Source organism: Acinonyx jubatus, chromosome E4 (genome assembly GCF_027475565.1).
Source record: "Acinonyx jubatus isolate Ajub_Pintada_27869175 chromosome E4, VMU_Ajub_asm_v1.0, whole genome shotgun sequence".
Taxonomy (NCBI): domain Eukaryota; kingdom Metazoa; phylum Chordata; class Mammalia; order Carnivora; family Felidae; genus Acinonyx; species Acinonyx jubatus.
Window position 1 is genome coordinate 27,465,557 of NC_069395.1, and position 231,671 is coordinate 27,697,227.

Consider the following 231,671-nt stretch of genomic DNA (forward strand, 5'->3'; position numbering starts at 1 on the left):
ACCAGCTTCGGATTCCGTGTCTCCCTTTCTCTCTGTCCCTCCACAACTTGCACTCTGTCTCTCTCAAAAATAAACATTTTTTTAAAAAATCCTATCTCCAAATACAGTACCACTGGGAGGTATTTCAGCACATGAATTTTGTGGGGGCACAATTCAGCCTCTAACAGATGTTGAGCTGAAGTTGCCTGGGGGCTGGCCAGATGCTCTGAAACCCAGGAAGTCAGGATTTGAGGGTCAGGGCGTGAGGTCACCAGTGGAGAGTACAGAAGGACAGAGAGTACAGAAAGACACCTCAATGCTGCAGCCCACGGGGGCAGAGACTCCCCAGCCGAGGGGAGAGGACAGTCGCAGAAGGCAAGGGTGCAGGATGTGTTTTAGTCCTCAGCCATAGTGTCAGCAGCAACCGGGCAGATGGCCACTTGTGCGGCTACACCTGTAGCTGGGAGGTCAGAATGCCTGGCTTCTCTTTTTTTACTTAAAGTACAAGAATTCACCTTTGATTCATTCACATGAATGGCAGGAAAGGAGGTAGACACTATTCAAGGCTTTCGATCTTCTGGGGGAGCGGGAAGAGGCATCTAAATCCACCAGGCGTCCTTGAGGGCCCTGGGAATCTGCAAATGGCCAGTTCGTCCAGCCGCAGACATTGCCCCACCCCCTCTGAACCCTCAGGGCCCTAGACCCCTCAACACGGCCACTACCAAGGGGTCCTGGCACACAGGGCCCGGAACCTACTGCCACCTGAGTCTAAGCTTAGAAGGAAAGAAACAGGAAGAAGATATGTGCACAAATCACAGCATAATGTGGCAAAGATGAGTAGAAATGGGCATGGAGCCTGGAAACTAGGTAGAGAGTCTCAGTGGGGTGGCCAGGCAGACCTGGAAGGAACGAGGCAGAGGGCACAGCATGATATCAGAACTACTACAGCTAGCTTTCTTTTTCTAATGCCAGGGCTGACAGTTCAGGGCAGAGTGGCGGGAAACAGGTGAAAATTCAACGGGAGCAGGCAGGCCCTGTCTTCACAGAACAGCTACCTCCTGACCCCAACAAGAGGTCCCTGTAAAGAGTGACAAGAAAGGACTCTTGTGCCTGAGCCTTTGAGGGCAAGGTCTGCGCTTTAGTCACACTTCACATAGTGCTAGCCCCTGATGTGTATTTGGGTACTGAGTGAGGTTGAAGGACTCCCGTGTCAGGAAAATGGGAGCCAGAGGGTGGGGCAGAGAAAGACGATGATCGCCTAAGACCTCGGAAGTCTGGGAATTAGGGTTCACAGAGCACCTGGATGGCTCAGCTGGTTAAGCGTCCGACTCTCGATTGCAACTGGGTCATGATCTCACAGTTCGTGAGATTGAGCCCCATGTCCGGTTCTGCACTGGCAGCGCGGAGCCTGCTTGGGATTCTCTCTCTCCTTTCTCTCTCTGCCCCTCCCCTGCTCTCACTTTCAAAAATAATAATTTGGTTTTTTTTTTTTAAAGTCCGGGAGTTAAGGTTCAAGGGATGGTTATAAATGCTGCTAATTGACCATACGCCTGACTGCTTATTTCCCACTTCACAATAAGGCTGGCTCGTTCTTACTGGAGAGAAGGAACAAAGTTGGAAACGAAACTGGTGACGGAGCTCTGGGCCCACGCCTCAATAGAGACTGCTTTTGCCACCTCCTGGGGCATTCTGACCCCGCCCCGAGGAGCAGCCTGGGCGCTCTGGATGCTTGCTCCGCCACGGACTCAAACACCTGCTCAGAAAGACCTGGCAGGACTCAGCTGAGGTAGCAGCATCGGATTCCCTCATTGACAGGAAGGAAGGGGGAGCCTGCAGAGAGTACGTGCTTCCTCTCCCCTCCTCACCGCAGCCCTCGAGAAGAAAGTGGAGCAGGCTGGGAAGAGAGATCGCCCACCTCTCGGAGAAGGGGTGGAGACCTTGTCAAGTAATTCTCCCCTCTGGACACTCCTTGTCTGTAAGTGGAGGGACGCGGACCAGATGTCCAGTTAAGGATACTTCCGTGTCTCTATGCACAAGGACACAGAACTTAGGCGGCGAGGAAGAAATCCAGGGATGGGGTTGTCCAAGGTGTAGGCACCCCCCATGCACAGTCTTTCTTGCTGATCTAGAGTCTGCTTCTTCCCATCAAGTCTGAGCAGGCTCCCTGCCCCGGGCAGGCTCCTCGGAAGGTTGTGGCTTGCCTGCCCTGGGAGGGGCTGCTTTTAGACTATCGCATCAGAAAGTCAGCAGGCAAGGCCCACACAGGATTTCATGCAGCAGCAACTAGGGGAGAAGCACTGGGCCCATTTGGTCACCTTATCCTAGCGAGCAGCTTACCGGGGAATAGTCCCCCCCATCCCCAATGGGGACGGGCCGCTTGGAGCGGGTCTCACAAGCCCAAAACCCAAGTGATCTCTAATTGCTATATTTAAGACTCTGCAGAGGCATAAGAAGGAGTGTGCAAATCCACTCAGCTGCCTTTAAAAAGCACAGAGCAGCTCCACTCATGGTGAAGAACACAGATCCTCAAGCCAGAAGGCCTAGATTTGAATCCCAGCTTTGCTACTTAATCACTGTGTGGCCTTCCTCATGCTCCCGGGCCTCGGTTTCCTCATCCAGGGAATGAGACTAAGACGACAGAACCTGCCTCCTAGGGTTGCCGTGAGGATTGAATACACGCTGCTTACAATGGTGCCTGGGACACGGCAAGTGTGCTTTGCTGTTCACTACTGTCAGTGTGCTGGCGAGCACAACCCACCGTAGGGGGAAGTCGGGAACTTTCTGTATTGGTCTGAGCACCTTGCCTTCCATCACTGTTCTCCATATAATACTCCTCTGTTCCTATTCTAAGTAATCACTTCTTTGTCTTCCCTGATGCCCTTCCTTCCCCCCAAATGAAGCTCTTTTGAAGATACTTGTTCTCAGTGGTTAATTATTCCAATTTTCCCTTCAGCCAAGGCCTCTCACTACTTGCGTTTTTCCTCTCCCCAAGTCCCAGTGTTTTGGAGGCCACACAATTGGCTCTGTGCGTCCAAGCTCTGGCTGTAGGCCCACCCACACAAAGCACCCCTCAGTACCTCTCCGCCCCCTCCCCTGCTCCCGCCTGCTCGCAGCCAGGGCCTCAGCGTCTCACTCGTGCTCTCAGAAGCTTCTAGGTAGGTCAGAGGGTGCCATTCATTATATACAAGCAGAACTTTGTCCTAATTCCCAGCCACTCAGCCAGCAGTGAGACCCAAATATTTTATCTGAGTGATACGCAGGCACTGGCTCTGGCAGAAGGCCTTCCAACAGGAAGAATTGAGTATTAATTATGAAGGCCATGTGGTATTGGAGCCTCATGGCAGTTATCTCTTTCCATCTAAAATAAGCCACCCCAGGGGTGCCTGGGTGGGTCAGTCAGTTGAGCGTCTGACTTCGGCTCAGGTCAAGATCTCACAGCTCGTGGGTTCGAGCCCCGCGTCAGGCTCTGTGCTGACGGCTCGGAGCCTGGAGCCTGCTTCGGATTCTGTGTCTCCCTCCCTGACCCACTCGCATCCTGTCTCTGTCTCTCTCAAAAATAAATAAACATTAACAAAAATTTTAAATAAGCCACCCCAGGGGCGCCTGGGTGGCTCATTCGGTTAGGCATCCTACTTCGGCTCAGGTCATGATCTCGCGGTCCGTGGGTTCGAGCCCCGCGTCGGGGCTCTGTGCTGACAGTGCAGAGCCTGGAACCTGTTTCAGATTCTGTGTCCCCCTCTCTCTCTGCCCCTCCCCTGCTCACACTCTGTCTCTCTCAAAAATAAACATTAAAAAAAATTTTTTTAAATAAGCCACCCCAAAATTTAGTGGCTTAAAACAACCACCATTTATTCGTTGACTATTCTGTAATTTGGACAGAGCTTGGTGCTGGTGGCTCACCCTTGCTATGGGAGGTTTGCTCAGGCTACCCAAGATCCTCAAACGGCCTCACTCACACAGCCGATGCCTTAGCCGAGGTGACTGGGATGGCAGGGTTGGCCTGGGCCTCCCTTTCTCTCTTCTAAGTCTCATCCAGCAGTGAAGTCAGATTTCTCTACATAGTAGCCAGCTTCCAGACCATGAGAACTCGATGCTTCAGAGTGTGAAGACAGAAGCTCCGAGGACTCCCTCAGGTCCAGGTTCAGTGGGAGGTGTTCTGGGTTGAAATGTGGCCCGACCCACTCAGAATCATATGGTGAAGTTCTAATCTTCGTTTGCTAAGAACGTGCCCTCAACTGGAAGGTCCTACTTGAAGTAGGGTGGACTCCTGATCCGATATGATTGGTGTCCTTAAAAAGGGAGAGATTTAGGGGCGCCAGGGTGGCTCAGTCGGTTGAGCGTCCGACTTCGGCTCAGGTCATGATCTCACAGTCTGTGAGTTCGAGCCCTGCATCGGGCTCTGTGCTGATGTCTCAGAGCCTGGAGCCTGCTTCCGATTCTGTGTCTCCCTCTCTCTCTGCCCCTTCCCTGCTCATGCTCTGTCTCTCTCTGTCTCAAAAATAAATAAAAACATTAAATAAATAAATAAATAAATAAATAAATAAGGGAGAGATTTAGGGGCGCCGGGGTGGCTCAGCCGGTTGAGCATCTGACTTCGGCTCAGGTCATGATCTTACGGTTCGTGAGTTCGAGCCCCGCATCGGACTCTGTGCTGACAGCTCGGAGCCTGGCGCCTGCTTCTGATTCTGTGTCTCCCTCTCTCTCTGCACCTCCTCTGCTCACACTCTCTCTCAAAAATAAACATTTAAAAAAAGCGGGGGGGGGGGAGGGAGAGATTTAGGCATATACACGGAGAATGCCGCGTGGAGACTGTGGCGTTAATGCTGTCACAACTATCAGACTAGGAGAGAGGCCTGGAATAGAGACTGCCCCAGTGGTCTCAGGAAATATGGCCCTTACAACGCCTTCGTCTCAGACTTGTCACCTCCAGAACCTGACTGCCTCCAGAGACCATAAATTTCTGTTGTCTTAAGCACCCAGTTTGTGGTATTTTGTTACAACAGCCCGGCAAACAAATACCAAAGGGAAATGAAGTCTCCCTTTTGGTGGGAAGACTGACCTACATGTACAGGGATGGGAGGGTTGCGGCTGTCTTTGGTCTTTGCAGACCTTCTACTCCAAGGCGGCCCAAGAGAGGACAGACTAGAGACGAAAAGACAAAGCCCAGCTTCTAGACCGGACTCTGCCCGGAACTTGAGGGCTGAGGTTAGGGAAGCTGTGTGGCTCTGCTTCCCTTTCCCCGGATACCAAGGGCAAGCTCAGATAAGATGGACTTTCTGATTGTTGTCAGCTTGAAAATGCTGTGCCTTCCAGGGGCGCCCGAGGGGCTCCGTCGGTTAAGCATCCCGACTGACTCGATTTCGGCCCAGGTCAGGATCTTGCAGTTTGCGGGTTTGAGCCCTGAGGAGCCTGCTCGGGGATTCCCTCTCCATCCTTGCCCCTCCCCTGCTCATGCCTCTCTCTCCCTCTCTTTCTCTCTCTCTCACTCTCTCCCTCTCAAAATAAATAATCATTAAAAAAATTTTTTTAAACAAAACAAAACAAAACCTTTGTGCCTTCATCAGAGTCCTTTAGCCTGGATCAGTGTTCCCTGGAAGGCTTGTCAACAGGATTTGCTGGTCACTGACCACCACTCTCAAGTTTCTGATTCAGTAGGTCCAGGGTGGGGCCCGAGAATTTGCAATTCTAAGAAGTTCCCAGGTGTTGCTGCTTCAAGGCCAGGCTGTCAGAGGAACTGTTCCCAGGACAGGGGGCACAGTAGAATCACCTTGGGGGAACTTTAACAAACACTGATGCCAGGGCTCTACCCTGGCACTTCTGACTAATTGGTCTCGGGTCCAAGCTCTGGTATTTTTCTGGAAATGTCCCTAGGTGACCCAAATGTGCAGCCAGAGTTGAGAGCCACTGCTCAAGGGGTCCTGGACTTTTGCAGAAATAGTACAATAGAGCCATCGGTGGGCACTTTTAAGAAAAATCGTTCCTCAATGTGACCTGCACGGGCCTAAATGGAATATAGCTTTAAACAAATGGAAAACATGTTGCGAACTTCCTGAGGTTAAGGAATTTGACTTTTAAGTTCCTGTCACCCCCCCTTTGAACACTTTGTAACTGCTTCTTATCCCCATCCTCCCTCTTACTACCAACATAGTGACACCGGCCAAGAGGTGGGGGTTCTTTCCTCAAGGGAGGGAGAAAAAGAATACCTTTTTTCTATGTCCCTGCCTCAAACATTAGCACAGATTTGCAGAAGCTCTCAGCCTTAGCAGATAAACCACCCCAGGTGCCTTCAATAACCTGTGGAACTTGAATTGAAATGACCTAAACTGGGGCATCTGGGTGGCTCAGTCGGTTCAGCACCTGACTCTTGATTGCAGCTCAGGACTTGGTCTCAGCGTTCATGAGTTCAAGCCCCGCACTGGGCTCCATGCTGGCACAGAGCCTACTTCAAAACAAAACAAAACTCTAAAACCTACTGAGCACCTGCTCTGCCCCCTGACCTTAACAGAGCACACAGTCAGGAGAGCTCTGGGTTCTGGAGGGATCTCACGAACTTAGTGAACAAGCCATGCACTTAACTTCTCTAGGCTTCAGTGACCTCAAACCCAAGATAAGGTCAATGGATTCTATCACACTGAGCTGTACGGAAGAAGGCAGGTGAAGTGCTTGGCCAGCACAGTGTCAGACACATAGATCGTAATTTACGCACCTCATAATTCCAACCATTTTGTGAAGTAGCATCCCTGTTTTGCAGATGAGGACACTAGTTACCAAAATGGATTTGTCCCAGGTCTAACCACTAGGACAGGGCACAGCTGGGGCCCAAGCCCGTTTGCTGGGAGAGGCCCCGCTCCTCCGTTGGAAAAGAGGGAGGGGGGCAGTCAGGAGGCTTGCTGATGGGTGAACCTAATACTCCACGGAACAGGCCCAAACCTGGAACTGAGGTGACAGAGCGAACAGGGCAAGTTCTGCTGGGGTCAGGAAAGGGAGCGAAGAGGGAAGATGGAAGTGACCGGAATTTCACGTTTTTGATGAGGAGGAGTGAGGAGGGAAAGTCCGACAAGCCCTCCCATCCTGCTGGTAGACAGAGCAGGTGCGGGGCGGCTGTCTGGGGAGGTGGGGCGGCTGTGGGGATCATGCGACTGCTGCAGACTTCAGGCTAAGGGAGAGCTGACACTGGACACAAAGCTGCCTCAGATTCTAGAATTTTTCTTTTGGGGGCGCCTGGGTGGCTCAGTCAGTTAAGCGTCCGCCTTCGGCTCGGGTCACGATCTCACAGCTCGTGGGTTCGAGCCCCGCGTCGGGCTCTGTGCGGACAGCTCAGAGCCTGGAGCCTGTTTCGGATTCTGTGTCTCCCTCTCTCTCTGCCCCTCCCCCACTCATGCTCTGTCTCTCAAAAATAAATAAAACATTAAAAAGAAAACTCTTTAGAAACTTTCAACGGAAAATAAAATGCCTACCGTGTACCATGAAGCCTTAGGACACAGTGGTCATCAAACAGCGAGCAGGGCTATGAGGCACCACATACTCTCGGAGGGGGCAACCGTTACACAGCTCCAGCTAGAGGTGTGCAAAGAGAGCACATGGCAGGAGGCCTGGCCTTTTGTGGGTGGGCAAGGGAGGCTCCCCTGAGGACGCCTCACCAAAGCTGAGGACAAGCAGAGTTCGCCAGATGGAGGAGGTCCAGGCCAGGAAACAGTCCACGGGGAAGCCCCCGGGTCTAGCACGGACCATGGAAAGAACCGCAGGAACCGCGTTGGCTGAGTGGGGTGGAGGGAGATGAGATCAGTGAGGCAGTTGTAGGCAGCGTGTGACCCCAAGAGCTGCAGGGAAGCCCCTGGAGGACTGCAAAGGTATTGCCGTGACCCAACACGATGCACTCCTTGCCTGAAAATTCTGAGCCCTCGCGCACAACTCCCACTTGCAACCCTGTGAGGGCAACACCTTCGTCTACAGATAAGAACACTCGGGATCGCAGAGGTCAAGTGTCTGAGTTCACAGATCTGCCCCACGCCTTTCTCCTCCCGGGACCAGGTAGATACCACCAGTGCCCAAGTGGACCAGTGGGGAGGTGATGATGCCTCTGGGAGGGGCAGGGAACCTGGGCGGCGTCAGTCTTGTCTGGTAGCCCCCATGGTGATAACATCTAAAATTGCTCCCTGGATGTCCAGGACTTCTAAAGTAGCCCAACCAGAAGGGGAAGAATCATGCCCTGAGGTGTCCCGGTGGGAAAATCTGCCCCTCCCCACCCACCTGGGGCTGGGCTGGCAACACAATGGAAATGCCCTACCTGCCCGGGCCTGTCTGAGTCTCCCCAGGGAAGGGGAGGAGCTCAGACTCTGGTAGGGCTGATTGCGCCCTGGGGGATGTGTCAGTGGGGAGCAACTTCACAGTTTCAAAGGAGCTGGCCCTTGGGAGTGAGTCACAGCCAGTGGTCCTTTATGGAGGATGAGGGGGTAGGGAAGAGGGACCTTGGCTAAGGGTGAGTGTTAGGCACCCCCCGGCTCCTCTGGCGAAGGGAGAGGTAAGCTGATGGGCTCTTGAATGTCCATTATCTGCTCAGAGTGGCCAATAGCATTTAAGATCTCTCCGCTGGGCGGAGGCCCCCCGAAGCCCACGTTTGGGTGACCTCAAGCCTTTCCACTGAACCGCAGTAACCTGGTAAACAGTTGACTTCTTCCCAGGGAGAGCCTCAAAGACTTCATGGAGAATGTGAGACTTGCAGCCCCCCTCATCTCAGGTGCTTAGCACTCAGTGGGAGCTTAATAAAGGTTCGGATGAATGAGAATCCTGGCGGAAGAAGGGTTGCTGCTGAGTCCTGGAGCTGGGGGTGGGGTGGGGAGGCAGGGGTCTCATCGCGGGCTCGCGGGCTCCTCCCCAACCCTCCCGGAGTGATGGGTGTCCAGGCTCCCCAGTCTCACCATCTGCTGTCGCGCCTGGCCGGTGGGGCTTGGTGATAGGAATCCGGCTACCAAGAGACCAACGCCATTCCCCTAAAAGGCAATTCAGGAGGACGCGGCAGGCGTAAAGGGAGGAAAAGAGGTCAGCGAGGGAGACAGCGTGGACTGACCCGAGGGGAGTCCGGGAGAGGCTGGGGGACGGGGCTCGTGCCCCCTCCGCACCCGCAGCCCCGCAGCGTGCCCCAGGTCCGGAGAAGGGAGGACCCCGCCTTGCTCGGTGTTCCCGATCCCGGGGAGGGCGGGGCCGGCACCTGCTGGGGTCGCCGGTGGGGGGCTTAAGTGCCACGGACGCTGTGGGCTGAGAGGGCCGGGACCGACGGGAATCGCCATCAGGGGAAGGGCCGGTCGCTGCAGGCAGTGCGGTGGTGACCTCCGGGAAGTTTCTGGGCAGCTTTCTCCTTCCGGCGGAGGGGAGACGGGTGGGAACCCTCTCCCCTAACCCCTACCCCAACACCCCCACCTTTAGCTGCACTCCTATCGCAGGGGCCCCAACCGGGGTCTAGGTTGTGGCAATCCCGTGGGACCCCTGCAGACTCCAGGTGATCTGTCTCATTTATATTTAATATATTTTAATCTGGAAAACGGAGATCGCCCCTGCTCCTGCCTCTGAAGGTTAAGTCAGATAACGTATTCCTTCCTATGAGCTTTACCAACTAAATAAAGGGGCTTTGAAAAGCAAGGGATTATTCACTCATTCAACAAACACCCACAGAGTCTGGGCAATGGATTTGGAGGTTAAGCAGGAACTCACTGTCCAGACAAATCCAACTCAAGTTGCCCTGGGAGCTCTTTGAAAGGGCCGCTGAGCTGGATCTTGCCGAAGAGGCTGGGGTTAGCCAGGCTGAAAAGGAGGGAGGGATTCCAGACTGGGTGGGGAGTCTGCGGGCACCCGGGAGCCAAGGCACACTTGATGGGAACTGTAGCATCTTCTCTCCTTTTTCTTTGGGTAATTCTAGCGATGCCTAACATGTATCCAGTGCTTACCAACTACCGGCAGTATTCTGAGTGTTTCACGTACTTCTCTTAATTCTCACAGCGCTGCTCTTTATTACCCCTCTTTTACCTGATGAGAAGACTGAGGTCTGGAAGTCAAAGTGACTTCCCAAAGTTGTTCCGCCAGTAAGACGGCTGAGCTCTGGACCCTGTTAAGGCTGACTTCGAAAAGGAAAAGCCGTACTTGTAACCACTCACCGTAAGACCTCCTTTTTTAAAAGCCCCCTTACTGTTTTCAACACTCCAAAACATCCTCTGAAAGCAGTATTTCCTTTCCTTAAGAATGTCACCCCTCAGGGCGCCTGGCTGGCTCAGTCAGTAGAGGATGGGACTCTTGATCACCGGGTTGTGAGTTTCAGCCCCACGTTGGGTGTAGACATACTTTAAAAAACAATTTTTAAAGGAAAAAAAAAAAAGAATGTCACTTGTCATCTTTCTCTCAAGCAAAATTCCAATTCCTTTAGCTTTTTGTGAAAGGGTGTCTGGCTTGTGAGGGGCCAGAGTAAGGTTAGCAGGACATGGAAAGAAGATTTGGAGGGAAGGTCTTAGGAAGGCATTGGGCCCTCCTTGGGTGAACCAGAAATCTGACCTAATGCTCTGCATCTCACTGATCCCAAAAAGCCCTAGCGAGGAGTTGGAGAGGGCAAGAGCAGAATTTGGGCTCAGAGAAGCAGCTTGCTTTCTCATAGCCAAGGCCAGTCTCCTTATAGAGTTCACTTCCCCCAAAAAATTAAGGCAACTTTGATCAAACAGTGACTTTCTGGGCTTCCCCTGCCTTAGCCCTCACTCCAGACAGGGAGGAGAGCATCCACTTTAAGAGACGAAGAATGTTCCAGAGAAGGAGGTCATGGGGAAGGTAGGTCAACAAGGCTCAGTGAGACACATGGCAGGCACGAGCCCCACCCCGCTCCAACCCTTGGCCTGAGAAAGCCTGTCATTCTCAGTACTCATCACCAGAGCCCCTGTGATCACTCTCCAGTGATCTGAGTTTCTTTCTTTCCTGTGTTTCATCTGCCAACCCCATAATGACTCATCATCTACCTTCACCACTCAGCCAGTTCATGGTAAGACCCCATAACCCAACACTAGGAAAGAGGCCAGTCTTGGCGACATGGCAAGCCCACTTTGCTATCCGCGACCAGGGCTCACCTTGCCCTCCTCGGCTAGTTCAGGCACATCCCCCCAGGACCTGGCTTGAGTTACACCCCGAATCCTAAACCTTAGCGATCTCTTTGGGCTCCTCAACCTTTGGGTACCCTAATCCATAGTGACAGGGCTTCCTTTTGAATTCTAGCACCCACTGTAAATTATTTGATGGCTTATCCTAAATGATGCGGTTCTTTAAGAGGACATTAAGCCCCAAATAGGATGGCCTAGTCACTATCAGGAAGGTGTCAGCCTCTGAGAGTGGAGGTAAGAAATGGAACAATAGATCCCTTTGGCCATCCACAGACTAATCCATGCTCAAAGATGCTTTGCGCTACTGGTGGAGATGAGGGTGTGTCCTCAGACTCTATCTGGGTGACTATTGCTCTTGAAAGGAAGCCATAACCTCATCAAGGGTGCTGGAACCTGAGCTAACACTGGTCACCTGGGAAAGCCTCCCCAGAACAGAGTAGTTGCCGTTGTGTTCCAAAATTGTGTTTTTATATATTTTAAATTCCCAGCATTAAGAAAATTGAGAGGTCAAGGGGTGTCTGGCTGGCTTAGTCAGCAGAGCGTGCAACTCGTGATCTGAGGGTCAGGAGTTCGAGCCCCTTGTTGTGTATACTTTGGAAAACTGTAAAAATGTAAAACTAAACTTGAGAGGTCTAACACGAAAAAATTGGGGTTTCCAGCTTCTTCTGAAAAATCTCCAGATCTGACAACACGGGGTCCACATTCCTACAAGGCACCCATCCGGTAGAGCTAAGTGGCCCTTAACATGGGGACGCAGGCCCACAGGCCACAGGACTTCCTGCTTTCCACCGTCTCCCAGATACAGAGGCTGAGGGTCCATTGACAGTTATGACAACACTTTTGCTACCGGGTTCCTACACCAGGACTGCTTTCCCCATCGGTGTTACCTCAGGGCCCCAGTGACCAGCCACTGTCCGGGGAGAGGGTACCCTGATGAGATCTCAGTCCCCTTGCTTGAATGATTAACTTACACCTTTCTGCTTGGCATACCCTTCCCTCCATTCCTTGCCTGAGAAATAGCTCATCTATTTGTCACCTCCTCTGTGAAACTGTCCCTAATGGCTCCAGACACAGTCATTCCCTCCCTCCTCCGTGTCCCCTTAATTCGGTGTTTTAGTTGTCTCGCACACTAGACCGAGAGCCAGAGCATACAGACTCTTACCTCTTATCCCTGGTGCTAGGGCCTGACCTATAATGCTCCTTGGTTTGTGGAGTTCACTGTAGAGAAATTTGAACACGAGCCTAAATGATAGGTAGGCAATGGGATGGATATGAAAATAGAAAATCATAGAGGTTGAAACAGTTTATTTTTAAAATTTTTTTAATGTTTATTTTTGAGAGACAGCGAGAGGGGGCGGGGAGGGGCAGAGAGAGAGAGGGAGACATGGAATCCAAAGCAGGCTCCACTCTCTGAGCTGTCAGCACAGAGCCTGACACGGGGCTCAAACTCACGAACTGTGAGATCATGACCTGAGCTGAAGTCAGACACTTAACCGGCTGAGCCACCCCGGCCCCCGAGGTTGAAGCACTTTAATACCTATCACTCATTTATCCCATCTCCCACCCACCTCCCTCCATCAACTCTGTTCTCAAAGAGTCTTTCTTATGGTTTGTTTCCTCTTTTTTTTTTCTCCCTTCCCGTATGTTCATCTGTTTTGTTTCCTAAATTCCACATGTGAATGAAACCATAGGGTATTTGTCTTTCTCTTGACTTACTTATTTCACTTAGCATAATACATTCTAGCTCCATCCATGTCGCTGCAAATGGCAAGATTTCATTCTTTTTGATGGCTGAGTAATACTCCATTGTTAACAGGTACCACATCTTCTTTTTTAAAATTTTTTAATGTTTATTTATTTTTCAGAGAGAGAGAGAGAGAGAGCATGAGTGGGGAGGGTCAGAGAGAGGGAGACACAGAATCCAAAGCGGGCTCTAGGCTCTGAGCCATCAGCACAGACCCTGACACGGGGCTTGAACTCACGAACTGGGAGATCATGACCTGAGCTGAAGTTGGACGCTTAAGCAACTGAGCCACCCAGGCACCCCTGTACCACATCTTCTTTTTCCATTCATCAGTCGATGGACACTTGGGCTCTTTCCATAGTTTGGCTATTGTCGATAGTGCTGCTATAAACATCGGGGTGCATGTACCCTTTCAAATCTGTATTTTTGTGTCCTTTGGGTAAATACCCAGTAGTGCAATTGCTGCATCATAGGGTAGTTCTATTTTGAACCTTTTGAAGAGCTTCCATAGTGTTTTCCGGAATGGCTGCCCCAGTTCGCATTCCCGTGAACAGTACAAGAGGCTTCCCCTTTCTCCACATCCTCACCAAACCTGTCGTCTCTTGTGTTGTTAATTTTAGCCATTCTGATGGGTGTGAGGTGGTATCTCATCTTGGTTTTGATTTGCATTTCCCTGATGATCCAGGTGATTCTGATACAAGTGGCTTATAGACCACTGTTTTAAAGCACTGTTTTAAGATTTTGAGTTTATGTGTGTAAGGTAACTATGGCCAGAAATAGACATGTCTGGAGGGGTGTACAAGCTCAAGAATTTGGTTTTAGACACATTGAACTTGAGATGACCATGGAAGAGCTACGTAGAGGGTGTCCATCATCAGCTGGAGAGAAGACACTGAGGCTCAGATTGGAGACCTCAGAGGATGCTGCTGACTTAGGTAGTACCTGAAAGTTCATTCAGGTGACTCTGAGTGATGGACCAATTGAAGGAAGAAGGCATAGATGCATAAGAGTAAAGCGCCTTGGGGTGCCTGGGTGGCTCGGTCGGTTAAGTATCCAACTCTTAATTTCGGCTCAGGTCATGATCTCACAGTTCATGAGATCCAGCCCTATGTTGGGCTCTGTGCTGACAGCGTGGAACCTGCTTGGGATTCTCTCTTTCCCTCTCTCTCTGCCTCTCCTCTGCTCACACTCTCTGTCCCTCTCTTTCTTTCTCTCTCAAAAAATAAACATAAAAAAAAAAGAGTAAAGGGCCTTGGAATAGTCCCATGTTTAGGGATGGATGGAGGAAACAGTGTCAATGACAGAGATCATTAGTCAGAGAGGCATGTGGAAATATAGATTTGGTGTAGAATTTATGGAAGAAAGGTGGGAAAGAGAAGGGAAGAAGGGAGAAAGATAAGGGAAGTGGGAAGTGTCATTTTATTCTATTTTATTTTATTTTATTTTATTTTATTTATGTTTATTTATGTTTATTTATTTTGAGCGAGCTAGCAAGAGAAAGAGAGAGAGAGAGAAAGTATGCACAAGAGCAGGGAAGGGACAGAGGGAGAGGGAGAGAGAGAATCCCAAGCAGGCTCCGCACTGTCAGCACAGAGCCCAACACAGCGCTCAATCCCATGACCCTGGGATCATGATCCACGTCAAAACCAAGAGCTGGACACTCAACAAACTGAGCCACCCAGGGGCCCCAGGAAGTGTCATTTATTATCTATTATACTCCAGGTACTGAGATAGACACTTTGTATATATTCTCTTGTTTAATTCTAATTGGATACCTCATCCTGACTCCCTTCAAACTAGTCTGCTCAAGATATCCATAGTGATCTTTCCAAAGCACAACACAGGTCATTTCGCTGTCCTGGCTAAAACTGTTCAATGATTCCCTAGTCTAAAGCCCTTGATTTGCTTCTACAGCTTTTTTTTTTTTTAATAACTGCTTTATTAGGTTATAATTTACATACCATAACATTCATTTTTAAAGTACACAATTCAACAGTTTTTATATTCACCAAGTTGTGCAACCATTACCACCATTTTAGAACATTTTTTTTCCTTAAGGTTTTATTTTCAAGTAATCTCTACACCCAGTGTGGGGTTTGAACTCACGACCTCGAGATCAAGAGTCGCTCGCTCCACCAAATGAGCCAGCCAGGCGCCCCTAATTTTAGGACATTTTCATCGCCCACAAAAAGACACCCCATGCCCATTAGAAGTCATTTTCCATTTCCCTTTTCCCCAGCCCCCAGCTGCTAATCCACTTTTACTTCTATGGATTTGCTTAGTCCGGTCATTTCCTATAAATGGAATCATATAATATGTGGCCTCTTGTGACCGATTTCTTTCCTGCAGCATAATGGTTCATGTGTGCTACAGAGTAGGCCCATACTCCCCATTCCTTTTTATGGCCAACTAATATTCCTTTGTATGGTTACACCACATTCTGCTTCATTCATCTGTTGGGCATGTAGATTATTCTCACTTTTTGGTTATTATAAGACTGCTATGAACATTCATGTGTAAGTGTTGGTGTGGATGTATGTTTCATTTTCTTGAGTATAGACCTAGGAGTGGAATTGCTGGATCACGTGGTAATCTGTTAAACATTTTGAGGAACTTTCTCAAAGTGGCTGCACCATTTCACATCCCCACCAGCAATGTATGTGGGTCCGAATTTCTCACCAACACTTATTTTCCTTTTTTTTTTTTTTTTTAATTAGAGCCTTAATAGTGGGTGTGAAGTGGTATTTCATTGTGGTTTTGATTTTCATTTCCCTAGTGACTAATGATGAGCATCTTTTCTTTCTTTCTTTTTTTAATGTTTATTTATTTTTGAGAGGGAGAGGGAGAGAGAGAGAGAGAGAGAGAGAATGTAGGTGAGGGGAAGAGAGATGAGACAGAGGACCTGAAGCGGGCTTTGCACTGACAGCAGAGAGCCCCATGCGGGGCTCAAATTCACAAACCATGAGATCACGCCCAGAGCTGAAGTCAGACACTCAACTGACTGAGCCACCCTGGTGCCCCGATGAGCATCTTTTCATGTATTTATTGGCCATTTGTACATCCTCTTTGGAGAAATCTCTATTCATACCCTTTGCCCATCTTTAATGGGTTATTTATTATTATTGAGTATAAGACTTTATAATATTCTGACTTTATAAGACTTTATAATAGTCTCTTATTGGGTATATGATTTGCAAATATTCCATTTTGTGTGTTGTCTTGTCACTGTCTTGATAGTGTCCTGTGAAGCACAAAAGTTTTTAATTTTGGTGAAGTCCAATTGATCTATTCTTTGATTTCTGATGCTTTCAGTGTCATATCTTAATATACTGTTGCCTAATCCAAGGTGACAATGATTTACACCTTCTATTTTCTTCTATGAATTTGGATTCAATTTTGTATATGGTGTGAGGTAGGAGTCCAAATTCATTCCTTTGCATGGGGATATTCAGTTGTTCCAACACTATTTATTGAAAAGACTGTTCTTTCCCCCCATTGAACTGTGGCCCTTCTTAAGCTGGTCCTCTCTCAATCCTGTGGCTTTATCTTCTGCCCCATCCCTCCTCCAGCTTGCCCTCCATCTCCTGTCCCACTAAATGATTTGCGTTTTCCCAGATGAACCATGTTCTTTCTCACCTCTTGCCTACTTCTCAGCATGCTGTTTCTTTTACTGGAAAATCTCCCTGACCTTCTCCCCACATTACCTGGCTATCTTCTCTAATTATCTGGCAGGTCTAGGCTTAGATATTGTATTTTCCAAGAAGCTTTTCCTAAGCCCCCAAGAATGTTTTAGGAAGAGCAGATCTGTGCTTCCAAAAGACCATGTACTTAACCCCACAGGGGCTTTTTTTGTGTGCCTCGCACTCAGCAAATATCCAATAAATGGATGAATCCCAGAAGGAAGAAGGCTGTTTCTAGAAGAAACACTAGTGAGTATTGTATATTGCTACAGAGAGTTAAGGGGAATGAGCTCTGAAAAAATGCAGCTGGGTTTTGACTATTTTTGTCATTGCAACTAGGGAAGAGTTTCAGTAGCTTGGTGGGTGTAGACACCAGTGGGGGAGTTAAGGAGTGACTTGCTGATGACAAAGTGAAGTTTTAGTTACAAACTATTTATGTCCAAGTTTGTGAGGAAAGGAAGAAACTCATGGACACTATGAAACAGCTTAAAGGATAGAGTTAAGGGTTTAGTTTTATTGCTATCAGTCCATCTACCGCTTTTCTGAATTTCAGAGAATTTGACTTCTTTTTTTAAATGTTTATTTTTGTATTCTGAGAGAGAGAGAGCATGAGGAGGGGAGTGGCAGAGAGAGAGAGGGAAAGACAGAATCCCAAGCAATCTCCACACCATCAACGCAGAGCCTGACACAGGGCTCGAACTCACGAATCGTGAGATCATGACCTGAGCCAACATCAAGAGTCCAACACTTAACTGACTGAGTCACCCAGGAGCCCATAGAGAATTTGACTTCTAACGAGGGTCACTTTCTTGGCTACTTATGCTGTCAGTTTTAGGGACACCCCATGATTTCCCCACTTACCCTCCTACTACCACATTACATCTCCCCACCTCTGACTGTGTGTCAATATATGTGTTTATACGCACACACACAAACACTCTGTGCTCATCTCAGCATCCCCCAAATCTAAACATTCTGGGAGTGACCAAGGCCATTCTCCAAGTTGGGCTAAGCTATATTTGCTCCCAGAAAACGATAACCTATAAGAATCACCTTGTAGGGCATCCAGCCAGCTCAGTCCATAGAGCATGCAACTCTTGATCTCAGGCTCATGAGTTCAAGCCCCATGTTGGGTGTGGAGCCTACTTAAAATAATAAATAAATAAACATAAAAAGTTTTACACATATATAAAAATTCATATATATACATATATATGTATGTATATGTATGTATGTATATATGTATATACATATATGTATATATGTATATAAGTATGTATATGTATGTATGTATATATATGTATATACATATATGTATATATGTATATATGTATATATGTATGTATGTATATATATGTATATATATATATATATATATATATATATATATATGAATTACTTGTTTGGGGAGAAAAAGGAACAGGTCTCTTAATATCATGGTGGCACCAAAAGCATCATAGAGTCTTCTCTCCCTGCCCCTCATTCCCTGACATCTATCTCCCCATGTCACTCAGGCTGGAATGGAACAGCTTCACAACTTTAATTTTTCACATCCTTAGTGATTTATCTCCAACTCTGAGCTGCTTCCATATCTTTGGGATTTTCCTCCCAGAGGTAAATATGCCTGATTATGAGACCGCCAACCTGATTAGCTTTCACCACCAGCCTTACACAGCTCACATCGTACCCCATACTTTTGAATATCTCCTGATTCACCTGCCCTTCCAAGAGATGGACCAGCAAGGCAAAGCTGGTACAGTATTGAGGCATTCCCTCGGGGTCATAGCCCAGCTCCACTTGCCCCTTCTCTAGGGCATGCTTTCCATCCACAATGGTGCCTGTCAACACTTGCACTCTGCTCAAGTTCGCTGGATGCTTCAAAATGACTGTCAGGTGGTTCCCTGCACTAACATTTTGGGTCCAGAAGAATGACTCATCCAGAGTGTAGGCCTTCCAGGGGAAATGAACATCAAAAACCTTCATATCTGTGAAAATGGCTGCGGGTGGGTTGTCAGGACCATAGGGGTTCTTTTTCTGGACTGGCGTGGCCTTCTGACTGTCATTGGAGGTATAGTAGGAGAACCTGTGGTAGAAAAGGAATGGTCTGCAGAGGATTGGGTTTTTCTGAGCTAGGAGGGTACGGAAGTGGGGGATCAGTCTGTCAAGGGGCTTTTCCTTGTAGAAGAGGAGGAGGAAATGAGCCAGGAGTGGGAGGTCCCTGCTGTGGAAGAGTTTGCCGAGGAAGCCCATATTAGAGAACTCCAGTAGCACCCATGGGTTGGACCTCATTGTGTCCACCTTCCAATGAATGTGGGTGATAAAGTTGGGGGCACAAAGGACATTGTCCTCCAGTAACAGGAAGTATTCAGAGAGCTTTGCGGCAAAGCTCATGAGGAAGGCATGATCTCTATTCCGCTTGGAGTAGAATTCCCCACGGTGGGCCTCCTTCCTCGTGTCATCCGTGGTGCGGTAGGCATCAGATGGAGCATGAATCAGTAGCAGCTTCCCTGACAAGATCTGTGGGCTGAAGAGGGTTGAAATATGGGCAATGGTTTCTCTGAGCCCGGTGAGGTCAGAATGTGCCAGATGAACCAGTACTGTGAGACGTTTCTGCTCGATCTTAGAGGAAGCACAGAACAGAGAGACCAGGGTGTACAAGAGGCCGCTTTGATCTGGTCGTGGCACTGAGGAGATCCCCACTGTCAGCCACGCTAAGGAGAGGCAAAATAGGGACAATTGTCAGAGTACGTCGGGTTTGGTAGTGAAGGTAGTCAAAGGGTTAAGGGTTGGGATGCTCTCTGGGACCTTTTCTGTTCCTTTCTTCCCTCTTCTAGTTCCCATCTGTGCTCTCTTTTGGTAGAGGGGGTGTTTAGATCATTGCTGCTCAGAATATGGTCCTTAGTCCAACAACATCAATCTTATCTGGAAGCTTATTGGAAAAGCAGAATCTGGGTTCCTAGATAAACTGCCTTTTAACAGTATCACCAAGTACCTTCAATGCACATTAAAGTCTGAGAAGCACTAAACTAGGTGATGCTGAGTCCCTGTGGGTCCCTTTGAGTCGTCTTTGAGCCAGAATTTTGTAGCACATGGTTTAAGTGCTCAGGAGTATTAGCTAACATTATAGTTACTATAATTCTTTTTGTTTTACAGTTCATCTTCCCAAAGCTCAGCTTTAGGTGAAAGGAAAAGCTCTTCCCCAAAAGTCAAGAGCCCTACGTTCTTGTCCCAGTTCCACCACTGACTGTGTGACCTCGAGCAAGTCCCTTCACTCCTGAGCTTAGGTCCTGATTCACAAAACTGAGGGATTTGGACTATGGCTCTAAGGCCCCTTCTAATCCAAATGTTCTCTAATCCGGTGATTCTGCCTTCCTGTAACAATGATCTTTTCCCTCCTTCTTCCTCATTCCTGAACTGTCTGCCAGATTCCAATATTCCTGGGAGCAGTCCTGCCTTTTTTCCTCTCCCTTCTTCTTTCCTTCCTAGCTACCTTCTCTTGATGTCCCTACTTCCCTCAGGGTACCCCACTCCCCTCCTTGGAACTCACTCTTTCTTCTCTGCTGAATTGTCTTAATATACTGGAAGGTATGATTCTGCCAGCCTTCCAGCAGTCTCACATCTTTTCTTTTGCCATAACTGTCCTCCTAGATCATTGGCAAAAAGCAAAACATGTACCTCCTTTCATAAAAAGAAGAGTGTTTAGCCCCCTAGAGGATTCTCATAAGCTTTTCCAGGAAAGAGGAACTCTCCCTAGAGTGAGCCCAGCACATTCTCGGGATGCCTGACCACTGGCCAAAGCAATGAGGGCTCGAGCACTATTTGCTCTCTTCCTTACCTTAACAAATATTGGGGTTGGGGGAGCAGCTTCTTTATGGACCGATGGGTCCAGGTTCATATCCCAACTCCCTTTGGAGCTTCCTGCTCGCAGGTGCAAGGGAGCAGGTGCTTTGAGAATCTACCTGTCCACACCATTCCCTCCCTACATCCTCAATTCCCACACTGAGAGCAAGGGTTGCTACTTGGCCTTTGAAAGCCATCACGTTTTGAACATCTTCAGTTTCCCTGGGGGTTTTCAAAGTGATGAGGAGCCACAGGAATCCAATGCCCACTGAGGTTATGATGCCGCGCCTGATGGAACACCGCATGGTGTCTGATGGGATACGGTTCCTATAGCAAAAAGTCAACATGTAAAGCAGCTGGGGACTCTCCCCATCCATCCATCCATCCATCCATCCATCCATGCCTAGAACTTCTCCTTTGTCTCCTGGAAGTTTTCCCCTTCACAATCCCCCATATTCTATCCTTCCTCTTCATCATTGTTAACTTATTTCCAAAGCCTGCCTTCTTATCTGAGTTGGGGACCTGATGGAATATAGCCTTATTCCCTGACCTAAAGAAGGAAGGTCACCTGTCCTGTGGCCTTTGTTGCTTTCTCTTTATAGGTTTTTTTGGAGATTCAACTTTCCCAAAGTTTTCCCTTTTCGAAATGATGAAGGTCAGCTGGGGCTTCAGTGATGAGGCTCCTTTATCTTAGGAAACAGATGGCCACCACCTACCCTTGCTTTTTTAAACAAAAGTCAGTTTATTAAAATAGCTGAACTTGGGGTGTCTGGGTGCCTCAGTCGGTTAAGCATCCAACTCTTGATTTCGGCTCAGATCATGATCGAGCCCTGCACTGGGCTCTGCACTGACATTGTGGAGCCTGCTTGGGTTTCTCTCTTTCCTTCTCTCTCTGCCCCTCCCCTGCTCGTTCGCTCTCTCAAAACAAATAAAATAACTGAACTTAAGGTATTGCTAAATACTAAGCAATGTGGTGCCTTTATTACTCTTTAATAAAGGATATCCTTAATTTATTCCAACCTTTAATCTCATTCACATACCTTGATCAGAACATGAATCTGTTAACTTAGAATGAAAAAAAATCCTTTCATGAATGTTGAGCTTTGACTTCAGGCTTATTCAGCCTCAAAAGCACTTGTCTACTGCTCTCTTCCTCTGTTAGTGCCTTTTCTCCGGTGAGAATGTATTTCCCTGGTTGTTTCTAAATGATCAAAGGAAAGGTTTTAATATGCCTCGTCACCTGCTCTTGATTCTGTCCCCTTATACAGTCAGTACACAAAAGAAAAGAAATTGCAGTTGATAATTTCTGTGCTCCTGAGGCTATAATATTCTCCAATCTCCCTGTTTTCTGGATCCTGCCAGTGCAGCATTTTGATAAAGGTTAATACCCTTCTCTCCCTTAGCCATTTAGCTTCTTGATAAGAATTATAAACATAAAACTTATACATGGTAGGAAAGCTTCACAGAGTAAACTTTTCTTACCTGGTTTCCTTAAGTCAGGACTTTGAGTCACTTAGGTGATTCAGATACAAAGCACTTGATGTCATGGAGATGGGCTTTTTTTCTCTAGGACAAAAATACAAGGATACATACCTTGATTAAAAAGGCTCTACAATGACAGCTGAAGGAGTTCACTGCCACAGCCATAGCTCAGTTCTCCTCTGCACCTCCTGTGTCATTTACCAGTCACAGCCAGAGTACTGCCCTCGTTTAGCCCCGTGAGTCCCACAGACTTCTGGGAGAGGCAGGAGAGAGAGAAAAAGAGGAGCTGGGGTGCGGAGCGCCAGTCACTCAGGTGTAATGACAGAGAAGGTGAGGCCAGGCAGAGCAACCTGAGGCCTCTCTAGTGTTCTGGCTTGGAGCTAAGCTCCCTCTGTGATGTTACCCTTGTGTCCTCTCCACCTACTCCCCTACCATTGCAGGGATGCGTGTGCCGGCCTTACAGGGGAGCAGCGTGTGCTTAATTATTGCCAGCTATTATTATTCATTCCAAAGACCACCATCAGCATCTTTTTTTTTTAATTAAAAACAATTGTTCTAATGCTTATTTATTTTTGAGAGAGACAGAGACAGAGCTTGAGCGGGGGAGGGGCAGAGAGAGAGAGGGAGACACAGAATCGGAAGCAGGCTCCAGGCTCCGAGCTGTCAGCACAGAGCCCGACGAGGGGCTCGAACCCACAAACCGTGAGATCATGACCTGAGCCATAGGCGGACGCCCAACCGACTGAACCACCCAGGTGCCCCACCATCAGCATCTTTTAACAGAGAAAAGAGATACGGGGAACTATCAAACCTCCCCTCCACCATGCCCTCCACTTCCCTGAACCTCAACTCCACACTCTCCTCCTCAGGGAGTTGTGCCCTGACTCCCACTCCCCCTCACCGGCTCAGGGTGCTGCACCCCTGCAATGACCCTCTTTCTCTTCTGCGTTACCCTCTACTCCCTCTCTGCTGGACCATTCCCATCATCTTGACCAGGAGCTCTACTATCTCCCAATGGGAAAAAAAAAAAAAAAGCAAAATTCCTCTCTAAATTCATGTTCTGTCCAAATTCTGCCCACTCCTCTGGAACCCCAACACAGCACAACTCCTTGAGAGCATTGCCTTTATTATTTAGCCCCACTTCATTTCACGTTTTCTCTCATCTTACTCAACCTCTCTGCAACTTTTGACATGGTTGACTACTTCCTCCTTGAAATGCTTTCTTCCCTAACATCATTCTTGCCCACACTGACCATTCTGTTTCTTTCCTGGCTCATCCTCTTCCCAACCTGTAAATGGAGGAGGATCCTAGGACTCAGTCCTTGGCTCTCTTCCTATATGCTCTCCTTGGGTGATCTTACCCAGTCCCATGGTTTTAAGTACTATATATTATACATGCATGTGTGTGTATAACTATCTTCATATATACAATATATGTGTGCGTGTGAGTGTGTGTGTGTGTATACATTATTCCATATCTGTAGGCTTTTACATATATAAGCTTGTGGGCATATACATAGATATACACACACGCTGATGACCCAGGGCAGATCTTGTCTGCAGCCCTGACTCCTGTCCTGAGCTCCAGGTTACTCGACTATTGAACATCTCCATTTGGATGAATAAAAGGTATTTCAGCTTTAACAGAGTCAAAACAGAAACATAGATCTTCATATATCCCCAATCTTTCTTTTAAATAAGTCTTTAAAGTTTGCTTATTTATTATTGAGAGAGAGCACAAGTTGGGGAGAGGCAGAGAGAGAGGAAGACCCAGAATCCCAAGCAGGCTCCAGGCTCTGAGCTGTCAGCACAGAGCCTGACGCGGGGCTTGAACCCACAGACCGCAAGAACATGACCTGAGCTGAAGTCAGACACTTAACAGCCTGAACCACCCAGGCGCCCCCCTATATCCCCAATCTTTTCCTCCACAAGCTTTCCCATCTCCCTAAATAGCACCACCATTTGCCCATTTACTCAGGGGAAAAATCTAGAAGCCATCCTCGGTGCCTCTCTCCCTTGAACACTCTACGTTCAATCTAATCAGTCCTGTTACCGTTTCCTCCAAAATGCATCCACAGCATGACCTTTTCGCACAACCTCTACCACTACCACATGAGTCGGGGCCACAGTCGTCTCCTGCCTGGATTATTGCAAACACCTTCTAATTGGTTCCTCACCTCCGCCCTCATTCTCCTGTCATCTATTCTCCACATGGCAGTGAGAGAGACCTTTTAAAATTGCAAATCAAATGCTATCCCTCCCTGGCCTACAATTCTCCAATGACTTGTGGCTGAAAGATGAAACCCAAACTCCTGACCATGGCCTACAAGATCCTGTCTGATCTAGCCCTTTGCCTGCCTCTTTGACTTCATCTCCCCCGACCCATTGGCTTTCTTGTGGGGAGGAGCATCATCCCTTGGACATTTCAAGCTCTTTGCAGACTCAGGTCTCCATATATGGTACTCCTCTTCTTGGAACTATCCTCTGTAGAGGTCCCAAGAGCCATCTTCTTCCCAACATTCAAATGTGAGCCCAGATGCTCTCCCTGCCTGCAGTCACTGTGCCTAAAGTAGCCACTCACCACGCCTCCCACCCAGCCTCCCATCACTCCATCACATATCCTGTTTTCCTTAGCATTGATTTCTACCAGAAACCATCTTACCTGTATGTGTTTATTGTCTGTCTCTATCCACTAGACTAGAATATAAGTCCTTGAAAGGCGGGCACTTCGTTTTATTCAATGCTATGTCTACAGCATTTTGCATAGTAATTGGCCCAGAGAACATGCTCAACGAGTATTTATAAACTCACTAATTGTCAGGCATTATGTGACAACGGTGAGTGACCATGTATTTCTTCAACAAACACTGTGCTAGGTGTCAGGGACACCACAGTGCCAGGACTGTGCGGTGTAACAGGGGAGGGCGATATGTGGGTGATGGTTAAGAGCACAGATTCTGGACTCAGACAGCCTGGGCAGAACCTGGTTCTGCTAAACTTCTTGGCTATGTGACCTTGGCTAAGTGACTCAGCCTCTCTGAATCCCAGTCATTCATCTAGAAAATGAAGATAAAAATGATGCCTATTCTCAAGGGTTCTTAAGAAGATTTTAAGAGATCATTCACACAAAAATGCGTAGCACATGGCAAACATTCAATAAATGTTAGATTTTTTATTATAAGGAACAAGTATCGTTTTCAACCATGATGGCACTGTCTTCTTTTCCCTCGTATCTGGGAGGTCCGCCTTTAATTCCTAAGCCTTCACCCCAATTTTACTTTTAGATTCTTACACTGATGCACAGCACTTTGAGAACCTTTCCATAGCTTGTCATTTGATTTCCGCCTCTCTGAGGGCTTTAGAGGAGGCAAAAAGTTGAGGGAGGGAGGAAATATTAAAAAGCAAGGACACCCCCCAGGTCCCTCATCAACATTGCAGTTATGGGTTGGCCATCTATGACACTGTGCTTGTTGCTATCGTATGTCCTGGGTGTGGGCTCCAGACTTTGCTGGAAGTCAGAGTTCTCCTTTAAGCCCAGGAGGCTGAACCTGACCCACAGGGTAGGGATGGAGCAGGAGCCCACCTCCATTCCAGCATTTCTCTCTGGGTGCCTCAGCTAGTGCTCCCTTGGCAACCATTGTTCTTTCTGAAGGTCTGAAGTGCATCATCCCCCTAGCCTCTCCAGAGCAGGTGGCTCCACACAGAACATGGTCTGATCACAAGCTTATTTGATTGGCTCACACACTTTTTTAAAAAAAAATTTGTTTGAAGATTGAATATGTAGAAACTAGGGGAATTTGGGGTGCCTGGGTGGCTTAGTTGGTTAAGCATCCAACTTTGGCTCAGGTCGTGATCTCACGGTTTGCGGTTCGAGCCCTCCGTCGGGCTCTGTGCTGACAGCTCAGAGCCTGGAGCCTGGAGCTTCAGATTCTGTGTGTGTGTGTCTCTCTCTCTGTCCCTCTCCTGCTTGTGCTCTGTCTCTGTCTCTCAAAAAAGTGAATAAACATTATATGCTAACTAATGTGGATGTAAATTAAAAAAAATAAAATTTAAAAAATGAATAAACGTTAAAAAAATTAAAAATTAAGGGAGCTTGTATAAAAACCTAGACTTTTGGCCTCTCTTGAAAAATTGCAACTTGCTGCCACCCTGGCCTGACTAGTGACGGCCCTGGTAGCCGGACGTGTATTCTCAGTTTCCTACTCTACCTGGCTGACTTTCCTCATTTACCTTGCCCCCTGTAGGCATTTGAGTCTTTGGCCACTGCTCCAAGTCAGGTCTTGGGAAACTGAAAGACCATGCTAGATCCTGGTTTTATACCAGGCACCTGTCTGGGATAAGGTGCTAAAAATATAAGGCACAAAGTGATCCCTGGGGTTCAAGTGCTGTGGTCAGGGGTAGGAGGAAAATGAATCGATTGCAATGAAAAACGGACGGAAGAGAAACGAGCTGATGACTGATTTTGTATATGATGTGGTCCATATCCTGGAGGACTTACAGAAGACATGAGGGGGGAGGGGCAGTGGCCAAAATGTAAGATTATACGGGTACCAGTAGAGAAAACTCACTGCTTGGTCTAGATCATCTTGAAAGCTGCCCACTCAGCAGGAAAAACTAGCTACAGAGCAGCATTTTTCAAACTGAGGCCGCAATCCGTTCATGGGTTATAAAACCAGCTTCATGGGTCTCGATCAGCATGTTTGTATATCAGTGTGTAAGGGCCAGTACTGTTTTGTGAAACTTTTGTGAAACTCTTGGTATATAAACAAAAGTACTGGAGCTCACAGTCAAGAAGTGTGAAGCCACTGAGGCTTAGGGGAGAGAATGGATACATGTTGGCAGGTTAAGGGGCAGCGGGTGTGAGATTCTGAGCTTTAGAGAAATCACCTTGATGTTTGGGGACGATCAAAGGCTTTAGGATCATCATTCTAGTCCTAACGCTGTTATTATTTGTGTGGCTTTGGCTAATTAACCTTTCCGAGTCTCAATTTCTCCATCTGAAAAGCGATGACACTGAAACCCCCCTACCTCACAGTGTTGATACGTCTGAGACTACGTACCCCCAGCCACTGGCCCTGTCTTATTCATGTTAGAACAGTATTTCAGGTTGTTCATATATCACCCCTTCCTTCCAGAGGAGAGAAGAAAGAATTACCATTTAGCGTTTAGTGTGTCTGACCCTGTGTTGGCCACTCAACCGGATTTGGTCAACACTGAATTTCAAATGAGCGTAGGAGATTCGGTAGTGCTTCCAGAAGTTCTGACATAATTAGTGTAGAAGCCATTTTCTTTGTGTTGGAAGACTTTCATCGTGGACACAGAGAATTCCAAACATTCCAACTATCCAAGGCCATAGGGCATGCTGCGAGGGGTGCCCCAGTCCAGAGACCTTAGTTGGGGTGGTGGCGCCCCAGGATGAACAGGGAACGTGAATTTCCCTCTGCCTCTCAGCTTCTCTGCACAAGGTTGCTCTGAGAAAGAGTCTAGGGCCTCTAAAGTGGTCCAACCAGAAGGGGAGGAAACACCCTGAAGCCCTGTGTGGGTAACTCTGCCCATCCCCACCCCATGGGCAGGGAGGGCCACACACCGTGGGAACTGCCCCACTTGCCAGTGTCTGTTGGAGGCTCCCTGGGGACGGGGCCCAGGCAAGGGCCTAGCTCCTGGGCCCCACACCCTTCACACCCAGGTCAACCAAAGCGCTGAACCCTGGATCCCCTTGGTATGAGTCAGCAGAGAAGGGATCCCAGAACTGGGGAGGAAGAAAACATGGGAAGGAGGAGAAGATGGGGATTTAGTTATCAGGTGTCTCCCCAGGATCCAGACCCAACTTCCCAGGGACAGAAGCCCAGAGATGAGACCCTTGTCGTGGGATGAGCTGATCTGAAAAGACAGTCCCCACAGCTGGGGGTAGGGCAGAATAGGGAACACAGAAGTCCCACACAAGAGACAAGTCTAGCAGAGGAGGAGGGTTTGCTGGTTCCTGGGAAACGAGCATGGCAGGGAATGGGGGAAGATGGGTTTATCCCACTATGTGGGCTCCCCCATCCCCCACATACTGATCTATTGTGAGATCTCTTCCTGCTTCACCTGAGCAACCAGATGCTTCTCCTGTCCTGTCCAAAGCTCCATCCTCAGCCAGTAGGAGCTACAGACACTCAAGGCCACTTCCCTTCCCCTTGAACAAATATTTGTGAAGTTTCTACCACGTGCCTGGTGCCAGGGCTAGAGACCATTACTGCTTCCCTCCAGCGGCTCCAATCCGGAGGAGAGGCGGGTGTAAGGGAAGAGGGCAGTGTTAAAAAGACAAATCCCAAGTTATGATTGCAGTAACAGAGAGTAGTAACGAGACGCTGTGGGAGTACACGAAATAAATAAAACAGGGAGGCCAAACAGGCTGCAGCTCATCTCGAGATCTCATGGATTGTGGGTTTCCACAGGGGACATCTGACACCAAACATTCCAGGACACCAAAAGTGGTGGGGGAGAGAGAAGATGGCATTGAATCGGGGGAGCTGAGACAAACTGTGAAGAGTCTGAGGAAAGGCCCGTGCACTGGGGAAACTGGGGGGAAGAGAGAAAGAGAGGAGAGGATCAGCAGGGCTGGGAAGGGAAGGGTGGTGTGAGAAGGGGTGCAGTGTTTGGAGGGCGCAGACACTGGGGGTTCGGGGCGGAAGGCAGGCGCACCGCAGACACCGAGAGCCCGGGAGAGTGGTCGGAGGCCGCGGGCTACGGAGGGGGTGGAGAGCGGCCCCTACACGTGCGCTACGTGCTGCGCGGGCCACCGCCCCCTCCCAGGCTGCTGGGGAGCCGGGCCGGCCCTCCGTCCCGGAGCCCCGTCCCCCGGGAGAGCGCGGGGGACTGGCGGCTGGAGGTGGGAGGGGAAGGGAGAAAGTCGCTCCCCTAGTTCGCAGCCCTGGAGCGTGGTCGTCCCGTCGCCGAGACCGGAAGAAACGCGGGGAGCGCCTCATCACCAGGCTGGCGGATCTAGGGGCGAAGGCTGCAGATCTGGGGCGCAGGCCGGGGGCGGGGCGGGCTCGCGGAATGAGGCCTGCGGACGGAGGGGGCGGATGAGGAGGGAGCCCCCTGAGGACGTGTCCAAAGGATCTGGGGCAGCACAAATAGGGGTAGTTTGGGGGACGGCGGCCCGGGTGGGGCGGAGTGTTGTCCAAGAGTAAGGAGGGGGTTCCTGGAGACGTGGCACTCGGAGCGGGGCTTGGTTCCGCTCCGGCTGCCTGGGCTCCAACCCCGCTCTCCCCGAGCAAGCCAAACCGGACCCCGCCCAGGCCTCGCTCCCAAGGCCTCCGGGAGACCCAGCCCCGGGACCTCCGAGCCGGGGTTGCCCAGGTCCGGCCTCTGGGGCGTCCGGCCAGCCCCAGACGAGACAATGCGGCCCCGGCCCCGCCCCCGGAGGCTGATGCGGCCCTGGCCTTGGCCAATCACTGCCTGTGGCTAGGCTCTTTAAAAAAAGAAGAGCCGGCCGCGGTGTGGCTGTCAGCTGGGGAGGGATCCCTCCGCCCATGTAAACACACATCATAAAGGGCAAGGGAAGCGTCTTCTGCGGGGCGGGGGGAGTTGTCGCCTTCCCGGAGAGCCCTCTGGGTCCCTAGGTTCCCCTGACTACCCTGGCAACCGCCCCCTCCCTCAACGTCACATCGGGTCCTCGGGGAGCCAAACAGCTGCTGCCAGATCTGGGAGCAACAAAATCTCATCACTTAGGGTCAATACCGGAAATGGAGAGAGCTTGGGAGTTGGGAGCGTGAGGGAGTTCTAGTACACGGCTGAGGATTGGGAAAGATTATCCCAGGCTCATTCTTCCTGTGCACCTCAGTTAATAGTCATTACTGATACAAGTCTAGAATTTTTCTCAAAGTTATACTTATCCGGCTTGAAGGATGCCAATGTTAAGTGTGAAAATAGTCTTAACGTTCTCCCAGGAAAGAGCACATGACAGGAAATCAACTGCAGCAAAACCCTCAAAAGCAAATACACCCATGGCAAAGAGCAGCAATGATTCTTCTCCCCAACATTTTATTATGGAAGAATTTAAAATATTCAGCAAAGTTAAAAAAATTTTGCAGCAAATTCCTCTACACCCACCACTTAGGTTCTACCATTGACATTTTATTATAATTTTATCTCATCTCTATCTTACATTGATGACTTTTTCTCTAGTAGGATGCCAGCTGCCCCTTGGCTTAAGTCTCCGTTGCAGTGGGGAGCAAAAAAGGTTTATGTAGGTCCGAAGCCCTAGAGAGCCAAGAAAAGGAGTACCTTCTGCAAGGCCCTTTTTAAACAAACAGTTTAAACATGGGGCCCCAAAACATGGGGCCAAGTATCTCTGGGAAGAGTTTGTTGAAGAGGAGGCTTCTCTCCTCCCCACTTTTTAACTTGAAGAACCCTTAAGGATAAGAGAGACTTCTTTCATCTGGGTGAATCTGAAAACAGAGCTAGGACGCTGTTGGTCCAAATGATACTTCCATGGGTTTGGCTGCTTTCTGGATGAAAGAGATCTTTTTAGTGTTGAGGTCCTACTTGTTAAATTTCCTCTCTCCCCTTTCCTGGGCAGGACACTAGGCACTCACCCTACATACACACACCCCACTCATGCCTCAAAAATGTTCTTAACTTTTAAAATTACTTAACCTCTCTGTGCCTCCATTGCTTGCTCTGCAAAATAGGGGTAATAGTAGTACCTACCCAACGGGATGGTTGTGTAGATTCAATGAGCTAATACACAAATACACGCAAAGCATTTACAACAATGCTTTCACACAGTATTAGATTAGCATTAGATAATTAATAGCTATCAGTCATATGCTAATAACTCTAGATTTACATCTCTATTTCTGATCTCTCCCCTTCGGATTTATACTATTCAGCCTGTTGGATATTTCCAACTGTACCGAAGAAGACACGTCAAACTCAACATATCCAGAAGTGAACACATGATCTCCCTCCTCATACCTCCTCATTTATATAATCTAGGGAAATCCATTGGCAATGCCCGTGCACCAGCAACCATTCAGGCATGTACCTAGACACCTGAATCAACCTGGATACCTTAGTGTCCTTCCCCAATTTATCACTATGTCCTAATTTTATCTCCTAAATTTGCATGCATTCTTCCGAATGAATAGCACTGCTGCCTTAATTTAGGCACCATAGTTTCTCAACTGGATTGTTTTTAAAGTCTTTGGCTTCTCTCACGCTCAACCTTGCCATTATTTTGCTCCCGGACCACTCTTTTCTCTGTAACACCTCTCATTCCAAAAGATAGAGTCTCTATCACTTGTTAGCTGTGTGAATTTGGGCAAATTGCTTAAACAACCTGTGCCTCACTGTCCTTATTTGTAAAATGGAAGTAAGAGTACCTGCCTCAAAGGGTTGTTGTGTAGATTAAATGATTAATTATGCAAAGCACTTAGAACAGTGCCCAGGATATGCAAGTGCTCAAGAGTGTTAGCTTATTATTAACATTATAACTAGTGTTTTCTCACCTCCATTTTGTTCTTACTTTCAAGCCGGTTCCCCTACTAGAAAATCCTTCCCCATTATGCCAAATACCTTCGGCCCCTCCTCAGGTTTTACTAAGTGTATATACTTCTGTCATGGCACCTACCACAGTGTACTGACATGACTGATATAATCCATTTATGTGTCCGATCTTCTCCACCAGAGTATTAACTTCTTGAGGGAAGGGACTCTGGCACGTAGTAAATGGTCAATAAATGTTAGCTCCACTGGACCCTAAGGATCAACTTCATCCCGAGGCCGAAGGCCCGGGCCCCGCCCGATTCGGGGGCGGGGCCGGGAGCTCGGCGCGGGGTGGGGGTGGGTGGGGGTGGGGGTGGGACTCTTTTTCCTCGCCGTGGCGGCGGAGGCGCACGGCGTGGGTTAGCGGCAAGACGTCGTCGGAGGAAGGCTGAAAAAGCCCAAGGTGCTGCCGTTGCTAGTACAAGTCGGACTTGCCGTTGCCGGAGTCGCGTCTGCACCCGTCTCGGACCCAGCGCAGCCCGCCGCCGCGGTTCCAGAGCCCACCCTGCCCTCGCCCGTGCCCGACCCGCGGTGATGGAGCCGGCCACCGCGCTGCCCCCGGGCCCGCGCCCGGCGCTGCCCCTCGGGGGCCCGGGCCCGCTGGGCGAGTTCCTGCCTCCCCCCGAGTGCCCAGTCTTCGAGCCCAGCTGGGAAGAGTTCGCGGACCCCTTCGCTTTCATCCACAAGATCCGGCCCATAGCCGAGCAGACTGGGATCTGTAAGGTGCGGCCGCCGCCGGTGAGTCACGCCGGCACCCCGGATCCTGCTCGCGGCTGGGGGAGGGAGGTAGGACGCGCGGGCCGGGGAGGCCCGAGGCGCGGGGGGCGGGGAGCGGGGGTCGCCCCGGAGGCCGCGTCAAGTTTGGGGCTGCCCCGGGGTCGGAGTTGAGGCCGGGGGAGGAGGACTGGGCTTGTTCAGGGTGGGAGATGGGGAGCGTGGGAGAGCGGGCGGGCGCTTCGGCGGTGCCACCCCGAGGGCCCCGGGCGACGCGCGGCCCGAGCGGACGGGTGTGCGGCCCGGCCGGGGGTTCGGGTTCGGTTCCGGATGGAGTGGCGGCCGGGGTGGGTGAGGGGGTGCTTCCTGCCGGAGGCTGGCGGCGGCGCGGGCGAGGAGGGCGGGCGCCGGGCCCGGCGCTGCTCGGCGGGCCGGGGCTCGCCTCCTCCCCCGGGGTGCGGGGGTGTGTGCTGGGTGGGGGTGGGGGACTTGCGAGTTGTCGTGCGCGGAGGAAAGTTTTCAATATGGCGGCGGGAGCCCCTGGTCCTTTGTGTGGTGGCGGCGTCGGCCCGGAGCGGCCCTCACCTGGGCGCCCCACCCCGCGGGCCGGGGCACCCCCTTGCCCCCCGGGCTCCGGGCTTCCTGCTGTTCCCCGGGCCGGGCTCGAGGAGGGGGCGTCCAGCGCTGCCGGGGGGCGGGGAGGAGCCGCGGGGCCGGCCCCGGAGCCGAGGTGTTGTGGGGGGCGTAAGTGTGTGGGGGGCACTTGGGGGTGGTGGGGGAGCGGGACCGGCGGCGGAGGGTCCGGGGCCCGCCCGGCCGCGCACACACCCGACTTCTGGCCCGGCCGCCCGGCTCCCCGGGGAAGTCTCGGCTGCGCTGGTGGGGTGGGGGGCGAGGCCGTGCGGTAGGGGGACATGTCAGACCAGGAGACCTGCGAAGCCGTAACGCGCACTTCCCGCGCCCCCCCACCCCCACCCCAACCCCCGGAGGCTGAAATGCAGCCCCGCTTCAGCCCTGCGAGCCGTGCCTAAAGCGCCTCGGGCCTGGGGGCTGTGTGTGTGAGGGGTGGGGTGCTGCTGAAGTCATCCCTAACGGCTCCAACGTTGGCTCCAACGTTCGCTGAGGAGAGAGCCTGGCCGGCCCTCCGCTGGCCCCCACGCCCGCCCCCCACCCCCGGCTGGAGCTGGGTGCGCGTCGACACCCCTGTTTTTTTGCCCACCTTGCGGATGGTCGGAGTCCGAGTTGGCCTAAAGGACGGTTGGACGGGCCGGGACCGTTGGGAAGGATGTTTAACTGCCTTTCCTACAGTTTAAGAATCTTCTCTCCACTCTTCCCCGCCCCCCACTCCACCCCCACTTCCACCCCCATTGGAGGAAGATTCCCCCCTCCCATCCCTTTCTTTCTTAAGCTCGCTCTTTGTAATGACATTTGGAGTTGCAGGGGTTCTATATGTAGTCATTAGGGTTTGGAAATCAGTTTTGAGGGAGATCTCTTAATACGTCGTTTCGCCCGTCTCCCTTCCCCCTCCCCCCCCCAAATTAAAACACGGACACCGTACTTTGGTTTTTCTTGGACAAGTTTGAAAATGAAGATGAAATCTATGCGGCAGAAAATAACTGGTCAGCTCGTATGGGGGAAATGTTTGAAAATAGAACCATTTCTCTCAAGTGGACAAGGTTGATTCTTGTTGCTTAAGGGACGTGCATTTCTTCTAGAGTGCAAAGGGGCCTGCAGAAGTTACAGCCGGAGCTGATTAGAGCCAAGGTTTTAATTCTTGAAGAATAGGTCATGTTTCAGACATTTAGCAGTTTAGTTTTATGTCATATGCTAGGAAGGGTGAGTGTGGATGTTGTACATTTGCATTAGTGGGATTTTAGTCAGAAATGAGGCAACTTGGTTAAGTTCTTGGTAACCAAAATGTGTGAAGTCTGGTTCCTGGGAGTGAGAGTTGTCCTCCATGTTGGTATTGTGGTGTACAAGGGCTGGGGTAAACCCTTTATCTTACTTTATTACCCTGTGCCTTTTCTAGGGCCCTTTCCCAAAAAGATAGTGTGGGCTCTGCTTAGGTTTGGCTACCCATTTCCTCATCTTGGCTAGGACAGGAATAGTAAGCTTTACAAAATGTGTGCTCATGTTGCCTTTTCCCATTCTGAATGTCAGACAGACATGATGGCCACCATTTTGTATTGAGAGGAGTACATTCTACTGCCTGAGGAAGGGTGTTAAAGAGGCACAAATAATCTACAAACACAACCAGTGCTCTGTTTTGGAGACCTCCTTTGTGTGAGGGGGGCTTTCTTCGTCCTTTGTTTAACAAAACTCCTGTGCCAAATGGAAAGAGTTTGTTGTTGATATAACCACAAAAAGGGAAATCTTTCCAGAAGTTGTAGCTCTTGAAGAAGGGTCTTGTTGGAACAAAGGTTTCTTAAGAGATGTAAACAGTCTTTGTTTCAGAAACTGTTTTGTTTTAGGAAGCTGTGAACAAGTGGTTTCATATAGTTGAAATAAAGCAACGACAAAAAAATAAGAGGTACGAAATACTGTCCAAGGCCATGGCTGTATAATGCCTGTGTTCTAGATGATTTTTGTTTGCTAATTTTTTGGAATACAAGTGGCTGTGTTAAAATGGAGATTGGGTCTGTTGGTATTTGTCCGTTGGGAGGTTAGGGGAAGAACTGTAAAGCACTTGCATTTCCTTTTGTTCTTATCTTTGTATCTTTAATTAATGGTACTTACATAGTTTCAGTTTATAGCTGCTTTCTGTGAGGGTCCTAAACTGCTTTGCTTTTGAAAACTTGGGGTTCACAGAAATTTGTGAAAATATGGTAAGGTAAATGTGATAAAGGATAATAAATCATGAAGACTGCTAAATACGGAGTTAAAAGTTTAAAGAGGGAAATAAATGTTTTTCAAATTACATTGAGCATGTAGGATAACCAGGCTTGTTTCCTGGGCTTAAAAAAATTTTTTTTAAGTTTACAATTAATCTGACCTCTGGTTTTGCTACCTTTAAAATGCGCATTTTCATTTCCTCTTGATGTACTTAGATGTCTTTTTAAGGACAGATTTTCCGTGCCGCTATGTGGTATTTGGAAATGATTAATTTTAGGAGTGTAACTATTAGGCAAAAAATAGTTGGCTGCTCAGTAAATACTTTTTTGAGTCTCCCAAGTTTGATTGGAATATATTTGATGGCTTTAATAACTTTCTTTGTTGCCCTCAAATGTCTAACATTTGGCCACAGATAGACAGATTCCACAAATTTCTTCTGTGGCAGTGTCCAAAAATCAGGGATTTAAATCAAACCCCAGATGGCACAGTAGACACATTTTTTTCAACTTTAACTTCCTGTGGGTCGTTAGTTTGATCCTTCATTTTATAGCTAAAGTGTAATACTCTCAAATGTTTTAATATAGTCAGCGTCTTTGAGTAGGCCTGCTGGTTCTACCATTAGGAACAGGGTGGAACTTAAATACACATTTCTTTGTATGGTTAGAGGTGTTAATGATACGGAGCTCATTTACTCTCATTCCAGCCTATCAATCTCCTTAATTTTAGGTTTGATTGACTTTGGCCTAACCCTCTCTGTTTTCCCATTTCCTTTGGTGTCACAGTATTTTTCTCTGGTTGGGATTCTTTGGCCACCTTAGACCCGCTTAACATTTGGAGAAAAGGCTTATCAATGGAAACATCCTTGAATGAAGGAAGAACTTATAATGACTACTGAAAAATAACAGCTTTATTTAGATATAATTCATATACCATACAATTCATCAATTTAAAATGTTTTTAGTTGTAGTTTTAAGTAGTTACAGAGTTGTAAAACCATCACCACAATCAATGTTAGGACATTTTCATCACCCCCAAAAGAAACCCTGTACCCACTTGTATCTGCCTTTTAGGACAAACGTAGGACTATACTGCTCATAAGAAAAACTTTTTTCCTCACTTAGTAGGAGGTTGGATTAAGTCCTACAGATGTAGTTCGAAAGTTCCTTAAACAAAGCAAAAACAAACTTCATTAGTTATAGTTTTTGAATGGGCGTTTAGTTAAATTTGATCTTACCAGTGGTAAATTGTAAATTGGTCACACTAGGAGCCACAGACCTATTCACCTAGCTGTAATTTTGTTGACCTAATCAACAAAATTAATAGGCTTTTAGAATAGAATGTGAGCGATATTACAAATACATGAGGCAGCTTAAGATTCACACCTCCACGGGAAAAATTTCCCTACCAGTGATTACAGGACTTGTTTTTAAACATGCAGCCTAAACCTCTTTAAAGAGCAAAATAAATAGAGAATTGCCTTTGAAAAGTGTTAACTAAATGTGTTAAAGCTAGGTTTTGAATTCTTCTGTTATTGAGATACAATAATAAGAAAAATTAGGGAAAATTTGTTAGCCCTCAGTTTCATTCTTTGTCTCTCTCAGGTACTTGAATTTTCTTTATGGTATGTTGGCTTAAATTTAAAAGTATTTCTGGTTGATACAGGAGCAGAACTCATTTATTTGTTTACTTTGGGGCACAAAAACAGTTCAAGATGCTTAGGATACTTTAATAGGCAGACAGAAATCTTCCAGGGAGAGAATTTTCTTTTAGAAAGGAAAAAAAAATACTGTAAACTATTTGATAAAAAATTTGACTCTGGTTTATGTGCTGTAAATGGGATCTTTTTCTAGACTTTTGTAACCTCTTGTTGTCTTAATTGGACCCCATTAAAAGTTGGCTATAGAAGAGGATAAAGGGAAAACTCGTGCCCCCACTCCCACCCCCCCCCATGAAAGTGCTAATTAGGATCCTAGATTTTAAGGTTCCAGGAAGCCTACTTGTGTACCTCTTTCCAAAGGCCATATATAGGTTTTAAAAAACCAGGAACCCAGAAGATCTTTGCTTTCTTCCTTGTACAGACCTTTCCGTTTGATTTGTGTTGATCTGGTGGTGTGATGTTTTTTCTTCCTTGCTAAGATATTCTCTGGAGATTATGCTCATATACCTTTTTTAAGTGCAGAAGATCATTGCCAACCTCAAAAAAAGTTAAGTGGAATAAATACTGGGAATTGAAGGGCTGTCTATACTTTTGTTTCTGAAATTTTTGTTAAGTTTGGGTCACTTGAAGAGGAATCACTAGAGGCAGTGTTGAGTCCCTTTGGGGTAAGTGGGTGGGTAGAGTGGTACTTTGGGAAAGCCATGTCGCTGGGCTTCTCCCATTTTGCTTTATATTATTTAAAGTTTGAGAAACTTGTAACTGGGTTTTAAAGTCTGATTTGTGAGAAACTTGTTCGAGATGTGAGAATTGTATGCTGCGTACAAGGATTTTTTTTGTTAACAGCTGTGTCTTAGCATGGAATTAAAGACAAAAATTAGATGAGATGTTACCTTTGTACATCTCCACAAATTCTTCCAAAAATGCTTTTTCTGTCATTAACTATTAGATGATTTCTATAATGAAGGTGCTTTTTACAACTCCCAAGTTTATGAACCAGACTAATGAGGAAAAGCTGCCTCCAGGGCAGCGAGACCTTTCTATTCCATAATTGTGTGATGTTTGGAACAAAAATGTGGAATTTGACTAAATGCATTCTTAGGAGTCCTTTTTTTTTTTTTTTTTTTTTAACATTCAAATCTTTCCTTGTAGACCATTGCTCTTAAAGCATCATTACCTTACACCTTTAGACGTGGCCTAGAGTCATCTCATCTGTTTATCTTTTTTTTTTTTCACGTGAACTTTCTTTCTGGATATAAAGATTACTTTGCTGTATCAAAGCCATCACTTCAAGAGTTCAAATGAAAATTCTTCTATTAAAATATTCAAGCATTCACAAAAACATAGAGAATATAATCCCTTTAGCTATTTTCCTGGATATAGGAGAGCAGAAAACAGAGTAGCAGCAGTGGGGTTGAGAGTAAGGTAGTGACCTTTAGTTGTAAAGAACAACTTGGCTTAGCTTTTGTTTTATTCAGGGAACGAGTGAGATTTGGGCAGTTAGGAACGAGGTTTCTAGCCTTTAGTGAAGGTGGTCACCTTGCCCAATTAGGATAGGGATCGTATTTCTCAGTTTTTAAAAAATTTAAGTTTTTTATTTATTTAATCTCTACACCCAGCATGGGGCTTGAACTCATGACCCTGAGATCAAGAGTTGTGTGCTCTTCTGACTGAGCCAGCCAGGTGATCCTGTATTTCTCAGTTTTAAACAGTGGCTTCGTTCCTTTATTACACATTTGTTGGAACCTGTGCAGAAACTTGACCGCCTTCAGGCCAACTCTTGGCATCCAGAAATTTGATGGCAGTAGGTGGAGTAGGTGGTGGTTGGAGGGCATTCTCCACAAGCATCTTTCCGTTCTCTATTTGCCCACTTTCTTTATCTGTCTGCTAGACGATCTCAATAGAGCTGGGAGTCAGGAGTAACCAAAAAAGTAGAGTTAAGTCCCTTTCTGGAAAAGGAGTTTTAAGGAAAGGAGAATCAAAAGGGTCTAATGAGTTGTTGGTTAGGCTGTTAGGTTCACTTTTCTGTTAAGAATGGTAGTGTTTGACTTTCAACCTTGATGGTGCAGTGTCTGTTGTAGCAGAATTGCTGATTAACATTTCTGTGGCATCAAAAGTTTAAAAGGAACAATTTAACAATCAGGTCATTGAAAAATATTTTCTGTCAATAACCCCTTGAAATCTAATTGCTTTTCCCACCGAAATAGTAACTTAATTTCTCAGATGGGAAACTAGTTAAACAACACCAGGCAGAAGATCACATAATGAATGGCTTTTTAGTACTTGTCGATTCTATTTCACTTGGTAATGTGTTATTTTACAGTAGATGTGAAATTTAAGGAATATTTTGCATGGGTGAAAATAAGCTTTATCAAGGGGCGTGTATGTGGATTATTACTTTTTAGAAGTCTGTACTTTTATTATGTAAAGGAAGGGATATGGTGTTTCTAGATTTTAAAAAATAAATGAGTAGAGTCTTGATTCTAATTCCATCATGACCTTGGACAATGTCATTTTTCTCCCAACGTATGCCTTCTCATCTGCTGTAAGGGGATCTGACACTGACCTAGGGCTGCTGTCCAGATTAATTAATTGATGGATTGCAAGGAGCTTAAATCCCAAAGCTTTATTTGCTCACTGCTAAGAAGAGTATGGGGACAGATTTAGTGAGACAAGGGCTAGTGCCAAATACATATCCCTCCTTTTCCCCTACAGTGAAGGGATTTTTAAAAAGTGAAACTTGAAAAGTGAAAAACTAGCCTCAAAACTACAGTATATAGAATGTAATTCTTCTCCTGGCCTAGGTAGAAGCTTGTCTTTACTTATTTATTTATTTATTTTCCTAGATATTTCAAAAATTGGTGAGATTTTAAAAAATTAGTGAGGGGGCACCTGGGTGGCTCAGTTGGTTGAGCCTTTGACTCTTGATTTCAGCTCAGGTCATGGATCCCTGCCTCGCATCAGGTTCCGTGTTGAGGGTAGAGCTTGCTTGGAATTCTCTCTATGCCTCTGTCCCTCTCCCCCGGCTTGTGCATGCTTGCTCTTCCCCTTCTCTCTAAAAAAAATAAAAATAAAAAAATTAGTGGTATCAAAATCTTTTTTAAGTAGAGCTGTTATTTCAGAAAATTTGCAGGTTCACGTGTTATGTGTGTGTTGTGTACTGTGTGTATATAGGCAGGAGTTTGTATTTGGTGAGCTTTGTGTTAAGAGATGTTTAAAATTATTTTAATTTCTCTTAGTATGAGATGGCTGTGATGCTGTTGAAGCCCTGCAAATGGAGGGCGTTATATCTTACCTAACAATTTAAATAATGCCAATGCTAGCTAGATAGGAAATTGAGTTAGTACATCGAGTCTTTAATATTCCACAGTGATTTTACTTATCAAGTGGTGAGAGAAGTAAAAGAGGTGGCAGGGAAAATGTTTATTTTGATCCTCAAGACAGAGCCAGATTATATTTTATTCTTTACTAAAAATTAGGCAAACTTAAAAGAAAATAATAAAGTGAATGAAAACTCCCATACAAACCTGGGTCCCCTGTTTTTTTTTGTCCAAATATGTCTTGTTATTGGACCCCATAACATTGCCTCTTAGGTGGACCTATATATACTGTGTTTCTGCTAGTGTGGTTTTTTTGTTTTTATCCTGAATCAAGCAGTTTACTCAGTATTGTTTTGTAAATAGACTTTATTTGGGGTGCATGGGTGGCTCAGTCGGTTAAGCGCCTGACTTCGGCTCAGGTCATGATCTCACAGTTCGTAGGTTCGAGCCCCGTGTCAGGCTCTGGGCTGACAGCTCAGAACCTAGAGCCTGCTTTGGATTCTGTGTCTCCCTCTCTCTCTGCCTCTCCCCTACTCGCGCTCTGTCTCTCAAAAATAAACAAACATAAAAAAATTTAAAAAAATAGATTGTTTTTTTATTTATTTTGAGAGAGAGAGAGAGAGAGTGACAGAGAATCCCATACAGGCTCCATGCCATCAGCACCGAGCTGATGTAGGGCTCGATCCCAGGAACTACGAGATCATGATCTAAGCCGAAATCAAGAGTTGGATGCTTAACTGATTGAGCCACCCAGGCGCCCCTCAGTACTGCTTTCTGTATGTATTAAAAAGACTCTCTGATTGCATACATAACAAGTGTTAAGCCTTTGAATGTTGAGTATTTTAGTTGGGAGCATGCACCTAGTCTAAGATTTCTTTTCTGAGCTATGCTCCTTACTTAGCCCTAGGCAGATTTTTGTGCATTCCTGTGCTAATTCTTGCCATCTTACTGACTTGACCAGATTGTAATGTTCAGAGAACTAAAGTCTAAAACTTAGTGTGTTTTGAGCACTTGGTTGGAGCTTTTATTGAGCACATATTTCTGTGTGGCGTACATACTCCATTTTTCTCTAATCTCATAACTCCAGAAACGAAGAACAAATCCCTATCAAAACCACATAATTACAAGTTCTTTAAGGCAAGATCCTCTCAATTTTCTGTGTGGTTGTACCAACTCATCATTTGATGATATTTAAACCAGATGGTAACGTCTCATCTTTGCCAGTCTTTAAAACTTGAGAGAAGAGATGTGGAGAGCAGGATCTCATAGGATTTGTATTCTGGTATCTTTAAAAAAAAATTTTTTTTTTTTCATTTTTAGAGAAAGAGAGCAGGAACAGGGGAGAGAGGCAGAAAGAGAGAGAGGAGAGAGAGAGAGAGAGAGGGAGATAAGCAGGTTCCACGATAGTGTGGAGCCCGATGCAGGGCTTGATCCCATGACCCTGGGATCATGACCTGAGCTGAAATCAAGACTCAGATGTTCAGCCAACTGAGCCACCCAGGCTCACCTGTATTCTGGTATCTATTTGTGGGACAGGGGTGAGGGGTGGAGATTAGAGAGGTCTACAAAGAGAATCTTTGGAGTATAACTTACATTTTGTAAAATTTCAAGTATTCCAAGCTTTGTCTTCTCCCAGAGAGGCTCTTATCCAGTATTATGATGTATTTTGGACAAATTGAGAATAGCCACCAGATTTTCCTGTGGGAGGCTGGCTTCAGGGATTTGTGTAGGGTGTGGGTTTAGGGTTTTTAAAAATTGTACTTGATGGCAGCCCATTCTTCTGGGTTCCTCTCTCACACCATTTTTTTTTTTTCCATTGCTAATCTTGTGGCTTTTCTCATCTTCCATGTGTAAAATATATCTTTGACTTATATAACTGCTTATCAAGATTTTTTTTGAGAGGAACAGAGTTTAGAATTTGACTTAGGATCCAAGGTAATTTGTTTTTGGAGGTTGGTATTAGCTAGCTAGGAAATGAAAACAGATTTCATGGAAATACTAGAGTAGGAATGAAAACATTTGTTTTGTGGTGTATGTTCCATTGTTTACGTGTTATCTTTGAGCTGCTAGCCTTAAGAGGGTCATGACTATTTTCAGTTTATTCCATTAAACTGCTTATAAAGTGGGGATAATGCTAGCCCTGCTTTACATAGTGAGGCCTAAACTTCTCAGGGTCACCTGACTATTTTAAGTGGTGGAGTCAATATTTGAACCTAGACTTTGTGCACTTAACCACTATATTGAATCCTACTTCCATAGTAATGATACAGTTATGATTACATGAGATAGTTGATGGATAATTATGAGTCTTATTTTATTAATATTTATTATTATTACATATCTGTATAATCCTGCTTATACATTTTCTGCCCTGGTGTAGGCTACCCCTTTTTTCTGATAGGCTCAGCAAAAAACATTTTTATAACCTAGTTCTTGCTGCTAAGAACTGTTTTATAGATAAGGAAACTGCTGAGAGAAGTTTAGTGACTTATCTAAGGTGACACAGCTTTTAAAGGACAAATTAGGAGATTTCAAACCTTGCTTTTTACTTCCAAGTTCACTGCTCTTCCTTTTAAAAATTATTGATTGATTGATTGATTGATTGATTGGGGGGGGGAGGGAGGAAGGGAGAGGATGTCCGTGTAAGCACATAAGTAGGGGAAGGGCAGAGAGGGGGAGAGAGCGAATCCCAAGCAGTCTCCACCTGTCAGTGCAGAGCCCAGTGCAGGGCTAAGATCTCACAAACTGTAAGATCATGACCTGAGCCGAAGTCAAGAGTTGTATGCTTAGCTGAATGAGCCACCCAGGTGCCCCTATTTATGAAATTTTCTTTATTTTTTTAATGTTTATTTTTTTAAATTTTATTTATTTTGAGAGAGACAGAGTGAGTGGGGGAGGGGCAGGGAGAGCAAGAATCCTAAGCAGGCTCCACATTGTCAGTCCAGAGCCTGATGTGGGGCTTGAACTCACGAACTTTGAGATCATGGCCTAAGCCGTAATTAAGAGTCAGATGCCTAGCCGACTGAACCACCCAGGTGGCCCTGAGGTTTTTTTTTTTTTTTTTTTTTGAGAGTAAAAGAGACAGAGCATGAGCAGGGGAGGGGCAGAGAGAGAGGGAGACACACAATCTGAAGCAGGCTCCAGGCTCTTGAGCTGTCAGCACAGAGCCCGACGCAGGGCTCGAACCCATGAACCACAAGATCCTGACCTGAGCTAAAGTCGGACGCTCAACTGACTGAGCCACCCCTGAAATTTTAAATCATATACTCTTCTTTGTTTTAGTATAGCATGTATGAGCTTCGCATTTCATGTACTGTTGGTTGCTTGGCTCATTTGTATGGAAACTCCTGGCTCATCAGTCATCATCCTGGTGACCACCCAGGTTCAACTAGAAGAGTATTTAGGACCCCAGATTGTAGCCTTCTTCCCATCAAAATCATCCTGGGCTCCATACCAGAATTAGAATCTCATGGGATGCCCAAGTATTTGAATTTTAAGAAGCTCCTCTGGTCATTCTAAAACCCAGCTAGGTTTAAGAACTATTGGTTTAGATAGTTCTTGATGAGGTTTAGGCAGCTGTTCATATAAGGAATTCTCTTATCTGTTGACTTTGAATTAATAGAATTTCTCACCTCCACTACCAGAAACAAGGGAGTCCTTTTTGTCAGCTCTGATGAATGAAGAAATGAATTAGGTCCTTGGGTTTAGTTGTGGGTTCAGTTCAGTACATTTATTAATATGTCAGTAAGTGCCAGGCATTGTGTTATGAGTATTAGAAATGAATTAAGCAGCTTTCATTTACAGGAATTCATATAGTCTACTGGTGAGAAAGATCTGCAAGTAGATTATATGGTGTGATGTACACAAATAATGGAAATTGTGTATCAAATGGTCGAAGATTAGGGCTGAGGGGATGTGGAGGTAGATGGAGTAAGGGGGGAGTGGAGCTGCTTCAGATGTTTGGGAGACTTTGGATTGGGACAGGGTTAGGGAGGAAATAGGGGTGTAGAATGAGATTAGAATCTGACGGACCCTCCAGAAATACCAACATTTACACAAGGAAGAGGACCTAGTTGTAGGCTGCAGGAAAAGTGCCAGGGGAAAAAGCAGGTTTGTTGAGGGCCAGTATTTGAGACTTCTATGACTTTGTGGTGATGATTTCCTTAAGTCTCAACTCTAGACACAGCTGCAAAATCCTTTATTTATAACCTGGAAAAGTAGATAATAGAAGAGTTTTTATAGTGTGTGTCCCTTTGATACCAGGCAGCCATTCAAACGAGGACCACTTTTATCAGGCTGGAACTTTGGCATATTTTAGGTTAAAATGGGTTATCTTTTAAATCAAATTATTATTAAATGTGGCAATAAATATGAAGTAAGTAAGGCAGTGAATAGTGCTAACTCTATAATAGTAATACCCAGTGTGGTTTGAGATATATCATAGGATAAATTTATTTTAAGACCTGTGGAGATAAGACCTATTTATCTACCATCGTAAGTTGAGCATGCCTGTGCATCAGTAGATCCTTTTCTCTTTCAAAAAGATCTATCTAGCCTTGAAGCATGTTCAGAATTACAGTATATTGAATAGACTTGCAGGTTGCCCTTACATAAATATTAAACAATCTGACAGTGGGATGAATGGAGCCACTTGCTAGCAATTCCCATTCAGGTCCAAGTTTCAGTCTTTTACTTCAGGCTATTAGGGATCATACAGGTTCTAATATTATTTCTACTTTTAATGTTCGGCTTGCAGTTAATTGTGGCAGGGCTAAATAGTTGTTAAATATTTGCATCCGGTGAAATGTATGGCTTGCTATTTATGTTTCTTTTCTTTTTTTTTTTTTTAAAGTACAATTGCCACATGTCTTTATATAAAACATCAAACCAAACAAAATTTTGTATTCTTTTCGTATCTTCTTAGAGACTCAGGTCAGTTTTTAATGTCACTGTTGTCCCTTTTGTGACCTTGATTTTGAATCTTGGAGTGTCCAGTTTGTCAAGTACTAAAGATGTAGAACGTGTGTTTATAGACTTAACGAGGCCTTAAAGTTAGGGTGTGATGTTTAACTTTCCCTGCCCTTCGTGCCCAGGTGGGTTTGGGTGTTGCTGAGGGGAAGGTTGAAGGGGCAGAGTCTAACCTTTTTCCTAAACTCCTTCACCTGATAAAGCATTTCTGGAACCTTTCTCTGAAGTATGTCATCTTTTCTTAACCTTGGCAGCCTCAATTTTCTGCCAGAAATTGTCTTTTCCTCACTGGGATCCTAGTTATGAAAGAAAACAGAATCAAAGCTACATATTAAATTTCCTTGGGGGAGAAACTGTGGCAAAATAGCTACTTGATTGTAACATGGCTTGGTGTAGACATATTGAAGTAATATTTGCATCAATTATAATTGCTGTAGGGGAGAAGGATCTGAAATTTCTTCTGGTTCCATTCGGTGACTTGTGTTATAAGATGTCTGTGAATGATTTGAAAGAAATAATGTTTTCCTCTTAAATTTTCATGATTGACCTATCATGTCAGCCCATTTGAGTGGAAGATGATTTATTCTAGAAATTTGTCTTTCTTATGATCATTCTGGGTGATTTTTAAAAGGATGCTTCCAATATAGAGAGGCCTGATGAGACTTTGAGGGTTATGCCAAAACTTTGTTGAATCACTTCAGTAGGTAACTTTGGTAGACATCTATTAGGGGCACTTTGGAAGAGTAAGGTCTTCATGTGATCTAGTTATCCCCTTATTTTTATTGTTTATAAACAAAATGGTACTTGGGTTATTCCTGTAAAGCGGTCTGGAAAGGAAACCATGCTTTTGAGGTTTAGGGGAAGCATTTTCCATAGTATTTTCATGTGGTTTTTGACAATTATAAATTGAAGTCATTTAGAGGTCCTGAAAATACAGATTATTATTACTAAGTTTTATTAAAAGTGGTGGAGGGGAGGTCCTTGTTGGAACTAATGTTTGAAAAAGTAAATATCATGACATGTCTCTCTTTTACCAGTGTATTTTCATTTACTAATAGATGCTCCTCCATAGAAACAGTGCTTGGATACTTTATATCCTTTTAAATAACATGTTCTGTAAAACTGAAAACTGATGGCTTTTACCAGGTCCTGTCAATTATAGGAGTTATAATTTTAACAAAAGTTCTTATTCCTTGGTCTGTAATATTTTATTTTTATTTTATTTATTATTATTATTTTTTGGTCCTTAATATTTTAGTACAACTGTTAAACGTCCCTGTATGTTTGCAAATGATTATGCAGGCATTTACAGGATCTTTTTGGTGGTAGGACTTTTAGGGATGATGACTGGGTTGACATTTAGTATACCTTTTATTTTTTAATATATATATATATATTTTAACATTATTCATTTTTGAGAGAGAGAGAGAGAGAGAGAGAGCAGGGGAGGGGCAGAGAGAGAGGGAGACACAGAATCTGAAGCAGGCTCCAGGCTCTGAGCTGTCAGCACAGAGCCCGATGCGGGGCTTGAACCCACAAACCATGAGATCATGACCTGAGCTGAAGGTGGACGCTTAACCAACTGAGCAACCCAGGTGCCTCATTGGTATACCTTTTTTAAAAATGTTGGCATTTCACAAATAGGTCAAGAAATCATTGTTAGTGAATAGAGAAAACACTTGGAGATGCTGTTTTTAAAATACGGATGGATAGAGTTCCATGGAGGGATGGATTGGATGAGATTTCTGTAGGGATTAAGATTATTAGGACAGTTGTTTTCAAGGGTTTGGATTGAGGACTGACTCTTGGAGGGTGCACAGGATCCTTCCATCAGATCCAAGGGGAACTTCCTCTTTTTGACTAAATATTTTTAGCCAGAGTTTCTTGGTATGCTTTAACCAAGCAGTATTCTACAGCTGATTGACTATAGAAGATATGAAAATCCAGTTTATTTCTGTTCAGCCAGACATTAAAGAGACTTGCAAAATATATGCAAACTAACACAATGCTACTCTTCTATTTTTTGCTTATTATTAAATAAATTAAAACATTCTTAAATTTCTTATGTAATAAAAGTGAATAGATACAAGACATATAGACTAAAGCTCTTTGAGGTCCTTAATTTTTAAGAGTTTTAGGGGGTCCTCAGGCCAAACATTTGAGAGTTGTAGTAGTAAAAAGGGAAACTTAGTTCTGCAAAGACCTGACTCAAAAGGAATAAATCTAGGTTCTATGCATGTGTAAGAGGTACATTGATTGATTGTAGAGGCTATTAAAAAACCAGTAGAGGGTTTGGTAAAAACTTCAGTTATCTGTTCTTTTTAGGAAGTGAAGTGAAAATTTAAAAGTATTTTCTAAAGGGCAGACAACAATAAGTTTTCCTATATAACCAGTTTCAATTAAAATGTCAGAAAGTGGGCCTTTTTCGTCTTATTGTCATTTTATTAAGTTTTATAAAATTTATAATAAACATGGTTGTGTTTTTGCTTCTTGAGCTGTCTTTTGGGGTCAGAAGTTTGGAACATAAAACAAACTGATCCAAGTGATTTATTATTATTATTATTATTATTATTATTATTTTTAATGTTTATTTTTGAGAAAGAGAGAGAGAGACAGAACCTGAAGCAGACTCTAAACTCTGAGCTGGCAGCACAGAGCAAGACGTGAGGCTCATACTTAGGAACGGAGAGGTCATGACCTGAGCCAAAGTTGGATGCTTAACTGACTGAGCCACCCAGTGCTCCTGATCCAAATGATTTTTTAAATTGGCTTAATATTTTTAAGAACTGTTAGATTTAAAGAGAAACTGAGTAGAGTTCCCATATACTCCTTGACCTAGTTTCCCCCTTTTATTTGTTTAATTTTCTTACTGTTTATTTGTTTAATTTGAGAGAGCACATACGAGTGAGGGAGGGGGTAGAGAGAGAAAATCCCAACCAGGCTTTGCACTGTCAGCGCAGAACCCAACCTGGGGTTTGAACTTCGGAACTGTGAGATCATGCCTGAGCTGAAATCAAGAGTTGGATACTTAACTGACTGAGCCTCCCAGGTCTCCCAAGTTTCCCCTTTTATTAACATCTTACATTATTATGACATATTTGCTATAATTAATGAACTGATACTGTTATTAACCAAAGTCCATATATTTTATTCATATTTCTTTAATTTTTAGCTAATATCTTCCTTCTGTTCCAGAATCTCATCCAGGATACACATTACATTTAGTTGTCATGTCTCTTTAGGCTTTTTTTTAGCTGTTGTTGTTTCTCAGGCTTTTTGTTGTTGTTCTTGTTTTTTTTTGTTTTTTAATTTTTTAATGTTTGTTTATTTTTGAGAGAGAGAGACCCACTGAGTGTGAGCAGGAGAAGGGCAGAGAGAGAGAGAGGGAGACAGAATCTGAAGTGGCTCCAGGCTCTGAGCTGTCAGCACAGAGCCGGACGTGGGGCTCAAACCCACCAAGGGTGAGATCATGACCTGAGCTAAAGTTAGACACTTAACCGACTGAGCCACCTGGGTGCCCCTTGGGCTTTATTTTTATTGACCTTGACCGTTTTGAGGAGTACTCACTTGGGTATTTTGTAGGATGTCCCATTATTGGAATTTATCTGATGTTTTTCTCATGGTAAGACTGGGTATATGGGCAACTGATTTTTATTTATTTTTAAGATTTTATTTTTATTTTAAAAAAAAGTTGGGGGGGGCGCCTGGGTGGCTCTGTTGGTTAAACATCCAACTTTTTGACTTTGGCTCAGGTCATGATCTCGCGTTCGTGAGTTTGAGCCCTGCATTGGGCTCTGTGCTAACAGTGCAGAGCCTGCTTGGGATTCTCTCTCTCTCCTTCTCCCTGCTCCTCCCCTGCTCATGCTCTCTCTCTCTCTCTCTCTCTCTCTCAAAATAAATAAACTAAACAAAAAAATGGTAATAAAATCATAAAACTTTTAGGTTTATTTTAAAAGAGGCTAAAATGAACTTCCTAGAAGGTAAGGATGTTTTATTTGTAATGATTAACATTGGAAAGTAAAGAAAACAACCTAAATGTCCAATAATAAGAAATTTTAAGAAGTATCAATAGAATAAAATATTAAACATTCACAGTATAGTAAGTAAAAGGAAAAATATATACATATTTTTTAAATTATGACTTAAAATTTTTTGAAGATTATGAAGATAACTTGCATTTTAGAAAATACTGGAAAGATGTATACCAAAATACAGCAGGTTTTCTCTGAGATTCTTCTTCATATATATTTTCTGATATTTTAGTAATGAGTGTACTTTTGTATTAGAGAAAATTATTTTAAACCTATTCTATTGCTTAGCTTTTATGGCAGTAAGAGAATATGTAGTCAGGAAGTTTTATATAGTAGGTATATATGAAATGGCTTGGTTAATACAAAATATTAATATTGTGGAACCATACATAGGCTTGCCCACCACAGTGTTAATTTTTATAGTATAGAAGTTGAATTCTCTTGCAACCCTAGCAGCTTCTCTCTTCCCAGATCCATTGTTAAGTGCCTCTATCCTTGAATTACATATCTAAAACAATCTTAAAAAAAGCTCTTTAAGCATGGAAAATGTGACAGTGTATTCTCCTTTAAGTAGCAAGGTTGCATATATCTCAATAAAACTGGAAAAAAAATACAGCAAAAAAAAATGGATGGGCCTTGAATATTATATATTAACTTATTAATGCCATGTATTAACTTGTGAATGCCATTTTTTAATGTTTATTTTTGAGAGAGACTGTGCACGTGCATGCACCCGTGCGTGAGCAGGGGAGGGGCAGAGAGAGAGAGAGACAGAATCTGAAGCAGGCTCCAGGCTCTGAGCTGTCTTCACAGATCCTGATACGGGGCTTGAACCCACGAACTGTGAGATCATGACCTGAGCCGAAGTCAACTGAGCCACCCAGGCACTCCCTATGAAATATCATTTTATACAATTTGATAATGAAGATTAGAGAATTGAAACCATTGTTTTAAACATAACCAGTCATAAAACAAAACAAGGTTACATTAGGCTTCCTGGGAACTGAAGCTCTGCAACATAAATGTTTCCTCATAGCTAACATTTTTGACTGCTTACTTTGTAAATGCCAGGAGCTCTCTAAAGGCTTTTATCCATATTATTTAAGCCTCAGTTTCCCATTTATACATGTATTTAAGCTACAGGGAGATGAACTAGTAGAAAGCCACAGTCAGGGTTTGAACTCAGGCAGTGTGACACCAGAGTGCGTTCTCTTTAACGTGTTTTACTGTGCAAGGATAAGGGAAATGACATCATTGTGCTTTAAAAATGAGCACTGGAGAAGTAACAGTGGGGAGGAGGGTTGAAATCTAGGGGAGCCCTTTAACCTGTGTTGAAATTGGTCTAATGCCAACTAGATGCTGACTAGAGTTAGGCTGGAAGGATAGAGTCCTTAAAGGTACAGCTTAGAAGTCAGATGCTCCTTGAAAGTTGAGTTTACACTGACTTTTTGCTAGAAGAAATTATGTTTCATTGGTCAGAACTTAATGCAATATAATACTTGCTATTTTTGCTTTGTAATACATAATCCTTTATATTTGTAATTTTAATTTTCATCATAGTCCTGAAGGTAGATATTGTTTATACGTTTCGAATGGAAAAGTTAAGATCCCTTAAGTGGTGATTAAAGGACCAAGATGCATACCAGGTCTTCTATTTAGTGCATTGCTCTTTCTGTCCTACAGTATATATATAACCTCCTGACATTTTGAGGAGCCAAGTGTCTCATCCATTATCATGTCTTGGTTAAGTATGAGAAGGGACTGAAAAAACGTAGGTTGGGATAGTGAGATAAGAACTTCAGGGTGCAAAAATTTTGAAAGCCACATACACTCACAGGATTTTTTTGTGACCCCTAAGGTTACAGACCCTAAGGTTACAGACCCCTTTGAGAATTTGGTGGAAGCTGTGGACTGTCCCCCCAAAATCCACATACACTCAATTCAAATACAGTATAAGAATCTCTGATTTAAGGAATAAAAGTGATTCTGTAGTCTGAAAAGAAAATCCTCAGTATTTTTTTACTAGTGGCTCACTAAGGATGGGAGATCTTTTTTATTTTTTAATAAAGTTTATTTATTTTGAGAGAGAATAAATAAAGTTTATTTATTTTGAGAGAGAGGGAGAGAGAGAGAATCCCAAGCAGGCTCCGCACTGTCAGTACAGAGCCCAACGTGGGGCTCAAACTCAACGTGAGATCATGACCCGAGTTGAGATCAAGAGTGGAATGCTTAACTGACTGAGTCACCCCAACATCCTACGGATGGGAAATCTTAAGCAGACTTTGATCAAATGGATGGCTAATTAAAGCTGCTTGGTGCCAAGCCTACCCTGAGGGAAGTAAGAAGAAAGGGGGAAGTTAATATTATCTAACACATTTTTATTTCTGTTCCGAAGACATTGAAGTCCTTTGAATTAAAAAACTTTCCTGATAGGGGCACCTGGGTGTCTCAGTCGGTTGAGCTTCCACTTTGGCTCAGGTCACAGTCTCACGGTTCCTGGGTTCGAGCCCCACGTGGGGCTCTGTGCTGACAGCTCAGAGCCTGGAGCCTGCTTCAGATTCTGTGTCTCCCTCTCTCTCTGCCCTTTGCCCTCTTGTGCTGTCTCTCTCTGTCTCAAAAATAAATAAACAAAAAACCAAAACCTTTCCTGATAGACACCCATCAGTGAGTGGTCATTGGACTCCACTGAGGGACTCACATATAGTAACTCTGCTTGTTTTTAAATTTATAGATGGGGACTTACAATGATTATGGTATGCCCAGTTCTGCCACTTTGTGCAGGTGTCTTAAGGACATCATACTGACATAAAACTGTTAATGCCATGAAAAAGTAGTCTTTTTATGTTGTATTTCATATGTGTTACTTAAATTTTTATTAAGGTTGATAAATCTTGTGCTGCTCAACTGAAAATTTTTCTGACTTGCCTTAAAACTAAGATAAATTCTTTGTTCGGATCCTTAAAATTTTGCACTATAGTTTTATGTTAATGTGTTGATAACCTAGAAAGTGTAAGAATCTGGATTAAAATACGGAGTTTAGCTCTGCCTCAATGGACTAAATTCCTTTGTGCATTTATTCTATGACAGATTTTAATAGAACGTATGTAATTAGAAAATACATTGGTCCGTCCTTAATGTTATTCTTTGTAAACTAATCAGAATGAGCTTTTGACGTTGGTTTTTAAAAATTAGTCTTGTCGGGGCACCTGGGTGGCTCAGTTGGTTGAGCGTCCGACTTTGGCACAGGTCATGATCTCGCAGTTCGTGGGTTTGAGCCCCGCGTCAGGCTCTGGGCTGACAGCTCAGAGCCTGGAGCCTGCTTCGGATTCTGTGTCTCCCTCTCTCTCTGCCCTCCCCCGCTTATGCTCTGTCTCTCTGTCAAAAATAAACAAACTTTAAAAAAAAATTTAAAAATTAGTTTTGTCTGCAGGAGTTTTGTCTGCAGGAGAACCAACTTTGGAGTAGATCTAGAGAATACACTTTCTCATTTTGCTGATTATTAGGTCTCAAAATGGTGATAGCTTCTCTATTAGAAAGATTAAAACAGTGTTCTAATATGTGGATGCCAACACTAGATCATTTACAGAGTGAATTTTCATGGCGTTTTTGAAAAATCCTTAGCATCCTATGAAAGTTATTCTCCCACTGGTCAATTTTATTGCACATTTCTCTCAGTTAAATGTACCATAAGTTGTTCAGTGTGGGGACTAAGGAAGAATGTTTACTTGATGTTACTCAGGCCTCTGAGGATTTCAAAGCTTCAACTTCCTCCTACTTAATTGCCTTCTGAAGGAATATATTTTTTAGCGCTCAGGAAAATAATTGGACTTTTAAATATGGTTGGACTTTTATTTTGAAAGGGGTAAAATAAAGCCATTTTAAAGTTTTAAAAGTGAGTGAATCTCAGCAGGGAATTTATATGGGATGCCTTGCAATCTATGAATTCATAACACCTAGTTAATATGGAAATGCTGTTTTTATGTTAGAAAAAGGATTTATGAACCATTATTGTTAAGAGGCTAAAAGTTTTGGTTAGATTATATGATAGCCCCTTTAGATAAAGTGTCAAACCAAAATTTATCACAGTGTTTTGTAATAGTCTCTTTCCTTCTTTGATGGCTTTGTCCCCCCTGTAAAAGTTATAGTCCATTGAGGCCAGACTCAGTCAAGGATATCTTTTTTTTTTTTAATGTTTATTTTGTTTGTTTGTTTAGAGAAAGAGGGAGCGAGCACGTAAGCAGGGGAGGGGCAGAGAGAGGGAGAGAGAGAATCCCAAACAGGCTCTGTGCTCTCAGCGGGGAGCCCAATGCAGGGCTCTGTCTTAGGACTGCAAGATCACAGCCTTGAGCCGATATCAAGAGTTGGACACTTAACTGACCCACCCAGGTGCCCCGGCCAAGGATGTCTTACTTCTCGTATTTCAGTGAGCATTGCAAATAATATGTAATTCTTTTATTGAAGTAAAGCTTTTCAGTTGACAATGAAAGTCTTGAAATTGAATGACATTTATCCCATTTTCCTTCATTCTTTGTAACCAGAAGAAGTGAATAAGTTTTCAGTGGTTTGTGTTTAATGAAAGAATGATCTGAAACAGTATTAGTTTTATATATATTATACCCACTGTGTGATCTTCTTTAGTGACAGATATGTACTGTTTTCCTCTTACTTTATTTTTAGGATTCATCTGAAAAAGTTTCAGTATACAATAAACATAAATTATATAATACATACAATATATGTATATATACATATATGTATACAATATATACATACAAAGACACAGCTCACTGTAATTTATGACTTTAATATATGGATGAGATGAAATTAATTTCTATATCATTGTGTTTTGGGATTAAAAGGCCTATTTGATTAGTCGGGTAATGTCATACATGACCCAAAAGTCTTAGTTTATAAAATTCTTAGGCCATTGGACAGTATGTTAATCATTTACTTGTATATTCTGACATATTGTCATTGATGTTTTTGGTTTTAACCTTCAACCCAGATCAATTCATTTCAGAAAGCATACAGCTTTTATGAAGTGTTAGAGCGCAAAGCTCTGAGCAATATAAAGTCTTCCTATTAGCCTGTGATAGACTATCAAGCAATGTGATTTTCTTCTATTACATTGTGTTTTGTACAATTAAAGACATTGCTTTCCTTAGCCTTAGTTATCAAAAAAAAAAAATCACTCTCATCTTTTTGACTCCGGATGGAGCAGTATTTTTTTTTTAATTTTCTTTTTTTAACATTTATTCATTTTTGAGAGTGAGGGAGACAGAGCATGAGCGAGGGAGGGACAGAGAGAGAGGGAGACACAGAACCCGAAGCAGGCTCCAGGCTCCGAGCTGTCAGCACAGGGCCCAACGCGGGGCTCAAACTCATGGACTGTGAGATCATGACCTCAAGCTGAAATGAGATGCTTAACCGATTGAGCCACCCGGGTGCCCCAGGATGGAGTAGTATTTTTTAACTTTATTAACAAAGAATAGCATTTCTTTAACTGACAACTGACATTTAAACATTAGCCATAGTCTTTGTGGAAGAGGCAGTGGAACAGCATTAAATACTTGAAGGCCTTGTCAGGAATAAGTGTAAAACAGTGCTGTCAATTTTTCTTTTTTCTTTGGTTCTTTCTGGGATGGTAGTAAATTGTGTTTTATCAGTTTGTAGTCTGCTTTTTTTCCCCTTTTAAAAAAATTCTGGTAAAATACAGTCTTTTTAACATAATACTTTATCAGGTGTTGCTGGTGGGTATTTTTATTGGAAGTCTCCCTATCACTAAAACAAAACCTTGTTTTACTTACTCTTTTTTTTTTAAAGTAAGCTCTACATCCAACATGGGGCCTGAATTAATGACCTGAAGATCAAGAGTTGCAGGCTCCGTGGACTGAGCCAGCCAGGCACCTCAAACCTTGTTTTACTTTTTAAAAAAATGTTTATATTTGAGAGAGAGAGAGTGAGAAAGAGTGGGTGTGCTTGAGTGAGTGGGGGAGGGGCAGAGAGTGAGGGAGAGAGAGAGAATCCCAAGCAGGCTCCACACTGTCAACCCAGAGCTGAAGTGGAGCTTGAACTCACGAACTGTGAGATCATGACCTGAGCTGAAATCAAGAGTCAGATGCTTAACCGATTAAACCATCCAGGCACCCCTGTTTTACTTTTAAACTAAAAGCAATCAACTAATTAGAATTAAAAAAAAAAAATTGAAAGCAAATAAATAAAAGCAACCAATAGTAATAAGTTCTAACAATATAGATTTGAAATAACGGTAACCTCTTGCCCCCCTCCTAATCTGATAATCTTTAAAGTTTACATATATGTAATACTATTGGCACAATTTTACATGTTTTAGTTTTTTTCACTCATCCAGTCTTGGCTATCTTTCTATATTTAGAACATCTAGATCTTTTTTTCCTTATTACAGCTGCAGAGTATTTTATTGCTACTTACAGGTGTGTCAAATTTATTTACTTTGTTCTCCATTGATAGGTTTATGAAGGTCTTTTTTTTTTTTTAAATAAGTAATCTCTACACCCAATGTGGGGCTTGAATTTACAACCTGAGATCAAGAGCCGCATACTCCACTGATTGAGCTAGCCAGATGCCCTAATATTTAAAAAAAATTTTTTTTAATGTTTATTTTTGAGAAAGAGAGACAGAATGCGAGTGGGGTAGGGGCAGAGAGAGATGGAGACATGGAATCTGAAGCAGGCTCCAGGCTCTGAGCTGTCAGCACAGTGTCTGACGTGGGGCTCAACCTTTCGAACCATGTAGATCATGACCTGAGCTGAAGTTGGAGCTTAACCAACAGAGCCACCCAGGCATACCCCACCAGATGCCCCAATATGAAGGTTTAAAAAAATTTTTTTTAATTTATTTTTTAAAATTTACATACATGTTAGTTGGCATATAGTGCAACAATGATTTCAGGAGTACATTCTATAATGCCCCTTACCCATTTAGCCCATCCCCCCCTCCCACAACCTCTCCAGTGTTTGTTCTCCATACTTAAGAGTCTCTTATGTTTTTGTCCCTCTCCCTGTTTTTATATGATTTTTGCTTTCCTTTCCTTATGTTCATCTGTTTTGTCTCTTAAAGTCCTCATGAAGTCATATGATATTTGTCTTTCTCTGACTGACTAATTTTGCTTAGCGTAATACCCTCTAGTTCCATCCACATGGTTGCAAACGGCAAGATTTCATTCTTTCTGATTGCCGAGTAATACTCCATTGTTTATACACACACACACACACACACACACACACACACACACCCCACATCTTCTTTATCCGTTCATCCATCGATGGACATTTGGGCTCTTTCCACCTTTCCATACTTTGGCTATTGTTGATAGTGCTGCTATAAACATTGAGGTGCATGTGTCCCTTCGAAACAGCACACCTCTATTCCTTGGATAAATACTTAGTAGTGCAATTGCTGGGTCATAGGGTAGTCCTATTTTTGATTTTTTGAGGAACCTCCATACTGTTTTCCAGAGTGGCTGCACCAGTTTGCATTCCCACCAGGAGTGCAAAAGAGATCCCCTTTCTCTGCATCCTCACCACCATCTGTTGTTGCCTGAGTTGTTAACGATAGCCATTCTGACAGGGGTGAGGTGGTATCTCATTGTGATTTTGATTTGTATTTCCCTGATGCTAAGTAATGTTGAGCATTTTTTCATGTGTTGCTTGGCCATCTGGATGTCTTCTTTGGACGTAATATTAAGGTTTTAAGTTAAAACAATTCTGTGGTGAATTTCCTTGTGCCTGTATCTTGGTGTTGTGAATGGCAACAAATATTTGGAGAGTAAATTCTCACTTGAGGAACTGCTGGCTCAGTAGGCCTTTAAAAATACGATGCTTTCTTATTGATCTCCAAAAAACATACTAATCGTCAAAGTCCACATTACCTCACATGTTGCTAATACTGGTGGTGTGTATATTTTAAGTCTTTGCTAACCTGGTAGGTAAAAACGAGAGAATCTTGTGTATTTCTTAAATTTTGTGTAAAGTTGGACACCAGTCTTTTTACAGTTGGCCATTTTTTCTTGCTGTTAACACAATTTGCCCATTTTTCTGTGTTTTCTTATATGCTGGTATAAGTTTTTTACAAATCTAGAGTTTAATTAATTTATTCATTTATTTAATGTTTTATTTATTTTGGGGAGAGAGCGTACATGAGTGGGGGAGGGGCAAATAGAGGTGGACAGAGGATCCATGATGACAGCAGGGAGCTGATGTGGGGCTTGAACTCACAAACTGTGAGATCAGGCCCTGAGCTGAAGTTGGACACTCAATCAACTGAGCCACCTAGGTGCCCCCTGTAGATCTAGAACTTCAAATGCTGTGCAGTATTCAGTGTTGTTATAATACCAATCATATCTTAATACTGTAGTTAATTTCATGCATGTTTTTTGTTGACTGTGGGTGAATTATTTTCTTAGAACAAACGTCTGGATATGAAATTGAATAAAAGACTGTGAGCTTCCTTGTACTGACTTGTTCTCTAAACCTGAATTTATTTACTTGTTTGTTTGATTCATTTATTAGGTTGGCTCCATGCCCAATGTGGGGCTTGAACTCAAGACCCTGAGATCTAGAGTTGCATGCTGTACTGACTAAGCCAGCCAGGTGCCCCTGAAGTAACTTATTTATTATTTAATAGGTGTTATTTAATGTATGAAATATATTTCAGATTGTATTCCAAATGGCTAAGGAAGCAAAAGAAAATCACCTATAAAAATCCTATTTTTGCTGTATATTTTTCCAGGTTTCATTTTTCTGTTGCATAGCCTCTCTTTTCCTTCTTCTTTTGTTTCAGTGTTCTCATTTTTATTTTTGAGAGAGACAGAGAATGCGAGTGGGTTAGGGGCAGAGAGAGAGGGAGACACAGAATCTGAAGCAGGCTCCAGGCTCTGAGCTGTCAGCACAGAGCCTGACATGGGGCTCGAACTCACGAGCTGTGAGATCATGACCTGAACCGAAGTCGGACGCTCAACCGACTGAGCCACCCAGGCGTCCCTCTTTTCCTTCTTAACATATGTAAAGAACATCTTTCAATGTCAATAAACAGAACTATACCACAGCATAAGTTTTTTGTCTTTTTGCTTTTTTAATGTGTTAAAATATTAAACATAATACTGAATTTACCATTGTAATTATTTTAAAGGTACAATTTAGTGTGATGTTAAGTACATTCACAGTGCTATACAACCATCATCAAAAATCCATCTCCAAAACCTTTTCATTATTGCACACTGAAACTCTGTACCCATTAACACAGCATAATTTTTATTCCTTTAACCATTCTCTTATTGTGGAAATTTAAGTTTCCAGTTTTGTCTAGTTATTGATACCATACATACTTTCCTTATTGTCTGATTATTTCTTCATGATAACAATTCTTCTAAGGATCTGTAGCAGTTGATGTTTTAAAGAATCATCCTTAACATGAGCTTTGGATGGCAGTCTCTGCCATCCTATGTCCAAGAACTTATTCTTAATTTTATAATAAAAGTAAAAGTAACTAGGTTACATATATAAAAATATAGTTTATAGATGATTTAATATTAATATAGCTATTTTGTAAAAGGATAACTTCTGTGGAATAGAGGAATCAAAGTCTCTTTAAAAGTCAGTGATGTTCCAGGGCTCCTGGCTGGCTCATTATGAGGAGCATGTGACTCTTGATCTTGGGAGTGTGAGTTTGAGGCTTATGTTGGGTGTAGAGATTACTTATAAAATAAATAATAAACTTAAAAGTCAGTGATTTTTCAACAGCTTGACATTCAGTGACATTATTTATTTGGAAGGGTGTGAGGAGGGGTGCATGCAGGATGTATCATTTGTATGATACATATTCATACAAATTACAAGGGTAATCATACATATTCTGCTGTTTTGGTGCAAAGAAGATTGAGAAAGTACTACCCATGTTCTGTTTTATTTTACTGGTAGGAGGTAACTTGTGTTTTACTTAACTGGGGTTTTAACATGATTTCTTGAATGTCAGAATTATAAATTCTTCTGATAAAAGCCTTTGCTTCTCCCCTAGGATTGGCAGCCACCATTTGCATGTGATGTTGACAAACTTCATTTTACCCCACGTATCCAGAGGCTGAATGAATTGGAGGTATTGTCTTAACTACTGTTCTGGTTGCCTGTATTTCAGAGGGGTTTTCTTGGCGGAATCAGTCACAAATCTAGTGGTTTTAGTGAAGCTAAAATGTGACCAATAATTGGATAATCATGGTAAAACAAATGACATTAAGGACATTTGCAGCCAACCAGATTTCATTCAAAAAATTTTTTATTTTACTGTTTATTTTTGACAGGGAGGGGGAGGGGCAGAGAGAGAGAGAGAGGCAAACACAGAATCTGAAGCAGGCTCCAGGCTCTGAGCTGTCAGCATAGAGCCTGACGTGGGGCTCAAACTCACAAACCGTGAGATCATGACCTGAGCCAAAACCGGATGCTTAACTGACTGAGCCACCACCCAGGCGCCCCGTTTTTTTTTTTTTAATTTTTTTTATGCTAGATTTCATTAAAAACACTAATTTCTGTCAATCCTTGTTGACCTATTAATTCATTTAAATACTTCTAAATTTAGGTGGCATCCACAATAATTAAGGTTTTGAAAGGAATGTACTTTGAGAACCATCTAATGGAAAAGAATCTCGAGCTGTAATTTTCTTCCAAATACACATCTTCACTTAGATTTAATAACACACTTTAATTTCCTGAGGGGGGGTTGAGGAATACTGGGAATTTTCAAGAGAAGAGGTGATTTTTCTTCAGTCTCTAGGCTACTGAAACTCTAAAGTGCAGGGTGAATAAGGCTTGGGTATTGATAACCTGGAGGTAGTGTTTTTATTAATGTTTTGCTAACCTGATTTTCATATTGAATCATGTTTTGTTTTTCTATAAAAAAAAACCAAACATTTTTAACATAAATGGAACACAAATGGATTTTGTGGAATCCCAGAATTTCTGTATTTTGTGTCTGTATTTTCAAGTTGAGCTTGAAGGATTGGAAATGAGTACTAACTTTGAAGTCTTAGACTGTGGAACATCTGAACATTCATTTCAGTTTTGTTCTTGAGCAAGGTAAAACTCCTAAAATTGACTGACTTCCATTTAATTTTCAAGAAGGGGAAAGAAAAATGACCAACAGAATTTTTTTGGACAAAAAAAGTTTTTAATGACTTTATGGACAATAATAATAATCTGTTAAAGGAATAACATTTAAGAAATTTTCCCTGGCTGTCCTTTATCGTATCAGGACTTGTTAAAATTGGTATGAAATCACTGTTGTAATTCTGTTTTTAGATTTGTGTTTGAGAAAATTAGAAAATTTGTACTTGGAAAGAACAGACCTTTAAAATACCCCAGTTGTAAAAAGACTAAGAGGGACATATAGAAGCTTGTGATATAATTTTAATCAATAATAAAATTGTGCTTATAGAATTCCTTAAATGAAGTACTTTTCAGAGTGCCTACTTAAGGAAAGGCTTACTGAGTTTTTAACTCTGCCTGACACATGGTAGGGGCTGAATTAAATTTTTGTTGAGTTCATGTATAATTATTTAACCAGCTTTCTTTTGTGTATTTTTTGGCCGTTTCTCTATTGAATTCAGAAGTGATATTTCACTTAAATATTCTAAGAGTGAAAATACCACACACATAGGTAGGAGTCTTAAAATAAGCTGGGTAAGATTAAAATTCACTTCTGTGTCATTTAGGCTCAAACTCGAGTAAAACTGAATTTCTTGGACCAGATTGCAAAGTACTGGGAGTTACAGGGAAGCACTCTGAAAATTCCACATGTGGAAAGGAAGATCTTGGACTTGTTTCAGCTCAATAAGGTAAGAGGCTAATGGCCATCTCCCTCATTTAGTATCTTTTATGCCAGCATAAATTTGATCTTCTTCACTTTAAAAAGAAACTTTTTGTTTGAAATATGTAAAATGAAATTCTCCATTCACTTTAGTGATTGATTGGGCTCTACGTGTCACATCTGAAAGCTTTGAAAGCCTTATCTTATAGAATATTTTTTGCCACCATTTTTGTGTGTGTCATTTTATTTTTTAATTTATTTTTATTTTTATTAAAAAAAATTTTTTTTTAACATTTATTTTTGAGACAGAGAGAGAGCATGAACGGGGAGGGTCAGAGAAAGAGGGAGACACAGAATCTGAAACAGGCTCCAGGCTCTGAGCTGTCAGCACAGAGCCTGACGCGGGGCTCGAACCCACGGGCCGCGAGATCATGACCTGAGCCGAAGTTGGACGCTTAACCGACTGAGCCACCCCGGCGCCCCTGTGTGTGTCATTTTAAAACTTTATTAGTTCCGTAAGATCTCCTTTCTGTTTTATTGGAGTTAAAACAACTGACGCTCAGGGAGAAAACTGACCAAACTCTAAAGGTTGAGTCGTAATTCAGTACTTTAACTTCAGGTTCATTCAGTGTAAAGCCTATATTCTTGCCAAACAAATGGTGCCATCTTTTCCTCCTCCTTAGTTTATGGAGAGTTTTAAGGGTCACAGAGTTAAACCAAGTACTAGGATTCGTTCTTTATTAGAGATTTAATTGTTGATGTAGTTCTTCCTCCTGGAAAATCTTGACTGCTTTGGGGAACTGAGAAGTAGTTTTTGGGGATACAACATGTTTATGGGTATATTTTAATTTTCTAGCTTGAAATTAATAATACATATATATTTTTGTTTGGCTTGGAAAATGTATTTTTTTTAATGTTAATTTATTTTGAGAGAGAGACACACACACACAGCACGAACAAGGGAGGGGCAGAGAGAGGGAGAGAGCAAGATTCCCAGGCAGGGTCCCCACTGTCAGCATAGAACCTGATGTAGGGCTCTATCTCATGAATGGTGAGATCATGACCTGAGCCAAAATCAAGAGTCAGATGCTCAACCAAGCCACCCACGTGCCCCGGAAAATGTATTTTTAAAAATTACTGCAGCCATGGGAGGGGAGATGAGCTGAATGGATAAGGGGCATTAAGGAATCTACTCCTGAAATCATTGTTACACTATATGCTGACTAACTTGGATGTAAATTAAGGAAAAAAAAAGTAAAAAAAAAAAAAATTACTGCAGCCAAGAACATGTTGTTCTCAGAGTCATACCTAGGTACAAGGGAATTAGAAGTGATTTCTATGTATGTGTTTCTAATTTCTTTGCTGTTTTATTTAACAGTTAGTTGCAGAAGAAGGTGGATTTGCAGTTGTTTGCAAGGATAGAAAATGGACCAAAATTGCCACCAAGATGGGATTTGCTCCTGGCAAAGCTGTGGGCTCCCATATCAGAGGGCATTATGAGCGAATCCTCAACCCCTACAACTTATTCCTGTCAGGAGACAGTTTGAGAGTGAGTCCGATCTTAACCTATTTTATTTCACTGCTTATTGGTATGTTATCTTTTACGGTGAATGAATAGGCCTTAATTCTTTGTGGAAGACATTGTTGAGAAGACTTTGTTTTGTGAATTTTTCCTCCAGTGTTTTTGCTGTTGTGTTTTGTGAGCAGCCATACTTAGAAGTTTGCTTTTGTAATGAACAAGGTTGTAGAGGAAATATCCTTTTGCTTCTGTCAGAAGCCAACGTCTGTGTTTTATTTCACTAAGGCTGTGTCTTCCTTACGACAAGTACGTTATTATCGTGTTATGGCTCATGCTTTTGCACTCACGTACTATGGTAGTGCATATTACTAGTTGTCATGTGAAAATACGACCTGTGAAAGAAGTTGCCTATCTGTTGTCTTGCCAGCTGAGAGCTCCAAGGAGATTTTCAGATAGAATGCTGATAGGGGTAAAAGGTAGGGGATTTGATAATACTGAATTGCTAATGGATCCCTCTTCTAACAGTTCCTGTGTAGCCATGTTTGTTTTCTTATAAAGATGGTATTTGTCAAATTATTCAGATAAGAACTTTTGTTGTAATTAAAGTAAAACAGTATTATAAGAACTTATTTCAAGACTGTGGTAGAAAGAAGAGTGTCATTGTCGGTTGATACCCTTTGAGTTATTCTAAGGCAAGAGCAGTAAGCTCTATAATTTTAAGAATTGTTTCTGTGCTATAGAGAAGTAGAAAGATAATGACATACTTTCAGAGGGTAAACTACTAATCAAAATTGTGTCTTGATATTGTAGACATACCATCTGTAATGCTCAAATCCTTTAGATTTTTGTAACATTGCATTTTTGTTCCCTTTCTTCCTTCTTGATTCCAGGGGAGCTTTCTTTTTAGCCTGGAAGAACACAACCAGTCTGATATTCAGAAAGTTGTCATTGCTCTTAAATATACATGTGTGAATGTTTAATGAACTCAGGGATGAAATTTAGAACATTTTATGTGGAACCTTTATGCCTCTGTTTTATAGAGATTTGATTTACATACAGTTGGCTACAATAGATTTTTCTCTTTATTAACCTTTCTGTTTGAGTATGGAATTCACAGTGAGTAAGAGAAAAGAGAGCGTCTACTTGCTTTATGGGTTGCAACATTTTAAAAACATCTCCTCATACTTGGAGAGGCAGTATAGTTTCATAATTGAAAAACACATAAGTTGGGGCGCCTGGGTGGCTCAGTCGGTTGAGCGGCCGACTTTGGCTCAGGTCATGATCTCACGGTCCGTGGGTTCGAGCCCCGCGTCAGGCTCTGTGCTGACAGCTCAGAGCCTGGAGCCTGTTTCGGATTCTGTGTCTCCCTCTCTCTGACCCTCCCCCGTTCATGCTCTGTCTCTCTCTGTCTCAAAAATAAATAAACGTTAGAAAAAAATTAAAAAAAAAAGAAAAACACATAAGGATTTACTCAGTTGTAGTCTGAGAGGAATAGGTATTTAAAGCATTTACTCAATCATAGTCTGAGAGGAATAGGTATTTAAAGATACCTTTTATAAACATTAATCTACGACACAGATAAATACTTATTGAGCGGCCTGCTGTGTACCAGGTATGTTCGAGGCCCTGATAGGTATTCATTGCAGAAGGCTTAAAAACAAAGGAAAATCTGTTGACAATAAAACCTCCTGATCCTCTCACCTGTTTTTCGTTTCAAGGATATTTTTATGCATATATACCCAAACTGGGATTGTATTCTTCATATACAGTATTATATTCTACCTTTTCTCTGTTTAGCATATCGTGAGCATTTGCCATGTCATTGAATATTTTTGAAGATCTAGTAGCATTCCATTTGTGTGTGTGTGTGTTTCTTTGTTGTTTAGAGAGAGAGCACGAGCAGGGGAGAGGGGCTGAGAGCGAGAGAGAGAGAGAGAGAGAGAGAGAGAGAGAGAACGACAGAGAGAATATGCCAAGCAGGTTCCATGCTGAGCATGGAGCCTGACGCAAGGCTCGATCCCACAACCCTGGGATTATGACCTGAGCCAAAATCAAGAGTTGGACACTCAACTGGTTGAGCCACTTAGGCGTGTTGGTGTTCGTTTTTATATCCAGACCTTGATTTCCTCCTGTTGTTGAATGTTTAGGTTGGTTCCAGTATATGTATTTATTATACTATGATGGCCATTTTTTGTACCTAATTTTTGGCCCGTTTCTGATTTTTGGAAATAATTCTTGGAGGAAAGAATAATTGGAATACATATATATTTTTTTTAATATTTTTAATGTTTATTTATTTTTGAGAGAGAGAGAGACAAGAGTGCAAGGTGGGAGGCAGGGGCAGAGAGAGAGCGAGACACAGAATCTGAAACAGGCTCCAGACTCTGAGCTGTCAGCGCAGAGCCTGATGCAGGGCTCAAACTCACAGATTGTGAAATCATGACCTGAGCCGAAGTCGTATACTTAACCGACTGAGCCACCCAGGTGCCCTGGAATACGTATATTTTTAAAAAGAGTCAAAAGCAATGAGATACCACCACACACCTATTAGAATGGTGAAAGACAGAACACTTACAGCACAAATGCTGGTGAGGATAACAGAAGTTTTCATTCATTGCTGCTGGAAGTGCAAAATGGCACGGCTACTTTGGAAGACAAGACACTGGCCGTTTCTTAGAAAACCAAACATACTCTCTTATCGTAAGATCCAACAGTCATGTTCCCTGGTATTTACACAAAAGAGTTGCAAACTTATGTCCACACAAAACCTGCACATGGATGTTTTTAGCATCTTTATTATTCATAATTGCCAAGACTTGGATGCAGCCAACCTGTCCTTCAGGAGGTGAATGGATAAATGAACTGTGTTATATCCAGAGAATGGAGTTCTTTTGAGCATTAAAAAGAAATGAGATCTCAAGCCATGATAAGACAAGGAGAGGAACATCACTAAGTGAAAGAAACCAACGTGATAAGGCTGCATACATATACTTACATGTAATGTAAGATTCCAAACCGTATTGGTATTCTGGAAAAGGCACGTATGGTATTCTGGAAAAGGCGAGTCTATGGAAACACTAAAAAGATCAGTGGTTGCCTGAGGTTTGGGGGTGAGAGGGAGGGAAAAATATTCACAGTACAAAGGATTGTCAGGGCAATGAAAATACTGTACATGTCATTATAGGTTTGTCTAAACCCATAGACTGTACAATACCACAAGTGAATCCTAATGTCACCTATGGACTATGGGTGATAATGATGTGTATGTTCATGAGTTGTAACAAATATACTACTACTCTGGTAGAGGATGGTGACAGCGGGGGAGGCTGTGCATGTGTGACGGTGGGGCACATACAGTTAATCTCTACCTTCACATCTTGATTGTGCTGTAAACCTAAAACTTCTCTAAAAAAAATAAAGTCTTAATATTAAGGAAAAAAAAAGATGCCTAGTGAAGGAATTGTTTCAAAAGGGTGAACTGAAGCCTAGAGTAAGTTTTGGGAAATTTGAGAAATGTTGAGCAGTGATGTCCTGGTATAGTGGGACATAAGCCTCACTATTGTATTCCTATATTTTCTAGCTGTCTCAGCATATTGCTCTGTCTCTGTAGGATGGTGTCCTCATGCTGTGGTAACAGTTATCTCTAAATCCCAGTGTATCAAATAATAGTTAAAATTAGTTTGCATATATTCGCATTAGATACAAAGCAAACATATCAGGTGTGTGTTTGGAATTGTGGTTTGGAACAAAATAATAAAGCTTTTCACATATATTCTGAAAAGTTTCTGACCTTGATTTTACCTTAGATCTCTAAAGTTCTTACAGAATGAAGCAGACCATAGTTTATGGAACCGTTTTAGACTTAGTATGGGAGATAGGGACCACATATATAATCTCTGAATTTCTAAAAACTGTTTTATTTATTTTGAGAGAAAGCACATGCACACAAAGGGGGAAGGGCGGGGGTGGGGGAGGGGAGAGAGAGCCTCCCAAGCAGGCTCCATGTTCAGTGGGGAGCCTGACATTGGGGCTGGATCCCACGACCACAAGGTCCCAACCTGAGCCAATATCAAGAGTCAGATGCTTAACTGACCAAGCCACCCAGGTGCCCCTAGGAGTTCTGAATTTCTCACCATCCACTTAATAAAATTTTCTTGATTCAGTTCAGTTCATATCCGCACGATCATACATACTCGCTGGTTCAGTCATAAAAGCATGTTACTTTTGATCTTGGGGACATGAGTTGAAGTTCCATGATGGGTGTAGAGATTACTTAAATAAATATATTTTTTAAAAAGTTAATATAAAAATATAAATGAGGCTAATTTATTTGTTTTTAATGTTTATTTTGAGAGTGAGTGGGGGAGGGGCAGAGAGAGAGGGAAGACAAAGGATCTGTAGCAGGCTTTGCACTGATAGCAGAGAGCCCAGTGTGGGGCTTCAACTCACAAACCTGAACCGAAGTTGGATACTTAATGGACTGAGCCACCCAGGTGCCCCTGAAAGAGTTTAATTTAGATGATAGGCAGGTTTTGTTCCCATCTGCATGTTTTTATTAAATATACTCTTGGGGCACCTGGTTGGCTCAGTTGGTTAAGTGTCCAAGTTCAGCTCAGGTCATGATCTTAGAGCTTTTAAGTTCGAGCCCCGCGTTGGGCTCTGTGCTGACAGCTAAAGCCTGGAGCCTGCTTTGGATTCTGTGTCTCCATCTCTCTCTGCCCTTCCTCCCCCTCCCCCTCCCCCCACTTTATCTCTCTCAGAAATAAATAAACATTAAAAAAAAATTTTAAATATACTCTGAATGCTCAATTTGAGGACTTGTTACAGAATGGAGGGTGGTATTCCATACTAATTTAGTTAATATTTCCAGATGAAATCAATGTATGAATTTAATTAGAATGAACAGAATACTTCATATACTTAGGCGATTGTACCAGTGGTAGATTTATTACTTGTTTAAGAGTATCAAGTAATCTGCATCAGTATTATTTTCTAGTGCATCGTATTTCATAGATGTTAGACATAGGTTGTCTTAATTACTCTGTTTTGGTTGCTATTGTTTCCACCCCTCTTCTCTGGATTCTTTCTGTACCAGTTGTGAGACTATATGGTAGTAATGGTACCCATAGAGCAGGAGTTCTAGAAGATTATTATTTCACTGTATCTTATCCCAACATAGATGATACATTATACCCTAAGTAGTTACAATTGGGAACCTGCTTTTATAAATGTTTCTTGTGATAATTATGGGCCCTATTATGAAGAAGTGTTAGTTACTTGAAATTCATATTAGATTCAGTGGTAATATTTTGATGTTACTCTGTTTTGTTGTGCCTGCATTTAAATACCCTCTATCAGCAAGCTTAGAATCAAACTAAAAAAATAATCAAAGCAGGAGACTCTTGTCTGATCAGAACCAAAGTTATTGCCGTGGGCTACTTATTAACCTTTGCCTTGTGAGTTAGACCTTGTAGGAATATGTTGAAGTAAATGAAAGCACTAATCAGGGAGAACAGTTTAGTCAAATTACCCGTTTTCTCAATTCAGATGATATCTTTTGATCACAGAACATTGCTAGTTATGTTTGAAACTGCAGAATTTTAAAATTTAGAAAACCTATTGGATTTCATATTTTATTACTCTAAACACCGTAAAAAATCAAATATTCTCAATAAGGAAGGTCATTTTTGGAGCTTAAAAGGGGCCTTTTTTTTTAATTAAAAAAATTTTTTTTTTGATGTTTATTTTTGAGAGAGAGCATGAGCAGGGGAAGGGCAGAGAGAGAGAGGGAGACACAGAATCTGAAGCAGGCTCCAGGCTATGGGCTGTCAGCACAGAGCCTGATGTGGGGCTCAAACCCACGAACCATGAGATCATGACCTGAGCCCAAGTCAGACACTTAACTAACTGACTGAGCCACCCAGGCCGCCCCTATAAGGGGCCTTTCTAACGGTTTGAGCCTTTAATTAATTGACAGTTGCAATCAGGGGTAATTGCAAATGGCTCATTGGGAGGGCCTTGAGCCTACTGTGGCCTGGTGTAACCTGATGGCATGAACAGTTAAGTGAATTGAAGGAACACCATTCACCTGCTAAAAAATTGTTTAAGCTTTTATATGTGTGTGTATATGATTGCTAACTGCAGACTTGTGTTTATTTGGATTTTAAAAGTTGGAGACCTTCTATGTTTCTGTGTAAAATAATCGTAAAATGTACCTTGCAAAATACATTGAAATTCTTAAGATTAAAAACGGAGAGGAAATTCATTAATACAATTGTGTTTTATTTCTAGTGTCTGCAGAAGCCAAACCTGAGCACAGACACAAAGGACAAGGAGTACAAACCCCATGATATTCCCCAGAGGCAGTCTGTGCAGCCCTCAGAAACATGCCCCCCAGCCCGACGAGCAAAACGCATGAGAGCGGAGGTGAGAGCCTCATGCAGTTGATCAGAATTCTTGAGCCCTGGCACTAATGCCTGACTTATGCTGGGTTCCTGTCACGTGTGTACTGTTCGTAGTTATGAACCTTGTTCACCTCATAGAAGGATGCTGTGTGTATTCTAGCTTTTACACTTGGGGAAACTGTCAAAAGGGTAAAGAGAACTCTTTCTAGGTTTATGCTGCCTGGACAGACAGCTGCTTAATTAACTGAGGAAGGACAGGCATTCATTGTGATGGTATTTGGTTTGCCTGTTTTGAAATTAGACGGTGTTTATTGGGGATTGAGGTTAGGAGATAGAAAGCTGGGAACTATCGTTTTGTTTTGTTTTGATCAGAGAGGATAGAGGATATTGAAAGCTGCTCTCCTGAGTTCCTAAAAAGGAATAGCAGATATTTATGCTAAGACAGAAAATAATTAGGCAGCATGGGAGTGGGGCATTGAATATATAAGATGAAATGAAAGTAGAACATAAGGGAAGATCAGGAGGAGAGAACTGATGAGAAAGATAGTTTGCATCAAGGTTTTTCTGCTCTGAGAGGTTTCCCCTGGGAAAGAGAAGATTATTTTCCCAGTTACTTTGTTTCCATACACACATGTGAAGGGGTGTTCTTGCCTGGCTTGATGGACATGTAAGTGTTAGCAATCAGTGATTAATGTATTAGCAACATCTTAGAGCTGACTAAGCCTCATCGCATTGATTGGTGTCTTAAACAGTCTCTGGTTATTAATAATTATTGGTCAAGGTTAAAAAAGAGCAGTTTTGTTTTCTGAGGAAAGGGATATAAATAAGGCAATTATTTTTAGCTTAGGTAAGTTAGAGATAAGGAAAAAATTTGGGGCTCTATTTTTCTGAATTAAGACTGCCTCAGAATAGGAAAATAATGGTTATTTGAAGTCTGTAAGCATGCTCTTAAAGTTCATTAGTCTAAAAATTCTTGTTTGAGCACACCTTGGTCTTCAAATGTGTAAGACATGCCCTACTGCTCTGGATACCTAGGTCTGCCTAGATGAGAGACACATAGGGTGATGATAGCACCCTGGGAAAAATTTTGTCTGCAGTGGACATCCTGAATACCTAGAAATGAACACAGACAAAAATGATCAAGTGTAGTTCCACAAACCCTTGCTAAAGTTGTTTTGCTTCATTATTAAGTATTACCACTTTAAGAAACATTGGAAATTGAGACTGGCTTATTTACCCTCAATGATGGGGGTGGGGAATCTTTAGCAATTTAGTGATGTTAGAAGAGTAGTAGTTTGTAATAACAGTTTAATAGAAGAATTAATAGCAAATTATTATGGAAGCTGAGTTTTCTGTAAATAATGGGCAGACTTTGGAAGAAGCTAGCAGACCCTTCTAGGCTAATGAAATTAGGATATTTATATAACTGTGAGTGGTTGGGTTTAGTGATGACTGAATAAAGCATGAGGTGGGTTGATGAGAACTGGGAAGCTTCTAGGAGGAAAATTAGAGCTGTTCCCAATTCTGGTAGTGACATTTTCCCTCATTTATTCCCTGATCTTTGACTTTTCCCTTTTTTTTTTTTTTTTTTTTTTGCCTACCTGAGTGGAGATACTCTTGTAATCCCAAAGATTTTGGTCCATTCCTTAAATAATAGTAATTTTAAGGGTGGATCTCTCCTTTGTGGTGAGAGAGAAGCATGTTTTGAAGGTCTACTAATACAAACAATTTATAAGATTATAGTCACCTTGAGATTTCAGTTGGATTTTAGAAAATTCCTTTTTTTTTTTTTAAAGGAAATACTTATATATGTGACACTTTTTTTTAAAGGCCATGAATATTAAAATAGAACCAGAAGAGACAGCAGAAGCCAGAACTCATAACCTGAGACGACGAATGGGTTGTCCAACTCCAAAATGTGAAACTGGTAAGAAAGTTTATCCAGGAGTAGGAAAAAAGTAAAAAGTCAATAAGTACAAATATCATTCATTTGTTAATTAAGGAAACACTGTAGCAACTATTAAATACTAATCAGTGGGTTGGGCCTTGAAATAAAATCTTAAAGTAGGTTAATGTCCCTGTTCTTGTAGTTAGTGACCAGTAGAAGTAAACATATATATATATGCATATTAGAAATACAATTCAGTTTCTCTGCTGTCACTAATTGCTACTTTGAAATTTGGTTACATTGCATTCATTGAAAAGAAGTGATTAATGAGAAGCATAATTGCCTTTGACTGGATATCTGATAAGTTTATTTCAGGCATGGCAAGCTGATGTGCTTTCTAAATCTGAATTTTAGTTGATAATTGCTTGGCTGGCCATTGCTAGATGTTAGTCGATGAGAAGTAAGTTTAGGACTAAAAAGCTGTAAGAGAGGGCTCAAACCCTGTATAGGCAGGCACATACAAATGAAGACGTTATTAAAATTGGTTGTTCTTAGTGATTGGTAAGTTATTGGAAAGGCAGCACAATGTAGTGGAAAGTAGATGATGGATTTTTAAAAATATAGGTCTGAATCTGAATCCTGGCTTAACCACTAACTAGTTGTATGACCTTCAGTATTTTTTGACTTCTTTTAATATCTGTTTTCTTGTCCTTGAAATGGATTTGTTGCAAAGGGTTAAATAATTCATGGAAAGCATTTAGCACAGCACCTACCAGAGGATAGTTCACTAATTGATAGCTAGTGTTTTAGCCGAGATTCTCAGTCTTTGGAACCAGGAAGTTGGGGTAGTATGTATCATAGTTTATGAAGGGATAATCTATATTGTGGAAGAGAGGCCGTTGGTGAATTGTTAGTCTCTTATAGTTAAGATCACGAGGAACCTGCTTCCATCAATATATGTTATGTCTCAGTAACATGTCATTAAGAAGACCACATCTTCAGCTCCTGTCTTAAAAGCTCCCAAACTGAGCAACATCTGCAGAAGTACCCACATTTAAATGTTGTGAGAGTTTGCATTTTATCATGAAGTAATGAGTACTTAGCCCTTGAACATGGCAACACTGGGTGCTGTTGCTGCAGTGAAAAGGAGGAGCAAAATTGTGTTTGTGTCCTGTGAGTGCTTGGGGTAGGGAGAGAGCAAGGTGAGTAAAGCGTAGTACCAGAAGAGCTAACTCAGACTACCTCTTACAGAGAGAGAAATGAAAAGCATCGTCAAGCAAGAACCCATTGAGAAGAAAGAGTACATTGTAGAAAGCGAGAAGGAAAAACCCAAGAGCCGATCTAAAAAAACCACCAATGCTGTGAGTTGATATGTTTAAACGCTTTTACCCCCCAGTTATCCTTTTGTGCCTTACTTAGGACTGCTGGTTTAGAGTGTGACAATTAAAAGACCTTTTCATGTCAGTTTGTAGTATCTTTCTAATTGAGAAAATACACAAACGCCTTATGAAGATAATAACACCTGGCGGCCTTGACGCCCATTTTTCTGGAGTACATTCAATTTAGAGACAAATAATGGTGAGCTAGATTATATGTGGAATGTTCATAAATTACTAGATCACCTCCAAATGAGCTGAAAGCTAGATCCAAAAATCGTGTTGATGTTTTCCAACTTTACAACAAGGAAGGAAAAGGAAGGAAGGAAAAGAAAAGGAGTGGGGGGAAGAAGGAAAAGAAAAGGAGTGGGGGGAATAGGAATTGAGCACCAACAGGAGTTGGAGGACTAAGTAGTCATTTTCTCAAATGGAAACTTAAAAGTGAGGCTTTAGGACATTACAGAGATCTGGTTGCTTTTCTTCTCTGCCCCCTTCCAAGAGGCCAGTGAGTAGCTTGAACAAGTGCTTTTTATCTTGGAATTTGAAATTATTCCAATTAAGTGTCCTATTGATGAGTACCATCTCTTCCCCCTCCCCTCCCACCACTGGATAAAAAAAAAAACAAACAAAAAAACCCCACAGAAAATGATCAGAACCCAGGTTTTTATTTGATACAAAAAAAGACTGAAAAAGTGAGACTCCCTTATTAATTGAATTAGCTTTCCATATTTATTGGAAATGTATTAGTTTGCAAGGGCTGCCGTAACAAAGTATCACAGACTGAGTGGCTTAAACAACAGAATTTATTTTCTCACATTTCTGGAGGCTGGAAGTCTAAGACCAAGGCGTCTGTAGGGTGGATTTTTTCTGAGACCTCTCTACTTGGCTTGTAGATGGTTATCTTCTCCCTGTATCTTCACATGGTTTTCCTCTGTACACATCTGTGTCCATATCTCCTTTTCATCAGTACTAATCATTGGATTAGGGCCCACTCATTATGATCTCATTTTACCTTCATTAACCTCTTTAAAGACCCTGGTTCCAAATCCAGTCACGTTCTGAGGTACTGGGAGTTGGGACTTCAAGATATGAATTTGGCGGGGGGGGGGGGGGGGGGGGGACGGGACACAGTAGAGCCTGTAACAGGTAATAACTGTGTATTTGGGGAACTTCTTAACCATGAATCCTTAAATAGAATATAAAGTAATTTATTGTGGTTAATTAACTTAAACACTTTTCTTTCCTTTTGAACATGGAAAAATTGAATTTTTTATAAATTCTATTTTTGGTTAAGCTGACAATTTATTACCTGCTACTCTTCTAGATTATCATTCTCTAAACTACTAAAAGCTAGATATCTTTTTTTTTTTTTTTAACATTTATTTATTTTTGAGACAGAGAGAGAGCATGAACAGGGAGGGTCAGAGAAAGAGGGAGACACAGAATCCGAAACAGGCTCCAGGCTCTGAGCTGTCAGCACAGAGCCTGACGCGGGGCTCGAACCCACGGACCGTGAGATCATGACCTGAGCCGAAGTCGGACGCTTAACCAACTGAGCCACCCAGGCGCCCCTAAAAGCTAGATATCTTAATAATGAACTTTAACTAAAATACGCAACTGAAAAAGTTTAGAGATTATACTTTAGAGTTGGGAATGCATTAAGCATTGTGAAATATCTCTTATAAAAGGTGAAGCATTTTCATTTAAAATACTTCTTATGGGGCGCCTGGGTGGCTCAATCGGTTAAGCATCCAACTCTTGATTTTGGCTCAGGTCATGGTCTCACGGTTTGTGGGATCAAGCTCTGCGTTGGGCTCTGTGTTGACAGCATGGAGCCTGCTTGGGATTCTCTCCCTTTCTCTCTCTCTGCCCCTCCCCACTTGTGTATGCATGCACACACAACACACACAGTCTCTCAAAATAAATAAATAAAATACCTCTTATAGAGGGTGAAGCATTTGCATTTGAAGGAGGATGGAGAGACTAGATTATGCCTGACCGATTATTCTTAGAATTTCACAAAATCTAATTGTAGCCCATGTCCCATTGTTTTGTACCTATTTTTATTGCTACAGGTGGATTTGTATGTCTGCCTCTTATGTGGCAGTGGCAATGATGAAGACCGGCTTCTTTTGTGTGATGGGTGTGATGACAGTTATCACACCTTTTGCTTGATCCCACCTCTCCATGATGTTCCCAAGGGAGACTGGAGGTGTCCTAAGTGTTTGGCCCAGGTAAGAATTAATGGCAGAGATGGCATTAGAGAATTTCCTTCAGAAAACTTTTTCTTTGCTTTTGGGTTTTAGATTTAGTAGTTGATAATAATGATGCTCAAAAAAAAAAAAAAAAAAATTGGGCTGGACCTGAATAGGAAGGTGGTCTTGACAGTGAGTTCTATAGCCATGCAAGGAGCTAAGAGGCAGAAAAAAAATTTTTAACTACACCTAAAATGTTTTTTTCCTTTAAGAAAGCATTGCATGCTCTTTGCAAAACGTCTTAAAGACTGAATGACGTAAAAAAAAATAGAAGTATGATTTTACCATCAGTAGGTCACGGTTATTTTGAAGTGTATCCATTCAGCTTTTTTTTCTATTTTAAACAAACACTACGTAACTAATCTTTTTTAAATATATATAAATGAAATATAACTAATGTATAAATAAAAATATTTTTTCCCTTCTTTTTCATTTTGGCAGGAGTGTAGTAAGCCACAAGAGGCATTTGGCTTTGAACAAGCAGCCAGGGACTATACCCTCCGTACTTTTGGGGAAATGGCAGATGCGTTCAAATCTGATTATTTCAACATGCCAGTCCATGTATGTACATACATACTGCTTTGATACAGAATTTTAGTAACTTTTGTAGAAAGATGTATCTGAAGACAAATTTGACTTGGTGGTTATTTTGATAGTCATTATGCACAGTGAACTTTTAATTTGTTTAGTAATATTAAAATTCCGTAATACTTTAAAATACATCCTGATTTTTCACTTGGTTTCTCTAAAGAGGGGCTTTTCCACACAAATTATATAGCATCAGTAACAGAATATTAGTAAAGGAGACCAACAGCAGTGCTTTTAGTTGAACAAATGTACTGTAAAGAAAACTTTACACGGGCGCCTGGGTGGCTCAGTCGGTTAAGCATCATACTCTTGGTTTTGGCTCAGGTCATGATCTCCCAGTTTGAGCCCTGCATTGGGCTCTGTGCTGTCAGCGCAGAGCCTGCTTGGGATTCTCTCTCTCTCTCTCCCTGTCCCATGCAGTCTCTCTCTCTTCCAAAATAAATACATAAACTTAAAAAAAAAAAAAAGTTGTCAATATTTAGTAAGACATATTTAAAAAAAAGAGGAAAACCTTACAATGTACTGAATGACTCCTGTGTGCAGGTCAGCATGCTTGCGTATGTTGTTATGTTATCATAAGTATTATAAACTTTAGGGTGAGTTCATTTTAAATTTTCTTTTATGCTCTTAGAAGCATAAGCATGTTTCATTCAGCATTTAATGTTCCATCAAGTGAGTACACCAGAATTAAATGGTTTTCTACCGTAATTCTGGACACTTAGGTTGTATTTTTTCTCACTTACCAACAAAGTACTGTAGCAGACACTTCACACATGTAGATTTCTTTAGCTGGATTATTTTCTTGGGATGCTTACTGAGGTCAGATGAATTTTCTCCCTACTCTAATGGCTGTATCATTTATGGGAACCCAGCAGTATATGAGTGAATTTGTTTTTCCCTAAAAACACTAACACTAGCTGTTAAGTTATTTAAAATGTTTGCCTATTTGATGGGCTTATAAATTCAAAATATGCTCTTTTGAATTTTCAGTTCTTTTGACACCTCATGTAGTGTATTATTTTCTGGTATGTTTGCTTCACCAGTTGGTGGTATGCATGTGACCTCTTCTATCTGTGCTTAGTTTTTCATTTTACTTAGGAGATGAGGATCTTGAGGGATCGCATTTAAGTTACCTGTCTCTAGACTCACGTGGGATTAACCACAGATCCTAGACACTCTGTCTGGTGGCTCTTTGTACTGCTGTAAAGTAATTGCTCTTTTGTTCACGTTTTGCACTCTTTTTCATCATGGTTCCCTGCACCACTGTCAGCCAGGCCTAGTGAAAGGAGTGTAAAGTGCACCCAGGTAATGTGTTTGGACACCTCTCACGGATAAAGCGTCGTTCACACACAGCTGTTACTACTGTGTAATAGTCCATCAAGTTATGTATTCTATTTCCCATACAAAAAAGCATCTCCAGTTTTTGAATGTCAGAATTTTGCTTTCCTTGACTCCCTTTTAGAGTCGTAGCCAGGTTGGTGATAGAGGAACACGAATTCTTAATCAGTACTTACTCTTTAGTTAGACAGTTGCTTTCAGAAAATAATATATATGTCTGAACTGCCTGGGATCAATTGTGGAATGTTATGGATATAATTTTCCTTAGGGTGCTATCCTATGATTCCTGTCACTTAGCTAATCTCTTCAGATTGGTCATGGGTAGTTTGTGAGTGTCTGAGAAAAAATTCATTTTTTTCTCTTCCTCATTGTTTTGTTTCCAGATGGTTCCCACAGAACTGGTTGAGAAAGAATTTTGGCGACTGGTAAGCACTATTGAAGAGGATGTCACAGTAGAATATGGAGCCGATATTGCCTCAAAAGAATTTGGCAGTGGCTTCCCTGTCCGAGATGGGAAAATCAAACTTTCACCTGAAGAGGAGGTAGGCTGTAGCTGTGAGGCACTTGTATTTCAAGCAGAGACCTGCATTTAAAGCTGATAGTTCAGCATATCCTTATCTAAAGGACATAGTACAGTATTCATGGCCTTACTGCAAAGATATGTATGGCTGGAACTTGAATTATCAATTAAAATTCTTTTCGGTTGGGTTAAAGTAATATTTACGATTATTTTCAGCACATTTTTGATTACTAGATTTTTAATGATTTCAAGAAAAGTAGAAGGAGCCCACAGAACAATTCTAGTCCCAGCTGTTCTACTACGTTGTGATGATGTGGGGAGATGCTTAACCTCCCCTGTGCCTTCAGTCCATAACTTTGGTTTCTCCTTCTGAAGAAAATTTGAGGGATTGGGACCAGACCTATTTATCTTTTAACTTCAGTGTTTATAAGTCTAGTATTTTCCACAATAGCAAACTTTTAGGAAGATTTTTTTTTTTTAAAAACCTTTTTGAAATCTAACATATACATAGATGAGTACATAACAGTGTGCGCAGCCTGATGAGTTTTCACAAACTGAATACACCCATGTAACCAGCACTAGAACAAGAATAAGGACATTACCTGTTATTACCAGACCTTACCCTGAAGTTCCCCTTTTGTCCTCCCTCTTTTCCTACCTTCCCTATCTCAGGACAACCACTATCCTGACTTGGAGCACCATAGGTTAGCTGGCCTGGTTTTGAACTTGATATAAACAGACTGATATGATGTATTTCCTCTGTAGCCAGAACAAAGGGAGTGGGCAGATACAGAAGTGTATGCTATATGAGTCCGTTGATATAAAGTTCAGAACTGAGCAGAAGTAATATATGGGCATCTAAGAAGTCAGCATAGTGGTCTCCCCTCCTTTCCTCTGATCCCAAACTTTTTGTTTTGAAGACTGTTTTCAGTCAGCTTTCTGAAACGTGCAGAATCTAAAACGTTAGCATGATGTAGCTAAACCTTTATACCTTGTTTGCTTCTTTCTTTTTAGGAATATCTTGATAGTGGCTGGAATTTGAACAATATGCCAGTGATGGAACAGTCTGTCCTTGCTCACATTACCGCTGATATATGTGGCATGAAACTTCCTTGGTTATATGTAGGAATGTGCTTTTCTTCATTCTGTTGGCATATTGAAGACCACTGGAGCTATTCGATTAACTACCTGCACTGGTAAGAAGTTCCAGATAACCTACAAATGGTATGCGAGCTGGGCTGGAAACTTTCCTTTTCGTCTCAGATGTGTCTTAACTCTTCAACTGTGTCTGAAGAGTAACGAGCTATTTTTTTCCCCCCTCAAGTTTTCACTACTGTTGGAACAGGCATCTTAACAAGTTAAGGCAGTGGTTCTTAAGGATTCCTAGGAAGTCGATAAATCCCCTGAAATTGTACACACACTATTTTTCAGGTACAACATGGTTCTGCAGAGAGGGTAGACAGATTTTAGTGAAAAATCTTTACTCATGGAAAGATTAAAAAGCACTGAGCCTTGCTCTTACTATGGAAAAATCCCATTCCATGCCAGTGGCAGCTCAGATACCCTTTGGAAGAGTAGTGAAGTCTAGGTGCTAGAGTCCAGGTCCTTGAAACTGCCAGCTTCTATTTCGTGCTGCTGAATTCTGGCGTCATTATACATAGTAGAATGGGCTTCGTCAGTGCGTGTGTGCGTGGTGGCCGGGTGCACATATTCGGACTTTTTTTTAAACTCTAAGCAAAGCCATTTCTTCTTTCACATCTGTTTTTTTACCCCCTCCATTTCCCTTGCTTTTCTAAGTACAGAAATATTTGAAGATCTGTAACTCACTTAAGTCCCCACACGAGGAATTTGAGAATGTACCACAAGAAAGAGGGAGTTGGCAAATACATGTGGAGCATCAGTTCTGCTTCCCTAGGCAATTGCTCCCAGCTGTAAAATGAAGATTATATTTACCATACCTCACAGGGATGTTACAGATTAATTGGTTGACAGTTTAAAGTGCTTTGAAGAATAAGAGCTCTTTAGAAATGCTAATTGCCTTATTAGTGTTTGATTTAACCTTGCGTGTCAGAACGGACAAGGGAAAAGGATGATGGAGAATTGCCATCCCTTGTCAATTGCTATAAGAAATTGTGGTAACCACATACCCTGTAGCTAACACGTTATCTTATATTCTTAGAAACTCTAGATATTTATACTTTCTAAAGGATCAGATAAAAATGGGAGGGAGGAGAGGGACCTGGGACAGAAAGTCTCATGTTCAAATTCTATACATTTGAAGGGGGGGACATGCATTATATATGTTCAGATCACATTTCTAATGACACTCAGAACATTCCTATGTAGCATAATCTTAACAGAGCAGGGTCTGAAATATACGACTTGTGAACCGTTTTGTTTGTGTTGTTGCAGACTGATTTTTTTCTGATGAAATTTCACGTTTATGTATTTCTTCAGATTGATTTATTTTTACAATCTGTTTCCAGGGGTGAGCCAAAAACCTGGTATGGAGTCCCAGGGTATGCTGCCGAGCAGCTAGAAAATGTAATGAAGAAACTAGCTCCAGAGCTCTTTGTGTCCCAGCCAGATCTTCTCCATCAGCTTGTGACCATCATGAACCCCAATACCCTGATGACTCATGAAGTGCCTGTATGTTCTGGGTCAATCCTCCTGCCACTCAGGCTTAATTTACCGCTTCTCTTCCCTTACTCAGCTTTTTATGCATTGATTTGGTTATGTGTTCCATACCATAACTGCGTAGCAGAAACAGCTGTTTGGTGTAATTGGATACTATACTGCAATAAGCCAGTCAGACTAGATCCTTGGACACCATAAAAACTAATTTGTTGCAGCTAATAACTAGGTTGCCAAGCAGCCATATTTTGCAAATACTAAGTGTGATGCTTTCTTTTTTTTTTTTTTTCCAGTGTCTAATTCAAGCTTTCTAAACCATAATTTTTCTTTATAGCTTTAGTCTTTCAATGCAACAAAACAAAGACCTTAATGTTATTTGTATAAATTACTGTGAAAATGTCTAGGTTCTGTTCTAATAATTAGATCTAAGCTCTAGAGTCAGAATCCTTTATACTCTGTCCCTACCTTAAAAAAAAATTATGGAATCTATTTGAACTTAATTTTGAATGATTAACTGAAATGATCTCCATGCTTGGTAGGTCTTAGTTGTATTATACCTCCACCCCAATTAAGCTTACTTAAAGAGAAAATTTATTTCAAGCTCTTGAGCTTAGATTTCAGGGTTCCTACTCTAGACTGAAAGGTGCTGTTGTTGGTGATACCACCTCTGAGGTTGGTGTACAAAGTGACACTTGTATATGGTTTCCTGTTGGAGAATGCTCTGAAGATATTTAGGGAGGCCAGAGTGAAACGTGTGAAGTTGAGGGGTCTATCTCAGTTAGCTAAGTCGAATGTAGATGGTACGGTTACTGCACTAAAGTGCATTCCTGATGTTGCTGTGACCTAAATTTCATGCTTTGGGGGCCACAGGCTAGTAAGTGGGGACAGATGGAAAAGATTTTTCTTTGAGGGATCATAAATTATTCATGGAGACTAGCTTAGAAAATAATGACCAATAACTACCAAAATACCACCATCTCCTTGTGTTGGTATTTTTCACATTGATTTTTCCCCCTCATATTGACTGATCTTTCTGACTTGTTATAAGTAACTTGCCCTAAATGAGATGTCTGGCCATGATTCTCAGTGATTTAGTTGAGGAACCCACGGGGCTTGATTCTGGACCCGCAGAGATGGATGAGTGAGCCTGTGCATTTGAGACTCAGAATTTAAGGGTTAAAGACAGATACTCTTTACACAGATAATGGAACGGTGGTGTGCTTTAACAGTGCTGTCAACTATGAGGCTGATGCACTAACTCTAGGGAGAATTAGAAAGGACTTGTAATGATCATTTGAACTAAGACTTGGAGCTCTGATAAAGAATATTTTTGGCAGATTTGGGGGTAGAGGGGAGGAACTATTCCCTGTAGAAGGGATTGTGCCCATGTGGTGGGTAGTGGTCTTCAAACTTCCGCCTATATCTGAACCCCGAATGGCTGAACGTCACCCCCAGAGCTTCTGGTTCTGTTAGTCTGGGTGGTGCTCGAGAATTTGCATTTCCGAGTTCCCAGTTGGTGTTAATACTCTTAGTCCAGGAACTGCATTTTGGACAAGATGGAGAGAGAGATGTTGAAAAGATACTTAATTTTATTATTTTATGGGAGTAAGTTCAGCCTGAGGATCTGTGTGCCTAGAGCACTATAGGTTTTTTTAATTAAGAACAAATTTTTAAAAAATGTTTATTTTTGAGAGAGATACTGTGGGCGGGGGAGGGGCAGAGAGAAGAGGGGGACAGAAGCAGAAGCAGGCTCTGCACTGATAGCAGTGAGCCCACTGCGGGGCTTGAACTCATAAACCGTGAAATAGAGACTTGAGCTGAAATCGGAAACTCAACTGACTGAGCCACCCAGGCACCTCTGCTTCAGGCTCTGAGCTGTCAGCACAGAGCCCGATGTGGGGCTCAAACCCACAAGCCATGAGATCATGACCTGAGCCGAAGTTGAATGTTTAACCATCTGAGCCACCCAGGTGCCCCTTCGTTGTCTTTTTGATACCAGCCATTCTAAGAGGTGTAAAATTTCTCATTGTGGTTTTGATTTGCATTTTCCTGATGATTAGTGATATTGGGCATCTTTTCACCTATCTGCTGGCCATCTCTATATCTTCTTTGGCAAAATGTCTACTCATGTCTACGTTTCAGTTGGATTATTATTATTATTATTATTATTATATTTTTTGGTGTTGAATTGTTGGATATTAATCCCTTAATGGATAGATAATTTGCAAATATCTTCTACCATTCAGTGGGTTGCCTTTTCATTTTTACTGATGGTTTCCTTTGCTGTGCAAAAGCTCTTTAATTTGTCGTAGTCCCAGTAGTTTATTTTTGCTTATTTCCCTTGCCTGAGGAGAACCTATCCAGAAAAATGTTGCTAAGGCTGATGTCCAAGAGACTGCTGCCTTAATACACTTTTTTTTTTTTAAGTTTTTTATTTTGAGAGAGAGGGAGAAAATATGAGTCAGGGAGGGGTAGACAGAGAGGGAGAGAGAGAGAATCCCAAGCATGCTCTCCATTGTCAGCACAGAGCCTGACACGGAGCTTGAACCCACAAACTGGTGAGATCGTGACCTGAGCAGAAGTCAGATGCTTAACTGACTGAGCTACCCAGGCTCCCCAGTGCAGGGTTTTGTTTTGTTTTTTTCTTCTTTGAGTGGGTGGTGAGAAAAGGGGAATTGTTGGGAGGTAAGTTTGAGGCCTAAATCAAGATCGCTGTATGGGATGACTGGTGGTAGGAGATCCTATTTTGGTATAATAAAATTAGAATATTCTTAACTGTAGCTATATTTAGAAAGATGTGTCCAGGGGCGCCTGGGTGGCGCAGTCGGTTAAGCGTCTGACTTCAGCCAGGTCACGATCTCGCGGTCCGTGAGTTCGAGCCCCGCGTCAGGCTCTGGGCTGATGGCTCAGAGCCTGGAGCCTGTTTCCGATTCTGTGTCTCCCTCTCTCTCTGCCCCTCCCCCGTTCATGCTCTGTCTCTCTCTGTCCCAAAAATAAATAAATGTTGAAAAAAAAAAAAAAAAAGATGTGTCCTAATCCTGGATGTAACCAGATTTTTGTAGTAAAAGCCGTGTGTTCTATTCAGATATTAATAATCAGTCTACTAGTCTGGGGTACTATTCCATCTTGTGACAGAAACGAGTATCTCTGTGATTCTTCTACCGTAGTTCTTTTTTTATGGTTCACTTTTAGTTAGCAGAAAGCTTCCCTTTCTGGAGACTTATCTGATAGTCTGTGCCCAGTTTGTCTTTCACAGATGTCACTAAAAATCTCCAATTTCTGTCTCTATAGGTTTACCGAACTAATCAGTGTGCTGGGGAGTTTGTGATTACGTTTCCAAGAGCCTACCACAGTGGTTTTAATCAAGGTTTTAATTTTGCTGAGGCTGTTAACTTCTGCACTGTTGATTGGGTATGTAATTATGACTTAGTGAGCCTTTTCACATGTATTGTTTTCCTACAGAAATGGTATATAATACTTTAAAAGCTTTCATGTGTATGGTTGCTTAAACCTGTTGCTGCTCAAATGGCTGGTTTACAAATTGTTTACCATCCATAGTGAGATAGAGTACTTGGCACCACATTGTAAAGCAAGCCTGTACTAACTAAGCGCACTACTGGGTTCAGCTGATAATGTTTTTCTTCTGTAAAAGTGAGACTTGATGAATAAATGAGTCTGTTGATTTACATTTTCGGTGAAATTCAGGATTTCATTGCAAACTCAACAAACAGTTCAGTCTTAAGACTATACAGCAGTAGCTTAAATTAGCTACAGGACAGCAATTTTCAATGATGTATTTGGTTTTGGTTGTAGATTTTTTTTTTTTTAATATTTATTTATTTTTGAGAGCCAGAGACAGAGCATGAGCAGGCGGAGGGGCAGAGATAGAGAGGGAGACACAGAATCCGAAGCAGAATCCGAATCTGTCAGCCCAGAGCCTGACACAGGGCTCAAACCCATGAACTGCAAGATCATGACCTGAGCCGAAGTTGGATGCTTAACTGACTGAGCCACCCAGGCGCCCCTAGATTTTTTTTTTTTTAATGTTTGTTTATTTGGAGAGAGAGAGTGCGAGCAGGTGAGAGGGAGAGAGAGAATCCCAAGCAGGCTCAGGCTCTGTGCTGTCAGCACAGAGCCTACGTGGGGCTTAATCCCATGAACCACAAGGTCATGACCTGAGCCAAACCCAGGTGCCTTGTAAAGTAGACTTTTTGTATTAGTAATAATTACTTTTCATTTACATAAAAAGATCTAGTTTAAGTGTGTGATGTTAAATCTAATGAATTATAACCTTGTTTCAGTGCTTTCCTGTGTAATAGTACCACCTGTATCTAAAATTATTTTCTGTTTTACTTTGGAGCATTATTATTTCCTGGAGTAGGTTAACCCACACTGGTTCAGCATAGTTGTTTCAGGAAATGTGTAAATTCACATGTCCAGTTAGAGTTTCCATTATTATAGACAATAATACATTGTTAATACTTTTTTTTTTTTTTAAGTTTATTTATACCCAGCGTGGGGCTTGAACTCATGACAACTGAGATCAGGAGTTGCATGCTTTTCTGACTGAGCCAGCCAGTCACCCAAGTCCATTGTTTTTTTTTAACTGCCTAATATGCCAGATCTTTTGAGACGCAAAGATTAAAAAAAAAAGGCCCAAGGCTTCTTAGAGTCTGGTTTTAGGGTTGATATTTGTATTATGACCCAGAATATCATATTTAGTAATTTGATAATGGTCAAAAGTCTTTGGAAATAAGAAGGAGAAAGGTGAATGAATGTCATGTATTCTCTGTCTTTTGACCCAGCTGCCATTAGGCCGACAGTGTGTGGAGCATTATCGTTTGCTTCACCGCTATTGTGTATTTTCCCACGATGAGATGATTTGCAAGATGGCTTCCAAGGCTGATGTACTAGATGTCGTAGTGGCCTCAACTGTTCAGAAAGACATGGCCATTATGATTGAGGATGAGAAAGCTTTAAGAGAAACTGTCCGTAAATTGGTAAGGTTCTGGAATCCTTCTAATTGCATATCTCAGGGCATTACTTAGTAAAATTCTTACACATATTAGTACCATTTTAAGAAGTCTTTTCTTAGTCTAATTTCCTTTAAGACCATTCTGATAGATGTGTATTGGTATCTCTTTGTGGTTTTAATTTCTACTTCTCTAATGGCTACTGATTTATTGAGCATCTTATCATGTGTGTACTTATTTACTACTTGTATATGTATTTCTTTGATAAGTGTCTGTTCAAATGTTTTGTTCCAGCCCCCTTTTTATTGGATTGTTGTGAGACTTCTGTGTATTCTGGATGCCAATCCTTTGTCAGATGGGTGCTCTACACATATTTTCTTCTAGTCAGTGGCTTGTCTTTTCATTCTTTTTTTTTTTTTTTAATGTTTATTTATTTTTGAGACAGAGAGAGACAGAGCGTGAACAGGGGAGGGGCAGAGAGAGAGGGAGACACAGAATCTGAAACAGGCTCCAGGCTCTGAGCTGTCAGCACAGAGCCTGACGCGGGGCTCGAACTCACAGACCGTGAGATCATGACCTGAGCCGAAGTCGGACGCTTAACCGACTGAGCCACCCAGGCGCCCCTTTTTTTCATTCTTAAAGCAGTGTCTTTGTAAAAGCAGAAGTTTATTTTGATGAAGTTCAATTAAGCAGTTGTTTCTTTTTTGCATCTCTTTTATGTCCTTAAGAAATCGTATCTAACCCAAAGTCACAAAGACTTTCTCCTGTATAGTCAGTCACCTAGAATTTTTAGTGTTAGGTTTTACATATGAATCTTTAACTCACCTCAAGTAATTTTTATTTATGGTGTAAGGTGTGGTGTGGGTTGGGATGACTCTTTTCTTCATATGGGTGTCTCGTTGCTTTAGCACCAGGTCTTGAGAAGACTGTTCTTTTTCTGTGGAAATGCCCAGGCACCTTTGTGTTGAAATTCGACTCACCTATATGCGTCTATTTCTACATTCTGTTGTATTCTCTTAATTTATGCATTTATCTATTGCTGTTACCCTATGCTGTTGATTACTGTAACTTTGTAATAAATCTTGAAATGTGGTAGTGTGAGTCGTACAACTTTGTTCATTTTAAAAATTGGTTTGGCTATCTTAGTTCCTTTGCTTTACATATAAATTTGAGAATCAGCTTTTTGATTTCTACCAAAAAACCTGTTAGGCTTTCATTGGAACTCCATTAAGTCCATGAATATAGTTGGGAGAATTGATATTTTAACAATGTTGACTCTTCCAGCTCATGGACATAGTATATCCACCATTTATTTAAGTCATCTTGATTTCATTCATTCAGTATTTTGTAGATTGCAGCATACAGATCTTATACATAGTTTCTTGGGTTTATAATTATATACTTTATGTTTTTTGGTACTGTTATAAATGATACTTTAAAACAATTTTTATTTCAAATGGTTTATGGCTTATATTTATAAATATAATTGACTTATGTATATTGACTACTTGTATACTGCAACCTTGCTAATAAACTCAATTGTTTATTAGCTTTTGTTAGACTGTTGGGGACAGTGGTATCTGCAAATAGTCACATTCATTTTTTTTTTTTTTAATGTGCTGTTTTAGATAGAATCTTTGAATTTTGACTCCCTGAAGCCTGTACAGATCAACAACAGCTTACTCACCTTCCCCTGATATTTTACAGTTAGGGAAAACAATGCCCAGAGGGTTTAAGTGCCTTTACCAAGGTCTTATATCAATAATGGTAACTCATTTTTGAAACTTTGAGAACTTAAAATTTTTTTCTAGATGTGGAAATTTACAAACTAAAATTGGGCAAACTGTATATGGGTCTTTCTCAAGGAAAATCTGTAAAGTTGGTCCTTAATCTCATTTTAAGTAAAAGTGCAACCATTTTTATTTCCAAGTCCTTTTTAATGATCAGTTCCAGTTTAAAACCAAAATTCATTCATTAGTGGTTTCCTTACTCTCCTCTGTCGTTGTTGGCCCTTGTAATCAGGAAGTAAAATGGTCAAAAGGTTAAAATACAGAGTAACAGTAAAACAAAGGAGCTTGGTGTCTCATAAATTGACTTAATCAGCTTCTGGCACTTTCATGGTTGGATTTGGATTCCCTTTTAGATAAGGAGAAAAGGTGGTAAACGCTTGATCTTTGAGTGACAAAAGTATATCCTAGAGGGCTCTCTAGGTGTCAGGTGGTACAAACTGCAGTTGAAATTTACTGGTTCAGTATCTTATTTTTCTTGATACTATTTCAATTAGGAAATACTTTATTATGACTGTAGTCTTTATTGTATGTTTTTCTAACATTTTGGATAAATAATAATCCCTTTAGATAACTTTTTCATGTGAGAGCTGATCTATACCACTAAGCATCTTCCCATCAATAATCCCTTATGACAGTCTTTTCCTCTTCCTTCCTTTTTATTTACTCTTGTTCTTTTTATTACTCTGAATTCCTGTATAATATTTCCTCTGAGGTAGAAAGTATATACATTTCTTTTGCTTTTACCGTCTATATCCAGATTATGGACAGAGCCAATTTGTAGTAGAATAAACAGCTAATGTCAGTAGTTCACGATCCTATTGATAACTGTTTTCATACATACTCTGATCACAATGACCAAACCTAAGGGCCTACCTTGTCCAAAAAGAGTTTCTCTCTAAACAAATGAGGTAGTTTACCTTGCCCATAGTAGCTAGGTTGTTGTTACTTTGTATTCCAGACATTTTTAATCATGCACTCCTATTTTCGTAAGGCCCTCCCACCCACTTTTTTTTTTTTTTTTTTTTAACTCAGCTGTTATGTAGTTTTCTTGGGGGCCGGTGGATTATATTATCCTTTGGAGGTCTCTAAAGTACACTTTATTTTAGGGAGTAATTGATTCAGAAAGAATGGATTTTGAGCTGTTGCCAGATGATGAGCGTCAGTGTATAAAATGCAAAACGACATGCTTCATGTCTGCCATCTCGTGTTCTTGTAAACCTGGCCTGCTTGTTTGCCTGCATCATGTGAAAGAATTGTGTTCCTGTCCCCCTTATAAATATAAACTGAGGTGAGTAGGAAAAATGATCTTTTCTTTGGAAAACCCTAAATCCTTAATAAAAGCTCTGTGGCATTCCTGTTCCAGGGCTGAAGTACTGCGTGTAAAATATGTGATTTTCTCCAAGCCCAGACATCTCAAAACTATGTCTGCTCCTCTGTTTCTAGGTATAGATACACTCTGGATGATCTCTACCCCATGATGAATGCATTGAAGCTTCGAGCAGAATCTTACAACGAATGGGCCCTGAATGTGAATGAAGCTTTGGAGGCAAAGATTAACAAAAAGAAAAGTATGTGATATTCTTGGTGATTGGCAGATTGGGGCTGATTGTAATGTAGCCAACATAGTTACCAATGAACAGGTTACTTGAAACGACCTGATGCTGGTTTAAGGAGTGTTAGCAGAGAAAGTTATAAAGCCACTAGTGGATGAGGCAGATGCCCTTTACATCACAGGAAAATCTTGATACATGAATTGTACAAGATCGTATATTTAACAAAGATCATAGTATTCGGAAACAGAATAACTTTTACACTTCTAGTCTCAGTACAAAAATGTTTCACATTTTATATGGAACCTTAGAAAAACATTTTTTTAAAAAAAACTAGATCTCAGGACACCTGGGTAGCTTAGTTAAGTGTCCAAGTGTTGATTTCAGCTCAGGTCATGATCTCATGGTTTGTGACTCACAAACAGGGCTCATGTTGGGCCGTGTGCCGACAGCAGAGAGTCTGCTTATGATTCTCTTTGCCCCTCCTCTGGTCACTCGTGTGCGCCTGCTCTCTCAAAATAAATAAATAAACATTAAAAAAAATTAAAACTAGATCTCAAGACAGAGGTAGCATGTTATTAAATTATGGGTCTCTGGTTTATCATTGCCCCCACTTCTCTTCTCTTTTAAGTAGGCTCTGCACCCAGGGTGGAGCCCATCGTAGGGCTTTTGAACTCAGAACCCTGAGATTAAGAGTCAGATGCTGAACCAACTGAGCCATCTAGGCACCCCTCTGGTTTGTCACATTTTAGTGCTAATCAAAGTCAAAGTTTCTGTCTCTTGTTACTACCTTGAAAGTCACTACTTCCTTTCCCATCTCTTTCTTTTCTTTTCTTTTCTTTTCTTTTTTTTAAGTTCATTTATTTTGAGAGAGATAGAGATAGCATGATCAGGGGAGGGGCACAGAGAGAGGGAGACAGAAGATCCCAAGCAGGCTCTGTGCTGCCAGCAGAGAACCTGACACGGGGCTCCAGCTCACGAAACTGTGAGATCATGACCTGAGTGGAAACCAAGAGTCGGACGCTTAACCGACTGAGCCACCCAGGCACACCCCCTCCCCGCCATCTCTTTCAGAGTGTTTTCAGTTTCTTTCCTTTCTGTAGTCCCAACAGGTAAATCTGCCCTTCTTTTACTTAGGGGAAGGTCTCAGTATCACTCTCTCTGAGCACACTGCATACTTGCCAAGTGCAGGAGACAGGAGTGGTCTGTGTAACAATAAGAATCTGCTTTTGCTCTGTTTTGACAAATCTGTTGTTTTCCATATCTTAAACATTTCAGGTCTAGACATTTCCATATTGAAGAGCAACTCTAGGCACTTGTGAAAACACTCTAAAGTGTTCTAACACTGGCTGGCACCAGTGTTAAAGGGGGCACTTGGCTGGCTCTTTTGGAAGGGCATGTGACTCTTGATCTCTAGGTCATGAGCTTGAGCCTGACATTGGGCATAGAGATTACTTAAAAATAAAGGAGACTTAAAAAATAAATAAAAACACTCTACCTTCAGCCAAAAAATAAAAATGAGATGGACAAATCTGTTAATATCTTAAAACACCACAAGTATTTTAGATAACTGATAAAAGCAAACCCTTCCTCTGTGTTTCATACCACTTGTATAAACATACTGATTACAGAAAAGATGACCTTTTGTTTATTATTAGGCCTTGTGAGCTTTAAGGCTTTAATTGAGGAATCGGAAATGAAGAAATTCCCAGACAATGATCTTTTGCGCCACCTTCGCTTAGTCACACAGGACGCGGAGAAGTGTGCTTCTGTTGCTCAGCAGCTGCTTAATGGCAAAAGGCAAACTAGGTATGTACTTCTGTTTGAGGTTGCACTCTTAAGTGGCTCTACTTGGCAACCTGTTGTGAATTGGTTTTTCTTTCTGTCCTGTATTCCTGTGACACTGAATAGGGGAATGGTGAATATATTATATCCTCATGGCTTCCTCGGGCCTTTGCCTTTACAGATACCGATCTGGTGGAGGAAAATCCCAAAATCAATTGACAGTGAATGAACTCAGACAGTTTGTGACACAACTGTATGCTCTTCCATGTGTCCTCAGTCAAACGCCTTTGCTAAAGGTAACTATAGAGGGATCTGTGGGAAAGTACTTTGGTAGTCCTATATGGTGAAACCTTGGTTTGCGAGCGTAATTCGTTCCAGAAACATGCTTGTGATCTAACACGCTTATATATCAAAGAGATTTTCAAGAACCGTTGGCTCAGTTGTGATCATGTGACATTTGGTGTCATGTACTACCTGTGTTATAAGACCTTGCTTGTTTATGAAGTTAAAATTTATTAGAAATGTTTGCTCGTCTTGCAGAACACTCGGAGAGCAAGTTATTCGCAATCCAAGGTTTCGCTGTATTTTGTAAATAAATTCAGATGACATGCTTAAGTCATCTTGGGTGGTTAGTTTGTACATTTCTTTGCAGATGTTTGTAATAACCTACTTGAGTGTTTTGTGTGTGTGTGTGTGTGTGTGTGTGTGTATAAAGAGATTATAACAGGTCTACAAAGGAGAAATAAAGTTGGAAATTTTTACCTTGAAAGTGACCACCTGCTACTCCTCACAGTTGGTAAAAGGTCTGTGATAGTCACTAGTTTTAGCTGTCAGTTGGCTTATGTGTTATGTCATTTATCCATGTTATTGATAAAATCGCATGAGATGGAAGGAGCATCACATTGAATATGTATTAAAGATTCTAAGTATGAAAGAAGCCAGTTACTGAAATTACTATTTTTATACAACAACCTGTGTTTTTTTAGGATCTCTTGAATCGTGTAGAAGATTTCCAACAGCATAGCCAGAAATTGCTTTCTGAGGAGATGCCCAGTGCTGCTGAGCTGCAAGACTTGCTAGATGTCAGCTTTGAATTTGATGTTGAACTTCCACAGCTTGCTGAGATGCGTGTCCGTCTGGAGCAGGCCCGCTGGCTAGAAGAGGTGCAACAAGCTTGCCTAGACCCCAGCTCCCTTACACTAGATGATATGAGACGTCTCATAGACCTAGGGGTGGGTCTAGCCCCATATTCAGCAGTGGAGAAAGCAATGGCCCGGCTCCAGGAGCTGCTTACGGTGTCAGAGCACTGGGATGACAAAGCCAAGAGTCTTCTCAAGGCCAGGTGAAAAAGCAAACTCACCTCTCTCTTGGGGAGGGTTGGGTAATAATATCCATGTTAGAGCAATAGAGCACAGTCGTTGGCATGTGACAGGAGTTCAGAAGCTACAGTTGTGCGTGTAGAATACACGTAGAAAAGAAAATAGTGGAGATATTTGGGGCTGCTTTGGAACTCGGGTAAAAGAATACTGGTTTCTTCTTTACTGATTGTGAAGTGAATGATTCATATGGACTTGCCTTTTATAGGGTTGTTTTAATGAAATTTTTTTTGGAAGCCGATGAAACCATCTTTGAGAGAATAAAAGTTTTACAATTAAGTGGAAAACTATTTAAATCCACGGTTAATAAGAACGCAAGGAGTTTTTTGAAATGTCAGAGAGTTAATATGCACTGTTCTGTAAAATGAAGATAGTGCCAGTAATTGCCAACAGGAGTGGAATGTACATTTGTGCTGTTGCTTAGTAATTCAGGACACCTTATCTGTGTTTGAGAGATTTGATTGGACTCAGGCAAATCATCTGAGTGGAGAAAGATCAGCCCCTCCCTAATTCTGCTTTCTGTCTGATACATCTTCGTTGGTCCAATTGACAGTGTTAAAAAATTCATGGTTGTAGACATTCTTTTGTAACCCTAAAATAGTGGTCGTTGAGCAGAGAGCACAACATTTTTTGATGCTGTGCTTTTGGTGTGTTGATACCCAAGAGAATTAAAATTTTCCTAACAAAATTACATGAGTCTTGACAGTATATGTAGTAAAACATAGTAAATTATCACTAAGTTACCATCTGCAAATGAAAAGTCCGTGGTTATACCAGCATAAAATCAAGAATAAGTAGAACTTAAATGCTTTACTGAGTCATTTCCTTTATCTTAGGATGCTCTTAAGTTTTATGCAGACATTTGAAACTTTTGTTAAGTTGTGATATCTAGTAGCTGTTGACATTTGAAAAAATGTATTTGCTATACTGAATTTCCTTTGAAATGGTTTTTCTAGTTTCTTTAGGAAACCTTAAGAAAAATGAACCACCATATAACATGTTAAGTAGTTCTTATATTTCATTTTTGTAGACCTCGGCATTCATTGACTAGCCTTGCTACGGCAGTTAAGGAGATTGAGGAGATCCCTGCTTATCTGCCAAATGGTGCGGCTCTGAAAGACTCAGTGCAGAGAGCCAGGGACTGGCTTCAGGATGTAGAGGCCCTGCAGGTTGGTTTAAGAAAAAAACGTCTTGGGTGTGTAAGTGCATCTAAGAAGAACAGTAATTGAAAAATTGTAAAGGGTACTATGTTGGATCTCACCACACAGATTCAGTGTTTTTGGTTGGCCAAATTAAAAATTATAGTCAAACTTTTTTAAGCTTATTTATTTATTTTGGGAAAGAGAGCGAGAGAATTCCAAACAGGTTGTGCACCACCATTGCAGAGCCCAGTGCAGGGCTCGATCTCACAAACTGTGAGATCATGACCTGAGCTGAAGTTGGACACTTAACTGACTAAGTCACCCAGGCGCCATGATTGTATTGGAACTTATGTAGGTGTACTTACCTACCACCTATTACCCTGACCATTTGGCTCAAATATTTAAAGTTTAGATAATTCAACCAACTTTTTTCTGGGAACTTGGGAGCCTCTCTTAACAAACTTGAGTACTTGGTAGAGGATTGAAGAAAAACTAAAATTGAACTTGTGGGAGAAAAGTAGTTCCTTCCTTCCTTCCTTCCTTCCTTCCTTCCTTCCTTCCTTCCTTCCTTCCTTCCTTCTCTCTCTTCTTTTCTTTTCTTTTCTTTTCTTTTCTTTTCTTTTCTTTTCTTTTCTTTTCTTTTTAATTTTCTTTTCTTTCTGAAAAAATTTAGATTTAGGCAGTGGGATTCAGTTTAGATGATTCCAGTTTTGTTGGCAACATCCAAAGCATCATAGTTGGGAGCCAGTCAAACATATGCCTTCTCTCCATTGGGCCTGATCAGTGTGTGTTGACCTTGTCCACGTCAGTGTCCTAGAGCTTCTTCATAGCCTGTTTGATCTGGCGCTTGTTGGCCTTGACATCCACAGTGAACACAAGTGTGTTGTTGTCTTCTATTTTCTTCATGGCTAACTTGGTAGTCAGGGAGAACTTGATGATGGCATAGTGGTTAACTTGATTCTCTTGGGGGTGCTCTTTTGAGGATATTTGGGCTGCCTTTGGAGACCCAGTGTCTTGGGCCATTGGAATGTAGGCGATTTGTGGATCTTTTTTTGTGTGTGTGTGACTGTGGATGCCATTCAGCACCGCTTTCTTGACCTTCAAAGCCTTTGCTTTGGCTTTGGGAGGGGCAGGGGCTTCCTTTTTTTTTTTTTTTTTTTTGCCTTTGGTGCCATCTTTGTGGAAGGGTGAGAAAGGTAGTTTTCAATCTTTGATGAGTACAAGTGTCTCTTGTTGGTTTGTTAATCTGGTTGTTTGATTACATAGCCAAACTAGGCCCCAAGGCACAGAAGTTTTCACCAAGTAGTGATTTAAACAAAAGTGCCTCCTGATCCCTACAAAAGAAATGAAACTTAACAAGTTTCAAAGTAATTCTCTATAGTAATTAGCACCAAATATATGTGGTCCAATGTTAGATGTTATATTTAAGGAGTTGCCTATATATTAAAAAAAGAGTTGAATTCACTTGTAGCATTATCAAAGTACAGACAAAATGCATTCTGTGATTTACCCAGTTTCAGCTGGATAACTTCATTCGAAAAGTAGTTGGTGGGGAGTGTCTTCCTTTATCTCTGTAATCATTGTAAATCAGTAGTAAGTCTAATAATGGACCTATTGAGAAAAAAGACCTTTGAATTATTTAATGGGCTAGGTTTTTAAAAATTTAGCCTATCTCATTCTTGAGTCTCAAGTTCTGTTTTGTTGAAGCCATTGGATTCTAAGAATAAAATACTATCTGGTTTTCTGAATATTTAATTTTAAGTAGTGCTAATTAGTCAGTTTCTAATAAGAAATGCCAAACCACACAGTTTTAGCCAGATGTTTATAACAAAATATCTGGGTATTTATTTTAGTTAAAAGGGAAGAGAAGATATATTGTTTGGTAAATATTATTACATAATTAAGATGTGACCCCAATTAGCCAAAGAAGAAATGAAGGGAAGTATTTACTGTGTACATAAACTTCCTTAATGGGAGTTTTGTTGTTTTTTAAAAAAAATTTTTTTTAACGTTTATTTATTTTTGAGACAGAGAGAGACAGAGCATGAACGGGGAAGGGTCAGAGAGAGGAAGACACAGAATCCGAAACAGGCTCTAGGCTCTGAGCTGTCAGCACAGAGCCCGACGTGGGGCTCGAACTCATGGACCGCGAGATCATGACCTGAGCCAAAGTTGGCCGCTTAACCAACTGAGCCACCCAGGCGCCCCCCCCCTTTTTTTTTTAACGTTTATTTATTTTTGAGGCAGAGAGAGAGAGACAGAGCATGAACGGGGAAGGGTCAGAGAGAGGGAGACACAGAATCCGAAACAGGCCTTAGTGGGAGTTTTAGATGCAGGTTCTTGTTAATGATGGTTGGAACTATAGTGATTAGTTTTAGTTTTGGTCCCCCTTTTCACTTATGATTGATGGCAGCCAGAAAGGTAAGGTGAGGTCATTGAATTAAGAAGAGATAAGCATGTGAAATCAGAAAGAGGACATATTTCTGGATAGTCTTACACTTTGTTCATATTTTGTAATGTATATGTTACTTACTACTGTGTTTTCAATAGTGCCCACAAGGGCAAAAAGTAAGTTTTGCTCCATTCCTGAAATAATAGCCTGATCTTTACTTGTATCATATACTTAAGGACATAATGGAGAGGTGTGACTAACAACAAGGAGCCTTTTCATATTTAGTGGATTATGTATTTTACAATGTTATCCAGTATTCTGCTTTATACACAGGAAGTATTCCATTTATTTCTAAATTGAATACATAAGATAGCATATAATTTGTGAGTCACCTTTTTTAAGTGTCCAGCAGAACAATTTTGTCTGTACGGTTCCAGTCCTGTAAGAATAAATACCAAAAGCAGTGAAACATCAGGGCGCCTGGGTGGCTCAGTTGGTTAAGCACCAGACTTCGGCTCAGGTCATGATCTCATGGTTCGTGGGTTCGAACCCCATGTTGGGCTCTGTGCTGACAGCTCAGGGCCTGGATCCTGCTTCAGATTCAGTGTCTCTCTCTCTCTCTCTCTCTCTCTGCCCTTTCTCGGCTCACACTCTGTCTCTCTCAAAAATAAATAAACGTTAAAAAAAAAAAAAAAGGCAGTGAAACATCAAGCTTTCTGTCTATATTTCGTTTTCCCCATGTTTCCCAAGAATGTCCCTTCTGGTTGTTTATCTAGTCCATGACCACATGTTGCACCTAATTGAATCTTGCATTGTTTTCCTCCTTACCCTACTTTTTTTCATGTCAGTGTCTAGAACAGTTATCTTATGGTAAGTTCTATCTTCTAGATTGTCTGGTTATTTCTTTGTGGTGTATTCTATCTTCCGTATTTCCTGTAAATTGGAAGTTAATTTCTTAGCCTTAATGGATTCAAGTTAAATATTTTTTACTTAGAATAATATTGGAATATCAGGCGATATTTGTATACTTTGTATTGTATCACATTAGGAGACACATAGGATGACTTACTTAGTGATGCTAAGATTTACCGTTGTATTAGAGCGACATCAATGTCCCCTGCCCCGCACTTAATGCTTTTATTCTTCCACTTTGGGTATCTCATTCTCAGAGTCCCAGTACTGACAGCATCAGCATCACCTGCAAGCTTGTTAAGAAATGCAAATTCATGGACTCTTCCCTGGTGACCTCAATCAGAATATCTGGAAATGAGGCCCAGGAAACTGTTTAAATAAGCTTTCCAGATGATTCTTAACACATACTAAAGTTTGAGAAGCAGTGGGACTTTTCACCTCATTTTAGTTTTCTGAATAATTTTAAAGTTTATTTATTTTTCAGAGAGAGTGCACATGCATGTGTACATGAGCAGGGAGGGGCAGAGGGAGAGGGAGAGAGAGAATACCAAGCGGGCTCTGTGCTGTCAGCGCAGAGACTGATGTGGGGCTCGAACTCACGAATTGTGAGCTCATGATCTAAAGCAGAATCAAGACTCAGACTGCTTAACTGACTGAGCCACCTGGGCACCCCAGTTTTCTGAATGATTTATACTGAGTTAATTTATCATTGGATGGATTGGAATAAAGTACTGTTGCTTTTCTTTAAGTCAGTGTGAAAATCTGTTAGTTATTGCAAGTCTACATTTCTGTTGAATTTTTTTCAGGCTATCTGTAGGGACCAAGATGACAAGTGAATTTAGAAGGGCATAAAAAGTCAGAACAAAGGGATCATCATAGTGTATGTCATGTTCATAGTTGTATCCTTGGGACCTAGCACAAACTAGGTCTTTAACTATTTGTTAATGAAGGAACACAGGTCATCCCTAACCCCATCACTGTTGGTCAGCTGGAGGTTTTGTTCATTAACATCTATGAATTTAACATGTTGAAATGTAGGCCTCCTCTGAATCGTGCTTTTCCCACTTCACAGAGATGTGTTCTTTTTTCTAAGATGCTACAATTTTTCTTGATACACTAGGTTGGAGGACGTGTGCCAGTGTTAGACACACTCATAGAACTTGTTACACGAGGCCGATCTATCCCGGTACATCTGAATTCTTTACCAAGACTGGAATTACTAGTAGCTGAGGTTCAGGCTTGGAAAGAATGTGCTGCTAATACATTCTTGACTGAGAATTCTCCATATTCTCTTTTAGAGGTAAGTTTTCAACCAGCCCTTCTACAAGACCTTAGATCTCATAGCTTGTAGAACATGCAGTCCCTTCCCTCACAAAGGTGGCATTCCTAATTGATCTGTCATTCTAGGAGTTATTTTTTTTCAGTAGAGCCATGGAGATTCTTCTAAACTTCCAGTGAAATAACCTTTAAATGTTACCTGAATTACATTTAGGATAGCATTTGATGGCTAAAGAAGAACATTTTTCTCGTTGAAGTTCCTCAATCTGTGTTAAAATTGGATTTTTAACCTTGGCCATGCTTCACCATTTGCATTTAATAATCCTGTAAATGATCTCATCCACCTTTCATAAAGTGCTATAGTTGTACTTTTTGTATTTTTTGTTAAGCTGATGCTGGTAGCGCATTATGACTGGAATTGGTATATTTCACATTCAACTTATTGTTTAACCCAACCTAGAATCAAAGTCAATCTTTTGTGAAATTCCTCCCTTTCTTCCTTTCTTCGAAGAGGAGAGTTTTTTGTTCAGAGCAGCATGTTACAAAGAAAATGTTAGATATGAAGAAATTTACATCATTTCTACTGCTTAGGCTTTTCTTTGAGGACTTCCTAATGCTTTATCTGAAATCCATTTTACTGGTGGTTGTGCTTTGTCCCACATTAGGTGCTGTGTCCTCGATGTGACATTGGCCTTTTGGGATTGAAGAGGAAGCAGAGAAAGTTAAAGGAGCCCTTGCCAAGTGGAAAGAAGAAAAGCACCAAATTAGAGAGTCTGAGTGACCTGGAGAGAGCTTTAACTGAAAGCAAAGAGACTGCTTCGGCTGTACGTAGCGGGCCTTTTTCTTCTTTCTCTGTTGCTTAGAGAGGATGATTGCTAACCTTTTCTTATGCACAGGAATATTGGTAAGACATGTACAAGAATAACCTTAAGAGCACTCCGTTTTACCAAGAATGCTTTCTGAAATTATCAGATGTAAAAGCTTTGAATAGAAGATGTGTAGAGGTGCAGCAGAGAGAGGGGCCTCCTAGTCTGAGTTTTGCAGACTCAGTCTTGTCAGTGCCTGTGAGTTGATCAGGGATGCTGACTGTGGATTCAGGGTGAACAGATAAGTGAGACCTCAGTGCCAACTTACTAATTTACAACAAGATGTACACTGCAGGGGTGCCTGGCCAGCTCAGACCGTGGCATGTGTGATTCTTGATCTTGGGGTTGTGAGTCCAAGCCCCGTGTTGGGCGTAGAGCTTACTAAGTAAGTAACTAAGTAAATAAATATATATACATACACATAAACACACATACTTAAAAAATACGCTTAAAAGTGTATTGGATACCTTTGAGTCTAACTGCATTTGGTAAGCATTATTGATTCAAAGATGGTATCATTTTAAGAAGCTCATGTTTAGTGAGCGGTAGTATCGGGACGAAAGATAGAGATGTGATTTGGATGCTGACAATTTTTTTTTTTTTAGTTGAGCTATAAATGACATGTATTAGTTTCAGGTGTGCATCATAATGATTTGATTGGTCACTACAGTAAGTCTAGTTAACATCTGTCACCATACAAAGTTAGTTTTTTCTTAGGATGAGAACTTTAAAGATCTACTCCCTGAGCAACTTCCAAGGATACGGTACAGTGCAGTATTAATTATAGTGAACATGTTGCACCTTATATCCTTAGGACATATTTTATAACTAGAAATCCATAACTTTTGACTACATTTACCCAGTTTGCCCATTCCCCACCTCCTGCCTCTGGCAGCCACTAATTTATTCTCCGTTATCTGTGGGTTTGGGTATTTGTTTGGATTCATACAATATTTGTCTTTCTCTGACTTCTTTTACTTAGTCTAATGCGTTTATATGTTGCAGATGGCAAGATTTCCCTTTTTTTAGGTTTTTAATGACTGAATAACATTCCATTGTATATACATATACTACATTTTCTTTATCCATTCATCCATTGATGGACATTCAGGTTGCTTCCATGTCTTGGCTGCAAGACAGTAATGATGCTGCAGTGAACATGGGGGTGCTGATATATTTTTGAGTTAGTGTTTTTCTTTCCTTCAGATAAATACTCAGAAGTGGAATTGCTGGATCATATGGTAGTCCTATTTTTAATTTCTTGATGAACCTCCATATCGTTTTCCATAGTGGCTGCACTAATTTACATTCCCATCAACAGTGCATAAAGGTTCCCTTTTCTTTACATCTTCACCAACATGTATTATTTCTTGGTATTTTTGATAATAGCCATTCTGATAAGTGTGAGATGATCTTGCATTATGATTTTGATTTGCAGTTTTATGGTTGACCACCTTTTCGTGTACCTATTGTCATCTTTATATGTCTTCTTTGGAAAAATATTCAGATCTTCTGCCCATGTTTGCTTTTTGCCATTAAGTTGTGTGAGTTCTTTATTGATTTTGGATATTAACCCCTTATCAGATATGTGCTTTGCCAATATTTTCTCCTATTCTGTAGGTTGCCTTTTTATTTTGTTGCTGGTTTTCTTTGTTGTACAGAAACTCCCTGGTTGGATGTAGTCCCATCTGGAGGCTTTAAGTAGCACAAAGTGATGCCCATGGTAGAGCAGAACTGTAGCTGCTACGACTGGAATAGAAGGGTTCTGTCTCTGGCTAGGGCACTTTTCTCCCTGGTCTGTTCCTTTGTAGCTGCCTGACTTCTCTGGTGATGGACATGGGATTGCCTTGACTTGTGTGTTTTGACACAGACTTCCTTAGTTAGGGCATATTCCTATACTGAGTCAGGTTCTAATCAGGTTCTGCTGCTTGAGTATCATTCTGGTTTTTTTTAAGGTGCTATTATTTCTGTGGTTTATTTTTGTAAAGATACTGACTGTTGGCTTTTTTTTTTTTTTTTTAAGTTATTTATTTTGAGAGAGAGAGCATGCGAGCAGGGGAGGGGCAGAGAGAGGGAGAGAAAGAGAATCCCAAGCAGGCTCTGCACCCCAGGTCTTTTACTGTCCTTAACATTAAGGCCTTATACCTGTGTTAGACACAGCCACTGTAGATAACGAAACCGGGTCCCTCGTGAAATAATTAAATAGAAACCACTTTTCTTACACACACATGTGCACACATGTGTGCATGCTGTAAAATAAGCTCATTAGGGCATGGACAATAGCAGCTTGCTTTTCTGCAGAGTGTCAGGTGTTCTTGAATTGTAAAGTCTTTCCTCTCTATTAAAATGAGAGCCGTGTGACAGCAAAGTGCTGAGTTCATTTAACCTGCTTACACGACTTGAGAATACACATAAACAGAATCAACTTCACAGTAGAAAGCTGAAGTGATACTGTACATATTTCTGGACAATATTTATGGTATGTCCATAAGTGGAATCTTTACATGAAGACACTAAGCACCTACTATATAAGAGGTCCAAAACATAAACAAGTTGAGGTATTACAGATTTATTCCTTATGCACCATGAAGTAAAAGCTGTCTAAATGTGATAAACTAAAACTCATTAGCTACAACAAGAGTTAGCCTTACCACCTTGAACTTAATAGTCTGGGTTTCCCCAATAAAAGGCTGGACCACAGTCCTCTAGCACTCCACTGATAGACAAATACAGGTAAATAGGGGGAAACTGTAGATTTTTAAAACTGCACTTTCCCCTCTAGAAACAGAACTTATAGGCTGCAGGAGCCACTCCATTCCCTAGTCCTATTCCCAGCTCCTTGCAGTGTTAACCTGTCACAGTTAAAACCATTCCCAGTTATCACATCCACCCACTTCAGACCCATCATGATTCGCCAGATGAGGTGCCCTAAGTCATAAGGCCAGAATGAACTCTCCATTATCCCTTTTTGGAACGGAGAAGAAAATGTATGAATGAATGTTTAAGGAAGAAACAAAAAGATGTGGAAATAAATTAGGTAACAAACCTTTGGTATATTTTTAAAATATTCTCTAATTTCTGTAGACAAAAACAATGTACAGGTAGTATATGTGGGTTATGTGACTTCTAACTTAGAAATGGAGAGCAAACAGGGGCACTTGGGTGGCTCAGTTGGTTAAGTGTCTGACTCTTGATTTCTGCTCAGGTCATGATCTCACAGTTGTGAGATCAAGCCTCACGATGGGCTCTGCACTGACAGCGTGGGGCCTGCTTGGGATTCTCTCTCTCCTCCTTTCTCTGCCCCTCTCCGGTGCACGTGCTTGCTAGCTCTTGCTCTCTCTCTCTCTCTCTGTCTCTCTCTCTCTCAAAATAAGTAAATAAATAAACATTAAACAAGAAAAGAAATGGAGAGCAAATGGCATCTCTTTCAGTGTTCTGCTATGAAATCAGTAGGTAATGGATGAGTTTTTAAGGCAGAGATCCACTAAATCGGCATACACTAGACTCTGAAAGGTACAGTATGCAAAGTTCAAAGCAGGCAGTGTCTTGGGCGCCTGAGTGGCTCAGTCAGTTGAGCATTCCAACTCTTGGTTTCGGCTCTGGTTGAACTCTCAATTTGTGAGTTTGAGCCCTGCATCGGGCTCTTCTGTGCTGACAGCATGGAGCCTGCTTGGGATTCTCTCTTCTCTCTCTGCCCCCTCCCCCCAAGAAACAGAGACCTCAGTTACCACTGTGTAGTGGCTACTCTAGCGACTTTTCCATCTAAAGTAGCTCTCTAAAAGAACACAGAAGCTATTGGAGCTATGCAAACATGGGGAACCTCAGCAATCAGGACGTGTAGAATGTGAAAGAAAGCCCGTGTCTTTCAAGAGAAAGTTTTCTAGGAAGTAAATGCTCAGGGAAGTTGGACTTTCAGGAAGTAGTGTGTGCAGTGTAATTGCTCACACTGTTTGTTGTGTGCCTGGCAGAGAGCGCTCTATCACACATCTCTCATTTAATCATCGGCGCAGCCCTGTGAGGTGGGCTTTACTCCATTTAACTCCATTTTAGACATGTGAAAATTTAGCCCAATGGAATACACTGCCCAGGGTCGCTCACACCAGTCAGTGTGACAGAGCCAGGATTCAAATGCAGATCATCTACTTTGGGACCCTAGAGTTTTAGGAGTGGGCTGAATTCCCTCTGGCATTGTCCTTGACCGTGAACTCCTTTTTAGATGGCAACACTTGGGGAAGCTCGCCTAAGGGAAATGGAAGCCTTGCAGTCTCTCAGACTAGCCAATGAAGGGAAGTTGCTGTCACCTGTCCAAGATGTGGAGCTGAAAGTCTGCCTGTGTCAGAAGGCCCCAGCTGCCCCTATGATCCAATGTGAACTCTGCAGGGATGCCTTCCACACTAGCTGTGTGGCAGTACCCAGTATTTCGCAAAGCCCCCGAATCTGGCTTTGTCCCCATTGTCGGAGGTCAGAGAAACCTCCATTAGAGAAAATTCTGCCCCTGCTGGCCTCCCTGCAGCGTATCCGAGTTCGCCTTCCCGAGGGAGATGCACTTCGGTATATGATCGAAAGAACCGTGAACTGGCAACACAGAGCCCAGCAACTGCTTTCATCAGGGAATCTCAAATTTGTGCAAGATCGAGTGGGCTCAGGACTGTTGTATAGCAGATGGCAAGCTTCAGCGGGACAAGTGTCAGAGACCAGCAAGGTGAGTCTGAAGTTTTCTTTGCCGGTTATTGGAAATCTGCTTGGCCCTGAACCTCTTCCCTGAACCTTCAGCTCTGGTATTGCTGCTCTTCCTGGTGATCCCTTAACCAGCACTCACTTTTTAGCTCCCCTCTTGGAGGGGTGTGTGTACCTACATATGGGTTGTTTTAGTTTCCTCCGCTACTAGCAGTCAGAAGTTGTCTCTCAGTGAGGCAGTTTGTTTCTGTAGAGCAGATTTCACCTTATCATATATACCTACAATTTTCCCATTCGTGTGTATGAATCTAGGTACGTATTTAATATGTATGAATTTTTATAATTTTTTGCTTGACTGTTTTGCGCCCCCTGCTTCCTCTCATGGAAACCTTTGGGCAGAAGGGAAGGTGCCTTCTGCCTCTGTCTCTTACTGCCCCATGAACAGGGAACAGGTTTTGAAGTGTCCGAGTATCATGTCGTTTCAGAGGAAAGGCAGTGGGTTTCATACCATCTGTGATCTTTTTGCCAAAAGCCAGATTCTTCTGACCATCATGGGGATGGGCAGAGTCTTTTGTCTTCTTCTGTAGAAGGTGTCTACAGGAAAAGAATGTGAAGATACCAGAAAAGTACAATCAGGAGGGCAGTATTCAACCTTCATAGAAATTTGACATGACTTTCAGATATAGTACAGATTTCTCAGGCAGGGACTCACAGCTCCCTTGTGCTACTAACACAGACATGAAGTATAAGAATTACATGTTAAGCAGATCAGAGATAAGGACAAAAAATTATTTTCTCATATTGGTTTCCTTTTTTTTTTTTTTTTTTTGGTAATTTCCAGGCTTTTAAAATACAGTACCTGGCACTTAGCAAATGATGAATTAAATTTTTGTGCATGGATGAGTTGAGGTTATTTGGCCAACCTACAATGGAGATTCTTTACACAAGATACGCCAGAGATTTACCTTTATTAATAAAGGGAGAGGACACAATTGTTACTTGTTTACTAGTTCATGGTCAAAGGAGTGTTTCTCCTAGCTTCTTTAATAAACACTGAAGAGTGGATGGAGGTGGATGTGCATGAGATCTGGCAGTTCCTCAGTTGGTTTACTCAAAGGGGCACACATCTGTGTTCCTTGTGTTACAGTCTTCATTAGGAGACTTGCCCAGGGAATAAAAAAGAGACTTACATGGGGTATGATCTGTTCTCATGCAAAGAAAATGACTTATTTCCCAATGGTGCTCTTGACCTCTCTGAAATCAGTCCAAGTAGAACCAGGAAGACTGAAGGATTGGTGGATATGAGCTGATGTGGCTAAATTTAAGATACTTGGAGACTTTTCAGTTGGGAAGACTTTCTTTCCTGTTTTCCTAATTGATAACCCAAACTACTTTCCTTGGACTGGTGGGAGAATTTTTAATCCTGAAGAAGCCTTACTATAAAATGTTTTCCTTCCATTAGGGATCTCAACCCACTGGCACAACATCCTTTTCCTTGCCTGATGACTGGGACAACAGAACCTCATATTTACACTCTCCCTTCTCTACTGGACGAAGTTGTATCCCCCTCCATGGTTTGTATTTATTATTGTTGTTGTTGTTGTTAGGACTGGGTAGTAATAAGTGATCTTGCAGTAGGTTTTTGTTATAAATGTTCAGATGTAAAAAAAAGGCTTTATCCTCAAATGTCAGATATGAGTTACTCTGTATTTGCAAGGTAGAGAAGGATCATGTTTGAAGGTTTATAAATGCAAAGTAAATAGAGAAAGTCTTTCATACAAGTTTTCAGGGATGAAAGGGTTAATCCCATGCCAACTGACATTTCAATACCAGTCACTTCAGTCAGATGCTAAGTCATGGGCTCCCTTGGGAACTTAGAGATAATCCATACTTGAAACCTGCCTCCCTTTTTCCTTATACAGTTGACTCTTGAATAGCATGGATTGGAACTGCACAGGTCTGCTTATACAGACTTTTTTCAGTAAATACAGTCCAGTACTGTAAATGTATTTCCTCCTCGTTACGGTCTTCTTAACATTCTTTTCCCTCTAGCTTAGTTTATTATAAGAATACAGTGTATAATACACAAACATACTCACATGTGTTAATCAACTGTTCCATGTTATCAGTAAGGCTTCCAATCAGCATTAGGCTATTAGTAGTTAAACTCGGGGGGAGTCAAAAGTAACACATGATTTTCAGGGGTTCAGCACCCTCCACTCCCACGTTATTCAAGGGTCAGCTGTACTTACTATGCAAGACTGCCCCATGAGTTCCACCCAAAGCTGCAGCTGGAGTCCGGCTCCTTAGTCCTGCCAGCACAGCAGGTGTTTGGTAATGGGACTGGAGGTACTTGATCAGCTCAGATTGCCTATGCCCTGCCCTGAGGGCAAAAGCTATCCTGGCAGAGGTACTACCTCTTCTGTGTTAGCAATAAGTAAGGGAAGAGGGGATTCAGTGTAGAATTAGTACTTCCCTAGCAATCAGAAGACAGAACACCGAGTTTGGGCTCTATTTCATTGTGGCTTTTAGTTACAGTGAGCGGACCTCACTTCAGTTGAACATAATTTTACAAGGAGAGGGTGCCAGTGGTATGAAGGGTGGTCCTGCTTTTCTTGCAGATCTGAGTGACCGTGTGAAACGCTCTGTCTTGTTGTCATGAGACTTTGGTGTGATCTTTCACAGGTGTTAGCCCAGAAGTGAATGAGCTGTTGATGGAAGCTCAGCTGCTCCAGGTATCCCTTCCTGAAATTCAGGAACTTTACCAGACTTTACTTGCAAAGCCGACCCCTGCTCAGCAAACTGACCGGAGCTCACCAGCTAGACCCAGCGGTGAGAAGGTGGGTTGTCTGATGGGCAGCTGGGGAAGGCAGTCTGGGGTGGGGAGACTGATTCTTAGTGTCATTCCATCTAAATAGTTTGGTGAGTGAGATGCTATCTTTGATCCAGAAAAGGATGCAAACCCTCTACTTCACAACCCCATTCCTAAGGCTGTCAAAGAGCAGATAGGTGCTAGGCATCACTTTGGGCTCACATCCTGGAGTTGGGTGCTGTTTTGTAAGTGACTATGACATTTTTTTTTTTTCCTTTCTAGCCTGGTGCTTCTCCTCATCTCCATGTGATAATAGCTAGAAGCAGAATTATTTTTTTTCTGTAAGAGAAATACTGTAGAGATGAAAATGTAATTATAGCTGGGAAGGCCTTTTGGTATAAAGCCTTCAGAATTCAAAGAATATCTCGAAGTTAACATTTAACAGATGCTTTAACTGCTCTACCCCTAACAGGACAGATGGGGTGAGGACTTGGTCACCAGACTTATAGGGTGCCCATTTTGAGTGCTGACTTACTTAAAGGGGTAGATACCACGTATGTCTTGTTTCTTAGCATGTGAAGATGCTGCTGTTTCTGTTAGTGAGCTAGCTGACCTGTGACATTGAAAGCTCCTGATAATCTAGTGAGGATAGGGAAGAATCTCACTAAAGACAGCACGAGGACGATATCATTTAGAATTTTAGTTTTCGTGATGCTACCAAATAGTAGTGTTGTAGTACCACTGTTGATTGTGTTCAATTAATGCACCTTATTTCTGTAAGGGATGGGGATGTATATCCTTAAAGAAGGAACGTATTTCCATGGTTCCTGAGAAGTCTGTAGGTCAAAGGATAACCATACACTCTTAGAAACTGCATAGTAGTCAGTCACTAACAGATTTGGCGAAAAGAAAAATGTAGGCATCTCTCCATCTCCTGGTGCTAATTTGAAAGCTAATCATGTCTTTAACATTTTCTTTTTCCACTGTTTTTGATAGTACTAACGGTTAAGTCAGTTAACTCAAACAGGTTGTCCTACAGGACGTGAGGGGAGGTGGTGGCAGTTTGTTAGGATGCAGTATTTTTTTTAATGTTTATTTTTGAGAGAGCACAGGTGGGGGAGGGGCAGAGAGAGGGGAACAGAGGATCTGAAGTGGGCTCAGCACTGATAGCAGCGAGCCTGATGTGGGGCTTGAACCCATGGACTGCAAGATCACGATCTGAGCTGAGGTCAGATGCTCAACCGACCGAGCCACACAGGTGCCCTGCAGTTTTTTGTTGTTGTTGTTGTTGTCTGTTTGTTTTTTTAGCATTTTTAATTTATTTAAGTCCTCTCCACACCCAGTGTGGGCCTTGAACTCACAACCCTGAGATCAAGAGTCACATGCTCTTCAGACTGAGCCAGCCAGGTGACCCAGGATGCAGTATTTTTTTTAATGTCGATTGGAGATCACCTGGTGTCTCATACAGCTGACACTTAATTTCACTAGTTTGAGTAATGGGCAGACTGTAGGCTGAAATTGAATTTGTCCGTCCTCCACCCAGAATGACTGCTGCCGTGGGAAACGAGATGGAATCAACAGTCTTGAGAGAAAACTGAAGAGACGCCTGGAAAGAGAAGGCCTCTCCAGTGATCGGTGGGATCGAGTTAAAAACATGCGGACCCCCAAAAAGAAGAAAATCAAACTGAGCCACTCCAAGGACATGAACAATTTCAAGTTAGAGAGGGAGCGTAGCTATGAATTAGTCCGTTCTGCCGAAACTCATTCCCTGCCCTCAGACACATCCTATTCTGAACAGGAGGACTCTGAGGATGAAGATGCCATCTGCCCAGCTGTGAGCTGCCTGCAGCCAGAAGGAGATGAGGTCAGTGAGGTTTGGGCCATAGAGGACGTGCTTTCCCTTAACTCAGAAACCCTGTAAGCTACACCTCATCTCGCTGGGTCTTTCTCTTCTGCTTATCTGCTTTGAGCTGATCTGAATGGATTGCTCAGCCCTCCCCCACTGATATCTCTGCTCTTACCATCGTTCCTGGGTCTTCTCCCTTTTCTTGAAGAAACTCTTATTCTTCCCTTTTTCCTTTTCCTGCTATTCCAGCTTTCACCGTCCCGGCGCTAAGAAGGTGGGAGGGATGCTGATGTAATGCCCTTTTGCTTACTTATCACAGGGCGGCGCTGTCTTAACCCCAAAGCAGTCACGACTTGAAGAATGGCTTTGACTTGGTTGCTTTGGCTGGTGGGCCAGCTACACTCATGTGGCGTAGCTGTTGTGCCAGAGGTCCCAGTGGTGGGACGGTGGCCGTTAGTGGCAAACGGCCTGAATATCTTGAGGCTGGCCTGCCCAATTTTGAATCACATTTTTTCCTCTGAAAACCCCATCTCCCTGCTCTTTGTAACCAGGTGGACTGGGTCCAGTGTGATGGCAGCTGCAATCAGTGGTTTCATCAGGTCTGTGTTGGTGTTTCTCCAGAGATGGCAGAGAAAGAAGACTACATCTGTGTGCGCTGTACTGTGAAGGACGCACCAAGCCGAAAATAAAACACACACACACCCACACGCGCACACACACACACAGACACACACAGACACACACACACAAACACAAAACACCCCCCCGCCCCCAACCACTTAACGTAATTCAGGACTCCAACCAAGAAGATTTCTTCAATTTCTCAGCAAAGCTACAGGACTGGTATTCAAACCAGCCTGTAAACGGTGCTATTTCTATTCCTTACGGGATCATTTTTCCAGAACTCTTTGAAAAAAAGAAAAAAACAACTAAAAAAATTTTTGACACTTTTTGTATTTTTTTCCTTAAGAGCTGTTTGTGGTTGTTGAGGTTTGAAATGCTGACTGTTTTTTTGCAGGGGTTTCCACCAATTTGGAAGGCATTAGAGCTTGCACCTTTTCATGTACAGCATTAAAATCTTACCTCTGTCTGGGATTTACCGGCTTAAGAGTCCAACTCAGTTTCAGTGCCCAGAAGGGCACCAGAAATTCCAGTAAATCCTCATTTGAGGAATTTCTCTCTTGTTTACTCTGTTACCATATTGGGGAACTTAAGTTTTTCACTTTTGGGGTTTTCTGTTTGTTTCTTTATCCACTTTTCTTTTTCCTGGTAGACTAGGTTTATTTATCTAAGCAATAACTTCTATGTTGGTTTCAGTGGCTGGAATTAAAACAAAACAAAACAAACTTCCAAACAGTGTGTTGGTGCTTTAGCATTTGGTTGATGTACAGAACACGAATGTCTAGTTTCTAGTGTCACTGATGAACTAGTGATGTAGAAAAGAGACTGCTCTGTAAGTCATTGCCACAGCTGTATTTTGGCTTTCTCCCTGCCCCTTCGTTCCTCTCCTTATTTTTTTGGTAGCTTGTATCAAATGTTGCAGTTTATATTGTGGAATAAATCCTTGGTCCTAATTTAACACTAAATGCTGGTTATTTAGAGCCATTAGACTGCAGCTTCTCCCGCCCCTCTACCTTGTGGGCTTTGAAGAACTAGAGGGGGGTTGCTTGCTTTTGCCTCTGCCCAACTAGGCCCCAGTAGCAGTGGACGATTCTTTTGTATCCTGCTCTGTTTGGCGGGCCATGTGCCTCCAGTCTCCACTAATAAAGAACCCCACCCAGTCTCCATGGAATAGAACTTGTCTTTAAAGCCATGCTGTTTTTAAATAAGCTTTTCAGAATGGTGGCAAATCATTCCAATCCTCAAATCGGTCTTCCTTGTGGAAATGAAGTCTTTGTTATATTTGAATTGACAGGGAAACTGGGTTTGGGTTAAGATGTCAGAAGAGCATCTGAGGAAGATGATCCTCACGGAAGGCTGCAAAAATATGGGTTGAGGGACAGCAACAGCTTGTGACACCCAAGCTCTGCGTCCCTGACTTCCTTCCCTGTCTCTTTCCAACTCTAGCTGTTGTTACTGGTTGTCAATGGTCCATAGCCTTTCCCTTCCTTTTCTTTTTTTAAAGGGCTCTGTTCTGCGGTGGAGAAGACATTCTGGTGAACAGAGCAGACTCTTGCTTGGTTTTTCTCCTTCTGTTAGTAATATTTTCCCCCACGTTCTATAGCCATAAACCTGGAGATGGGTAGAACTAGTGGGTCTTTAATAAAACAACAAAACAGCAGTCTGTGATGTAGCAGAGATTTAAATGTACTACCCCCTTTTATGCAATTCAAATAATTAAATCTCTTGTAAGAATGACTTGTAATTGTCTGCAGTTTTCCCACAGTTGTTGTGATGTTTCTCCTTGTCTGATGGGGATTCTGGGGCCAACAGAGAAGAAGAAATCTCCAGAGTACAATCTGGAATAATAGTGGTTTGGCCTTTTTTAAGTATCCAAATTCTTAGAACCCCTTGACATTGGGACAGGATGCCAACTGTCCCAGTTCCATTGAGAATATAAGCTAAAAGGGGACACTGCGGCTAAAGTGAAGCCTCTGCCTTTAGAGAGCTTTTGCCCATCTGGGTGTGCACCTCCCATGCCCCTGCTAGTTTTTCTTCCTCACCTTTGGGTTGTACACAATCCCTGACAATAGCATTCTTAGTGAGGTAGATTCTCTGTCTCTCTGAGTTAGGGGGAGAAGGCAAGAATGTGTGTATTTAACATCCGCGCCGTCCCCCCTTCCCCCATGCGGGAACCACTGATCTTTTTATAAAGGATGATGATACTGAAGTTAGAGTGTTAGTTGCCCCAAATTCTACTGCTGGTAAATGACAACGCCTGGGTGGTGTCTTCCAAGTCTCTTTTAATATTCCTCCTACCTTGTGTGCTAACATGGTAAATGAACAGAGGTACGTTTACTTTCTAATTGATACCTTCTGTTAAGTACTCAGAACAACTACAAAGTGATGTTACCGAAAAGCCATGTTTACTGTGTATGAGCTGTGAAGCCGGCCTGCATCCTAGAGAAAGAAGATAAGACACACAGAGAAACTGCTGTTTCACCTCCGTAGTCCTGCCGCTGCATGAGGTGTGAGGAGGAAGGGCTGTTAGATGGAGCCCTAGCCAAGAGGGTAAAGGAGTCCAGTGAACTCGGCACCGAACGGTGGATGGGTGCCCTGCCTTATCCCGGTGACTGTGTGTTGTATTTCTATTTTTCCTTCCAAATCAGCCTCTAGGGGATTTCTTCTATGGAATAAAGAAAGGGCTTGCTTGTATGTAGGCTCTGTCTAGCCTGGAGAAAGATTGTGTGATTTGAGGACTAGCCATAAAGGAGATGGACTTCTTTAGAACTTCATTTCAGTGTCCTGGGAGGTGGGAGTCCTTGTTCTATCTCAGGGTTAGCCTAAAGCCAGAGATGCTGGCTGTGGTGGTGGAGGTTGGTAAAAGCCTGAGTTTTCCCGCTTCATTCTGCCATATGGAGCTTAAAAAAAAAAAAGTGTAAAGATCATGAGATTTTAGGTCTTATGTTTTGGCAGAAGTATCTGAGATTCACTTAATTTGCTATTCTGCCCACCATAAAGAGCAACATTACCCTTTGGGTATTTGTGCAGGATAAGTCTGAGAACAGAGTGGATGCCTACCTGGAAGAGGGTAAAACTTGGTTTTGCCTTGTACTTTCCATTGAACTCTGAAGGCCCTTTGGAAATGGGTGTCTGCCTCTTTTTTTTTTTTTTTCTTCTTAATTTCATATATAGTATTGGTGGGTATTTGGCATTCCATTAAGACCCACTTCTGGCTTGGATCAGGCATTGATTGGTATTTAGTGCCCATGGGTGTTCTGGGCTCAATCTTGCCTAGGTTTCCTGCCATATAACACAGACTGGAAGGGATTAGAGATGCTACATACCTGTAACAGGAGATAGAATTGAACAAGTATTTTAAGAATCATTACCCATTGCCAGTCAGCAACTGACTGTGCTAGTCTATGCTAGGCATCAGCCTGAATTAAAAGGTCTTTGCCGTAATGGTGCAGAAAACACACCCCCTTCTGATGAAACTTTGCCTGTTGGGAAGAAGAGCTGAGAAGAACAGTGAAGATGCCAGTGCCTTTATTTATCAGTTCCATATTCGAGTTGGAGTCCTTTCTCAGCTTCTAGTTGAGCACCTGAGTGATGGCCTCACACCTTCCGCCTCTGTCATCAGTCCCTTGCATGTGGCTCCTCAAGCCTCCCATCTCTCTCTCAGAGGTTCCACGTATAACTTGTAATAGAAATGTTAAATGACAAGCTGCCTAAACAAAACATTGTATAAAGTAGGATCTTGTGTAAAGTAATACTGTTGTAAATCCATTTTGAGAGCATAAAGACTTTGTAAAGTGTATATTTCACGTCTTCCGAATTAATGTAAACAAGTTTTCATGTTTCACGATTGCTTACATAGGAACACATCTTTACATTTTTATCAGTGTTAATGGAATGTTTAAAGCCAGCCAGTGATCATCCAGCTCCCTGTTTTGGCTCTGGGTTAATTGTACAGGATGAAGGGCTGGGACATGGTGAGTTTGGATGTCTTTTATTTTCAGGATAACCTGCTGCATTGCGATGGAGGGATGGAATTGTGATGTCATTTGATCTGTTCCAGGTGAGTGGAGGCCAAAGGACTGTTCTTTCTGTTTCCCCTGGGATGGAAAAATAGAGAAATTAAAAAGTTGCCTTTCTAAGGAAACAAGTTATTTAAAATAAATGCCCACAGACACCCTCTCCCACAAAAACAAAAACAACACACGGGTGCGCGCACCCCCCCCTTACTCCCCCCCCCCCCCCCCCCCCCCCGCACACATACACCTACACCCCTAGCTCCTGGAAAACTTAGCCAAGAAGTTCGAGAGGAGTGCACCTTTAAGCACTGACTCCTTGTGTCGGCCCATGCCAGTGTTTTCTCGCGGACCAAAATTCTAGCAGGAACTTAAAAGAAAGCCCCTTTTATATATGATTGGGACAAGTAGTTTGACAATCAAAAAGTTAAGTATGAAAAGTTGTATCTTTAAGTTAGCCTGTCGTACGTTCAGTTAATAAACTAAAATTGAGGACAATTAGGCAATGACCTTCATTCACAATAGTCATGATGCATTACCTACGATTTTTAGCTTGGAATTTTTTTTTTTTTTTTTTTTAAGTAAACTACCCCTCAACATGGGGCTCAAACTCACAGCCCTAGTACGATCAAGAGTGGCATGCTCTACTGAGTGAGCCAGCCAGGTGCCCCAGCTTGGACTTCTTCCTAAATGCATAAAGAATTTAGACATTGTGAAGGAATTGGGACTCGAGAATTCTAGATAATTTACTCTTCTCCAGTCTGTATTTTTTTCCTCCACTCTGTATTTATAGTTTCAAGTATACCTAGTTTAATAGCAAGTTTTGTAAGCAACTCAACAGCTTTGCTTTTTTTTTTTTTTTTTAAGTAATCTACAGCCAACATGGGGCTCAAACTCACAACCCCGAGATCAAGTCATGAACTCTACTGACTGAGACAGCCAACCTCCCCCAGTCTAGTTTTGTTTTTGTTTTTGTTTTTTTAACTTAATTTTTAAGTTTATTTTTTGGAAAGCTAGATAGCAAGTGTGGGAGGGGCAGAGAGAGAGAGAGAGAGAGAGAGAGGGAGGGAGACAGAATCCCAAGCACACACTGTGGTATCAGCACAGAGCCCAATGTGGGGCTCGAACCCACGAACCATGAGATCGTAACCTGAGCTAAAACCAAGAGCCAGACGCTTAACTGAGCCATCCAGGCACCTCCCCAATCTAGTTTTTATACAGATTATTTTTGCACAATTCATAGGTTTATGTAATAATTAAAACATAATTTAAATTTAAAACATAATTATATACTTGCTAACAAATTAGCAAGTATATAATTAGGAACAAATACTGCTCTACAGGTTATGAGAAGAGAGCAGATTCCCAGGACTCCACAGGCCAAGACCATCAGTGCCTTTTACAGAATGAATATCAAGTTTAGTGAAAGCTAGAGTTGGTCTAGGATTGTCTACTATGAAGTCCCTTGGTCCAGCTCTTGCAAGACTTTCTAAAAGTGGAGTCTGCTGGGCAGGGAGCCCCACACAGGACTTGAACTCATGACCCTGAGATCAAAACCTGAACTGATAACCAAGAGTCAGAATTTTGTTCCTTAATGCTAAGTGACTGATTACTTGTCATGGTCACTTTTCCTCAGGGTGACGTAGGCAGCAAGTATCCGCATTTCACAGGTGTGAAAACTAAAGAGATGGTCAGTCCTAGGAGGAGTGGACTTTGGAATGTAATGAGACTATTCTGGCCTCCATATTCTAAGGAAGAACCAATCCATCAGTGTGGTTTGTTGGTTCTTAGTCTAAGGCTTTTGGGGTCTCAAAGGACTCAGCATATTGGCTCTTGGGGTTGGTGACCCTGCTTCACCCCCTGTCCCGGCCCCCACCTTTCTCTCGTTCCCACACAGTAGAGTGTGCAAATGTGACCTAGGGTTGTAGTCCCCAGTGGGTCATTTGTAGCCCTGATTGTGAGAGACTTTTATTTTCTAGATATGACTTGAAATCCAGCAGCCATTGTTGGCCTTGAAATGGCCACCCCCGAATAGGCAGAAATGCCCCAACGTTTCCTTTTCCCTACAGACACTGAGTGATCAGTAACATGTGTTCTGTAACAGTGCTGGCCCTACCAGATAGGTCTGTGTATCCTTGGGCGGTTTCACGGGGGGAGGCAGATCCTGGGCCCAGGCCTTTCTCTTGTGTACATGCCTTGGAAGATGATCTGGCAGAGATCATGGTGGATGGGAGTGCCCAGCCTGTTTCAGTGTTCTCTTCATTGCTGCTCCATTCCACTGCCACCCCACTGAGCTTCAAGGAACAAGAGAGGACAGCTTAGAGTGGGGCTACTTAGCTGAATCCAAGGGAAGTGGTATCCAGAAAGCAAAGGAGAAGAGGGTTTGAAGAAGGAGTAAGACAGTGGGCCTGGATTTGAAAGCTCTCAGACTCCACAGTCTTACCTCTGACACACGTTGCCCCAATCACTACTAAAGGCAACTTTGCCACTCCAGGCATGACCACCAGAGAGCACTACTCGGGTTTCCATAAATGCCATGGATCTTCGTGCCTGGATGTGGGTTTGTCCTGTTTAGATTGGCCAGGAGGGCAACAAGTGAGTTTAGGCAATCTTTAATATAAGGCCCCGGTCCTTTCTTGCACACCACCTTCCCTGTTTTTTGAATAGGTTTATAAGCCCGAAGGAAAAAGGGAAAGGCAGAGTTAGGAACAAAGGCCCTTGGTGCAGCGATTACAATGTGAGGGACAACCACAGGGAAAGGCCAGCCCCAATCAGAGGACTGAGGTGAGCTGACTGGAAACCTGTTAGTTTCTTTCCCCCCAGAGCCGCCATCACTGGAGAAGGGACCATAACAAAACCAACATGTATACTCAGCTTCCTCTGAATCCACAGGGGCTGGGTCTTCAGGGAAGCAGATGTGGGAACTGATCATTTTCTTTGCTAGATGGTTTTAGACAGTACTGAGGAGGCTGGTATTAGGGGTCCAGGACTTGAACTGAGATACGGATAGAATTTGTATGAGGCTTGTAGCCAGTTGCTGATCCAGACCTCAAATCCGTGTCCGGTTAGTAATACGTGGGTCATGTTTTTCCACTGTGCTGTGACCTCTGCCACATTGTTGAGTTCTTTTTTAAATGCTTATATAGCACTAACTGCCAGATATTATTCACAGGGCTTTTACACAGATTATTTAACCCTGCTAACACAAATGAGGTGATATTGCCCTGAGCGTGGGTGGGTGGCTAGAATTTTGATGCAAAATCATGCCCTTAATTGCTAGCTTTAGAATTTGAAATAGGAAGCACGTCAGTGTTTCTCTTGCTCCACAAGAGATCCTTTGAGGATCTCTTTGAAGGAGGCACATTCAGGGTTCCTAAAGGGGAAAGCTATTTTCGAGGCTATGGCTTTTTTGCCTAGGAAGACAGTGGTCTGTTTCCTAGTCTGAACTAATGGCAGGCACAGTTCTCTTTCTTGCTTCTAGTTTTAATCCTCAAATACACTGCAGCCATGGGGTGGGGTGGCGTGAGATACAGGATAGTGGGTGTTTTCCAGGCCCTGCAGGACAAGCCTGCAGGAACTTCTTAATAAGCAACACAAGAGGGCAGCAGAGGACCAGGTTTGGGCTCCTTTCCTCCCTGGTTCCCAGAGCTGGGACGGTGCTCACATAGGAGGCAGTGATAGGCTTAGACATCAGATCATTTTCCATTCCTTTGCTTCGTTATAACCTGCCCTCCTCAGATGCAGACTAATGCAATGTTAACCCCCCTTACAAAGGTCAGTTCTTTATCTAACTTGCTGTTTAGGAAGAGACTGAGTTGTAGATTTAAGATTGAAGCCCAGGGGGTACCTGGGTGGCTCAGTGGGTTAAGTGTCTGACTATTGGTCTCGACTCAGGTCATGATCTGACGGTTTTGTGAGTTCGAGCCCCACATCAGTCTCCATTCTGACAGTGCGGAGCCTGCTTGGGATTCTCTCCCTCTCTCCGCCCCTCCCCTGCTCTTTCTCTGTCTCTCTCTCTGTCTCAGAAGTAAAAGAGTGAAGCTCAGGCTTTGGGACCTCATTCCACCTGAGGCAGAGCAAATTTCTAAACTGTTGGGTGATCCCAGTTACGTGCCCAGCATATCAAGTGCCTCCTATATTTTCAGCCCTGCACTAGGTTTTACAGACTGAGGAGGCATAGAACATGGACACTGCACCCAAGGAGCTCCAAGTTTAGTGTAGGAAGGATCTGTGTGTAGAAGGGATCTATTTTCTCTAGTGGGCATGCACCATTGTGATAGAGCCAGAGAAGAGCAAGGCTTCAGAAAGGTGAACATTTGATTGGTGCTTGAACTATGTCACTGCCAAACTGGCCACGTGGCCTTGCTGAGGATGAAGGCCTGGCGCATTTAAAATTAAGACTGGTTTACAAGATCCCCAAGGACAGTGATCCCCCCCTCCCCCACTCCTTGAATTTGGTTTGACAGCAGCTACGTAAAGTACCACCTAAGGTGAGTCAGACAGACGTGGACAGCAAATCGTTCCAGTGTCCAAGTAGGAACAGGACTTGCCTCAGAGTGGGACCCTTGGATACAACTCTCAGCTTGCATGAATGGAGAAGAATCAGGGGAATGGTCCCATGTGTCTGCTTACCATCTGCAAGGGACCCACAGGGTGCCAGAACAAGATGTATAACTAGGCCAGGCTGAGGAAGAGGGCATTTCAGGCAAAGAAATGCCATGTATAATGAAGAGAAATAAAAACCATCACAACCCTCATTATGTGCCAGGCACATACATGCTTTGCATGTATTCACCCATTTAATCTTTATAACACCCAGTGAGGTTGGTACTATCATACCCATTTTACAGATGAGAAACTGGAATTTAGAGCGGTTAAGACTGAAGGCCATCAAGCTGGTACACAGAGGAACCAGGATTCAAACCAGATAGTCTGTTTCCAGGATCTGGACCCATAAAAAGATGGAAGGCCTCTGAGTACCCTCAAGTCTAGCCTTTGGGATGTGTGGCTCTCCAAAGCAATAAGCCATTCCTAAAAACTCACCAACAAAGCTTCCGATGCCCGGGGCACCTGGTTGGCTCAGTCGGTTGAGCATCCAACTCTTGATTTCGGCTCAGGTCGTGATCTCACAGGTGTGGGTTTGAGCCCCATTGTCGGGCTCTGTGCTGCCAGCGCAGAGCCTGCTTGGGATTCTCTGTCTCCCTATCTCTCCACCCCTCCCCTGCTCTCTCTCTCTCTCTCTCTCTCTCTCTCAAAAATAAAACATTAAAAAAAAAATTCTGATGCCCTTAAAAGCTGTGGGTTTTCTCCTTCCCACCATCAGTAGGGTGAGGCTAGTGAGGCTTATAAGAAACCTTATTTTTAGAGAAGTGAGTGAACATTCTTCTCTTTCCTAAGCTGGTTTGGGTATTCAGCTGCCTCATTAACATCCCGGTATCTGCCACCTCAGGGCGTGGACACACAGGCCTGTGTGCAGGGACCCTGCCCTCAGGAGTTTCCTGGGGGTGATGGCAGTTCCACTCAGCTCCCCACCCCACATGCACACCTTCACCCACCATTAGCAAAATGGGACTGAGGCCAGGCAGATTTGCTGTGTTCCTGGCAACAAGAACCAAGTCAGCACAAGAAAACCAAGACCTTTAGGGGCACCTGGGTGGCTCAGTCGGTTAAGCGGCTGTCTTTGGCTCAGGTCATGATCTCACGGTCCATGAGTTTGAGCCCCGCATCAGGCTCTGCAGGCAGCTCAGAGCCTGGAGCCTGTTTCAGATTCTATGTCTCCCTCTCTCTCTCTCTTGCCTCCTCCCCGCTCACGCTCTGTGTTTCTGTCTCTGAGAAATGAATAAACCTTAAAAAAAAAAAATTTAGAAAACCAAGACCTTTAGTGATGAAACTTGCATAGGCAAAAGTATGGAAAGTCTCTGGGTGACTGGCCTGACTGGGAAGAGGAAACCATAGCATCAGGTGGGCCTGGCCCAGGTTAAGCTGTTCTTGTGGTGCCTGAAGCTCCTGGTCAGTGCCTCGTAACCCAGACAAAAGACCCAACAGGCCTGTGTCACTTGTGGGGCTCAGCTGCACGCACACAGAGCTGTCTTCTGTCCAGGCAGAAGCTGATACATAATACACTGCCCTAGGGGGCCAGGATCTGGCTCAGGGTGTTCAGTCCTTTTTGAACCTTCCCAGGCCATAGGCTAAGCATGAGCAGGCCGGCAGTTAGCCCCTGACTTCTAGGCTTAGTGAGTTTCTTTGGGAAAGTTACTCAAGTGTTCTGGGGCAAATGAGAATTCTCTTGCTGCCTCCTAGAGCCAGAAACCATAATTACTGCTGAGTACTTGCTAGGTGTCAGGTACTGTGCCAGGAACAGTATCCCCTCCATTAATCCTTGCCACATTTCTCTGAAGTGACCTAACTTGCCTGAGGGCTTGTGAGGTCATGGTGAGTTGAGATTGGAACCCAAGCTGGGCTGCTCCAGAAGCCAAAATGGTAAGCACTACGCATACAGCCTCTTTGAGGAGCCAGCAGGGGAAGGCACCTTACAGGACCTCTAACCCAACTCCCTGTGTGAATGGTTTTTCTAAAACATAAAACTGATCCACTTCTTGTGTTCCTTCGATGGTGTCCATTCCTTCTGAAGAAAATCCAGACATCCTGGGCAGCCGGTCCCAACATGATGTTACTTTTGCCCCTCTGATCTTTTACTACTCCCCAAACCCACCCTACTCTGTAGCTCCTGTGGAGCTATTTTCATTTCCCTAAGCATAATAATAGTAGCTACCTTTTTTTTTTTAATTTTTTTTCAACGTTTTTTTAAATTTATTTTTAGGACAGAGAGAGACAGAGCATGAACGGGGGAGGGGCAGAGAGAGAGGGAGACACAGAACCGGAAACAGGCTCCAGGCTCCGAGCCATCAGCCCAGAGCCTGACGCGAGGCTCGAACTCACAGACCGCAAGATCGTGACCTGGCTGAGGTCGGACGCTTAACGGACTGCGCCACCCAGGCGCCCCTAGTAGCTACCTTTTTATCAAGGCCTTGCTTGGTGTTACAAACATTACATTATTTAATTAACATTTTTTTGATGTTTATTTTTGAAGGAGAGAGAGAGAGAGAGAGCACAAGCAGGAGAGGGGCAGAGAGAGAGAGGGAGACACAGAATTCGAAGCAGGCTCCAGACTCTGAGCTGTCAGCACAGAGCCCAACGCAGTGTTGGAACTCATGAACCGCAAGACCATGACCTGAGCTGAAGTCGGACGCTTAACCGACTGAGCCACCCAGGCACCCCTTACATTATTTAATTTTTACAACAATGCCTTAAGGTAGGTGGTAAATTCTCCAATGGCTAAAGAAATTGAGGCTTTCGAGAGGTTAAGAAGCCTGCCCAAGGTCACAAAACCCTCTGACTCCAACTTTCAAGATCTTCAGTGGGTGCACTATCTTCTATAACCTGCTACTATTGTCTCTGCCTGGAGTGCCTTTCTCTAAATCACCTCCTGGGACAACTAGTCCTTTCTCTGAAAGCAGCTGAAGGTTATTCTATCAGGGAAACCTGCCATTATTCCTTGCCCTCCTACCAGGTTGAGTCAGTGGCTCTTTCAGGTCCCCATGTACCTTTCACTTTTTTGTTGGGGCACACGTCTCATGCCCTGCCTCGTGGCTGGGTATTTCCATATCTGTCTTCCTGAACTAGGGTCTGAACTCCCTTGATACTTACTCCCTTGATACCCGGCCCCAGCAGGGCTCCTGGCAGACAGTAACCTTGGTGGTGGTAAAATTTTATTGACCGTATAGAGGATGAGCACATGAATGATTCTGTAGTTCAAGAGATTTTGCTCCAGATTTGCACCTAAGACCAAGAGAAGGGTGGCGGATGGCCCTGGGACACCCAGACAAAGAGTATATCAATCCTAGACCTTCTTCCATAGATGTCCTCTGCTCTGGCTTCCAGCGCTTACCTCTCACAGCTAGGGCACATCCCAGGGGGCAGGTCTGTGATACGACCTCAATTTATGGAGGGTTGTAATGGACACGGGGATATTACAGGGCCAGGATTAATTAATCAGAAAGTGTTTTAACTGACTTGTTTTCATCCCTTCGATGATGGGTACTTTATTTTTAAATTGTTTTTTTCTTCAAAGTAAACTCTACCCCCGACATGGGGCTCAAACTCAGCCCCAAGTTGAAGAGTCACATGCTCTACCTACTGAACCAGACAGGTGTCCCAATGATGGAGAGCTTTATTTATTTTTTTTTAATGTTTGTTTTTGAGAGTGAGAGAGCAAGTGTGCTAGTGGAGGAGGGGCAAAGAGAGGGAGAGGATCCCAAGCAGGCTCTGCGCTGACAGCAGAGAGCCCGACATGGGGCTCAAACTCATGAACTTTGAGATCATGATCTGAGCCCAAGTCGCTTAAGTGACTGAGCCACCCAGGTGGCGCAATGGGTAGCTTTAAAGCCCGTGTTCACCCTCTGGAAAGAAAAGACATCCTACCCTTGTGTGATTTCTAGTTCTGAGCCCCTGGTTCTTCACATTCCAGAAAGCAACCCCCTCTCTGCATACACCATCTCCCGCTTATTTGGGGATTCACTTAAGAGTGTAAGGGGAAGTAGTTGGGGAAGGGGGCAGTTTTGACATTGGGCAGAATAATCCAGAAGAACCATCTCCTCTGCTAGAGGAGTGAAAAATAACACTCAGAGTAACTAACTTAACTGGAACCTAAGGCTGTGTGTGACCCATGCTTCACTGAGGAAGGAGGAATAGTCTGCTCCGGTGTTTAAAATCATTATCCCCTTTGGGGCGCCTGGGTGGCTCAGTTGGTTAAGTGTCTGACTTGGACTTAGGTCATGATCTCACAGTTCGTGAGCTCGAGCCCTGCATTGGCCTCTGCGTTGCTGGTGCAGGGCCTGCTTGGGATTCTCGCTCTCTCCTCCCTCTCTCTCTGCCCCTCCCCCACTCATGCTTTTTCTCTCTCTCTCAAAATAAATAAACTTAAAAAAGTTATTCCCTTTGTATCTGAGAAGGAAAAAATCATTTTCAGACAAATTAGGAGATAGAAGAATGTAAAAAAATGAAGTCCCCATAGTATTCATTAGTTCCTAGGATCTGATAAAATTCTGAGATTATTATTTGTGAGTTTGTGGATTTCTTTTATATGCCAGACATGGTCCTGGAAACTTTAAAATGCCTCCCCTCCAGGAGTGTAAAATTATAGATAGGAAGTCCTTCGCTGCCCTCCTCCTCCTCATTCTATTATATTTAAGAGTTTTATTTGACTCCATTTTATTTTAATTTTTGTATTGTTTTGTTCATTGCATGGGGAATAAATAATTATAGTCCACTTAATCAGCTTCCTGGAGGAGCTGGCCTTCACTGGCTGTTTGGAGACCAGTTTTTTTTTTTTAATTTTTAAAATTTACCTCCAAATTAGCGTATAGTGCAACAATGATTTCAGGAGTAGATTCCTTAATGCCCCTTCCCCATTTAGCCCATCCCCCATCCCACAACCCCTCCAGAGTCTCTGTTTTGTCCCCCTCCCTGTTTTTATATTATTTTTGCTTCCCTTCAGTTTTTTAAAATTTAAACCTAAGATATTATGTGGATTGTATGATTTTTTTCTTTCCAAGTAAAAATTTTTACTATTATTACATTTTAAAAATCACAGAACTCCAGGCTGAATATTATTAGACACACACACACACACACACACACACACACACACACAGTCACTAATTCCCAAAATCTGGCTGAGTTACGCCTCAGGGAAATTTTCCAGGGCAGCCCTACACACCAAGCTGGGATAAATAGAAACACTCAAGTATTCTGGTTTCACCCACAGCTCCAGAGTGATCTTACACATAGACTATTTGTTGGTGGAGGGCATTTTTGCTGGGATAGAATCATGTTGGTGGCCATCACTGCCCTGGATTGTATGATTTTTAACTTTATTCATGTTTCATTTTATTTTATTTTTTTGCTCCATCTAATTAGAGTTAGTGTCTTCTGTATTAACATTTCCATGTGATACATAAAAGTCAAGTGGATTTTAGTATGAAATATATTAAGTAAAATTTAAAATACATTTGAGATTGGTATATCCAATCTCAATTCATCTCAATCTCAATTCATTCCTAGCCCCTCAAATGCACTCAGATCGCTTACACGTTCTTTGATATCCTTTGTTTCTTACTCAACAGCTAGCTACATGTGCTTCTTCCCAAAATGACTTTTACAACTCACAGAAAAATGTCAGAAGAGAAAATTTTTGCCTGACACGGGAAACATGTCATGACTAACATTTTCTGTGGACTTTTAAGTCTTTTTTTTTTTAATTAAAAAAATTTTTTTAACGTTTATTTATTTTTGAGACAGAGAGAGACAGAGCATGAACAGGGAGGGGGGCAGAGAGAGAGGGATACACAGAACAAGAAGCAGACTCCAGGCTCTGAGCCATCAGCCCAGAGCCCGACGCAGGGTTTGAACTCACGGACCACGAGATCGTGACCTGAGCTGAAGTTGGACGCCCGACTGACTGAGCCACCCAGGCGCCCTGACTTTTGAGTCTTAAAATCAGAATAGAAGACGAAAGCTGAGACCTTCGGTGTCAGGCACTGCATATACGGACGTCTTTACAAGTGTTTGCTCAATGCCAGTCAGTAGAGCAGGTGTACTTCAGTGGAGAGTTTAATCCTTGTTTGCTTAGTTGTCAGGAACAATAGAAACCACTCCTGAAGGGGGATATGGATGTGTGCAGGGAAAGGGGGATAGCTTCAGGGGTGAGTGTTTGTGTTCCACGTGTGTGAACAGAAAGCAGGAAACGGGAGCTGGCCAAGGCCCGCGGGTAAGGTTGGCTGGCCTGTCTCCGGCTCTTTTCTATTTGCTCTGATGACAAGCAGAGCGTTGAAAAGCTTTGTGCCGACAAAGACTTCACCAGAACCGAGGGCAATACAATCCAAGAGTTAGAAAGTGTAAGGGCTGGCAGACCCATGAGATAGGGAGACCCAGAATGGGATTATTTAAGCAGAAGATAAGCCACCTGTTGGGTAGGATGCTGGGACTCCGCATCTCTGGTCCCTGGGGAGAGGTGGGATGGCGTGGATGCTGCTCTTCCCTGTTCTGTTCTGTCTCCTACCTGTGGAAAACTAGAAAAAGGAAACGTCCAGGCAGCGCTGTGCATTGGAAGGTGGTGAAATCATGTAGCCAGGGAGTTACAGACTCTTTCTCCCTGGAGAACTCTTGGAATTAGTTAGGCAGCCTTCTGTCACCTTCATGGGTGAGAAGTGATACGGCATGGAGGCAGAGGGATCAGTTACTTTGATGGTCCCTACGGGAGAGCAGGCAAGTCAGTGATGGTGGTCTAAGACGACCAAGGGCTCATCTTTTTACAAGGACCAACGGTTGAAAAGCAAAGTTTTGATAATTGGCCGGGTGTGTGTGTCTTTCTCATTCTTTCGGTTTCCAGCTGAAGCCTGGGGGAATAAGCAGGAGGGATGCTGAGCTCCTGATTGGGTTTATAACCCAGACACTGCTGGCCCTGATGAATTAAAAGAACATTAAGGCCATAGCCAGGGACACCACATTTTTCATTTAACCAAATTGATTGCAGCGTTGACTCTCTAAGTAGTTTGGAAAGGCAGGCTGGCTTCGTCTGCCCTCAGGCTCCCAGGTGTGCTTAGGGGAACTTGGAGGCAGCAGATTGATCTCAAGCCCGAGATTGGTGGGCAGTGGCACCAGGTAGCTTGGCTGGGTTCTGTGTGAGGAGCTCTCTCTCTGGCCTCCTTCTGCATGAATGTCCTGATTCATTGTCATAAGGAGCAAACTGAGCCCCTCTGACTTATGAAGCAACAAGTCCTGGGATACACCTGGCTAAGGTGGGACCGAGCATCCTCTCTGAATCCTCTCTGAAAGTGTCCGGTGGCAGCTGGATGATTGTTACTAGTCTGGTTTAGTCTCGCATAGATTCAGACTCAACTCCCCACTTCCTCCTCTGCCCCTTGTTGCAGATGCTGAGCAGGGATGACCTCCCCTTTGGTGACAGCCACTGCCCCCTTGAGGGGAGTTGGCTGGTGGCGGTCTCCACGATCTACCTAGTGAGAGAGACACAGACAGAGCACAAGCAGGGGTGGGGCAGACAGCGAGGGGGACACAGAATCTGAAGCAGGCTCCAGGCTGTCAGCACAGAACCCGACGCGGGGCTCGAACTCACCAATCGGGAGATCATGACCCGAGCCCAAGTCCGACGTTCAACCGACTGAGCCACCCAGGCGCCCCAACGATCTACCTAGTATTATCGGCAAAGTGATCTGGAAGAGCGCCCTCCACCGCTGCTTCTCTCCACCTCCAAGCCTGAAATCCTATTTCCTCTTTGCAGTCCTCCGTTTGGCTTCCGCTCTCTCACCTAGTCTTTCACTGGGTAAATGTGGGTTGACCCGTCAGGCTGGATCCTGAGGGGGAGCCTCTCCCGGCATCCAGGGAGAGAGGCAGGGTGCTACTGTCCTATTACAAAGTTGACTTCACAGAATGGAAATTCAAATTGTGCTGTAAGCAATTTCTGAGGCCCCCCCCCGCCCCCGCCCCCGGGCAGCCCTGGCGTCTCCGCGGTAGGCGAAGAAGGGCTCCGCCGCGGACTTGCGGCTCTTCTCCCCGGGCTCTTCAGTGCCACCACCTACTGTGTGGCTGCGGCTTCTCGGCCAAAGTACCATCCAGGGGCCGTTTCCATTGCAAACTGCTCACGATACCCACCTTAAAGGGATGTCTTAAGCATTAAGAAACCAGCATGTGTGGAAAACCGTGTCGTTTAATAAATGGGAGTTTCCTCTCCACCTCCTGCCAGACTCTCCCCCCTCCTCCCATTTTCCTTGCCGCCTCCCCAGGCTTCCTTCCCCCCCCCCCCTTCTATTTTCCACCTGTAACTTCTCCCAAACATGCCCCTCTTCCTCATCAACGCTTTAGGCTCAGAAGCCTCTGCCCTCCAGGTGGCCTTACTTGGAGGACGGCGTGGGGAGAGGGGCTCGGAGATCCCAAATGCCTACGGGGGCTCCTGAGGCCAATAATGGAGCCTTGAGCCGCAGTTGGGCTCCGGAGGTTGGGAGAGGGAGCTGGCTCAGGGGTGACAGCCCATCTCGGGTGGGGACGATGACGTCCCGCACTGGGTCCGACTCTCCCGGACCGGGAGCAGCAGCCGTGACCTTGAGCGGGAGGCGGGGGCGCGGAGGGGACCAGTCCCCGCAGGTCCGCCCCGCCCCGGCCCGGCCGGCCCCGCCCCCCGCGCGCCCGCGTCTCCTCCCCTCACTGCAGCGCTCGCCGCGCTCGCCCAGCCATCAGCGGCCTCCCGCCGCCGCCTCGGCGCAGACTGCTAAGCTCAGCAAGTCTTGCGGCAAAGGCACTTCGGACCGAGTTGGGGCCGGCGCGGAGCGGGGACTCCGGGCCCCGGGGGAACGGACGCCCCTGCTGCACCGTGGCCGGCGCCGCGCCCTCGCAGCCCTCCGCCCCCTCACTTCGGAGACCCGGGTTCCCTCCTGCTTGGCCGCTCCCGGTAAGTCCGTGCCCACCCCCCCCACCCCTCCGCGCCCGTGGGGGGCACCGACTCCCCCTCCAAAGTTTCTCTGCCTGGGGCGGGTTTTCCGCTCCTGGGCCGAGGGGCCACGGGGCGGGACCTGGCTCCCGGGGGTGGGGGGAGGGTGGGGTCCGGGAAGTTCGGGGCCAAAAGGGGGCCGGGCGCCCGCACCGTCCTTCCGGGGGAGTTTGGACGCGTCCAGGTGGAAGGTTCGTTTTGGGAAGCTGGCCCCGAGGGGCGAGGAGCCGGCTGCTCTGCGGGTTTGGGGCGGGAGGAGGGAGCAGCTTTCCTCCCTGGGGCTCGGGGGGATGAGGTGCGGAGGGCTGCGGCCGGACGACGTCCCCGGAGCCCTCGGGTTCTGCGACCCCGTCGCTTCTGGACGTCCCCATCTACCCCCCACCATGGCCGCCGGGGGCGTCTCCAATCCAGCTTCTTTAGCCCCCGCCTCACGCCTCGGGGACCCCCCCTCCCCGGCTCCGCCGTCGTGGGAAGGGGAAGGAGGGTCTGCGGGCTTTGGAGGCAGAGACCCTGGCTGGGGAGCGGGTGGGGGGACAGACTGCAGGGACTTTCTGGAAGGGAGGGTCCAGAGGAACTGGGACAGGGACGCGAGAGGGGGATGGGAGCACCCCTCGCCTCTCTCCAAATCTCATGACTCAGCACGACCTAGGACGTCCCGTCCCTGCTTCAGCCCTCCTCCCCAGGGCTGGGCTCCTAGACCCAGAAAGTGCAGACAACACCAGCCGGCTATTCTGGACTCCTTCATTTACCTTCCCGATTTGGGGTCGCCCCTTCCCCTGCCTCTGTTCAGGCCCACCTCTCTCAGGACACGGGGGCTTTTTTTTTTTTTTTTTAACTAAAAAGAGAGAGGATTTATCCTTCTACCCCATTATCTCAGTCTCTCCCCCATTCTCTTTTCCCCCTTTTCATTCCCACATTCCACAAGTGCCTCCCGGACACCCCAGCCCGTGGCGTGGGGGTGGGAGGGTCTCGGAAGCCCTGTGTCTCCCTCTGCAGCATCCTCCCCCTCTTCACTGTAAGGTAGAGAACTAAGTGTTCTGGCTGCTCTCTCCTGTGGCAGCAGAAAGGAGCGCAAGGACAGAAGCGGTGGTCCAGGAGGGGGCGCTGCAGTGGGGAGACAAGGGCAGAGTCCTGATGGGGTGGGTGGTGGGTGGACCCAGATAGGAATGGGGTGGGCAGGGGGATGAGGAAGTCCTTAGGCTCCTAGGCTCCGTGTGCCCAGAGAGACGGGAAGGTGGGCCAAGGTCTGACCTGGAGAGCTGGAGGGTGCCCCTCCTCCTCTCCCGCTGCAGCTGCCCTGAGGGGGTCCCCCGTGTGTAATAATTATCCTCAACCTGAGCTGTCCAGCTCTTGGTAACCTGGGCACTTCATCAAGAGGGTGTGATCGTGAGGAGAAGGATAGCCCGTAATCTTTCTAAGTCGTCTCCCCCTGCTTAGGTACAAGTGCTGATTTGGGGCTGCTAGAAACATCTCTGTGTCCACCAGAAGTGCCAAAAGTAGAGCCGTGCCCTGTGCCCCTAAGACAAGGCCGGAGGGGCAGGTGGGAGGGGCAGGGTGGTTCTGATGCAGTGGGACGTGCCTGGTGAGCAGTGGCCTGGCAGGCACTGCCAGCTGCAGCCTGTGTCAGGGCCCCAGAGGTGAGTCAGCGTCAGGGGTCCACACCAGGCAAATTGAGGCCTGGGCCAGGGAGCCCAGCCCCAACCCTGCTTCTCTTCCCCATGACCCTGGGAATGACTAGTGCCAGCTGAACCTTCAGTCCTGGGCTTCTCTCCTTGGTGCAGCCAGCCGCTGTCCTGCTTGGCACTTAGATCACTGGCTTCATCCTCTAGGACACCCCTGGGGGGACTTGCTTTTTCTGGGGACCTCTTGGGCTCGACCCAGGCCCACTCTCCATGCCTTGCCCAAGGAGGAGCTGAGGAGCTTCTGGAAAGCTAAGAAAGGGGAAGGCAGAGATAAGTGTTCTATTTCCAGAGTCACATAGACCTGACTTGCTGTCTCTAGGAGGAAGAGACCCGAGGTCGTTCTCCCTTTCACCCTCGGTCAACTTCCAGGCAGATGTGACAGGAATGTCCCTGGCACTGCAGAGAACTGGGGTGGGTGGGCTTTGGAGGTGGCTGGAGAATTCTCTTCCCTGCTCTCCCTCAGCCAGTATTCCCCAACCCCAGGCAAACCTGATATCGAAGGACCCATTGCCTCTACCTGGACTCTGTCCTCTCTCAGCTGAGTCTCCTCTTTTCTCCACTGACCCTGTAGTGTCTGTGCAGCCCTCTCAGGAGAGTAGATTGAGGGGCAGCAGGTGGTCTGGGATCCAGGGTGTGGGAGGGACAGTGAGGATGGAGGGCGAGGACGTTGGGTCTCAGTGGGCTAGAAGAGCGACTCGTTGTCCCCTTCCTTGGACAGAAACATCCTCAGGGATAGTCAAAGGCTGTGGACGGTAGAAATGCTGTTTCACTTGGCTTTGGGATTTGGGCTTTCCTGATCTCAGTTCTAGCTGAAGCTGGATTGTTTCTCTTGAGCGACACACACAAAAGGTTCAGGTTGATGGAGATGATTTTTGAGAACTGAAGTGGCAGTCCAAAGGGAACTATAGACAGTGTTCACTCAGTACAGGGTAGTGGTTAAAATAGGAGGCAGCAAACCAACAGGCTTGGGTTCATAATCCTAATTACAAAGTGTGTGCCTTTATCAATTCATATTTAATATTTATTAAATAGATATCTATTGGGGGGCAACAGATATTTATTGGGGAGCACCTACTATGTGAGCACCTACTATGTGCATTGTTTTAGTCACTGTGGATACAGCAGCGAACAGACCACAGTCCCTGCCCTTGTGGATTTTGCATTGCAGCCAGCCTAGGCAAATTGCTTAGCTACTGTGAGCATCAGTTTCTTTTTTCTTTTTTTCTCTTCATTTATTTAGTAATCTCTACACCCAACACTTGAACTTGCGACCCTGAGATCAAGAGTCACGTGCTCTACCGACTGAGCCAGCCAGATGCCCCTGAGCCTCAGTTTCTACATTCATTCAACTGTTAGCTTTTGAGAGTCTACTCTGTGCCAGGGGTATGTTAGGCACTGGAGATTCAGTTGGGAACAAAACAGACCTGGTTTCTGCCCTCATGGCACTTACAGTGGAGTGAATGACACACAGAATTAAACAGACGTATAATTCATCACAATTGCAACAGCTGTTAGGAGGACATACAGGGTGGTTCAAGACCGTGCAGTGGAGTGACGTGACCAGGTCTGGAAGGTTTCATCTGTAAATCAGAGGTAATAATACCCCACAGGGTAGTAAGCATTCAATAAATGATAACAATTAATATGGCCCACTGGACAGATACAACCCTAAATTCTGTACCTGAATAATCATCATACATGCAACAAGTTGATTATTCTTCCTCCACTAGGTCAGAGAAGCCAGTCCTAGGTTCTCATGAGAACGGGGAGTCTGTGATGGATAGTATAGTTTAGTGAAATGTCAAGTCATAGAGCCAGTATAGTGACTCTAGCCAGATTGCCTGGGTCCCTCCTGCTTTTGTCACTCATCCTGACTTTGGGCAAGTTAACCGAATTCTGCTTTTCAGTCTGCCCATCTGTAGAGTGGAGATAAAATTCCTACCTATGACATAGGTTGTATTTGGTGAGGATTAAATGAATTAATTCCTGTCAAGGGTTTAAAACAGCGCCTACCACATGGTCAAGGCCATGTAAGTGTTTTCCATCATTATGATGTCACCTACGGGCCCTCCTAGCCCTTTCGCTGCCCACAGACAAGACTCTTCCTTGGGTTTCCCCACTGGAGGGAACGCTTTCCACCTCTGTTAATCTTAAAAACTCAAAGGAATGAGCTGCTATAACTTCTTCTGTGGCCATTCCAGCATTTCTTCCCTCTGACTTTCAGGCAGTTTTTTATGCCTGACAAAGCCGTATTTTGTCAAAGCTTCATTTCTGGGAAGGACTTGTCTCAGCAGTACTTCCTTTTCATCCCTGGAACTGATAGTTCAGGGTAGTAGCCAGAGTGATGGGTATATTTGGATCTGGGCCCAGAGGGACCTGACCACTCATTGCAAGTTGGCTGCAGGGAGCACCTGGCTGCCAGCCCCTCTTCTCCCCCCAACCCCCAACACAAAGAAGTCTCAGCTTCAGGAAGGGGTCTAAAATTAAACATCAGGAAGGATGCCCCAAATACATGGTATGCAAGAGAGGTTCTAAAAGCTTCCTCCCTGGATAATTTCCAGACTAGGACAGACTTCCCCACCTGTCTGGTCTAGAGACCATATGACTGAATGCCAGGGATGGGGAGGTTGAATTCTTAGGGAAGTAGGCTATGAGTTGCTCATTCTGTTATAATAGTCACTGAAACTCAGAGGGTTTGGTGCCACCAGGCAGCTCCCAAATTGGGGGTCAGGAACAAGAAACAAAGAGGACAGCCCTGCTGTCATAAAGTCAGAAGAGGCCCTTGTTTGACCATTTCGTCCAGGGCCTCAGGATTTCAGCGTTTGCTATAGGCAGCACTCACCAGCAGGTGTAAGAAATGGCATAGCCAGAATGTACCGACTGGGCACCAAGCAACACTGCCGTCACTCACCGAGCCTGCTTCTTTTTCCAGCTCCCCCCTTCAGTTTCCCTTTCTGTAATGAAGCTTTTCTGTCTCTCATCACTGCAGGCCTTAGTACCACAGAGGCCTCGCAGCAGCCATCACGGTCCCCTTTTATAATAAAGAGGCAAAGGCCCGGAGAAGTTATGTGACCGATTTAAAATCTTGCACCATCAAGAGGTAAGAGCAAGGTCTCGAACCCAGATCGTAGACTTTGGGGGTCTTTCCAGGCCACTGTGGCTAATTGGTCAAAGCTTCTCCTCAGTGAGCCTCCCCTCCCCAGTTCCCTCTCACCAGCTCTGTCTTGAGTGTGGAACTGGCCAACATGGTCAGGGGTCCTCAGTGTCATCAGTGCTTTGAGTATAAGCAGGGAACCAGTAATTAAAATCAGGTAGCAGACTTTTACAAAATCAGGCAGTGATCCTTTGGAGAAATGGAATCAGCTCTCCCTCTCTGGTGTTGGGTTTCCTTGGGACTTGCCGTAAGGGCTCGGGCATCTTCAGGAGCACCTGCTCCGAAGCAAGGAGGAAAGAACCATCGTGGGTGGAGCAGAGCAAATGATGGGGCACTTGGGGAATCTGCCCCCAGCCTCAGACAGCCTTGTCTGAATGGGGTGCTGGCATAATTGGCACCCAAAGCCTCTGCAAGTTCCCATTTTGGTAGAGTTTTCTTCCGAAGCCCAGCAAGACATAGGCTTGTGTACATGTGTGCGTGTCTAGTTGGTATCTGACTGCTTCTCTTCTTCAGAGAGTCCAGGGTTGAGAAGTCAAGACCCCCATGGACTTAGAGCCCAGCACTCAACCCTCGCATAGAGGGGCAACTGGAGTCCAAGCACTGTCTGAGCCAGAGCACATTGTTCCTGATTTCCTCCTCTCCTCCTTTTCCTTCCACTTCCAATTCAGATGGACTCAGCACCTGTTCTGTAAGAAGCACAAGGGATTAAAAAGGGAGGTCAGAAGAACCACATATCTTCCATTGGCCTGGGAGCTCCCCAAAGTCAGAGCATGGGGCTCCTCCTCTACTGGGTCCCCCCACTTTACACCTAGAGTGGAGCTCTGTTGCCAGGGTCATTTGTGATGGCTGGGTGCACGGTGACTGGGCTCCCAGAGCTCCCCAGCCCCAGGATAGCTGCCTGGCCAGGACCAGATTTCCCTCAGCCCTTGGGGCCTTCTTCACTTCCTCCCTCTGCAAAGAAACCGAGAAACCCAAGGGGTTCATCACTGGACGGTCTGGGACTAGGGTAGGGCAGTAGCTGAGCAGCGAGTCAGGGAGGCTCCCCTGAGGCATTTGTGAGGACCAGGTGCCTCTGGGTGGGACAAGGAGTCCTCAGGCCATGGAGACCCCTGGCAGGGCTTCCCATAACTGGGTTGATGCCGAAACTCTGGAATTTAGCGATTAGAGAACATTGCAGTTGGAGGTGACATTCACCCATTACAATTATTCCATACTTACTGTTGAATGTAACTGTGAGCTTGGCAGTAGGGAGCCGGGAAAACTGAAAAGAATGGAGGAATGGGACAAGGGGGCCTCTTAGCTGGAGGATGGGGGTGGGGCGGGGAGAAACTTAACCCTTTCCATGCCAGGCCGACTGAGGAGATGACCTGGAGGGGAGACGAAGTGGGGTCGAGGCCCAACAGCCCACTGCAGATGCAGGAGGTGACTGCAGCCAAATCAAGGAGGCTCACCCCTGCTTTCTACATGATCCTTTAGCATCTTGTTCCCCAAAGTGATTGGGGAAGAAGCTTTTATGCTATTTACAGAAAGGAATTCCTCTCTGATGTCTAACCTTAGCTTCTCCTGCTTTAGCCCAACTTCATATCCCCTGACTCCTCCTTGGAGAGGAGGAGACCCTGACAGGTGGCATGAGGGTGTTCTGGGGAGAGGGCATGGGCTACCGGTGGTAGAGGTCCCCGAGCACCGTCTTTGTCTCTCATCTGCTGTGTTTATTTGGAGAAAAGCATGCTTAGTAAACACATACCCCTTTATCCCTATCCTCCTTGGGGCTGCTTGGCTCTCCATTTTCATTGTTAGCCATGGATCCCTTATTGTGCCAACTGACATGGATCAAAGTCACAGGCCCAATGAGGGGGGTCTGAGATTAGATGCCAGAACCTTTGGGTTCCTGTGTTCCACCCTGTCTGAGGAATGTATAGAGGATGAACAAGAGGCTAGTGGTTAAGTGCTCTGAGATCCTGGGGAAGCAGACCTGGGGGCTGAAATCCAGCCTCACCACTAGGAGCCAAGGAAAACTAGAAGTAAACCCCAGGAAACACAGGGTGGCTGCGGCTGGGATTGGGGTTAGCAGGAAACTTGGAGTTAATTGAGGGGAGGTAAGAGGGCTCCCTCTCCCAGTTTGACTCTCCCATGAGGAGGAAAAGGCATCACTTTAATAAGGCTGCCCTGGTTCCAGATCAATCCTGGCATTGCAGGAGGCAAATGGGGGAAGCACAACGGAGAAATTGGATTAGCTCTTTGATGCTGAGAACTGCACTGAGGCAGGGGAGAAGCGAAGGCTGAGCCTGCGATTGTTAGCTCAGCCCCCCAGGGTCAAGGGCTTCCCAGGGAGACCCCGGCCCCCAGCTCCTGCTGGTGGAAGAGTAGCAGAGGTACCCAGGGGTAACAGACAGTAACAGAGCCAGATCGTCACCCCTGCAGAGGCTGGGAGGTGTCCTCAGCTTTCCCCGGGGATAAAGACGGTGAGCCCCCAAGGCATGGGAAGGAGAGGTGAGGGGGGAGGCGGAGAGAAGATGCCCAACACCCCCTGGGTCCATGGCCCACAGTTGCGTGTTCTGCAGGGCATAACCGAAACGGCATGTGTGTGGCAGGGAGTCATATAGCCTAGGTTTAGGTCACACCTGCCACGTTCTGCCTGTGTCTGGGCAAGTTCCTTAAACTGTCTGAGTTTCAGGGTTCTCATCTGAAAATGGAGACAGTAACACACAAGGGATATGGCCCATGGGAAGATTACACGAGATGTCCTAGAACAGCCGTTCTCAAAGTGATCTGTGGACCCCTGGGAGCCCCCAAGAATTGTTCAGGGGGAGCCATAACGTCCAAACTCTTTTCAGAATAACCCTAAGGTGGTTTGCCGTTTTTAATGTGTTGGCAGTGATGGTCCTAAAGCAATGGGTTGAACTGCTCGTACCTCAGTGTGGATCAAGGTCGGGCACCAAACCGTTCTAACCAATGGATTCTTCTGCATCGCACAACTGCTAAATAAATAAATAGATAAATAAATGCCAGTTCCACTTAAGACTTCCTTTAATGAAGTAGCAAAGATTATAAATTTTTATTAAATCTTCACTCTTGAGTGCACGTCTTTTTAATGTTCTTTGTGAAGAAATGAGAAGGGTGCAGAAAGCCCCTCTCGTTGGAGAGCTTGTGATATTTCACCTCCTTTGTAGATGAAAACAGTGAGTCTCAGAAAGGTGAAGTGAATGTCCCCAAGGTCACACTGCTAGTGGGCAGCAGAGTCCACATCCAGACTCTGTCCCCAGTGCCACAGTCCCCCAGGCTGCACAACTGTGGACGGGGGTGGGGGGCGGTCAGGCTGGACTGTGATAGATGCCTGCACAGGCAGCTATTCACAGTCCTCTATGTAGAACTGGTCGTGCTGGTAGCGTCTGGGCACTCGTTCTGTCCACACAGCTCTGGGGGTGCAGAGGAAACCCGGATCTCAGTCCCTCCCAGAAGTAAAATCTCACAAATGAGGACTGGCAGTGCTTCCCTATCTTGTGTAGGGGACTTAAAGCCCCTATTGGACAGGCCCTCCAAGGACCACCTGGTGGGAAGGAAAATCAGTCCTTAACAGGAACCCCTAAGAGTGAGGAAGTTCTTTGTGTCTAGCCATATTCTTCCTGCTGTTCTGAGTACCCGTTTCCTCTTATAATTCATCCTTCGCTGCCTCCTGCCAGGTGAGTCTGGGGCTCCATGTATACAGTCCGGCAGCCACAGAGAAGCTGCGAGCTGGGAGCAGAGTTACGGGCTCTGTCTTCCTGGACAACTGTCTGTTGTAATTAAGAGTTAGCACCCTGATCTTAGAGGCCAGGAGGTAACTGCTTCTCCCTCAGGAAGAACAGGCAGCCTTCATTGTCTCTTCCGTGGCTTTTGTGGCTTGGGCACTGAGAGAATGTGGCTGGTTCATCCTGGGAGGACAAGTGGAGGGCAGGGCAGGGAGACTCTGGAGGACAGTGGAATAGCTACCTTCAGACGAGGTCAGGTGTCTGCACATGTACATCTGGCCCAACAGGGAACACTCGTCTCTCAGCTCTTCAGCAGCCACATGGCTGGGTAATTGATTATCCTGGCACATAGCTCCTTTCCCGGCTCAGCCATCCTGTGCTGCCCATCATAGACCAGGAATGGGGAAAGATTGAGACATAGTAAAAGATGGAAGCCTCCCTGATGAGAGGGTCACCTGAGCAGTTTGTCCTTTCCTGGACATTGAGACCCTGGACACTGTCCTATGGGGTCATTGAGCTAAAGCAGGATTGGGTCCCTGATTCTCCACTCTCACAGTCCCATGAATGTATTTTTCTCCCTCTGGCTCTTCCTCTCTACCCAGGAGATGTATTGGAAACCGACCCTGGGCTTGGCGGCCAGTGGGCAGGGACAACTCGACAGTAAATTTGGAAGTTCACAGACACAGGATAGGGCAGCCTCCATAGGGCAAGTTGGCACCCCCAGGACTCTCAGTTTGGGACACAGAGCTCTGGCCTTTAGCAAGCTAGGCAGATTCCCAAAACAGCCCCTCCCAGGGTCCATCCCATCACCCTACTTTCAGAGAGCATTTCTTGCTTGTCTCTTGTCTGGGGATTGTGACACCCCAGAGCACTTGGCTCAGAGGAGGGAAGATTCACAACTTCACATAAACACACAGATGCAAACCTACCACACATACACACAGCTCTTGGCAGGTTGCCTGTGGGCAGTGGGGCCTCCCTCTCACATTCCTTGGAAATTGAGAATGAAATTGGATCTGAGACCAATCTTCAGGTTGGAGAAGACTTCTCCAGCTGACATGTGGTCTCTCTTTCCCACCACATGCCACTTCCCTTCTTGGCTCAGAAGTGCTCTGGGCAGGGTCCTAGGCTGGGGTCTGGCTTGGGGGCATGGCCGCTGTGTGGTCTCCTTGCAGACTTTGGACCCATGGTTTCTCCTATAACTATTGCTGCCTTTCCAGGCCCTGTGACAGCTGCCATCTGTGATTAGGAGCTAATGCAGGTGAAGCCTGCTTGGCTGTGACTGTTAGCTTAGACCTTTCTGGAGGCAGCATTGATGGGGGACTGTGGTGCTCAGAAGCAGGAGACTTGGTGGAAGGTGAATGAGACAGTGTGTCTGGGGCCAGGGATTGGGGCACCTGTCACCGCCCTAGTGACAGAAGTGATGTGGGGGAGGTGGGGGCGGGGAGAGAGATAGATAAGAGAGCATATAGACTCATTAAATACTTTCACTAATGACTTCAGGTGAAGGGCTCACCTAAAGCAAAGGGCTGCTTCAAGTGTACGTACCCCATAGTGATAAGACTCTTTTCTATGCCCCAATTCTCTAGAGAAGGAAAAGTTGTGACATTGCCTCCCTCAGTGTTAGAGCCAGGGCAAGAAGCTGGGACCCCTAGCATTGCAGGGGTTACATAGGTCACTCCTCCACAGGCTCCCATTCATTCATTTATTCATTCACTCATTTGTGCAACAGCCATTCATGTGCAAGGCTGCAGTGGTGATAAAGACAGGGCAGACACAGTTCCTGCCCTCATGACCTTTATAGCCTGAGGGAAGAAAGACACTGAAGACAAGAAACACACAATTGATTATTGAATTACAATTATGATAATTGATGTGAGGTAAAAAAGAACTCAACGCTCCTAGAGTTTATAATGGGGGCATCTAGCAGGGTGGGAATAGTGGGTATGTGGCCACCATGATTCATGAACTGTGGAGGAGCCATAGGCACTCCTGGGCCTTCTCTTGGGACTTCAGCTCACTCCCTGGCATTGCCAGGGAGCTGGGAGGCAGGCTCTGCGTTGTGGAGGGCAAAAGAGAGTCTAACTCTGCCTCTAATTCCCCTGGTGACCCTGAGTTTGTCATTTTTCTCTCTTTGTATTTGTTCATTCCTCTGTAAAGTGAAGATATTTGACTAGAAATCCCTGCAGTCCCTTCTTAGGGTCCCAGAAAAGCATTAGAGGTTTTCAAAGGCCAAACTATAGTTCTTCCTCTGCAGACTGAGAAAGGAATTCAGGAACAGGGATGAGACAGCTCCTTGGCTACTGATTCCAGCGATCAGCAGAGAGACAGAGAACAAGCCCAGAGCCAGGGGACCATGGTTCTTTGACATCACAAATGGAGGAGTGAGCATGACAGGTGTGTCCCCAGAGTGGTTGGAATCAGGGATGGAGATATAAGAGGAGAAGGTCTCTGTCATTTCACCAAGGTTAGGACTAGAGCAAGGGTTGGAAACTGAAGCAAGCAGGGTTTAGTAAGTTCGACATTAGGCAGCACTTTCTTGCTGGTTGCACTGAGACATGGTAGGCAATCAAGGGGATGAAGAGAGAGTGTCAGAGAGATGTTCCAGAACAGCAGGGAAAAAGCTTTTCTGAGGGAGTGTTTGTGTGGAGGTGGAGGCAGGAGTAGATAGATGACCTTACGAGGTCTCTCCCTCAGACGAGTCCATGGATCTTTTCTTCCGTTGCCACTGATGTCAGCACTGTCTGGATGTCTGTGAGAGGAAGATGTCAGGTCTTCTTGGAAATGAGTTTTTGAGCATAAACTATCCCCAGTTCACATCTCTCAATGACACATGTGGCTAACTGCAATTGTCACACTCAATCAAATCGAGCCCAATTACACCTTTGCTCTCTTGTCCTGCTGTAATATAAATATGGCTTCTGAGAAGTGTATTAGTTGCTGGCAATATGAGGCTGGGTTTGGGGGCTAAGGAAAGCTAGGTGCTTCATGTTTCAGACCCAGAAACAAGGACTGGAGATGAGCTCCTTGAGGGCATGGGATTGGCCTTCTCAGAGGACCCTGAGGTAGTCCTGTCTCTAAAAACAGGAGATGGATCAGATGCCATCTCCAGGATTCTTTGTGTCCTTGGGCTTTTTTGTTGTTATTACCCATGGTCACAGGCTCTCCATGTGTATGTAGGTAGGGGGAGTATTGCAGTCATCCATGTGTCTGCCTGCAGATTACAAAAGGTCCAATGAAACCCTGCCCCCCACTCCCAGTGAGGAAGATGCTTTGCATCTTTAATGATTCATGATGTCAGAAAGGCAATCTAGAATATGAAGGATTTCAGGTAGATACAAAGAGGAATTTCTGAACAGTAAATGTGGTTAGACACTGTGAGAGAAGAGCAAACAGATGGTGAGATCTCCAAAGAGAAGACAGTCTCTGTGGTGCCTGTGGCTCAGTTGGTTAAGCATCTGACTCTTGATTTTGGCTCACGTCCTGATCTCGGTTCATGGGGCTGAGCCCCATGTCGGGTTCTATGTTGACAGTGTGCAGCTTGCTTGGGATTCTCTCTCTCTGTCCCTCCCCCACTCTCTAAGTAAATAAATAAATAACCATTAAAAAAAAGAAAGTCTGGGACAGGGTAGATATTTATAAAGGATAGATTGACCACCAAGATTCTCTCTATCCCAGGGTTTATGAGTGTGGATATAGACATGCTGGAAAGAGTTGACTGTGTGCACAGTTGTTATAGTTGACTTGTATTCAATGAGTGCATCACAGCATGGGAGGAAAAGAGGAAGAGGAGGAGTAGGGTGGGGAGGAGGAAGAGGAACAGAGTAATGCTGGACATAATAGGGCTTGGGAGAGTGAAAGTCTCTTCTTTATCAGTGTTAGGATGACATCTCTGAGGTGAGGGATGGTGTGTGTGTGTGTGTGTGTGTGTGTGTGTGTGTGTGTGTGAGAGTGTGAACTCAGCATCAGGAGACTTCCCTTATGAGAGTCAAACCTGTAGCAGAGTATACAGATGTCTGCTACCATGTGGGCTGTCCATGGAATTTGCATGTCATTCTTGTGCAGGGGCCATGCTAATCTTCTCTGTATCATTCCCATTTTAGTATATGTGCTGCCAAAGTGAGCACACGGGCTGTCCATTTAAATTCAGGGTGCTGTGCATCCCTTGCTAAAACAGCTTCTTTGTTTTGTTTTAAGTAGGCTCTGTGTCCAATGCTGGGCTTCAACTCATGACTCCTGAGATCAAGAGTTGCATGCTCTACTGACTGAACCAGCCAGGTGCCCCTAAAACAGCTCCTTGTATGTGATCCATTCACACATGCTGAACATTTGCTTTGCCACCAAGCCACTATCACTCAGCCTCAATACTGAAGAGAGTAAAAATCTAGGGATCTTGTGAAGAACACGGCTTCCAGATTTTTTCAGTATGGACTCCAGTTTGGGGCTCAGGCTAGACTCAACTCCTTTTTAACACAATCCTGACAGTGCTTTTTTAATTACACACACACACACACACCCACACACACACATATATCCCTCCCTCCCCCACTTGACTCCAAGAACCACAGAAGGATCACAGTCATAATTCTGGACTTTGGAGGTATGACCTTGAAAAATCCTGATGCCCAGCCTCCAGGCTTATGGCAGAACCTTTCAAAATCACCCCACATCTTCTAAAGATTCTCCTATTAATCCACATAGTCTCCAAATTTCTCTTGGCCTTCCCTTTGGTGACTTCCTTCTTAGAAAGTTTCCCCATGGAAACTTTGAAGCTGACCAGTATAGTCATGTTTTGTTTTGTTTTTTTTTCTCACTTTTAGCTTCTCTGAAACGACCTGTATCTCAGTGTCTTAAAATCAGGGGGCCATACCCTGTTCAAGGGTAGGGATAGTACACTGCCCCCTTTCCCACGCTCATATGCCTATTTATGCCCTTAGAATTAGTCTCTGACTCCTTCATGTAAATGGTCTCCTGGATTATATTATCAACTTCCTCCCAAATCCCCCATAACACCTTTACAATGCTAGAGGCATGTCAACAATGCTCTTGGCTGCTTGAGAGGGGAGTTTCAGCACCACGGACAGAGCACTGCACTTGTGCGCGCTCTCTCTCCAGACTGGATTGTCACAGGCTAAGTCCTGACTTTCCAATTTTGGAGATAGAGGCTGGGATGAGAAGATAATTGGTGTTGTGAAGAATTGTTATCACTTTTTATTGACTGCAAGACCCTGGCCAAGCCACCTCTTCTTCCTGAATCCCACTTTTTACTCTATAAAATGAGAGGAATGAATTCCAAATATGCTACGAGCCTGACTGTCTATAATCATCTTTCACAAGAGGTCTTTAAAAGTAGCTTTGACACATATGACCTAGGTTAGGGGAGGTCCAGTTTAGCTTGTAGGTTATAGGAATACATGACCTCGGGTCTTGGAATCCACTGAGTCTCCCAAACTCAGTGACTGGCATCTCCCTCCACCTTGCTGAAATGTTTAGCACAGGGGCATCTTCCCTGTAATATTTGTTATTCCAGATACCTCATTGCCCACTCCACTCATAGGCAAAATCTTTCCTGGGTTGGTGGGAAGGGAGGGCTTTTGTGGCATGGTGCAGTCTGTTCAGTCTGTTACATGAAACTTAACTGAAGATAGATAGAGTACTGCCATGAAGCTGGAGCTGATTAGGCATCCCTGGAGGGGAGGGGCTATGTAGGAATGAGAGTGAAGAATCTAGTCTTCTCTGCACTGGCAGGTCAGCAGGGTGTTAGAACTGAGCCCCTCCCTCACTTGTGGGAGCTGCAGTGGGAGTTCTTCTTACAACAGGAGGAATGGCTGCATAGATTGGCATGGGGCCCAGTGTGGGGGTAGGGTGGGCAGAGACTGGAGGCTCTTCAGAGCCCTGAGGGCTGGGGGAGTCTGCCTGTGATGGTGGGAGAGAAGATAGAGTGCCAGACCATGGCTGTGTCCTTATGTGCCTGTAGTAGGGCTACACCACCTTTTCAGCCTCTTGGTTCATCTGAATGGGGTCAGTCCTTTTCTTGCAGGCCCCAGAAAATCCTGCAGACAAAAGAAGCTCTTCTTTTCTATTCTCCAGTTCCTTCGTTTCTCATCTTCCCCACTTATATATTGACCACTGTATACTTGACCACCATATATTTCACTAAACTGATAATCCGAACACTCCTTGTTTCCCTGTCCAGGGCACTTAGCATCAGGGAGAATGTGTAACGATCATCCTTTGGGTGATGAGAGAAGCAACTCAGGCTCTACTTACTGGGTGGAATCACTTGAAACTCTCCATAACTTACCTTACACAAAAGGGAAATTCCAGACAATATTCAGGTTACCTCCTATCTCTTCTTTGGGTTCTTCTCCCTTTAGAGATGTCAAGTGCCTACCGGCTGTTCTGTGCTACCCAGTCCTCGCCACTCTTCCAGGCCTGCTAATCTCATCTCCCTTCCCCTAGCCCTGAAAACAGTGCGGTATGTCTTATTCTGCAGCCCCAGGCACAGATTCAAACTGCTCCTCTGCTGAACATGGCACTCCTCCCAACAAAAAGGCATCTGCATGTTGAATAGGCAGTGATGCCTACCCAGAAAAGGCTGGATAAATAACGATGGGATTCCAGGCATGGTGAAGGCTGTTTGAGGAACATATTTAAGGCACTGCTTTCCTGTGTCATTTTTAACACTGGGTGGTTCACTGCCTGCCTTACCAGTGGACAAAACCAGTTCTTGGGAGTGGAGTTGGAGTCAGAGATAGAACAAGTCTCTTGCTTGGCAGAGAAGACTGGTGTTTGCATGTGTGGGTACAATATTCTTGTTGGGGGAGGGAGAATTGGGGGCTAACACTCCGCTAACACCAAGAGTACCCATTGCTCAGGTCCAAGTCCTGAAAACCATTGCCCAAACAGGGAGGTGGTTTGGGGGTGCAAGGCCAGCCTGGAGGAGCAAACTGGGTCCCATAGTCTTAACTGCAGTAAGCCCAAGGCTTTGGTCTTAAAGAGAATTGATTCTACTTCTCATCTCCTACCAGACCCAGAGAGCACAAGATACATGGAGACTAATTTTGACCCACTGTTAGGAAGACAGTTCTTTTTAAAAAAAAAAAATATTTATTTTATTTTTTGAGAGAAACTATGAGTGGGGGGGGGGGAGAGAGAGAGAGAGAGAGAGAGGGAGAGAGAATCTTAAGCAGACTCCACGCTAAGTGTGGAGCCTGACGTGGGGCTCAGTCCCATGACACTGGGATCATGATCTGAGCTGAAATCAAGAGTCAGATGCTCAGCAAACTGAACTATCCAGACACCCCAACACCCTTCAAATAGAGCAAGAATTGGTCTGTTTTGGGTGTAAACCTAGTGTCTCCATTGGTGCCTGGCACGTGGAAGATACTCAGTAAATATTTATGGAATGAATGTTGAAGGATTAGAACTGTCCAAACACTCAGTGGCTTTTCTCAGGAGACACAAGCACCTTGTCCTTAGGTACATTTCAGCAGAGGCCAGGGGCCATTTACCTGTTATGTTGCTGGAGGGGCTCCTGTCACACTGATGGCTTGGTCTTGAGGGTCTTTTCTCTTCAACTCTGAGAGTCCATGATTCTGTGATTTCTTTTGAAGGAAGGAGACCTTCAGAATGGGGCCAGAGCTGGCCTGGCAGTAGGAGTCTTTATAAGGGACACATACCCGGTACCTTTGGTCCAGCCACCTCTGTGGCATCAACCTGCTGCCAAATATGCTTGTTGAACTTGATAAAGAGAGTGTGTCTATTTCTTATTTCTTGGAAATCCTTACTGTGAGGCTCATGCATTGCAGTCTCAGCTTGGCCTGTGACTTGCTGGCCATCTGTTCAGTGGGATGATACCCATCTGACTACCCGTGCATACTTTTCAGAGGTGGGTCCTCAGTAGGACCCTAGGTGGGCAGGGGGATGGGAGAGATTTCTGGTTGCCTTCGATGGGGAGTGGAGGTAGAGTGGGTGTGGGTCCCAGCTCCAGCTGCTCCCATGCTGTGTCCCTGGTGCTGGCCCTGATGAGGATGAATAATTGATGGTGACTAATGGATCATTGCTCCTGTATGAAATATTCAGCAGGGACCATGGCAGGTTTGTGTAATCAGATGTTTCATGCTGCCCTCCTGGTAGGTGTGGGGCTCCTGGGTTTCCCTGACTCTCAGAATCATGGGTGTGGGGGCACTTCCCCAAGGAGGAGTGAGTTTTGTGCAGAGGGTCCTGTGGGGCAACCTTCTCAGGGTGTACTTTTACAGGGGAGGGGGCAGAGGCCCATAGTCCTTTATTCTGGACTTGCCTGCTTTATGGGGTGGCTACACTGTCCAACATTCAGAATGTTGGTGAATGACAGAGAGGATAGTTTGGGGTAAACAAAGGTGCAACATGCAGCCCCTGGGATATCTGAGAGGGCTTGGTGGGATGCTGATGGTGGATGGAGGATGGGGGGGGGAAGCCCTCCCCTCCCACAATGCTCCCTGCCTCTTGGGTACTGAAGACAACCCTGTAGAATGGCCCTATTATGCAGATGAGTGAGAATGCTCCAAGGGGTTAAATGATTTGCCTAAGACTGTACAGCTCTGGGGTTGTGGAGCTGGGCCCCTCCCACAATGCCTCTCCTTAGAGGTGTGTCTTCAGGGACAAGTCTCTTGGCCCTTTCTCCCTGTCCCAAAGCCACCTTGTTCCCTCCTCCCCTTCCCCACTGACCATGTGGGGAATGATGTCATGGGGATCCCGGGATAGAATTACAGCCACAAGCAGCTGTGCCAAGAAGGCTGGCTGGTCCCCAATGGGGGATGGGATGATGGGAGTGACTGTGTGTGGGTGTGTGTGTGTGTGTGTGTGTGTGTGTGTGTGTTGGGGAAGTGCCCCTTCTGATCAGCTCAGTAGGGAGGAGAGTAAGCCCCTTGAGTATACCAGGAATTCAGGGAGGAGAATGGCCAGATTTGCAATGGGGGCCTGGTCCCATGGTGCGGCTGAAGGGAGTGCCTTCCCATGCTGAGCCTCAGCCACCCTATCAGTGGGTGGTGGCCTTCCTGGAGCTGCTCCCAGGAGCACTGAACCTTCTGTGAAGCTCCAGACCCCAAATAGAACCTCCAAATTCTGGCTCCCATTTGATCTTCCTCCTTTCCCATGTCTCCCATCCCCACCAGAAGCTGGACGAGGGGCCACCTGAGGACACGGCTGTAAGATGAACAGCCTAACTCAGCCCGTGCTCCTGAGTTCTGAAAGACCCCGAGGACAGAGATGGGGCCAGTGCCTCTGGCCACCCGTTTCCAAGTCTCACAGGCTCCTCCCCCATCAGGAAGTTCTTCCGGCTTCTAGTCCCATGCCCTCCTGCCGCAACCAAGTGGATCCTCTTGTTCTTTGGGTCTGCAGTTTTCTCCCTCCAAGGTCTCATGTAACATCACAGGCGTGGGAGATGGATGAGTAATGCTCGCTTAACAGAGGGGAGAACGCAATTCAGGATTTTGGGGTTAGAGCCAAATCCCTCTGTAGCTATCTCTCATTTCCAACCTGACACATTTCTCCGCTCGATACCTGGGCGCTGTCCAGGAGGCCAAATCAGAACATCTAGCAGGACTATTCCCTGCCTCATGTAGACCCTTGACTGTGTCCTCCCATGGGCACAGCTCAGAGCGTTATAATGACAGGATCATCCTTGCTAAGGAATGAGGGAAAACCTCAGTGGGCTTTTACCACATCCCTTCATTTCACCCTTCTGACACTAGGGGTGGAGGACAAGGAGTGAGGTCACTATGGCAGATTGCGTTTGCCCATTTTACGGTTGGGGAAAGTGAAACTCAGCTTGCCAGAGTTCACACTGCGGTGGGAGTATGAAAGCGTATTTGGTGTTCCGCTCTGAAATCCAGCCCCTGGGTACAGGGAACGCCAGTGACCAGGAAGCCAGGCTCTTGCCTGCAAGAAAGTTATCTCTGTTTTCTTGGCCTCTGCTGCAGGAGGGGCCCTGGTTGACCAGATGGGCTGCAGCATGGAGTAGGCCCACGCTGCCATCTGGGGCACTGTCCCTATTCCATTAATATGCCCTCAGAACTGTGATGGCTGGAAAGACTATTCTTGCTTCTTTTAGCTTCAGTTCAGTGTTAGGTGCAAAGGACTTGGCAAATAGGAAGGCGCAGGGGAGGAGAAGGAGAGCTTTCACCCTCAGGTTCCCAGAGGGAAATATTAATGGTGCAGAAGAGGATCTATTCTTTTAAAAAAGAAACAAACAAGGCTGTTTCTCATAGAAAACAGCTCCCCTCCTTGTCAGAGCCACATGTGCCTTTGGAGTTACCATCACAGGGTTCCCTCTCTAGTGCCCAGTCGAGAGGAGACCCCCACTCACAGAGTTCCCTTCTCTACTGAGTTTTCAAGCTCAGCTGAAGGTCTACAACATGCCCAGGCCAGGGCTAGTCTTGGCAGAGCCAAGGGTTCCTCTCTGCCTGTGGGCGACGTGGTAGAGATTCAAACTAAATTCCCATGGGGGGTGAAGGAAATGACAGGAGACAGCAACACAAACCTGTCACACAGATGGGGGCACTCAGCGTCTGGTGGCTGGAAGCTACGCAATACAGCCTTTTGGAGTTTAAGACAAGGGAACCAAAGGCTGCACTGTTGGGGGCCTGAGGACCTCCCAGAGGAGGACACTTCCATTGGAAACACACCTCACTGGAGTCTTTGAGAGTTCTCACTCATTCATTTGGCAAGCATTTTCCTGAGTACCCACCAAGGGCCAGGCGCTCTGCTGCGTGCTGGGGATACAAAGATGCTTAGTGATGACACACCCCCTGCCCTCCATGGGCTTACAGTCCAAGCACACAAACAAGTAATCTCAGTATAGGAAGGCAAGTGCTAAGATAAAATTATAGGGTACAGTGGGATAAGAGAGGAAGCTGTCAGTTCTGCTGAAGGGACTCAGGGAGGACTTCATAAAGGAGAAGCCTGAGCTGGTGCTAGAAGAAACATCGGGCATTTTCCAGATGGACAAAGGGAAGATCGTCATTTCAAGCAGAGGGAATCACAAGAACGGAGACTTGGAGGTGGGAAGTATCCTGGAGGGACTTGAAGGGCTGGGGAGGAGGGCAAAAATACTGGGAGGCGGGCAGGGAGAAATGAGGCTGGAGGGGAACAGGAAGCAGCCACCCTCAGAAAGGCTGTGAATGCTCAGTGGGAAGGATGCAGGTGAGAGAGAAGATGTGCACTCCAGGATCTCACTCTGGCAGGGCACAAGGGATGGCTTGGAGAGCGTGACAAGAGACAGGAAGCTTGGGACCCCTGGGTGGCTCAGTCGGCTAAGGGTCGGACTCTTGATTTCAGCTCAGGTTATGATCTCTTGGTTCTTGGGCTTAAGTCCCAAGTCTGCACTGACACTGCGGAGCCTGCTTGGGATTCTCTCCCTGTGCCTCAACGCTGCTTGCGCACTCTCTCAAATTAAATGAAGAAACTTAGAGAGACAGGAAGCTAGGGTTGGGGACTTGTTAGGAATGGTGGCCTTACAGGGTGGTGGACGAAGGGACTGGTTGGAGCAGGAGCCATCTCTGCCTGCCCACGCCCAGCAGAGCATAGGGAATGGGTGTCAGGGTAACTTGTCCTTGGCTCCTTTGGGAACCTGGAAGTGTGAGGCCCCTGCCCCAGACCATGCCTTTGCTTTCTCAGGCCAGCAGAGTCAGAGGCATCAGGACTCCACCTTCAAGGAAGAAAGAGAGAAGTTGCGGCCTGTTTTCCTTGCGACCCTATCTGTCTGTCCAAAGTAGGGGTGACAAAGAGAAGACAGGTTAAAGCAGGAAGGCAACAGGGAACAGCTGTGGACCACAGCACTAATGAAGGCCAGGGTCAGGACCCCTGGGCCGATCCCCTCTCTGGTGGATGTGCCTGGCCCTGCCCCAGGGGGCCTCTGGCACTTACCCCCAGGAGGGCGAGACCTTGTGCACCTGTGTGCCCCATGCGTGGACCCCACGGGACTGTTTCCCAGTGATCTCATTCCCTCGCCTCACTTGCGGGGAACATGCCTGCTAGCAGTGTGAGCCTGTTTCCCTAGCTAATGGAGCTGGGGAAATGTGCATTCATTTTTCCCCTGAGCTGTGACAGGCAATAGGAAATTTGCCCTGAAATATTCATCAGTGTGGATTGAAATAAAACACTCAGTGTATTTTGCAACAGAGCATTAACAAGGAATAATGTGGGGATCTCACCCGGATACCAGCTTCGGAGGGTACATTTCCCCCAGACTTTCCTCTCTGTCCCTCCTGAGCATCCCTTTGTGTGTGGGGGGTGGGTTGACAGGGAGAGATATATGGGAAAGGAGCCGTGGAGGGTCAAGGACTGCAAAGTGCCAGTGGTATCGGGAGACCTGAAACCTTGTATTTCTAGAATGATGGTGAGTTTAGAAATACAGAAGAAAGAATGAGTATGTTTCAAGCTCTGGATACCTGGGCCTGAATAATTAAATTGATTCTCTGCATTGCTGGTGGAATTCATGTTGGTGTGAGCAATGCGGTGTTAGGATGGGGACCTGGAATGGAGAGTGGGCACTGGTGCAGACCGGGTTTTTCTCCGCACACCCCACTTCTATTTCTCATAACCTGTAAACAGACTGTACCCAGCCAGCCAGGTGAATGGGAAATGGCTCTATTTTAGTTTATTTTACTCCTTAGGAGGTAAAAGTACTGTTTGTTCAGGCAGTTACTTCCTCAGCAGGTGAGTTTGCCAGGAGAGGGCTGGATTCCCAGAGCTTGATTCTGCCAAGGGCTCGGTCTCCCTCCCAAGGTGGGACGCCCCCAGGATGCTGCTCCCTTCCCAGCCTCTGTGGCCTTCTCTTCACGCTGCTGCCCTCATCCTTTCCAGGCTGGTGTCCTGACAGGGCTGGGCTCCTGGTCACTCCCCAACCCCCGCCCCCAGCCCACTGCTACATTAATGTTCCTAACATACCTTTTGAGTATATCCCTGCCAGCCCCACTCCCACTCAAATGCTGTTTCCCGGAGGGTGTCGAGGTGCCAGAGGGAGGGCTTGGGTGTCAATGCCAGGAGCAGGTGAGCTGGTTAGAGGTGGGGCAGCCGGGATGGAGAGCTTTGTCAGGACATCATAGCTCGGGGACAGAGGATCGGCTCTGCAACATGTCAAGAAATATGTTAAGTTCAGGAGGGGCCAGAGGAAGGTTTCACTACCAACCGAGACCCATTACATCAGGGGGCAAGGGGTAAGTAGGAGTGGGGACACTCAGGGGCAAATTCCTGTGGACAGGGTTCTGCATATACTGTCTTTTTTTTTTTTTCAATGTTTATTTATTTTTGGGACAGAGAGAGACAGAGCATGAACGGGAGAGGGGCAGAGAGAGAGGGAGACACAGAATCGGAAACAGGCTCCAGGCTCCAAGCCATCAGCCCAGAGCCTGACGCGGGGCTCGAACTCACGGACCGCGAGATCGTGACCTGGCTGAAGTCGGACGCTTAACCGACTGCGCCACCCAGGCGCCCCTACATATGCTCTCTTTTTAAAAACCATTGACTGAAATATAAACAGAGAAAAGTGCACAAATCGTAAGTGTATAGTTGGATGAAATTCACAAAGTGAACACACTTGTGTTACCTGTAGCCGGATGAAGAGAGAGACAGAACATCGCCAGAACCCCTGAGGGAGAAGGAGAAACGCCTCATTTCCCCAGCCGTGGCTTCGAGAACTAGTCTTCAAACTAGAATAATACTTTTCAGAATGCATTCACTTGTGACTGTCTTCTTCCACTTCACGTTGCTTGTGACATTAGCCGGGTCGTTATCTGTACCTGGAGATTGTTTCCTCTCATTGCTGTGTCACACTCCATTATGACAACGTACCTCCATTTATTTGTCCATTCTATCATTAATGACATTTTGATAGTCTTTAGTCTGGGGCTGCAATGAATAGGCTGCTGTGAACTTACTTCTGTATGCCTCCTGATAAACACATTCTCTTGCTGAGTCATCGGGCCCGTGTGTGTTTTTGTTTTGTCATCGAAGGCTATGCATTTTCCAAAATGCTCTTGCCAATTTGCACTCCCACCAGCGGTGACGGCGGATCGCTGTTCCTCCGTGTTGCCAACACTTAGTACTTTCTGTCTTTTTATTTTAGCCAGTCTGGTGGGCGTTTATGGTGTCTCCTTTTGATTCCAATGTACATGTCCCTGATGCCTGAAAAAGATGAGCTTCTTTCCGTGTACTTGTTGGCCACTTGGATATCCTTTTTTAAAGTTACTACTTAAGTTTTCACTCATTTTCCTCCCGGGTTGTCTGCCTTTTTTTGTTGATTTTTGGGCATTGTGTCCACCTCTGAAGGCCCAGGCCCTGGTCCTTCACTTGTGCTTTTCTTCTGAAAGCAGAAGAGCTGGGGTGGTTTGGGAAACCAGGGTCTGGCTGGTTAATTGCATATTCCCTGTTTTCCCTCGTCATTTACCTGTGGGATTAAGTTTGTTGTTCGGCTAGTGTCCATGCTTAGCCCCACATCAGCTCTCTGGCTTTATCTCTCACTCCTCCTACCCTCAGAAACCCTGGTGGGGTCAGACTGGACCACACCCCAGCCCCAGTTCTCTGCTTCCCACCTCCGTGCCAGCGCTCAGGCACGATCTTCACCTGGAATGCTTTCTAGGAGCCTTTGAGGTATTCAAATCCATGTGCTTCCCCAACCCCATTCAAGGTTGAAATGCGATCCCCCCTCTTCTCTGATGCCTTTTCCAGCAGCAAGCAGCTCACCTCAGTCCCTTCCTCCTTGACGCTTGGCTTTTCATGTCTGTTTGCCTCCTTTGGCAATTAATTATATTCTGTCTTGTGATACCTCTTCTTTTTTAAAAATTTTATTTTTAATTTTTAAGAATTTAGATCCAAATTAGCATATAGTGCAACAATGATTTCAGGAGTTGATTCCTTAGGGCCCCTTACCCATTTAGCCCATCCCCCCTCCCACAACCCCTCCAGTGACCCTCAGTTTGTTCTCCATATTTATGAGTCTCTTCTGTTTTGTCCCCCTCCCTGTTTTTAGATTATTTTTGTTTCCCTTCCTTTATGTTCATCTGTTTGGTATCTTAAAGTTCTCGTATGAGTGAAGTCATATGATATTGGTCTTTCTCTGACTAATTTCGCTTAGCATAATACCCCTAGTTCCAGCCACGTAGCTGCACATGGCAAGATTTCATTCTTTTTGATTGCCAAGTAATACTCCATTGTATATATATATACCACATCTTCTTTATCCATTCATCCATCGATGGACATTTGGGCTCTTTCCATACTTTGGCTATTGTGGATAGTGCTACTATAAACATGGGGGTGCATGTGTCCCTTCGAAACAGCACACCTGTGTCCCGTGGATAAATATGCCTAGTAGTGCAGTTGCTGGGTCATAGGGCCGTTCTATTTTTAGTTTTTTGAGGACCCTCCATACTGTTTTCCAGAGTGGCTGCACCAGCTTGCATTGCCACCAACAATGCAAAAGAGATCCTCTTTCTTCGCATCCTCGCCAACATCAGTTGTTGCCTGACTTGTTCATGTTGGCCATTCTGACAGGTGTCAGGTGGTATCTCATTGTGGTTTTGATTTGTATTTCCCTGATGATGAGTGATGTTGAGATACCTCTTCTTATCTTGCGTTATTTTGTGGTTTAGCTTTTTGTGTGTTTAGGCCCAATCTCCCTGAGGTGGTGGTGGCTCTGTGTTTCCCTCAGTGCCTGGCACACTGTGGGTGCTTATTTGAGCCAGGAAAGGGGAGGGGACAGTCAGAAGTCAGGTCACAGGGTGACCTGGTCATGCTCCCTTTACCTTCTCTGCCTGCCCACATGTCCCATCGCTCAGTCAACCAACACGCCTTTTCTATGCCTCTGCTAGGTGCCGGCCCTGTGCTGGAGGCTGGATAGAGACGTAGCAGTGAGTAATATCTACCATGCTCACTGGGGAGACAAGACAGGGGCCCCAGAGCTGCGGAGGGGTGTTAGAGACATGTGGGTGGGGTGATTCTGGGTGGAGTGGTCTGAAGAGACCAGATTGAGAGGCCTGAGGTCACTGCCAGGCTGCCCCACATCCTCATTAGGGGGGACTATGATCAGAAGGCTCCACAGTTGACTGGTTGATGGGGGAGCTGATGAGGTCCCTGTCCCAGATCTGATCCCCACCAAGGCTCACAACTGCTCCCAAGAAAGCAGCGTCACTCCCCTGTGCTTCATGCACCCCACTTCCCTCCTCACACGGGAGGCTGTGCTAGGAGATGGGACTTCATCATTTCCTGCCAGTTCAGGGTGCTTATTAGTGCTGCAGCTGGGGTCGGGGGGAGAAGGCGGGAAGAGGGATAGCTCATTGTCACACATTCCCCACTGCTGGGAGCGGTCATCAAAGCAGCTATAAGAGGCCCTGCCATCCCCTCCCTTTACCCCCAAGACAGCCTCAAAGACCACAGAATGGCTCTGCCGCCCCTGCTACCCCGATTCAGGAGGGCGGCCCGTTCTGCTCCCATCTGAGCCCCTGGAAGGGGAGTGGAGGGGGAGCATCCGAGGCCGTTGCCCTTGTGGCTGAAGATCCTACTCTGGTCTGAAGGCTTTTCTCAGCCCTGGAGACTGCCGGGCTTTCAGTGGGACCTCTTAGAGATTTCACTTAACATTTCCCGAGTGCTCCTGTCTGCCGGCCGCGCCTGGAGAAGTTAAGGACCCTGCTCTGGGGATTTCTCCTGTTAAATAAGACGAGACACCAGTGGGGGAGGCGGAGGATTGTCTGCAGCGGCCAGCTCGCACTTTTCATCTCCTGTTCCGGGGACTCTTCCTCTAATTCGCTCTCACCCTGTGGGGCCCCTGGGCCTGGGAGGATCCTGCTGGGGACCGCCTTGGAGTTAGACCAATGGGTAGAGTTAGCCCAATGAGCTTCAAGAAAGCTCCAAGGGGAGTGGGCAGCGAGGGAAGGTGGGCTCCCGGTTCTTGGTGGCCATGGCCTGGGAGTGTGTGTGTGTGTGTGTGACTGGAGCTGGGTGTGGCCAGGAGTCAGGCTGGGACGTGGCGGTGTCACAGGACCTAACACCTCGCTGAGGCACCAGCTAGGCTGTATTGGCTCTGCTGGTGGCACCCGACTTTGAGTGACATTATGGCCACCTTGGAGGCATAACGGTGGGCTCCAGGCACCGGAGCGGGAAACGGAACAGCTGTTTTGCCAAGAGCTGTTCTCTTTCTCCTCAGGTCACCGAGAGCATAGCCCAGTGCCATTTGCAATGGGGGCGGCACTCGTCACTTCCGTGGAGCCCACGGACATTCACGTGCTCACTGAGGAGAATGGATTGTGCCCCCTCTCTGTCTACATGGCCCCTTGGTGGTTTGTTTCAGGAATTTGCTTGTTGGACAACACTAAGTGTGTGAGCTAGCTAGGGCTTCAGTTCCCTGGGAATGTTTTTAGATGGAGAGAAGCAGGGAGGTGGGGGGCGAGGAAGAAGCTGAGAATGTGTAGGAATAACGCAAATCCTGTGGTTAAGTAGGATTGGGGGTTACTTTCCCTTTCTCCTCTTGGGCACCTCCCTCCCCACCTTCTTGTTCCATCACTTATAACAGTGACACATTTCATCACCAACTGCTTCTACATAATGAAAGAATCATTCACAAAGATTCCATAGGTAGGACAGGGAAGGTCCTGTTGCTATATATATACCCCCTAGAGGCAGGAGCTTGTATGTTCCGGTTTCCTATTTCAGCAACAATTACATAAATGGCCCACATTAATTAGAATCCTCTGAATTTTCATGTCTGATTCTTGGAAGCTCCAGAGTTAGCCAAAACGTATAGAGCCCCAACTAAGTAGAGGCACTTAGTGCTGTGTTCCGGGACACAGAGATGATCGCCATGGTTCCAGCTCTCAGAGCACCTGTATCCCCGGGAACCTGATACACAAGACATTACTTCAGTTCAGCAAGATGATGTCTGGAAGGGTAGAAATACTCAGCATGCTAAGGAGGATCTGCAGGTGGAGGTGACATCCCGTAAATGTTTCGAAGAAGTGGAGGTCGCTTGTTGAATAGAGTGTCCTAGGTGGAGGGAATGACACAGATACAAGTAGAAAGGTGTGATTAGTGCTGAGGGCTTTCTGGGGTATGGGCTCAAGTGGGGACCTGGTTGGGGATGAGGCCAGATCATGAAGGGCCCTGAATGCCAGGCTGGGGAGTTTGGATTTTATCCCTTGATGGATAATAAGCAGGGGTGTGATAAGACCAGACGTGCATTTAAGAAACTTCAGTCTGGCGGAGATGTGATTCCTGATTTTCAGGGGAGCAAGGCAGAAGACAGGGAAAGCAGCTAGGAGATAATTGTGGAATCTAGGTGAGAAATGATGAGGGCCTGGGCCTCTGGGAGATGGAGTCTGCATTTGAGAGCTAATTAGGAAGAATCATGCACCAGACCTGATAACCAATTATAAGTGGGAGGCAGAGGGGAAGGAGGCTGGGGTGATCCCCAAGCCTCTGAACCAGGTGATGAGTGAATGACGATGGTGCTGTGTGTTGAGAAGGGAAAGGGGAGAGGAAGGATGGGTTTAATTTGAGGGATGAGAATGAATTTAGTTTGGGACGGAGTGAGTTTGGAGTGCCTCTGGGACATTGTGGAAATTACCAATAAACAGCTGCAAGTGTGAGTCTAGTGCTCAGGAGAGGAGGGGGCCTGAGGAGGAGACGTCAGGGGAGGTGCAGGAGTGGGGCAGGGAGGGAAGGCAGAGAAGGGGGTAGGGATGTCCTCCCCAGTGGGACAGGCATGGCCAGGGAGGTGGGGAGCTGTTGAAGCAGAAGAGGAGACGAGTGTTGCACCAGAGCCAGGGGAGAGGGGGTGAAGGGGGTGCGGGTGTTGTCAGATGCCAGTGAGGTGAAGCAAGTGCCCTGAGAACTGGCACTTCAGGGGCCCCTTCCAGAGCCAGATTGTGTCAGATTATAGAGCCAGTGGGTCAGCGGTGGGGAAGAAGGGGAGTGTGAGCACCAGGACGGGTGACAGTTTGTGTTAGGAAGAAGAGGTTTATGCAGATAGCTGGGGAGGTTGTGCATGTGTTGAAATTTATAAAGGGAATAAACTTGAGCTTATCTGTAGATGGAAGAGGCAAGGCAAGTAGAAGATAGACGAGCCACTGGGGAGAGGTGAGGAGCAGGGCCCTGGGTGGGGTTGGGTGTGTGTGTGTGTGGGGAGAAGGGCACAGGGAGACTGTCCTCCCCTGGGAGACTGGGGCAGGGCAGGGAGGCAGCCCTGGAGCTGGAGACTGAATTAGAATCCCAGAGGGAAAGGATAACAATGAGAGCCATGGGGACAGTGGAGGGGAGGCAGGGAATCCAGGGAGCCTCAGAATGAAAACAAAAAGAGTGGAAGAGGTTGGAGATTCGTTGAGAGACACAGTTTCAGTCTCCAAATCACAGACTCTATACCTGGGTTCACACAGATCGTAGACTGGATTCTTAAAAGGTTGCCACATTTTTTTTTTTTTAAATTGGCTTTGGAAAACTAAAATAGCAGAAAAATATGACAAACATCCATTTTCCCAGAACAGCTTTTAATGTTTGTCAGTCTTTTTTCCATGTGTTTAGAAACAATACAAATAATGTATGCACACACCATCTTTTATGAAATATGTGCATGGGTGGAAAGCAGATGAAGCTAGAATCCCCTCCGGAGCATCACCGCCAATCTCGCTCCCAGGCTCCCAGTCCACTTCTTCGAAGGCACCCATGAGGATTTTGCTGTGCACACTTTATAAGCCGTATAGTGTTGGGTTTTGGGTGTTGTATCAGTTATCCGATACCACAGCCTACCTGGTGATACTTGATAAAATGACTGAGAACAGACAACAAGCCCAAATTAGTGGCTTAAAACAACCGTCATCTACTTTGCTCAGACATCTGAAATCTGAGCGGGGCTCAGCAAGGATGGCTTATCCCTTCTCCACATGGTGTCGGCCTCCACTGAGGCCATTTCAAGATGGCCCATTTACGGGGGTACCTGGCTGGCTTGGTCCATACAGCATCCAAGATGGCCCATTCACATGACCAACAAGCTGGTGCTAGCTGTAGCTGGGAGCTCAGTCGAGGCCGTGGGTTGGGGGCCTGTGTTCCTGTCTATATGAGCCCCTCCATGGCTTGCTTGAGCTTCCTCACAGCCTGGTGGCTGGGTTCCAAAAATAAGGGTCCTAAGAGAACAAGGTAGAAATGCATTACATTTTTATTGCCTAGCCTTAGTCACCTAGCATCACTTCTGCCATAATTTATTGGCCAAAGCAATCACAGAATCCACCCAATTTCAAAAGGAGGAGACACAGACTGACAGACATCAACTGTCTGTCAATGTCAAAGTCACGTTGTAAGAAGAATGTGTTGGATGGGAGATAACAATGTGCCACAAGTGTGTGTAATACTTTTACCTAAACAGAATTTTATAGTCTATATTCTTCTTTCACTTGCTTTTCTTGCTCAACATCATGTTGTGAAATTTAGAACCAAACTTACCTTTTTTATGCACTTTGTGGCTGGTGTTCAGGTTCAAGCAGTGAGGGAGGGCCGTTAGCAATATCATGGGTCTAGTTTCAGCATAGCCTTCTACTATTAAGGCCAAATGCTCGCCTGGTGGAAAGCTCCTGTTTTGGTGAGAACTGTTCTATCTGAACACTGAGCCTGGTTGTCTGTTGTGAAATGCCAGATTCACACCACTTGTTCAAACATAAGTCTCAGCAGGAAAAGGCAAAGAGAAATATAATCAGCCAATATGAATTGAGGGAGGGTCTGTCTGCTAGAAGTTGTCAGGCAGGCAAAGAAATATAAGGCTGGGTTTTTGCCCTTGAGAAACTGGTAATCTGTTGGAGACAAGCACCCCCTGGGTGGTGAGGTTTGAAAATGGAGCTCAGAGGGTGGGATTGCCATGGGTTGAGAGTTTGGATCCGGCTTTGGGTGGGATGTTCTGCCCCTGGGCTCCTGCAGGCCGGGATGGTTCTCTCCCAACCTCCTGTTCCCAACACTGTGAAGGCACCCAGCTCCATAAATGCATGTTGAATGCAGAACACAAGACTTGAGTCAGTGGCGGAAGGGAGGGAGATGGACATCCCATGGCAGGGGCCGTGGCCTGGGCACCTGGGCCGGAGTGACAGTGAGTCACCTGCCTGGCTGCAGGAATGAGAAAAGCAGTGGCCTTGGAGAAACTGGCCTTTGGAGTGAGTCGGGCTGGGATGGAACCTGGTTCTGACACTTACTCATGGGATGACCAGGGACAAGTTATTGTCTCCCCATCTGTAAACTAAGCAGACTGGTAGCTGTGCAACCGGCCATGAGGACTAAGAGAGAGGACGCAGAGCGTTCAGTATAGGGCAACACACATAGCTCCTGGTAGGAGCATGAAAGAGGTTAGCAATGATGGCCATGTGGGCGAGGGCCAGGTGACAGGTGGCCTGAACCTCAATTGAAGAGCTTTAATTTGGCCCATTAGGTGTTGTTTCAGATTTATCAACCTGGCTGGGTGGATTGGGTAAAGGAAGTGGGGGAAGGTGGAGCCGGACCAGCCAAGAGGCCATGAGAGAGGCCCATTTGGGCATCAGCAAGTGAATATGTTTCATCCTAAAAGACTAGAAGTCCTTTCTGCTCTGCATTCAGGATCTCTAGTGATGACAACTACAAATTAATATAGTGTATACACTTTGGGTTTGAAAGTGCAAAGTGCAGCCTTTACCTGTGATGCTTCAGCTTGGCCGTGCCTGTAGCTCTCAGGATCCCTTTGTTCAGGCCCCAACTCAGCTACATGGGCTGGTCAAATACTCTTGGCTCACTATGCTTTGTGTTCATAGTCTGGGCATAATTTTATGTTTTTGATAATTTATTATGTGTCTGTAAGCTCAATGAGAGTAGGGCCTATTAGCATGTCTCCAGGGTCTGTTAGAGTGTCTGGTAGGAGCTCAGTCAATAGCGGTTGAATGGATGACTGTACATTAAATATATGGTAATACAGACTCATTCTAATTCATGCGCCCAATGTCCACAGGTAGTCACCGCATCGTATTTTTCCTTATACATATCACATGGTTGCACATGTAAAGTCCTTCATTCAACAGATACTTACTGAGACACTCCTAGGCGCCAAGCACTGCATAGACATGAACAAGAAGGCGGTGGCCCCCTCTCTGCAGCTTACATTTTGGTGGAGAGACAGTCAACAAGGTAAATACACGAACAAGATAATTTCAGGTGGTAGTAAGTGCTCTGAAGAAAATGAAATGGCGATATAATGAGGAGTGACCTCTCTAAAGAGGAGACATTTGAGCTGAGGCAGGTGCCATGGACTGAATGTTTATAGTGAGATTCACGTTGAAACTTAATCCCTAATGTGATGATGTTGGGAGGTGGGGCCTCTGGGAGGGGACTACGTCATGAGAACAGAGCCCTCATGAATAGGATTAACGCCCTTCTCAGGGAGACCCCTGTGAACTCCCTTGCTCCTTCCGCCATGTGAGGACATAGTAGAAAGACAGCCATCTATGAACCAGGAAGCAGGGCCTCACCAGACACCGAATCTCCTGGCACTTATATCTTGGACTTCCCAGCCTCCAGAGCTGTGAAAAACAAATGTCCGATTATAAGCTACCCAGTCTATGGTATTTTTATAGAAGACTGAACAGACTGACACCTCGGGTGGTGAAAAAAGCAGTGAAGGGCTCAGAGCAGAGCCTGCAGGCTGGGAATCCCCAAGCATTACGGTAGAGGCCAGCATGGTAGGTGGAGGAAACATTGGTGAGGCTGGTGTGACCAGAGCAGGGCGGGAAGGGGTGCCAGCCGGTAGCTGAGTGAGGTCAGTGTGGTGGGCAGGCTGGACCATGCAAGGCCTTTAAGATCAGATTAAGGAGTTGGAATTTCATCCTAAGCACACTGGGAACTCTTGAAGAGTTTTAAGCTGAGGAGAGATCATGTGGCTCACTGTTTAAGAAGAATCCTCTGGAGGCGCCTGGGTGGCTCAGTCAGTGGAGCGTGCATCTTCAGCTCAGGTCGTGATCTCACGGTTCATGGGTTCGAGCCCCGTGTTGGGCTCTGCACTGCCATTTTGGAGCCTGGAGCGTGCTTCAGATTTGTGTCTGCCTCTCTCTCTCTCTCGGCCCCTCCCCTGGTTGTGCTGTCACTCTCAAAAATAAATAAATAAACATTAAAAATAGAAAAAGAAGAATCCTTTGGTTGGTAATGGATTGCACTCCCACTGGCTGTACAGATACAAGTGTGTGACTGGACATGCACGATCATGATGTGTACACATCATCATTTGTTAAAGCTCATCCTCCTCTATTTGTATATGTATCTAGATAACATCATATTACACAGATTTTCATACTCTTCCATACAGATGTTCACATGCTCGAATATACCATGCCAACATCTGGGTGTATGCATAATTAAATACACCTGTGCTCTCCCATCATTCATACAAGAATACTCACACAGTAGCCTGCCCACACAGGACTTCCCATGGTACACGTAAATTTCACGTCCATGTAAATGCACGTGCACACATTCACTCTTACCCAAAGTCAGCCAACTCTCGCCGCCCATCACCCAAGCAATCTCATCCAGGTTTCTAATGGCAAATGAGATCAGAACTCTATGAGGAATTGTCCTCTCTGTTGAGCATGAATGTGCTAAATAAATCTCCCTGCCTCGAATAAATCTTGTACAGATGTAGAAAATGCATTAAAGCCTGAACAACTAGAGGTGGCTGGAGACGGTGGTGGGAACAGAGTAGTAAATCTGCGAGGGGCGTGCCAGCAGCGGGGGCCTCTCCAGTTGCCCAAGAGCAGAGAAGGGGGCTGGAAGTGTGGGCGAGTCTGCTTCCTGGAGGTCACCCCAAGGTAACTGTGGCCTCCTTCCCTGGGTAACGCATCCTGTCAGCTGGCGCCGTCTGGACCTCCCCCAAGGATATGGGTAGCGTAGGTCTTCATGATACACAAACATCCATGTCATTTGATCCATTTGGCGAGGAAAAGCACTCATTGAGTCAAAACTCAGTTGTTTTGAGTTTGTTTTTGGAGTATCTAGACAAAACATCCATGTAGTTTTGGTTTGTTTGGGCCTAATTTGGATACAGATTGCTGGTTCTTTCCTGGAAAGTAACTGAGGTTTCAGGCCCACGGTTTTATAATCTTGTTTGGGCCCTTTGCACTTACTTTTTGACTTAACCTGTTCCAACGCTGAAGTTGACCTGCCACATGCCACCCACAGTCTTGTGAGATTATCCTGCTGTTTATTCCGGAAGACTTTTGATTCCCATCTCTAAGCAAGATGCCGAGTTTTTGCCGCTGTGTACTGGATCATTTCTTCTGATCGATACTTTACGTCATTAATTTCCTCCTCAGCTGTGTTAAACCTGTGGTGAAGCCTGGCCGTTGAATTCTTATTTTTGGCTATTGTATTTGTCAGTTCCGAGCGTTGCATGTCATTCTTTTCAAAATATCATATGGTACTTTCTATAGCTTTTGGGTCCCTGCTGAAATTTCCCAGGTTGGCTTTCTATTGACTTGAACATAGCCAACTGTGGTTCTGGAATCAGCATCTGCTAGTTGTCATACCCGGAGTGCCTGTGGGTCTCTTTCTATTATCTGTTGTTCCTGCCTGTTCTCATTCAAGGTGCCTTGTTTCCTTGCATATCTGAGTTTCTTCAATTGTGTGCTAAGCACTGTATTTGACAAATTGTATGCTACCTTCCCAGGGAGAGGAGTTTTTTGTTTTTTTGGGTTTTTTTTTTGCTTCTGCAGGCTACCTGGGGGCTTTCCTAGGGCACAGTACCTTAATTCAAGTTCAGGTCTTAGGTTTCTTATAACCAGAGAGTGAAAAGTCAGACCTGAAGCCCATCCCGTCTCATTCTGCAATGCATTTAAAGGATGAGACTGTAGTTGAAAATAATAGGTAGTTTATCACAGTCCCATTTTGGTGGGCCCTGGGTGTTGACTTTTATTTCTCTGACCCAGGGGGGCCACCATGGGTGCAGGGGTGCCACACTCCATTTCTCAGTGGTATTGCCCTGATGGACAAATGACTAGGATGGGGTCCCGGAGCTGTGAGCTTGTCCCAGGCGAGCAGGAACAGTGATACTTCTCTCCAGCTCTGAAGTCACAGGTCACGTGGCTGACTCTGGTCTCCACTCTTCCCCATACTTCTTTTAGCTTTTTTTCTGGAGTCAGGGAGGATGGTCATGGCTTTGTTTCTGAAAGTGGGGCTCCTCTTGTACCTCGTTCACATGCGTACTGGTTGAGGGCTAGTACCTCTGTCACTCCTGTTGTGAAGCCATGGGGGACAAGTGAAAGGTGCCTTTATGTTTTGTTGATCTGACTGCTTCATGAGACCAGCTGATGTCTTAGGGAAGTGAAAAGCCACCTAGCACAACTGCTAGGTTGCCTAGATCAGCACTGACCACGTGAACAGGCACAGGCTCAGTTGGCCTCTACATCATGGAGAGGCCTTGGTATGGTGCACATTTAGGGTCCAGAAAGGGAGGGAGAGTCTGTGAAGGGAAGTCATGTTGAAACTTAGCTTCCCCATCCACAAGCCATTGAATACACTGCTTCTTTTGTTTTATCAATGATACCTGGGCTGACTATGGCTTCTTCAGAGCCTCCATTGATCAAAAAGATGAAAGAACTGGGACAAGGATTCATTTTAATGCAGAGCAGTGACCCAGGGCTGTCAGGGGTGCTCTCCTTTCACTCTGTTTCCTTTCAGCTGCCTTCAAGCGTCAGGTTGTGAGAGGGTTAAGTTGCCCATCACTTCCCATCCATGCTGTTCAGATCCAGACTTGGCCATTATAAATGGCCATGCCCACGTTATGCTCGCAAGCTCCCAGGGAGTGCAGTAATTAATCCTGGCGGGAACTTCATTAATCTTGATTTAGTGCCCAATGTAGTTGCATCCCCCTGCCCCCCTCTCCCTTCATTTTCCTACACAGCGAATGGCTCAAGGAAGAATGTTGGTTCCTGGTGATGGCTAGCTGGGGAAGGGGGTTCTGCAGTTCCTCAGCTCCTTGGAGCACACAGGTGCCTCACCCCAATTTTCAGCCAATAGCTCACTGCGTGCAAAAGGACATTTGGCAATGTAGGGGTTAAAGAGTTAAGTGCCTGATTCTCTCACTTTTCTATTACCTGCAACCTTCTCTCCGGAGAGTTCCTGAGCTTCTGGAATAACAGCATTTCCTAGTTTCTTCTCCATCTGCTCCAGAGCTCCTGTGAGGTAGGGTCCCCACGGGACCTGGCAACCTGCAGGGGAGTTAAATTCTAACATTCTGGCATCATCCTAAACACTGAAAACACTCCCCCCTCCCCATAACCTCTGGCTCACAGCATTAGGGTGTTTTCTGGGTCTCCCTCCTTTCTTGGGCTGCCATGGGCCCTTCTTCCTTATGAGTGCCGCCATATATGTCTGAGAGTACACATAAGGCAATGAATGCTTGGGGTGGAGTGTGATACCATCATCCTGAACCTGCAAGCCTTCTATTCATCAGACCTTCTCCTTCCACATCAACTGGAAAAGCTGTCACCAGGCAGATGGCAGTGCCTTAGTTATGCCCAGGGCTCCTGGGTATGTGGACTGGATGAGAGGGGCACATTCATGTCTTTCCACTCAACCATAGTTCTTAAAACCTAGTAAAGGTAAGGATTAAACCTTAACTAGTATTTCTAAAAGGTGTTTTAACCCACAATTTAATGGAAAACTTAAAGAGATACAAGGACTTTGGCTAGTTATGCAACTTACAATATCTAATTTTGTATTAGTAGCTGATGTTTTCATGGCTTGTGTGGAATTAATGCGCTCTGAATTTTTTTTAAGTGTATTTATGTTGAGAGAGAGCGAGAGAGAGCGTGTGCATGAGCAGAGGAGGGGCAGAGAGAGAATCCCAAGCAGACTCTGCACTGTCAGTGCAGAGCCCTACCCGAGGGCTCGATCCCATGAACTGAAATCATGACCTGAGCAGAAACCATGAGTCAGATGCCTAACTGACTCAGCCACCCAGGCACTCCTGCACTCTGAATTCATTCATAGAGCTCAAGACTTTCAGGTTCATCAACGGGTTCCAGAATTTCTGAAACCTTGACAAAAATGAGATACAGACACCTGACCACCATGGCTTTTTAAATTCAAGTTTATATATTGAGAGAGAGAGAGAGAGAGAGAGAGAGAACGAACGAGAACATTCAAGCAGGAGAGGGGCAGAGAGAGGGAAAGAGAATCCCAAGCAGGCTCCATGCTGTTAGTGCAGAGCCCAGTGTGGGGCTCAATCCCATGAGTTGCAAGACCATGACCCCAGCCAATATCAAGAGCTGGATGCTCAACCAACTGAGCCACCCAAGCACCCCTGACCACCATGTTTTTTTCTTCCACTCAACCATTGTTCCTCACATCCTTTCTACCTGATTTAACTCTTCTTGGCTTCTGCTTCAAGAAATACATGTGCCTTCAAAATGAAAGCCATCAGGTTCCCCAGGTCCCCTTCAGCAGTGCCTTGACTCTTTTCTTTGAGGAGATGCCTTGTACAGTGGTAGGTGGAACTTAAAACAAGACAGACCCAAGCCCAAATCCTGGCTCTGCCCTCAGCAGCCATGAGCTTTTCCACTGGTTACTTAACCTTGTTTCCTTTGGAAAACTGAGAGAGTTTTCTGCCTCTCAGAAATGTTCCAAGGGATAAATAGAATAATGCACATAAAATACCTGGCATGTAGTAAGCACGCGATAAATGGGTGTTGTCCTTACGATCTTTTCCCAAAATAAAGGGTTTCTCTTTATCCCAGAATCTTTAAAGCTTGTAAATCTTAGAATAATTCCACCTATAACCATCACTAGCAGCCTCCACTTACAACAAACTAACTACAGAATAACGTTAGAATCCAGGTTCTATTTTTGTACTTGTTTGAGTAATGTGCTATAAACTTTATACACCACTTTCACATATATTACTCTGTTTACCTCCCACATCACACCTGAGAGTTCTAGACCCCATTAAAAAAAGATTTAAAGCAGATATTTTGTGTTGTAGCCACAATTTATATGGTGTGTGTCTGAGTGTAAAAAATGGATGGATATATGAGCAGATGATTATTTACATTTGTCTATGAATATGAGGGGCGGTTGTCAGAAGTATATTCCATACCTTTATATTCTGGGTGCACTCCAGGTCTCCTCCCTCTATTCTGTTCACACCAGGATGTCCACCTCCATCCCTCTGTATGCTGTTGAGCTGCTCTGTGGGCCTTGATAGTGCTAGGAGGAAGAGCTGCCTGGACATACCTAAGAAGCCTGCTGTGGGCTCGGTGAATTGCTCTCATGAAAATTATTTAGAATGGCCAACACTGGGGCCCCTGGGTGGCTTAGTCAGTTAAGTATCCGACTTCAGTTCAGGTCATGATCTCACAGTTTATGGGTTCAAGCCCTGCATCGCGCTCTGTGCTGACAGCTCAGAGCCTGGAGCCTGCTTCTGGATTCTGAATCTCCCTCTCTCTCTGCTCCTACCCTACCTGTAGTCTGCCTCTCTGTCTCTCAAAAATAAATAAACATTAAAAAGTTTTAGAGTGGCCAGCATAAAGTATCAGTACCACTTTCTTTCTGGCAATAGGCATATAGACACACACACATACAACAAGAACACACACACACACACAATGTGTTGGTTGTTTGTCTGCCCTTGGATCTATTTCCTGATCTTTACTCTGCTCTGACAGCAGGAAATACGTTTTCTAAGCTCCTTTGCTAACTGGCATCTGGGCCAGTTCAGCCGAAGGTGGAGTGGAAGGCTGGTGGGGTATTTCTCCCTTTGCCTCAGGAGGCCTCTCTGTCAGCACCTGCGCCTCCTCTATGGCTCCAGTTCCTAATCGATGGCCCCAGATTCTAGTTCCTAATAGTGCCACCTCCTCCTGCTTTCCCTGTACCAGCTCTGGGAATGGTCATAGTTTCTTGCTATTGTTTTTCTTTGTGATAAATCTTTCCCATTTGGCTTCTGCCATTCAAACTCTCCCTTCTTTTCGTATTGTGTGTTAAGACATAAAGAAGATGCAGAATCCTGGGGCGTGGGGTTGTAATCTATGCAGGATTGCTCTGCAGGGCACCAGTGTGTCCCAGTTTCCTGGATGGGAGATTTCTCTGGGTGAAGAGAATTGTACCATTTCAACAGGCAGATTGAATCCAGATTCTGCTGAAACTACCAGTCAAGCTGTCAGATCACTGGGGAAATTTAAGTTAAATTAGTTATTTGGCATTATGAAGACCAGGGACCAGGTAAACTTTTCTCCTACTGAGAGCTGCTGACAAAACTAACTCATTTTAGTTAGCTTTTTAAAGAAATAAATTTGTGTCCCATTTATCTGCTTCTTAAATTAGGAATTGTGAACACGAGAGCCTATCAATAAGCACAAAAAATAACACAAATATAAATTTTGGGTTCACGACCAGTTAATGTGGATAGACAAGGAACCAGGGAGTGAGGGACAGATAGGAAGGGGAGAGACATGCTCCGAGGCTCTGTCAGAGACCCTGATGTACAGAACAAGAGAGAAATGTGGAGAAATTCATATTACTCACAAAACGATACCTCTCTCCTGTGGCCTTTCAGGATATCACAGCCAAAGACTTAAGTAGTTTTATTTCCCAGCTATAGGCATAGACTCTATCTGGAGGCCCAAGACATGGATCCCCAAACTTCCCTGTGGTTTGAGTCCAGTGGAGAAACACAAATCACGTGTTTATCTGCCTGCCTTCCTGACAAGTGCCTTGAACTTGTCATGTGTCCTCAGCCCAAGGTTGAGGACATAGTAGGTGCTTGTATATATTTTTTTAAAGTAATTTCTACTCCCAGCATGGATGGGGCTCAAACTTATGACCCCGAGATCAAGAGTTGCGTGCTCCACTGACAGAGCCAGCCAGTGCCCTGGTGCTCATTTCTTTTTTGATGAATGTCACAGAAATGGAATGAGCTAAAAAGCAGTGTAAGAAGTTACTTCGTTCAGTCTCTCCCCAATCCAGACATAACCTTTTGACTCCATGCTGTATGTAAGAGGTGGCAGCAAAGATTCTCCTTCTTTACTCTCTCTCTCTCTCTCTTTTTTTTTTTTTTTCAATTTCCCTTTTTACTTTACCATGTTCATCCCAGAGACAAATTCATTATCCTCTAGAAGGCAGCAGAGTTTCTTAGAACAGGAGATGGGGGGAAGGATAGGAACGGAAGATACAAATAACCTTTAAATTATTTTAAATTTAAATTTAAATAGGCACTCCATACAATGGCATACTATATTCAGCAACAACAACAACAACAAGGAATGAATTGCTGTTACCTGCAACAACATGGGTGAATCTCAAAATAATTATGCTGAGCAAAAGAAGCCAGGCAGAAGGTTGTATACGGTATGATTCCATTTATATGAACTTTTCAAACAGATGAAATAATCTATAGTGAGAAAAACAAATCAGGGGTTACCTGGGGCTGGGGATGATGGGGGATTGAGCACAAAGAGGCAAATTTTGGGGTGATGGGGATGTTCTGCATCTACATTAGGATGGTGGTGAAGTTAACAAAACTCTTCAAACTATATCCTTAAAATTAGTATATTTTATTGTCTATATGTAATTATACTTCAGTAAAGTTGATTAGAAAACATGAAAATAAGGGCAATGGAGGAACTGGGCTTTGTTGCTAGTGGTGCATTCAGGACACCCAAGTTGGGTGTAAGTGAGTTGCTTTCCTCCTGGCTAAGGCTGAACCAGGCTGAAGTGCTTGAGCTTAGACTTCATAAGGACCTCTTGGGCTTATGTTAGGAAGAAGGAATGGGAATTGCTTTCCTCATTTCACATGGAAAGGTCTTCCCAACACCCCCTTAGCAGTCATCTCCTCTCTTTCTGGAAGGCCCAGGTTCAGGCCCTGTGTAAGCCTGCCTCTCCATCTGTGAACGCGAGGAGGAGACAATTACTTGAAGGTAGGGACAGAAGAGCACAGGGCAGGGTAGCTGATTCCTCCCAAATTCTGCCTCATGGAATAGCTCCAGAGGGCACTCTCATGGAATCATGGAGTTTTGTAATTTGGCTGACTTGCATTCAGGGGAGGAACTTCTTGGATTTCAAGACCATCAGAAAATGAGTGCAGAGTAGAGAAAGGTGAATCCATTTTGCTAAGAGCCCAATATACAGGGCATCCAGATGCCCAGGGCTGCTGGCAAACATGTTGCTCAGGCACGGGACTGAGTCCTGGGCTCCTGGATGCATCCTGCCCTGCATCCCCCTTGCCCTGTGGCCAAAGCAGGGCTTCCTTAGCCAGGCTGGGGAGTGTCTAATTCACCGGAGGAAGGCTTGAGGGGCGATGGGGTGGGTAGCTGGAGTACTGGAGAACGTGTTGGGAGAAGAGAGGTGCCCAAGGGAATTTTCACACCCACTACCTGCTGCTACTGCTGTGCGCTGACAGCTTCCCCAGTGCCCGACGTGAGATTGCTGCCAAAACCCTGTCACTATCCTACAGCGTTGTGAGTCCAATGTCATTGATGGCGGAGTTGCATCTGTTCTGTGAATATTGATTGAATGTTTATTACGTGACAGGCATAGTGTTAGGCTCTGGGGATAGGAAGAAAATCAAAAGCCAGTCCTGACCCTCAGGAGCTCCCAGTCTAGTTGGGGGAAACCTGCAAGTAAATGGGTAAATTAAGAACATGGAGGTGTGAACTGTAATGGGAAAGCAGAGGAAAGCTGAACCATACCAGGAGGAAGAAATCAGCCAGTCCTGGAAGCAGGACATAGCACAGGACAAGTGACCTGGTTTGTGCAACAAATCAATGACAGCAAAAAAGGGAGAGGGCTCGATCATAGAATAACTTATTGGATATAATAACCAAATGCAAGGTGTAGACTCAAACAGTTTTTGAAAAAGGCAAAACTATACTACAAAGCTAGAGTAATCAAAACGGTATGGTACCGGCATCAAAGCAGACACACAGATCAGTGGAACAGAATAGAGAGCCCAGAAATAAGCCTGCACGTATACGGTCCATAGTTTCTGACGAAGGAGGCAAGAATATACAATAGGGAAAGGATGGCCTCTTCAATAAATGGTGCTGGGGAAACTGGGGAGTCACACGCAAGACAAAGAAACTGGACCACTCTCTTATACCATATGCAAAAATCAACTCAAAGTGGATTAAAGACTTGAACGTAAGATGTGAAACCATAAAACTTCTGGTGGAAAACAGAGGAGGGAAAAGAAATTTTTGAGGCAATCAGGAAAGTTTGAATACGGATTGGATGTTATTTGCTATTAAAGAATCTTACTGTGCTACGTATGATGGTGACATGGTGGTCATGAAGATTATATTTCTTTTTTCAACGTTTATTTATTTTTGGGACAGAGAGAGACAGAGCATGAACGGGGGAGGGGCAGAGAGAGAGGGAGACACAGAATCGGAAGCAGGCTCCAGGCTCCGAGCCATCAGCCCAGAGCCTGACGCGGGGCTCAAACTCCCGGACCACGAGATCGTGACCTGGCTGAAGTCGGACGCTTAACCGACTGCGCCACCCAGGCGCCCCAGATTATATTTTTTAAAAGTTTTTAGAGAGCCATGCTGAAGTATTTATGGGACAAATAACATGATGTCTGGATTCGCTTTAAAATGCTCCAGGAAAAAAAAAAAGAAAGAAAATGTGGGGGATACTAGCTAAAACAAGATTGCAAAATGTTCATAAATGTTGAGGTTGAGTGACAAGCACATGAGGCATATTATACTCTTCTTTCTACTTCTGCGTAAGTTTGAAAATGTCCATAAATAAGAAGTCTTTTAAAAAAAGAGGTCCCGGGGGCGCCTGGATGGCTCAGTGGGTTGAGTGTCTCTCTCTCTCTCTTTTTTTTTTAAAGGTCTGACTCTTTTTTTTTTTTTTAATGTTTATTTGCTTTTGAGAGAAAGAGAGAGAGACAGAGGTGTGAGTAGGGGAGGGACAGAGAGAGGGAGACACGGAATCGGAAGCAGGCTCCAGGGTCCGAGCGGTCAGCACAGAGCCTGACGCAGGGCTCGAACTCACGAACTGTAAGATCATGACGTGAGCCGAAGTGGGATGCTTGACCAACTGAGGCGCCCAGGTGCCCCGGTTGAGTGTCTGACTCTTGATTTCAGCTCAGGTCATGATCCCAGCGTCGTGGGATCCAGACCCACATTGAGCTCCATGCTGAGTGTAGAGCCTACTTGGGATTCTCTCTCTTTCTCCCTCTGCCCCTCTCCCCCACTCACACTCGCCCTCTCTCTCTCTCTCTGTCTGTCTAAAATAAATAAATTAATAGATGATAGATAGGTAGATAGATAGATAGGTGATAGATGGATGATAGATAGATGTCCTGAAGAGTTTGAGGCAGAGTAGACAGAGACACAGTCGTCCATGAGCAGGCACAACGAATTCAGAAGGAAGAGCCTGCTTGGAGGAGTTTGCTCAGCAAGTACTGTGGATGGGATGCAGACGGCGTGTCTAACAAACAGCTGGACAGGGGAGGCCAGGGCTTGGGAACAAGGCTGAGCTGCTAGTGTGGGAACCCACAGTCCATGCTAGAGTGACTGTTGAGGAAACACGTGAGCCCAGAGGTCTTCCTCCTGCTGAGGGTAATGGTCCCCATTGTCCCTTGGTGTGTTCCTACCTCCTTTGTCATCAGTTAACTGACCATATATGTTTGGGTCTATTTTTGATACCTTGGCCCCATCCCTTGCCCCACATTTCCATAATCTCAGGCTAATCCAGGGAAGGGTGCCCTTACTGATGCCAAGAGGGGTGGAGCAGGAGCCTAGTTCTGCAGAAGGCAGGAAGAAATATCTACTACACTGTTGCAACATGGAGGCACCTCCCATGCATAGTATGATTTAATTTCCATAATAATCCTGTGAAATATTATTATTTCCATCACAGGGAAAACTGAAAGCAACAACAAATGAAGCCGAGAGAGGTTAAGGAATTTGGGCCGGTGCGTCCAGTTAACTCTGGGCCATGGAGGTGTGTCCAAGGACTCAGGGTTGCATCCTGCTATCATTCCTCTCCTCCTCCCGTCGCCTTCCAACCCCTGTCATTATCTCCACTGTTGCTACTTACGATTTACAGACTATGTGCCAGGCACTTACGCTAACCATTGTGTATACACTGTGTTTACTTTTTGGCAACCGTACAGGATGGATGCTACTAATCCTCTTTTGCAGATGATCCTGAGGCTCGGAGAGGTTGTCTGGCTTGCCCAAGGCTACTCAGATAGTTAAATGGCTGAACTAACAATTGCACCAAACTTTGTGTAATGCAGAAACCTGTATTTGTAGTCACCACACACAGTGTCTCCCAATGAGCCTGGCACATGTGCCCAGAGCAGTTGGGGGCATGTGCACTCAGCTCAGAGAAGATGGCATATTCAGGGTCTCCAACCCACTATTTTTTTTTTTGATGTTTATTTATTTCTGAGAGAGATAGAGACAGAGCACTAGAGGGGGAAGAGTGGAGAGAGAGGGAGACACAGAATCCGAAGCAGGCTCCCCCTATTTTTTTTTTTTTAATGTTTATTTATTTCTGAGAGAGATAGAGACAGAGCACTAGAGGGGGAGGAGTGGAGGGAGAGGGAGACACAGAATCCGAAGCAGGCTCCAGGTTCTGAGCCATCAGCACAGAGCCCGACGCGGGGCTCGAACCCACGAACCGTGAGATCATGACCTGGGCTGAAGTCGGATGCTTCACTGACTGAGCCACCCAGGTGCCCCTACCCCCACCCACTGTTGATTAATGGTGTGGAACAGCCTAGCTCTCCTGTCCCCATGCAGGTGCAAGGGTAGCATGGGGCACTGCTCGTATCCTTGCTCGCTCCACCTGTGGAGGGGTCATTGGCCCCAATGAGTATTAGTAATTGGCATGCTCCCTTCTTGAGGTCACCCTGAACATCACTGCTAATTAGAAGGTTAACTTTGCCCCAGGCAGGCCCCACTGCACACAAGGGATCAGGAAGTGTGATTCCCTAGCAAGCCACAAGGCTGCAGAGGGAGGGGAAGACACTGGAATCTGAAGACCTGGGCCTGGCCTCAGTCATACCGCCGGCCTTGCATACGACAAGCCTCTTGCCGCTTCCTGGTCTTTGCTTATGATGCACCCTCTGCTTGGGATGCCATGTGCTTGGGCGATTCCTGTTTTCCCTCTAAAAGTCTGCACAGAAGCCCCCTCAGCTCCTTTCTATTCCCACCACACAGATCAGTGTGCTTACTATATTGGACTATGGTGACATGTGTTTCCTAATTGGATCGTGAGCCTCTTGAGGTCAGGCACCAGATCTTCGTCATCCTTGTATGTGCAGTGACTAGCACAGCCTTAGTCCCTAACAGACTCTCAAGGTGTTTGACGAGTTAATGGATGGGTAAATGAATGAGTGAAGTAAATACGCTCCCTCTGTGACCAGCCCCAAGCCTCAGTTACCCCATCTGCAAAATGAGGGGATTGGGTGCAATGGATTCCGAAGGCCCTTAGTGCTTTATAAGCACTCTGGCAGGGGTGGTGGGAATGGGCCAGCGCCTGCAGAATGTTCTCTCTGAACACCTGCCCCCTTGGAGCAGAGACCGGAGCTGGCAGCCCGGTGATGGATGCAGGACTCCCATGAAAAATCGAGGCCAGGGGCTGAGCTCCCCCTGCCAGGTGGCTTGAGGGCCACAGAGTGGCGCGGCGCAATGGCAAGGGAGCGTTATCGATGGCCTGACACCGCGTTTGGGGGAATTGGCCCATCCTCACACGTAATTATGAGGCATAGGATTATGTAAAAGGACGGGGCTGGATCAGGAAAAAAGTACTTTGTATCCAGCAGTGACGATGAGTGAGCTGGGGAGAAGACCAAGCCATCCGTCTCTTCCAGATTGCCTCTCCTGCCTGACGATCCCACTCTGCAGTTGGCGGAGCTGGGGGGGAGGGGGTCTCCCCTGGGTGCCTCTGTGGGAGCCAGCCTGACACTGCCCTCTGCGTTGGGGTTTGGAGCTGAGGGGCCCCAAGGGCACTCGGTCCCTAAGGGCATCTCTTCCTTGGCCTTTTTCTGACAAGGAGGACTCTGCAAATGTCAGCCTTAGCACCTGTGCAGTGCCTGGCAGAGAGTAGGCTCTAAGTACTATTCACTGAATGAATGAATGAAAGACCGAGTGACTGAGTCAATCAATACACAAATTACAAGGACTTTTGTTTTTCACTCGTTGCCCTACCTCTAGCACCTAGAAGTGTCTGGAATCGAGCAGGCACTCAGTAAGGATTTGCTGAATGGAGGACTGACCTGAGGAGTTTGGATGCAAAAGCGTGAGACTGTGGCAGGGACAAAGCACCGGAGCGTCCTTGCACCCAGAGGAGAGGAGGGCAGGGGCTGGGGGGGAGGAGCAGGGGCCAGGGTTAATACACCGGGAGCGAGCACATCCACACTCCGTATCCACACTGTCCTTGAGCCAGGGCCCTTGGGACGGGCTCTCCTGTCCTTTGTGGCAGTGCTTCTCAAAATGTGGCCCGCGGACCACCCGCGTCATAATCACGCAGGATGCCCAAACTAAACCTGCGGACCCAGAATTTGGGGGTTGGGCCTGGGAATCTGTACTTTATGGAAGCTTCCAGGAGATTTTGAATGCACATTAAAATCTGGGAGCCATTTGGTTAGGGTTGCTGGGGTGGAGATTCCCTGCCCTTCTCACCTACCACCCTGTGGGTAGTAGTAGGAAAACAAACAGTAGCCTTCACTCACAGAGGCGTGTGTGTATTATGTCATGTAACTTCCCAACAGCCCCATGAGGTGTGGCTGTTACAGATGAGGCAACTGAGACTCTGCAGAGTGAACGAACTCGCCCTGGGGCACACAGCTGGAGGGTAGCAGAGTTGGGACCAAAGCCTGGCTTCTAAACATTATGTGGGATTCCCATTGCTTCCCAGGTGGGATGTTTCCCGGTGGCTCATCCCGGTCCCCCTTCCCATCCTTGGAGCTGAGCCCCGCCCACCGTCCTGATCTGAGTGAGAAGAGTCGTCACTTTCACCTCCAGCCTGTGCTTTGCTGGAAATACACAGCGCAGAGGGGGCCTATCCCTCAGGTGGAGGGTTGGTTTATTTTCATTTAAAGACCTACATGGCACTTGGGGCCCGGAGGCGCTTCCTGCGTGGGGCCCGTGGCTTCTGAAGGCAGCAAGGCGAGTTCCTGCAGGCCGCGGCTCTGACCCTACTAGCCCTGAGCTCCCTGCCCCTCACCCCCGACTTGCATGTCGCTGGCTGTCACCTGCTCGGCAGATGGCAGACTGGCAGCTTCTCTCCCTGGGCTGTGCCCAGATTGGCTCGGCTATGTCCTGGCTGCCCCTGAGCTAGAACCATCTGTGCCCGAAAGAGCCCCAACATCACCGAGAAGGGCAGACGTGGCCCTCGTAGCCCCTCCAGGTTGTGGGGAGAGAGCTCAGGGCACGGGAGAGCCAGCCCACTGCTGTACCTGCCCCTGCAGAGAGAGGGCTGTTGAAGTCCTTTTGAAGGCTGAAATGCCACCCACCTAGCAAATGCCGCGGACCACATTTCTTCGTCGGAGCCATCTCCTGCTGCTGCTTTTGGTCAGCAGAGAGCTCACCCCCTCCACCCCCCGGGTCTCCCTGTGGCCTTTGGAGTTCTGGGGAAACCAAGGGAAGGGGAGGAGCCGAGCTGGCAAGGGTAGGTCTGCCCGTGTTCCATGAGGCTCCTCGTCCGGCTTTATTTTCATAGCTGATTGAACTCACCACCTTTTCGATCGGGGAAGCAGAGCTGGATTGAAAAGTTCCCTTAAAATGAAACCCAAGAACAGAAGACAGAAGAACCCAGAAGTAGAGCGTGTGCAAAATTAGTATGCTGTGCAGTGGGGCAGGGGAGGCAGGACAGGTGGTTCAAGTTCTTGGCCTTCTTGGGAACCCTGTAGCAGATTTGGGATTTGATACACCAAAGGGGGGCATTGTTCCCCCCACGCCCAAAATGCTCATTCGGGGAGAGAGAGAGAGACAGAGACAGAGACAGAGAGAGAAGGAGGGAGAGTCTCTGAATCTGAAGACATCTCTGTGTGTGAGACAGAGCCTCAAGCCAGAGCCCAGGGAGATCGGGAAACTGAGAAGTGGTCTGATTCAACAAACGTTCAGGTTCCATCGGTCTGTGTCCCAGGCCTTGGGAAAGGAAGCTCAGCCACTTCATGCTGCTTCCATTCGGGCCCCCTGGTCCCGCCAGGAGCAGAGGGCAGGGGGCTGGCTGCACACTGGCAGGGGCCAGAGGTGGAGGCCACTACACTGAATCGGAAGGGCTGACACATCCCCGGGCAACCTGGCCGCCCCTTTCTGGAAGCATTTGGCTGCACATTTCCCTGGGAAATGAGGACTTTTAGGAAAAAAACTAACAACAAAAAAAAAATTCTACCACTGCATTGCAGAGCCTCTGAGGTTGGTGCAGGCTGCTGGGCGGCTGCTTGAGGCACACATCCGCCACACGTCGTCACCCAGCCTGCACCCGGCCCAGGGCCTCCTCGCCCCCTCTGGCAGCTGCTGTCGCAGCCCTGACGGCCAGGGAGGGGCAGGGGAGGTGGGCCACCGGCTCTCCTGCCACCCAGCCCCTGACCGGCCCGGGCAGGATCCGAGGGACAGGCAAAGGTGGGGTGGCAGAGCAGGGGAGGGGAGAGAGCAGGGGGACTGGGTGGTCGGGCTTTGTCACAGTGCCCTGCTTATCTCCATCGCTCAGGGTATGTTTAGCCGAAAACTGCATGTGCCCATTCCTGACGCCGCCCGGTGTGAGCCGTCCTTCCATTCTCTCCTTGTTCTCTCCAAAAAAGGGGGCCACATAGCCTTTGCTGTCCATCCACTTCCCGTCTCCCAGCTTGCAGACTCATGGGACCATCAGAGCTGAGAGGGACCTAAGAGACCATCTCATGTAGTCTTTTTATTGTATTAGCAAGGAGCCCAAGACCCAGAGACGTGAAGCGACTTGCCCAAGGTCACTCGGTGAACTGAGGGCAGAGCTGGTTCTAGGGCAGAGGCCCAGAGGTGGTGCCGGAAGGGACAGAACATATGGAGTGAGACAAGTGACAGGACGCGCCGGAGGGGGTCTGGTGACTTTCTGCTGATAGGTTAGTGAGGTCCTAGATTAGCCGTTCGACGCAGCCCGGGAGGACAGCACTGACACTCGTGCCGGGGGCAGGGGCAGTGCCATCCCCCCTAACCCTGAGCCTCTTCCAGGAGGGCGGCCCCCCTGGAGCCCTTTGCCTTCACCCTCCAGAAGCCCCCTCCCCACTACTGGCTCCAGCCCGTCTCACAGGGCTTGTGGAGGACAAGGCTGTCGGTTTCTGGACAGGGAGGCTGACATCAGGGCAAGTGAGAGGCCGTCCAGGGGGAGGCATCTTCCATTCATCGCCCCAGGAGCCGTGCCCCCAAAGCCAGCTCACAGCATTCCTGTGTGAGGGAGGAGAGGGAAAAATACAGGGAACCACCAACCTTTTCCAGCTCACAGAGTTGCCTGACTGCTACCCTCCCACCCGACTTCTCCCCAGGGCCATGTGGTAACCTCCCACCCCCGTCTTCCCTTCTAAAAACAAGGAGCAGTTCTGTCCAGGGGCCTGGCCCCCCTCTCCCAGGGAAATGGGCTTCAGGTCTGCCTGGGAGGAGACAGACCTATGGGTGGGCGAAGAGGCCCTCCCTGGGCCCTGATCATCTCTTCCGAAGGCCGCCTTTGGCACTGCTCTGGGAGGTTGCCCTAAGACCGTGGTGAGCGTGCCTCCTGCGTGGGTGTGTTTGGACCAGCTCTGTGCCAGGCTGTGCCGCTGACCGGAAATCTCAATCAGGTCTGGGTCACACTTCAGAACATCTCCAGATAGGATTATAAATTATGTAAACATCTGCCTCTTGACTTGATCGGGAGCAAATGATACATGGCCATCAGAAGTACATGCACGGGAAAGAAATGTAACCGTACCTTTTACCTAGGACTCTGCCAAAGTCTGACCCCTGGAGTTTGGACTTAACTGCCTCATGTTTGGGGTGTGTTGGACTTCTTTGGATATCCCATTCCAAGAAGCATAGACAGACCAGGTCGTGTCTGGAAGAATTTGGCCAGGATGGTGGAGACAGTGGCAAACACCGAAGGAGAAGGGAGGGAGCACAGTAGGTAGACAAAGACGCCGTGGGGGCCACAGCAGCTGTTCTCAGAGAACAGGAGAGCCATCACCCCTTCTGGATGGCTCACTCTCGCCAGCAGTGGAAGAGATTCAGATTATAGGGAGACAGATTATGGTTCAAGATGAGGCAGCCCCTGCTACAACGTGCAAGCAGAAGCTGGGTTATCGGGGATGCAGGTCAGGGGGCTCCTGCCTGGAGCTGGGGCTGGGACAGCTGAGCCGGGGGGCAAAGGGAAGTCACATGTATGGCTGTGTCGGGCCCTCTGCCTGCGGTGTGTGTAACATTCAACGTGCTCTATAGCCATCAAAGCTTCACAACATCCTTGCTACAAGAAGTGTTATCTGCTGCTTTTATAGATGACACATGAGCCTCAGGAAGGTTCAAGACACGTCCTCAAGGTTGTCCACTGTGAAAGCGGCAGTCAGGACTCAAACCCAGGCCAGGTCCCTTGGTCTTTGTACCCTCCCACCCTTGGCTTTGTGTCTCAGGCTCTCAGGGCCCTGGAGCAGGAGGGAGGGGCCAGATGCCCAGATAGAGAATGGCACCACTGCTGCTCTGGGTCTAGAATAAAAAGCAGCAAAAATCAAGGAGACAGGGGAGCAGAAGAAGCCCTTGAGAGCTGAGGATAGGGAGCCCAGAGAGGATTCGATTTGCCTTGGAGTCACACAGCTATGATCAGTTCAGCCTCTGGATTATTCCTGATGGGGCCGATCTCCCCGGCTGACTCTTCCGATTGGTGTGTGTGTGTCTGCGTACCTGTGTGCCTGGGTGTTCCTTACCTACATGCACATGCACGCGCGTGTGTGTACCTGCATGCATGTGTGTGTGTACATGTACCTACATGCGTGTGTGCGTGCGCGTGCGCCTGCATGTGTGTGCGTGTGCCTGTGCACCTGCACGCATGTTTGTGTGCGCCTGTGTGCACGCACGTGTGTTCCACCGCCTGCCTCTCCCACCAGTGCCTCACAATCCCTTGTTGCAGCAGATCAGGAGCTGCAGGCCAGTTGCTGGGAACACCTGCTCCTCTGCCTCGTAGGGGTGCGGCAGGGAGGGCTGCCCAGCCTCCTCCCAGGAGGGCCCCCTCCCAGGCCCTCTACAGCCCCAGTAGGACAGGGTCCTACCCCATCTCCAACCCGTGGTGAAGGCCCCAGGGTGTGTATTGGGTGGGGTGGGCAGAACGTGGTGGGAGCCCCTTGGCGCTCAGGTTTGGCTGCCTCTGAACAACCCCAGACAAACCTGCTCCCTCCTCTCCTGTGCGCAGGCCCACTTTGCTCGCCCTGCCACCACCTCTTACAGTCACAGCCTCTTCTCTGTGCACAAGGCACACTTTCTGGTTCTGATTTCCTGCCCTCGGTCCGCCGCTGCTCTGACCAGGGATCACTTATCCAAACCTGTCCCCGGTTTGGCCCAGCACTTCCTGCCCATGGAAGCCCCTGTGCCCTCTCTCCCTGCATCATCGCGCAGCCCTGGGCCAGCGGGAGGAAATTAGAGACCGAATGTTCTGGCCCCTTGCACCCCTAGGGTCTCTCAGACCCTCTGGCACATACCTGTCTCTTCTGGAGAGACAGCACGTGGGAGTGAGAACACACCACACAGGCGCGTGCCTGGGAACACTGCTCATCTCTGAGCCCCAGCATCCTATTCTGAAAAGCGAGGATAGGAATATCTGTCTCACAAAGGCCAAGTGAGTGAAAACACGTAGACTCAGCACAGTGCATGGCAGATTAGTGGTGCTCCCTCGCGAAGTAGCGCAGTGCTCCCTGGTCACCCAGAGAGTCTCGGGCACATGAGCCGCTGTCGGTTCAACAGTAGATAAAGGAAACCGGAAACTGCAGTGACTCTGAGGTAGCAAAAGAGAACAAGGCGATGTTGTGAAAGCGGGGCGTGCACTCACGTCTCGTAGGGCCGCTGTCTGGGGTGAACCACACCTGGCTTCCTCAAGCTGTGCCCGGGACTTTTCTGTCCTCCTCTGACGTGAGCACACCCTGCGTCTTCAAGCCCCACCTCTAGGTAGGTGACGTGCAAATGTGGATCCCCGCCCCCAGCCCCTTCCCCTGCGACCCACTGGCTCAGCATCTCCATTTGGAGGCCTCAAAGGTATCTTAACACCCGGCCCATGCTTATTCCCACTGCCCACACCTGGTGTGGCTCGAGGGTTTTCTGTCCCAGTGAGTGACATCCCCTGCCAGCCAGCAGCACAGAGCGTAGGAGTTCCTGTTGATGCTTGCCTCTCCTCCCTTTATATCCAACCCAATACCAACCCAGTCACTTTCTTCTCTCTTGAAACCTTCTACTTCTCTCCCATCTCCAGCACTCTGGTCCAGCCAGTCTCTTACCTGGATTGCGCAGAAACTTCACTCTGCCTGGAATGCGCTTTCCCCCTCTCTGCCTGGTTAGCTTCTGCACGGCCTTCAAGCTTCAGTTCAAGGGCGGCTTCCTCCAGGAAGCCGTCCTTGATCTCCCCAAGAAGATGGTCTATTCGAGTTGTATGGAACCATCCCACACTCCTTCACAGTACTGATTGTAGCGTAGATCTGACGTGTGCGTGCCTAAGTGTATGTTTGTGGTCATATGATTAGTGTCATATCCCTAAGTAGACGGACACCCCGTGAGGCACAGTCTTGCCCATCGTTGACTCCTCGGTGCCAAGAACAGCATGTGACGCACGAAGCAGGCAACTCACACAGAGTTGTTGAATGGATGAATGGGTTGGTGAGGGTGAGTCGAGAGTCAGGTTTTGCATGTGGACAGAGGCCGGAGGAAGGAGTTCTGGTCCCTTAAAGACACAGGCTTGGGTTGAGGGCAGAGCATGCAGGGTGGGAGGCAGCTATCACAGGATCCGGGAAAACCTCGTCCAAGGGGGAGCGCGGACAGCTGAGTGGCCTTCCTGGGAAAATGTGCCTTCTAGGTCATGTGACCGTGAAAATATTAGTCCTCAGGAACAATTACTTAAGTTAATTAGCTCATCCATTTAAGCAGCAGCTAAAGCAACAGGGCCTGAAGACCGTTTTGGGAAAGACACTCAATTATTTGCACCAATGTCACCCTAATTTCCCCGGTAAGCTTGGCTGTGGCTGGGCAAGGGAAGAGACTTGAACACTCAATTAATTTTCCCAGTTTGGGGCCTGGGATGGGAGGGAGAGAGGGACCCTGGGGGCGAGAGCTGGCTGAAAGTAGGCTGGCCGGGTACCACAAGCCCTGTGGCCACCCAAAGACTGCATCATTACCACACAGACCCTTCTGATAAAGACATAGGATTTGCAGGGCTTTGAGATGTCACCCCAGAGAGAGAATAACTTAGCCAAGGTCACACAGGGACAGACCCAGAACCCTGGTTCCCAGCCTCCTAGACCAGGACCTCCTCCTCAGGAGGGGATGTGCAAATAATAACTGGTGGTCCAGGAGGTGAGGTGACAGGGTCACAGGACATGGCTCACCCAGAGCAGCAGGGGCCCCCGCCTCCATCTGGGACTCTAGTACCCAGTCTCTGTTTCCCCATCTGGAAACTGAGGCTAGAGTTTGTTTGAAGTAGGCTTGAAGATAGCCCCACTCCCTGCTCCCCATCTCTGGGGACAGTCTTGAGTGCCAAGGTTCTAGTCTTTTTCCGACCTCCGTGTGAGGTCCACAGCCCCGACTGATTAGGCTTGTGCCCAGAACCGTGCAAGGACAAGCCCCCCACCTCACCGAGCTTACAGTCTAAAGAAGGACGTGTGGCCACCCAGAGATGCGACCAGAGAACAGCACAGAGAGTGCCTAATGGAGTGCTGAACTGTGCCTGTGAGAACCAGTCAGGGAGGACTGGAGCCCCAACGGCAGAGATGGCACCTGGGGGGCTCTGAGGGACAATGAGAGGTGCTCCAGGTAACTATGTGAATAGATTCAGGGGGGTAGGCACAGGAAGGACGTGGATGGCTGGAAGGCTCAGGGGGCTCAGCGTTGGGGGCAGAGGCAGGAGAGTTGGAACGGTCAGATGGGGCCAGTTTAGGAAGGGCCATGATGGCCAGAGAGCAGCCTTTGAGCTGGGTGCACTGGCAAAGGGTGATGCTCTGGGTTTTCAATCAAGGGAATGGCATCGAGATGCGGAGTCAGAGAAAACTGCCATGGGGAGGAACAGATTTTCCATGGTTTGCTGAGCTGGGGGACTTCTCGCAAGGCTAGGTTAGGAGGAAATCCCAAACTCTAAGGGAGTTGGAAGTTGGTAGCAGAGTGATGGGCGTCCAAGGGCAGCCCAAGCTCTAGGCATGGTGTTTATATGTGTCATCTTAGATGAGGTGGCTATGAATGTTCCTTCAGCAAAAGAAACTGGAGGGGCACCTGGGTGGCTCAGTCGGTCAAGCTTCTGACTCTTGATTTTGGCTCAGAGCATGATCTTACCGTCGTGAGATCAAGCTCCGTGTTGGGCTCAGCACACAGTGTGGAGCCTGCTTGGGATGCTCTCTCTCTGCCCCTCTCCCACTTGTGCCTGCATGTGCGTGCTCTCTCTCAAAATAAATAAACTTAAAAATAAAAAAGAAACTGGAACTCATAGAGTTTATGTAATTCTTCCAAGTCGCACCCTTAATATTAAGGCAGAGCCGAGATTCCAGGTCTGACTTTGAAGCCACAGCAGACACACTATGGTTCTGAAGCAGTCCGTTCTCCCCCCTTGGCTGCACAGAGAATGACTGATGCTGGGGGGGGGGGGGGCAGGCTAATTGAATCTGAATCTCTGGGCAGTGGGGGGGGGGGGGCTGGCCATCTTTCTTTTAAGCTCCTCAGGTGACTGATGGACAGAGAGGCTGAGAAGCCCCCGCACTGCAGCAGGTAGCCTCCTGCTTTGGCCCCGGGCTCCAGCCATCCCCTCGCGGTTGGGGGGGTGGAGGGGGAACTGACTCGTGTCACCGTGTGCTAATCTATCATTGTCAAGGATGCAGAGAGCAGGGAAGACAGATTGATACATCGCACTTGATCTGGGGTGGGTCTCCCAAAGAAGGGCAGTGGCAGCCACTGGAGGAGAGTGAGAGATGAAAATTAGGGGGGGATCTGTGTGGTGGATCCTGGGAGAACAGTGAAGCTGGAGGCTGAACCCCAAACACTCCCTGTCGCCCAGAGATGCGTGGACCAGGAATCCCTCCTTTGCCATTACCACAGCCCTTGGCACATGTCTGCTGCTCCCCGGCAAGCCAGACTTCCAAACCATCCTTCCGTCTGAGATGTCACTCCCTCAACGCAAAGGGGCGAGGGGTGTTCTGTCTCCGGTGGTGTCCCTTCCACTGACATCAACTGCCACCCGCTCTGCTGAGGGAGCAGCTCTCCCAGAGATAGTTGCAATTGAATGGCTGTGATGGGCACCACTTCGGACCCTATCATCAACTTGTGCGGCTTCGTTAAAAGTGCACCTCAACTTTCCAATTCTGTAAAATGGGTAGAATAGAAACCTAGTCCTGAAAAGTAATAACTATTGATAGATAGGAACGTGCTGAGGTGGAAGGAGAACTAACCAGCAATAGAGTCTAACAGTCGAGGATCAAATCGAGTCGCTGTCACTTACCGGGTTATTAGCATCTTCAGAGCAAGTTTTTTCTCTATGATTTATGAATCAACAACTTCCGAAGGTGTATCTCCTGTGTAAGCTTCCTCCCTGAGCTCCAGGCCCGCATCTCTGCCTGAATCTGGCACAGGTTCCGCACCGAACATGCCCCCAAGTGAACTCACAGCTCACATCTTCCCCCCCTTGCCACCCCCGTTGGGGGACTACCTCTCTTAATGAATGACTTTGCCATCTTGGAAGGTGGTGAGACACAAGCCAGAGACCAGAGTCACCCTGGATCCCTTTCCCCCACCCTGCACTCCCAGTGGCCAGCATGAGTCTTCACCCCTTCCTCTTCATCCCCCCCCCGCCCCGCCCCCGTGCCCGCCTTGTCCAGGATCATCTTTCACTTACCAGTGGCAGTAAGTAGCCCACCCCTTCTCTGTCCGGCACGGCTCCTGAGCTCACTGCCTGTTGATAGTGTCAAAGCCTCGCACGGTGTCCTTGCCCGTGAGGGTTAAAGCCAGGCCCCTCTAGCCCAGCCTGCGGCCCCCTCCAGCACCACTCCTGGCCACTGCCCCGCTTTGTCCAGGGTCTCCGGCCAACGTGCCCAGTGCGTTCCTGACTCCACACTTTTTAGCACTTGATAGTCCCTTGATGTGACCCCTTTTTCCTCAGGATCAAATCAGAAGCGTGCTTCGAGAATCATTTGGAAGTTGTCTTCTTTGGGTGATCTTTACATCCATTGTCACTGCCAGCAAGGCTCCGGCCAGTGGTTCCAGGGTTCTCTATGCACTGGCTCTGGACCATGTATCCCTTGCTCCATCATTCTGTGCTTATGGGCCCGTCTCCCCCAACAGACCTACGGGCACGAGTTGTGCCCTAGAGCAGTTTATATCCTAGGGCCTAGCAGAGTGGTGGCCCTCAATAAATGCTTGGGTACTCATTTATTGAGTACACACTCAATAAATGCTTAGAAAGATCCCTACTGGGTTCCCTTTTTGTCCCCAAAGATCCACTAGACCCATGCCACACTAGAAGGAATAGACACACATGATGTGCCCTCTCTCTATATTTGCTCTGACCAGTAGATGGCGGCAGAAATGCCACCTTGTGCAAACACAAGGCCCCTTCTGGTGGTCGTCTTAGGCCGGCTAAAATCCCTGCTCGTAGGTGGGCAGGCTTACCTGGAAACGCGAGGCTTGCCCAGGTAAACAGCGTTCCTCACTCTACAGTTTACACACCCACAGTTATGGGAGTTGCTTATGTTGGCTTCTTGAATTCTCTGGGAGGATCCTCCGACCCAAGACCCTTTTCTTCTACAGGGCCCTCTGCCAAACGTCTGTTCTTAGATGGCCTACACGTCTGGCTTGAGACTAGAGAGAACTTGGACTCACTCTTCATGTCCAGGAAAATGGGGGATATGGCGATGGTGTGTTCTCTTGTGACAGTAAGAGACTGGAGTTGGCTGTATAGTCTTGGGCAAGTCACATCACAAACCAGGAAACGGATGAGCATTAGAGCCCCCACGGGCCAGCCCTTGGATCCTGGCCCCGGCACTTCCCAGCTGTGTGAACTTGGGCAAATCATTTGCGTTTTTTGAGCCTCACTTTACTCGGCTGTGAAATGGGGACAAACACTGATTTCATAAGGTTGTTGTAAAGCTGGGCTCCTGGGTGGCTCAGTCTGTTGAGCGTCTGACTCTTAGCTTCGGCTCAGGTGATGATCCCAGGGTCGTGGGATCGAGCCCTGCATCTGGCTCCGTGCTGAGTGTGGAGCCTGCTTAAGATTCTCTCTCTCTCTGCCCCTCAGCCCCTCGCCTCTGGGCTTTCCCTGTCTCTCTCTCTCTAAAAAAACAAACAACAACAACAACAAAAACAGTAAATTGTAAATCTTCTGTAGGACCCAGTGTTCACAACCTTGTCCAGCTTTTGCTTAGGAGTGAGGGCACTCGATATTGATTGGCATATGGCAGAGGGGTTTAGAGCGTGACCTCAGAGGCAGAATATCAGAGTTCAAATCCTCCTTCTTCCACTTCCTAGTTGTCACCTCAAACAAGTTATTTTACCTCTGTCTACCTCAATCTTCCTGTCTGTACACTGGGAATAAGAAGGATCCCCTTTCCTAACGTGGTCGTGTTAAGTTTGTATCAAACCCTTAAAACGGTGCCTGGCCTATCGTGAGCCCGCCACGTGTTACCTGTCTTCGTGGTCATTGCCAGCATTAGCATCTCAGTACCTGTACTGCACCAGCTCCACGCACCTACCTGTTCCTACTGGAGATCTAGTGCTCTGAATCTGCCTCGGCCAGCATGTGTTCTGGGAACCTCCTAGAGTCGACTGGCACGTGGGTCGTCACGTGGGTCCGGACTGCCGCTGGCCGCTGGTGTCAGTGCCTCGGTGTCCCACACCACCACAGCCCCACACTGCTCTGTGCAGCCTCTCTCTGCTCCTCCTGCTGACGTGCCCACCAGCCCAGGCTTCCCACCTTTCCCAGCTCTGCAGGCTCTTTCAGAGAATGGGGGCCACTCCCCACCCCCATGGCCAAATGCTCATTCGAGGGGCGGGGTGGCCTGAGCCTGGAGTGTCAGATTTAGCAAGCCAGCTCTCGAGACCTCCTTCAGTTGACGCACAGCTCTTTTCCTTTCCAGACCACTGAGTCAGGCAAGGTCAAGGGCCAGCCACTCTGTTCAGTCTGGAGAGTCATGCCCTCTGACCCTCAAGCCCTTTGTGGGGTCTGGCTCATTTTGTCAGCTGTATTCCTTCCTTTTGATAATTTATTTATCAGAAACCTCTATTGAAAGACTACCAGATATGTCTCCATATGCCTGGAGCCCATTTTGGGCACAATTCGAGTCTCCCTGGGGTACCGCTCCGTAACCCCATGGAAACCAATGGATGCAAATAAATACTCCGGAAGAGCCTTATCAGCACACTCCTTAGGTTTAGCGTATGCACGCGGTCCTCAGCTTCGCCCACCCTGCACTTCTTGCCCCCCACGACACATAGAAACTGTCTCGCACATAGTAGGCACTAAATAAACAGCAGATATTTTTTTATCAGTTTTCTCATCTGCAAAATAGAGATAATATGAAAAAATAATAGCTAACGTTTACTGAGCACTTACTATGTCCCAAACGTTATTCTAAGTTTTTCCCACGTATTGACTCATGTAATATTCACAGTGAGGTGAATACCATTTTTGTTCCTGTTTTACAGATGAGGCGCAGAGGGGTTGAGTGGCTTGCCCAAGGTCATACAGCTAGAGCCTATGATTTTAAACCCACGTAGTTTCCACCCTGTCACCTCCGACTGCTGTGAAGATCCAATGATTCCAAGTCTTAAGGCTCCCAACGAACGCTGGGGGCTGCTGCTCTGTTTGCTCCCTGCGGCTGAGGAAGAGGAAGGGAGGGAGGAGGGTAGGGGCGAGGAGGGGGGAAGAGGAGGAGCGGGGCTCCGTTAGCACTAGCGGTGGTCGTGGTGGTGGCTGCAGGATGTAGAAGCTCTTTACAAGAATCCAATTGCATTTCTGGAAGGGAAGAACTGAGAGTCATTATTCTGTCCGGACAGGTCCGAAGCGGGGAGGGAACTTGGTCAAGGTGAAGAGCTAGGTTGGCTTATTCCAGCGCCCCCTTTCTCTGTCTCAGTCAGAGACTTGGGCTGTGGGGTGGGGGTTTCCAGCAAGGCTGCCTTCAGCCAGGGTACAGGCTGCTTCCCCAGGGTACCAGCTGTGGGGCTGCTCATGGAACAGGGCTGGAGGGACAGCACTGTCAGCCTTCTCGGGCACTAGCTAGAAAGGAGGACATCTGAACGACAGGAAGCCAGCCCGGGGAGACTGCAAGATCCTCCTCGGAGCACCTCTTCCTAACATGGCCCTCCATCCACCGGCCCGGGAAACATATGGGCCACAGGAGCCTGATCCTGCAGGGCTGGACTGGAGCCCGGAGCTCCAGGGCAGCTCCAGAATTTCTGCGTAGGAGGGGCGCAAGTGCTGCTCTCTCATTGGAAGGGAGGTGAGGGGATTGTTTTATTCCGGGGACTTATGTGGAGGTGATTTTTCTGGGAGATCATGAAGGAGGCTACCCTGCTGCCCCCTGCCCCCTGCCCCCTGCCCTGGGCTCTGCCATGCCACTCCGCTCCAAGCAGGGTTGGGTTGTGCTGACACCCAGGATCAGAGCAGAGAATCCATGATGGCCCAAAAGGCAGAGCCTGGGTGGCGAGGGAAGAAGCCACTGAACTGCATCAGCCGTCTGCTTTGTCCTGAAAGCATGGGGGGGGGGGGCAAGGAGAGGAGACTGACTTCACACCCCAGGGAGGAGGCTGAGAGGAGAGGAATATGACCATTGGCCATTCCTTTATTCCTTCAACCCCCGTTTCTTCTGTATTTCTTTACATTTATTTCTTTCACACAGATATGCCAGGGATGGCACTGTGTTAATCTCTGTGCATTCATTATCCCTTTAATCCTTATGATAATCCTGTTTTATAATTAGAATCCCCATGTTGCAGATGAGAAAGCTGAGGCTCAGAGAGGTTATGTAATTTGCCCAAGGTCGCACAGCACACAAGGTGCAGTGCCAGGATTTGAAAACACCGAACCTCAGAGCCACTAGGATGTATTGGGTGCCCACTCTGTGCCAGTGGGCCGGATGGGTAGGAAGTCCTTTCCGTTCTGGAGCTTGTAGTCTAGTGGGGAGAAAGTTTCCACCGGGAAATGGCAAGGGTGACAAGTGCCTTACAGGCAGACGAGAAGTACAGGGTACACGGAGAGGTGTCAGGGGACTGAGACTGGAAGAACAAAGAGGAGTTGGCGTTGCGACGTGGGGCAGAGAGGCCAGGGTCCTCCACCAAGAGGACAACATGTGCAAAGGCTCTGTGGCAGGGAAGAGCATAGCCCTCTCAGGACCTGGAAGGAGATCAGTTGGAGCCCAGAGGGTGAGGGAGGAGGCAGTGCCAGGCAGAGCTGGAGGGTGGGCGGGGGCCACATCTAGAGATGTCTACAAGAAGCAGCTGGTAAGAGGGGTAACTGTAAGGAGCCCCTGGGGCGGAGGGCACGGCTTAGCTCTGCACCCACCTCCTGTAGATTAGAGAAGGGTCAGCATCTGAGGTCACAAGACCCAGCTCCATGCCCTAACTCTGTACCAAACTGACACAAGTACTTGGGTGGGTCACTCACCCTTTGGGGGGGTTCCTGTGCCTCAGTGGAGTGAGTCCTCCTTTCCTTGCCTTGCTACCTGCTGGCATTGTTTAAAAGGATCAGGTAAAATCAGCCCTCTGAACTTTCAGCCCTCTTCTCCCTCCTCCTGGTAAAAAAAAAAAAAAAAAAAAAAAAAAAAGCTTTTGGTGGATCTCCAAAGAGAAGCATTTCTTCCCCCAGGGAGAAACAAGAGAAGCCGCCGAGTGCCAGGCCCCCCACGGCAGCCCTGTGGTACGGGGGTGTGGCGGTGTGGGGGGGAAGTCAGAGGAGCATCTGACCTTGAGGCTTTGATGCTTGGTCCCCTTTTTCATCTGAAGGGTGGTGAGGGGTCAGCAGAGCCGACTAGAGAGTCTCAGGCATCTGTCTTGTCCTTTAGCCCACACGTAAACACACACACACACACACACACACACACACACACACACACACACTTCCCAACACCGATGTGCGGCCCCAGCCAGGCGGATGGGAATGGGTGGTGCACACTCCCCCACTCAGCCTGCAGCCTGGAAATCCCCGAATCAGCTATTTCTGCAGCCCAGGGTCCGTGACTAGCGAGCTGCTGCTCTAAAGAGCGGCTCCAGCCCGGCTCCAAGCAGCGGGTGCCGCAGTATTGCAGTGGCCGGGCTCTGGGGCGATGTGGATGTCGTGGGGCTGGGCCAGGGAGAGGGGATTCGCTGCAGGTATTGGGACTTCCCAGGGCTCCTCGGACTCTGTGGAGATAAGAAGCCCTGGAAAGCTCTGAGTGGGGCCCTCCCCAACACATGCATATAAGGGATTTGGGGTGGGGCGGGGGGAGTCACTTCCTGGGTCAAACCCCAAACGTGATGATTCTTGACTCTGGGTGTGCAGTACAGGAGCAAGGTGAGAGTGAAGGGGAGGCTGTGGGGATGAGGGCAGGGATGGGGTGGGGCTGGGAAGATCCAGAGACAGGTGGCGTCCTGACACCAGCAGGAATTGCACAGGGCTGAGCTGGGGGGCTGAGGTCTCAGTGGGTGAAGGCTGGGCATTGAGGGTGAGGCACCGGGGTGAGACTGAGGCACGGGAGCCATACCTGGGCCTCCAATCCTCCCTGCCCCTCCTGCCTGGTGAGTGTGGGCAAGGCCCCGTCCTCCCTGTGCTCCCGGAGGGTTGAGGCCTCCTAGCCTGACGCAAGAGGGAGAAAGCGGAGTTGTGGCCAGCGGGGAGGCTCCGGGTCTACCTGGGAGCCAGGCCCAGGTCCTGGGCAGCACACGCTTCCTCCTCTCTCTGCAGGGGCCCCTCGACCCGCTTCCTCCCTCCCCGGGAGGCTGGGGGAGAGCCCCCGGCTCCAGTCCCGACTTCACCCTCCCGCGCGGATGCTGGGGACCGCAGGCTGTCGGAGCTCCCCGGGCCAACCCCCCTCACCTCCCCTTCCCCTCCGCTCTCCGCCTTTTGTCTCTATCACTCCTCTTCTCCCTCCCTTTTCTTTTCGTCCCCGACTCGGGAAAACCTTCATCCGTATCCCCTGAAGCAAATCGGCTCCCTCCTACCCGCTAGCCGGTTCCCGACAGCGCAGAGATCCCCCTCCCCGCCGCCCCTCCCCCAGCCAATCCCCGCTCCCCAGAGGCTCGTAAAGCTCGTGGGTGGCGCGGGTGGGGTGGGGAGTGTCGCAGGAGGGCACGGAGTGGGAGGGGACGCCTCCGCATTGCCCCTGGAGCCCCGCGGGCCTCCGGGGACCCGAGGCCGGCCCCACCCACCGCAAACTTCTCTAGGGGCGCGGCGGGTTGAACCCCTCTCCCGCACGCCGCGCGTTCTCCCTCGCACACACCTCCCCTTCCCCGTCGCCGCTCCCTCCCCGCCCACCGGCCGTCCGGACGGGAGAAAGGGGGGCGCGGGGCGCGCGGAGGCGGCCTCCCCGGGGCGGGGATTGCCGGGGCGGGGGCCCTGCGTCCCGGTTTGCGGGGATCGCCCTCAGAGGGGCCGGCACGCGCTGTGTGCAGGCGGATGTGAGGAGCATCTCAATTGGCGGGCGGGGGAAGCGGGTTCGGGCTGTTACTACTGCAGAGAGAGAGAGAGAGAGAGAGCGCGGGCGAGCCGGCGAGCGGGGAGCGGGAGGAGAGCCGCAGCGGCCCGGCCGGCCGCGAAGTGGGAAGAGGGGACCTCGACTTCGAGACCCCGGCCGTCCCCGCGCTCTGCTCTCTCGGTGAGCTCTGGCCGAACCGCGCAAGAACGTCCCCGGTAAGAGGCGCCCCGGGCTGGGACACCCTGCGAGGGCAACCCGTGGTCCCGAGCGGAGCCGCACTCCGACCATCGGCGGCCACCGGGAGGGCCTGGGGCGCGGGCGGGCGCAGGGTCGCCAAACTGGGACACTCCGACTTTCTGGGCTCGGCGCTCGCAGCCAGATAAACTAAGTGCCGGACGGAGCCCGCGGTGGGGGAGTGGGCTCCGAAAATCCACTTGCGTCGGAACCGCCCGGCTAGTCCCGGGGGAGGTGTCCCGAATTATCCCGGGAACCCCTCGCCCTTGCCCTGCTTCTCCTCCCGGGGAGCCCGGGACGCGCGCGGGGAAAAGGCGCGAGAGGCCGCGGTGCATCTGCGCGGGCACCCTGGGCAAGCAGGCAACCGCGGGAGGCGGTGCGGGGGAGGGTGGATGAGGTGGGCGTAGGGTGAAAAGTGGGTGCGGGGCGCGCATGGGACCCCCCCGCCCGCGCCACAGTGAGATTGAGCCGAAGCGCCCCGCGCTCGGAGCTCGGGAGCCCCCTGGCGCAGAGCGGGACGCGCTGGGGACACTGGCGGTGCGCGGAGCTGGCTTCTTTTCCGCGCCCCCTGCCCTGCCGCTGCGGACCGGGTCTGGGATGGGCGGCGGCATCTTCGCCCCTTCCTCTTCTCGAAACTTTTTCATACTCCAGCAAACGCCGCGGCTCCGTGCGTTGGAGGAAGCAGGGTCACAAGAATTCTGGCAAACCGCAGAGCTTGGAGAGACCGGGGTGGGGGTTGGGGAAGGGGCAACGGGGCAGTAGGCGGGCATGCTCTAGTCAGTTTGCTGTGTGACCTTGGACGAGTTGTTGCACCTCTCTGAACCTCACGAAGAGGGAGACACTTGGTGCCCCGTCGGGAACGCGGAAGAGGTCGGGGGCAGCGTGTTTGGTGAACAAGTCCGCAGGGCGCCTGCCTCTAGCCTTGGCGCTTAGGATTTCATGCCTTTGATGCGGGCCTCTCTGCGGAGAGGCTCACTTCCTGGGGAGGGGGTGGCAGTGTGGAGCTGTGTACCCAGCGTTCCACGGGAAGTCACGAAGCTTCCATTCTGACCTGGCCTATGACCTTGGACCACTCACTTACCCCTCTGAACCTCAGTCTCTTCAATGGGTTTTGGAGCTTATGGTACCCAAGGTCTCTCCCAGTTCTGACACCTGTATGCCCCAGCATGCTGGGGAGGCCAGTGGAAGGAATGGGTGGGGTGTGGTCTCACCAGCTGCATTCCTCCTGGGACATAGCCTCTGGGGAAACGGTAGGTCCCCCCCGCCCCCTAAAAAGTCACCAGGGCCTTGAGACCCTCAGCCCGCTCACCTATCAACTGTTCCCACCTGCAGAATCTCCAGTATGGCTGTTGAGAATGTCGGCTTTCCTGCACTAGCACAGCCCTCCTGCAGGGCTGAGCCTTCCTGGGGGAAAGATGCCCAGTGACCGTTAAGAGTCGCATGGGTTAAAGGGGGATGTCAAGGATCCCCCTCCCCCCAAGATCATGCTGTCTGACTCCCGGCTCTAGGCTGCACCCACTGCAGGCAAGGATGATCTGAAGGAATCACGTTTAGAAAGATCCCTTCTCTGGCTGGGGAGATCTCCACTACAACAGCCTGTAACACCCCATTGTGCCACCGACCTCCCAACCCTTCGCCAGAGGGAAGCCTCATCTAACTCCTTCTTGGGTGAATTCTGGTTTGGTCTGCAGTGGAGATGAAACGTTAGTTTCTCACTGGGCCTTAGGGTGTTGTAGGGAGAGTCCTGGTTTAAGACAGGAGGCCTGAGGGGCGCCTGAGTGGCTCCTTCGGTTAAGCGTCCAACTTCAGCCCAGATCATGATCGCGCAGTTTGTGAGTTCGAACCCCGCTTCGGGCTCTGTGCTGACAGCTCAGAGCCTGGAGCCTGCTTCAGATTCTGTGTCTCCCTCTCCCTCTGCCCCTCCCCTGCTCGTGCTCCGACTCTCTCTGTCTTTCAGTAATAAATAAATGTTAAAAAAAAAAAAAAAAAGACAGGAAGTCTGAGTTTAATTCTAGGCTCTGCCTCCCAATTTGTGTGACCTTGTGTGACCTTGGGCAAGCCCCTTTCTTGCTTTCCTCACCTGTACACTGAGAGGGTTGAACTAGATAACTTCCCAGGGTCCTTCCAGCCTTGCTGTTCTGTGGCTGAAGTTCTGGGCTGGTGTCTGGGTAGCAGGAAGTGGGTTTGGTGGGGTGATGGGGGCGGCTGGTCTCCAGGAATTCCCATGCACTTGCCCTCGCACGCCCTTCTGTCCCCAGGGTGGAGACAACGCGAGACTAAAGAGTCCATATGAAGGGGCCACTTTCAAGGCCTTGCACACCCCTGCAGTGAACCCTCCCGAGACCCTGGGCTCTACTGTTGCTAGCTGCGTGACCTTGAGCAAGTTACAGTATTTTACATCTTGGAGCTTCACGTACTCAGTTGTCAAAATGAAAGGAGAACAGTGGTGGTATTTTAAGACTGTCGTGAGGATTAAACACAAAAGAGCACATAAAGTGCTTCGGCCGATGCAGAGCCCTCGGAGTCCTCAGTGAGTAGCATCTACTGGACATACTCACAATAAAGCCCGTGGGGAGCAGGTGGCGGGGCAGCGGCCCCTCCCTGCGCCCATGGCCCTCGGGTCTCCCCTGCAGCTTCCAAAGCTTCCCTGTGGGGTGGGAACAGCAGCACTGCCTCAGTGCCTCTCTCCCTCTCTGCCTCTGTCTCTGTCTCTTTCTCTCTCTCCCTGTCTCTGTCTATCTCTGTCTCTTTCTCTCTCCCTGTCTCCCTCTTCCTCTCTCCGTTAGGATCATTCTGCAGCAGAAACTTCATGTGAAAGGAAAAAACGGCTAGACTTTCCAATAACCTCACACCTGTCTGCCTCTAGCTCTCCCTTCCCCACTTTCTGCCACACCTCCGGTCCCTTCTGTGGTGAGGACACATGGGCATTTTGCTCCACTTCCTGAAGGAAGGAGCCAACTGAGGCCCAGGGAGGGCTGAGACTGGATCCCTGGAGGCGGGGGAGCCAGAGGCATGTCGGGGCCAGGGGGAAGGAGTGGCGGGGTGAGGGGGTAGAGGGGGGACTGGCAAAGGCTTGGCCTCAGGGGGACTCCCAGGACCCCAGATCCCAGAGCCAGACCGAGCGGGCTGGGTGCAGGGATGGCAGGGCCAGGACTTGGGGTACCCCAGACTCACTGTGTGATGTGACCTTAGGCAAGTCCCACCCACGGGCCTCAGTTTCTTCATTTGCAAAGTCAAAAGATGGTTTAGATGAATCAAAGGTCCTTCTAACGCTTTTGGTTCAGATCCTGGTTGGCACTGCCTCGGGTGAGGCTGGGTGAGGTGGGGTGAGAGGTTTGTTGGAGTCATTTGGGCATCAGCACTCACCGCCCCTTTGTCATACTTCTGTGACAACCTGGGGAGGTGAAGCCATCTCTTTCTTAGTAAGAATGCTGAGCGTTAAGAGCAGAGGCTTTGCAGATGGACAGACCTGGGTTCTCATGTTGGCTCTGTCTTCTTATTAGTTGGGTGAATTTGGGCAAATCACTTAATCTCTCTGAGCCTCAGTTATCTTGTCTGGGAAATGGGAATAAAATCACCTATCTCCTAGAGCTCTTATGAAGATTATGTGGGAATAACTTCTATAAAATTCGGGCAATATGGGGGAGTTCTTACTGTGAACTGGGTGCTGCACAAGGAATGGGCTTTTGAGGCTGTCATCAGGACGGGAGGCTCAGGTGAAAAGAAGGGTGAGGACAGAGCCCACAGTCCTGCACTTGTCATCATGCACAGGCTTCCAAGAAAGGGCCCCGGTTTCCCGCATCCTCTTCCGGCTGTGCACTGGCTAGGGGCTTCAAGAGTTTGAACTCAGCTGGTTTTTGTCACAGGGCCTGTGGAGGTGCCAGCTCAACCACAGGGGGGCTGCAGGCAGAGTGTGGGGCTGCCGGAGAGAACAGCGAGGTTCACAGAACGCTTCTGGTGAGGAGGGGGATACAAGCCGGAAGCGTGACAGCCTTCCATGCGTTAGTTGTGAAGAAAGGGCAGTAAAATGTGGTCTTGGAGAAAAGGCATCGCCACTCACCGGGGGTGTGTTAGGTGAGGGGCACCACCGCAGGAGGCACTGCAGGAGGCCGTAGGGTTCATCTTATCGAGTCCCTGACTTTGATTATGGGGAAACTGAGACTCAGAGAGGGAGAGAACCTTGCCCGGTATCACACATCATGTTAGCGCCAGAGCTGGGGCTGTGCCTGCACTCGTGGACCCTCCTCCGCTCTCCCCGTTAAGCACCAAGCAGATATCATCCAGCCCTTCTGCCATCAGACCTCAAAGAAGGATGCCTTGACTGCAGCAGAAAGGACGTGGGTCACTGACGGGAAGAAACCTCTTGACCTGGCACTGAGATCATCAAGTCTGACATTCCCATTTTGCAGGTGAGAACACTGAGGTCCAAGAAAATGAAAAGACTAGCAGAAGGTTGCCCAGTGTCTGAGCCCAGAGCTCTTCTAGTTACGCCGCTTCCACGCAGCTTCTCTGGGGTCAGACACGCTACGTGGCCACAGGGTAAAGGCAAATGCACTTGAGAAGGGAACAGAGGACGGAAAGACAAAGCAGAAGAACGAAAGACAGAACTGTTACTCCCAGGGCCGTGAGTTTCCTTCTAGGCTTTCTTTCTTGGCGTGTCTGTCGGCCGCTGCTTGGAGCTGTTCTGCTGACAGCCTGCCTTGCCCTCCCTGAGGAAGGAGACAATAGCCAGATCCGTTGGTCTCAGTTCCACTGGCAAGGCTGAGTGAAAGAAAGTCAATATTTGCCCAGTGGCAAAGGACAGGAAATAAGTCTGACTTGGGATGAGGGTTGGGGGGGGGGGGAGGGGGAGAAGTGATTCTGAAAAGGAAGGTTGCAGAGTATTGGGCCTCCCGTGTGAGCACTTGACTTCTAAAGGAGCCTTTGGGTTTACTGCATTAAATAACCCTTTGTATCTCGGACAGCTTCCGGCCCCATCCGCAGGCACTGTCCTCCTGGCAGCGCTGATCCCTAATAAATTTCCCCTATTGTTTGCAGCTGACGCCTCCCCAGCTTTCGGCTCCCTGGAGAAATGGGACTTTTAAAGCTTTTGCAGAGAGGCCTCGGAGCAGATGGCCCATTGAGCAAAGCTCAGGCAGAGAGCCGTGCAGAAGCTGCGAGAAAGGCTCGCTTCCTTATCTGGGCCCCTGAGCCCAGGGAAAGATGTGGAAAAAGTCCTTGGCAGGTCAGGAGAGGCTGTGAGTGATTCCCCCCCACCCCCCATGCCTTTGTTTTGTTATCTATCTTTCCTTTTTATTTTTTTCCTCTGCCTCCTGCTTCCTCTGGGTCCTGAAGTTCAGTAGGGGCTGGGGGGAGGAGGGCTGAAGCCCCCAGCCTTTCCTCAACTGAAATGAAATTCTTGAACCGGCGGCAGCTGCCGGCTGCTTTAATGGCTTTTGTGATTGCTGTGTTGCTCATGGAGTCGCATCTTAGGGATTTAACAAAGGGTGCATTTGCAAGCAGAAGGCTCCCGGTCTGAGGCGACGGGGCTATACTGCAGCAGGAAGGGCTCATGTAAGGTGTGAGGTACAAGGGAGGACTTCCCATGCTGGGGACTCACCAGCCCTCGGTGGATCTGCTAGGGGGAGACAGCTGGGGGTGGGTGGTGGATCCATCCGGCTCACTCCCCACTCTGGGAGTGAGCTAGCTTTCTTACCTGCCGCCGAAGAGGCTTCTTGGACTAAACATGGTGCCATGGCTCCCAAACTGATCAGCAGGACTGGTAGTCCCTGGAGACCATAGAGCCAGCGTGACCTCCCATCCCAGGGTGGCCAGCTCTGCCAGCCGCTGTGGGCTTGGGGCTGAGTGACTAAGCCTGGGTGGGGGGTGGTGGGGGAGAGAAGGAGGGTCCTGGGCTTCTATCCAGCCAGCCCCACACCCACAAGGGATACTGCAGTATTATAAGCAGCTAGGAGGCAGGAGAGTCCCTCCCAGCTGCTGCTCACCGTGGGGCCGGCCAGGGCTCCCAGCTCCCAGCCTACCTTCAGCCTGCTCCCTGCTGCTTGGCTGGGGCTGGGACTCAGCTGCTCAGAGACAGATTGCAGCCTGTCCCCAGCCCCCTCCTCCCCCCCAGCACACGGCCCCTGGGCAAGAGCACAGCCCAGCTTCCCTGCAGCGGATTTCCTGCAACTATGCTCCATCTTGAGCAGACTTTCTGAGCCTGCCGTGGACCTTAGCCCATCTTTTAGGTGGAGTTGGAGCATATAGTTCCTCGTACCCCATAGATACTTGGCACTGCTGTGCAGTGGTCGAGAGCTCAGGTGCCAGGGTGCCAGGTTGCCTGGGTTCAAATCCCAACTCCACTGGGATCTTGTTGTTTAAACACTTGGTACTCAATTTCTTCATCTTTAACATGGAGTTAAATTCGTTGGTATGCCTTAGGGTTGATATAAGGATTGAGTGTATTAATATTTATATTAAAAGCTCTAAGAATAGTGAGTACCTGGCATGCGGTGCTAATAAAGATTTAGCTATTGTTGGGGAGCTTGGGTGGCTCAGTCCGTTAAGCATCCGGTTCTTAATTTCCGGCTCAGGTCATGATCTCACAGTCTGTGAGATCGAGCCCCGCATCGGGCTCTGCGAGGACAGTGCAGAGCCTGCTTGGGATTCTCTGTCTCCCCCTCTCTCTCTCTCTGTCTGCCCCCTCCTCAGAATAAATAAACATTAAGAAAAAGATTTAGCTATTGTTATGGTGTTTCTTAAAACTGAACGGGGCAATTTGTAGAAAAAGAAATGTAACACTGGAGCTAGGGGTGGGGTGAGGCAGGGGTGTAACTGTATTTGAATAGAAGGATCTGGAATCCAGCGAATTCACTGCTAAATTACTACATATGGTCCCACACAAGCTGTTTGGTCCCATTTGAAAATGTGGAGAAGGATGACTGTCCCTGTCACCTTTTCCAAGTCATCCTGGGAAGTGAGGTGGGTGATGATAGTCTGAAAAAACCAGTCGGCCTGGAGGATGCACACATTGGTGTCTTCCTGTCACCATGTAGGACACATGCATGTGGGACATGTGGGACACATGCAGGCTTCCTGGCTGAGGCTCTGGCCTGTTGGACCTTCTACAAATGGCACCAAACCCAGTGGGCCGCTCTCCCAGGGAGGCCCCTCGGACTCCGGGGGACTCTGGGCTGAATCTGGTCTCTCTGTGTCTGCTCTTTTCCATTTGGCCGGGAAAAGGGGTGGTGGTTTTGTGTCTCCACAAGCTTCTTAGCGGTGGGGCAGGAGTGTTTCTAGACACAGGCCATAGTTGTGCAAGCAGAGAACAGGAGGGCTGGAGAGAACATCTCCTTGAAGCCAGAACACCCTGGCCAGGAACCCCAGACAGACCGGGGTGATGCTTTCCCTTGGGGGGGCCAAAGCAGGCAGCTCTTCCTCCTCCTACCCTCGGCCAGGCTATCTGCAGGGCAGGGCAGGGCAGGCAGGGAAGGGGGCTGCCTGGAAGCAGGGCATCGACTCGACGTCATATTCAGTACCTGTCCTGCCAAGTAAGTCAGGGACCCTGGTTGATAGCGCTTTTGTCCCCTCCCTCATCTGTCTCCTTCCCAGCGTGGGACATGGTGCCCACCTGACCCGCTGATAGTACTGGGTTGGTGATTAGGCCAGGGGTCTCAGGTGTTGTCACCAGAGTTCTCTGCTGAAGACTGCAGGGATCCCAGGCCAGCTGCTGAGTGATGCCCGCTGTCCTCCCGGGCTGGTCATCTGGGGTGAGTGGCAGGTATGGAGAGGGGAGGCCACTTTATTTCAGAATTACTCAGGGCCTTGGAAATGTCGCCTCTGGAGCCCTCCTCAGAGCTTCTTTCCAAATATCATTTTACCAAGAGCCCCAGAGATGAGGTTGCTTTGGCAAGGTCACCTCCAAAGTCAGCCGTGAGCTCATGCCTCAGAGTCCACTGTATTTCATCTGCTCCATTTTCCCCAGGCTTCCTAAAGAAGGCATTGGGCATTGGCTAGAAATGCACGGTCCCAGCCTGGTGCCTATCTCCTGTGACCTTGGCCTTGACCTCAAATTTCCCTGTACCTCATACCTCTGGAAGTTGGAAGGACTTAGATTAGATAGCAAAGAGAATTTGCTGAGTAGCCTTGCCAGGGGTGGGAATGGAAGATTTTCCCAAGACATTTGGGAGTCCAGGCTGGATTAGGTCTTAGCAGAAGCTTCAGGAAAGAGCCCTGGACTTGGAGTCCAATAACACAAAGCCCGAAGTCAGATCCTGCAACCTGCTAGCCGTACTGGGGCAGGTGCTGGATCTCTTTGAACCTCATCGCCCTCCCTCCCCAAATGTGATCAGACACTCCTTACTTTATAGGGGGCATATCGATTTTTTACTTAAAAAAGAAAAGATGTATCGAGATATTCACATACCACACAATTCACGCTTCGGTGGTTTTTAGTACAGTCACAGAGTTGTGCAAACTGCCATCACGATCTAATTTCAGAACATTTTTTTCCCACCCCAAAGAGAAAAACTGTACACATTAGCAGTCATTCCCCTATTCTTCCTTTCCTCAAGCCTTAGCCAAATGATAATCTATTGCCTGCCTCTATACATCTGTCTCTTTGGAACATTTCGTATAAATAGAATCGTATAATATATGTTCTTTTGTGTCTGGCTTCTTTTCCTTACATTATGTGGTCGGGGCTCCTCTGTGGTGCACCAGGCATCACTATCTCCTTTCTATTTACTGCTGAATAATATTCTGTTGTATGGATATACCACAGCGAGTTATCCTTTTATCAGTTGATGGACCTTTCGGTTGGATTTTGACTATTATGAACTATTGCAAGTGCGATGAACATTCATGTAAAGGTTTTGTTTTGTTTTGTTTTTTAAGTAATCTCTACACCCACCGTGGGGCTTGAACTTACAACCCTGAGATCAAGAGTTGCACGCTCTACTCACTGACCCAGCCAGGCGCCTTTCATGTAAAGACTTTTGAGAGAACACATATTTTCATTTCTCTTGGGTACTTTCCGAGGAGTGGAATTGCTGGGTCAAATGGTATAGTTTTTTGTTTTGTTTTGTTTTGTTTCATTCAAAATAAGTTTTATACCTTAGGTAGCCTTTATTTATTTTTTTTTCTGCCAAATTTTTACTTAAATCCTAGTTAGTTCACATACAGTGCAATATTGGGTTCAGGAGTAGAACTCAGTGATTCATCAATTCAAATGGTATACTTATTTTGGAAGCTCACTTTTATCAGACCCTGTTCTAAGTATTTTATATGGATTATCTCCTTATACTCTATAAAGTAGGTACAATTATTAGCCTCATGTTACAGAATGAGGTTCAGAGACATCAAATAACTTGTCCAAGGACACTCAGCTAACAGAGCCAGGACTTGAGCCGGACCGTCTGGTGGTAGGTCTTTTACCGCCTTGCTTCTATATGCGAGTAAACGGGATAACGTACGAGAGTGTTGCCAGTAAATACTCAATAAGTGTTGCATCCTGGGAAAGATGACCAGACGCCCCGTATTCCTCTGTCTGACCTGTTGTGTGGCTGTAGGAACCTCTGTGTCCCTTTGAGCCTCTGTCCAGTTCCTCCCAGTATATAAAGCTTTTCAGTGTGGAATTTAAGAGGCAGGGTCAGGGTGTGGGAAGTGCAGTGTAGTGGAAAGTGTCCTGGATTCTAGCTCTGACTCTCTCACGGACTTGAAAGCAATCTCCCTTCTCTGGGCCTTGGTTTCCCCATTGTTCAGTGAGGGGCTGGAGTAATTGACCCTGAGGGGCCTTGCAGCTCTTGCGTCCTATGTTAAGTTCCATGCTGTCTCCTCAGCAGCCCTAGCCCCCCCGGGGTGGGGGGAAGTGAAGCCTGGAGTACAAGTCCAGGGTCTCAGGTCACTGTGGGTGCTCAGACTTCCCCCACTCAGTGTGTTAACAGGCCAGGTTGGGGGCTGAGTCAGGTGGTGGGCGAGACCCTCCCACCCCCTTCATCATAGAGCCCTTGTCGTGGGCCGGGGACCTTCTCCTATGATCCAAGCCAGGAAAGAGCCATTTGACCTCCATACCTCCCCACCTCCTTCTTGGTTACCCTTCTCCGGACTCCTGCACTTCTGAAATCCGGCTCCCTAGGGTCAACGCGGCCCTCGCACCTGTCAACTACCCAGCTGGCTTCTGGTGCTTGGCCCCACCTCCCGGTTTGGGAGTGTTTATGGCAAAGTGCTGAGCACGTGGTAAGTGCCCCGTGTCAGTTGACTCTGAATCTGGTTCCCCTGGTCTTGCGCCGTTTTCAGTGAGAGCGTTGTGTTTTCCAAGCCCAATCTGGCACCACTGAGCAAGGCAGCCGCAGTTATTCTGCGTCCTCCATCCAGCGCCACCACCTTTCCCAGGCCTTCCCTTTACTCCTCATTCCCCGCTTCCTGGAACCTGCTGGTCAGAGGTCCTGCTGCAGCCCCAGTACGTAATGGATAGTGCATTTAACTCTATGCAGTGGGGACCAGTGGCATTTCTATCTCATGAAAGAGGAGCCCGGTCCAGGATAGGGGAGTGCCTTCTCTGAGGTCACCATGCTGGCAGGTGGCAGCGGGAGGGTTTGAGCAAAGGCTGTCTAGTCCCAAAGCCTGCACAGCAGGCCGATAAGAGAGGTGGTATAAAGGCCTTTGGAGGGATGCACGGATCCAGGGAAACCAAGTAGAGTATCTCTGAGCAGGTGGCCTCTGAATTCCTCCAGGGCAGGCATGTGTCAGTGTGTCTTATCTCTTTTTACCTCTGCCAGGAGTTCAGTGATCCTCCGGGCCTCACCTTCTCCTGGCCCAGCGGGGCGTGGCATCTCCAACAGGGTCCCGCTCCTAGCTTACCCAGAGAATTCGGGTGATGGCTGAGCAGCCTTCCTTACACTGGCGATGGCTTCAGCGTCTCCAGGGTTTGCTGTCCCTGCCTTTGGTGTGCCGAGCTGGAGTTTCGGTCCCCAGCGCCCCTCCCCCCAATGCCTGCATGCCTCACTATTTTTAAGCTCCGTGGGCTTAATGAGTTGCCTGCCATGACACGTCTTCAGCATTCACCTTTTTCTCTAATGAACCTCAGAGAGCTAAGCTGGCTCCCTTTTCACTTGACAACCACCCCCAACTGGGAGGCCAGAGCCGGGCTGTTGCCCACCTGGGTCCAGGCTCCACTCACGAGGACTCACCCTGCGGTGTGCCCCTAAACTCCCCTGGTGGTGGCAACATCGGAATCCAGCACCCCCGCCCCCCCACCCCCGGACCTGGCCTCTTCCAGATGTGCTGTCCTTTGTCCTGTGTTCCCCCCATCCTACCCCAACCCCTGTCAAAAACCCAGAAACGGCAAAATTTAAACCGCCAAACCATTAAATAGTATTTAGCAAGAGTTTATGATGCATTTAAGAACAGTTCGTGAACTGAGAGCTCTTAAATTCAAATACTGGTAAGAAGCTCAGGGACAGGACAGCACAGGACGGCTTATCAGATGGGAAGGAAATACTTTACTCTTTACCTCAAGTGCTTATTACCGTGGGGGTTTCCGCTTGGCAGGGGCTTGCTTAAAGGTGATTATCTTATACCATTTTTAGGAAGAACGACTTGGTTTTGTGTTGTTTTTTTTTTTTTTATGATTATCAGAGGCATTCACAAGAACTAATCTAAGTTAAAATTTGCTTGTGTTCATGAAATAAGCTAGATTTAGTTTTGCTGATGTGGCCTAAATGGTCTTGTCTGCTCAGGGAATTCTCGCGTCTGGTCTCCATTTTGTATTTAATTTCAGCATCCCCGAGCCATCCCTACACGAGTGTGGCGTGTTATAAAGAGGACTGTTGAGCTCCCCCATGGACTTGGATGGTGGCCTTCCTTGAGGACGAAGGAAGAGCTGGCGAGCTGGAGAGCTGGCAGGGCCTGGACGAATGAGGCCAATTGACAGTGAGGGGTGGGATGGAGGGGTGAGAGATTTGGAGACTCACAAGGTTGGAGACGGGACCTTGAACTTCATCTAGGCCAACGCTGTGTCCCCTGTCTATGGACTCCCTTCTAGTAGTTTCTAATCTCAGCCTGAACACCCTTCGTGACGGGGCACTTGTTACCTCACGGAACGCGCCATCCTATCAGTATTTTTGGAAGCGCTATGTAGAACTCCTCCCTCATTTTGAGGCTGAATCTGTTCTTCCCACCATGAGATGGGGGAGCCCCCAGCAGAGGAAGAGCTCAGCTTCTGCTCCAGCCACACTGCTGGAGTCGGAGAAGGGAAGTGGAAGGTCCACGGCGCGGTGTCCGGGGCACGGGCTGAAGGAACTGCGCTGTGGTCCTCACCTTGGAGGTGACGTTGCTCGGGGGAGTGGGCACCAAGAAGAGGCGAGAGGGCTGGTAGAGAAAACTGAAGTCAGATGCCTGAAGCCCTTCCTGCTTCAGGTGTGTGGCATCTTGAATATGTGGCAGAAAATTAGAAATACCGAAACAGACCAGCTCCATATGGGGAAAAGGTTAAATGCTGCCTCCCGCGCCAGGGACTGGGGGTCTGATGGGAGCCACACCAGGAGTTCCAGTTAAAGCTTTAACCTGGGGCCACCCCGCAGGGAGACCGAAACCCCTGGAAACTCTCCGACCAAGCCTGAGGATGTCACTGGCTTAGAAGACCACGGAATTGGGAATGAACTCTGTGGCCGTGGGCAAGTCACTTCCTCCCTCTGGCTCTCAGCGTCTTCTGCTGTGACATGTGTTGTGTGTGGACCTTCAGAAATGATGCGGGCGGCTGGCGCCGGGGTTGCAGGATGCTGTGCATGAGGGCGGCTGGGCTTCATCCAGGCCCGCGCTCTGCGGGGCTCGGTGCCACCGGTTGTATGAAGGGGAGGATCCTCTGTCCGCTTCCTTCCGGCCTCGGGCAGAGAGCTGGACACCTGTGCATTGTATACCTGGCTACCGCAGGGCCCATTCTCCGTGTGCTTGGCAATGGTGAGTGTAGAGCGATGCTTCAGCTCCCGTGAGAGAAAGCCTAGAGGCCTCTGGTGTCCTGGGCCAGGGAGGCTGTCCTGCCCCAGGTCTGGCTCTGTGGAGTATGTCCCAGAAGGCGGGGTCTCTCGAGGCGCCTGGGTGGCTCAGTTGCTTAAGTGTCCGACTTCGGCTCAGGTCATGATCTCATGGTTCGTGGGTTCGAGCCCCGCGTGGGGCTCTGTGCTGACAGCTTGGAGCCTGGAGCCTGCTTCCGATTCTGTGTTTCCCGCTTTCTCTCTGCCCCTCCCCCACTTGTGCACATGCTCTTTCTCTCTCAAAAATGAATAAAGTTAAAACGTAACATTAAAAAAAAAAAAAGAAGGTGGGGTCTCTCGAGCCAAAGGCAGTGTCATGCTGTACCACCTACCCACCAGCCAAGGTCAGCTGTCATTCCAGCACCTTCCAGGGTCATGGTGGTGAGTGGTCCCACCCTGTCTTACAGTTGTCAGAAACCCACCCCTGCCATCTCTGCCAGATTTCTTGCCTAGAACTGTCCAGCCCTTTCTAAGCCCACCCCCATATCCCTGGCTCAGGGTTCCTTTCCAGGAAGCCTCCCCAGAGTGGTGCTTCTTGGCTCTTTATGCCTTCGCTCCACGGTCTCTCAGCAGGATCACCTGCACCTCACGGGGGAAGCAGGTGGGCCACCTGGTGCCCGGTGCCCTGGGCAGGGCCCACGGTAGCTCCCACAGCAGCCATCTAGTCAAGCTCTTGCAGACCAAGTGGAGCACGTAAATGCCGGGCTGGAGCACCGACCACAGGCAGATCAGCTCGGAGAGCTTTCTCTTCTGCCCATTCTTTGATTTGCAGGATAGTGTAGATTCAATAACGTGCACGACTTATTGGTACGTTCTCCTTCGCAAGCACCGCAAAAGCCACCTGTGTCCCCTGCCCTGTCACTGCCCACCACTGTCTCACCCCTGTCACCACAGATCAGTTTTCTCTTCTTCCTGGCTCTCCTTCCACCCTCGGCTGTTCTTCATGATGCCTGGCATTTCACCTTTTCCTGCGAATCCTCTGAATGTTGATGTTCCCCAGAGCCTGTCTCTGGTTTCCTTCTCCCCGGGAGACTGTTCTCCCGCCGCCATCCCCCTGCACCCTGCCCAGCCACCTGTGCCAATGACTCCCAGACTTTAGTTCTCCCAATAGCCCCCATTCTGAGCAGCACACCGGCCCACCAGCCACCTGCTGGACGTCACGGCCACTTGGTGGCCCAGTGGCATGGCTAGGATGCGGCTGGGATGTCCTTGGGCATCAGTACGACCTTGCCTCGTTGCCTCCGAGCTCTGTCACTGCAGAATGGGAGTGGTGGCCGGAGGAAGAAAAGCCTGACTCTTCTAGCTTCTGTGGGGAGAACCCTGTCAGACCCCGCACAGAAGAATTTGAAAACTTGAGCAAACAAAATGGAGCCCCAGTGGGCCCAGTCCGAGAGGCGGGCCGATGCTGAGTGACGGACAGCGTGAGCGTGTGTGAGGGCAGGTTGGGGGGGGGGGGGGGTTGCTCGTCTGGACACAGGACAGTGCAGTGGCTCAGAGACAGGAATCAGCCCAGAGATGGCCTTAAAAGGCTGGCTGGGCTGGAGTTGAGGGTACAGGATGGGGAAGGATGGTTTATTAAGAGAGGACTGGCTGCCAGCACAGACACCTGCAGTCTCCAGGAAGTACAGAGAAGGGTACTGAGCTCAACCTGGGCCACAGTATGGTGTTTAGGAGAAGCCCACCCGGCCCCTAGAGCTACCCCTGTGTGCTCCTCGTGGCTCCCAGCCCCTGAGGAACAGGCTATGGGCACAATAACTTGCTTTACGTTCATCGTCTCCGAGCCTCACAAGCCTATGAGGCTGGTACTGTTCTCATTCTCACTTTACAGATGGAGGAGCAAGACCCAGAGAGGTTAAGCTACCTGCCCAAGTTCACAGGGCTGCAAGCGGCAGAGCTGAGACTCGAAGCCAGGTCTGTCGGACCCAGGGGCCAGGCGCTCATCTGCGCCACGTGGCTGCCCCCCAGGCTTGACCTGGCTCCATTTCCTCGCTGGTTCTGCCTCCCAGGTTTGGATCCACAGAGAATCCAAGTTGGGCTTTCCAACTTGGAATTTTCCCGTATCTCTTCCCTCCTCCAGCCTGTTGGCATTTTGAGGACATGGCTTGCCTCTGTGGGCCCCTGTTTCCCATGTCTGTTCTGGCTCCCAGGTCAGGCAGGAGAAAGTTGGCTTCTTCGGGGAATATAATTGTGCCCCCGGGATTTGCATGACCCACTTTAGTTTGTGGAGACCATGAGCTGTCAGAGGTGTTGGCGGTAATGGGCATCTTCATTGGAAAAGTGAAGGGCACATCTTTTTCCCCAAGGGCCTGTCCGGCCTCTGGGAGGAAGGAGGCATTTGTGGAAATGGGGGGAACAGACTGCATCCGCCTTGGCTGAGCCCCTCCCGGGTGCTGGTTCCCATCTCCCACCGAGGGCACACTGGGCTCCCCAGACTTCTGAGTGTCCCAGCCCCCTCCTTGGCCCCAGATGATATACTCTGCTACCTGAGGGTACAGTTCTTTCCATCCTGTGGGGAAGAGGAAACTGGACACAGTGTGAGTAAGCAACCTCTTTTACCCTGCTTAGCCTTGGTTTCCTCATCTATAAAATGGGAATAATAGTATCTACCTTACACGACTGAGCATGAAATGAAATTCAGTGAGGCATTTATTAGAACCTCAGGGAAGGTTTCCTTCCTTTCTCTTGGCACACACCCCCACCCCGTGGGCCCAGGGCCTTCGTGATATCTCTCCCCCACAATGAGTCCCGTGAGCCAGGGCTGTTTGTTAGGAAGGAAAGAGCCCTGGGCTGGATGCCAGGAAGTCAAGGTTCAAGTTCACAGTAAGTGCTTGGGTAAGTTGATTTCTGAGCCTCAGTGGTCTCTTGTCATGGCGAGGATCCCATCTGCTCCCTGAGAAGGCCTGAGTTTGTCATCTTCCACGAGGACAGGGCTGAGCTCTATTCATCTCATGTTCCCAGCACTTAGCGCTGACAGGGTTGGATGTGAGGGCTGACTTCTGCCTGGCCCCGCAAAAGTGAGAGAAGTAATCTTCAGGCCCTTCCCCGGCCCTAGACTCTCGGGAGGTCTGAACCGCAAGGGACTCCCTTTCCCAAGGAAGAAGCCCCAGGGAACAGTCTGCCCAAAGGCTGCCGTCGTCTCGTCCTTGTTGAACAGTCCATGTCAGCAGGCTTGCCCACCCCAGGCCAATGACCGTTCGGGCCGCGGCGGAGAGGGGGGGGGGGGGTCTGGCCTTGACAGGCACGCCCCCAGCTTCCATGTCTCTCTCCTCCCTTCTGAAGAAGGGGGGCTTGATGGACGTGGTTGCTGGAGGGGAGGGTGCAGTACCTGGTGAGACCCCCACCTTCTCAGTTCCCTGCTGCCAAGCTCAGGGCTCAGGGCCGGTAGGGCCTGGCAGGAAATACAGAGGCAGACAAGACACATTCCACCTGTAGCCCTCACCATCCACAGGGAGCCGAGCCGCTCACGCAAGTAAGTCTGGCACGGGCAGGAGCGGTGCAGCGTCTCTGGGAGGAGAATCCCCGGGGCCTCAGGCTCTCCGGCCTCATGCCCTCCAAAGTGCCCCTCGCTTCCTGGCTGGTGTCGCAGCCTCCTTCCCGGGACGCGAGGTCTGACCTTGTGCCCACGGTCAGCCAGCCCCGCTGAGGAGAAGCGAGGAGAAAAACCACATGTGTCCAGGGTGCGTTGTGACTGATTTCATTCTCACAGTGCTCTGGGGGGACAGGCACCCTGCCCTGTCTTTGTAGCTGAGGAAATGATACCTGAAGCCCAAGCCCATCTCTCAGGATTGCTGAGCTCTGGGCACCAGGTTCCAACTCAGCCCGTGTTCCAAAGTCCACATTCTCCTCACCACACTGGCACCCCTCGTGAGGCTCATGCTCAGAGGCTGAGTCTCTGAGCATCTCAGAAGGTCCCCGGACCACTCTGGGAGGTGCAAAGGCACTTTCCAAAGCGTGGAAGTGTCGAAGGGGAGAGGCACCAGGTCTCCTGATGCCTCCTTCGGGTCCTACACCCCGCCAGGAAGCAGGGGACTGACAAGAGGTGACCGTGATGCTGTGGGGGGCAGGGGGTTGCGGGGGGGGCCTGCCGTCTCTCCCGCCTCCGAGGCTCTGTGGCCCTTCAAGGTGACCCACGCTGGAGTCTGTCCCCGCTCGCTATTAAGTACGGGGTCTTCACATGTCACCCCCCAGTTCCTGGACAAGCGGTGTGGTCTGACACCCCCAGTTCCCTCTTCCCAGGGCTTCTCGCGTCCCTGCAGGTGGCTCTGTGGCACACACATTTGCTCGCTTGTGTAGACACATGTGCACAGTGCCGTGCAAGTGTGTTAGCAGTCACAACACACACACGTGCACGCACGCAGAACCTTCCCGGCACCCCCTTCCCTATCCTGTTCCTTCACTGGCTGCTGTCACCCCAGTCGCCTGGGCCTGAGAGATGCAGAAACTCTCTCCTCTTACAGCCGCTGAGCAAACACGGCTGCGCCGCGGTTCCTCTCCATCACTCGGCTAATGGAGCCTTCTGCCAGTTGCCCACCTCCTCCTTTCCAGGCCGTGAGCATTGACTGGGGCCTAGGAGGCAGTCATCCTGGGCTGGGGGGAGCCCACTTCCCTGCCAGGGCGAAGATGGGGCCGTGGCAGGCTGCAGGCTCCTGGACAGACAGGAGCCCTGTCGGCCAGGCCCCAGGGAGGAGGCTCCTGGGTCTCTAACCTTCTCCCTCGGGGGCCACCTAGGGCCCCTGCCACCCTGCCGTGGCTCCCTGCCCCTGCCTGCTCCTTCTCTCCCCCGCCACCCCCACCACCCCCACCACACACTCACATTCGCACGCTCACCCCCTCCGACACTCTCAGAAACACATCACACGCACTCACCCCACACCTCCACACTCACACACTCCAATTAAAAGACTTTTGCGTTCAGCCTGAGCCTCTCACCCCCGGTCCCTTAGCGGGGCTCCCTTAGCGGGGCCGTGCTTAGCAGAGCTAGTGTGTTCAAAGCTTGTAACATTTAGTCGGGAAGAAGATGCATCAATTTTTAATGGTTTTCAGCTCAAAATGAAGATGTGCATTCGCCACGAAGGATAACAGGGGACCGTGCTGGAAAGGACGGTGCCGGTCACATGCGGCACAGCAGGGATCCCATTGATTTGTGTCAGATCATCACTGCTGAGCCACAAGGGCTCCTCTTCCCCGCGCGCTGCGCAAAGCAGCGGCCCCCTCCCTGGCCTGGGTCCCGCCCTTGTGCCCCACACTCACGGCACACTCGAAGTCTCCATGACACTTTGGGGGGCAGGCCTCTTCACCCCCTCCGCACCAGGCAGCCTGGGGCCCTGCTGGTCCCTAAGCTTTCGTGTATATTCCCACTCAGTCACCCGTCCAGGATCCCCCCACCCTTCCTGGCCTGTTCCCAAGTATCCTGACACCCAACCCATGGAAGACCTCTCCTCCGCCCCAGGAGAGCTGCCCACAGGTTTGGGAGACACTGTCGGGTGCTGGGCAGTGGGGGCTCTGGATGAAGGCCCAGGATTCTGAGTCTTGGGAGAAGGGGGAGGGAACGCAGCAGGTCCAGGGGTAGAGGGACCCCTTGGAGCAGCACCGCTGGAGGCCCCGTAGGCTGTCCTGGGCTGGCAAGAGCGGCCGGAGGTGACTCAGCAGCTTTTCCCCCTGCTGGAGTGAGCTGCTATAGTCTTCACTCCCTGCGGGAAGTCTGGACTCTTCCCCCAACGCGGGGGTCCCCTGTCCTGGTCCTGGCTGGGGTCTTGGCTGGGGTGGCAGAGGGAAGCGGGACCCCAGGGGCCTGGCCTGATGGGGGCATCCCTGCCCTCCACCGCCGCACCCCCTGCACCCGGCTATCGGCTGTCGTTAACCAAAGATGAACTGGAACCCGTGGGCTTGCAGGGGATGGAGGGAGGGGGGCACCAAGAGCAGGGAGTCAGGGACTGGACGGCTCACGCCGCTCTGCCCCCACTTGCCGCGATACTTGTGAGACATGAGATAACACACGTCCCTTTGGGGCCTGTTTCCTCATTGTTCAGATGGGGGGTTTGGGCTGCATTGTCAGCCGGGTGCCCTCAGCGCTCACAGTCCAGGGCTTAATTCACCTGTGACGGAAGAATATCCCCGCCCTGAGTCTAGGTTCAGAGACAAGTACCCTGTGGGGGGGGTGTGCAGGGCTGCAGCGTTCCAGGGGCCTCACACAGGAGCCCCCGGCCTTCATCATCACAGGCCAGCAGAGTGGGGTGGTTGACTTACGGATGTGCCAGCAGACCGGCCCAAGGTCACGCACAGCGATTGAGTGCTGGAATGAGGACTCAGTCCCCGCCGTCACATCCTGTGCTTCAGAGCTGTGACCTCTGCCCAGGGCCTCCTCTCAGCGGGCTGGGATTTACTGATCTCAGCCTAGAGGCAAAAGAAAGAAAATGAGCGTCATTGCAGCGGGAGAGATTGAAGTTAGACACTGGGAAGGACTTTTCTAGCTCTCCGGAACCTTGGAGTGGGTAGCTGCCCCGGAGCTAGTCAAGAGCAGGCCCTGCCTCGCTCTACCAGCAGTGACAACCTTGTTCCAAAGTGCAGGTGCATGTGGCCCGACCCGGGAAGGCTCATCAGGCCTTGGTACACAAGGAGCTCACAGACATGGGTAATTTATTTTCCCAATGAGCTAGAAAAATAATTCATTAAAACTTTATCCTCTGCCTCCCGGGACCAAATGTCGGACTGGAGCAGGGGTTCAAAAAACAAAGAGATGCACTTACCCTTAGGCATTGATCTTTTTAGCCTGCTAGCTTTGGTGAGAGGCATCTTGCTGGTTAACCTATTTCCACCTCATTACTTTGGTTTCCGCAACTACAACATGAGGAGAGATTAAGTAAGTTAGCTCCCCATTATCTGTATTAATGGAGGCCAGGCCTGAGTGTGATAATCTGCAGAAGTGTATGGTCCCCAGATCATATTGACTTGGTTTGGAGTGGGAGTTGGTAGCGAGTGTGTGTGTGTATGTGTGCGTGTGTGCGTGCACACGCACACACATGCACATGTGCTTTTGGTGAGGGGTGGGGATCAAACTTACTCATGTTTGTTGTGGGGTCAGAATCCGATTTTTTTTTTTAAGGTGGTATCTGATATGAAGTGCTGGGATAGTTGAAAGGGCAGAAATTACCTTTTTTTTTTTTTGGTATTTTTATGTAATTTATTTTTTAATTTGCCTCCAAGTTAGCATATAGTGCAACAATGATTTCAGGAGTAGATTCCTTAAAGGGCAGAAATTACTTTAAAAAAAAATGTTTATTCATTTTTGAGAGAGAGAGTGAGCGGGCACAGGCATGAGTGGGGGAGGGGCAGAGAGAGGCGGGTGACAGAGGGTCCCAAGAGGCTCTGCACTGATAGCAGAGAGCCTGATGCGGGGCTCAAACTCACAAGCCATTAGCTTATGACCTGAGCCACAGTTGGACTCTGAACAGACTGGGCCACCCAGGTGCCCCAAGAATCTGATTTAAAAAAAATTTTTTTTAAATGTTTATTTATTTTTGAGAGAGACAGAGCACAAGTGGGGGAGGGGCAGAGAGAGAGGGAGACACAGAATCCGAAGCAGGCTCCAGGCTCTCAACTGTCAGCACAGAGCCTGACGCGGGGCTTGAACTCACGACCTGTGAGATCGTGACCTGAGCCGAAGCCGGGTGCTCAACCGACTGAGCCACCCAGGTGCCCCAAACCCCAAGAATCTGATTTTGAAGGGAGTCTCATCTGGGAGGATATCAGTGGAGCCCAGAAGCCAGCTGGAGGTGAGTGTGGGGCTTTAGAGCTCCTGACCCATTCTAGGGCACAGGAGAAGCAGGGCGAGGAAGCAGGGTGGCCTCTGGGCAAGGCAGGGAATGTCTTGACGATGCCTCCCAGTCTGGGGCAAGTTAGGCGACTCCTGGCTGAGCTACATAAGCCCCTCATTTGTTCTCTCTCCTGTGAGGCTGGGAACTGGGCTCCTGATTCCGAAGCACCGCGGGGAGGGGGAGGGGACAGGCAGATATATTTGTGTGGTTCGAAATCACAGAAATACAGAAGGGTTCGCAGTGAAATATGTGCCAACTACTCCTTCCCAACTCCCCTCCCCTGGAGCAACAGCCAATGTCACCAGCTCCCTGTGCGTCTTTCCAGAGCCAGTCTGTGAATATCTCAGCACGTATATACACACAGCCCCCCCCTTTCCCCATGGATATTATGCTTAGCTCGTGTGCATATTCATTTTTTGGTTAACATTCTCTTGAGATCATTCCACATCAGCACCCAGAGAGTAAAGCCCTGGAGCACCTCCACGATGCTCCCGCATCAGCTGACCACGAGCAGAGCAAAGGTCCTAAAAGCAGAGCATCCGGGAGCTTATGGGAGTGGGTGGGAGGCCAGCTCACGCTGCCTTCTGCAACTAGTCTAACCCCCTTCCATCCTACCTGACAGGTTATGGTCAATGGCGTCTCCCTTTAGACACAAGGATTACTGCTCGGCTCTGAGCAACCTCTCGGTGTTTGGAGTCAAGGGGACACAGCCTCCAGACACAGGCTGTTTTCACTTGTTAGGACGCCCTACCTGGGTGTACCCCAAGGCTTTCGGTGCATATGAACCTTTTAATACCCACCGGTGGCCCTGCTTCCTGCCCTGCTTCAGGCCTCTTCCTCTGGGTTGGTCCTATGGTGACAGAGAGAAAAAGGGATAAGATAGAGGATTCAATCAGGTCGTCACTAGCCCTCCACCTCCTGTCCCGCCACCAGGCCAAACGTGGCCATTCCCCCTGCCAGAGGGGGCCAGAGGCAGCTAGCTAGTGCTCGGAGATCCCAGCGTGATCCCAAGCGTGTAAGGATCCTTAGACCACACACACCACCTCTCCTGGCCCTGTTCACCCGAGCCCGGCCCCTCCTGGTGCAGCCACTTCCAACAGCCAGGGTGTCCAGCAAAGCTTGGCTGAAATGGCCGTATCATTGCTTTTCTCAGTGACGGTGCAGGGGTGAGGGAGGACAGTAAAGCCTAAAGCCGGGGGAGGACGTCAGGGAGGGGTACGTGCAGGGGGGGAGGGCTAGGTGAGTGGTGGCTGCAGCCCAGAGTGGGACTGACTTCCCCTGAGGAGAGACGCAGAGGCCAGGGCGCCCAGAACTGTCACAGGAGCCAAGTGGCCACCCTGGACAGACAGACAGGTGGATGGCAGCCAGCGGGCTGGGGGAGGAGGTCCTGCATGGACTCTCCGCTCTAGCTACCTCCCTAGCTTCCGCTCCACCCCTGCTCCTCACTGGGGGAGACCCTGCCTTCCTGAGCCACCCCAGAGGCCTGTCCCCCAGCCCCACCCCGGGGGGGGGGGGTGGTGGGATAGGGATCCGGAGAGCAGGAGACTTGGCCTCAGGCAAACTTAGGCTCCAGTCTTGATGCTGACTGTCTGGCAGGCACTTAGCTGAGCGAAATGTGCCTTGTCTCTGAATTGGAGCTCACAACGGTGCCCTCCCAGACGGATTAACCGAGAACGAGAACAGAGACTTAACTGATTATTAAGTGTGTCGCACCTGTGGTTTCCTTCTGCGGCCTTTGATGGGAGCCAGGTGGAGGGCACTGTCCAGGTGCACAGAGCCTTCAAGGCTTAGTTTACTTCCAACCACTGGTCTTGGACTTTTGCTTCCCCTGGCAAGTCTTTCTGACTTCTTAGAACCTCGTTTCCCAGTGTGGCCACTGACCACCTGCATCAACGTGAGCCAGAGTGCTCGTTGTTAACCTGCGGGTTCCCGGGCCACACTTCCAACCCGCTGAGCGAGGCTTTGAGGGCGAGGTGTCGTGGCGGGGGCGGGGCGTGGTCTGCACTTCAACAAGCTTCCCAGGGGCTCCCCAGGAACGAGACCCTTCCTCCTTCCTCATCCCTTCCCCTGTCTGCTCCTTGCTGGGTCTCCCGGCCCCTCCCCCCCTTCAGACCTTGACCCCTCCCTCTGCAGGCGCAGAACAGGTGCCTCCACCCAGCCCCCCGGCCTGTCTCCCAGGTGTCCTGGTTTTGGTGTCACGGCACCTTGCAGCCGTCCCTGCCTGATGATGCCATTTCATGCTTTCCTGCTCGGGTGATTCTGACCAGACAGAGGAGTTCAGTCTGTGCCGGGAGCCCCTGGGGCCTCAAATCATTTATCATTCTCAACCCTTCCAGCTGGCTGCCTTCCCCAGGACTGCAGCCTGAGCCACAAGAGAGGCCAAGACAGCTGTAAATCCCTGAGGATTTGACTTTTCCTCCTTGCCGTGCTTGTCTCCGCCTGTGCTCCGACGCAGGAAGCCTGCATTCTAGCGTGGGGAAGAGTCCTGGAGACGGAGGAGGCAGCTGTGCTGCTGGGGAAGGAACTGGACGGGGTTCCAGAGACTTAGATTCTGCCCCCAGCGCTGCCAGCAGCCCGGGCTGTGTGGCCTTGGACGAGGCACTTCACCTCTCTGGGCCTCTGTTTTCCGCAGGAGTCTTGGGAACTGGTGCCAAGTTTTCAACAGCTTGTTTCCTTAGCTTCCGGTGGACTGAGGAGGGAAGAAGAAACTGACCCCTTGGGCTTACCCAAGAGGGAACATAAAAGTCGTTTTTATTTATTTTTATTTTTTTTAATGTTTATTTTCGAGACAGAGAGAGACAGAGCATGAACGGGGGAGGGGCAGAGAGAGAGAGGGAGACACAGAATTGGAAGCAGGCTCCAGGCTCTGAGCCATCAGCCCAGAGCTCTACGCGGGGCTCGAACTCACGGACCGCGAGATCGTGACCTGAGCTGAAGTCGGACGCTTAACCGACTGAGCCACCCAGGCGCCCTGAAAGTCGTTTTTAGAAACGCTTAGGAAATGGTTGGTGATGTCACAAGCATTCACAACTGCGAGAGGTCTGAGGCACGATAGCCCAGGCATCGCGGACGTGAGGAGTGCGCAACTCATCCATTTCCCGAGGATATTTTTTGAGAGCCAGCTGTGTGCTAGTCAGAAATGCCTACATTCCTGAGTCTTAAAGTCGAGTGAGTGGAGACACAGATAAAATGTGTGGTGTGTCTGTTGGTGATAAGTGCTGTGCAGAAGACGAAATAAAGGGGGGCTGAGATGCCAGTGGTTGGTGGGAGTTTGCCTTTTCAAAAATGGTCATCACGGATGACCTCGCTGCGCTGAACACACAGCTGTGTGGAGGCCTGCAGGGAAGAGTGTTTCAGGCCGAGGGAACAGCAGGTGCCAAGGCTCTGAGTTAAGGGTGTGCTTGGCATGAGTGAAGATCTGGAAGGAGGCCAGCGAGGCAGAGGAGGGAAGGAAGAGAACCAGGGGGGAGGAGCAAGGGCACGGGGCTGGCTGTGCAGGGCCTTGAAAACTTCTGTGAGGACTGGGTACTTTGAGGGAAGTAAGCCGCTGTAGGGTTTTGTTTTAGTAATAGGACCGCTCTGCCTGCTGGGCTGAAAACAGCCTTGAGACAGACGAGGGAAAGAGGAGAGACCGGCTAGGAGCCTCCCATCATCCTTGTCCTGATAGAAAGGCCCCCTGAGAATGGCGGGCCGCAGAAGGCCCCAGGGTAGTTCAGAGGGGCAGAAGGGCTTGGAGGGTCCTCTGGAGGGCACTGTGGGGTCTTGAGGTGGGGGGAAAAGGGCTTGCTCGGCTTTCTCTCTTTTTACATTTTTTAAACTCCCTCGACTCTGGAAAAGACGCAGAAGAGCTAAGGGATAAGGGTCATTGAGTCACATCGGAGGAAGCGTCTCCTGAGAAGAAATGCCCAAAGGGCAGCCTTGGAAAGATGAGAAGCACTTCTCAATGCTCTGGGCAGGTTCGGGCCATGGAAAGGGCACTCACCATCCCCGTTCACCTTAGCCTCAGCTGAAGGCATTAGGAATGCAGACTCCGTTTGACAGTTCAGCGGTCTAAGATTGGAGAGGTAAAAGAAACCATCCAGGGTCCAATGGCTCATAAGAGAATGTGCCTGACCCCGTAGCATGAGAGGCCGGCTGCAAAGGCAGAGGGTGGATGGACGGCTCGCGGAACCGTGGACACCGCCACTCACTCGTGCCGACTTTGGAGTCTCATCACGCACACGCACGGGTGCACACATGCACATGCTCCCCAGGCCTCGTGGGGAGCGCCCTGGACCCAGCCTGGTGACTTGGAGCGGCTAGATCGAGTCTTAACAAGCCTGTGGAAAGAGCCCTGAGTCCGAGTCCTAGGCATTAATGCACCGGGTGGCCCTGGAAGGACGGGCTCCAGTGTCATCTGCAAAATGACATAACGTGTCCAGTGGTCTAGAGTCTGTGTCCTGCTCATTCCTTTTTTCATCACGTACCACATGTTTACTGAATGCCTCTCATATGTCAGACAGTCTGGTATCTGCTAGGGCAGGGTCAGCAAAATTTTTCTTCAAGGGCCAGACAGTAAAGACACGAGGCCATACAACGTGAGACTCAGGGCAGGGGAAGAGGAAACGATGATGCTGGATACAGGACACGAGGGCCTGGTAGGCCACCTTCAGGATTGTGGCTTGTGTCCCTGGAATGGCTTTTACCCATAGTGACATGATCAGATTCATGTTTTAGGAAGATTGCTCTGGTGGCACCTGCAGAACTGATTGGAGGTGAGCAGGAGGAAACAGAGTATGGGTAGAATGGGTATATCGAGGGCCCAGCTGGACCTCTGGGCCTGGAGCTCAGGAGCGAGTCGGGCTTTGGCAGCCATCAGAATGGGGATGTGGCTGAGGCCAGGGCGTGCAAGAAGTCACCCGGGGGGACACTTGGCCTGGGAAGAGAAGCCTTGGGGGCAAACCTTGAGGCAAGCGATGGAGTCCGAATTATGATGAAAATCAGGAGTGGTTGGAAGTGAACATGAGAGAAGTCAAATACAACCAAACGAAAAGCTCTGCTGGGTTTAGTGAGTGACCCTGTGGTCACCCGCGACTGTGCAGAGAGCCACTTCAGTGGAGTGATGAGGCAGAAGCCACAGTGTGGGCGCTGAGGAGAGAGAGTTGGGGGCGAGGAAATGGAGACCATTGGTGGAGTGTGACCCTGAGGGGAAGGGGAGGCTGATGCAGCTGAATGAGGAGGGGTGGGGAGGCTCTTCATTGCTTGGCTGGTGGTATTTTAAAATGGGAAGAACTGAGCAGAGGGAACCTTTCTGATGCCCAACCTTTCCTGTTCCTGTCTTTGTTTGTTATTTGCACATTTCAGTCGTTTTGTATCACTCAATAACTGCCAACTCGTAAAGATATGGTAGTGACTCAGATGAAAACATTCACTGTTCTAAAATAATTCCTGAGCATACAAACAACTTTTCATAAAAGTGTATCCTCTACCATCTGAGAGGTGGTGTGGTCTAGAGGAAAATCGCACTGGGCAGGCATTAGGAGACCCGGTTACCAGTCCCAATATGCTATAGGTCAACTAGATCTGAGCAAACTGGTTGACCAGGAAAAGTTGGGGATAAGAAAGCACATGCATCAAGAAGGTGGCCTGAGAAGGTCAGAGGGGACCCCTGAGATGGGGGGATTGGTCTTAAATAGGAGGAAAGTACTCAGTTGAAACAGGAGGTCAGGAGGAGAGGGCGGTTTATATGTAGGAAGGTCTGTGGTTTGGCGTAGGGTGGGACGTTGTCAGAGATTTCTCTTCAATGGCTTCTGATAATGACAGGCAAGGTGTTGGAGCCATGGGAAAGCCATGGGACTATGAAACAGAGGGTCTGGAGTGTCCGTTGTGAAGGAAGGCAGAGTGAGTTGATGGGGAGCATATATTAAGGTTCCTGTGCAGGGTTGAAGGACTGGGTGGTGTTGAGAATCTACGGGGTGCCCAGCTGCCCTCATGCAGGATGCTCATCAGCAGTGCTTAGCACTCTGGGGGTGGCAATGGAGAGGAAAAAGCTGATAGTGGGTGTCTTAGCTCAGATTGCTATAACAAAATACCGTAAACTAGGAGGCTTATCAACAACAGAAACGTATTTCTCACAGCCCTGAAGACTGGGAACTCTGAGATTGGGGTGCTGGCAACATTGGGTTTTGGTGAGAGCTCTCTTCCAGGTTACAGACTGCCGACTCCTGGCATCCTCACATGGCAGAAGGAGCCAGCTAGCTCTCTGGCCTATTCTTCTCAGGCACTAACCCCATTCGTGAGCTCCACCATATGATCGAGACACCTCCCAGGTCCCACCTCCTAACACTGTCACGTTGAGCAGTAGATCTCAACGTATGAATTTGGGGGTGGGGGCGGGGCACAAAAACCCAGTCCCTAATAGGATTTCTCCAGGAGCGGTGTTTTGCCAGGTGAGTGATGGTGCCTCCGGGAGGTCAAGGAGATTTCTGGAGGAAGAACAGTCTAGGCTGTAAATGCAAAGGCTGTGAGTTTGTTTGGTGAGCCTGTGACTGGCAGCAAGAAGGCCAACATGGCAGGAGCTGAGTGGCTGAGAGCAGAAGTGTTAGGAAATGCATTTGGGGAGCTAGCCAGGGGCCAGAGGCCAGACCATGCAGAGATTTTATCTAAGTGTGATGAGAAGCCATTGGAGGGTTTAAAATAAATGGATCTGGCTGCAGTGCAGAGATTAGACTAAGCAGAGGAGAGTGGAAAGCTTCCAGATAGGTGGCTATTGTAAGACTTCAGGTAGAGGGGTGGGAAGTGGCTGAATTTGGAAAACATTGCGAGTGGAGCTGAGAAATTTGCAGATGCCTTGCAGGTGGGGGTGATGGCAGGAGAGAAGCTTAGGATGACCCCAAATACTTTCTAGATGTGTAGCTGAGCAGGTGGGCCCTGAATCTATAGACCCCATCCATCTATGGGCACATGGCCCTGAACCTGCCTTTTTAAAAAACATTTATTTATTTTTGAGAGACAGAGAGAGACAGAGCACGAGTGGGGGAGGGGCAGAGAGAGAGGGAGACACAGAATCCGAAGCAGGCTCCAGGCTCTGAGCTGTCAGCACAGAGCCCGATGCAGGGCTCGAACTCACGAACCATGAGATCATGACCTGAGATGAAGTTGGACGCTTAACCGACTGAGCCACCCAGGCAGCCCTGAACCTGCCTTTTAGCAAGAGCCACGTTCTCAAGCATCTTCGTTATTCCCCTGCTATCTGGGCAGCTTTGTCCTCATGTCTTATGTTAGAGGTGGATTTAAAAGGGACTTCCAGGCACCGGGCCCTGGAAAAGCCACTGATCTGTGCCGCTGCTTTATTAACAGCCCTATGTTCCCTTCGAGTAGCTGTATGTCATTCCCCTCTGGTGATTCCCCTGGAACACTGGAGAATCTTTCATGGGAACTTGGGGATGACAAGACATCCATTATTGACTGTTTTAAACTCTTTCCCCTTCCCTCTGGAGTCATGGTGCATTCTAGGCTTTTCCTCACTGCCACCAAAGTGCAATTTTCAAGATGTAAATTTGTACACATTACCTGCATCCTTAAAACCCTCTGACAGCTTCCCATTTCTCTTTGGGTAAAGACAAAACTCTTTGCCATGGCCTGTGAAGTTATGTGCCTGGGCCAATCTGGCCCACTCTGCCAGCCCCATTTTGACCCATGCTCCTTTCATTCTGGTCTCCTTTTAAGGTTCTGTACTAATCACACTGCTTCCCACCTCAGGGACTTTGCACATGCTGTTCTCTCTGTTTAGGCTGCTTATTCCTCTCTTCCTCACCTGGATACTTCCCAGTATCCTTCAGGTCTCAGTCCGTTCCTCAGGAAAGCAATTTTTCTCTCCCAGATTAGGTCGCATATGCCCCATTATAAACTCATACCGCCAAAGATACCAAAGAATCTCTCCTTTTTGGCATTTCTCAGAATTACAATCTTACATTCACTTATGTGCAGTTATTTAATCCACTTTATGGTAAGTTCCACAAGGGAAGCATGATACGAGTTCAATAAATTTGTTGAATGAATGAATGAATGGCTGTCACATTTGTCCTCTCTCCTCTGTCCCCTGCATTCCTATTCTCATCTGGGTCCGTGTCATCTCTGGCTGGTCTGTTGAACCAGCCCCCTCTTGGCCCCCAGCCCCAGCCCCACCTCCTCCAATGCCTGTGGAGCTATCTTCCCATAGCTCCACTTTTAACAGAGCAGGCCACTCCTCTGCCTTAAATGAATGCTACCACAGTAATATTTTTTACTAGCAAAAACTTGGAAACCATCTAAGTGTTTAATAGCAGAATATTAAACAAATATGGTACTTCCATGTAATGGGTATTATTTAGCTATTCAATAATATAGGAAATTTTTAGTGATAAAGGAAAAGAGTTATGATAAAATCTTATGTTAACAAAAGGTAGAATGTCAAATTACATGTAATCTGGTCTCAATATGTAAAACACACTCTGAAAATCTACTGTTATAAAATGCTAACCCGAGTTATCTCTGGATGGTAAAATTATGGGCAGCTTGTCTTTCAACCTCTTTTCCTCTGTTTTCCAGAGATGTTGATGTAGATTGGAGGCAGGGATGATGACAGCCGGAATGTGATAGAGACACGCAGAGAATCTAGGCAGAGTGAGGTCATGGAAGAAGTTAAGGAAAAGAGAGGCTCGAGAAGGAGTCTTTGATAGTAGAATATTGCCTCCTTCCTAGAGTTGTGCAGTTGGATTTAAACGAGATATATGAAAGTGATTAGGTTTACAGGCTTTGGAGTCAGGCTGACTGGCTTAAATATCTAAATGACCTTGGGAACTTCCATTTCCATATCTGTTAAATGGGAATAATAATCAAACATTAAGCTGTTGTTTGAATTAGAGGAGATCATGCACAGTGCCTGGCACATATAAGTACTAACTTAATGATAACTGTTATTGTTGTTTTACCACAGTTGTTAATATTATGTTATTATATTATATTAATATTATGAGAAATATCTTTGAATTATAATGGGATTCTTAATAGTCTTTAGCTTTTGAAGAGTGTTCCCCAGTCCTTTGGGCAGAGCTTTCTGCACTTGGACCTCTGGGTTGTTCATCTGCTCCCATCATCCCCTCTCATCTGCAGTGATCCCCTCTGCCACCATGAGGAACATCTTCAAGAGGAACCAGGAGCCCATTGTGGCTCCTGCCACCACCACCGCCACAATGTCAACTGGGCTCTTAGACAACTCTACCGAGAGTGGGGGCGCTGGGGAGAGTAAGGAGGACATGTTTGCCAAGCTGAAGGAGAAATTCTTCAATGAAATCCAGAAGATCCCCTGTGAGTGTCCCAGGTGGCTGAGAGGGCGGGGCAAGGCCAGGGTCAGTGCAAGGCCTTATGGGCAGGGCAGAGCCGAGGAAGGGTAGGGAACACCCCTGAGATGTGATTGGCTGAATGTGTGGATTCCAGGATGGACTATTTGGGGAGCCCCTTCAGGAATGGGGGGTGCCTGACACTAATAAGGGGAACAAGGAGGCTTATGTGCCCCCGTCTCCTAAGGGGGAAGAAAGTTCTTACAACTTAGAAAACTGTCAAAATATGAAACCGAAAGAAGATGAAAAATTAGGAAACAGAAGCCATTGTTGAAGTTTCCCAGTCACACTTTGAAACTACCTTAGTTTGGAAGACAGAAAATACGCCCCCACCCCTGCTTTCTGAATTCTTGGCAGTGGCTATTGAGGAGTCACCAGACATTAAGGGGAGCAGCCCTATCAGTGGGAGATGGTTCTTCAGGACCATGGAGAGCATCCAGGGCCCATCCCCAAATATTTGCGCTCTGCAAAGCCAAGCTGTCTAGGTCCTTAAGGAGCTGGCCTTCTGGCTTAGGTCAGCCCTCTCAAGCCTGGGCATAAGGAATGAATGGGTCAAAGGAGCTCTTCCTACACCTGGGTCAGATAAGGACCATCCCATTCTTTCCAATATAAGCCAGTTTTCCGTAGATCAAATGAGTCAAAACCCAATAGAGCCAAACTGACGTTCTTCCTTGTTATACACCTGACTGCTATCTCTCAGTTAGTAGGCTGTATCCATAAGGACGGTAGGCTCAGGAGAGAGCAAGTATTAATGAAAAGGCATGCAAAGTATAGGCAAGTTGCATGTAAATCACTCATGGGTGTGTGGTTAAAAAATGTGGAGTGTGGACATTGGGGTTCATCTCTCCCCCCCATTTTTGCTGATGCTTTGGGGTCAGGGACTATAAGGCAGAGCACTGCTGACTTCTGGGGTCCTCTCTGTGGGCAGTACCACCCTGGGCACTGATCGCCATTGCTGTGGTCGCTGGCCTCCTGCTCCTCACCTGCTGCTTCTGTATCTGCAAGAAGTGCTGCTGTAAGAAGAAGAAGAACAAGAAGGAGAAGGGCAAGGGCATGAAGAATGCCATGAATATGAAGGACATGAAAGGGGGCCAGGTAGGAGAAGACAGTGGTGGGGGGAACTGAGAGGGGCCCAGCCCAGGCATTCCAGGTGCTGAAAGGTGAAGCAAAGGCCTCTGGGCTGTTCTACAGCCAAACCGGCTTCCCTCCTTAGAATGCCACATGACCCTCCCTATTGGCTACATCCCTAGTAAAATGTTGTCTACCCATCCCACAGTGGAAAGGGGGGGCTTTTTCATGTGTGTTCATGGATGCATCCTTGAGAAGACAGAGGAAGAGCATAATATACTGACTCCCCCGCCAAAGAGGCTATTGGGACAAAATGTTGGAAAGAGAGCCCCTCCAACCTGCCAGGAAGTCACCATGGGAGTGACCCTGTGTTTTCCTGCCAGAGACTAGAGGACAAAATCTCACTGGAGGCACCTACTTGGTTGGGGTGGGTGGGGAATCAGATGGGGTAAAAGAATGGTCCTGAGGCACCAAGACCAGGGCCAAGGGGAGTCCATCTCTTGTCATGTAATAATTTGGTTTATTTACCCCTGTTTTGGGGGTGTTAATTGGCCTGGAAAAGTCCTTTGATAAACCCAAGTGCTTCCTTCTTAATGTTTAAGTTTACAAAGGCTTCTCTGTGCTTCTCTTTTGCCCACATCTGTTCTGAGAGTGACTAGGAGAAGTCTCTTGCTCAAGGAATCAATATGGAGGATGGCAGGAAGGGTCTGATCTCAAGAAGTCAGCCAGAGATTAAAATGGCCTTTGAGTGCTCTGTGTGTGTGTGTGTGTGTGTGTGTGTGTGTGTGTGTGTGTGTGCGCCTGAAGCCTGCAGTGCAAAGTCAGGGAAGGGGGACCCCCAAGAACGATCTGGGTGTAGCCCGACCTGGTCTCACCAGGTGGCTGTGACTTCAGGGGCTGGTCTGAGATGTAGGATGTTTTCTTACATCACTTTCTTCCTTCTCTTCTTACCTCTGGGGACTCACCCTGCTCCTGAATTCCTGCAATGCACTCCTGGTAAGTCTTGCCTAGAATGGGTGGGGCCTGAGCTGGGGGAACTTTTGGGGAGGAGCTAACAAGGGAAGCACCCCTCCCCCACCTCAAGAAGTCTAGAGCATTGGTGCAGCACCTGGTCTCATAGCACTGTGTCTTGAAGGGAGAGAGGCACACCAAAACCAGAACTGGGTCTTCCAGACACGGTCTGGGGTTCTGAGGGGCTGTCTGGGGGCTTTGAGGGGCTGTGCAGAATCAAGCCCCCTGCACAGTGCCACATTCCTTCCTGTTGCCCCGCACCAGCTCTGAGTCAGGGTCTGCACAGATGGGCTGGCTTCCTGATGCCCCTGCGCCAGGCCATGTGGCTCCATTCTCTCTTAACTCGCCCCTCCTTTCCTCCAGCCTTCACAGGAGGACGACGATGCAGAGACAGGCCTGACTGAGGGAGAAGGTGAAGGAGAGGAGGAGAAAGAGCCAGAGAATCTGGGAAAACTGCAGTTTTCCCTGGACTATGATTTCCAGGCCAACCAGGTGTGAGGGTGGGGCTTGGCGGCAAAGTGGGGGATGGGACAGAGGGCTGGGTGGGAGGGAGATAGAAACAGCTCCACACTCCCACAGCCCTCACCCCCACTTTGGCCCATAGGCATTCCTCCTTTCCATGGAGTGGGGTGGGCTGGAAACCGCAGGCAGGTACCCCTGAACATTGACTCTGCCTTGGCCACCAGCCTGCTCTAGAGAAGGTTCCCTGGCCCAGATTGGCATCCACCAACCTTGGGCAAATCAGTTGCCCTTTAAGCTACTGCTTCTCCTGATGTCATTCCAGATTCCTGGGGGTGGAGATGGAGACCTGTCTTGCTCTCTAGCACCAGCCTGTTCCCACCTCCCCAGCTGCCCACCTCTGGTGGTGGTGGTGGGGGAGTTGGTGGGTGCTGGGTCTAGGGCCAGGGCTGGTGTTAGAGCAGTCCTGAGACTCAAGGCCCTCCCTCACTCTCTCCACAGCTTACCGTCGGCGTTCTGCAGGCTGCTGAATTGCCTGCCCTGGACATGGGAGGCACCTCAGACCCTTATGTCAAAGTCTTCCTTCTTCCAGACAAGAAGAAGAAATATGAGACCAAAGTCCATCGGAAGACATTGAACCCTGCCTTCAATGAAACCTTCACCTTCAAGGTGATGTGGGCTGGAAGGGTAATGCCACGTCCCTCCCTGATCCCAATTCTGCTGGGAGTTCTACAGACCTTTCCTTGGTTCTTAGCTGTGGCTAAGGCCCTGGAATGAGCTCAGGCTGGAACAATGGCAGGCTGGACTGTGGGCTTATGTGTGAGGTCACTGCTCAGCCTCCTGTAGGACTGGGACATTCCCCTCCCCCCCCATCCACTCTGCTCCCCCAGAGCCTGGGGTCTTCTCTCTGTCTCTACAGACTCATCAGGAGTCCTGCAGGGTAGTAGGAACAGAGCTCTAACCAAAGGCTCTGCCCACAGAAGCCCTGGAGGTGCATGAGTTGGCTTTGACCCCTGTCTGATCTTGCTTGTGCCCTTCAGGTGCCATACCAGGAGCTAGGAGGCAAAACCCTGGTGATGGCCATCTACGACTTTGACCGCTTCTCCAAACATGACATCATTGGCGAGGTTAAGGTGCCTATGAACACTGTGGACCTTGGCCAGCCCATCGAGGAGTGGAGAGACCTGCAGGGCGGGGAGAAGGAAGAGGTGAGAGCAGAGACCATGTGGAAGATAAGTGTGGCTGCCCGCCTGGGCTACCACCTATTGGCACGACGGAGATGGTAGGCTTTAGAGTTGGGTGAACTGGGTTAGGACCCTAGCTCCACAACCCCACCTGTGTGACCCTGGGCACATCACTTAATCTCTTTAGATCTGGATTGTCTCCTGTAGTGTTTTTGCAGATGAGAATTACTTATCTCTGTAATGCACCTGGCATCCAGTAGGTGTTCAAGTAAAGGAGAACACCATTATTATTTTTACTCCTAAGTTTCTGCTGTCACCTAGGGCCACTGGTTTATGACTTCATGCCTCAGTTTACCCACAAGGAAAGCCCACATTTATTTTAAAAGATTCTCAGCATGGGGGCTTGTCCTCCCAACAACTGCTACGGCTTTGAGCACTTACCCAACATTTATTGGGCACCTACTGTGTGCCAAATATTCCATTTTAGCCACTGCTCCTTCCAAGCATCGGTCATGTGTCTTGGCCAAACCCCTGCTGTGTGGCCAGCTCAGTACCAGGTGGTAACGGAGGGGGCGAGAAGGGACGCTGAAGACACCCTTTCTTACCTTGGGGCTCATGCTGTGTGAAAGCAGGGCTGGCACACTCGAGCCGGGATATTGGCCTGAGCGACCTGGTCTCTGAGAAGCTTGACTCTGGCATGATGTGGGCAGAGCTCTTAGAAACCAGGAGTCCAGCAGGTTTCGTCCTGCCCCCAGTGCTAAATTGTTGTGGGACTTTGTGGGAGTCTCACTGGTCACAAAGAACCCTTGCCTTATCTCCATGAAGATGTTGCACTGACAGCACATAAGAGAAGGGACACACTGTGCTTTGAAGACCACAGGTCACACTGCGAGTGGAATGGTCGACAGGGGCTATCGAAAGGGTTGGGAGTAATCAGGGAGGAAGGCTTCCGAGATACTCGCTTTCCCAGTGTCCTTGGAAATGAACCCTTGGGTACCATGCCCAGCCTCCTTTCCATCTCCCCTTGGCCTGGGGTGGGAGCCCGACCATGCCCCGCGTGTGTCCAGATCCACCCAGACGTCACTCGCACATTCCTGCCCACAGCCTGTACTCTGCTCCCCTCACTCCTAAGGGCATGGCTCCTGCAGCATCACTCTCAGGGGCTTTGTTGAACTGCAGCAGGAGGCCCTGCGACCTTCTCCAACATCACAGATGTGGGGACTGGGGACTGAGAGGGCTGGGGATACACCACCACCTTGCTAGTCTTGACAAGATGGGGGTCCGCCGTGCTAGAGGCAGTGGGCTGGCTAAGATGACCCTGGGTCCTGCTCTTCCCCCTGGACAGCCAGAGAAGTTGGGCGACATCTGCACCTCCCTGCGCTACGTGCCCACGGCTGGGAAGCTCACTGTCTGTATCCTGGAGGCCAAGAACCTGAAGAAGATGGACGTAGGTGGCCTTTCAGGTACATGCAGAACTTCTGGCTGCCATTGGGTGGCACCAGCGAGCCGGTCACTGGCCTGAGTTCTCTGTTCACATATCCATTGTAAGAGCACTTTCTGGCCCTGGGATACAGAGAGTATCACCGAGCAGCTGTGGGTCTGAGCGCAGGACTGTGGAGCCGGAGATGTCTGACTTTCCCTCCTTTCTCCACGGGTCCCCTGCCCCCACTCTGAGCTGCTGGGCAGTATAAGCCATGGAGGGAAGAACCAGAGAAACTTGTGTAGGAAAGCTTGCCTCTGTCACGTGCCACAGTCCGGAACACTTTTCCGGGAGGCGCTCTGCTGGCCCTACCCTGGAAGGGGACTTGGGGGGTGGGGAGCACACGGAGTGGGGCCGGCCCACAGCACAGGGTTCTGGTGGGACAGCGGAGCACGCACTTTCCCGAGAATCAGGCCTGTGCCTGGGCTTCCACTGGTGGGGCTGGCTGCCGGCTCTGTCACTGATCCGCTGTGTGACTGGGGGCACATCACTTCACTTCTGTGAGCCTCGGTTGCTCATCTGCAAGGTCAGGAGGATTGGATTGAATCGGGGATGGCAGATGTGTGTGGTGCCTTCAGCACTCCTCTGTCCCCTGCGTAGGACAGATATCACCAAGCGACCCCCTCACTCTTTCTAGACAAGGCCTTACTTAGTCTCAGGAATGTCCCCAGTGTAATGCTCCAGGCGTTACACGAGGCCACAACCAATCAGCCCGAGGTGGTCCTTGAAGCGAAACCTTTTTGCCGCCCCTGAACTGGACGCTTACTCTGCTGCTTTTGGACTCAGTGGCCCATGCCTTAGGGCTTGCTGGGTGCCTGGCCTTGGTGGGGTGGGTGCTCTAGGCGGGCAAGTACGTTCGGTGGGAGGGTGGGGCACTAAGGGTGCCTTTCTGGGGCCGGGATTCTCCCTGCACAGACCCCTACGTGAAGATCCACCTGATGCAGAATGGGAAGAGGCTCAAGAAGAAGAAGACGACGGTGAAGAAGAAGACCCTGAACCCCTACTTCAACGAGTCCTTCAGCTTTGAGATCCCCTTCGAGCAGATTCAGGTGCTCGGGTTTTCGGGCCTGGGGGCACAGCAGTGGGGGCATGAGGGAACTCACCCAGACGCCTCGAGCCACCTCGCTCGCCCTGGTGGGAAGGGCTCTGACTCTCATGGTGCCGTCCTGGGTCCTCCTTCCCGGGGCCCCTGCCAGAAAGGGCTTCCCCCTTTTCTGAGATGAACAAGAACCACTCCAAGCCATCCTACCCATCATTCCTTGGGAACTGCGAGGTACACGGGCGTTCAGTGGGCCTGTGAGGTTGGAGCTGCCGGGAGGTAGGGGTATAGCCTCGTCCTCTTCCCGCTCCTCCTGGTGCAGCCGCTTCCTGCCTTGGCCAGCCTTCTCCCACTTCTGCTGCCCCCTGGGTCTGCTCCCAGGTACCCCTCTGCCCCCTTCCTCTCTCCTCTTCCCCTCCATCCTTCCCTTCTCTACTGTCTCCTTCCTTCCTCCTACCAGCAAGCTCGGTAAGTGTTGGAGGTGAGGTCTGTTTTTCACCATGAGGGGGCATGAGTGAGATCTGAATGTGGCGGGACCAGACACCCACCGAGCCGCCTGGAATTGCAGAGTGCTGGATCCTCTTGGAGTCTTGGTCCTTCCCTCTTTGGAGTGAGCTGCTCCCTCCTCCCTTCCTCTCCCTCCCTGCCCCCCCCCCCCCCGCCCCCAGGACTGGGAGGCGAAGGTGTCAAGGGAATCTCAACGATAATGTTAGACCAAGAGAAGTCCTGGTGGAAAACTTAAGATAGACATGAAGTGTACTGGCCAGGCGTTTCAAGTTCGACACGCCAAAAGCCAACATAATGATCTTCCCCAAACCCCTTCCCCTTCCCCCGCCCACACCCCAAACCTGCTTCGTCTGCATTCTCTTTTCAAGTGACAAACCTCGGCATCATCTTAGACCCCCTACCCTTTTTCCTTTCTCGTTTACCCAACATGCTTTGCTGAGCATTCCCTAAGCGCCTCCCTAGGAAATGGCTAGGTGCTGGAGAAGCATGTGCAGAAGACATAGTCCTTGCTCTCGAGGGCGTCACCGTCGCGAGGGGGAGCAGGGACAGACCATTGAAACAGGTGAGGCTTCCTGGACAAGCTTGGTCCTAAAGGTGGAGCTTGAGTAGCCTGAGTGGGCTGTGGGGCAGGATGAAGAAAGGTCCCGAGTATCACCGCGGCCAGTCCAACTGACCACCAAGTCCTGTTGATTCTCTCCCCTCAGTGCCTCTCGAGCCTGGCCCCTGCTTCCATTCCCACCGCCCCACCTTGGTTCAGGCATTCACTACCCAGCCCCCACAGCTCCCCCCTCGGCCCCCGGCCGGCCTCCCCACCTGTCAGTCCCCGTCCTCCTCCAGTGAATCTCCCGCCTCGATGTGAGGGGTCTCTTCCTGAAATATCCATGCCACTCCTCCCAGGAGTCTTTGGGAGCTCCCTGTTGCTTGCCTGAAGAACAAAAGGCACACTCCTTAGCTGACCCCACCCTGCACAGCCCACCCTGCTGACCCCATTTCCTGCCTGGTTGTTCTCACACTCAACCTCAGTGACTCTGAACTTCTTCTGTTTCCAAGATACCAAGTGCACGCTTCTATTTCTATGCCTCCGCCCAGGCTCCTCTTGCTTCTTGGGATTCTCTTCTCTCTCTGCCTAGAGAAGTCCTCAGCCTTCACCTCCCAGTTTCTATGTCACCTCCTTGGTGAAGCCTTTCTTGATTGACCCGAGGAGGACTGTCGCCTCGTCTGGGTTCCCGTAGTACCTTGTGCTTACCTCTCTAGCAGAACCTGCCTCACTTTGTGTTGCAAATTTCTGAGTATGGGTCTGCTGCTTTCGTTAAGGTGAAGTACTCCTCTTCCCTTGTCTTCACCGCCCTCCACTTCCAGGCACTCAACAGTGGCTGGAGCACAGCACATGCTGGGTAAGTGCCTACTGGTAGGGAGAAAGGCTGTTTCCAGAACGTGCAGCCTTTGCCTCCCTTTAAGTTCAGTCTTGGAAGTAAGTTCAGAGATAGAAGCAAGCCGCCCTGGGAGGCCTCTCCTTGCGGGGCATTTGGAGTAGAGGATAGAGGAGGAGAAGTTTGGTCACGGGATCGTGCGTTTCCACCTGCCAACTCCCCCCCCTCCTTCCTCTGTTTCCCCGCAGAAAGTCCAGGTGGTGGTCACTGTGCTGGACTATGACAAGCTGGGCAAGAACGAAGCCATTGGCAAGATCTTCGTGGGCAGCAACGCCACGGGCACAGAGCTACGGCACTGGTCTGACATGCTGGCCAACCCCCGGAGGCCCATCGCCCAGTGGCACTCGCTCAAGCCCGAGGAAGAGGTGGACGCGCTTCTGGGCAAGAACAAGTAGGCAGCAGCGGCCGGGATCCCGCGCCGTTACAGACACTGACAAGATCCAGAGCTATCAATACCTCAGTTATGCAACCTTAGAGGTTTTCTTTCTCATTTGTTTGTGGTTGTGTCCTTGTTTTTCCTTCCTTTATCTCTTTTGAGAGACCAACTTCCCTCTGATGGCTGTGTGAGGAGAGTCCCCTAACAGGTGAAAGAGAAGCCTGGCTCTTTTCATCGTCCCAGGAGCTGTCCTTGCTGCATGTCCTGTCACGTTTCCCTCTCACTCTTTCAAAGCTTCACTTGAACCTCACCCTGAGTGAGGCCCTCTTTCAGCAGAGAGTCACAGCACTTCCTGTGTTTTGAGTGTTCTGGACCAACAAAATGGCAGCACATCCTGTTTCCTGACAGGGAAGGCAACACAGTGGCCTATGATGTGTGCGTGTGTGTGTGTGTGTGTGTGTGTGTGTGTGTGTGTGTGTTGGAGCATCTCTCTGCATTCCTGGGATGAACCACGGACAGTGAAGTTGTGTGGGAAGAGAAGGCTCTTCGGGGACCCTGAAGTGAAGAGACGTCCACTGTCTAAGTGGGAGATCTTCCGTCAGCTCGCGGAGAGGGCTCAGGATCCTGGTCGGGTGTCAGAAGCTCCCATGCTCTTTGTGGGTGGCTATTTGGGAGGCAAGATGTGGAGACTGGACTTGTCCAGAACTAGGACCAAAAACCTGATGCCATCATAGACTTCCTCTCGTCAGGCCTTGTTTCCCCACAAGTGTGGTTTCTGGGACATTCGTGGACATGAACTATTCACTAGATTGGTTAGACTCTAACAGGGACCATCAGTCCTGGGATCTCACTGTTGTTGACAGTTAACGTCAAACTATGAAGAAAGAAGACCCATTACCTAGAAAGACCAAATGAAACTCCTGGATCTTCTTTACCCCCTTCCAGTGGGAAACACAGATGCTTTCTCCCTTTCCAGAATATAAGCTATGCGGTTCATTTGCATTTTTTCCCCATCATGCTTTTGCTTCTGTTTTCTCTTTTAATCTAAGTGGAGCAACACTATCTGAAGACTGTTTTCTGTACAGAGCCAGAGACTCTAAAAAGAAGGTTTGAATTCTTGTCCCCCTGAGGTCCAGGTAAGAAGGGGGAGGATGGTGGAGAGACGGCAGAGATTTCCCGGATGAGATAGGTGGGGGTGCTGAGATCCGTGCCCCCCCAGCTCCCACTCCTCTGCCTTCCATGCCAGATAGTTTGTGGGTAGCTGACGTGGCCCAGGGAGACCTGTGGGGAGGCCCCATCCTACTATTCCTTGGGGAGGCGTCTCTCTATGAATGCCAGGAAGCAGGACATCCATTCCAAATGGGTGGTGGAGGACACCTGCCGGGGTTTCTACCCCACGCTCGGTTGTGTCCCTTTCCCTCTTCACCTTTTGTCCCCAGCATTGATAAAAAGCCATATATATGTTAGTCAAGTTTGCACTGAGCCTCCTTCCAAACCTTCAGCCTGGGCAGGAGAGTCAGGTCCCACATGACCTAAGGCCAGCACCACTTCCTTTCACCCCTTTCTCCCACCCTTGCCTCCCTTCCTTCAGCCTCTCTCTTCCATCCGTGAAGCCCTCAGGCCCTTGCCATTTCTTCGCCACAGAATACTCATAGCTTCCCCAAAGCTTGGGGATCTCTCTCTTTCCCAGCAAAAATGGCAGCACTTCCTGTCCTGTCCCATCTGGACCACCTCAGTTTTCTATAGGTACCTGAGACAGACGGACAGTGTTAGAGAGACTCAGGGTTTGAGGGTCCAGAGCATCTTTTTATTTTATTAAAAGAAAGGAAATGGGGTTTTTTTTGTTTCTGCTGTGCCATGTATTTTGATTAGAGCAAGGAATGAGGGAACACCTCCGCCAGAAACAGACTGGGAAGCAGGGCTGAACCTTGCCCATCTCTCAGAGACCCTTCTCCTTCTTGCTAGTGGCACTTGGCACATGGGAGGTCGTATTTTACTGGAGCCTGTGTGAGTTTGGGTGTGTACTTAATGATGAGAAGGTAAGACTCTGACAAGGACTATGAGCTTTGGTCCTCGGGACCAGAGTTGTGGTCCTGGTGGAGAGTTGTTGGAAAATGGGGTGCCTTCAGAACCCAGCTGACTGCAGAGTAGGATGTCCTGCTATGGGCATCAGGAGTCACTGGGCTCTTCTCCAGTCTCCAGAGCTGTGAGGTTTTGGTGCTTTCTCAGGGTCTCTCTCCTCACCATATCCCACAAACCTTGCTCAGAGGATTGTCCATCTTGTTTTCCTTACCTTCATTCTTTTGCCCTTTCCCGATGGGCTTCCTACCGCCTGAGATTCTTCTCAGCCCATGAACCTGATTCAGCCCTTCCAGAGCCCGAGATTTGCCACTCTCCTGATGGGGAGGAAAAGAAATGGTGGGCACCCCTAGGTGGTGTGGGTGTCCATGTGCCAAGAGACAGGGGCTGGATTTTGTTACTCTGGGCCCACCTCTAGTGAGCAGGTGGGGACAGGTTGCTGAGAGACTGAGTGTTGTTGGCATTGGTGTAGAGCCAGGGCGAGACCTGTGTGTGGGCAATCATTCCCCCACCCCTGCACCCCACCTAGGTTCTGGCTGGTCCTGAGATGGGTGCTTGGCCCAAATGAGCCATCCTAGTCAAGGCATCTATCCAGCCCCGTGAACTAGGCAGGTCAACTTAGAGTCGTGAGTTTTCTACACCTGAGGGCTGATGGTACTCTAACTCCGGAGCATCATTCTGAACCCTCATTGCCATGCAGGTTTATTTCTGGAGACGTTAGGGTGGGCTGTAGGCCCTAATTAGGAGCTAGGGTTTGACTAGAGAAGGGCTCTGGAGGCCTCTGTGGTATGAGTTTCCCGTCTATTCCAGGCAGGAAATAGCGTAGAAGAGATTTTTTTCCAAAGGGACTGAGACCACAAAGACTCAAACCCAATCCCACCCGGAAATGGGGTGAAGCCAGAAAACTCGGGCTTCTTTCTCCTTGAATAATCATCCCAGAGGGGAAACTAACTCCGCCAGAGCCATAGGCAGATTGTTGGTCTTTGAAAGTGGAAGCTGAGGCCTGGGGACAGCCGGGTAGAGAACCCTCGGGCAGCCCCAGACAGTGAGCGAGCAGATACTTGGCATGAACGAGAAATGACTTGGCAGGGGTCCCTCAGGTGGAAGACGGGACAGCAGGGATTAGAGCACAGTCTCAGGTGATGATCTTTTTTTTTCTTCCCAGGCAACCATACATGGTTGTGTTTCTGCAGAATCAGTTTGGGATGATTTTGCTGGCCCAGGGCTTCAGCGAGAGAGGAGAGAGGGGTTGCCTCAGTTCGTCCTGTGGGTAAAACCAGCTCCCTGACAAACCTGCCTCCATGCAGCGGGGTGGTGGTGGGTGAGCAGAGAGGTTAAGAAACTCCCCTGGGGTCGCAAGTGAGAGATTCCATGATCCTTCAATGTATGCTAACTCTCGGTCTCACCCAACCATATACAGAGAGAGGCTGTCTTTTGGTGTCCCCCCCGACCCTGTAAAGGTAGGAAGAAATCGAGCCAAGACCTGCCCTCCCACCCTCCACTCTGTCCCTTCTACCCTCCCCCTTCCCACCTCAGGCTGGTCGGGGGCCCTGTCTCTGAGCCCAGCATGGTGGCAGGCAGCGAAGGGTCCCAAGGCCTGGTCTTGGTGGCCCAGAGCCCCATGACATGGTTGTCAGATTGGCAAACAAAAATACAAGATACCCAGTTAAATTTGAATTTCGGGTAAACAGAAAATAATTTTGAGGCTAAGTATGGCCTAGGCAGAATTTGGGACATACTACACCAAAAGTGATGTGTTGTTTACCCGGGGTTCAAATGCAACTGGCCGTCCTGTGTTTTATCTGGCACCCCTATTCTATGACCACTTGTCCCCTCTGCTCCCCCCCCCTTCAGTCCCAGGGGGCCAGAGACTGGTCACCAAGGATCTTACTGCTTTTTGAGCTGCAACATTGAGAAGGGGACACTGTGACTTGAAGACACACGAATATACTTTATTTTTGAAGCGACAACAAAACAAGACCCTTCTGAAGCCATTCGAGCCTCATCTGACCCCTTCCGTGTGCATTTAGTTATCTATAAAAGACGATAGTGACCTATAAACATATGAACCGAGTCTTGTCTACTCAACATGCATGTCTCTTTCTGTAAATAGCCGCATGGCCGTGCCCCTAACCCCCAACCCCTAACCCCTGACCTCAGACCCATTTCACACCACTCGTTGAGGCTGCCCCTTCGATTTTATGTCACGTAAAGTCTTTGTCCCCAAGCCCCACCCGGTCTCACCCCATCGGGAATCCCCCAGTGGGAGCCGTCGGCGGTGGGGGGGGAGTCGGCTTCCGGCTCTGGCACCAGCCCTGCCTTCAGGGACGTGGGACGACCACCGGTGCCCTGAAGGCCCGTCCGTCCCCACTGCCTGCCGCACATCCGCCTGCAGAGCTGACCCTCCGTGTACCGTGCACCGTGTCCAGCCGGGTGTCTGGTGTCCCGGTGGCTTCCGTGTCCTGCGTGTGTGTGTGTGTGTGGTGTGCCCCTTCCTCCCACTGTTTGAATTAACTGAAAAGCCATAAAGGGGGCCTCCTGCTGGAGACCGCCCTCGGTTCCTCCCAGGAGCCCCCCGTGTCCCTCTGACTGGCTCCCCACAGAACACTTGTGAAGGGCTCACCTGTTGTCACCCCTCCTGCTCTCTCAGCCCCACGTCATGAGGATGGATGGTGTCCGGGGGTTCCGGCAGGGCCCCAGGAGACGTCCCACCTGGCCCTGCCCAAGCGGGCTCCCTCCACCTGGGTTTGACAATCCAACTCCATTTCCCCCCTGCTCGTGGACAGGGCAGTGGTGGGGACGCCATAGTTTTGGGTACCTTTCCTAAGGGCGCCGAGGAGGCAACCAGGATTTTCAGGAGCAGCTAGTCAGCGGCTCGGGTTCCCATTACCATCTGGCTTTGACAGACCCAGCCCCGCGTATGTGACACCGCGGGGTCGGGGTGTGTGGGTGGCGAGGGAGGAGGGTCTCTTGGGGGGACACCGGAGAACGCCGTGGGTTATGCCCTTCCCGCCGTGTCCCCTCCCGCAGGCTGACAGAGAGCGCCCCAGAGTGGGCAGCTGAGGGTTGCCAGGGCTCCTTTGAGAGTGGTGGGCAGGTCTGGCCCCCCCAGACCCTCCTGTCAGCTCCCCAGGGCAGCCCCAGCCAGGAGCACCCAGTGGTCAGAGGTGCTGAGAGAGACGTGTAGCTCCCGGCCCCCGGGGCGCCGATGAGGGCAGACGACTTATGGGAATAATGCCAGGAGGCCTCAGGCATGGCGACTAGTAAGCACGAGGAAGAAGAGACATGAGAACAGGAGGAGGACAAGGCCAAAGGCTGCGAGGTGACTGTGTATGCTCAAGCGCGCAGAAGCCCCAGGGATCTTTGCGCTGGGGACCATCTCCGGGTGGGCTGGGATCAGGAGCTTGGAGGGGTGGAGGGACGAAGTGTCTAACCTCTTTCTGGCTCTCTCCGGGACCCTCCCACTGTTCACACCCACAATGCAGGCAGAATTGAGGGGATCTGGCCTGGGGAGGTGGCAGAGAAGTGTGCGTGGGGCCGGAGGGGGGTCTCTCCATCCAGCCCTCCTCAGCCATCAGGACTCGAGGAGGACCCTCTTCAAAGAAGCCTGACTAGAAGTTCTGCCCTGACTCCTCCCCATCTAAGGACTGGATTTGCTGCTTTCTGAAATCCCAGGGATCTGAAAACTTCAAAACCAGGGTGGGCAGACCCTCGTCTGCCCCAGGTCGCCCCTGGAATGCATCGGCCCCACCAGGAACACTGCCTTTGTCTTCATAGGAAGGACTCATGTATAGCCCTGCCCCCTCTCCGCCCGCCTTCCCCGCCCCATGCTTGGCAATGCTCTCCACACCCCCCCCTTATGTGGACTCTGTTCTTGTCCGATCTCTTGTCAAATTGTTATTTTGTAATGAGCTGCGTCTCCTTATTAAAGAAATGAGCTGAAAGAAACCTGGGGGTGGGGGCTGTCTCTAGTTTTTGCTGGGCTGGGGGAGGGGGCAGGCAGGAGCTGCCTCATGAGGGTGGGTGAGGGTGAGGGTCTGGCCTCTAGCCCAGCATCTTCCTTCAGGGAAGCAGTACAAGAGGCCTGAGACCCATTCTCTTCTTGGGGACGCACCCCATGATGGGTGGTGGGGCACACATACCCTCACGACAGCTTTCTGGGGGCAGGACTGTGGTGCTGGGGAATGCATTGTGGGAGGTTGAGGGATGGACCAGGCCCTTGATTTCTTTCCATGGGGGCTGGGCTTGGGGAACAGCCACAGTCTGAGCGCTACACAAGGAAGCTGGGCCTGGGGAAGGGGAATTTGAAGAGTGAGAATGTTTTTTTTTTTAATGTGTTTATTTTTGAAAGAGAGAGTGTGAGCGTGAGCGGGGGAGGGGCAGAGA

General features: G+C 47.4%; 3 protein-coding genes and 1 non-coding gene across 12 annotated transcripts; 2 read left to right on the top strand and 2 right to left on the bottom strand.

Annotated features, from left to right (window-relative positions):
• Positions 1–17,909: 17,909 nt before the first annotated feature.
• LOC113603892 (alpha-1,3-mannosyl-glycoprotein 4-beta-N-acetylglucosaminyltransferase-like protein MGAT4E) lies at positions 17,910–33,418 on the bottom strand. 5 transcript variants are annotated; one of them, XM_053209671.1, is made up of 7 exons: positions 31,474–31,730; positions 22,056–22,107; positions 21,855–21,938; positions 21,413–21,573; positions 20,552–20,699; positions 20,080–20,176; positions 17,910–19,243 (listed from the first exon to the last, which is right to left on the bottom strand). In XM_053209671.1, the coding sequence occupies exons 5-7, from the start codon at positions 20,675–20,677 to the stop codon at positions 18,096–18,098; spliced, it is 1,371 nt and encodes a 456-aa protein (XP_053065646.1). In that variant the 5' UTR covers positions 20,678–20,699; positions 21,413–21,573; positions 21,855–21,938; positions 22,056–22,107; positions 31,474–31,730; the 3' UTR covers positions 17,910–18,095. The 5 variants fall into 5 exon arrangements, with proteins under 5 accessions (XP_053065646.1, XP_026930527.2, XP_026930526.2 ...); XM_027074726.2 differs by lacking the exons at positions 22,056–22,107; positions 31,474–31,730 and adding an exon at positions 33,322–33,418; XM_027074725.2 differs by lacking the exon at positions 22,056–22,107.
• KDM5B (lysine demethylase 5B) lies at positions 31,775–111,431 on the top strand. Of its 3 annotated transcripts, none has more exons than XM_053209670.1 (27): positions 31,775–32,174; positions 58,961–59,038; positions 60,648–60,770; positions 62,121–62,291; positions 68,553–68,687; positions 70,496–70,592; positions 71,805–71,914; positions 74,005–74,163; positions 74,626–74,745; positions 76,494–76,652; positions 77,645–77,826; positions 79,117–79,279; positions 82,556–82,675; positions 84,070–84,264; positions 87,134–87,315; positions 87,471–87,595; positions 89,236–89,386; positions 89,544–89,658; positions 90,349–90,704; positions 91,769–91,907; positions 96,305–96,484; positions 97,128–97,286; positions 101,545–102,030; positions 103,468–103,579; positions 104,691–104,845; positions 106,361–106,681; positions 107,215–108,242. In XM_053209670.1, exons 1-27 carry the CDS (start codon positions 31,923–31,925, stop codon positions 107,350–107,352), a joined length of 4,683 nt encoding a protein of 1,560 aa, XP_053065645.1. In that variant the 5' UTR covers positions 31,775–31,922; the 3' UTR covers positions 107,353–108,242. The 3 variants fall into 3 exon arrangements, with proteins under 3 accessions (XP_053065645.1, XP_026930523.1, XP_053065644.1); XM_027074722.2 differs by having other exon boundaries at positions 31,775–32,126; XM_053209669.1 differs by lacking the exons at positions 31,775–32,174; positions 107,215–108,242 and adding exons at positions 32,418–32,846; positions 111,286–111,431.
• Positions 111,432–124,580: 13,149 nt separating this feature from the next.
• On the top strand, positions 124,581–229,441 carry SYT2 (synaptotagmin 2). 3 transcript variants are annotated; one of them, XM_027074718.2, is made up of 9 exons: positions 124,581–124,819; positions 216,426–216,620; positions 217,581–217,747; positions 219,104–219,223; positions 219,692–219,859; positions 220,231–220,398; positions 221,720–221,837; positions 222,770–222,903; positions 225,019–229,441. In XM_027074718.2, the coding sequence occupies exons 2-9, from the start codon at positions 216,443–216,445 to the stop codon at positions 225,223–225,225; spliced, it is 1,260 nt and encodes a 419-aa protein (XP_026930519.1). In that variant the 5' UTR covers positions 124,581–124,819; positions 216,426–216,442; the 3' UTR covers positions 225,226–229,441. The 3 variants fall into 3 exon arrangements, with proteins under 3 accessions (XP_026930519.1, XP_026930521.1, XP_026930520.1); XM_027074720.2 differs by lacking the exon at positions 124,581–124,819 and adding an exon at positions 186,161–186,415; XM_027074719.2 differs by lacking the exon at positions 124,581–124,819 and adding an exon at positions 186,162–186,450.
• On the bottom strand, positions 137,443–137,549 carry LOC113604009 (U6 spliceosomal RNA). Its single transcript, XR_003425825.1, has one exon. It is a non-coding gene; the product is annotated as a U6 spliceosomal RNA (small nuclear RNA).
• Positions 229,442–231,671: the final 2,230 nt, after the last annotated feature.

What these genes read in the sequence shown, in the direction of transcription:
- LOC113603892 (XM_027074724.2), bottom strand. Translation starts at nt 20,773, where the DNA reads ATGGATGGATGGATGGATGGATGGATGGATGGGGAGAGTCCCCAGCTG. An exon ending in TGATGGCTTTCAAAGGCCAA is followed by an intron (nt 20,177 to 20,551) that starts GTAGCAACCCTT and finishes CCAATGATCTAG; the next exon opens with GAGGACAGTTATGGCAAAAG. An exon ending in AATTCAGCAGAGAAGAAAGA is followed by an intron (nt 19,244 to 20,079) that starts GTGAGTTCCAAG and finishes GCCTCTCCTTAG; the next exon opens with CGTGGCTGACAGTGGGGATC.
- KDM5B (XM_053209669.1), top strand. Translation starts at nt 32,433, where the DNA reads ATGGAGTGGCGGCCGGGGTGGGTGAGGGGGTGCTTCCTGCCGGAGGCT. An exon ending in AGAGGCTGAATGAATTGGAG is followed by an intron (nt 59,039 to 60,647) that starts GTATTGTCTTAA and finishes TGTGTCATTTAG; the next exon opens with GCTCAAACTCGAGTAAAACT. An exon ending in AATGGCAAAAGGCAAACTAG is followed by an intron (nt 89,387 to 89,543) that starts GTATGTACTTCT and finishes TTGCCTTTACAG; the next exon opens with ATACCGATCTGGTGGAGGAA.
- SYT2 (XM_027074718.2), top strand. Translation starts at nt 216,443, where the DNA reads ATGAGGAACATCTTCAAGAGGAACCAGGAGCCCATTGTGGCTCCTGCC. An exon ending in AGGACATGAAAGGGGGCCAG is followed by an intron (nt 217,748 to 219,103) that starts GTAGGAGAAGAC and finishes CAGCCTTCACAG; the next exon opens with GAGGACGACGATGCAGAGAC. An exon ending in TCCCCTTCGAGCAGATTCAG is followed by an intron (nt 222,904 to 225,018) that starts GTGCTCGGGTTT and finishes GTTTCCCCGCAG; the next exon opens with AAAGTCCAGGTGGTGGTCAC.